This window comes from Caretta caretta, chromosome 14 (genome assembly GCF_965140235.1).
Source record: "Caretta caretta isolate rCarCar2 chromosome 14, rCarCar1.hap1, whole genome shotgun sequence".
In the NCBI taxonomy this organism is placed as follows: Eukaryota; Metazoa; Chordata; order Testudines; family Cheloniidae; genus Caretta; species Caretta caretta.
This window is the reverse complement of record NC_134219.1, coordinates 22,011,774-22,289,390: the sequence shown is the minus strand read 5'-3', so window position 1 is coordinate 22,289,390 and position 277,617 is coordinate 22,011,774. Positions and strand designations below refer to the sequence as shown.

The 277,617-nt window shown below is 46.5% G+C and overlaps 3 protein-coding genes and 1 long non-coding RNA gene across 11 annotated transcripts; 3 read left to right on the top strand and 1 right to left on the bottom strand.

The window, feature by feature from the left end:
- Positions 1–3,236: 3,236 nt before the first annotated feature.
- TVP23C (trans-golgi network vesicle protein 23 homolog C) lies at positions 3,237–16,000 on the top strand. Of its 3 annotated transcripts, none has more exons than XM_048817593.2 (7): positions 3,237–3,359; positions 6,981–7,063; positions 8,430–8,574; positions 10,986–11,075; positions 12,884–13,015; positions 13,142–13,270; positions 14,099–16,000. In XM_048817593.2, exons 1-7 carry the CDS (start codon positions 3,261–3,263, stop codon positions 14,129–14,131), a joined length of 711 nt encoding a protein of 236 aa, XP_048673550.1. In that variant the 5' UTR covers positions 3,237–3,260; the 3' UTR covers positions 14,132–16,000. The 3 variants fall into 3 exon arrangements, with proteins under 3 accessions (XP_048673550.1, XP_048673551.1, XP_048673552.1); XM_048817595.2 differs by lacking the exon at positions 3,237–3,359 and adding an exon at positions 3,427–3,516; XM_048817594.2 differs by lacking the exon at positions 10,986–11,075.
- Positions 16,001–16,744: 744 nt separating this feature from the next.
- On the bottom strand, positions 16,745–26,179 carry LOC142069055 (uncharacterized). Its single transcript, XR_012664926.1, has 3 exons — positions 25,990–26,179; positions 23,686–23,819; positions 16,745–16,921 (listed from the first exon to the last, which is right to left on the bottom strand). It is a non-coding gene; the product is annotated as an uncharacterized LOC142069055 (long non-coding RNA).
- A 46,911-nt stretch (positions 26,180–73,090) lies between these two features.
- On the top strand, positions 73,091–229,590 carry TEKT3 (tektin 3). Of its 5 annotated transcripts, none has more exons than XM_048817574.2 (8): positions 73,091–73,245; positions 213,178–213,785; positions 214,626–214,709; positions 219,035–219,105; positions 220,249–220,392; positions 222,010–222,232; positions 227,246–227,400; positions 229,217–229,590. In XM_048817574.2, the coding sequence occupies exons 2-8, from the start codon at positions 213,207–213,209 to the stop codon at positions 229,431–229,433; spliced, it is 1,473 nt and encodes a 490-aa protein (XP_048673531.1). In that variant the 5' UTR covers positions 73,091–73,245; positions 213,178–213,206; the 3' UTR covers positions 229,434–229,590. The 5 variants fall into 5 exon arrangements, with proteins under 5 accessions (XP_048673531.1, XP_048673530.1, XP_048673534.1 ...); XM_048817573.1 differs by lacking the exon at positions 73,091–73,245 and adding an exon at positions 208,145–208,227; XM_048817577.1 differs by lacking the exon at positions 73,091–73,245 and adding an exon at positions 211,989–212,010.
- Positions 229,591–241,699: 12,109 nt separating this feature from the next.
- On the top strand, positions 241,700–274,049 carry PMP22 (peripheral myelin protein 22). 2 transcript variants are annotated; one of them, XM_048817596.2, is made up of 5 exons: positions 241,700–241,945; positions 244,873–244,973; positions 245,774–245,873; positions 265,912–266,052; positions 272,414–274,049. In XM_048817596.2, the coding sequence occupies exons 2-5, from the start codon at positions 244,896–244,898 to the stop codon at positions 272,578–272,580; spliced, it is 486 nt and encodes a 161-aa protein (XP_048673553.1). In that variant the 5' UTR covers positions 241,700–241,945; positions 244,873–244,895; the 3' UTR covers positions 272,581–274,049. The 2 variants fall into 2 exon arrangements, with proteins under 2 accessions (XP_048673553.1, XP_048673554.1); XM_048817597.2 differs by lacking the exon at positions 241,700–241,945 and adding an exon at positions 243,042–243,316.
- Positions 274,050–277,617: the final 3,568 nt, after the last annotated feature.

Below are 277,617 nucleotides of genomic sequence, written 5' to 3'. Positions count from 1 at the left end.
TTGACATCTGATTTGTGTCCATTTATTCTTTTACGTGATTAGGCAAGGACTTACTTACAGACAGCCCCCCAGCCTGAAGGAAATACTCACCAGCAACCACACACCACACACCAAAAACACTAACCCAGGAACCTATCCTTGCAACAAAGCCCATTGCCAACTGTGTCCACATATCTATTCAGGAAAAAGAAAAGGAGTACTTGTGGCACCTTAGAGACTAACCAATTTATTTGAGCATAAGCTTTCGTGAGCTACATGCATGATGCATCCAATGAAGTGAGCTGTAGCTCACGAAAGCTTATGCTCAAATAAATTGATTAGTCTCTAAGGTGCCACAAGTACTCCTTTTCTTTTTGCAAATGCAGACTAACACGGCTGTTACTCTGAAACATATCTATTCAGGGGACACCATCATAGGGCCTAATCACATCAGCCACACTATCAGAGGTTCGTTCACCTGCTCATCTACCAATGTGATATGTGCCAGCAATGCCCCTCTGCCATGTACACTGGCCAAACCAGACAGTCTCTATGTAAAAGAATAAATGGACACAAATCAGACATCAATAATTATAACGTTCAAAAACCAGTCGGAGAACACTTCAATCTCTCTGGTCACTCGATTACAGACCTAAAAGTTGCAATATTACAACAAAAAAAACTTCAAAAACAGACTCCAACAAGAGACTGCTGAATTGGAATTAATTTGCAAACTGGACACCGTTAACTTAGGCTTGAATAAAGACTGGGAGTGGATGTGTCATTACACAAAGTAAAACTATTTGCCCATGTTTATTTTTCCCCCCTACTGTTCCTCACACATTCTTGTTAACTGATGTAACCCATGAAAGCTTATGCTCAAATACATTTGTTAGTCTCTAGGGCACCACAAGTACTCCTGTTCTTTTTGAAGATACAGACTAGCACAGCTGCTACTCTGAAACCAGTTAAATAGTCGTCACAGCAGCCCATAAGATTATTATTCAGCTGGGCCTAGTATAACTAGATACTGATTTAAATGTGATCATGAGCATCTCCCCTTGTGATCACCACACAGTGCTACGCTTGCAAGTTTTCCTCATGAGGCTTCTGACAAGCTCCAAGAGGCTGATCATCTGACCTATGTTTTGAGCAAGAGGTGCCTGACCCTTGCAATCCTGGGGGCAACTCAGCAGGTGTCTGAGCCACATGAAATGTGCAAGTTTATTATTCAAAATAAATGTACCCAACCATAACACTTTTTGTACTTGTATCTTCCTTGTTGGATTATAATTGAAACTGCTTGTTCTCGGAGAGAGAACTGTAAATACAGGCAGACAGCATCAAGCAGCCTTGCACAGCTCTACTCTAGCAGAGATTCCTTCCGTACTGAAAAATGTACATGGATTTTCCTATGAGACCAATTTTATTAGTGTCAAGTTCATCCTGAATAAAGGGTCAGCACAAGGCCCTGTCTTGCTTAAATCTTATTTCAAGGGCTTAAGTGGGATGAAAATAGCGCATAGGCCTAGTGCTGGGTCTCTGCACAGTGGTGAATTTCATCCTTATCTTCCCTAGAAATTTAATTGCATTTAAACTTGATTTTTAACAGTTGAGTTACTTAACGCAATGCAGTCAGTACAGATGTATTAGGGTTTACCCATCAATAGCTGACAATGGGGAACATGATTTATCCTTGCTGGTCAATTGTTGTCACCTAACTCAAAATTAAAAATCATGTTTAGATATGATTAAATTTCCTAGTGAATACAAGCCCTTAAAGTACATGGGCCCCTCTTCCCATTGAAAGGATTGGACCCAGTGGGTTAACTTTAGGAATGTGTCAAAATTACTTATAAAATGCTAGTCTTAGACTGTGGCTTTATATCTGGTATCTGCAAGGTACAGACAACCACAGGTAAGTGGATTAACCAGCCAACTCAGGATTCTTATATAGCATCAGGACATACAATTTCAGTGTGTTCAGCTGTGCCCAGCTCCCTCTCTCAGCTGCAATTTTCTGCTCCATCGTAGTTTACAAAATTAAATCACTTTTGCTTTTAATTAGAACTTAAATGGACCTCACCTCAAAATCATGTTAAATCCCAGGTCTCAGTCATGTGACCTGAGATTATTAAATTGAATTAATTTTTAAAAAATTATTTAAGCTCCAAGTTTCATTTTGTTTGCATTTTCCAGTTTGGATCTTGGTGTGCCACATATGCTGCAACTAGAAGCAGGGCTGATTTAGCAGTAGCTGCAGAGCCCTTTCTAAGGCTTTGTCTTTGCTGCTGAAAAAGGTGTGATTTTTACCTCAGGTTTACTAATGCGCATGAGCAACCCCGAAGGAAAAAAATACAGTGAAGTCGAGGCATTTTAGTCAACTACACAGGTCCATCTGGGGATGTCCTCACTTAGCGTACCCATGATCAATCTAAAGTGCCTTGTCTCATCATGACTGTGTTTTAAAGTCAAGATAGCTTTCATGCATTAGTTACCTTGAGTTAAAATGTGCATCCTTCTTAACAGTAAAGAAAAGGCAACATATGTGAAGGGAATACACAGTAGTGTCACTCCATTGCTACAAATCCCTACCTCAGGACTGGTCTGCACCTAAAACTTAGGTCACCCTGGCTCCATTGCTCGGGGCCGTGAAAAATTTCACACCCTGTGTGCAAGGTAGTTAGGTCAAATTAACCCCCCTGTAATGCAGACAGGCCAATAGAAGAATTCTTCTCTTGACCTAGCCGCTGCCGTTCGGAGAGGATTTACTGCACCGCTAGAAAAAACCCTCCCGTTGCTGTACCAAGCGATTACACTGGGCGCTGCAGGGTTTGCAGTGGAGACGTGCCCCAGGTGTGCGGCGCTGGGCGGAGAGCGCTGCGGCTCCCTGGCACCTCGCCAGCTCGGCTTTGGGCTGGTGCCCGCCCAGCCATGCAGTAACCCGGGGCGACGCGCCGTGGGGAAACCCGCCCGGCTCCGCTCCGCTCCGCTCGCACGGGGGTGGGGACTGCATCTCCCAGCGCACAGGCAGCGCCCCGCTCCCCCAAGCCGGCCCGGCCACACCACAGAGAGCGGGGAGGGGCAGGGAGGCTGGTGCTGGGGAGAGGACGGCCTTGCAGGGCCCCAGCGCCGGCCATGGGGAGCCACCCCGGCCGCTGGGGCCTACACCGGGTCCTGCCGAGCGCCCGCGCCGCCAGGACAACCAGCCGCGCCCGTCCCCGTCGGCCAGGGACTGTCACTGACGCCTTCTTCATGCGCCCACCACCTGGCGCGGCGTGATGACGACACGCGACGGGCGGAGCTCACGTGAGGGATTGGCCCCGGGCGGTGACGTGGCGGGAGGCGGAAGTGAGGCGGCTCTAACGATGCTACGGCAGGTGAGGAGGGTCCCGAGGAGCCCGGGGTTCGTGGGATTGCCCCGCTGTTTCCGCTGGCAGCGGCCTGGCGCGGGGAGGGGCACAGGGTCAGAGGCCAAGGGTCGGGGGTCGGTGATTGAAGAGGGAGGGTTCATGGCTCAGAGGCCACCACGGGAAGGTGAACAGAGCTGGCGGTGCAGCCGTCGGGGCGGAAGGGGGTTCGGGGCGGGCGGGGAGCTGGGGCCGGAGGGCAGGGGTCGGGGCGGGCGGTGAGCTGGGGCTGGAGGGCAGGGGTCGGGGCGGGCGGGGAGCTGGGGCTGGAGGGCGGGGGTCGGGGCGGAAGGGGGTTCGGGGCGGGCGGGGAGCTGGGGCTGGAGGGCAGGGGTCGGGGCGGAAGGGGGTTCGGGGCGGGCGGCGAGCTGGGGCCGGAGGGCAGGGGTCGGGGCGGGCGGGGAGCTGGGGCCGGAGGGCAGGGGTCGGGGCGGGCGGGGAGCTGGGGCTGGAGGGCGGGGGTCGGGGCGGAAGGGGGTTCGGGGCGGGCGGGGAGCTGGGGCTGGAGGGCAGGGGTCGGGGCGGAAGGGGGTTCGGGGCGGGCGGCGAGCTGGGGCCGGAGGGCAGGGGTCGGGGCGGAAGGGGGTTCGGGGCGGGCGGGGAGCTGGGGCTGGAGGGCGGGGGTCGGGGCGGAAGGGGGTTCGGGGCGGGCGGGGAGCTGGGGCTGGAGGGTGGGGGTCGGGGCGGAAGGGGGTTCGGGGCGGGCGGGGAGCTGGGGCTGGAGGGTGGGGGTCGGGGCGGAAGGGGGTTCGGGGCGGGTGGGGAGCTGGGGCCGGAGGGCAGGGGTCGGGGTGGAAGGGGGTTCGGGGCGGGCGGGGAGCTGGGGCCGGAGGGCGGGGGTCGGGGCGGAAGGGGGTTCGGGGCGGGCGGGGAGCTGGGGCCGGAGGGCGGGGGTCGGGGCGGAAGGGGGTTCGGGGCGGGCGGGGAGCTGGGGCCGGAGGGCAGGGGTCGGGGCGGAAGGGGGTTCGGGGCGGGCGGGGAGCTGGGGCTGGAGGGTGGGGGTCGGGGTGGAAGGGGGTTCGGGGCGGGCGGCGAGCTGGGGCCGGAGGGCGGGGGTCGGGGCGGAAGGGGGTTCTGGGTGGGCGGCGAGCTGGGGCTGGAGGGCGGGGGTCGGGGTGGAAGGGGGTTCTGGGTGGGCGGCGAGCTGGGGCTGGGGTCGGGGCGGGCGGCGAGCTGGGGCCGGAGGGCAGGGGTCGGGGCGGGCGGGGAGCTGGGGCCGGAGGGCAGGGGTCGGGGCGGAAGGGGGTTCGGGGCGGGCGGGGAGCTGGGGCCGGAGGGCAGGGGTCGGGGCGGAAGGGGGTTCGGGGCGGGCGGGGAGCTGGGGCCGGAGGGTAGGGGTCGGGGCGGAAGGGGGTTCGGGGCGGGCGGGGAGCTGGAGCCGGAGGGTAGGGGCCGGGGTGGAAGGGGGTTCTGGGCATGGAACTTTGAAAAAAGTTGAGTTGTGCAAATGCCTGAGATCTTTCCATAAAGTACAACTTTAGAACCTGCTCCAGAAAGGTGATGAACAACTGTGGCTTCTGTTGACTTTATTGGTAGTTACTGGTTGTCCGTATCTCTCCGGGTCAGACTCTTATTTTGAATATTCTTAATTTTATAAACACTGTATCTCTCTATATTTCACAATTAAATAATAGTTATGGATTTACCATAAAACAATTTATAGCAGAGGGAGAGAAAATGAAGTGATGTAAGCACAGGAGAAAAGAGGATATCAGATATGATGACTATTAGATGAAGTGAGGAGAAAATAGAAGACCCTTCAGATAGGAGTAGCCCTACGGAAGGCATTTCTCCTGAGGGTATGTCTACGTTGCCCATGTTAAAGCGCGGCTGCGCTATGATGTGGGCAGTGTAGTCACGCTTTATCGCCAGGGGAGAGTTCTCCTGGCGATTAAAAAAAACCCACCCCAAATGAGGAGTGATAGCTTTAAAGTGCTGTCCATACTGACGTTTTTCAGCGCTAAAACTTTTGTCGCTCAGGGGTGTGGTTTTTTTCATACCCCTGAATGACTAAAGTTTTAATACTGAAAGTGGCAGTGTGTAGACACAGCCTAAGACTCAAAATTGTGGGATGGTTTCAGAAGATAAGCATTACACAAGCAGGGAAAGGTATTAAGAGACACAAGGAGTCAAATTTAAAAGTTGGCTAAAGAGTGGAATAAGTTGATTATCACAATCACATGGGTGTAATGTGTACTGTGTGGAATGATTTGGCATCTTGTGTGTGTGCAAAATAATTTAACTTATGTGCTTAGAGGAGTAGTGTAGCAGGAAAAGCAGCTGATAGGCAGGTGTAAAAGAAGGTGAGGTAAGGGCTTGCTTTGTTTTACATCCCTTGATAGTTGCTTTTCCTGCCATAGCCCCCCCCCCGCCCTCCTCACCTTCTGCCGTGCAGGTGAGCTACACACGTTTTGCACACTGATGGAATACTAGACTAATTTGTAACACTGCATTACATCAACACTGAATTTGGCCCATGGCCTGTGTATTTGGCTGGGGTAAGTCCACTGAGTGGAGTGGTAGGAGTCTTAAAAACAAGGGAAAATTTGAGCATATTCCTGAATTGAATGGGAAGCCGGAAAGATTTTGAAGAATGCATTATGTGATTTTCTTTGTATGCGGAGCAATGCTGCAGCAGTCTGCATGTGTGTGACTCCCACCCCGAACGACAAAAGTTTTAGCGCTGAAAGTGGCACTGTAGACACAGCTTTAGTTGATAAAAATGTGCCAGATGTTTTTTTAAAATACTACCCTGTCACACAAATGCCTGATTTAGTGTTAATGGCAGATAAGTGTGCCTACTGAAAGGAAAATTTACATCACTGGAGATATCTGAGGGCTTATCTACGCATAAAATTTGTACTGCTTTAACTATATCAATGTAGTTTAAGCGATGCAACCCACTTTGTGGATGCAGTTATATTGGTATAAGGTTGTTTACATCAGTGTAGCTTATTCTCACACGGAAAGGAGAATAAGCTATATCCGCAAAGGCACCTTTATACTGGCATAACTGTCCACGCTAGGGTTTGTACCTTTATAACTATTTTGGTTTAAAAGAAAAAGAATCACACTCTTAACTGAACTAGTTATATAAATGCAAAAAGTATGTGTAAATCAGGCTTTAGACAAGTAACTTCCAACTTCTGAGAAATATACAGTCTGTACTTCCACCACTCATGTCCTCTAGGGAACCCTAATATAACATGGACAAGCCCAGGTTTATGGCCTCTGAAAATAAACAACTGTTTTGTAAAAGTCCAGAAATGCTCAAAAGGAGTGAGGCTGTGTGCATAAAGGACTTATATTAAGACCTGAAATTACCCTACTGTTTGCAAAAGAGCCCTTTGGACTCAAAGCATGTGTTTAAGGTGGTTTTCACATGCAAGATGAAGGAGACAGTGTTTAAAACAATTTGTGTGTGTGAGATTTCTGTTGCATTTGTTTAATTTATAAGTTCTTTCCAGAGTCCTTTGACCTTAAGGCCTAATCCCAATAATTCTGCATAACGAAAACCATCCCCCCTTTGCATCTGAAAATACTGTATCAATTACTTCTCTTGTAACATTTCGTATCTGTCTGCCACTTTAGGACAGTAATGATGACACTGAAGATGTGTCACTGTTTGACGCGGATGAAGAAGTATCCACGAGATCAAAAAGGTCAAAGATAAGGTCTGTGGTCAATAGGAATTGTTCCTTCCTGTGTTCCACCCAGAAATGTGGCAAAAGCAGGACTGGCATGTTGGTTGTTGTATGTTTCATGTCTACTTATTGGTGCATGAGCAGTGAGTTTCTCTCTTTACTTAGAAGTGAATGTCATGTTTTTAAGAAATGTTTCCTGGCAAATGGGGAGGGTAGGAGGCTTACTCATGAATTGCTGAAGAATTTAATCTTCTATTTAAAAAAAGTCCACAGTCTGTATGTTTGTGATGTTGTGCTATCTGTGTGCAGACTCAGGAAGACAGTCTGAAACAATAAGAGGTGTGAACTGGCCAAAATCCAGGCTCCAGTGCATTGCGTCTTGTGTAATAGGGAGTTTTTCAGGACATAGAGGGAGGAGGAATCCTTCTTTCTAGGCCACTCCATGAACATTTCTCCAGTCTCATGTCTGGAATAGCCTCTGTTCTGTTTCCCTTCCCCTTGCATGCCATGTCATAGTGGCTGATCCAGCAGCCTCACTCCTGCTTTAACCCCAAATGCGCTGTACAGCCACACACAGGGAGCTCCTGTAGAGTAAAGCCTCTTTGAAATGGAAACGCACCAGAGCAGACTGAGAAAAGAGCAGCATTTCCCTATAGAGAGGTGCGATCTGCTTCCATTCATCTCAATAGAGTGTTTGTCTTAATGTTACCGTTCCAAAACTGCTACATACTGAGAACTTCTGAGGGGCTTCACCTGTTCCCTTCTTCTCTCCCACCTCAAATCCTGCATGCACTTTGAACAATGGCTACAGGCCGGATAAGTCTGTGTAGTTATCTCCTAGAGCAGTGGTTCTCAACCAGGGGTCCGTGGCCCTCTGGGAGGCTGCGGACAGGTTTCAGGGGGTCTGCCAAGCATGGCCAGTGTTAAACTTGCTAGGGTCTAGGGTAAAAAGCCAAAGCCCCACTGCGCAGGTCTGCAGCCAGGGGCCCTGAGCCCCACCACCAGGGCTGAAGCCAAAGTCTGAGCAACTTGGCTTTGTGGTCTCCCCTGTGGTGTAGGGCCCTGGGCAATTGCTCTGCTTGCTACCCCCTAACTTCGGCCATGGCTTTTGTATGCAGCAAAACAGTTGTGGCACAGCTGGGCCATGGAGTTTTGATAGCATGTTGGGAAGGGCCTCAGAAAGAAAAAGGTTGCGAACCCCTGAAAGCTCATCTTTCCCACTGTTGTCAGCATGCTCTGCAAACTGGTCTCATTTAAAGGCATTTGCCCTTCTAGGCTGTGCAGATGAAAAAAATCCTCTTCTGTCTTGAGAGAACATGCCCTCTCTTTGCCAAGTGGCTTCAGTCTTGTTTCAGAGATATATGACTGAATTGTATTTCTGATGTATTGTTTCCAGGCACCCAGTGGCATCATTTTTCCACTTGTTCTTCCGAGTCAGTGCAATAATGGTCTATCTTCTCTGTGAACTGATCAGCAGCAGCTTTATTGCCTGCATGGTGTCAATTATCCTGCTCCTGTCGTGTGACTTTTGGACAGTAAAGGTAAGGCCCCTTTTATCACTTTAAAATATTCTTTCAAGAGAGCAATAGGTCGGGTCAAACTCTGAATATGTTTGGCTTTGTTCAAAAATAAAGTCAACTCTTTTAGATCCTGAAAGTTATGAAACGTTACAATTTCTTTAAGAACTTTAGAAGTTCTGGGAATCTCTTAATCTCAGATTCTGTCCCTCTCTTATTTATTTTGGAGGGGTGGATGGGGTGGGGGTTAATCTCAGACTTTCCTTTGATTCACGTAATACACTATAGGCTTCATAAACAGAAATGAAGAGGTCTCCTTCAGATTCAAGACTTGCCAAAAAACCCCAACCCACAGTTTTTTCCTTAATATTATTGAAATTAATTGTTGTTGGGCTGAAGATGCTAGAAAATACATTGGCATGGCCACGAGAGATCCTAAACAATGCCTGCTTGCATTATACTTGACTCTGCTTATTGAGATCACCAAATTCAGGAATAAAGTACTACCCCAATACTGTTAGGAACTTGGCTTTCCACTCCGTTACCCTCTAATGAAGACGCCTTGCTTTACTGCACTAGCATTTGGCAAAGGCATTGCGAGTTCCCACCTCAAGAGAATCTACCAGGCTGTTGCTGTGGCTTGCCCTGAAATATCATGTTAATTATTATTAGTAATGCACACCTAATACAAATTCATTATTGGGCTTTAAAACAGGAGTGCACAGTTCTGCTGTTTGGTGGTACTAATAAACTGCTTTCTCTTTAAAGCTGCTTCTGCTTGTCAGAGTGATGTATATGGTGACTTTGTAGCCTAGCCCGTCAGACTGATGAGTTACCTTATTACTGGAAGTGTGAATATTGAAACAACAGGATCTTCCCCAGCAGCATGCCCCAACTGAGCTCTGAGAATAAGGATATGAGAAGCTATCTTTGGAGCCCAGTTAGAGTACGTAGTGCAAGCCTACAGCACATGACATTGCACATAAACTCTACATTAAAAGAACATTAAGATTACAAAGTCAAGCACTCTCAGAAGTTAGGAGATGCTAGAGTTAAGGTTGCCTGTGCAATCTTAGTTTTAAGACTAATGATAGTCTTAAATTATAAGATCACGTGCTATTTGTGATCCTAAATCCTCATTCCAGGTTCCTTGTCCCAGTCTTTCCCATCCCCAGTACCAGTTCACTTTTGAGGCTATTTGTCCCAAACTTCCCCACTCATCCCACGGATACCCACTCAGCCGCACTCTTCCCACCCTGAGGCAGACTACTATCTTGTAAAATTTCAGCTCAGACATTTCAGACAGCTGGTGAGGCTCATATCACAAAGTCTTACACTGGAATTTGTATGTCCTCCTCCTTGCAGTGATGGCCAGGGGCCTCTGACCTGCCTCTGCAGGACCACAGCCTCCCCCTACATCCAGTGAACTGGCCATGTGGCTGTTCAGGGAGTCTTCTGCAGCTCTGTCACAGCCCTGCTCCTTCACTCTTGAGTCAGGGGTGTGGGAGTCGTCCCCAAGCAGGAGATGTTCAGCAGTAGGGTGGCTTCCCCCGCAGCTTGCAGCTCATCCTCCTTGCAATTCTGGCTGGGGGGTCCTCTGCTCTATGGGGCCAGGACAACTGCCACCTCCCCCCCACTTTGCGCTCTGTCTTGGGTCCCTCGGCCATGCTGGGAGCCCCCTCCAGTCCCGTTTGTGTCAGTGCTGGGGGAAGAGACCCCTCAACTTCGTGTCAGAACCAGCCTTGAGTGCGGCAATCCTGCCACAGCCTCACTAAGCTGTTGTTACTACAGCAGTGCCCTCAAAGCAGCTTCCTGAGACACTTGTACCTATGCCACGATTTGAGCCTCACCGGCGGCACTACGTTTTCTTGTATTGTATTTCACGAGAGAGAGCGAGAAAGTAACGTGGCAGATTTAAATCAAATCACAAGTGCTTCTTGTGGGCTTATGTTACTTATTTAACATGTACATGCTTACCTAAGCTTACAAATCTATATATGCAAAAGATGTCACTTTTGTGAATTTTGCTTGTGAATTCTTTGGTTTAACTGTGCTGCATTTGCCTAGGCTGACGAGCTGTCACTGAGCCCAAATGGTTAAAGTTTGGCAAAGTTATAGACAACTGAAAACCGGGCCATATAATGGGAATGGTTAGGCAACCTTAAATATAAGCCATGCCGGTAGCTACTAGCATCACCTATAATACAGCTTAAGGAATATGGTCTGGTAGCAACCGATATAATAAGCGGTGGCATTGGTTGGTGAGATTGCCATGGCAACTGAAGACATTAGGAGTTTATAAGACATGGAAAGAACTGGTTTTGAATGTTCATTCTGGTATTTCATGGGCAAGGTACGGGAAGATTTCTTTGGTTGGTGGTATAGGGCTAAAATCTCTCTGAACCCCGTTTCCTCCTGCATTTAACCCTCTCCAGAATGTTACGGGCCGGCTGATGGTCGGCCTTCGCTGGTGGAACCAGGTAGATGATGATGGCAAGAGTCACTGGGTGTTTGAAGCCAGGAAGGTAAATGTTTAATGTTTGTGTTTTAACTGCTGCAGTTTGATTAAAATCTCCATGTGCTGAGGAGTGACACTATTGTGAGGTGGACATTTGGCACTAGTCACCGGCTGAAAGCACCAGCTTGTTTCATACAGGCTAGTGCATGGCCATCAAATGTTGTTAACCCTCAGCCACTTTCTGAACGGTTCTGTCACTATCCTGTCCTGATCTGATATGGAGCCAATGACCTAGAGGCTCTGTATCTCCTTTGGTGTAAATGTGAAACAGGCCATCGCGGAGAGCTGGAGTCCAGTCATGCCCTCACCTTTCATTTGTGGGATCCCAAAAGCAGAGACCATTTCACTGTGTGAAGTCAGTGTAAGATTTCTGAAATTAAATGTTTTAACTCTCATAACATTTCATCAGTCCCTAGCCTCTATTTTCCAGAAGCTAGGAATAGGCGACAAGGGATGATCACTTGATGATTACCTGTTCTGTTCATTCCCTCTGGGGCACCTGGTATTGGTCACTGTCCGAAGACAGGATACTGGGCTAGATGGACCTTTTTTCGTCTGACCCAGTGTGGCCATTCTTATGTTCTTAAACGATCCATCTGTTAATCTTAGATGTTTATATGGCCCCTATCACCATAGTGTCTGAGCACCTCACCATCTTCAATGTACTTATTGCTCCCTGGTGGGGCAGGGAAGGCTGTTATCCCCATTGTACAGATGGGGAACTGAGGCCAGAGAGACTGTGACTTTCCCAAGGGCACACAGGAATTGTGGTTGAGAAGGAATTTGAACCCAGGTCTTTCAAATCCTAGACTAACACCTTAACCATTGGACCGCCCTTTCTCCAGATCAAGCTAGTTTAGAGAAACTAGAGCAGAGGAAAAGAAATAGAATATTTGCAGTTCAGTTCAGTTGTCCGAAACGCCTAATGCTGTATTGGGTTAATATTGTCTTGGGGGAAAATATATTAATAGGGAATGGATGCTTGCTTGAGAGCTTGTCCTCACAGGTTCGATTCTTTCCACGTCTGGTGGACATGACCTCAGGCTCAGTAATACTAGGAACTAGTACGAAAACTAAACATAGTAAGTCTGTATGAGTTAGCACTGTCCCATTTGTCTGTACTACTCTACATAGCCCTACTTACTGAGGGCATAAGGATTTAATTTTGCATCTGTTGTTGCCTATACAGTGCTTTGAAATATACCAAGGGCTCTGCAGTATGTCTTGGCCTGTCTCATGCTGTATAATTATATAGTGCAATACAATACAAGGGACTTTTTAATAAGCAAGTGCTAAGTGTTAATAAAGATGCAGCAGTCCAGTTAGCTGATGATTGTTTAAAGGGGAAGTTTTGCTGGGTATGGCAACACCAGCTTTCTAATAGTAATAAGATGTATCGCTATTTCCCTCCCACCCCCTTGGTTTGTGATAGCGACACTGTACACTAGGGCATGTGATGATGGGCCACTGGTATGCTCTTCTGGTGGCTGATGTCATCGGGAACTTGTGGTGTTATGTTAATAGTTCAAAAATGTGCCTTATCCAGTCCCTAAAAATAGCGAAGGGCATATTCCACACCTTCATTTCAGTCAGAAAACTGACAGGAAAATCCTTTTAAAAAAAATGCCATGTTTCCACAGCACCAAGAGGGCTAGAAAGCTCCCCATGCGCCTTAGGAGTGCACCGAAGCAGTCAATTGTGCGCTGCAGTATGGATGCAAACCCATGTGGGATGTTGGTTCTGAGTTGTTTTTAATGATACTGTGGGCTGTACAAGTAAACAGACTGATCAATTTCTACTTCCTTCCATTTCCAGGCATTGGCTCAAGGGAAAAAAGTTTCATCTGAAGCAGAGTCCCGAATCTTCTGGTTAGGACTAATTACCTGTCCTGTCATCTGGGTGATATTTGCTTTCAGTGCCCTGTTCTCATTCAAAGTGAAATGGCTGGTGAGTTTAGCACCTCAATCCTATAGCGACTAGGTGCATTAAATACCTAGACAGATTTGTCACCTGTGACTTTAGAGAACTGGACAATATATCCCTGATCCTTGCATCTTTTCTCCTCTGTCACAGGCAGTGGTTACAATGGGAGTGGTTCTGCAGGGGGCCAACCTGTATGGTTATATCAAGTGTAAAGTGGGCAGAACAACAAATTTAACCAGCATGGCTACCTCCTATCTTGGAAGACAGTTCTTGCGGCAGGTGAGGATCCCAAAGGTTACTGAGTGAAGCCTAAATGTCCCTTCTCAGCATGTGTTTAAATAGGGCACATGGGACACTGAGACTTGGCTCATTAACCAAGTTACTTTGGAGCAGTCTTCTTTAGCCCAGTAGCTTTCAGCTGGCAGGGACATAGCAAGACCAAGCTAACTGCACTGAGTTTTATTGTCTTTATTGCTGCATGTAGAAAAGCTGGTACCATTCAATAATTTTATGTTGGTTTTACAATTTGCTGGGCTTGTGAACAGCGTAAAAAGTGGTGGTTTCATTGCAAATCTCTTGCTACAGGAGTGGAGGAAGGCTGTTTCTCACAGGCAATATCTGTGTTTCTGTCCCACAAACTCCCCTGCCTGGGCCTAAAGAGAGTATGGGGTGAGGGGTGGAAGAACTCCTTATTAGGAGTTCCCCAGCATGGGTATTCGTACTTTACCCTTTTGGCAGCCTGTCGTCCTGATGACTTAGCGTGATGCTCTGTGGTATACTTGGGTCTAAGGACAATGGTGAGCTACAGATGGAAGACACTCTGCCCCCACACCTGGGGTTGAGTAGGTGCCTCAAGGTAAAAACTACCTGTGCCTGATCTTCACTGGGATTTTACATTGAAATAGCTGACTCAGTATAAAAACACACCTCATTTTGCAGTGAAGATATAGACTAACTCAGTTTTTTGGCTCAAATTTAGTCACTCTTTGATTTGTCAAGGGTTTTCTAGCCAAGAAGGCACAGGCCATCTTTCTAAAGCATTTCCCCTAGGAATCCGGCTGTGACTAGCTTAGTTCTGAAGTAATGCCCCTTTTCTTTCTTCCACAGACTGTGGTTAAAGATGACCAAGCTGCATCCTGAAGACTGATCCAAAATTGGAGTGGATTTATACTGGTGAACAATAGTAAATGTTTTCTGACCATGAGTTTAGGAGCTGCATAAACTGTGTGGATTTTTTTTAAATTAAATCTTGTAAGACTTCAGGTCAGTTCTCCTAGCAAATTACTCAGTTTTTCTGCAACAGTGTGCATTTCAGAGCTCTTCTAATAGTTTGTTTGGTTAAGGCACTTGAGTTAATTCACCGAATCTTTTAATTAAAGAAAATCATAGATCTGGAGCCTAAATGGGAACTAAACAGTCTGGGGTAAAGTAAGAGAGAGAACTTCTGGGCATCCTTCCTCATAATTTGTCAGTGTGAAAAATGTAAACGAGGCAGGCTTTATATCATCCAAGGACTCCCCCATCCCTCCAGCAATTGCATCAAATAGCAATTCACCCTGCAGAATTACTAGTAGCAGAATTACTTTGGCAGTTGGAAGTAATGCTGTCTAAATCCCACTCTTATTCTGTACATTGACTGCAGCTAGAAGATGACCTGTTAGCAGATGTTGGTCTTGAACCTGTTCCCATTGAATTCAGTGGGACTTCTGTCATTGGCTTGGGTGGGATCTTAAAGTGACATCTAAGCAGCTCAGTTACTTCACTTATGAATGATACTTTGATATTCTGGACAGCCTGATTAACACCTGACTGAGAGGTTGTGCTGCAGCTTTGATTCCACCTTGCTCGATGTATAGAAGTTTTGCTTCCCAAAGAAGGCAGGAGCTAGGATGGTGTAGAACTAAATCCTTAGTGTGGGGCAGAATCCCCCCCTGACCCTGTGGTGTGTGTCTGAACAGAGAGCATGAGAGCAGGCAGTGGGTGTCGGGGAAGCCGTGCTAAATACTAGTAGCGAAGGGAAGCTGTGTGTGGTTGTTGCCTGGCCATTACTAATAAAACAAAATGCTTCATGCTGCCTTAACAGACCACAATACATCTACACTGTGCCCAAGGGGGATCTGAGGCTCCCTGGGATAGATGGGGATGGTGATACCTGATAAATGATCAGTAAGTTTGCCACTGCTGGAAATGGTGTATTGCAGACCTGCATTGACTGCCAGTCTGTCTGCAAAGGATGGCACTGCTGTTATTGGAAATAACTGACTGCTGATTCTCCCCCCCGGTACAGTGTGTGTGTGTGTATATATATATATAATAGAGAGAGAATAATGCTCAGGCTCACTTGCTAGTACAGTGCAGTTGAACATTATTAGTAGTTGAAAACAGCCCTTGCTAAAAATTCAGTGTATGATTCCAAACTTTTAACTGGCCACTCTCCTCTCACTCACTGTTTTGCTGGCAGGGCGGATTCATGCAATCTGAATAACTCATATTCCGGAGTGGTCTAAGAAACCTAATGATTGAATGCCAAGTTGGCAGAAAGGTTAATGTTACACTAATCCATGCTGTAATTGCTCCTCAAGTTGTGCCCACCAACAAATTAATTGGGATTGGTAAGAAATCTGCATCTGCTGTGTGCTCATGGACTTTTGGGTTATGTTGTTCAGTTAGATGGAGGAAGGTGATGTAGTTTGCTTGAAAAGTGGTGTCGAGAGGGGATCAATTCTCCCTTGTCCTGTAACTCAGTTGAAGGGGGATTGGTCTTTTACATCAGAGGGGAAAATACAACCCTGGATGGGTATTTTTTTAATTTAAAAGTATAGGTTTTTTTGGATCTAAATCGTGGGATTGCATTAACAGTGTTTTTCTTCCTATACTAAAGCAATATATTGAAATAGTAAAAATCTCTTCAAACTCCGGCACTGTACATTTGTTAAACTCTTTGGACGAATATCTTTTTGTAAATACATATTTATAAAGTCTTGAAATTAAATAATGCTTTGTCTACCAGATCGGGTGCCCTTACTAGAAACTGATGAAACTGGATTGACAGGCAATGGAATGATAACACAGCTTAACAAGGATTGCTTGTTGAGTCACACATGTTATTAACAAGGGCAGCTATAACTCCTTGCATCTGAGGAACTCAAATTGCTTTGCTTATATTAGTGCACACCACACCCCTCCGAGGTAGGTATTGCTGTCCCCATGGTACAGATGAGGAAACTGATGTGCCCCATGGTAACTGAGCAAATCATGGCACAGCGGAGGTTAGCATTTGGATGTTTCTAGCTCTATGCTCCGTCCACCACGCCACTCTAAAATATACTTGAGTGCAAAGAAACTGAGGGATGGACACAGGAAGAATAACAGTGACAAAACTGATCTTTGCAAAGCAGAGGGTAACAAGAGAAAAATCCCTCTCTAGAGTGGGTAATAGGGTTCGGGGGGTGGTGGAGTTGAAGAGAGAAACCAGTTTGTCCATGGAGATGCTTGTAAGTCCCTTCCCCTGAGCTGCAGCCATTCTACCATGAGCCACGCCAAGTGGAAGGAATAAGTATTGCTAGTGGTAAAAAAAAAAAATACAAAATATAGCCCTTCTCTTGAGTGGGATTGGGGCTACTGTGTGTCCAGAGAGAGAGAGATGCATTAAGACACTGTAGGTTGGCTGGATTGTACTTTCACAAGGCACATTATTGCACTAAAGAGACAATGCTGGCTAGCTTAGGCCCCAGACTTATGGTGGTGTGTTTTTGTTTTGGGGTTTCTTTTTTTTTTTTTTTTTTTTACAAAAAGTGATCTAAAATGTTTTATTGCTCATAATTAATAGTCAAACAGGAACATAGACAGGACATGCAACTGAATGTACCACCGCAGCTTTTTCACCAGTACGAGCCAGTACCCTGCAGTCGATCAGAATGGTTCTACAGTCTGTGGAGTAATGAAAACGAATACAAAAATCACTCCCTGAGGCCCAGTATGTACTGCATAATAACACAGGCTATACAATTAAATTACCTGGCCTGTAGGTAGGGCTGGGTGAGGTAACTGCTGTGCAGAGCACCACACCTTGTGGGCTGCAGAAGAGATCTCTACACTGGCCCTGAAGAGGATGGTATCACAGCCTTAAATGAAGCAAGTTCAGCCACCCTGATGACTAAACAGGTGCACCCAGTTGGGGGCCTGATGAGGCGGTGGGATGCCACCTGTTTGGGAGTATAATTACGGAGGAGACAGCAGGACTAAGTCAGTTTGGAGGAGATGAGAAGAGAAAAAACTGCCTGCTAGTACTTCAGGAAGAGGGCAGGCCTAGGGTGAACAGGAATGAACTGTGCCTCGTGGTGAGAAGTAGCAATCCCTTCAGGAAGAAGGTAGGCCCAGGAAGAGCAGAACTGTGACCAGCTGCAAGAAGCAGCATAAAACCTCTGCATAGAAGTAGGCCTGGGGAGGGCAGAGGCATGCACATAAGCTAACCATGAGCCCTGAGAGGTGGGAGGAAAAAGCCTGTTTATTCCAAGAAGGGGCAAAGGCTGAAGAACCTGGTGTAATAGGTTTGGACTGAGAAAACTAAATAACTCCCCAGCAAAAGAGCTGCTTGACTCCTACAAAAGTGCCTAGGTAGTAATTATTAAGGGATGCTGGGGGGTGTAGTCCTGGTGAAGCATAGGGATTCCATACCTTGGCCACCAGGGGGCATGCCAGGATGACCACAGGCATCCACAGCTGTCTGATTGGGGGGCAGGGTAGTACTAGCTCTGCACTTTGATCCTGTGGTTCAAGAGCCCCAGGAGTGTGAATTCATTGTTTTATTTACATTTTTATAAATAAACAGGTTATCACAGCAAAATGACTGAACAAGTACTCTACAATTGATTAATAACATAGGAAAAGCCTTCTGATTGGTTAACAGTGAAATCACAGTGTTCTAATATCACGAGAGGCGGGACTTGGCGAAGAGTCACTTGCCGCTCCTGAGCATGGGGCTGAGCGTCGCTGCTATGGAGGGTAGTGGGGTAGCAGGAGCTGTTAAACAAATCTATTGGCTGGACTGGACAGACAGGTGACACTGGAGATCTGTGCCCCACCCACGGTTTGGGGGTGGGAGAGCAATGACCTCTATATCCTCAATTCCCATGGAGATGCCTGTTCAAAGGTGCTAGGTTGTGGGGGGTGTTGAATGCTCCTTGCACCTGCTAGTGCTGCTAGAACCTGATTCCCTGCTGTATCACTCTGGTCTTATACTGGTGCAGCTTAATCAGTGGAGTAACGAGATGGAAAACCAGGCCTCAGAGTTGATGGCATTCACCAGAGCTGAATTTGATCCTTACTATGCATTTCACTTCTCAGATGATTAAGTAAAAGAGGCTGCCTCTGCTGTTGCCAGTTCTACATCAGCGACTTAGAGTTGTTCCTGTCTCATACCTGTGTAAGGGAAAGAATGTTGCTAGCTCAAGTCTCATGCTGATTTCTAGAAGCCCCAGCTCCTGGAGTCATGTGATATGTGAGAATCTCAGCTTCCATTTTGGAAAAAAAAATGCCTTTTTTTAAGCCTTTGTAGCTGCAGAGAAAAGTTTGCAAATGTGATCCTCTAAAAGTTCCACCAGCAGCAGGCAAATAAAAAGATCCCAAACCTATTGCTTTTAGAATCTGATGCTATTTTGGGGTCTGACTCATGAGTTTTGAGCACTTGGGAAGAGGAGACCTGGGCCCGAAACCCAGGTCTGAGGAGTACGCTATCTATATGACAGACCAGGGGAGTGCAGTGGGGGTAAGGGAGGCAGGAAACTTACATTGAACAAGGGTTAAGGTTTTAAAAATAACAGTGTTTGGGAATTTTAGCAACCCAAACACAAGGTTGCCAAGGACCCAAGCAACCACCTTACACTAAAAATAGGTGACTTGCAAGTTATAGTGACCCCTTCCCACCCTTATTTCATTAGCAGGTCCTGCTCTGATGCTGTTCCTGCACTCCCTTTTCCCTTTCCACATACCTATTTTCTAACCCAGGAAAGCCAATTTTTGGCTTCCTATCCCTCTAAGGGTCCATTGGCACTAACTGGCAGTGTGTGCCTGCAAACATGGTCAAACATAGTGGTGTAGCAGGCAATATTACAAGATTAAGGGGAGGTTGTGGTGGGTTTTTTTTTTGTTTTTTGAACAGCTGATTGCTAAAACTGAAATGCTCCAGGATCCCTGCCTGTGATCGAGACTTTCTTGTGTGAGACTCAGGTATCTAGATTTATGCATCTCTGGACCCGAACCCTGCAAACGCAATACTGAAAGTTAAATACATGTCTGAGTGTTTGCAGGATCATGGCTCCAGGCAGCAATGGGGTCTCGACAGCCTTGTCTTCCCAAGGAGAATAGGTGTGTTTTTAGCTCGTGTTAGCAGTGGCTCCAACACAGGCCCCAGAGATTCAGCTGTCATTGCACCCCCAGCTCCAGAGAGACTCCATATCTTCCTCCTACTCACTGCACTGCCAGCCCCAGAGAGACCCCCAACTCTTGTGACACTCACTACACAGCCATCCCCAGAAAGATCAGCGTGCTTCCTGTGTATATCATCAGTAACATCTACAAAGCATTAAAGGGGGCATGATCACCCCATTCAGGGCACTAAAAGGAGAAGTCTAGGGCACTGCACGGGAATAAAAGAGCAACAAGTAAAAACAAAACATGCCCTCCCCCTGAACCCCCCCCCCAAAACAAAAAAAACCAACCCTCTCCTGGGTCCCTGATGGGCTGGGTTCTACTGGAATTGTTTGAAACCACGTAAAAGATATTACCTCCCCCACCATGTCTCTCTAATGTCCTGGGGCCGACATGGCTACAACAACACTGCAAACCACCTTAGTTACAGGGGTACTGGAACAGTTTGTATAGTGGGGTTGCTGAGAACCAGATTGTATACAATGGAAACCGCTTCCAGCCAGGGGGTGTGGCAGCACCCCTAGTTCCAGCACCTACGCTTAGTTATAAGCATTTAAAAACTGAGCTTCATTTATGCACAGCTGTGTAAACATTGCTAAGGCTGGGAGCTGTGATACTAACAGTGCCACCAAATATTGTAGGTAATCTCTCTGAAGAAAGTTTAGAACAAAGAAAACTTTGTCCGTAGGTAGATCTCACTGCAGTAACTGCTGAAATCTTCATGCTTCTGCACAGTTTATCACCCCCACAAGAGGGAGCCTGTATACTGCTGATTTTTATAGCTGCTGTGAACAGGGAGACAAATTGTGGACCTTGTAAATTATATTCCAGCCCCGTTGCTCTAGATTTTTCTTTCTTTTTCTTGAAGAAACAGAGAAATTAAAATACAAAATCTTATGATGAGCAGGAATCCTAGTTTTCCATGATAAAATAAACAAAATTCTCTGATTAAAAAAGAACAAAAATCCCTGTTTTTCCGCAATTAAAATGAAACGTGGAACTTTAGTTTCCCTAGCCACTATATAGGTCTTAGTTGAACACAACGTTTTATTGATATATTTACAATTTTTAAGCTGACAGCCGGCGTCCCGCCACCCAGGGCTGACAGCCTGAGCGCTGCCCATTCTCCTGATTATCCAAATGTTTGATGATCCGATCTCGTCCCAGTCCCAGTTAGATAGGATAATGGGGGTACCACTGTATATGTTTTTATTTTTTCATAAAATGTAAAAACTAAAGATTCTCTGTTTAAAAAAACAAAACACCACAAATTCTGTGTTTTTCTGTTGCAAATGGATGCCCGATGAAGAGGAAATAGCCTGGGGAATACAATATGAGACCAGGAAAGAAGCCCCTCCTACTGTCCCTGATTTGAGGACCTGAAGCTAGAGTTTAAGTTCCTTAACTGATGTAAGGATTAAAAAGATGGACCTAGGATAGCCATCTTTGTAGGGCTGCCCATTACAAGGCATCCTGGGGAATGTGGTCCACCATATTAACCATCTTTGTGTACCTACCTACAATGCAGGCTGGGATTAGGGGTGGAGTCTCTACTATATAAATAGCTGCCTTCCTATACTGAGTGAGAGCCTGAAGAGGAGAGGTTGTAGGTGGGATATTTTTTGGTGGCAGTGACTCTAAAGACCATGAGGTTGCTGAAAACCCACTGCTGCAGGCTTCTTTCTCTTCCCCCCCTCAATCTCCACTTTGTGAGTAATTTCTTTGTACGTGTTATGGGAGGAGTGGGTAGCACCTCCTATAATTTAGACTGCAAGACACTTTCCATTATAAAAGATTTTTGCAGGCTTTTTTTGAGATGCTTCAACACCTTCCTTGTTTGCAGCAGGCCTTTGAAATTCAGCAGGAGAAAATCCTTCAGGCTGGTGAAGTGCTTTTTCTTTACCCGATCACATTCCATTCAGCTTTAACGGTTAGAAGCAGCTGTATGCTTTAATGGAGTTATAAACTGTTCAAAATGACTATTGTCCTCTTATGTTGTTTGCACTGTTGTTGTAGCTATGTTCGTCCCAGGATATTGGAGACACAGTTTGGTATGTCAGTAACAAATCTGGTGAATTTAAGGAGAGAAACTCCAGATTTTTGTAGTGATGGTAACTTTGCCATGCCAGACATAATTTGTATTTCCTTTCTGTGTCGTCTTTTTGAATGTGTGCTAATTAGTAGTGTGTTTAATGTTGATGTAGGTAAATGTGGATTATGAAATATACAGTTGGGTTTAGTTAATGGGAGAACCTGGACTCTCATTTCCTGAATTTTGAGTCCCTTTAAATCCACCAACTTTGGGTTGCACTTCAGTTGCTGAGTGATGGCAGATGGGTGAATGCTCCATAGCTAAGATGTCAGTTGTGTTTCTATGAAATGTCTGTGTTTGGGGCCCATGCCTCTGGGGGAGGGGAGTGCAGGACATGGTAACCTCAAAACTGGTAAGCTAGCTATAGAGCTGAAAATTAATTTTTATACCAAATTTGAAGTGAATTGGATAATGGATTCATGGATTGATGCCCCCCAAAATGGAGATGGGGTGGGGGAAAACCTTGCAAAGGATTTAATATGGATTTAAATGTTAGTTTTCAAGTTGTGAGTGGAGGAAAGAGGATCTTCTGTTTAAGGCATGAGACAGGGACATAGGCCACCAGAGTTCAACTCCTGATTAGGTCACAGATTCTCCTGTGTGACCGTGGCTAAATCACTTTAAGGGGAGACTAACCAAGGCAGTTAAGCACTCCATTCCCATGCTAGCCTTAAAATCTCCCCCCTTAATCTCTTTATGCCTCAATTCCCATTCTGTAAAACAACACTTGCACTGTCTGTCTTGTCAAGTTAGTCCCTGCCCCAAGAGTTTACAATCTTTCTCTAGCTTTATGCATGTACAGCACAATTTGGCCCTGATCTTGGTTGGGACATCTAGGTGCTACTGAAACTCAAATAATAGTAACAATAAAGGTGAACTGCCAGAGTCAGCAAATTACTGAAATCCGGTCTCCCAGTGCAGCCACATAGGGTATAAATTCCTGTTGAAGCTGGCCCATACAGCATAAATTAAACCCAGAGTGTGAGATCCTGACCTGGTGTAAATTGGTGGCATTCTACTGAGGTCAATAGTCCTATGATCCTGTACACCAGTTGTGGATCTGGCCCTCTAGATCCTGCTGGACTTGAATTATAGGAAATTTTTTTTGTTTTAATTCTGGCATCTGTCATAGCGTAATCATAATGCTAACCTGGAAAAGATGAGACACGCAGAGTCTTTTATGGAAAGTGCACTTAACTGCATCATCAAGGCCAGGAAAGTTTATTAATAATACCTCTAAATGTAGCCCTCTTTGGATTATATTTAGCCTCTTGACAAACATCCAAGTGGTGGCTTTTCGGAAGCTGGCATGTTATCACTTTGCACTGTGGCGTGGGTCAGAACCAAGTCTCTTATCTCTCTTCCGCCTCAGTGTGATGGCTGTTTGATTTTATTTTTTGAGCCTGCGACTGTTTCCTGGGAAATGGGAGTTGCAGCGGCAGCACGGAGAATTTCCCTGAACGGGTTCTGTGCTTTCCAGAGACGTTGGGAGGATTCTCGCTAAGCCAGTTACTTAAGGGCAATAACTCTTTAAGGGTATCTAAAACAAAGAACTGAAGGGGTAGGCGGTGGTTACGCTCCAAGGTTGAAGAGGAATAACCAGGAGAATATTCCAGCTGCAGTGATAATACTAATAGCACACTTCACCTGAGAATCCCAAAGCACTTTACAAAGGGAGGGAATCACCTCCATTTTGCAGCTGGGGAAACTGAGGCACAGAGCAGTCTGGCCAAGGTGCCAGCTAGGTGGGAACAGAACCCACCTCTTCTGATTTTCATTCCTACACCCTAATCACTAAAGACACTGAGCTGGATTTTCCAAGGGACTTAGGTACCTGCCACTCTGGGTGCCTAAATCCCAGAATCAGGCCCCACTGAGACTCAAAACCCCTGCTTAGCTGTCCCCATACCTTGTTGGTGCCTAAACTCACTTCGTGCCTTCATGTTTGCAGTAAAAGTCCCCTAGGTGCCTGTGTTTCTGCCTCTGAGCAGGGACGCCTAAGCCGCCCCCCCCCCCCGCGCAACACATGACCTGGCTGGGGGAAGATAGGTGTTCCTCCGCCCAACTCACCTGTGGGGTCCCAGTGCTCTGCTAGTGCCGGCTTGAGCCCCAGTAGAGGAGCTTACACAAGGGCTGGGGACCACCCTTCTAGCCCAGGGTTAAGGTAACTCACCTGGGATGTGGGAGCCTCTGGGTCAGACCCTTCTGCTGCAGGAAGGGGAGAAGGGATTGGAGCAGGGGTCTCCTACCTCTCAGGTGAGTGCCCGGGCTATGGGCTATTCCCTCATTCCAGCCACAGTGGAACAGCTTCAACAGGAGACAAAGAATGTAACAAGTCAGTGGAGCAGGGGGAGCAGATCCTGGGTCTCCCCCTTCCCAGGCGAGTGCACTAACCATCAGGCCGCAGAGTGGGCACGTGTGAGAATGGCTAGCTTAGGTGGGGAGCCACCTGGCCTTCTGGCTTTTGTTACTCCCATTCTGAGGTGCCAGCCTCTCCCCTTGCAGTGCATAGGGAGCCTGGGTGCTGTGCTCCGGCTTTGTAAATCCTGGTGATTTCCTAGGCCCTTAAAAGTTAGGTGTATGGTAGCTTCGTTCCTGTGGGTCTGGGAGCCCCTGGCGGCACTGTCACCAAGCAGCTCCACTCTCCCACTGTAACCAACTAGGTGCCAAGACTCCACTACCTGGGCAGCAGCCGGCTGGGCTTGCAGGCTCTCAGGAGAGCCACTTTCTGTTGGGAATACGTGAGCCGAGTTTCCACCCCCTCGTCCGAGCGCACCCGAGACTTAGCCGTAATTGAAAGCCCTGCTGCGCTGTGGAGGAGGCAACCCATGTGCAGCAGGGGTTCGAGCAGGAGGAGCAGGCCTTTCTTTGCAGCCCCTTTCCCCCTCAGCCCCGCTTTCAGCTGCCTTTACCCAGTGACCCCTTCTGTGCCCACTACAGAGGGGGACTTGGTAACTGGCGAGAGCAGCATTGCTTCAGGGATTGGCTTCGGGCGGGCAGCTGTGCAGGGATAGGTCTGAGCCTGGGGTCCTGATGCGTGGGTTGGTTGGGGAGGCTCATAGTGGCCTGGTTCCCTGTCAGTCACTGGGAGTGAGCTCGGCAAGGTGCCTCTCGCTATAAACTATCAGTCCAATGGCCTTGTTGGTTAACCCATGGAGGAGACTGAGCACTCTTGTTTCTGTGCTGTCCCTTGGAGCACTGGAGAGACATGGAGGGGGGAGCTCTGCCTAGCCCACGGAAGCATGTTGGCCCTGTGATTAAGGCACTGACCTGTGACTCTGCAGACCTGGGTTCAAGTCCCTGCTCTGATAGCGATTTCTGTGCCCAAGATCACACAGGCACTTAGGCCCAGAGCCTCAAAGGTATTTAGGTGTCTATGGATTTAAATGGAAGTTAGGAACCTAAACCCCTTTGAGGATCTGGGACTGGTCTCTTTGTGCCTCAGTGCCTCATATGTACAATGGGAATAATGACACATCCTCTCGCAGGGGGATTGTGAGGCTACACACATTAAAGACTGTGATGTGAGGTGCTCACAGTTGATGGCAATGTGGGGCCAGGGGCCAGGTAAGGACCTTAGATAGCCCAACCCAGCTGGAAGCAAGTGGCTCATGCAAGATCTATGGCAATTAATCACAACATAGGAGGTACTGAAAGCAACAGGCTATGGGAGGTTTCTGCAGTTTGTTATAATTAAACCTAGTGTTTGGTAATTATTTGCATTCCTGTAGCACTTACAGGAGCACACTGTGCTGAGGGCTGTACAAGGCTGTACAGTGAGACAATCCCTGTCCCCAGATGTTTACAGTTTAACTAGAACTAAGCAAAGGAAATACTATCCCCATTTCACAGATAGCTAACTGAGGCACAGATATATTAAATGTCACAGTCACACTAGGAGCGGGTGGGAGAGCTAGGAATTGAACCTCAATTGCCTGAGTCCCAGGTCAGTGCCTCAACCACAAGCCCATCCTTCCTCCTTGCTCTAAAATGTGGCGTTGGTCTGTGCTCTTAGGTGGCTGCTGTGCTCCACCACAGAGATGGCAGCATTTCAGTGGTAGGAGAAATGATTCCTCTGGAGTCATCTGGGCTGAAAGGTTCAGTGTTAAGTCACTAATGGTGAGCTCCGGGTAGTCTGACACTGCGGATAGTTGGGAAGCGGTGCTGGTTGTCCTGTGTGTGTGTGTATGTGTGTGTGCATATCCCTCTGCCCTTGGAGACAAAGGAAGTGCAAAGGAGAAGCACAGTGAATGGTAAAGAACAGACGCGGCGTGGTGGGAAATGCCCTGAGTGCACACAATCTGTGTGCCACCAGAAAGGGTGGGGGCCCTGCCTTCAGGACACTTGCTCAGACTGCACAAGCAAGAAGTCAGCAGAGACTGGAGAAGCACCCAGCTCAGCTAGTAGTTCCCCCGGTGCACCCCTGTGGCGCTGACTCTCCAGCTTCGGGCCTGGCAGCCCCATTGGACTCACTCACCCAAACTGACTGGCTTCCCAGTGTTTCAGGCAGGGCTAATTTGCAGCACATGTTCCTCTCCTCGCCGGCGTCTGTGGTGTTGCAAACTTTCCCATCTCGGAGCACTGCAAGGAAAGTTGGATTATGCTCTCTTGGCAGAGGCTCCTGTCACCCTCTCTTACAGGGACAAGACATCCTAGCTGGTATTTCCTAAACAAAACGCCAGCATGACTAATTGGGGGAGTGACCTTGTATGAGAGCAGTGTGTGCAGGGAAATGGGAGATAAGAGGGAATGCAGGCTGAGTCACAGGGCTGGGTTCTGGGACTCCAGGCAGAAGCGGATTTCCAGCCCCTCTCTGGAGTCTTCTCACGCAAAGCACTTGATGTTAGGACAGCCCTCCTGGCAATAGCAACTTGGCTGTTATCCTTCCTGGCCACACCCCTGCTGCAAACCCCGCATTAATGACCGCTGAGTCACAGATCTATGGTTGGACACTTTAAAAAGACCGGTGAGGGGGTGTGTGAGCCAGACCTCATCTCTGAGCACTTGGGGGTGTTCTGACCTGCTGGCAGGGAATGAGTTCCCCAATGGGAACCTGCGCTGGTCAGGACAGAACAATCATGCCTAGTGAGATTGGAGCCCGTGGCGCTAGGGCTGTACATACACCTAGGGAATGACAGTCCTTGTCCCCAACAGCTCACCATCTGCACAGACAAGACAGGCAGAGTGTGGGAGAAAGGAAGCAGTGTCAGTAGATGCCAGCATGATCATAACAGGGGTGAGAAGAACACCTATCAGTATCCACCCCTCTGCAATCTCATCATGTGGGATGCAATCACAGCTTCCTTCATGCTCCTTTAAACCCCAGCATCCTGCTGACCTGTTGAGCTCCTGGCCTGCCCAATCTTTGGTGCTGCGGTGTCTAGTCTCTGCAGCCATCTCAGCACGTGATCTGCTGGGTGGCAGAACGCAGCAGTCCACTGGGTGAATTTCACTCCTGTTTCTCTTGTGTAGCCCTTAGATGCTGTCACGAGGAGCGCCTTCTTCCCAGCTCTGAGTGGAGCCAGAAGAGGCACGTGACATCTGCCATTTCAAGAAGGGCTTGGGTGAACGCACTAGTTTGTGGTTTGGAAATGTCTACACTCGCTCAACCTGCTGTTTGTTTGAATCCTTGCTGAACATCACGTGTCTCTTTGTACAAGTCCCAGATGACTCCCTATCCCTACACAAAGGGGCTAGCATCCCTGATCTCTAGGGACTAGCATTTGGTCACTGCTGAAATAGCCCTTCTTTGCTTCCTCAGTTAGAGCCTCCTTATTTGGAGGCAATTTTTATTGTAATTTTGCATTTTCCAGCTTTCCCACAGTGGGTCCACTTTGGAGGACGGCTGTTCTAAAAAGAAAACCCAGAGCAGTGCTGTGCTCAAGCACAGATATTCTGTGTTTGTGAAATAGCCCATCGGCACCCAATAAGACCTTTGTAGAAAGACCCTGCTCCTGGCTGTGCAAAGGGAGCTGGCAAGTCTAATGCAGTCTCTCCCAGCAAATCCAAGGAACCGTACGTGCTCCCCACCCCGACCTGCTGTTTAGCCACAGAAGAATTTGTGGAGCTTTGAGCCAGCAGACTAGAAGCCACAGCCATGTGAAGAATGAGCTTTATACCACAGTCGGGAAGAAGAGTGCAGCATGTGGAATTCATATGCTGCGACTCCCAGCAACAGAGGGGAGCTGCCGAGATTTCTGCCCTTGGCTGGACTAATCACAATATTTTTATGTCCCAAACTGAAATGAGTTTTACAACCCTTGAAGATAATAAAGAAAAGGTCCAAGTGGAGAGTCATTTCAGAGTAGCGTGGGGGGAAAAAGGCACAAACCAAGGAGCTGGTTGTTCACTGAGCCATGTAGCAGCATTTGGGTTGCACAATAGCATTAAATAAGATCCCAGCCGTTTGGGGCAAATCTGTGGTTTTGCTGGTATAAAGCACAGCCGTGTTACAGGATGCTCTGTCTCCAGTTCGTGGCATGTGTGCAATGGAATCGGTGTAAAACGAAACCCCCATCTTGTAACGGCCCTGCTCAGCTGAGTCTGGTCAGATCCTGCCACGAGGGACCATTGCAATTATCTAGGCTGCTCTGTGGCATGATGCAGGCCAGAGACTTGCACGCAGAGAGTCCTGCAGTGGAGACGACTGCTGCTCCCTCCTATGAAAATGGTTATTAAGAGGAAATGCTGTCAAGGGGCAAAAGGGCAGGGAAAGGTACCTGGAGGCATGGGTTCTCTTCCTGGCTCTGCCACAGACAGTGACCTTGGACAGTTAACGTCTCTGTGCCTCAGTTTCCCCATCTGTAAAATAGGGATAACTATCCTCTTCCATCTTTTTAAAGCTCTGTGGGGTTGAGGGATTTACAACTCTCACCCAAGTGCAAATTTGTAATGATTTTGTTTAAAGATGATTCATGAGATTGGGGTCAGTAGAAAATCCTGTATACTTCAGACCTGTTTCCTTTCTGCTGGGCAGATGGTGACATTGGCAGCTTTTCAGACATGAAAAGACACATAACTAGGGCCACTTATCACAAGTCACCAGGGTTGGGTTAAGGGCTTGCCAAAGAGGAGAAAAAAAAAAAAGGGATCTGCTAATGAAAAGACAAGACGGTCTCTCCCATCAGATTAGAATATCAGGCTGCTGTATTGGGCCTGGCCTAGGAGCTCAGTGAGGGAATTAGGTCTGAAACCTTCCATCAGAATAAGACCCTGCAGAGAAAAGAGATGGGAACCTCAAGAACAGATCTCTCATCGCTCGCTGGACACCTCAGCTTAGACAGAGCATGAACATGGGTATTGTAGGCAGCTGTCTATCAAATGTGATTCTGCCATTCAGTGGGCCCAATTCATGCCTGGTGTCACTCCACTGACTTCAAAAATTCAGCTGGCATCACTGAAGATGGTAGGCCAAATTCAAGAGTGATGTGTAGAAGGACTAGCTTATGAATATATGAATGGATGCTATGATAGGGTTGCCTGCAATAGCCGGGACTGGACTCAATGACCCAATAAGTTCCTTCCACGCCTGTTTCTATGACTAATTGAGATTTCTCTTACTGTCAAATTCCCTTTAAGCTAAAACACCACATGAGTGCTGACTGTTAAGTGGGATCTTCTGAACTTCGGAAAAAAAAGAAGTGCTCAAAATGTGACCTACTTATTCTTTAAAGGAATTTAAAACCTTTCAAAGTTAGCAGCTGAGAACTTGTGAGCAGCCCTGGAACAGCAAACCAATAGGCGCAGCTCAGTTCGTACTCGTTAACAAGAACCCAGTTATGTCTAAGCTTTATAGTAACACAAGTGATGTGTGCCTGGCCTGGGAGGAAATCAAATGCTGGTAAGGGATCAGATTTCAGATTCAGCCTTCCCTGGATATACTATAAACTAGCGTGTGTGATGTCAGAGAGAGACTATTTTTCTAGACATAGAAATTACCTTCAAACTTCTGGGTATGTCTACACTACAGCGGCACAGCTAAGGGGCTGCAGCTGTGTCACTGGCGAATAGACACTTCCTATATCAATAGAAGGGGTTTTTGTGTTGACTGATTGTAGTTAAGGCTACATTTTAGTTGTGGGTATTTTTAGTAAAAGTCATGGACAGGTCACGGGCCGTAAACAAAAATTCATGGGCCCGTGACCTGTCCATGACTTTTACTAAAAATACCCGCTGTGACTAAAACTTGGGCAGGGGGACGTGGGTGCTCTGGGGAGGGGCGGTTCAGGGGTGCCACAGGTGGTGGGTGAGGTGGCTTGCTGCTGGGGTTGGGAGGGCCATGGCACATGGCTCGGGCCCCCAGTTGGGGGCCGGGGAGGCTGGGCTGCGGTAGCCGTGCTGGCGGGATGCGGGGGTGGTTGGAGGGTCTGGCAGGGACTTCCTACCCGGCCCTGCGTCCCTGCAGCTCCTAGGCGGTGGAGGCTGGGGCCAGTACACTGCTCCTGCCACAAGCGCTGGCTGCTGCAGCTCCCATTGGCCAGGTACCGCCGCCAATGGGAGCTGCGGAGACAGGGCCTGTGGGCAGCCTGCGGTGTGGAGACCCCCCCCCCGCCACCTAGGAGCTGCAGGGGGGGCCCCTACCCTTAAATAAGCGCCCCCCTCCCGCAACCTACAACCCCCTGCCCCAGCCCCCTCCACACACCCAAACTGCTGCTGCTGGCCCAGGGGCTGCCCGGCTTGGGCTCGGGCCCCTGAGCCAGCACCAGCCACTGCAGAGGTCACGGAAAGACAAAGAATCCGTGACCTCTGTGACAGACTCACATCCTTAATTGTAGTTAATGCACCTTTCTAAGAGGCGGTAGCTAGGCTGGTGGAAGAGTTCTTTTGTTGACCCAGCCATGTCTACACTGGGGGGTTAGCTTGACCTAGCTACCACACTCAGGGTGCAAGGTTTTTCACAACCCCAAGCAATGTAGCTAAGGCAATGTCATTTTTAAGTGTAGACCAACTAGGCCTAAGTGTAATTTAAAATATTGGAAATAGTCGCCCAGACTGAATTGAACCAGGCAAACTTCAAAAGTACATGCTATCAGACTGCAGCAGGTCTTCATGCCACACCTCACTGAATTCTTAAACCTCTGATACTGTAGCTTTATCCACTCCCAGTAGATGTTGTTTGGCACCTTTCGTCAGCAAGCTAGATGGGTGGTGCTTTCTCCTCTCTCTGCCCTGTGAAGGGAGGGGAGGCTACACAGCACACCTGGAGCCTGGCTCATGCACCGTTCTAATAATGCTTACTGGCATTCTTGTAAAGCATCCCTGGCTGTCTTTGCAGTTCACATCTGGGCTCCATTTTGGTGTCAGAACTGTTCTGTTTATGCTGCAGCAATGCCCAGAGGCTCCAGTCTGGACCAGGTACTCCACTGTGCTGGGTACTGTACACATGCGTGAAGGCCCCAAAGGCTTGGTGTGCAGAATACACTTTTACAGAGACAGAAGAGATGTGACTGCCACACAGCGCAGTTAGAATAGTCTAGTATTGGGGTGCAGGTGCTATGGGGCAACAGGGTCAAACCCAGAAGTTTGGTTTAAATCAGGCATGAAGTTTGGAGCCAGATCCAAAAGTGAAGTGATCTGGGGCTTTGCATTGGGCCAATCTCTAGGCCCCAATCCCGAAATCTGATCTGAATGGGGATGCTTGCAGGGTTGCAAGTGGGTGCAGCAGTCTGCTCATGCCCTAATTTAACTCTGGTTGGGATGATGCACAGGTGACTAGTTTTTTGTTTTTTTTATCTCTCTTTTTTTTTTTTAACCAAACCTTTTCAGTTCACATCTTAAACACATGGCTGGAAAAGCCTCAGAAACTGCTTTCTCTGACAGCCGGGTGGGGCTGTCACAAACAGAATGATATGCCAGAGGCCTGCGGGTACCACTGCTATTCTCCAGTGGCTGCAGCAGGCTCTTGAAAGCCACAAGAGCAAAGTCCCCAGGAGAACAGGAGCAGAACAGCGAAGCTGTAGCTTCTAAACTTCTGCCAGTAGGAGAAGCAATGGAACAAGAGCACGGTGTCCACTGCTGCTTGGATAAACCTGCGGCAAATTGGGGGCAGCAGTTGAGGAGAGGTCATTTATCTCACTCTTTGCAGTGTTGTAGCCACTGAGCGTTTCAGTGGCAAGATGCATTTTTGCACGTAGGGCGCTTCCATTTTGGCTGCGGTGTGCGAATAGATTTCTGGTTGCCTGAAAGGTTCCCAACAGCAGAGGGAGCTGTTACGCTTAGTTAGCGAGAGACCGGGAGGTGGGGAAAATGGCGACTTGTGGAACAAAGATTTCTGGAAGGACTCTGCTTTTCCTGGGAATGGTTCCAAGAAGCAGTTATGAAAAGTGGAAGGCATTAAAAACAACCTCCCAGTCTGCGCCTTGTTTGTCTTGGGGAAGAGAATACAACTGGGCCTATAAGTGGAGAAGAATGTGGTGGTGGGGGAGAGAGTGTAACCTTGCTATGTGTCATGTTTGGCCATGCCATCTCATTTCACTTCTGCCTGTCTGCACATTGCAGGAGGGGATGACAGTGGAGAAACAACAACCGGAACTGCCTCTCCTTCCTTTAAAGCTCCCTCTGTGCGTGCTACGAGAGAAGGGAGATATAACAGGAATGTGATTTCACCGCCGTGATATTACTGAGTGGTATGAGTGACTAGTTCATGGGCAGAAGCAGATGCCAGGTGTGTGTGTGTGTGTGTGAGAGACTCGCAGCATTTGGCTTGTTGAGAAGACTTTTTGAACTGGATTTCTGGTGGCGGTTTCAGGACAAAGGCCTGGTTTGTATAAATGCTGCTTATTGCGAGATTTCATTCTGAGCCCTGTATTGCTGTTCCTTTGTGGAACCAACGGCACTTCACTGCTCCTGTCTGTCGTAGATCAAGTTTAGGGTGACCAGATAGCAAGTGTGAAAAATCAGGGGAGAAAAATCAGGGCAGAGGTTGGGGGGTATATAAGACACAGCCCCAAAGTTCGGGGCTGTCCCTATAAAATTTGGACATCTGGTCACTCTAATCACGTTGCAAGTCTGGAGGCCCCATCCACCCAGATTCCTTGGTAATCTCTCACTTTGGAGGATTGGCTCGTTATTTTCCGGGAGCAGCAGCATGAAAAGGGGCTGGGCAGAAGAAGATGGAAACAGGCTATTGTGTGAAATAAACAGCTAGGGTTCCTCCACATCGTGGAGGTGGGCTAAATACCCGCTTTATTCAGTTGCCCTTTCCAGCACCACATTCCCCAATCGCAGGCTTTTATAGTTTCCATTTGCTGTCTGTGTATTCCATTGGCTCATTTTATTAGATGCTTCCTCTCTAACCCGGTCCACAGAAGGTGTCAATCGGTTACAGCAACAGCTAATGAGCCTTGGGGCTCAAGCTCAAGCTGCAGCAGCTCATGCCTTCGGCTCTGGTGTATGGACTGAGATTGCAGCCCTCACATTTGCAGATTTGGGCCCTGATCCGTCAGAGGCTGACACAGTTAAGCATGTGCACACATCTTTACAAAATCAGGGCCCTGGGCCTTTCACCTGCAAGGGGCTGATTGCAGCAAAGCCTCCAGCTACTTTACAAACAAAACACTCAGCACCTTGTGGGGTGAGGCCTCTGTGTTGGTTGGGATTTGAATCTGGGTCCTGTGAAGCTGACTGCAGCTGCTCTGTCACTTGAGCTACTGAGGACTCTCCACCTGATGTCTGTACTTGGCCTGTTTGTATGATCTGCCTAGGCCTTCAGCTACAGCAGGAAAAGCAATTATGTCTACCCCCACCCCCTTATTTCAAGCAAAGGCAACTTGACCCTGCATCTTCAAGCCCTGGGAGCTGTTCCAGCACAGTGTGTTCTTGGCCTGCATGTCAGTCCAGCAGGGAGGTGCTGAATCTGTCTTGCACACACCACAAAAGGCAGGATTTTCAAAAAGCGCTCAGCCTCGGCCGAATTCTGCTGTCCTTGAAGCCAGTGGGAACTTCACCATCCGCTTCAACAGGGGACAGCTACGTCTAAAGCTAAACGATCTGGGTGCTAAACTCTTGGGGATGCAGTTAATCGTTTTGTCTCCCATGCTGCCTTTCCAATGTTGACGTTCAAGGCCAATGGGATGCTCACCTAAAAGTAGATGTGGTCAGGGAAACTCTAAGGTCAGTTTGCTGAGGGAGAGCAGAGGCAGACCTGCCACAGTATAAAGAATTAGGATGAGTACGGCATTGCTAAATTCTACTCACTCCCAAGTTCACAGTGAGTAATAATGTTGCGACTGACCTGAAGAACAGCTCTGTGTAGCTGGAAAGCTTGTCTCTCTCATAGGGTTGCCAAGCCTCCAGGATTGGCCTGGAGTCTCCTGGAATTTGCATTGGTCTCCTGGTGACTATTGAAAGCAATCCAGGAGATTTTAATAGGATATTTTAAGAAAATGACATTACATTATGTAGGGGAAAAAATCTCCTGAAATAGCTTCAGTCAGAGTTGGCAACTCAACCAGCAGAAGTTGGTCCAGTAAAAAATAGTACCTCACTAAGGTAAAGTACCACCATTCATTGTGAAAGATGTATTAAAAAACCAAGTCACCATTGCGGATGGGCTAGTAAATGTTCATGACCGTTCTTCAAGGTGGGATTAATATTCAGAGGGTCTTGTGTTCAAATGAGCTTCGCTGATATTTCCTAGATAGTATTTAGCCTGGTTCCAGAGATGTCGTGGAGGGCAATACCCAAGGACAATCTAATCCAAGCACACAAAGCCAATAATGCCTTTCCGCTCAGCCAGCTGAGATCCATCTCCTTATGAGTGTGCCTTCAGGGTGCACAACGCATACCACAGGAAATTAAATATAGATACGTGCATCATCTTCAGGCTGAGCTCAAACATTGCTGCCAGTTGCCTCTGGATACATCAAGCGTGGAGAGTGAACCATTATGCTCTTCCTGGTACTTCAAGAGTTATCCCTGAGAGATGAGGTTTATGTTCATACCTCATACAGGACAACTCATGGAGATGCTTTGAATTAGCATGCTCCTTTCCTCTGTGCTGTTCCTGATCAAGGATAGCTGGAGCTGTTGCCTGGGTGTTGGAAGACCATGATTTTTAATGTCTAGCAAAGTTATGAATTTAAACTCCCAGGTTTGTCTTTTGAAGGTGTGCAGGTTTCCTTTGAGGCTGAGGAATGAGAGGTCAGATATAGAGTGATCACTTTGTGAAAAGTGTTCACACACAGATGATAACATTGTGTCTTTTTTTGTCTTTTATCATTCAGATCTGGGAATGGTACTCAGTATCACAGCTAAATACAAGGTGGAACAGATTGTTTCGCATAAGAAGTTAATACATATTTCAAAGGACCTTTCAAGATGAAGTGGACCATTTAACACCTCTCTAGGAAGGGGGAAAAAGAAAAGCGCTGAGTGGGGTGTGTGTAAGTTGGTTGTAGATTGTTGTAATAAGCCATAAATTTATGGTTTATTACAACAAAGACATAAAATCCAGTGGTTGGAAGCTGCAGCTAAACACATTTAGACTAGAAATAAGGTGCACATCTGTAACAGTGAGGATGACTAACTATTGGAACCACTTACCTAGGGACATGGAGGATTCTCCATCACTTGTAGTTTAAGTCAAGACGGAATATCTTTGCAAAGGAGGTGCTCTGGCTCCAACAGAAGTTATAGGCCTGTTGCAGAAATTGAATGCAGTTTTTTTGGCCTGTGTTATTCGGGAGGTCCGACTAGATGATCATAATGGTTCCTTCTGGCCTTGGAATCTGCAAATCTATGAAACAGTGTCCAACTCTTGGGTGTCAGCTCACTGCAGCAGTAGGACCCTCGTCCCTAGAACTGGTGGAGCGAGTCCTGGTAAACAGTTCGCTTCATGATTTTAGCCTTTGTTCTGTTCACAGACAAACCTTCATTTTTTAAAATTTATTTTTACAAATGTATCTGTTGTTTGGAATTGGTCGCTGGACAGTTTTGTGAGCAGTATTTCAGTCTTTGGGGCAGGCAGCTTGTGAACTGTGCACCTTGCATAGGATGTGCGTGCTAATGGAAAAAACAAAGAGCAGATCCTTGTGCAACAAGAGCATCCAGCATTCACTAACCCCCAGTGCGAGGAGGTTTACAGGGAAAAGAGGCTAAAAGATTACTGCTCCCTCACAGGGAAAAGAGGAATAGCTCGCTGTGGCAGTATTGATTTACATAAATTATAACAGGTTTCAGAGTAGCAGCCGTGTTAGTCTGTATTCGCAAAAAGAAAAGGAGGACTTGTGGCACCTTAGAGACTAACCAATTTATTTGAGCATAAGCTTTCGTGAGCTACACTGAATGCATCCGATGAAGTGAGCTGTAGCTCATGAAAGCTTATGCTCAAATAAATTGGTTAGTCTCTAAGGTGCCACAAGTCCTCCTTTTCTTTTTATAAATTATAAGTTCACCCCAGTGCAGTTCTATATAGCGTTTTATGCGGTACATGCTGGAGTTTGATTGTGTTCTGCTTTAAGAAATGATGTATTTTTGGAACAGCTAGTGAGAAACTGGAGTTTCTGCTTCCTGGGAAATTCTGACACTTTATGAGAAGAAATTTTTATGAATGGGAACGAAAAGCTACATTTTCCTGCAAAATTAAAATCCTGACACTTTGATTTGGGGCCATCACAGTGCTTCATTTTTGACAGTGTTTAAATGGAATGAAACAAAACATTTCTGCTTAATATATTAACATTTAATACCCTAACATTAATTTAAAAGTCAAAATGACAAAAAGCCAGGTGCTATGTTAGAACAGCCATTCCCCAAATCCTTGTGCAATGAAAAAGCAGTCCATGAATGGCTAATAATAATTTTAAAAAGGGCATGAACGTGACGGAACAGCTGCTCAGTTCAGTACTTAAAATGAATGTTTGCAATCACTGTGTTGCAGTATCCGTCTGTCTGCATCCTTGACCTGTGGCCTGGCACACACTGGTTTAAAGTGGGTTAACTTGGGAGAGGCAGCTTGCAGTGCCTTTCACTGGCTCCTCGCCATTGGAACTTCAGGCTTAAGTGGCTAAATCCTACAAGTAACATAGCGACACTGACGTGCTCTGTTTCCACAACATGTAACTTGTGAGTCACCGCTTAGTGCTGTGCATGGCAGGCGCTCTGGAATCCTGCGTCCAGTGCACAGGAAATGCTCCGTAGGCTGCCCTGCGGCTTCCTGGCTAAGAGCAGCATTTTTGCCATTTCCTCTGGAATTCCAGCAGCGTTTCGAGACACACCCGGCTGCATAATGCTGCGCTAAGACACATCTAAACAAGTGCCACTCCACGCACAGGAGGGCTGTGTACTTATTTACCTTTTGGTTTGGAAATAGAGGGGATGTTGTCAAAGGGGAAGGGGGGCTATGCCCAGAATTTTACCTATGTTTAAAATACTATTTTTATATAATATTTTTTTCCTAATTAAAAAGTCCTTGCAAAAGTGAAGGCTGCACTGGGGTGCGGGAGGGGGGGGGGGGACCTCCCAGCATGGTCCAGGGTGAAAATCATGGCTCTGTACTCTCTGGTGGGATATTGGGATGTAGAGGAGTTGCCCTCTGCAGCATTGGAGGAGTGGGAATCTCATCTATCCCAATACCCGGCCAGTTCCTGAGGCACGAGCCAGCAGGCTGAATAGAGTGGCAAGGGGACGGCTGTCCTATTGGCTGATACCCAGCAACTGAACCAGGGACCTCCAGAGCTAAAAGCACGAACTGCTACTGGTTGAGATTAAGAGTCACTGGCCTCTAGCTGGGGCTGTGACAGACTCATCTGCTGTGGATTGGCTCAAAGGGAGACTGATAACCACACTCCCCAGAGGCTTACAGCAGCACATGGCACTAGGGTTGCCAGCTTTCTACTTGCACAAAACTGAACACTCTTGTCCTGCCCATGCCCTGCCCCTCCTCGAGACCCTGCCCATGCCCCACCCCTTCTACGAGGCCCCCTCCCCCACCACTCACTCCATCGCCCCCTCCCTCTGTCTCTCGCTCTCCCCACCTCACTCATTTTCACCGGGCTGACTCAGGGGACTGGGTGCGGGAGGGGGTGAGGGCTCCAGCTGGGGGTGCAGGCTCTGAGGTGGGGCCAGAAATGAGGAGTTCAGAGTGTGGGAGGGGGCTGCAGAAGGGGTGAGGGCTCTGGCTGGGGGTGTGGGCTCTGATATGGGGCCAGGGATGAGGGATTTGGGGTGCAGGAGAGAGCTCCGGTCTGAGGCCAAGGGGTTCAGAGTGCAGGAGTGGGCTCTGCACTGGGGCAGAGGGTGGGGGTGCAGGTGCAGGGGGTAGTGAGGGCTCTGGCTGGGGATGCAGACTCTGGGGTGCGGCTGAGGACAAGGGGTTTGGGGTGTAGGAGGGTGCTCTGGGCTGGGCTGGGCTCACGGGGTTTGGAGGGCAGGAGGGGGATCAGGGCTGGGGCAAGGGGCTGGGGAGGGGGTCAGGGATGCAGGCTCCGGGTGGCACTTACCTCAAGCGGCTTCCAGAAGCAGGGGCATGTCCACCCTCTGGCTCCTATGTGGAGGCATGGCCAGGTGGCTCTACATGCTGCCCTGTCTGCAGGCACCGCCCCCGCACTCCCATTGGCCGTGGTTCCCAGCCAGTGGGAGCTGCAGGGGCGGCGCTTGGGGCGGAGACAGCATGTGGAGCCCCCTGGCTGCCCCTACGTGTAGGAGCCAGAGGTTGGATACGCCACAGAGGCTAATAGAGAGCCTGCCGTAGCCCCGCTGCATGGCGGTGCCAACTGGATAGTCAATGGTCCGGTCAGCAGTGCTGACCAGAGCCACCAGGATCCCTTTTCGACTGGGTGTTCCAGTCGAAAACCGGAAACCTGGTCACCCTACATGGCACATGTGTGCCTGCAAATCAAACCAAGGGGTGTAGATCTGATTTCTAGGCCTCTGATCCTTGCCAATGCTCCTTTGGTAAGGAAAGCAAAGAGCGGCTTTCATCAGGGCCGAACACCACTCCTATTGATTCTGCCAGCAGATTCTGCTGCCTCCCTCGGCCACAAGCTCTGGGATGTATTTGAGTAGAGCACACATGCTGTAAGGTCAGCCGCCAGCTGGGGCCTCTGCTAATGGGTGAGAGAGACTGGCGGGCAAACACGCCTCTGAGAAATAATTGCTGAGTGGGTGCTGGCAGTGGCACACGTATAGCAAAGCATCGGGTGGCTTGGAGAGAAGAGCCAGGATTGCCAGGCTGGGCTGGACATCTGATGCTTTACGTGCCCACTCTCTGGCAGGGAGCCCATGACTCAGCACTGTCGTAGGCTTCTGTCTCTGTAAGGCTATGGCCCGCCATCTCCTTTCAGTGGAGCTTAATTTTAAATAAACTTATAAAAAAAAAAGTCAGTCACAGGCCCGGCTCTATCTCTTAGTAGCCAAAATGGTGGGCGCAAAGTGTAAGCCAGCGTGTGTGTGTGTCAGGGGGAGATTTGCAGAGTTCTGGCCAACCAAAGCTGAGACCACTTCCAGAAAATCCATCCCAGGTTTCACACTTGGCCCAGTGCATGCTGGGACAGGACTTCTGGAGTTTAGCCAGTGTTGGCTGGATACCTGCAATAGTTCCTACAGCTCACATACCACCCCCATCATGTCCAACAGTGATTCCTGACCAAAGCATATCACCCAGTCATCTATGGGGGCACGCAGAGACATACACACATACATAAACCCAGAGCAAAGAGCCACAACAACCGAGACATCAACACCGAATGGGAAAGCAGGTACACTCTGCAAAAACCAGAGCGATAAACATCCGTATAGATGCACTGGATACACACAATGAAACCGGCCAATGCCTAGCATTATAGACGAACGTGCGGAGAAATAAACACAAACCACATTACAGACACACCCAGAGATGTGAAACACTCCACACAACAGGCATGAACAGGACACTACAGTCACACAGCACAGGCATGAGCACACGCGCACACATGCGAACAGCTGTTCTCCATGGCTGAGCTGTTATTTTAGGCTTGCCTATGCGCTGACTCTGGAATCATTGCACTGAATTTTTGAACCAAAGGCAAGGACTTAACTCTGGCCTGTCAGCAGGTCCTCTGGGAGACTTGACAGCCTGCAGCTGCAGTGAGTGAGCTTGACACAAGTCAGATCCTGAGAGCCTCCGTCTCGTACAAGCCCTGCAAACCTGCACCGAGGATTTCATGGTTCCTTTTCCCCAGATGGGTCACTTTTAATCCTAAAAGCCAATGGCCCTGATCCAGATCCCTGCCTGTCCAGCCTCTGGATTTTGCCAGGTTAGAAGTGTTGTACAGCCATGTTCTGTGTATCTGTCTTTGTTGGGCTAGCTCTTTCTGGGCTATCCGTGACGAAACATCAGTCAGTGCAACGGCTCAGTGTGTTTCTCTGCAGCGTGCCTGTTCTGATGAGCACAGGGTTGTGTTTTCTGTAAGCAGCCGAGGCTGCGGCTGGTCTGTATGACTGTTGGGTGAATCTTCTTGGAAATAGTCAGCAGCTGCTCAAGAGCTAGGTTTCACAGGCACATCAAAACCACTCAGCGGCTTCCAGCCATGGTGCCTTTTTGATTTCCCCACTTTGTTCCATTAACACTGAGCGGCATTTACTGCTCGGGTCATTCCTATTGCACAGTCCCCTTGGACATGCTGCTTTTTCTCTGGATCTCTGAGGCATTACAAGGCTTTTGGGGGGGATGGGCCTTTTGTCCTTCTGTAGCTCCTCCACTCTAAGGTTCCCTGCCAATGAAGGTCAGGAATGCAGGATCACCGCCTCCGCAAACCCAGCTGAAGGCCCCTATGTTCTTGTCCTACCTGAACAGTAGCCTCTCTCTGGACATGCTGACCAAGAAATCGCTACTCCTGATGCCTGGAGGAAAGTGCCTTCACTAACCTCCCTGCTCTTGCAAAGAGCGGTGCAGGATCTTTAGTGGGCACAGGTGTGTGTAACAATACTTGGCACTGCTAGGGTGCTTTTCAGCAGTAGATCTTAATGGGAGGGATGAGGACCCTCTGTTTTACCGACAGAATAAGTTGAGGCGGCAAGGGGCTAACTGACTCAATTGAGGGCATGCAAGGCATCCGTTCTAAAGTGGCGCAAGTCACTGACTGTGGTGTTCAGGACTCACTCTAGGCCCAAGGTACTCAAAAGAGATCCCCCTTCAGTGATGCATTCCACCTGTGTAACAATGCATGGGCTTCGGCCATGCCCCATCGCATACTTCCTCTCCCCAAAGGTACCTCTACACACGGTTGATTGCAGCGTGGGTAGGCCCACCTGTGCTCGCTTTAATCTAGCGAGCGTTGGTAACAATAGTAGTGAAGATGCGGCAATATGGGCACCAGCGTGGACTAGCTACCCGAGTACACGCCCAGTGGGGCCTGTGGATACATAGTGTAGCCCGCACTCAGGTCTCTGCCTCTCGTCTTCACTGCTATTGTTATCTGCACAAGCTAAAGTCAAGCTCAGACCAGAAAGCAAGTCAAAAGAACAGCCCAATGATTGCTGCTATAATTTTAAACCAGCCATGTTTGGCATCTGACTCATCATTGGTGCACACGTGGGGCTGGCAGGGCTCTTTCTGGGGGCTGTAGATGGCCTATGCAGCAGGGCTGGAACTCATCTGTGCTTCACTCACTCACTGCTGGCAGGTCATGCTCTGCAACAGCACTCCCGCTCTAGCCTGGCTTGCTACAGCCTAGTTTGTGGATACTCAAGGCTTTGAGTGAGCTGGGATCCGGATGGGAACTGGATGGCTCAGGTCTGTCCTTCTCTAAACACACATTCTAAGTAAATTCCTCCTCTGGCAAAGCCCTTCAGTTCCACTCTTGTGGTTTATGAGGACACTGGACCTCTGACTTACAGCTGTGCAGCTCTAGTAATTACACAAGAGCAAGCAGCACACCTAAAACAGATGGGAATTATCCCTGCTCCTGTCCTCTGGCTGGGGTTGGAAGCCATCTGTATGATCCTCTCCAGGGTCAGAGGGGAGACATTCCATTTTCCAGTGTCCTCCCGAATAGAAAAATTAATTGTCTGGGCACTGTTCCAAGGCCTATATGTAGAAGGGAGGGAGGGAGAGATTCTGTAGCTGACTTTAGTGGTCCCAAATGGTATCCATTCGATGGGCCTTGGGCCCTGTCAACACATGAGCCAAGAATGTGTGTCATGTTTCCCTCAACAAAAGCCAGAACAAGAAAGAACAAAAGCGAAGTCTGCCGTGCAAAAGCTCAGTGTGCATCTCTCTTCTGTACAGGTTACAGCAAGAATAGCTGCTGTCTCTATACACTGAGGGAGTTCCTGGAAATTTAAAGTACAGAACACTGGAAACAAAGATAGTGAGGCTTCAAGTTACCTACCATGCAGTGTGGGCACCTGTCCATCAGGAGCTGGACTAAGCTGTGAAACTGATTTCACAAGATGCCAGAGAGTAATGACCTTCAGTCATTGCAAACCTGATTTGCATTCAGTTAAAACCAGTCACTTGGCAGTGCCAGGCCACATGTCCCATTTCCAACTCGGACAGTTTCTTTGAAAACAATGGATTGTTCCTTCTTATGCCGGCTCTGATTGTACACCCTTAAGTGATCATCCGTTGGGTTTGTCCACGGGATAAAATGCAACATATTTGAACAATTGAGTTAGCTGACATTATGCTGGACATGCAACTGACTGCTTCGTGTAGGCCAGGGCTATTAGCTATCTGCACCATGCTGAGATCAGTGTAGGGTCACAGCTGGCACAATGGTGATTGTCCATTGTCCTGGTCAATACAGACCCCTTCGTGATTGTCTGAGCAGCAAGGAGTCTATAAGCCCAGGGCCCTCAAGCAGGGCTGGTTATCCAACAATCAATAGTCCTGGCTGGTAACCAATCAGGGCAGCAATTAGTCTATCTGCCAGGGCCCTTAATCAGGGCAGGCAATCCACTTAGAGAGAGAGATAAAATGAGTCTGCTCTACAGCCTTAGGTAACAGCCAGTTGGCTTTAAGCTCATGCTGTTGAGGCTCATGCACTAAGCTCCAGAGATTCATGGTTTGATCCTGCCCACTGACGACCGGGGTCTATTTGCGTTACACAAACACAGAACAAAAATCTTACAATCTAAATATAAGACAAGAGATGACAGATGGACAGGATGCACAAGGAAACAATAAGACAATATTGACCAGCCAGATAGGCAGTGGTTTCAGCACACCAGGTGCCTCCTCATCAAGTTTATGGGACTAGTTTAAGTTTATGAAGAAATGTGGCAATTAATTTGATATGTCTGTGCCTCCAGATGACTGCTCCCCAGTGATCAGCAGTTCCAGTCGGAGACAGGTTTAGCATAGTTTTGCTGGCTGTCTCTAAGAGAGACTCCATGATGCTATTTTCAGACTATGAGGATCTTGGCTTTAGTCTCACAGGCCATGGAGGATGAATGATGCCTCCTTCACTTGAGAGAGGATACCTCAAGAACAGCTTGCAAGGTGCTGTGACTCGTGTGGGGTCAGGGATGCTTGCGCTGCCTCTGCCCATGATGTGCTCATCCTGTGAACAGAGGAATTCACCCTTTATGACTGTCAAGCTGACACCTTCCTCTCTGAAGGCAGCAGCATTGTCCAACGTTCTTTGCTTGGTGTCCCTTTCCAGGTATCTTACTTTGCACCTATGACTTCACCCTTTTCCTTGCTGTGTCATCCACAGTACTTAGCTGACCCCTGAGCTCCGTGGCTCCTCCCTCACCTGACGAGCTGGGCTGTTTGTTCTGGGGGGCTCATGCTCACTTTCCCCTCCAGCCTGGAAACCACCTAACTGAACAATAACCTGAAGTAATGGGCTGATGACATGCTTTCCAGTTTCCTGAGGCAGTCTGGGAAGAAGTAGAGGAAATAGCCCTGGGACGGCCGCCTGACCTTGGATCCAGGCAGGAAAGAAAGCTCTTAACTCGCCCTGCCCCTTGGCAAACCATGAACTTGTTTTGATATGTTTAAGAAGAGTTATTGTTCATTGAGATGAATGCTTGTCAAGTGCTCCCACTCTACCTCCTGGCCAGAGGTGACTCATGCTTCCTGGGGATGAGCTTATCGTCCTGCCCAGTGCTCACCCATCAGAAGAGACAAAGTAATAGACCCTGGAAAGTGCGGCCTTTACTCTTTCGCAGGGTGACCAAGTGTACACTGGCCCTTCTAGTATTCTGGTCTCTTTCCTGGTTCTGCACCTCCCTACTTAGCAGCACCGCTGTGCAGTCCAAGAACAGTGTCTCATTCTCTGCTGCCACTCAACTGTGAGATTAGCTTTAAGGAAGAAACTGGGGAGGTGGCATGTGGCTGGCAGGTGACGCTAGCCAGGTTGCAGGGTGGAATCAGGTGATCCCAGATAGTGATGAATTCTGCTGGATGGGCGAGAGGAGTGGAAGGTGTAGTTAGAGGAGTGCATGAATATTCTGTGTCTCACTTGGGCAGGCAACATAGCAAGTGCCCATCCTGCAACCCAGGAAGAACGTGCTTATAATCAGCAGTGGACAAACCTCAAAAGATGTGGTGGTTCAGATCAGATTGACATCCCCAAGCTCAGGATGGCTGTGCAGCAGACGGGTCTGCGTTAATGTGGGTTCCAGGTACGTTCTAAGGGCTGCTACGCCATCTCATGCCTGACTTTGAGAGCTGTATTGGGCCCTTAGGTGTTTGCCTTGGTACACTTCAAGATGTTGTCCCGGTGTAAATCACTGGGCCTCGTCATTTAGCATCTCTTTTGCTTTCATCATAGAAGGACGTAGGGATGGTAGAGATGAAAGGAGAAACTGATCACCTTTTCTAGAGTTAAATGTCAGCTGAACTTGGGCTGAAAGAAATAGGTGTAGGGGGGTGTGAGGCTGGTAACATGCATCAGTTTCACTCCCCTGCAGTGTTCTGGTCGGATCTACACAGTTTAATTATTATCAGTTTGTATTGTGGTAGCTCCAGTCATGGACCAGGTCCCCATTGTGCTCGGTGCTGTACGAACCCAGAATAAAAAGACAGTCCCCGTCTCAAAGAGCTGACAATCCTGCCTTCAGAAATGCTCTTTGGATCTGTAATGACTCTTCCCCACTCCTAAAGCCATTTTTTTTTACGCTTTTGTGTTTTACTGTCTAAATAGTAAATATCCCATTTCCAAGCCCGAGCCATCCAGACCTACTTCATGTCACGTCCAAGAACTGTGCAAAATGGCCAGTTTCCACTTGGCTGGTACCATGTGTATGTGTGGGGGAAAGGAAATTGTCATTTCTATTTGCATAACAAGAGAAAGCCAGTGAGGAGAAAAAAATATCACTTTTTTTGCTTGTCTTTTCTGCAGAAATATGATTTTTTCCCCCAGCTGTCTTATCAGCAGTGAGAATTTGTCCAGCCAGTTCTTACTGTTTAATGAGCCCCAAAGGAGAACTGGATGGTTTAGGAAGTGGGTAATAGGCTATTGCCTGCTTTTACTGCTTGATGGCTGATTCAAATCCCCAGTCCAGTTTAGTAGCAATCAAAAGCTGTTATTTTTGGGTAGCTCCTTATCTGAAATGAGTTGGTGATTTTACCGTAGTCTCTAGCAGACAACTGTCCACATCACAAAGCTAATCGATGTCTGCCCTTTATTGCAACTCATTGAAGTTTCTCATCTTCAGATTAAAAAAACTTTGTCCGCTCCTATATCTCTGCTTTGGTTCCCTCCTAATCCTCTCTTCTTATTACTCACCCAGCCTCTATGTTTTGTTTCTCCGTACTCAAAGAACAAGCAGATATGTTCAGTCTGAGTGACCTCTGTTTCAAATTGAGAGAGCATCCAAGTGTGGGAACAGAAGTAAAAGGGAGCAAACCCAGTGCATGTACCTTAGGATTGCCACCTTTCTAATTCCTGGTCACTGGACCCCTGAGGCCCTGCCTCTTCTGCACAAGGCACCGCCCTGCCTCTTGCTCCCCCCCCCACTTCCCCCTCCCCTGTCACTTGGGGGTTTGTCTCAAGGAGCCTGCCTGCAGGTAGGAGGTGGCGCACCGGGCTTTTGGTTTGGGTGCCATTTAGGGTTGCCAGGACCATGAAAATGGGGCACCTGGCAAACCTAAATGGTATCTGGACACAGAAGCCAAAAACTGGACTGTCCAGGTAAAAACCAGACGGATGGCAACGCTAGTGTGCCTCCTCTGGAACTGTCTGTGCTGAACTGACCACAAAATGGCTACCACTCTCTGCAAAGAGAAGTTCTGAGAAAGGTAAAGATGCACACAACCAAACAGAGCCTTTGCAGTTACATAGCTGACTACGCTGCAGTCTCCTCCCTCCCTCTCACCTTCGCATCTTCTTCCTTGTTCCCCCTCTCTTTGCTTTTCCTCAGGCAATCTCCTTCCTTCCCACAATTTTCAGTGTTCATCTCCTCACCAAGTCATCCTCGCACCCTCTGGGTATCATTTGGATCTTTCTGAATGAGAACACAACAGTGCTGCTCCTGCCCCCGGGTGAGTTATGCATTTGCAGTGTCCCATGGATGCTTAGGGTATAGCACTTCATAATAAGGCTGAAGTGTGAGGTTTTCAAAAGGAATTTAGGATCACAAGACCCACAGACTTTAAAGGGACTTGTATTCCTACATCCCTTAACCTCTTGAAAATCTCCCCCTAAATATTCGTAACTGTCACCGTTCTTGGTCATCTCAGCAAAGAAACCAAGAGCCAAATGGGTGGTCCTCCAATAGATGAAGAATTCTTGCCCCGTACTGCGTGGCTGAAGCTACAACTGAATACTCTACTATGACTTGTGAAGGGTTACCGGGATGGCACATTCCATAAGCTCTCAGATATTAAGCTATTGACATAAAGAAACAAAATATAACAACAGTAGCTCAAAAACTTGGATCCCTTGGATAGTGTCACCATGATGTGAGAAGCACCCAGGGAGCAATGAGGGGCAACGTTTGTCATGTAGAATAATCTACGGCTTTCCAGAGCTACCTCCTAGCATGACATGTAAATACTGTATATGCTTCCTACAGTAGAGCACTAGAGCCAGAGGAATTAAGGGATGTAGCTGCTTCTGCTCCATAAGCCCCTGTTTTCTTGAGGTTGTAAACTCAACTGTAAATCCTTGCTCTGTACGAGATCTCAGCCAGGGAGTCAACATTTTTGATGCAAACATTTGGCCATTATTGAGTTTTATGATTGCAAAAAATATTGACCTCATCCCAGATCCTCAAAGGTACTTAGACTCCTTATTTCCACTGAAGTTAATGGAAATTAGGAGGCTGAATACCTTCGCTGATCTGAGCCCTTGTGTTTTCCTCCTGCCCGGGGATAAATGTAGCTCTTCTTCTGAGCCAGCTAGACTGAGATCTCCAAATGAAACCTAGAGCTCAAATGAAGAACGAGGGGAGGAAGTTGGCTCCATTTCTGCCTGTTCCTTGATATGCACTATGCTAATTTGAGGGGTTCCATCTCTTTTTACACTCTCCAGTCCCATCTCCATACAAGCTCTCATCCCACTGGGTGGTTAGGAGACTCCGTTTCCCACTTCGGGGTATGGTTTCACAGATCCAGTTGAATGGCAGGAAGTCTTTTCATGGGGGTTGTTTGTCCAGAATTAAGCAGCAACACCACTAGCTGGAAATGGAACCATTCAGGGCCTCCACTAAAGGACAGTTGACCATCTCACTCTCCCAATCTATCACATTAACAGGGCAGGAAAATTCCCTGACCAATCCACTCTTCAGCGTCAATCACTGGAAGCACATCTCCCACTCCTGCCTCCCCCCCCCCCAATGTATGGATTGCTAGTTATTTTAGTGAAAGGGGATGCGAGAAGTCTTGCAGAGTGAGTTCATGGGTCGGGGCGGGGAGTGTGGGCTAGAATCTGGATTGCAGACTGTGCCAGAGGAAACCCAGATTTCAGAGTAGCAGCCGTGTTAGTCTGTATCAGCAAAAAGAACACATATTGAATCTATTTCCCTGTGTTAACTATCCTCCTCACACCTTCTTGGCAACTGTCTAAATGGGCCATCTTGGTTATCACTACCAAAGTTTTTTTTCTTCTGCTGATAATAGCTCATCTTAACTAATTAGCCCCTCACAGTTGGTATGGCTACTTCTACCTTTTCATGTTCTCTGTATGTGTATATATACAGCTTCTTATTATATGTTCCATTCTATGCATCCAATGAAGTGGGCTGTAGCCCACGAAAGCTTATGCTCAAATCTCACCTGACCCAGTGCACAGCACCGTTGCTATTACTGAGCCTTGCCATGCCATTAACATAGATATTCTGGTCAGAGGGAGGGAGAGATTCTGCATTAATGCAATAACCCAGACCTCATACTTGTCAGTTGAGACAAGACTCCATCTGTCCAAAATATCATCCTTTGCTTTGCCCATAAATCTAAATATATCCCTGCAGTGAATGAAAAAGTGTATCTATGTAACTCTCAGCCAAGAGGGATGCACTGTGCAAACACAGCCAGGAACTGTAAATTACAGGAATATTTTCAAGCCATTTCTTGCTTTTAAAATAAGGACCCGCTATTCCACAGTTTTTTAATGCAGTGTATTCTATGGGTAGCCCTCTTTCAGGTGAGCAAATCATTCCCAAACTGATTGGGATATTCTTTGAATGTGTTTGTGATTCACAGTTGCCATGTAGTTCATTCGGACAAATAAATTTCACACTGTTTGAGACTTGGTTCAAATATTGGTTATTTGTGGTGTGCGATTAGTCCCCTAAGCCACATGGCATTAACTGCTCTGATTGGATGTCTGTAACACTTTAAAAATAACAACAGAGAGCAAATCAATCACATTATTTTGGGTATTAATTTTTGGAGGATTAATAATTTTGTGCTAAAATTGGTCACACTTTTGGAATTCGGGAACATGCCAGCCATCAATATACTCATGAATAATAAACAGCAGGCATCATGGCAAAGTGAACTCTGTGATGTTGTTCACAAATCAGTGTATCACTAACCAGCCAGCCCTAATTAATAGATGGATGGATGTGTGGATACATGAAAATTTTTTTTTCTTTTTCCCAAACATACTCCTGCAACACTAAACCACAAATCCCTCATTTTGGGCAGTTCCAACATCATTTCACATTTCCAGAAAACTGAGTGTAATTGCACTTTGTAACTACAAACAACAAAGCTGCCAAGCAAATCCAAACAGTGCCAGGTAGAGAGATGAGTGAATTGTGCCAAGATCTTATGACTTTGTGCTTACGATGGTAATAAATTCTAACCACCCTAGCAAGTATTTTGTTAACTTTACCTTTGTGTTTTTTTTTATCCTAACTGATTCATAGATTTTAAGGCCAGAAGGTATCATTCAATCATCTTGTCTGGTCTCCTGCCTGACATAGACCAAGGAACTGCATCAAGTAACTCCCGTATTGAGCCCAACAACTTGTTTGACTAAAGCACATCTTCCAGAAACACATCCAGTGTTGCTTTGAAGACTTCAAAAGATGGAGAATCCATCACTTCCCTTGGGAGTTTGTTCACATAGTTAATCACCCTCACTATAAAAAAAAAAAAATTGGGCCCAATTTCTAATTTGTCTGGCTTTAACTTTCAGCCCCTAGTTCTTATGTCTTTCTCCACTACTTTATAGAGTCCTTTAATATCTGGTATTTTCTCCCCGTAAAGGTACTTATCCACCCTAATCAAGTCTCCTCTCACTCTTCTTTTTAATAAGCTAAACAGATTGATCTCCTAAATCTCTCATTGTAAGGCATTTATTCCAGCCTTCAAATCATTTTTGTAACTCTCTTCTGCTTCCTCTCTAATTTGCCAGTATCCCTGGGCACCAGAATTGGTAGTAAGAAAAGGAGTACTTGTGGCACCTTAGAGACTAACCAATTTATTTGAGCATAAGCTTTCGTGAGCTACAGCTCACTTCATCGGAAGTGAGCTGTAGCTCACGAAAGCTTATGCTCAAATAAATTGGTTAGTCTCTAAGGTGCCACAAGTACTCCTTTTCTTTTTGCGAATACAGACTAACACGGCTGTTACTCTGAGAATTGGTAGTGAAATCTATGCGATAAACAAAAAGTATGTCTTCTATAAAAAAGGAGGTCCCATAACAGCAATGTGTAGCAATTATCCAGTGCTCTTCATCCATAGATCTCAAACTGATTTACAAAAAGGTTTTAACCACAGAGTGAAGACTGTCAACTTCACCTAATGGCAGAATTTGTTTCTTGGGGACTTTGATACGAAGGTGATAAATGCATCACATTTTTGATATAGTGTGGAAAATTAAATGAAGAGTCCACCACATCTTCACCCATCCTTTCCAAAATATACATTTTTAATAAGGAGCGTGTTGCAGATTTCACACCCAGATTTTGACCATCTCAAGCTGTATGTCTTTAATATTTGGTTTGGTGCAGTGTAAAGATAAGGGCTATTTGCAAAATTCAGACTGGGTTTGGTGTTCAAACAGGCTCAAAATCCACGGGTAGCTTTGGATCTGGAATTTGTTTCAGTTATTTAATGTCCTTTATCAGTTTTAAACAAGAAATAAGGCCCTGGTTCAGCAAGGTACTTAAGCAGGTAGCTTTGACTCCACTGGGACTAAATCTATGCTTCATTAGGGCCTAAATGCACCTACCCACTGCTCTAGAAAGCACATATGCACTAAAAACATGCAGATCCTGCAGCATTTCTAATTTTTAACAGAAAGTTCAGGCTGGTTTGATTTTTAGGGCAGGTGAGCACGTCAGTCCCACATGACGCTGGTAATTAGGTAACCGTTAGGATTTTGTCTTGTAGATGTGTGTGCTTGGAAAGCTGTTGTTTTGTAAAACAGAGATGAAACAGTAGATTACAGAAGAGACATACACACTGTACTCTTCGGGGAGGGGGGCATTCCTTTAATTCATTCTTGTTTTTTTCCCTAAATCTGAGAGCCATTTGGTCTGAAAGCACACGGTTGCTCCTTGTGGACAGAAAAACATAACACTATAAAATAAATTATTTTACAAAACAAATCAGTGCCATAAGCAGTTAGGGCTAGATACAGTTCATGGGCCATGTATGCAAATCCCAGTCATGGCAATGAGAACTCTGAGTAGGGATTTAGGGCAAAATATGGCGCTGGCTCGACATCAACATGTTGACTCAGATTAGCATCCGCATGTTCTGCGGTTTAGCTGAACCTTTTGGATTTAAATTCAAGGGAATAGGCACTTCCATGAGTTTCCCAGAACTTCCTGGTACTGGGCCCAGAAGAAAAACGTCGAAAACCACTGTGGGGTTCAGACTGAGTTTGGGGCTGAGGATCAGATATTGTTTTTTTATTTTATCTGAATTGACTTGCCTGTTCCTCGCGTCACATGTAGGAAGTAGTTAAGTTGTCCCAATGATGCATGAAGGACACTGTCATGGGATCTCTCATGATTCACCACAGAGTTTAGAGGACTGAAGCTGTGAACCATGGGAAAAGGGAAGACCCATTCTCTTCTCTTAGTCCCTCGGTCTCATGACTAACCCACAGTGTGTGCGCATTTCCTCAGTGAAATGAATGCCTGTAGTATGAAGAACTGAGGAGAGGGCACATAGAGGGACGGGTGCTATATTTGTCTGAAGGAGTATTGAGTGCTGAACACACATTTGTGGTGCTTGAGGCACTGAACATTCCAGGATCCTTTGGAGAGAGAGCATGAGCTAGCAGTTAGACTATAGGCCGGGGATCACAAGTCCTGGGTTCTAGGCCTAGTTCTGCCATACTCTCACTCTTGTGGCTTTAATTCCTCGGTCTGTTTCCCCGTTGATAAAATGGCAATAAATGGTGATGAGACTTTCCTAGAACACATCAAAGAGTGTCGTGAAAAACGTGTCATTATTATGGGCCCCGTAGTAGTTAATATTTTCACTAGAGACTTGGATAATGGGGTGGAGAGCATGCTTATAAAATGGGTGGATGCCACCAAGCTGGGAAGGCAGGATTAGAATTCAAAATGACATTGACAAATTAGAGAATTGGTCTGAATTCAGCAAGATGAAATTCAGTAGAGATGAGTGCAAAGTACTTTACTGAGGGAGGAAACATTAAATGCAGAAATACAAACTGGGGAATAACGGGCTAGGTGACAGTACTGCAGAAAAGGATTTGGGGGTTATAGTGAATCACCAACTGCATGAGTCGTCAAGGTGATGCAGTTGCCAAAAAGGCAAGTATCATTCTGGGATGTATTGACAGGGGAGGTAACTGTTCCATTCTCCTAGACACTGGTAAGGCCTCAGCTGGAGTACTGTGGTTGGTTTTGGGTTCCACACTTGAAGAAAGATGTGGGCAAATTGAAGAGAGTCCACAGGACAGCAATAAAAATGATAAAACGTTTAGAAAACCTGACCTGTGAGGACAGGTTTAAAAATCTGGACATGTTCAGAAAATATGATTGATTAGGGACCAGATAAGTCTTCAGATGTGCTAAGGGCTGGAGGGTCGAGGGATGCTAGGTGGGTTAGATGACACCTTGAGGTCCCGTCCAGTCCTACATTTCTATGATTATTTACAAATACTTGGCATTTGGACGGTGCTAAGTCCTGCATGTGACTTGGAGATGGAGGGGTGTAGCCACAACATGCAGTGCAGTGGTGCAGTGAGAATGAATGGGCAGCCTTGCCCAAAAGAAGCCGCTTGCAAGAGAGACACAAAATATTCTTCTCGTCCTGTTCTTTTGACTCAGTGGATCAGAATCGAACAGAACCCAGCTACCTGACTCTTAACGGCATTGGTTCTGCAGGGCTAATTGGAGTCATTTTGGCATTAGGGTCGGCTCGCATGACTGTGGCTCCTCAAAGGGACCAGTCCGTTGAGCTACATGGTGCCATTTTAGCAGTCACTTTTCAGAGCGCGACGGGGCCGCAAGGGATGTACAACCCCGCCCTAGGCCTGCAAGCTGAGCATTGTTCTGAAGGTCATTTTTCCATCTCTGCGGTGTGTTACATTACTGTCTAAATCCTGTGATTCCATGCAGAGAGCTAACCAGGCTAGCAGTGTCTAACGGTCTCTTTTGGGGGGCAGGAGGCAGACAGTAAAATATATCAGGTAAACAAACGCTGTCTAGTGCCTCTGGAACACGGATCCAACCAAAGCAAATGCCTCCTCCTGTGGGGCTCTAGGGCTGTCTTTTACGGCAGAGTGATTTTGATGGATGCGCATACATTTGACTAATAATGTCTGCTCACCTGGTGGCTCTTATTTGCTTTCGAGCTAGCTAAACTTGGCACTCTGCACAGCCATGACCGCTATTGCTCTTGAAAGGCCCTGTATAGTCGTACTGGGATTTAAGTTATTTTGCTGGCGGCTAAGACTCGCTGCTGGTCGGGGAAGGGATGCAAATGCATTGTGGCCAACTGACTCTCTCACTAATTTCATTCATGGCATGCATGTTGTGGCAAGATCCTGCTAGTGCAGCTCAGGTTTCTCATTTCCCAGCTTCTCTTTGAAATCTGTAGAGCTGGGGGCTATATTTAGGCCTGCATTTAAAGCCTAAATGGTGGGTTGGGATCAATACAAAATGTCTGGCTGAAGCATGGGTTGTTATGACAGCCTCCTGGTCTCCTCAGATGCTGTTGGTGTAGGAAGCCTAGTGCTTTCTACTGAGATTTGCTGCTGTAAGAGGTTACAAAAGAGCATTTCAGTGGCGGATACTCAAGCAATAACAGAAGCTACAGTAAAGCCAGGCACCTTGCCAGAGTGCCTGCTGCCTCTGGTTTCAAAGCAGAGAATCCATCGTAAGTGCGGAGCAAATACATTTCATCTGGATCCTGAATACTTTAATATGTAAAAGTGCTGTGGGCTGACTGGCTCTTTCCTGCTGACATTGAGAACAACAATAGTATCCTGCCGTCTCTCCTGAGAGCTCTAGCTCCCTGGTCTTTCACAGCCTCGCACCCTCAGATTCTGAAGCCTGCAGGGTTTCTGATGCTCTTATAATAACTCAGTAAAGAAGTCTTTGCACGTCTCCCAGCTCTTGCCAGCTGGGGATTTCAAAGCTCAATGAATTGAGCCTCAAGCATCCTGTTGAAGAGGTAGGGAGGATGATCGCTATCATACTGAGGCAGGGAAAGGATAAATGACTTGCCCTTGGTCACACAGTGAGTCCACAGAAAAGCTAGAAATAGGAGCCAGGCCTCCCTGCTCTGTCACTTTTCTTAGTCACAGCCAGCTTTGATCATGATGTCCCATTCATGTCTATGCTTCCACCCACATTGCTCTTGGCACGTGCTGGGTATCACACACCCCAGCACTGAAAGTCACTGCTCTCTGATGGCTGGTCTGTGGCCTGTGTGCTAGTCATTTGGTGATCTTGGTTCTGTTTCTAGAGGACAGATGAACACATCACAAAAGCCTCTACTACACTACTGAGGTCAGTGATGGAAAATACGGCACGGAGGGGTGAAGGGACTTGCCCAAGTTCATACAGCAAGCCAGTGGCAGAGCCAGGATTAGACCCCAGGCACTAAACCTAGCTCCCATGCTCACCCTATTACTGCTATTCTACTATCTAGCTTTTACTGTACATAGCGCTTTTCATCAGTAGATCTCAAAAAACCTTACAAAGGAGGTCAGTGTCATTATCCCCATTTGACAGGTGTGAAAACTGAGGCAAAAACATAGTGTGATCTGCCCCAGGTCACCCAGCAGGACAGTGGCAAAACCAGAATGAGAACACACATCTCCTGAGCTCCAGTCTAGTGCTCTCTCCACTAGACCACACTGCTTAGCATGTTAACTCATTCATTGGTGTTCTCCGAAGAGAGAGAAAAGATGGAATGAGCTCTGGAGAGTGAACAGCCCTCTTGCCTCCACAGGTGAGCTTCCCAGCTCAGGGGTTATCATCTTCTCCTGCTGTAGGGACGAGGGTATCTCGCAGCTGCTGCCCATGCTGTACCTAGTCAGTAGACCTGCACAGGGCTCCAGTCTTTAGAGGTAGACACTGTGATGACTAGCTCTACAGAAACAGAGGCAGACTGAATCAGATCTCTTATATAAAACTAATTTAATGTAGTATCAATGAAAATCAGTTACCAAAATCTGAGCTAGAAGTGATTTGGGTAATATTGGAATCAGGATTCCAATGCAATTTCCTTGCAACCAAGATAACAATATGCCTTCCCCTTAGCATACAAGCATAACTTAGTGAGTTTCCACCTCCGGTGGTTGCAGAGGTGGAGCGATAAATGAAACTCACCCTACTTGCTGCCCCTCAGTTGCTCTCAAAGTAGAACAATTACCAAACACCACTGCCTCTTGTGTAGTCCTCTGTCACAGGGCAGGATTCGCTCACCCTGGATTCCTCTCTGGAAACAATCCTCATGCCCACCAGTGGCAAGTGTAACAAGTGTGTTCTAAATGCTTGCTCCCCACAGCACAAGGTTTTCCCCAAGTCTTTGCCCCTCACCAAAGCACACAGAGGCAGAGATCTCACCTCCCTGAGATCCTGAGCTTCCCTAGCCCTTCCCTCCAGCCTTCCCCTCTGGCCTCTTTTAACTGTCCTCAGCTGAGGAGCTGAATCTCTTTCCTAATTGGTTAATCATCTGGTGCTTATCCAATTATCTCCTCAGTTTGGCCCACAAGGGGACACTTGCAAAGTGCAGGGAGTGATGAGCCAGCCTTAAGCTACTCACACTCTGTCACATCCTCCTAGGTAGGCCTTTTTTGTCACTTTCTTGTCACACTCCTGCTGCCTCCTGCCTAGGGTGACCAGCTGTCCTGATTTTATAGGGACAGTCCCGATATTTGGGGCTTTTTCTTATATAGGTGCCTATTACCCCCCAAACCCCATCCAGATTTTTCACACTTGCTATCTGGTCACCCTACTCCCGCCTCTTGTGCAGCACTGCAATGTTACAGTCTTCCCTGTCAACAAATGGGATGGAGATGGTCAGGCCTAGAAGTCGGAGCCGGAATCAGGTGCCCAGGGTAGGGGAGGAGTGAGGCTGGAGCAGACTAGGAGCAGGGCATCAGCAAGAGCAGGGCTGGAGCAGGACTAGGACCAGGGCTGGAGCAAGAGCAGGGCTGGAGTAAGCTAAGGCTTAGGACATCTGTTGCCACCATCAGGAAGGAGACAGTTGGAAGGCCTGAAGTGATTTGAGCAGACTGAGCTGCTGTTCTGCTTGTGGAGCTTATATACCTGGCCTGGGAGTCACATGACCAGTTCCTGGCTTGCGGATTGACTGGAGCCTAGCACAGGAGTGATTCCTTACATTCCCCTTCTGACAAAACTTCTAACCACTAGGGGATCAGGACTGAGCTATTGGCACCAAACGTCAGAGAGGCACTTAGTATTCAATCCCACTGTTAATGATCACTTTCTGATGACCACAGAATGGGAGGCAGCTGTGGAATTCCCCACATTGTGTGAAATTGCATGATTTACCATGTTAACTGTGGCTAACTCCTAACACTGGTCATTTGACTGCCAACATCTCTGACTTGATTTTAAAACGGTTGCAGTTGCAGGTGTGTTGCTCTATCTTTGTTCTTCTCAGTTGACTTAGATGTGGGGGACGACGCTTCCCTGTCATAGGGTATATAATTTGACATAGCAGTCAAGAATGAGGTGCATTGGCAGAGCTAGGTGGAGGCCCCCGGTTGAAACAGCAGGGAGTGTTGCAAGTCAGGATTTAGGTGCCATGGCAGAACTCCATATATAGTCAAGAATTAGTGCAGCAGGTGGTACTGCAGGTCAGGTCTGAGGTGCATTGGTAAAACTGCATGAGTTCAGAACTGGAGCAGAAACGGTTACTGCAAATTGGGATTGGAGGGCACTGACGAAGCTGAGAGGTGCATGGACCAATGACTGTGCAGGAAGCTTACAGAGCACTTACCTGCATGATGTGCATGAGCACCATCCAGGGCTCTTATTCCCTGACTTTCCTGAACATCAAATTCACTCACCATATTTAAAAAAAAAATAAAAATCTGGCAGAACTTCACATTCCTCCTTGTGGCCTTTTATTTCTGGCCTGTTCCTCTCTCTCCTTGCATTGTAATGTGACCAGTGTGACATTTGGGTTATTAGTACAATCAGTCATCAGCTTTCCCTGTCATCTGGAATCCTGCCACAACCTTCTCATTCTTTAAATATTGTACATTCCTCACTTGAGAAGGGATGATGCCTCCTTACCACAGTCAGGAACGTGAGCTAGAAAGACCTCAAGAAAATATCTGCCATGCTGTTCAAGCTAATATTTATGCATTAGAGGAAATCCCATTATCCGTGCTTATAGTTTGAACCATTAATAATAGAAAAAGTATCATTATCCATGCAGTGCAATATATGTGAGTAAATTCTGCAGTGCAAACATTTAAAAGGCCATTTGTTATGTCCCAAAGGTTCCTTTAATTTTGTGGAAAGGGAAGAAGTAATATGGTAGGAGAGATCAGAATTGTTGAATACGTCTCCTTGCCTGTATTAACTCCACATCCCTTTTCCCTACAGCTAGTTTGCCTTTGGATGGGGTTTTATTGCTCTTGGTTTGTTTCATGACTTGTGAAACTTACCCAGAAGTTTTCTTTTCAGAAAAACAAAGGACATTTGTATCATTCCCAAAACATTTAATATGCAGCTCTACTCTGAAATGTCACTGTGTAAAAACAGTACCTTCTTTTATCATGATTAGGCTTTACTGCAATGTACATGTTAAATACTAAAGGCCACAACCCTATTAGGCCCCATTGTGCTAGACGCTGTACAAACATAATCAATGATTGTCCCTGCCCCAAAGGCTTGCATAACACATTGGCTCTTCATATGTATTCAGAGTCATAGACTGTCCTGTTTCAGAGGAACAGCCGTGTTAGTCTGTATTCGCAAAAAGAAAAGGAGTACTTGTGGCACCTTAGAGACTAACCAATTTATTTGAGCATGAGCTTTCGTGAGAAGTGAGCTGTGGCTCACGAAAGCTCATGCTCAAATAAATTGGTTAGTCTCTAAGGTGCCACAAGTACTCCTTTTCTTTTTATAGACTGTCCTGTTAGTGATAAAAATAAGCTTTGACTACTCTGTACTACTGGTAGCTCTACAAAGCCAACCCAGCTCTAGGAGAGAGAGCTGGTTGCTGTTCTGACTCATGCATCATCACCAGAAATATTTAAAAGGGCCTAAATTCTGCTCTCACTATAAAACAGAGGAATCCATTGGCATCAGATACTCCAGAGTTACATCAAAGTAAATGTACTTTCCAACTGCAGGATCAAACTCCACCCTCAGTGATTCCTGTGCATCCCCACGGAGGGCAGAAGTTACTGATTGGGCGGGAGGGTTATTAAGTGCAGAAATGGTCTGCAGAATCTTTGTTACCATTTGCAACAGGGTATGTGATCCATCTGGACCTCAGAAGGACTTCAGATGCTAGACTGGTGGATGCCTGTGAAGAGTCTGACCTGTAAACTCCACTCTCTCCTATGCTTTTTGGCAGGATTCAGGGACCAGGCAGGAAAGGATTAAGAGTCTGGAAGGTGGAGGCACCAAGAACTCACCTGGTGATCAGATGCAGGAAGCTAGGAAGAGGAAAGTGGGAGCCAGAATTGGGAGGAGGTTGGTTTAATCCTAGGAGATGGTGGATCAGAAAATCAGAATGAAGACGTCTTTGTCTGAGCAGTTTCACAGCCTAAGCTGGCGTTGTTACAAAGAGCCCTTATAATTAGTATACTAACCCCACCCCAAATAGCATGTTCCAGGAAACCTGGTTCTTTCCTGGTTCTGCAGAACCTCTAACGTGGGGCTGAATAGACGCACCCAAGTGTTGCCTTCCCTCCCACCTCCGCTATTGCTTTTGCTTGGCTGCCACTGGTGTTTTAATTTATGACTTATTTACATTTTTCGAATGCTTCCAGTTCTGGGGATCCTGGTAAATATGGAGTATGAATGCCAGATGGGCAACCACGGGAGGCCCAGGATGTGATAGCTCTTAGGCACACAACTTGCCTTAAACTGGCATGGCTTGGTTGGCAAATAATCTTGTATAATCATGAAATGAGACCTGCCTGATTCTGACAAGGTGCAAAGCAAAGGAATAGGAGGAGGCAGTGAATAGCTCCTGCTCTGCAGCCCCAGCTCCATGAGGATGGGGGGCAGAGAACTGAGCAAAATTCTCTGGCCTGGGCCATGCAGGGGGTGAGACTAGATGAACATGATGGTCCCCTCTGGCTTCTCTCCATGGTATCTCTTGCTTGCCCTGCAGCAGCCAGGGGAGCAGAGCCCAGCACTGGGTTTGGGGGACAGAAATTGTTCCCCAGAATAGACCTCTGGCACTGCATAGGGCCCTCTAGCAGAGAGAGGCCAAGATATTATTTGGCTATCTCCAGTTACAGTGGCTGGGGACTGTGGTTACTCACAACTGGATTAAACAACTGCACACAATCCCAGTCAATGGGCGAGTTGGGAATTCAGCCATAAGGCTGTGGGAGCAGGGACCGTGTTTTCTCATGTCTGTACAGTGCCTGGCACATGCTGGGTATAGCTGCAATATAAATGAAGTGTAATGCCACCATCATTTTCAACATGGAGCCAAATTCACTGTTGGTATGAATTGCCCAGAGACCACTGAATGGAGCTGGACCAGTTTACACCAGCATAGAATTTGGCCCAGGGCTTTCTAATAGCTGCAAAATTGCTCATCCTTCACCCTGGTGCTTAAAGCGGCAGCAACGGTAAGTGCCATGGGTTTAGTCTGATTGGAAACAGTGTAATCTGGGAGATTTGTGATTGTGAGTTAGAAAGTTCTGCATTCGAATTCTGGCTCCGATACTGACTCTTTCTGTGGCCTTGAGCACGTTACTTCCGCTCTCTGCCTCACTTTCCCCATTATCAAATGGGGATAATAAGTGACCTACCTCACATGGGTGTTCGGGGGCTAATGTTTGTGCAATGCCGGGAATATGTTTTACACCTTAACACTTGGCATTTTATCACATGGGCAAGTGCAGATGTAAGCAGAGACAGGGTGGGCTCCACCCTGACATCTGGTGGTGAGGTGTGGCAAGTTGTGGAAAAGAACTTCAGGGGCTGATCTCATTTGCATAGGCACACCCACCCCGCCTAGAATGAGGCCATAACTGCCCAAATGGTCACTTTGGCTGCTGTGGGATCCCCAGTGTCTCTGTTATTGGGGCGGGAAGAATAAATTGTTAGTACCCTGATTATGGGAACTGTGCTTGGAACTGTACTTGGCCTTTTTGTTATGATGGAGGACTCACCATCAACTGAGTAGCACTCACTAGGCAAGGGACATGGGTTCCAAAACTCTGTGAATTGAGAGAGACTTGAGACAGGTATTAGTGCCTGGTAGTGTAGGCCCCTTTGTGAGGGCCTGAAACACCAATTGCACCTCTGTCTCTCTCCACTGTGGAATGTCAGAGCTAATTTTGGGTCTATTAAGAGTTTTGTTACAGGTACTGTGCTGAATTCACTTCAGCCTTATGGTGCACCAGCACTAAGGCTCCCACTACTATGAGCTGAAAGCTGAAATCACTGAGCACTGTGTCAAGTAGTGGGGAGCAGGAAGATCTAGTGTGCAGCGGAGCTATTCGTGAGACGGTGGGGTGAGCAGAGCTGTTTGTGAGACAGCGGTTTGTTCGTGAGACGGCGAGCTGAGCGGAGCCGGTCGTGAGACAGCGGTTTGTTCGTGAGACGGCGAGCTGAGCGGAGCCGGTCGTGAGACAGCGGTGTGTTCGTGAGACGGCGAGCTGAGCGGAGCCGGTCGTGAGACAGCGGTGTGTTCGTGAGACGGCGAGCTGAGCGGAGCCGGTCGTGAGACAGCGGTGTGTTCGTGAGACGGCGAGCTGAGCGGAGCCGGTCGTGAGACGGCGGTGCGTTCGTGAGACGGCGAGCTGAGCGGAGCCGGCCGTGAGACGGCGGTTTGTTCGTGAGACGGCGAGCTGAGCGGAGCCGGTCGTGAGACGGCGGTGCGTTCGTGAGACGGCGAGCTGAGCGGAGCCGGTCGTGAGACGGCGGTGCGTTCGTGAGACGGCGAGCTGAGCGGAGCCGGCCGTGAGACGGCGGTTTGTTCGTGAGACGGCGAGCTGAGCGGAGCCGGTCGTGAGACGGCGGTTTGTTCGTGAGACGGCGAGCTGAGCGGAGCCGGTCGTGAGACGGCGGTTTGTTCGTGAGACGGCGAGCTGAGCGGAGCCGGTCGTGAGACGGCGGTGCGTTCGTGAGACGGCGAGCTGAGCGGAGCCGGTCGTGAGACGGCGGTGCGTTCGTGAGACGGCGAGCTGAGCGGAGCCGGTCGTGAGACGGCGGTGCGTTCGTGAGACGGCGAGCTGAGCGGAGCCGGTCGTGAGACGGCGGTGCGTTCGTGAGACGGCGAGCTGAGCGGAGCCGGCCGTGAGACGGCGGTGCGTTCGTGAGACGGCGAGCTGAGCGGAGCCGGTCGTGAGACGGCGGTTTGTTCGTGAGACGGCGAGCTGAGCGGAGCCGGTCGTGAGACGGCGGTGCGTTCGTGAGACGGCGAGCTGAGCGGAGCCGGCCGTGAGACGGCGGTTTGTTCGTGAGACGGCGAGCTGAGCGGAGCCGGTCGTGAGACGGCGGTTTGTTCGTGAGACGGCGAGCTGAGCGGAGCCGGTCGTGAGACGGCGGTTTGTTCGTGAGACGGCGAGCTGAGCGGAGCCGGTCGTGAGACGGCGGTGCGTTCGTGAGACGGCGAGCTGAGCGGAGCCGGTCGTGAGACGGCGGTGCGTTCGTGAGACGGCGAGCTGAGCGGAGCCGGCCGTGAGACGGCGGTTTGTTCGTGAGACGGCGAGCTGAGCGGAGCCGGTCGTGAGACGGCGGTTTGTTCGTGAGACGGCGAGCTGAGCGGAGCCGGTCGTGAGACGGCGGTGCGTTCGTGAGACGGCGAGCTGAGCGGAGCCGGTCGTGAGACGGCGGTGCGTTCGTGAGACGGCGAGCTGAGCGGAGCCGGTCGTGAGACGGCGGTGCGTATGTGAGACGGCGAGCTGAGCGGAGCCGGCCGTGAGACGGCGGTTTGTTCGTGAGACGGCGAGCTGAGCGGAGCCGGTCGTGAGACGGCGGTTTGTTCGTGAGACGGCGAGCTGAGCGGAGCCGGTCGTGAGACGGCGGTTTGTTCGTGAGACGGCGAGCTGAGCGGAGCCGGTCGTGAGACGGCGGTGCGTTCGTGAGACGGCGAGCTGAGCGGAGCCGGTCGTGAGACGGCGGTGCGTTCGTGAGACGGCGAGCTGAGCGGAGCCGGCCGTGAGACGGCGGTTTGTTCGTGAGACGGCGAGCTGAGCGGAGCCGGTCGTGAGACGGCGGTTTGTTCGTGAGACGGCGAGCTGAGCGGAGCCGGTCGTGAGACGGCGGTGCGTTCGTGAGACGGCGAGCTGAGCGGAGCCGGTCGTGAGACGGCGGTGCGTTCGTGAGACGGCGAGCTGAGCGGAGCCGGTCGTGAGACGGCGGTGCGTATGTGAGACGGCGAGCTGAGCGGAGCCGGCCGTGAGACAGCGGTTTGTTCGTGAGACGGCGAGCTGAGCGGAGCCGGTCGTGAGACAGCGGTTTGTTCGTGAGACGGCGAGCTGAGCGGAGCCGGTCGTGAGACAGCGGTGCGTTCGTGAGACGGCGAGCTGAGCGGAGCCGGTCGTGAGACAGCGGTGCGTTCGTGAGACGGCGAGCTGAGCGGAGCCGGTCGTGAGACAGCGGTGCGTTCGTGAGACGGCGAGCTGAGCGGAGCCGGTCGTGAGACAGCGGTGCGTTCGTGAGACGGCGAGCTGAGCGGAGCCGGTCGTGAGACGGCGGTGCGTTCGTGAGACGGCGAGCTGAGCGGAGTGGAGCCGGTCGTGGTGGAGCGGAGCAGAGCCCTGTGGGGCAGTCAGCTTCAGGACACGTAAGGTGCCCCTTACCTCTTTCCCCCACACCCAGGCACATTTTAGCCAGACTGGGGAGTAACACTCTGCAGATGAACTTTTGAACTCCGGGGCTGGACTTTTTTTGGACTTTGGGTGATTTGTGGATTGCTGGACTCAAGAGACGTTTGGGTTCTGGGACTCAAGAGCCTGAGGGAAAGGATGTGGCCCAATTTTTCTGGGGTGGGTCGGTGTTCATGGTTTGGTTAATGAACACTAGTTGTGGTGTTTCCCCAATTTAATGCTGATGTTGTTTACCTCATGTTATTAAAGATTCTCTACTACACCGAGACTCCGTGCTTGCGAGAGGGGAAGTATTGCCTCCTTGAGGCGCCCAGGGAGTGTGTAAGATTTTCCCAGGTCACTGGGTGGGGGCTCAAGCCAGTTTTGCATTTGCTTTAATGAGAGGGAACCCCTGTGTACTGAACCCGGCCCTTGTTGCTATCAACTTGGCCTGGCAGAAGGGTTACACAAATCATTTCAGGGCATGGACTTAGCCTGAGTATCAAGCGAGTGAAACATCCTCCCCCCCCCATGCTCCATATCTAGGAAGTTCCCCAGGAGGAACACGGAACCTAGTCACTATGCAAACAATCAGTGTCACTGACTAATGACAATTACTGAAGGCAACTGTCACTGCTAAGGTACACATCACACAGGCATTCGGAAAGGGAACCCTGCCCAGGATGGGAGGCTCAGAGACTGGCCAAACTCTGACGTCTGGTTGAAAGGTTAATGTGACTCTTCAGGGGGTGTTCTCAGAACAAATGATTCAATGGTGTATCAGAACATACAAGATCTGTGCCAAAGAGCCTAGCACTCAGCAGCATTCCCCTCTCCTGGCTTGCAAATATACTTGATTTCTTGCCTAACTGAAGGCCAGTGCTTAATGGTGACATGTCATATTGTCCTGTCCTTTCTTTTTGTAAGTCCTGAACAAAGCAGGGAATGTCTCTCTAAGATTCTGGGAAATCAGGAGAGGAAGAGATGATTCACTCCCAGGAATATCTGAACTCTAGAGAACTCTTGGCAGCTCTGAAGTTTCTGGTGACAATGAGTTTCCCGAGATGATGGATCACCACATCTAGCTTCACAGGTCCAGTAACCACCCCAAACACACCAGGAAATCTGCTAACTGCAGCCAGGCACTCAGCTACCACAGAATACGCTCCAAAGAGAGTGTCTGGGATATACACCTTAACACACTTAAAACTGCCTTCACCAAACAAGGGCACTCCACCAGTGAAGTAGATCACATCATGGAACAGGCCACCCAAATACCCCAAGAGAAGCTGCTTTAATATGGAAATATAATCTCCTCCAACTGCACACCCTTACTTCTGCCCTACCCTTACCAACTATCTGAAGGGGGGTTCCAAAGAGGATGGAGCTTGGCTGTTCTCAGTGGTGGCAGATGACAGAACAAGGAGCAATGGTCACAACTTGCAGTGGGGGAGGTCTAGGTTGGATATTAGGAAACACTATTTCACTAGGAGGGTGGTGAAGCACTGGAATGGATTACCTAGGGAAATGGTGGAATTTCCATCCTTAGAGGTTTTTAAGGCCCGTCTTGACAAAGCCCTGGCTGGGATGATTTAGCTGGGGTTGGGCCTGCTCTGAGCAGGGGGTTGGACTAGATCACTGGTTCTCAAACTTTTTTTCCACAGACCACTTGAAAATTGGTGAGGGTCTCGGTGGACCACTTAATAATCTTTTCAAATGTTGTTTGTACCATTAGCTAAGTATTGTAAAGTGCTTTGGATAAAAGCGCTATATAAAAAAACCCTTAATAATAATAATAATAATAATAATAATATTTTTTTGTTCTACAAATAAAAGCACACAACTCATATTTTAATATCAGTAGTCTTACCTTTCTAATGTGATGGATGTGCCCTCTCTCCCCTGCTGCGGCAGCCCCCGAGCTGGGGCTGGGAAGGAGGGGGGTCTCTCCCTCTCTCCCCCACCATGGCAGCCCCCAAGGTGGGGCTGGGAAAGAGGGGAGTCTCTCCCCCGCCACAGCAGCCGCAGAGCTGAGGCTGGGAAGGAGGGCTGTCTCTCCCTGCCAGCTGCAGCCCTGGAGCTGGGGAAAGTCGCCTCTTTCTCCAGCTGCCGCAGCCCTGCACATCCCAAATTCCCCGCACCCCCTCTTCTCAGCCCACTGCCCCCTCCCACCTACCCTATTCCCCCCAAGGCCACCACCTCACCTTACAGGTGTGTCTTCTCCAGGGTCCAGGCACCTAATTAGTGGAGCCACGTCTGTGCGGCTCCACTAATTAGGTGGGTGGCCCTTCATTCTCTTGTGTGCTGCCACCCAGGCACGCACCTTGGAGGGAACTATCCGCGAACCACCTGAATGGAGCTCGCGGACCACTGGTGGTCCGTGGACCACAGTTTGAGAACCTCTGGACTAGATGACCTCCTGAGGTCTCTTCCAACTCTAATCTTCTATGATTCTTGTGACGGGATCCCTGGGGTGCAGCCTGGGACCATGGGACCGCTGTGCCCCCTTAACTCTCTCCAGCCTGGGCCATCTCTCACCATGCCTTTTCAGTGACCAGCAGCAAACCCCTCCAGGCGCTGTGATCACTCAGCACAACTGCATGTGGAGCCCCTGAGGAGAAGGTTCTGGAGGAGCTGGAAAAGGGGCTTCAGCCTGGTGTACTCAAGATAGATGTGCACCAGGGTCTCCCTCATGCTGCAAAAGGGGCAAATATCAGGGAGGGAGGTGAACCACACCAAATACATGGCTGTGCTCACAACTTTGTGAAGGAGCACCAACTAATATCCCCGGTAGGCCGCAGGACTAGGGTGGAAAACAAACTGACCCACCGGGACTCCTCACCTTCCATGGGTGATCCCGCCACTTGGTGTCAGGGCAGGACACAAGGGTGAGGAAGGGTATGGAGCATGAGTGTGTACAGTTGCTACCCAGGCCCAGTTTGGAGACGGCCCAGCTGCAAGTCACACAGCTGGCTTAGGTATTGTAAAGTGAGCGGCTGGGGGATGGTTCGCGGGGCGGAGGTTTGATGGCAATGTCCGAAGGGCCAGGGGTAAGGGGGATCAGGAGCATCCTTCCGCAGGACCCGCTTGAGGAAGGCCAGAGAGGCGGGCATGTAGGAGTAAGACTGTATAGTGCAGAAGGGTGGTAGAAATCCGCATTGTAAATAAACTGCACCGGGTGTTTTACCAGCATAAAGGTCTCTGAGTGGTTTGTGGACTTGAGCAGAGAGAGGAATGAGTGGTCCCTGCCATACTTATTCACCTTTCTATTCTCATATTAATCCTCATCTTCTCCAATTTAATAATTTATCATGTGGAACTGCTTCGAATATCTTACTGAAATCCAGGTAGATTAGATCTACAGCACTTCCTCTGTCTCGAAAATCACTTATCTTCTCAAAGAAAGAAATCAGAAGGGTCTGGCACAATCTACCTTTTGTAAAACCATGTTGTATTTTATCCCAATTACAGTTTACCTCTATGTCCTTAACTACTCTCGCTTTCAAAACTTGTTCTAAGACCATGCATACAATTGAGGTCAAACAAATGGACCCTGCATTATTGGTTTTAATTTTCTTTGCAAGGTCCAGCTCTACCCATCTTCCGTTCCTTGTAAGCGTTTTGCTTTCTCTGAATAACCTCTTTGAGATGCTTGTTCTGTAAACCTTCCCTATGATTTTTTCCTCTTTGCTTGGAATGCAGGCTTCAGATAGCTTCTGCAACTTTGACTTAAAGTAATTCCAATCCTTCTCCACAATCAAACCGGTGAGTTCTTCAGTCTAGTCTAATACCCTTAATATTTTAAAGTTGCCCGTTTGAAATCAAGGACCTAGTTTCAAACCTATTTTTGTTTATCCTTCCTTTTAGCGTCCTCAGAAAGCAGAGGACATTGGGTCACTCGCTGAGGGAGGGGGGCTCGCAGGAAGAGAGAAAATAGCCCTGTGTGCTGGAACAGGAAGCAGGAGTTCACTGATAGGTTCCGCCCCAATGATGATCAAGCTTACTCAGAGCCTTTACTGGACTTCAAGGGAACATACCCCAGCACAGGAGGGAGAGCTGGGGAACTGAGCACACAGCTGTGCCATTGTGGTTTCTTAATCTACAGCTCGCCCTCATGTGCTGTCAGCCCTTTTGTGTGAGATGCAGCATCACACACACAGTTCCTGAGCTGGGGCGGGGATCCTGACAAATGTATTACTTAATCCAGGCATACCATGTGGTTGAGTCTTTCCCGTGTGTAGTCATATACTGAACCACACCCAGCCTCCAGCATCAAATCTTCACCCACTCACTGAAGGTGAAGTATAATTTCTTTGCAAATAGAATTGCTCTCCATTTTAGTGTAAAAGCATTTTTCCTGGCCAAGCTGCTCCCAGGCAGCCACTGATCCTAACAAATACCTTGCCCTCACCTGAAGTTGACTATGAGCTGCTAAATGGAAGTTCCAGGAGGACTCATAAGCGAATAGATTTAAGATATAGAAAAGACCGGTTGACTCCTCCCTACTGCCAGAGCAAAATTTTTCCCTTGTCTGTGCTCTGTGTCCCCTGTAGCTACAGAATTTACTCTGTTAACTGTTTCATTGCTGATCATTCAGAGCATGTTACTAATACATTAAAACTATTAAGGTTGTTTAGCTTGCAGGATTGCATTATGCAAATATATTAAAGCCAGCTGTAGTGTGTAATAACAGACTAACTGACCTCTTAGGTCACAATGCCTGCTCTCAGCAATGACCTGCTGCCCCTCTTGAGAAATATCCAGACAGAGGCAGGAGCTGTGGTCCAGGAGGGCACCTGGGGTGAAGCAGCGGGGTAGAATAACAGCAGATGCTGCATGGAATAGACAAAGGCTGGGGCTTCTTTCAGAAGAGCACCCATCATGCCAAACCCTGTGATTCAATCCAGCTAGTGGACTAACACCTGGGAGAGATTTTGCAAGGAGGACTTTAGGATCCCTGCTGTGCCCTCTGATAGGACTAGCCACCTTTCTAGTGCCAAGGCAAAGAAGAGGATGGTTACAACAGCAGCAAAAGTACCGTGTACACCCCTCTATAGGAGTGAGGTAAAGGAATAAGTGCATGTACCAGCATACCATGCTGCATGGCCTATCATAGCCCCCAAGCCACTGCTGAATAGGGTTTTTGACTTACGTGCTCACTTTATTTTAGACTCAATAGCCTCTGCTGTTAGAAACTGGCATATTTTTATTATTTGTATTCCTCTATCGCCTCGGAGTCCTAGTCCTGGATCAGGACCCCACTGGCATAAGGCCACTGACTTTAGGGGACCTCTGCTGATTGACACCAGTAGATAATCTGGCACACAGCCGTCATTGACAGCAAAAAGGGATGTGAGAAAATAACAGAGCATCCTTGTTAGGACAGTAGTTCTGCTTGCTATGCACTGGTTCTAGAAGTTGCTATCCCTTTAAGACCATGGGGCTGGTTGTCACTAGACTGATTCTGGGATGATTGTTGCTAAGGGATGAGCTTGCTCCAGCATTATCCCACTGGCCTTGATGCAGAAACCTTCTGCTGATGGCACATAAAACTCCTCTTGGGGAGCTTGTTCTGTTCGGCAGTCAAACAAACCAGCACAATTTTCACATGCAGGCACCAAAACAGGATGTCTGGAACCTGCCTCTGGGGCCACAAACTGGCCCTTATGCCCGTAGGATGGACATTTATGCTCCACCTGAGCATCCAGGACTTGGACTTCCTATTAAAGTCCCCATGTTTGAAAACTGGGTTCACTGAAGTGAAATCTAATCATCCAAAGAGAGGTAAGATCACCTCCCCTTCTGTTTATCTCGGTTGACACAATCTGGCAACATGGGCCCAGATCTTCAGCTGCATTCAAAGAGCATTCAGCACAGCTCACATGGGGAGGCAGAACAAAGGTGCCTTTTTCACTTGCTCCCTCCAATCTTGGGTCATCTGTGCACCACTCTGGCCCTGTGACACAAGTTAGAGAAGCCTGAGGGCTGCTCTAAATTATGCCATCTGACCCTAGGGGATACAGGAGCTGGGGATCACTGGACCATAAGGGAGCCCTGGCTACACCCGGTCACACTCTGTTTGTCAGCAGCAGAGGGGTGCAGTAGGAACCAGTATGGTGATCTTCACCATAACAGGTTGCCCGTGTGCTAGTTGGATCCTCCCATGGCTGGTAACAGTTATTCTAGGGCCATTTTGCACTGGTGGGACAGCTATGGGGTAATAATCTCATTAGAATTCTACCCAGGCTGTAGGGGAGCAGAGCCTGCCAACCTACATCAGCTGGCCAGGAAGTGGTGTTGCCCTGGGAATACCAGCCTACACACTGCCCAGAACAGACCAGAGAAATGGGAAGTTAGTTACTGCAGCACCATTGAAAAGTAGTGTCTCCTCCCCTTCCCCTGCCAAAGGGAGATTTTAATCCCCTCCACTCACAAACAAACAAGGAAAAGAAACAGCATTTGCTCTTTAAAGTGGCTTTCTTCCTTTAAAAAAAAAAACTCCCCCTCTTTCTCCCTTTCTGTTCTTATTAAAGGCCATAAAATATCCGTCCAGCCTGACCTCCTCACCTTGAGAGTCATAAAGGATCTAAGCCATTTTTTCCCCCCATTCTGGTTTCTAATAAGCAAACATGGATCAGTGGTGGATTGTAATGGAAATCCCTTACAAATGCATGGGACAGCCCCATGTGAGGCAAACAAAGATTTCAGCCTCATTGGGCTGAAATTTTCCATGCTGGGTGTCTATCTTGGGCTGAATATGTCTGGAAAAGTTCAGCCAGCCTCCTGGGAAACCTGAGTCCCAAGCCAATTCAGCAACACTGCAGGCTTTGTGCAAAGCACACTTGGCTGAAAGATCACCCCCCCCCCAGTATTTTTAATTTAACATGCAAATTACACGATTCCTCTGATTGGAGGAGTTCAAAGCCCTTTACCAATATGGATTGTTTCACAACCTGTCAGTGAAGTAGGTCTCTAATTATTTGTATTATAGTAGAACCTAGCAGCCCCAATCAATATGAATGCCGCATTGTGCTAGGTGCTGTACATCCATAGAGTGGAAAGACAGCCTCTGTCCCAAGAAGCTTGAAATCTAAACAGACAAAGGAGCAGCGGGTGACGTGTCTTGGACACCATCATCGCGCCACTCAGTGGCATAGCTGGGAACCCCTGCTCTGACTTCTAGTCCAGTGTCCTAGCCACTGAATCACATTGCCTCTGCATATTATATCTGTTATATATCTGAGAAACAGGCACAGGGAAGTGTGACTTACCCAAGGCCTTCACAATGCGTCACTCACAGCACGTAGGATGTAGGATTTGTGTCTCTGCTGAACTGCTTAGGATCTGGTCCTTCAGCCCCTGGGTCAGTGGGACTGTTCACAGTGTTGGGGCCTGGCGGCCATAACACTGACAGAAACTGCACAGCGCTTCCAAGTGGGCATAACCGCTGCCAGATTCCGTGGAACACCAGCGTTCAGTGGCAGCTGTGAGGGTGCTTGGCCACGCGTGTGGGGGTCTGGGAAAGGGAGAGCCGTGTCCACCCTGTCGCCAAAGTGCACACAGGAACTGGGAGGATCCAAGGCAGTGGTATCAGAAAAGTGCCAACCTGCCAGGAATCAGGGCCTGCAGCAGAGCCAGTCTCTGGGCCACCTAACGAGCACAGCTGGCTTGTATTAGGCCCTGAGATGTGGGAGGATCCCGAAGCTCAGGCTGCAGCCTGAGCCCAAATGTCTACACTGTAATTAATCAGCCCCTTAACCTGAGCCCTGGGAGCCTGAGCCAGCTGGCATGGGCCAACCTTGGGTGTCTAATTACAGTGTAGACATACGCTGAATCTGGCTCTGACCTGGGGCTCCAATTCCTGAATCATGACTCCTGCTCGAAGCACCAAGCATGATCATCCATGTCATGGGCGGTGCATGAGCTCCCCCTTTGGGGAGGCTAGCCATGCAGCCCCCGCTCCTGCTGCTCCTACCCCGCCCCCTGTCTGCCGGAGCCCCGAACCTTCTCCCCCCCCGCCACAGCCAGAAAAGCCCCATGCCAAACTGCCCCTGGCTGCCGGCCGAACCATCCCAGGTTGCTGGCCGGCACAGCGCTGGGTCGACTGCTGACCCCAGTGTCAGCCCCAGCTCCAGGCCACCGGCTGGCACCAGCTGGCCTCCAGCGGAGCTCCTGCCGGCTTCAGCGGAGAGGTTGGAATGTGAGTGGGGCCAGGGCCTGGGATAGGGAAGGCTTAGCCTCCCCTGGCCTATTATACCTGTTGCCCATGACCCAGTCCCAGTCACTGACACAGGCATATTGGATGTCTGGGGCAAAAAAAAAAATAAAAAAAAAATCAAGCAGCCCAGGGCTATGGGATAAAGCTGGACTTTTCTTGTAATGGCTGCTCTGGGCCAGGGTGCGGCTGGGCACCCCAACTGGCAGCTGGGAGCCTGTCTCTCTTGTTTCAGAGTAGCAGCCGTTAATTGTATCCAGTTTGCAAATTAATTCCAATTCAGCAGTCTCTCGTTGGAGTCTGTTTTTGAAGTTTTTTTGTTGAAGAATTGCCACTTTTAGGTTTGTAATCAAGTGACCAAAGAGATTGAAGTGTTCTCTGACTGGTTTTTGAATGTTATAATTCCAACGAGAGACTGCTGAATTGGAATTAATTTGCAAACTGGATACAATTAACTTAGGCTTGAATAAAGACTGGGAGTGGATGGGTCATTACACAAAGTAAAACTATTTCCCCATGTTTATTCCCTTCACCCCCCCTCCCCCGCCACTACTGTTCCTCACATGTTCTTGTCAATGGCTGGAAATGGCCCACCTTGCTTATCACTACAAAAGGTTCCCCCCCCCCCCTCCTGCTGGTAATAGCTCACCTTACCAGATCACTCTGGTTACAGTGTGCATGGTAACACCCATTGTTTCATGTTCTCTGTGTATATAAATCTCCCCACTGTATTTTCCACTGAATGCATCTGATGAAGTGAGCTGTAGCTCATGAAAGCTTATGCTCAAATAAATTGGTTAGTCTCTAAGGTGCCACAAGTCCTCCTGTTCTTTTTGTCTCTCCTGTGCTCTCCATGGCCTCCTGCTGGCACATAAGTGGTGTGGAGGAGAAGCCAGTGGATGCCTGTGCAGCGGGGACAAAAGCCAGACTGGGGGAGGGAAAGGAGGAGACTGAGATGAAGTCTGGTGAGACTGGGACTGGAGGGAGATGGGGAGAGAAATTGGGTCTGGGACTGGCTGGGCGAAGAGCCTGGGAGTAGGAACTGTGGAGAGAGGGGAGGATAGGACAGATTGGACAAGGAAATTGGGAGCTGGATGGAGACTGGGATTGGGAGCTGGTGAGGGAAAAGGGATTTACCGGGAGCCAGTTGGATGCGGGACGGGGGAACAACAGTGAGATCAGACAAGGAGCTGGAGGGGGGACAGTGGGACTGCCCGGGCAAGGAGACTGGTGCAGGGGGAAATGGGAATGGGGGAATGGGAACAAGGGGAGACAGAACTGACAAGGAGCCGGGGTGAGGGGAGGGACCTGGGCAAACAGACTGGGAGAAGGAGACAGGGAGGGGGGAGCCTGTGGCAAGGAGACAGAGATGGAGACTGAATGAGGAGCTCAGGGAGGGAGACTAGGATGGGGAGTCAGTGGGGGATGAGTGAGACAGATTGGACAAGGAGCTGGAAGGGGTGAACTGAGACTGGTTGGGGAAGGAGACTGGGACTGAGAGTAGGGGGGTCTGATTTGCAGAAGTGGTGAGGGTCATGCATAGGAATAAAAATTTGGCCGCTTTTGGAGGGGCACTTTCTGTGCCCCCTATAGCCAGAGGAGCTGTCTCTTCCTCTGCCTCCTCCATGGCCCTGGGGCTGGTGGAGTTGTCATCTCCTGCCCTGGCCCGGGGCCAGGCTGATGGGGGGGGGCATGTCCCTGCTTGCCCCCACTTGCGCACGCCCCTGCTGAGCACTCACAGCTACAACTGATATCAGTGGGAGCTATGCTTTGAATGTATAAAGTGCTGTATAACGCTAAGTACTCTGAAAAAATCCTATACTAATTGTCTCCAGCCAGACACCAAAATTAGTGGATAGTTTTGACTTTAATCTTTCTGTGCCTCAGTTCTCCATCTGTAAAATGGGAACAATACCATCCCCACAGCTCACAGGAGGTTGTAAGAAAAAATCAGTTAATATTTGTGAAGCACTTGGATACTGTAGTGATGAGTCATAGGCTGGGTCTACACTTAAAATGGTACAGTGGCACAGCTGTAGTGCGGCAGTGTAGACACGACTGTGAAAGGGGTGGTTCTCCAGTTACTGTGAAGAGCCACCTCCTCGAGAGGTGGTAGCTAGGTCAATGGAAGAGCACTGAAGGAGGCAAGGGTCCTGTGGAAGAAATATTATGTGATTGTGTAATTAAAGACTATCATGCATACACATAAGGGGTCTGAATTAAAGTTGCACAGGCAATCTTCATTCTGGCATTTCCTAGTTTTTGAGTGCTTGACTTTGCAACATTAATAATGGGGTGGGTTCCCCCCTTGTATAATGTGTATTTAAGGTCTGATCCAATACCCACTACAGTCAGGGGAATGACTCTGATGAGCATTTGTTAAGGCTTTGTGCCTGGTGGTATACAAAGTAACTACCACAATTCCCCATGAATGGTAGTAATGTGACATCCCTATAGTAACACAAATTGTTTACTGGCACTTGTACAACTTCCTTCAATCTGCTCTCGGCTTGCAGGCCTCTGAGAGAGGAAAATAGCTGGAAATGTTTTTGGTTGCGTAGCCGTCTGTGATCAATGTTTTGCACCCCTCCTGCTTAGTGAGAGACAGAAATGGATGTTTTTTTAAAGGAAATCTTGGAGCCTTCTCAACGGGATGCGTTCAATCACCTGACACAGATGGAAACGGCCACTGCTTGCGCCTTTAAGAACTCAGTGAAAGGTAAGATGACTGCACTGTGGGTGATGTAGCTTGTACCTCCCCGGGTTTAATTCTGCTGCCATTGAAGTCGATGGCAAAGCTCCCTCTGAGATCTGTTGGAACAGGAGTGGCCATGCAAGCTCAAAGGTTAAATTCATCTACAGCTGAGCAAATATTGAAAAAAAACAAGCCCTCTAAAATACAGTCAAACTTAAATAAAGTCACTTTGACTGTGCTCACTCCCCTTGTGTGCTTGCTTTATGCTGGGGGGAGGGGGATTAAGTTCTGGGATGGACCAGCCCTTAAGCTCAACTGCTCAAATATTCACCAAAACCAAATTGCAAAATATGGAGCCAACCAGGGACAGTGAGAATTGTTCTCTGTGAATTTTTCCCTTGACTATGCAGTTTGAAAGTTGTGCTCTTGTTGGTTAGTTCATTCAATCAATCAGGAAATTAAATCAATGCCATGTTTCTTACGGAACTCAGCAGGAAGTTTGAATATGCACTAAAAGCTATTTGGAAATTATCTGCAGACCTATCATTATTCACTGACGAACTCTGTGATTCATTTCCAATATACTGGAGAATATTGGAATTTGTTCATGGACAATTAAACAGAAAGAGGTGATACTGATCAGATAAGTGGCTTGTCACAAATCATTTGCCCACCTGTAAATTCTGCTCTCTGAAGTCCCCACTGAGTGACGTACCTGAGTGGAGAAAATTGGTCCCAGGAATTTAAGTATTAGCTTATTCTACAGGGTCTTGCCAGTTAGGATCACAAGGTGTGTAACTTTCAGCAGATAGCATGAAGAGGATTCTCAGTGTAAATGAGTATGGCTCAAATGAGAACCTAGCCCAAAGTTGTCTAACATTGATTAGTCCTCTCTCTAAGCAGGTTTAGTATTAACACAGTCGTGGTTAAACTTATTTTCACAAGGCAGGCTTACTGTTTCCCTAGCTGAGTGCACTGTTTTGTAGTTGATTCAGTCCAGGGAGTCAAATATCAACACGTTATCTGTTTATTGCATGCTGTATGAATAGGTGCAATTGTTCTTTACTGGGATTCTGCTCTGTTGGCTCTCAGTGAAATTGGAAGTAGGAGTGATGCCAGAATCTCAAAGCAGAGCATTGAGCTGGCAAGTCACCCACTATATGACTGCCATGTGCTAGGATTGATTTCATGGAAGGACAGATGCAGCCTGGCTTCCATTCCCACCGAAGGCCTTGTACGGCCATTATGTGGTTACATACATACATGCCAAGTCTCCCTGCGCTACAGAAACAGCAGCAGCATCTCTGCACGGTCTGCTGGGCACAGGATTTTGAAGTCAGCTGTTGGTAGCAGCTTTTAGAGGAATGGCTGCGGGGTGGAGTGGGGAGAGGGGAAATCTGTTGTATTTGGGCATTAATGTCATGAAGCTTTCCGTCCTAAAGAGAGGTGATATTTCACAGAGAGTACTGGTATTCTAAAGGTGGAAGAGCACAGCATAGCAAAATATGGGTGTGTGACTTATTGTTTTAATTTAAATGTGTGCAAATACAGCCATACAATCTGTGATGTTTGGGCATCTCTACTCCAGACCTGTCTTCTGTCCAAACTACAGTCTCAGCCTGTCTCTCTGGCATCTCCTTGTGGATGTCTAGCTGTCAGCTGGAGCTCAGAACGGCTAAGATTGCACTCCCTCTCCCCACTCCAAGCCGGCCTACTACTTCCTACTGTGGATAACACCGCCATTCCACTTGTCACTCAGGCTCGTAACCTGGGTGTCATCTTCGACTCGGACTTCTCTTTAGGTCCTCACAGCCAGACTGTCTGAGTCTTGGAGATTCTTCAGCAGAACTTCTAAGATCTGGCCTTTTCTGTCCATCCACACAGCCAACACTCTCTCCTCCTGGCTCTCAGCTCGCTTTTTCATTATTGCAGCATTGTTCTCTGCGGCCTTGACAAAGGTAGTCATGCCCTGTTCATATCCAGTTAGAAGGCTGCTCCAACAGTCATTTCCCTTGCCCATTGCTTGGACCATGTCATCCCTCTCTTAGCATCCCTCAATGGGTTCCCCTTTCTCTATTGCATCAGACCTATCTTCACCTGCCTATCATCTCTCATTGGTTACTGAAAGGTCGACTCCCGCCTCTGATCACCCGGTCATGATGCCAGCCTTCACTGCCCCCTTGTTCGATGTTAAATCAAGCACCTTTCTGCTTTCTCCCATGCTGCCTCACACACTTGGGAGGTGGCTGAGCATCGCCTCTCTGTGCCTCGGTTTCCCGTCTCTCAAATGGGCATAATAGTATTTCTCCACCTGTGTGTTGTGAAGACAAATTAATCAAAGATTCTGAGGCTCTCAGACTCTACAGCAATGAAGCATGGGTGGTAGTACTGCCAGTGACTGATAGAGGGTCAGAACTTCAGCCCTGGAAGCTCACAGCAGCTCTAAAGCCAACGTAATGGTCCCTTGAGAATTTCTCCCGTGGTGGGGCATCCTCTGGGTGCTGCAGAGGTGCTGTGTAAAATAGCCATTTGTGAGAGGCTGAGAAAGAGACCAAATGGTCTGGGGGCTGGGTAATGGTCTACAGTCTCTCGGTCACTAGTGTGAACACACTTACTTGGTGGGGACTAAAAGTAGTTACTGTTCAGTATGAAATGAGTCTGTGAAACAAATTCAGCCCTCGCTTAATTCATCATCAGGAGGAGTTACACCCGCTGGCTAATGTTACTGCACGCTCCAGAGCAGGCTGGCAGCTGGGGGGATTGAACCTGGGACTTCTACATCTAAATGCACGAAGCTCTACACCCACTGGTGAAAGAGCCTGCTGTGTTAACCCAGGCTGCAGCCAGCTCAGCTGTTCTCTGTGACCCGAGCGCCACCCAGAGTGGGTGTGGATTACACCAGGGATGAACTTGACCTTCATGGTGCGTGGGTATATGCATCATAGAGCCCACTTCCACGGCTGGCACTAATTAATACCCTTAGTCTCAGCACAGAGGGCAAGGGCTGGTGGTGACCGGCCAGCCCTGGTGCCGATGGAGACTGGGCAGTAAGATGAGGGTTGCTAATATCTGTGCTGTGGACAGATGGAAAATGGCATCCCGCAGAGCCGTCAGCGTGACACCTTTCTCCTGTGCTAGGGCTGCGATTTTTCAAAGGCTGTCTGGCACCCAGCTCCCATTGGTCTTCAATGAGATTTGGCCACATTTTCACCAACAGCTTCAAAAAACGGAGAGCTTAGTCCAGTTTGTGTTGGTGGAATTAGAATGAAAGGAAAACTCCAAGGAGGGCAGCCGAGACGAGGGGAACAAAGAGCAAAGGGAAGAAGAGCGAGAAGGCGTGTAGTACTTTCTCCAAGAGATGCTCGTTAGAAATTGGATAGATAGGTCGGGAGCCCCTTGTGGGCCCTAGGAAGGGACAATTGAAACAGAAGGAGGAACTCTCACTCAGAAGACCACTAACAGCACAAGACATGATCCTGAGCCACTGGGCTAACAGGGGCTGCTGCTCAAGGCAATTAGCTTCAGTACCAATCATTAATTGGTTAATCATTAACCCTTACCCATTAATTTCCATACATGATTTAAAGCACCCCACCTGCGGCTGCTTTCTTTTAGCGAGTGCACATTGCAACAGTGCCTGGATGTCGTGTGTGTGTGTGTACACACACACACACACGCATGCATGCACCATGCAGCAATTAACCGCAGCTTCAGCAACGCAAGTACATATCCTAGAGGTATATCTAGGAGTCACACCCAGAAAGAAGGTCACAGCCATTGTACTGTCCATAGGCACTTTGGTCTAAATCCTCTCCCCAAAGCCCAACTCACTTGGCTGCATGCTCATGGACTACAGGGGGGAGGAATCTTTCCTCCCAGGAAGCCATGCCCAGTAACCCATCGGTGAGTGTGTGACAGGTCCCCCTCTGTCCCAGATCTGCAGGGGATATGAGTCTAGCTGGGAGTCTTGGCTCTTTAGCTGTAGCAGCTTATACTTGTAGTCATGGAGGTTCCTGGTTCAATCCCACTGTGTGGGTCAAGCTGGAAGCCACCACACCACTCTGCAGCAAATACTTCAGCTGAAGATCTGGACTAGTCACTGCAGCCTTAGCAGCCCCTCTCTGTGGCATGGGGAAGGAAGGGGGGATCCACATAATAGCCTGTTCCCCATGCCTGCCCCCAGAGAACTGCTGTGCATGGCCCCCCCAGGAGCCCCCCTGGAGCTGGGCCCTGTGGCACACAGGAAGCATGCCTCCCTGGCAGTTCCTGCAATCTAGCCGTGCACAGACGTAGCAGATCTGCAGGGTTTGCTCCCCCTCCCCTGCTGCAGAAGGGAGCAGAAGTTGGGCAATTGCATTTAACCTCCTGTGGGGAGTGAGTGTGACTCTTTACAATTGTGGGACCAGCTGGCTGAGGAAGGCAGAACCCAGCCCCCTTCCCTAATGAAAGACAGGCTGTCTCCAAAATGCAAACAACACGCAGCGGAGCAGTCACGCTCTGGACATCTTGAGGTGGGTGGGGTGAGTTTCCTTTCGACCACTTATTTTTCTTAGCTCACGTGGTACTGTACGCGTCCATCAGCCTGCAGATGTTTCTGTTGCCAGCCACGTGGTAGGGGTTATAATAACACTGTCTGAACCCTCAGGCTCAGTGACCGTGGGCTGCGGAACACCACCTTAGAGAAAAGGATGCTCTTATAAAGCCAGCAAAGCCATTAGCATTCACTTAGCAGGGCCAAACTTTACGGCTTCATTTGACAGGCAAAAACAGTGGCTGATCTGCTTGCCATGCGGCCTGCAGTTTCTCCCTCAAGGCAAGGTGTGCATAGTTGGCAGGACACAACAGAGAGTCCATCTCCAAAGACTTGCTGGCAACCGCTGGCCATCAGAGTGCTGGAGGAGGCAAATAACATGTACTGTATGGAGACAGATATATGCATATGTTGTTATAAGCTTGGACTCCTGCCCAGGGGGACACAGAAAACAGATGGTGCTAGAATTGTGACCTTGCAGCTAAGCTATAGGCCTTCACTGCCAGCCCCCTGACATCAGTTTCCTTCTTACATGGGAGGGCCTAAGCAGTCTGGCTCTTGGCCTGTTACAGAGGCCACAAGGCTGTAGCTAGTAAACTGAGGCACGTTTACCACAGCTCCAGTCGGTTCAGCTAAAGGTTTATGCCTCATCTAGCAGAACTGTTAGGCCAGGTGCTCTGCTGCATGCAGAGCCAGGTGCTATCAAGGAACTGGTTATTACTCCCTCATTCTTTGCCCCAATAGCCTGGGGGCCGCTCTGTTATACCAGCTGGGGACCATACACCAGGCTGGAGTGCAGTGTGTTCTTCTGGTCACCTCCCATACATTCCACCCGACACACCATAGACTCATCGACTTTAAGGTCAGACAGGACCACCATGATCATCTAGTCTAACCTCCTGCATATTGCAGGCCACAGAACCTCACTCATCTATTCCTGTAATAGACCCCTAACTTCTGGCTGAGTTACCGAAGTCCTCAAATCCTGATTTAAAAAATCCACCATTTACACTAGTTTAAACTTGCAAGTGACCCATGCTGCAGAGGAAGGCGAAAAACCCCAGGGTAGCTCTGCCAATCCTACTCAGGGGAAAATTTCTTCCGGACCCCAAATATGGCAGTCATGTGGGTGAGACCCACCAGCCAGACACCTGGGAAAGAATTCTCTGTAGTAACTCAGAGCCCTTCCCCTCTAGTGTCCCATCACCAGTCATTGGAGATATTTGCTGCTAGCAGTCGCAGATGGGCCACATGCCGTTATACACAATCTCATCATACCTCCCCTCCATAAACTTATCAAGCTCAGTCTTGAAGCCAGTTAGGTTTTTGGCCCCCACTGCTCCCCTTGGGAGGCTGTTCCAGGACTTCACTCGTCTGATGGTTAGAAGCCGTCATCTAATTTCAAGCCTAAACTTGTTGATGGACAGTTTATATCCATTTGTTCTTGTGTCCACGCTAGCGCTTAACTTAAATAACCCCCCTCCCACCCTGGTAATTATCCCTCTCATGTATTTATAGAAAGCAATCCTATGACCCCTCAGTCTTTGTTTTGTTAGGCTAAACAAGCCAAGCTCTTTGAGTCTCCTCTCATAAGGCAGATTTTCCATTCCTTGGACGATCCTAGTAGCCCTTCTTTGCACCTGTCCCACCTGCGTTAGGGGCTGCAATGAGGAAGCATGTTCAGTGAAGGACCCTCAGTTCTTGAACTTGCTTCCACAGCTGCTCGAGCAGTCTGAGGTGCATGAGTGTGAACCAGCTGGGGCGTAGATTCTAGTGCACATCAGCATGTTGCCCACTAACTGTCCGTGTAGACCTTGCTGGTGTGCAGTAAAAGTTCCCTAGCGTGTGTTGGCGTAGTCCCGTTTCACAGTACTACGTCATTGTGCACTAGGGATCATATACTGCGCCAGCAAGGTTCGCACGGACAATTAGATCATGGCACACTATTGTACATTAGAACTCACAGCCCAGGTGGTGTGCACTAACACATGGGGTAGCCAAGCTCTGAGTTTGTTGGTGTATCTAATCAGACCTTTTCAAAAGGAAAGATGGCTGTTTGGGAGGAGGCTGTTGGTTCCTTTAGTTGAGTGTCCATTTTGTCTTGTATTAATTAATGATGTCTTTGGTATCTCAGACTACAGCTGGTTGGGGCTTGTATTTCCCCCTGAACTCCCCCCCCCCTCAAATCCTGACAGAAATGAAACCTTTTAGTTTTCTTCTAAATGTTTCCATCTCAATTTTTGGAGGTTTATTTGAAAAACTGAAAAGTTTATAGTTTTTTGGCAACAGAAATTTTTTTAGGGGTTGATGTTTGAAAGAAAACCCCCAAATTTTAGATTTTAGCCATTAAAACAAGTGTAAATTTCCATTTTGTTGACAAGCCACTTTTCATCAGCCTCCCTGCAAAAACACAAATGCAACCCCTCCCCAATTTCAACATACAATTTCCAACCATCTACAATAGCACAAAGATTTATATAAATGGCGTCCGTCCATTGTGAGTTCAGCAGCATCTTCTCTGGTCTTTGAACTCACATTTTATTTGTTCCAGGAAGTGGTGCAGATGCCAGAGGGGTGACAATGCCTGGATGATTGTCACTCACATGATCACTGCTGGCTTCTTGAGTATCTATCTTCAGTGGGTGGAATACATGAATTCAATTAGAAATGACTGACGTTTTCTTTGGGACTCTAGCACCTGCCAACATACAATGTGCTTGTTAAGTGTCTGAAGCACACGCTATGCAAAAATGCAAGGTACTGGAACCTCCTGCTGGAATAGATATTTCATCAAGTTTTCTTGTTGGGATTGGGTCAAGATTTCTCTGGGCTGGATGAAATGGGAAAAGTTTCTACTGTACTCACCTAAGCCATGCTTCTCGTCTACACAGTTATTTATACCAGTGCTAGCTGGGAGGGCAGTGTCTGAACTCTACATGCTTCCATAGATGTACCCTAAGTGGGTGCTGGAAAGTGATAATATTGAGGAGCTTGTAGACAGAATTTCTCTATCAACAGAATAAATAAAGCTTGAGGCAACAGCAGTGCAAGGTTCTCCACATACTACTGTCCATCTGCCTCAACCTTGACCTGGAGAAAGAAGCTCAAGGAGAAAAGTACAGTCTTCATGACTGTTCAGTCATTGGTCTCACTGCTGAGACTACCTAGATGGGAGGGTGGGTTTGGCAAGATGGACATCCGTCTGTTGGAAAATAGACCAGGACCTTGATTCGTTATTCCACACAGGCCATCAAATGGACAGTGGCAAACAGAGCTGACTGAAAAAATGTCTTTTATTTCCCCAGCAAAACATGTTGAATGAAACATTTTTATTTGAGATTCTTCAGGGAGTCTTTTGAAACTAAATAAAACTAAAAATGTTGTTTCATTTTGATTCGAATTGAAATGTTTGTTTCTTGTTGTTTTTCGAGTACCAAACTGAAATGAAAAATGCAGTTAGAAACCAAACCAAAGATTTTGTTTAGAAATTTCCTATAGAAAATATTAGTCAAAAATGTCCCTTTCTTGCAAATATATATATTTTTTGGATAAAATTGCATTTTTCGGCAGAACATTTTTTGGGAGACAAAAGATTTGGATCAGCTTTAGTAGGAACTTTTAGTCATGACTTAACTGGATGGGATTCAGGCAAAGGTTTTATATCCCATTACCAGAACCTGCGCTGCACCCTTCAAAAGCCTTTTCTGGGGAAGTGCTGCATGTCTTCTGAGGAAGAGCTGGAGAGGGGAGGCTTGGTAGATTGGAGAGTTGCCTCATAATTGGTGAGAGCCACTGATTCACATGTCCATAGCAATGTGAGCATGCATGTTTCAGCTTCATCAGACCACACACTTCATCCTTTGCAGCACATCTTCAGAGAGCTGTAGAGTAGCCCTTTGGAGACAAGGCATGGAAGAGCAGGGAAACACAAAATCAAGGGTAGAACTGGCCACATCTGAGACAAGTTCTGTGGAGGGGAGTTGTGTCAGTGTATACAATGTCATATGTTATTACGTTCTATCCTGCAAAGTCAGGCGATGGGAATGGAAGACCGAGTGGGGCACATATACCCATGAAAAGTCTTGGGGGGGGGTGTAATTGTCCCCCTTGCCCTATATCAAATAATGCCCCTGGAATAGGATGCAGCCAAACTTTATTTTTTTTAAATGGTCTTTCTGGTGCATTACAAAGGCAGAACATCTGACAACATCATTAAGCAATGATTCCATTTCAAGACTATGCAGGAAACACTTTGACCTGGCTTTTCATGTTCAGTCTCTCACGCCAGGTAGCTCAACTTGCCAAAGACACTCAAGGTGCAGAAGGATCTGGCTTCATGCATAACCTTCTCTTGGGAACGTTGCTAAGCAGATATGGGTGGGGCAGTATGTCCTCAGATAGCTCTCCAGAACTCAGAAATTGTCATGTCTTCTCAATCTCACTGGTCTTCCCAGTCTTCTTTCCAGCCAGGCTCATTTTGGTCATGACCTATTAAGCCCCACAGAACTGGTGTTTCATCACCAATATCCTGTCCTTATGACAGTTGTATGCAGCCCAGAATACGTTTACTAGATCAATGTAAAGCAACGTCCTGACTGCTGATCCTTTTTTTGTGTGCATGTGGCATGGCAAGCAGGTTTATTAAGAGGAACAACACTGCCCGCAAATAACAGAAATTAACCTTTCCCCACTGTCTCTTGGGTTTCTTTCTGTTCAATATAAAAAATCTCATGAGCCCTTTCCCAAAATTAGCTTCAATAATATTGTATGATATATGTATGATGAATGTCTCTGATTAATGTGTTTTATTATAAGTGCATTTGAAGACATGAATAATGTATGTGTACTGGAGTTGTACAAAAGTTTTGTAACAAAACCAAGCCTGGAACTTGAAAGCAGGTTCACTGATGAGTTTCATAGGCTTTTGGTGATCCTGGCCTGAAGTTTGAGTTAACCTTAGGCTTATTTTAGCACGTCGTCCTGCCTGGAAACCGTTTACATTCAGTGGCTTGCAAAGAGATATGGACTGAGAAGCTGCTAGTTGTATGTGAGTTAGGTTTAGTCCAGTGTCTGGATTTGATGCTGCTGAAACCTTAGGAGCTAGTCTCATGAGATTTTGGCCCCAAGGAGCAGAAACTTCACCAAACCAGCTGGTCTCACAAGATCTCATCATCTTGGGCAAAAATCATGTGAGAACCCTTATTTCCAGGTTCTGGGGGGCACATCTACCCTGGAATCAGAAAACAGGACACTCTGGGTTTTATAAACTGACCAGTTTCATCTGAGTTTCATTTTCGACCCATCTTCAGTTTTGCCTGATTCCACCTTGAAACGAAACCAAAACTGGTGCTTCGGGCTGAGTTTTTAGGTTCATTTGAACCCCAGGCTCAAAGTCAAACAGAAAGGGGCCAGATCCTCAGCTGCAGTCCATAGAGCTGTGCTGCTTTACCCCAGCTGGAAGTCTAGAGGGGCAGACTCCACTCTCCTTCATGGAACTCCTTTGCCTCTCACTGGTGCAAGCCATTGAAGTGAGAGGAGAATCTGGCCCAGAGGGGGCACAGAACATACACATGCATTTGTGCAAACACAGATGCCCGTATATTATTAATCATTAGGGTCTCATTGTCCTGCCTGTGCTCATGCTGAGTAGTACCTTACTACGAGTGGCCCCTATGGACTGTATGCACTAAGGGACTAGTAAGGATGGCACAACTGGGCCCTAATGAAGTGCCATTCAGGAGGTGTAGTAGACTTCGCTCTCCATAAGATACGATGTAATTCCTTCCCCTTTGTTTCATATTAACAAAGCATTCTTGGTTATGTCATACTACGTGTGCATTCTAACGTACATTACAATAGTCCCTTGTTTTTGCTGAGTTCTTACCAGCCCATGCAAATGAAAATAAGAGCTGCTAGTAGTCACTGAACTCTGTAAACATACTAGCTAGTGTCCCACAAGCTAAAAGAAACCCAGACTCAGAGTCAGGACAGACGGCAGTCAGTGGCCAGAGGCACGCACGCCAGGTTTGTATAATTTTTGGTGGTGCCCAGAATGGGTCGTAGAGCCGTCCCATCCATAGGATGGATCGGGGCAATGGCTCTGGGCCCCGCGCTTTGGCGGGCCCTGTGCTTCAGGGGGACATGGGGTCCAGGGTGGCCTGGGGGATTAGCGGGGGGCCTGGTGCCGGCAGCAGTGAGCGACCCGGCCCCAGTCTGCCCCTGCTCCACCCTCTCCCCACCCCCATTCCACCCCTTCCCGCCCTGCCTCTTTTCAGCTTCTGTTCCCTCCCCTGAGCGACACCGGGAGCCTGCGGAGCAGGCTGGGGCCGGGTCACTCGCTGATGCCAGCACCAGGCCCCCCGCTAGCCTCCCAGGCCACCCTGGACCCTGTGTCCTCCTGAAGCACGGGGCCCCCCAAAGCACAGTAAGCCCGAACATTGGTGGAGCGGGGCCCACGTTTCTAAGTATTGGTGGAGCACAGGCCCCACAGGCCCATATAACTTGCCACCTATGGCCAGAGGGACACACAGACAAATTTCGGTGAGCTAGCTTTTCCCCATAAACATGTAAATAGGGTTAAGTTATCCTGGAACACATGAGGACCCCATTTCCTTCACATTGGTTCTGGCACCGTTCTCGTACGGCTTGGATCCCTCTTAGCAAAAGTTGCTGAGCTCAGTGTAGTGCTGGCTCTGCATTCCTGGATGATGAGTGAGGGGTTCCAGTGTTTACTTTGAACACTGTTCCCTGTGTCTGAATCCACCGGGTGTTAAATTCTTCCAGATTTCTGGCTCTGTGCTGCAACTCAGACGTGGAAAGGAAACCGTTCTGCTGCAGAATAGGGAGGTCTCTGTATGAGCTACTCAGCCTACTGCTCCCTGATGTTTCTTTGAGTAAAACACAATCGAGAAGGGATTCATTTAATTCTGTTATGCTTATAGGCTCCATTTACCATTAGATTTGTAAGGGGTATTGGAAGTGCACAGCTGAAAACAGGATGGAAAAATCCCAGTAGAGAAAGCACTATTGTAGAATTCATTGATGAAGAAAGATCAGAGGTGCTCACAAGGATTGTTCTTGGGTAGCGAAAGGTAGTATTTGGGAGGTGGTTTCTCATGTCTTGCGTTTTACAGTCAGCCACATCTGTCTTTTCCAAAGGAGAAGAAAATATACTGCACCAACCCCTTAATGTGGCCCCTAGACTTTTGGAGTCTGAACTCTAGAGGCAAATATTGTGTCCATCCTTCGTAGGTTTGGGTCCTTGTGCGGGAATCAACAAAGAGTCTGGTCAAGATTTCCAGAAAAGTGATCAATGATTTTGGAAGCCCAACTTCAGACACCTTAAAGGGACCTGATTTTAAGGAAGTGTTGAGCCAACGCTCTCACTCAAGCCGAGCAACCCAGAATCACCCGTCGCTTTTGGAAATGTCAGCCAGTATTTTCATTTGTCAGCACCTCTTTTCTGAAGCACTCTGTTGTGCTGTGTATAAAGATGCTGTTGGAAAATGTATTGTATTGTGCTGGCCTTCTTTTAATTCCAAACACCCTATCATCCAGCAACAGGGGAGAAAGTGTAGGCTAGTGGTTAGAGCAAGGCCCTTGCAGAAAAAACTCCTGCATTCTGATTCTGGCTCTGCTTCGACTTGCTGGGTGATTTTGGGCAAATCATATAACCTGCTGGGCCTCAGTTTCCCCATTTGTAAAATGGGAATAATTATAATAACACCTCTGTACCAAATGGAGGATGACATGAGGCTGAATTAAATGTATGTAAAAGACTCAGAAGATCTCTAAGGAAAGGCCCTGGGAAGTTCAAAGTGGAACTTTGTTGGTCCAGCCAGGAAAATGGCCAATAGTGCAAAAAATAAAAATCAATAGTTCAAATTTGTAAACAAATTCAGTTCACCTCTCTGTGTGCCTCTTTTGTGTTCATTTCCCACAAATGTTCTGGCAAATACATTTCCCATCAGAAATGTTTGGTGGACCAGCACATTTTTAAGTGACTATCTTAGAATATTTGCAAAAAGCAAATTTAGCTTTTGGAATGGCAAATATTCACTCTGGAAGCTTCCATCTGAGAGTCACATTTATTCAGTCATGCAACAGAAACATAGCAAGTGAGCTATATGTCCAATCAAAACCGCTCAAATATGACCTATGTGTCTGACCAGAATGACTCAGAATATTGAGTACTCACAACAAATTGCTACAGGACAATATATGGACCTAGAATCCTCTGAGGAAATGAGTATGTATCAAGAGGGCAAATGCACCTTAGCCCATCATTGATCTGATTGCAGATGGTTTGTAAGAGACAACATTTGTCTGATAAATTATTATGAGTTGTTGCTGAGCTCTAGCTATAGCCCTTCCAGGGGTGTATGTGTTTGTGTATTGTGACAGGGTCAGGCCAGATGGCTACAAAGGAGTGGTTGACGGTCGATACATTAGTTCCAGGTTAAGCAGGTCCCTTTTCCCTGGGTAAAATGACAGGGACTATTCCAGAACACTCAGGAACTTTCTAGAACTAATTAAGGCAGGCAGGCTAATTAAGACACCTGTAGCCAATTGGGAAGCTGCTAGAATTAATTAAGGCTAATCAGGACACCTGGTTTAAAAAGGCTCTCACTCCAGTTAGTGAGGTGTGTGCAAGGAGCTGAGAGTGAGAGGGTGTGCTGCTGCAGGACTACAAATGCTATCTGCCATCAGGTGAGGATACAGAAGGTGTTGGGAGGAGGCCATGGGGAAGTAGCCCAGGGAGTTGTAGCTGTTGCACAGGTGTTACACAAAACACTGTAGACAGCTGTGATCCACAGGGCCCTGGGCTGGAACCTGGAGTAGAGGGTGGGCCTGGTTCCCCCCATTCCCCCAACTCCCTATTGGATACAGGAGGAGTTGACTTGGACTGTGGGTCCCACCAGAGGGGAAGGTCCCTGGCCTGTCCCCGACCCACTAGGTGGACCAGCAGAGACTGTGGGGATTGTTCTCCTTCCTTTCCCCATGCTGGCCAGTGATGAGGTTATCTGAGTGAATGGCAGATTTGAGCCATGAAAGTGGCCAAACTGAGGGCTACTGTGAAGCTCTCAGGTGAGCAAAATCCACCAATAAGAGCAGGACCCACCAAGGTAGAGGAGGAACTTTGTCACAGTATGTGTGTGTACACATGCATGTGCTTTGCTTTTTCCTGTCTCCTCCTTTCTCTGCTGCGATCTGTGTCCTCAACACCCACTTTTGATGCCTTAAATCCTTCACTGGATCACAAAGTATAAGCAAATCTTTTTTTGTTCAATCCACATGTTCAAAAAGTTTCAGAGAGTTGCTGCCACCTATAGACTAGAAAAAATACAGTAACAGAAGCATGCAAGCAGCTGCCTTCTAACTAGACAAGGGCTGCTGATATAAAGCTGGGCTTTTCCTGCAGCATTATGAAAGATGGGCAGGGGCCAGTGGACAGGACGATGGGTACAAATGTGACTCTCGATAGCTTCCCTGGGAAGCTGGGTTCTTTCATTAGCCATCTTCCTCTCTGTCTTCCTTTCCCAATAAAATTGATTTCTCATAAGTGGGCGGCAAGGTAGAGATTGGCAAAGAGCCAAAGAAGCTCCACCTTTCTGGAGGCTGCTGATCTTTTTCTTTTCTCCTTCTAGAGTTACTCCTTTCTGAGGGTCCACTGACATTAATGAATGGAGTCTCACTACCTGATTGTGCGCTAGGGAAGTAACATTAGCCCCATTTTACTGGTAGGGAGCACTGAGGCCCAGAGAGTTGCCCACAGTCCTGTGGCAAATATGTGGCAGCCTCTCAGCTAGGGGGGCTGGAATGAGGGGTGCTGGGGGTGTGGCAGCAGCCCCTGGCTTGAAGTGGTTTCCATCATATACAGGGTTTACAATTTTGTTCAGTAGCTCTCAGCACCCCCACTAGACAACTTTTTCGAATGTCACTGCTCTCAGCTCCATGCCTTAACCACAAAGCCAGCCTCCCTCCCTTCTCATCTGATATTCTGCAGAGTCACAAGGATGCGCCCATCTTCCCCACTTTAATCCCCCAGGCCTGTAGATCCTTGTGCCCTAGCCACTGCCTTTCTCTGCAAGAAGTCGACGTCGCATCTTTCAAAAACCCATCAGCGCAGCTCTGTGGAGCAGCTGGCAGGGGACACTGATGAGCGGTATGAGACAATCCCTTTATCTCAGAGACCCAGGGCCTGATCCAAACCCATTGTGTTCAAGAGAAGTCTTTGGATTGACTTCAGTGAACCAGCGACAACTCATAACTTATCAGACAAATGCTGCCTCTTACAAACCATCTGCAATCAAATCAATGCAGCCTTGAGAGATGGGATTTGGAAATGAACCCACATCTCTCACATAGCATACCCATAAAGAAGTTTGCCAGACTAGGTCAGACCAGGATTCTATTTAATTCAGTACCCTGTGTCTAACAGTTGCTTCAGAGGAAGGTGCAAGAAACCCCCACTTCATGGATAACTAAGGAGAAACCTGTGAATAGAGGAAGTTTCTTTCTATCTCCTAGCAGTCAGTAATTGGCTCATGACCCCAATTACTCCTTATCAAATGTTTTCTTGTTAACATAGCTGTGGATGTTCTTGTTGTTTTATAAATGTCTTATCCTTTCTTGAACTTTACTAATTTCTTGTCCTTTGTGATATATTGTGGCAGGGAGTTCCACAAGCTAAGTATGCATTGTGTAAAAAAATTAGTTTATTTTGACCGTTTCTTATCCCAAACCGGGCCATTGGCCCGTTATATCTGTAGTGGTTCAGTGACATCTCTGCCATCAGCATCCTACAGTCCTTAAAATGTTTTAAATGTTTAAACTTTTAGTGCACACACACAAAAATCTAGAAAATGCACTATCAGTGAAAAAGTCCCTCCTGACCCCAGTTAGGAAGTTTGGTGACTCCCAAGAACAAAGCTGATTAACTCACCCTTCACTTATTAAATTTCACATAACCATCCAGATGGGAGGACAGTGGGATAGCCTAAATCTGGTATTTTGGGCCCTGATTCAGCAAAACATTTAAGCATGTGCTTAATGTTAAACATGCTTCAGTGATCTGAGGGGTATGTGCTTAAAGTTCAGTTTGTGGTTAAATGCTGTGCAGAATAGGGATGGAATTACCCACATACTTGAAGTTAAGCATCTGCTGAAAAGCTTGATCTTGATCCACTGAAGTTGATGGAAGTTTTGCCACGATCAAGCCCTAAGTGCTTTGCTGAATTTGTCTGTCATGATCAAAGCTTTGAAATAGCCATTGGCTTGATGCACAAAGTTGGATCCTGGATTCAAATTTACCCAACGTTCTGGGTTGTTGGTTTGGACCAGTCTGTAAGTAGGAATACAGCGCTTCATAGCTTCTGGTATCTAAGGGAATATTGGATCCATTTCACAACACGTGGCTTCTGTATTAATTTATGGTAAATCCATCAATGCTTTAGTTGCTTTTGGTGCTCAGTTACCAAATCTTATCCGTCAACTGAGGTCAAGAAGAGCACTGGATATATGAGAAAAAGCACTGTTGGGTCTTCGGTGTCCTCTCCTGGAATAAAAAAAAAAACTTCCTTAGCCCTATCTTCACACAAACAGGCACAGAGTTGGAGAGAACTAGCTGCTTGGGGCAAAATTATTGTCTGACCAAGGATAATCTGGGACAGCAATTACTAAGGGGACCAAGCAGTAGTTAGTTTTTGTGGTCTGACCCTTCTCCCCCCCCCCCCCCCGTCAATCCAAGCTGTTCATGCCCAGACGCATCAAAACCAAACTCCCAAGCCTGGTATACAAAGGAAGGATTTAGCTATGGACCAGCTGCTAAAACATAATAGCGGAGAGTCCTTTTTTGGTGCACCCCTCTCCTGTTGTTGGGGCCTGTGCTTCCTGCACACCACTTCAAAGTGCACTGCTGCTTCCCTGTGCTCTATTTAGGCCAGGCTTCTTCTCTATCTTAGGAGTTTAAAACAACATTTATCCTCCTTGTACAGACTGGCTCCTTGACTGGAGTGGCGTGGCATGGAGATGCATGGAAAGAAAAAGGAGGGGCCTGCAGAGGCATAGATGGGGAAAATGGAAACAAACGCAAGAACTCAAAAGCCCCTCGAGTCAATAAATGTGACAATCCGTCTGGATAAACTGAACAGAATCCTTCAGCCTAAGGGTGGTGTCTCAGCACTGAAATGTGTGACATGTAGACAGCACAGATCCCTTTCCAGGCTATATTTGGGGTCATGCGCACGTATGGTTTCCCTTTATGCCCTTGCTGTTTTCTATTCTTGTTTGTTGCTTAAGAGTGAGGGAGCTGAGAGAACTTTGTCGGGTTGTACCATGTTTCCCAGAGGCGGGATCAGAGGAATGTTCTTTTCCCCTTGGGAAGATTAATAGTGCGAAGCTGACATTTCTGTTCTCAAGGCTAATTCGTTTGGTTACTGAACGTTCCCGCTTCACATGTTTAGCATGGCAGGCCTGTGTCATGGCCTCCTAGTATCTTCCTCCTAAAAACAGACTCACACGCAACCCTACAGCTCACATTTCATACTACAGTCCAGATACACTGTTTTACGCAGTAGCTTGTCCACACAGATTTTACAAAGTGCGCCTCTAGGGATCACAAGGAATATGTCAGTGACGTATGGTGGACTTTCCCTAGGTGGACGTTGACGGTGATCAGAAGGACAGCTAAGGAATGATATAACCGATAACCAATGGGTCATTTCAATGAGCTGGCAGAAACCTCCATTGCTAACTCTGGGCCAACTTCTGATACCCTTATGTATATTGGGTGAGATCCTGGATCCAGTGAAGTCAATGGAAAAACTCCCACTGGCTTCAGTGGCACCAGGATTTCACCTACTGAATAGCAACTTAGTCTGTAAAAAGTCCTGTTGACTTCAAGTTCTCAGAGAGAGGTACTGCCCAGTGTGAGTAAGGGTAATAGAATCTGGGGCCCTCTGAAATTACCTTGATGGCCACCAGGCAGGGTGGAAGCTAGAATAATGCATGCTCTTTTGGAAATTAGGTAATGATCGCAGAACCAAGGGTGAAAACTAGAATCACATTTTCCATAAGCAAGGTGCCTCTGAGGGCTTGTCTGCACACTGGAACATCCAGGAAAATTAATCTGAATTAACCAGAGATGTGAATTTGAAGTGCAAACTTCATGAAATCCCTGAGTACAGGCTGGTATTTAGCATTAAAGTGGTTTTTAATTTGATTTTATCTTAATTCATTCTGGAAGTGAATTAAGCTATATCAAATTAAGGCCGCTTTAATTCTGAATGAGGGTGTTCACACAAGGGTTTAAGAGAGTTGGTGATGCTGCCTTAGTGAAATAGAAATTGATGTGTTTGGTAGTGCTATACCCGCATCCTGACATTCTTGGTGCCTCGTTGTAATATCTCACCACAAGGACCTCACCACAGCTCTTCCTTCACTGTCACGTCAGCAGATCAAAAACCAGCTTCAAGGCCCCAGGGGTGAATGAGTGGTAGGTGTGATACCTACACCATTGAGTGCAGTGGTTTGTCTCTCGCTAGGGGGGCACATAAAGAGGTTGAAGCTCTTACAGCCTTGGATAACAGAGGTGTGGCTTTTAGCTCATGCAGTAGAGGCACAGGTATTTAGACCCTGAGATTTGGGGTTTGAGTCCTGCCTTGGATGATCCACCCGAGATGTAACAGGTTAACGTTGCCAGCAGTCTCCCTCGCACAGCTGTAGTTTAAAAAGCAGCTCTGTTGCAACAGGTGATGAAAGCAAGCAACACGGCACGTTGGCAAGAGGGATTTTTTTTTCTTCGTTGTGAACTAATCAGAAAAAAATAGACAGTGCAAATTTCACTTCCTGTGCAAAGCTATTTCTGGAGCTCAAACTGTAGTATTGTGTGCATCTGCCTCACCCAACGGCCTGTGCAAGCCTCCATAAAAATTCCTTCCCGCTGGGAAAGCTGAGTCAGACCACCAATGGATGCTGCTTCTGGGCCTGAGCAGAGGCAGAATGAAAGAGGTGGCATCGCAAGTGCATCTCTCTTTAAGGGGCAGGAATCTCTGGCAGGGATCATAACCAGCTGCCCTGGTGGACAGCGATTTCTTTTGAAATCTTTAGAAGCAGAGCTCTGTGTGACTCCAAAGCTTGTCTCTCGCTCACCAACAGAAGATGGTCCAATAAAAGAGATCCCCTCCCACACCTTGCCTGTCTAATACCCTGGGACCGACACGGCTACAACTACACTGCATACAATGATTTCTACCATCGACTGTCTCCTCCAACTGTGCCAGCATGTTCACAAGACATTCTGTATGGCTATTGCCGGGGATTTCAGGCTTGCAGGATGAAGCTTTGTCATGGAACTTTACACACCAGGGTTTTCACCTAGAAACAGGGTGAAATCCTGGCTCCATTGATGTCAATGCGAGCTTTGCCATTGGCTTCCATGGGGCCAGGATTTCACGGATAGGGTGAAGTCTTATCTCTGCCCAAACAACAATTAGAAAGTCCAGATTTAGGAAGCGTGAGTTTTGTCCAAAATTCTCCTATTTCTGAGCAAAAATGATGATTATTCATATTACCACCCTAAGCAGATCAAGGCCTCTTTGTTCTAGCCACACTGTGTACACACCTTAAGGGTAGGTCTACACAATAAAGCACGTCTGAATCCAGCTAATATGGGTAGAATAGCCGTACAAGCCCTGCACAGACCCTGGGTACGTGCTCAGCTTACTAGGCTGCTCTGACACATGGGCTACATTGTCGTCTCTTTATTGTTACCGGCGCTGGCTGGATCAAGCTAGCTTGGGTAGGCTAATCCATGCACAGCTTTTGCTGTGTAGACATAGATGAAGTGAAAGTCTCCTGCTCCGCCTGTTCCCTATCCCTTCTGGCCCACTTTCCTTCCACACTGCTAGCCAGAGCAGCAGTGGTCTGACAGGGTAGAGCACCTTCAGCTGAGCCTGAGGGCTAGCCAGGCCAGCCTCCAGGCTGATTGAGTTCAGTGCGGTCGTGGTGGGATCACCTGATTTGCTGGAGGGAGCCAGCAGCTTTTAAGCTCAGCATCAGCAGTTGGTTGCTGGTTCCTCAATGATTCCGCCCACAGCTGTGATCTTTCCTGCTCCAGCCCTGCCCCTGCCTTGTTCCTATCCTGCACCAGCCCTGGATTCCCTTCCAGGCTACTGACTCCAGCTCTGAACTTTGGCTGTGGTTTCTGGTTTCCAGCTTTGGCTCAGACCCTTGTCCCGCAGCTCTGGTTCCCAGCCTCCTCAGCCTGGTTCTCACTATTGAGCAGGATCGCCAGTACCTGCCCCATAACATGGCCTCTCACTGCCTCTTAGAGATGCATCACAATCTGGCCTTCAGTGGGAACCCAGATGCTGAGAAATTAGGTGTCTTGCTAGAAGTCATACAAGAAGAGCCAGGAATAGAACCAAGATCTACTGAGCGATGTTGGTGGTCTGTGATAGGTGGGCAAACTAGATGGTCTGCTGGTCCCTTCTGCCCTTAGACTCTGCAGGGCCTACACTGCAGTAAAACACCCATGGCTAGCACATGTCTGCGGACTCAGGCTGCGGGGCTATAACACTGCATTGTAGATGTTTGTGCTTGGGCTGGAGCCCGGGCTCTGAGACTCCACAATGGGGGAGGGTCCCAGAACCTGGACTCCAGCATGAACCCAAATGTCTACACGGCAATTTTATAGCTCTGCAGCCTGAGCCCCACAAGCTGGAGTCAGCTGACATAGGCTAGCCCCAGGGGTGGTATTGCATTGTAGACAGACCCTGTGACAGTAGTTCTTAATGAGGGGTACCCATACCCCTAGGGGTACACTGCAGTCTTACAGGGTGTACATCAACTCATCTAGATTGTTGCCTAGTTTTAGAACAAGCTACATAAAAAGCGCAAACGAAGTCAGTACAAACTAAAATTTCATAATGATGTGTTTAGACCACTCTATATACCATACACTGAAATGTAAGTACAATATTTATACTCCAATTGATTTATTTTACAATGATATGGTAAAAATGAGAAAGTAAACAATGTTTCAGTAATAGTGGGCTGTGACACTTTTTTTGTATTTTTATGTCTGATTTTATAACCAAGTAGTTGTAAGTGAGGTGACACTTGGGGTATGCAAGACAAATCCAACTCCTGAAAGGGGTACAGTCCTCTGGAAAGCTTGAGAGTCACTGCCCTATGAGACCCAAACTGTGACTTAACCCCAAGCCTATCCTTCCTTTCTGCCACATTTTGCAAGGAATTTTTTAATTCAGACCATTTACATTAAGTCCCAAAGAAATGTAAAAATGTTCTTTTTCCGATTTAGTTGCTAGCATTTCTCACAGCATTAGAACTCATGCAGGCAGACATGGCACAAACAGGAGCAACTTGTGACAAAAGCCACATTTGGAGTTGTGCTCACGGCTATGGAAACCAACATGGCTCGGTTGGACTGCTCGTCAGCAGAACTAGTCGGAAAAAGGTTTCTTTTTTCCATGGAAAATTTTGACTTTTCCTTCAAAAAATGAAAACCTTAAATGAAAATGGAAAGTTCACATTCTTGGTTTGGGGTTTTGTTTTGCTGATGAAAAAGTGAATTTTTCCAGTTTGGGGGCAAGGGGTTATTTCTTTGATGAAAAGCTGAAGGTTTCTATGGAATCCAGACACTTTCCATGACAATGTTTCTTTAGTCAAAACCCTGAAGTTTTCCTTCAAATAAAATTTTTTAATCAGCCTTACACATTGGTATTATTCACTGAGGATAGGTCCCGATACTGAGTGCATTCCATGAGCTGCTGGGTAATGTTCATTCCAACTGAAGTCATGAATAATGGCTAAAAGATGTTTCTTTGGTTAAATATTTATTTCACTCTGAGAGTTGTCGCTGTACTTTTGGAAGCACATCCTCACGAACAAGTGTGTGTGTGTGTATTTCACTCGTCGTTGCTCTTTAAGGGAAATTGAAGTGTTTGGTTGTGTCACATCCACATCCTGATAGTCTGAGTCCACGCAAAGAGTAAAGAACAATTTGAAGATTGGACAAGGCTTTTTCTGGAGTAGGGAAGGGTAAATGGGGGCTGGGGTTGCTATTCTGAATTACATGACTGAATGCTGATGAGTAGATGAATAATGAACTGCATCACAGTTTGACATGGCCTGGTCCATGTGCATCTTTCCTTTTCAGAGAGCGAGAGACTTGGTACAGATAAGGCTGTATTTCTTAAGATTAGGGTCTGACCTAAGAAGACAGCTACATTTAAAGTGAAAAATCGGGGAACACAAGGGTTTGAATTAGTTGTGGGATAAAATGGAACTGGTTTGCTTAGTGAAAATCCTCCTGGCCTATCAAGGGAGATAAAGTGACTTGTAGACATGTCATCCACCATCCTTGCAAAACAGTAATGTGTTTATTAAAATTGGTCTTACGGCAGGACACAGGGGTCTCTTTGAGATCAGGGGCCCATTTTGCTGGGTGCTGCACAGACAGTCTCTCCCTCAAAGAGCTCAGTCTGTAGAGATGAGACAGACAAACAATGGAAGAAAGAAAGTCTCATTAACCCCATTGTAGGAGCAGAGACGGAGAGATTAGGTGACTTGCCCTGTGTCACACAGGAAGTCCCTGGCAAAGCAGGGGCTTTATGCCAGGTCTCCGGAGCTCCAGTTCTGAACCACCAGACCATCCTCCTTCTCTACAATATAGTGTAATTTGAGATTGGGCCAAAAATAGTGGGGATGCCCAGCTCTGGATCCATCCTTCACAGCAAGACCATTCTCTGAGGCCTAGTTGGTGCCCTGAGGGCACAGCCCTGTTTGGGAGGAACAGGAGAGGCACACAGCCAGGGGAGAATGAGAGAACCACAGAAATGTTGGGCTGGAAGGGACCTCAAGCGGTCAGCTCGTCCAACCCCAACTGCTGAGGCAGGATTACGCATATTTAGAATGCTTTCCACAGGGCTGTCTGGTGAATGGGGAAGGGCACAAACTGCTAGCCCCATGTGAGGGGTGACAGCATGCTTCTGGCTGCTTGACTAGCCAGCTCTGCCTGTTCTCCATCTCTTGCACCCCACGGGTAACCGGAGCGCTGCCCTTGTTGGACCCCGAGTGCAGGGTCTGCAATTCTGCCTGGCCCCTGGGCTCTCCCTCCCCTCCATGGCCCACAGCGCACCAGCATAAGGCCTGGTCAGAATTCAGCCCCAAGCCAAGTGCCAGAACAGAACATTGCACGTACTCAGCACATCTCTGGGAACAGCTGCCCGTCTTGCCCCAGGGCACTCTGCATAGCTCCGTTGGCTCTCTCTTGCTGATGGCGTCTCACGCAGCATTCTGTGCCATCTTCTGATTGGCAGACAACAAATCCAAAACAGCCACCACCCACCAGCTACTGTATCACTGACCCCAATGTGCCTGCTGGGGTTTATTTAAAGGACATTTCCCTGCCTCCCCTCCCCCTCCCCCTCCGTCTTCCCCCCCCCCCACACACACACCTCTGCCACAACCTGACAGCCCACCCTGAGACTGAGCCATTAGTTCCCAGTCTGGAAAACCCTTTCTCTGTGCACTGGATACATTGTGTTGGACTATCAGAGACTGGAGGACAAAGCAGGGGAGAAGAGTCTCCTAGCACAGGACAGCAGATTGTCAGGGACTCTCAAAATCCAAAGATTCCCAGCCAGAATAAGAGGCTTAGCAACTACATTCCCTTTAGGCTGGGAGCTGAGGCCAAGTTAAGGACAATCACACACACACCGTTGCAGTCTGCAGTGCTAGTCTAACCAGTGGAAGCTGCTAATTAGCCCTGCCAATCACATCCACTCTTCGCTTTCTCTGCCTAATCAATATATAAATACCCAATGTGCACATTGCCGTGGCATCCCCATCAAGTTTGGGTCAGACCAAACTTGCAAGGGAAGAGCTAGGTGCGCTGCGTATGAACTCCTGCCCCAGCTTCCCAGCTTGCATGCGGAACAAGAAACTGTGAAAGTTCAGAAAAGGGGAACATCAGACAAAATGAAGGCTAGGAAGGATTTCTCCAGCTGCTAAGCAGGCGACAGCTAGCTCAGGTTTCCTGGTACAATGTCTGAATTATCACTCAACCCATTCAGCACATGTCTAGATTTGAGCTCATCTAAGCAAGTTCTATTTGAATGAACTCAGCCAGAACAGGAAGCTTAGACAGTGTTATCAAGCTGAGTTTGGGTCCTAGCCACCGCATATTAACACTGGGAATTCTACATCATCCTGTCTGAAACTCATTCACTGATTGCTATTAACTCCCATGCTGTGTGGTTTTTTTTTTTTTTTTTTTTTTTTTACTAGTGCATGGGTGGGGTAGGTTGTTTGCCTTCATCTGAAAAAGAATTTGGCATTTCCCTGAATAACACACTTACTTGGGTGGGAAATTGTGCTGTGATTATTGGTGTTCGGAGCCATCAAACCAGAGAAAGAGATTCCAAAACATCCTCTTCGTTCTTGTGGGGAGCCTAGGCAGGAAGGAAAAGCAGTAGTATTTGTTTATCTGGTTTTTCTCCATGATAGATAACACATTTACACAAAACCTCAGCATATCAGAACGTTGCCAACTAAAAACAGGATTATTGTTCCATTATACCATGAAAATAAATACGTCAAAGATATCAGGGTAGTTTTGTAAGTGGTACATAGGTGCTGGAACTAGAGGTGTGGGGGATGCTGCAGCACCCCCTGACTTGAAGTAGCTTCCATTATATACAAGATTTACAGTTTGGTTCAATAGGTTAGAGCACCCCCACTATAACAATTGTTCCAGCACCCCTGAAGCGGCAGTTATGCTTCTGAAGCAAACGTGATTTAAACATTTATCAGCACCCAGTAAAATTATTTCACAAGGGCAGTCTAATTATTTTATTCACCCTAGATCACCCAAAATGACCTTCCTTAGGTGTGTTCTTCTGTAGGCTTTTCCACCAACTTATGTATCTCTTCAGAGCGGTTAGAAAACAGAATTTTCGTTCACAAGAAATTCTGACATTTTGGGGCGAAAAGTTTGTTCTAAATCAGAACAGAAAGCCAAAATGTTGCTGTTTCCCATGAAATGAAAATTCCCCAAAATGTTTGACTCAGGACCACTGAAGCATTTCATTGTGATAATGTTGAATCATTTAGTTTTCATAAGATAAAAATATTTCACTTCAGTAATGTCCTTTCTGCAGAAGGGACCCAATACCGTTATTCTTTCCTAACCTTAGACCTTAGTCTATCCCGTGCTTTGCTGCACATTGGGCTATCCACATATGCCATCCTTGCCTGTCAACTGCCCTTCTCTCCAAATCTTCCCATTTCACGTTAAGGTGCTGGGTGTCATTCAGAACTATTTGTTTCCATGTTATTTGTGGTCTTCCTCTCTTTCTTCTTGCATTTTCTGGCTTCCATTCAAGGGCGGTATTTGGCAAGCGTTCTTTTTCCATTCTCAGCACATGTCCCAGCCACTGATGTTTTCTTTTGTAGATTATTTGTGGAAGGGTGCCTTGTCCAGTAATTTTTCTGACTTTGTCATTCGTCTTCCTATCTCTATATGTTATCCCCAATATTCTTCTCAGACATTTGTGATGAAATGCATCCAGCTTTTGCGTATCTTTCTTGGTAAGTTGCCATGTCTCACTGCTAAATGTTGTGATGACAATAAGAATTGCTTTGTACACATTTCAGAGTAACAGCCGTGTTAGTCTGTATTCACAAAAAGAAAAGGAGTACTTGTGGCACCTTAGAGACTAACCAATTTATTTGAGCATAAGCTTTCGTGAGCTACAGCTTAAGTGAGCTGTAGCTCACGAAAGCTTATGCTCAAATAAATTGGTTAGTCTCTAAGGTGCCACAAGTATTCCTTTTCTTTTTGTACACATTCAGTTTTGACTTGAGGGAGATGTTTTTGAGTCTTCCAAATGCAGCGTTTGCCTTCCTGATTCTTCTTCTTTCTTTAGAACTAGTACCATCTTGGCTGATGGTACTTCAAGGATACCTAAAATTGTCCACCTTCTCCAGCTCTCTTCTTCAATTTTGATTTCTGTCCCTATAGTCCCCATTAACTTGACTTTACATTTCTTTGCATTGTATCTCAAACTTATCTTCTCCATTACTTCTTTTACTTGGTTTGTGCATTTTTTGTAGTCCATTGGCATCTTCACTGATAAGAGTGATGTTGTCAGCAAAGTCTCAGTCAAATAGCCTTGAATTGTTCCATTTTAGGCGATATGTCTGTCGCATTGTTTAATCCATAGTTGATGACTAGCATAAACAAAAAAGGAGACAGGATGCACCCCTCCCTTACACATGTCTTGATGCTGAATGGCTAACTCAATCCGTTTTCCATTTTAATGCAGCATTTTGATTTGACGTAGAATGCCTTCATAATGTTAATTAATTTTGTTGGAATTCCATATTGTTCCACAATTTTCCACATTGTTTCCTAGGGTACAACAATTCCTTCTACCAATCGAGAGAATGGGGAGCTCACTGGAACCCTGCTGCCCACCCTCGGGGAGGAAAAGAGCAGGGTTATTCCTCATGTTTCCCCTTCCCCCAAAATGATAGCCTGTCCCCCTTCGGAGTCATTGATCTCAGTGGGAGTTTTGCCCTAATATCGGCTGGATCAGAACTGAGTAAAGATGGCAAGACTTGGCTCTAAAATAACAACAGGGCCAAAAGACTGCAGGTGACAATGGTATAACTGAGAGCAGAATGTGGCCCTCTGACATGACTGGAACTTGAGCATCAGGAATAATCAAATGATCAGTAGAGTTGGAAAACCACAGGGCCAGAGCCTTAGCTGGTGTAAATTGGCTTCATGCTAATGAAACTAGCAAAGCAATGCTGATTTACACTGATTGTGGATCTGGCCCTGAATACTTTAACCACATCTAATTTTTTTAAAAAAATTTCAGGTGTTTTACATTCACACCTTTGCTTTGGTCAGTGAGGTGCACACAGATTTCCCTTCTTTGGTTAAATATTTGACACAACCAAAAATCAAACAGACCCTACCCGATTCCCCCACCATCCATTGTTTTGAAATAACTCAACAAAGAACTATTCTGTCAGCAACTGCAGATTTCACAGGCATCACACGCATGAGCCTTTTCAGAGGAAAGACACTGTCCATTTAATTGGACAGATAGGACCAAATTCTACATCTCAGCTGTTCTCTGACCTGTGCTATACAGGAGGTCAGACTAGCCGATCACAGTAGTCCCTTCTGGCCTTGGAATCTATGAACCTGATGGTGTCTATTTACATGTGCAAAGTGTGAGCCAGATGTCCAGCTAGTGTGTATCAGCATTGCCCCATTAGAATGGTGCCGATTTATAGCAGCTGAGGGTCTGGCCCATATTTCCAGGTCACATGTTATGGTAATCAGACAGTTCAAGGATCCATTAAAGATACTGGCTGATGGAAACCAAATAGTAAACATGCCGAGGGGAGGCCTATAGCTGGGGTATGTGGTTCTCTTTTCCTCTTTGTAGGGATCAGGGAAGTGTGTTTTCTATTTATCCTGGTGCCTACCCCACAAATGGTATTTGTACTGTGTGTATATCACAGACAGGCCTGAGCCATTGCGTTCACATCTACATCTGGATCTGGACTTTCTCTGCGTTTCAGTAAGTCCCACCAGGGGATTAGATCTGGGCCCTTCTCCGTATTGGATTGGGGAGAACGTACATCAGACCAATCCGTTTCTAACACCTAGAAGTGGCCCGATGTCACAGTCATTGCGATGGAGGGGGATTCCCATAGCAGGCTGCTCAGTGGCTTTGGCGATGCAGCCTGCAGCGGGACATGAAGGTGGTGACACGGCCATAGCTGCAGCTCCCAGAGGAGGAAGCATTGTGGCAGAGGCTAGGAAAGTGCCATCAGAAGAGCTGGGGGGGTGCACACCTCTCATGGGCACTACTATCCCCTGCCTGGCTCCCTCCCTCCCCCGTGGCTCTCAGTGTCCTCGTTCATATGCAGTATTCCTGACTTGTGGAGCGGTCACATCTTGAGGTATGATATGATCTTCCATAGGCCCCTTGGGTTAGAGATCTGCTTGGCTCCAATTTAAAAGCCCAAGCTGGACCTGAGCACAGCTAACCTGAACCCAACCCAAGAGCACTGAGTCATTTTTGGAACTGACCCAATGCTTCCCCCCCATACCTATGTCAGCACCGCTGCTGCCTCGTCCTCAGGGTTCAGCCTGGTGGGGGCTTCCTGCTTCCCATGCCTGTGATCCACCTCCGGCTGCCTCCTGCCCGTGGGGTCAGCGCGGTGGTGGCTCTGTGCCCATCTCTGGCTGGCTGCCACCACCTTGCTGCCCTGTGTGGGCTGCGGAGCGAGAGACACAGCAACTTGTTGGCAGCTCATGCAGCGCAGCGAGGTGGTGGTGGCTGGCAGGAGCGGGGCACGTGGCTGCCGCTGCGCTGACCACCTGGCAGGAGGAGCTGATCAGAGATGATCCAACCTGAGCCCGATGCTTGTAGTTGGATCTCACTGGGGTTGGGTCAGTTTGCAAGGCTCTACTTCAGGTGGCTGCTTTTATTACTGGGCATCTCCCACCTGCCTTTGGAGCTCCACCCTTCAAGGGAATCTTAAGTCAGATGCCCGCAAGCACCTTTTTGGAGTAGGCTCTCTGTGTTCTCCCCTTAACAGGAGTGGGGTCTCTGGGGACTTTCCATGACGTTCAACCCCAGTATCAGTCTTGTGCTCAGGCTCCAGAATACAGAAGCCTTAGGACTTGTGGTATTTGGCTTTCCCAAGACCATTGGGATGGACTCTGACTCATTTACATTGATGTAAATCTGGAGTATCTTAACTTATTATCAGGATCTGACCCTGTGTGTATATTGCTGGATGTCAAAAGCCAAAGAAGCCCTGGTACAGTGCTTCGATGGCAGCAACTGACTGGGATCCCAGCACCAAAAGGTAAACGAGAGGAGTTAACGAAGCCACAGGTTAAGGACCATGTTCTATTCAAGGGATGAGCCAAGATATGTTTGGGTCTAACTTCGTCCAGTTTAAATCTCTTGAGCACTGGGGCTTCCATTGCCCCCCAAGTGATGCTGACCAGCAAGGGGGAGATTGTGATGGAGAAACCCTTGCTGAGAATTTCCTGTCTCTTTCATGCTTCTCAACCTGAGCTCGGCATTTACCAAGCTTTTTGGCTGTGGGAATAGAGTGAACTTTTGACTCTTTCTGACTAATACTTAAGCCGTTATCCCTCTCAGCCTGCACTGCCAGCTTGGTTTGTTTTTTCCCTCATTTTCATGATCTCATCGATAATAAGTATGATCCCTTACTAATTCCCGTACAATGGCATGAGGATTGTAGTGCATTCTAACCACCAGCCTTCTAGCCACTGCCTCATAGGTAACATGGTCATTAGCAGCTTTCTAGAGCAGTGTCAGGGCCCCCATAGAAACACAAGGGCCTACTCCCTCACCCCAGGAGAAATTCACTGCTTCCTGGGGATCCACAAAGGCATAGGGCCATCTGTATGGAAGTCCTGTGCTTCTGCACTGGTTCCTGTCTTCCCTCATCCTCCCCGCCCCCATCCCATCCAGCCTCCTGGCAGTATGGCTCCTGAAAGGACTCCCCAGTGACCTCTGGCCATGATCCTTTTAAATTGGGGATGGGGCTCCACCATCTGGAAGGGGAAAGCTGGTAAGTGAGGTATGCTGCTGAAGGATGGTTGTGGGGCACAGATGATGCTGCAGACTGTGATTAGTACTTAGTCCCTGCCCCAAGGGGCTAAAAATTTATCTTTTTGTTCTGTGTTTGTACAGCGCAGAGCGCAGTTGGGTCCTAGTCCAGGACTGGGACTCCTAGGTAGAGCAGAGTTGGAAAAGGTTCTCCTATCTTATGAGAATTTTTGAGGGTTTAAAAAAATTTTCTGTCTTGAATCAGGGCAAAATGTCAAAATCAAATTTTCACAAACTGCTAATCTGAAAAGAATTTCGGGTTGAGTCAACCAAAACATTTCATTTCAACTGCAACTTTAAAAAAAATTATTTTGTTTTGGTTTTTGTTAGTATAAATTAACTAAAATTTCAAAAAGGAAAGTAATTTCCATGGAAAAATGAAAGTTTTCATTTTTAAAATATTGAAATGGGATGTTTTAACAATTTCAAAACTTTTTTTTTTAAAAACCCTCCCCCCCCCCCCCCCATTGGGAAGTTTTTCAAAACCAAGCCTTCCTGTGAACAGTTTCACTTCCAAAGATTCGGTGTTTTCCTGCTGTCAGAAAAAAATGCTGTCAGAAAATTCCCAACCAGAACTACTCCTAGGTGTTATTGCAATACAAATTAATATATAATAATAAAAACAACTCTGGGTATTCCCCACACATCCCGCAGCCCTTCCCCTTTCTGTATCCTGCAGCCTGAACCAAAAGAAGTTCCCATGCATGTCCTTTCATGAACTCCTAGGAAAGAAGAAACAAAGCTGCACTTATCTCCCTTGTGGAAAAGGAGTGGGTGACATAGCCGGTAGACATCTGAATGGAAAAAGCCTTTTAGGACTTAGCTACCTTCCTGCAAATCCAGGACCACATTTTTAGGTAATTAACCAGCCTGGTTAAAAGACACCAGCAAAGGGATTTCCCCAGGAAGCTATTACAACCTCCCACCTCATTCAGGTTCTTCATGATATTCAGCCCAAATTTTCTTGGCCTCGTTTCTTCCAAAGTTTCACAAGATTGTTGATTATTCCTGAAACAATTCTGCTCCTTCCTTGGGATTTACCCTCTTCCTATTACCGGGCATTACAGTAGGATCATTTCCAGACAGAACATGCCTAAGCACCTATTGACATGTTGTGGCAGGCAGGGGACCTTAGTGGTTGGACTTTATGTTCCCATTCTGCTTTGCGGCATTCTGCTGGCACTGAGCACTTGGGACCAGCTGACATCCGTGGAACTGAAACAAATGTATTGTGCTACCACTGGAGGAAACCCACACTGCTAAACTGATGGTTTACACAGCCCTGTTTGGATAGTCCCATGGTTAAATCTCAGGACTAAGACTGGAGAGAGCGGGGATCAATTTCTGACTCTGCTACAGGCTTCAAGTGTGACCTTAGGTTCTCCTAAGAGTCACTTACTCTCTGTGCCTTAGTTACCAGTCTGTACAATGGGCATCATAATACATCCATCATAATACTGACTTGTCCATCGTTGAGAATGGGGCTCACTGGAAGTAAGGAATGTCTCTCACTGTGTGCACAATAAGGCTCTACTTTGATCTTGCTTGTGTTATGACTGCAGTCCCTTGTAATTGCACAGCCATCTGTTTGAGGTTTTCCTGTAGCATTCATCCCCATATAAGAGCGGTTGCTTCAGTGGGCATAAAACACACCCTTTTAATTAATCAGGAAAAACTCAGTTCTCAGTCTGGATACCGCATGGCCTTGGTGGTCCAGATTTGCCTCACACTTAGAATCATAGACTTTAAGGTCAGAAGGGACCATTATGATTGTCTAGTCGGACCTCCTGTACAACGCAGGCCACAGAATCTCACCCACCCACTCCTGTAACAAACCCCTAACCTATGTCTGAGCTATTGAAGTCCTCAAATCATGGTTTAAAGACTTCAAGGTGCAGAGAATCCTCCAGCAAGTGACCCGGGCCCCACGCTGCAGAGGAAGGCGAAAACCCCCCCACGGCCTCTGCCAATCTGCCCTGGAGGAAAATTCCTTCCTGACCGCAAATAGAGCGATCAGCTAAACCTTAAGCATGTGGGCAAGACTCACCAGCCAGACACCCAGGAAAGAATTCTCTGTAGTAACTCAGATCCCACCCCATCTAACATCCCATCACAGGCCACTGGGCATATCTACCACTAATAGTTGAAGATCAATTAATTGCCAAAATTAGGCTATCCCATCATATCATCCCTTCCATAAACTTATCAAGCTTAGTCTTGAAGCCAGATACATCTGTTGCCCCCACAGGCTGCCCCCAGTGTTCCAGAATGTCACTCCTCCAATGGTTAGAAACCTTTATCTAATTTCAAGTCTAAACTTCCTGAAGGCCAGTTTATATCCATTTGTTCTTGTGTCCACATTGGTACTGAGCTTAAATAATTCTTCTCCCTCTATGGTATTTATCCCTCTGATATATTTATAGATAGCAGTCATATCTCCTCTCAGCCTTCTTTTGGTTATGCTAAACTAGCCAAGCTCTTTGAGTCTCCTTTCATAAGACAGGTTTTCCATTCCTCAGATCATCCCAGTAGCCCTTCTCTGTATCTATTCCAGTTTCATCCTTCTTAAACATGGGAGACCAGAACCGCACACAATATTCCAGATGAGGTCTCACCAGTGCCTTGTATAACACTACTAACACCTCCTTATCTCTACTGGAAATACCTCGCCTGATGCATCCCAAGACCGCATTAGCTTTTTTCATGGCCATATCACATTGGCGGCTCATAGTCATCCTGTGATCAACCAATACTCTGAGGGCCTTCTCCTCCTCTGTTACTTCCAAGTGATGCGTCCCCACTTTATAAAAAAAATTCTTGTTTTTAATCCCTAAATGCATGACCTTGCACTTTTCATTATTAAATTTCATCCTATTACTTCAGTTTACAAGGTCATCCAGATCTTCCTGTATGATATCCCGGTCCTTCTCTGTATTGGCAATACCTCCCAGCTTTGTATCATCCCGCAAACTTTATTAGCACATTCCTGCTTTTTGTGCCAAGGTCAGTAATAAAAAGATTAAATAAGATTGGTCCCAAAACCAATCCTTGAAGAACTCCACTAGTAACCTCCTTCCAGCCTGACAGGTCACCTTTCAGTGTGACCCATTGTAGTCTCCCCTTTAACCATTTCCTTATCCACCTTTCAATTTTCATATTGATCCTCATCTTTTCCAATTTAGCTAATAATTCCCCATGTGGAACTGTATCAAATGCCTTACTGAAATCGAGGTAAATTAGATCCACTGCATTTCCTTTGTCTTAAAATTCTGTTACCCTCTCAAAGAAGGAGATCAGGTTGGTTTGACACAATCTACCTTTTGTAAAACCATGTTGTATTTTGTCCCAATTACCATTGACCTCACTGTCCTTAACTACTTCCTCCTTCAAAATTTTTTCCATACTAAAATTTTGCATACTATAGATGTCAAACTAACAGGCATGTAGTTACCCGGACCACTTACACCCCGCCCCTTTCTTAAAAATAGGAACTATGTTAGCGATTCTCCAGTCTTACGGTACAACCCCTGAATTTACAGATTCATTAAAAAAGTTTGCTAATGGGCTTGCAATTTCATGTGCCAGTTCCTTTAATATTCTTGGGTGAAGATTATCTGGGCCCCCCGATTTAGTCCCATTAAACTGTTCAGGTTTGGCTTCTACCTTGGGTATGGTAATATCTACCTCCATATCTTCATTCCCATTTGTCGTCCTACCATTACTCCTAAACTCCTCATTAAAGACTGAGGCAAAGTATTTATTTAGATATTGGGCCATGCCTAGATTATCCTTAACCTCTACTCCATCCTCAGTGTTTAGCGGTCCCACTTCTTCTTTCTTTTTCTTCTTATTTATATGGCTAAAGAATCTTTTACTGTTGGTTTTAATTCCCTTTGCAAGGTCCAACTCTCCATGGCTTTTGGCCTTTCTCACTTTATCCCTATATGTTCTGACCTCAATAAGGTAGCTTTCCTTGCTAATCCCTCCCAACTTCCATTCCTTGTAGGCTTTTTGCTCTCTCAATCACCTCTCTGAGATGCTTGGTCTACAACTCCTGTCTATGAATTTTTCCCCCTTTCTTGGGATGCAGGCTTCTGATAGTTTCTGCAACTTTGACTTGAAGTAATTCCAGGCCTCCTCTGCCTTTAGATCCACAAGTTCTTCAGTCCAATACACTTCCCTAACTAATTTCCTTAATTTTTTAAAGTTACCCCTTTTTGAAATAAAAAACTGGAAACCCAGATCTTTTTTTGTTTTATCCTTCCATTTAGTTTGAACTGAATTAGCTCATGATCGCTCAAACTAAGGTTGTCCCCTACAACCATTGCTTCTATGAGGTCCTCACTACTCACCAAAACCAAATCTAAAATGGCATCCCCTCTTGTCGGTTCAGCAACGACTTGGTGAAGGAATCCATTAGCTATCGCATCCAGGAAAATCTGAGCCTTATTATTATTATTACTAGCATTTGTCCTCCAGTCTATATCTGGGAAGTTAGTCTCTCATGATCATGCAATTCCCATTAGTATTTACTTCACTAAAAACATGAAAGGGGTCTCTATCCATTTCCAAATCAGATCCTGGTGGTCTATAGCACACCCCAAGCACTATCACAGGGGAGGCTCTAGTAGCTTTCTTCCCCAATGTGATTTTTGCCCAGACAGACTCTGTCTTATCCATTCCATCACTTCTTATTTCTTTACAGTCTACCTCATCATTGATATACAATGCTACTCCACCACCTTTGCCTTTATTTCTGTCTTTCCTAAACAGCACATACCCTTCAGTACCTGTACTCCAGTCATGACTACTATTTCACCATGTTTCTGTTATCCTTATAATATCTGGTTTCATGTCCTGCACCAGTAGCTCTAGTTCCTCCATTTTGTTACCTAGGCTCCTCGCATTAGTGTACAAACATCTTAATTTTTGCTGTTTGGCTTCGCTCACATTCTTTACCCGATTAGGCACAGACATTCTACCGCCAATATCACTTATTAGACTGGTATGTACACTACCCTTCCTCCTTATGTCCATTCTCCTACCCATGGCTATATCCTTTCTTACTTCATTTTCTTCCCTCTCAATGTTAAAATCCGGCGTGGAGATTACCTGGACATCTCCCCCAGATTCCTAGTTTAAAGCTCTCTTGATCAGTTGTGCCATCCTCCATCCCAGAAGTCTATTTCCCTCCTTACCCAGGTGAAGTCCATCCCGAGAGAACAGTCCTCTGTCCATGAATGCCTCTCAGTGGCCATACATCCCAAAGCCCTCCTTATAGCACCACTGCCTGAGCCATTTCTTGGAGCATCATAATCTTGTCACACCTTTGTTGCCCTTCTCTAGGAACAGGCAGAATCCTACTGAAGATAACCTGAGCCTCGATTTCCTTAAGCATCTTCCCCAGCCTGGCATAGTTTCCCTTGATACGTTCCAGCGAGAATCTAGCCGTATCATTTGTTCCCACATGAAGGACAATCAATGGATTCTTTCCTGCTCCTGCTAGGATCCTCTTCGGCCTCAGGTCCACATCCCGTATCATAGCACCCGGCATACAGCACACCCTTCTGTTCTCTGGATCAGCTCTTGTTACAGGCCTGTCTATTCTTCTCAGTAAGGAGTCCCCAATCATGTAGACCTGCCTTTTCCTGGTGATGGTGCAATTCTCCAGTCTATCCCCTGTTCCCTCTGGCTGCAAGTCCTCTCAATTCCTATTGTCCCTTACAATCCTCTGCAACCCATCCTGTATCCTCCTGGGGCTCATATTTGGTGGTGTTATCTCCATTGACTCTTCCCCTCTTTCTATAGGACAAGTTGCTCTTCTCTTCTTCCTTGACCTCTCACCTTCAGTGACCATCTGCTGTGCCCCTTTTTCATTTTCCAACCCGGAAACCTGTTCCTGAGCTCTGTTTCTCCTTCATTAGCCCATCTTTTCCTCTGCCTGGTTCTCTTAGTCTCATGCTTCCACTGTTCACTTTCCTCACCCAGCAGTCTCCCCTCAGAGTTCTTTGGTCCTGCTTCCATCTGCAAGTCTGAGCTTTTCCCTTCAGCCTCCTCATGTCTTTGCTCCATCATCCGCTCGAACCTCCTTCTAAACTCAACCAGAGTTTCCACCTGCATCTCCAATCCTCTGATCTTTTCTTCCATCAGCTCTATCAGGCAGCACTTCATGCAGACGAAACTCTTTTCAGGTACCCCCTCCAGGATCATGTACGTGCCGCAGCTTCCACATCCAGTCACCTTCACTGTGTCTTTCACTGCTTGGGTCACTACCATTGCTGCCTCTGTATCTGTCATCGCCTTCTCACCTAAGTCCTGTTAGTCTGGGAAACACAAACCAAACCAAAACACCACCACCCACAGCAAAACAAACCCCCAACGACCACCAAAACACTGCCAGAACACCACACACTCCGTTCACTAGCCTGTCTGTTCCTCTGCCTGGCTCTCCCAGTCTTTCCCCCAAACTCCCACTCAAACTACCCTGTTTACAGCTCTGTTTGCTGGCTCCTCTGCAGCTGTCTGTACTGCTGCCTGACTGGCTGGCTGCCTTTATAGGACCCCTAGTCAGAGAAGCCCCGCCCCCTAAGCAGGGCTCAGCTTCTCTCCCAGCACACTGCCCCTACCAGCCTCTATAAATACCAATACAAATACCTACCAATGCCTTCTCCTCCAACAGAACTTTAAAAAGTCTTTATTTTGGAGGAGGTGGAAAACATTGTATTAAAATGAGACAATTTTCAATGAAAAATGGGCCTAATTTCAAGGGAAAATGGGCCGGCTTCTGCGCAAAATTATGTTCACAGCAAAAAGTAACATGGGTTATTTGATTTTTATTTGTGTTTATTATTTGGTTTGTGGTAGTACATAAGGCCTCTGTCAGAGATCTGTGCCTTATAAACATGGCATAAAAAGATGGTGACTCACGACCCAAAGAGCTTACAATGATTTGGTAACTTCTCACAGCCACAATTACAGTAGAACCTCAGGATTGTGAACATCTTGGGAATGGAGGTTGTTCGTAATTCTGAACAAAACGTTCAGGTTGTTCTTTTCTGAACTGACCCGTCAACCGCACATCTTATTTGGAACTGGAAGTACACAATCAGGCAGCAGCAGAGACCAAAAAAAAAAAAAGGTAGGAAATACAGTATATTACCATGTTAAACGTAAACGACTTAAAAAAAAAAAGGAAAGCAGCATTTTTCTTCTGGGACAGTAAGGTTTCAAAGCTATATTACATCAATGTTCAGTTGTAAACTTTTGGAAGAACAACTATAATGTTGTTCAGAGTTACAAACATTTCAGAGTTACAAACAACCTCCACTCCCGAGGTGTTCATAACTCTAAGGTTCTAATAAGACTGGGGCTTTTCAGCTTGGAAAAGGGACAACTGAGGGGGATATAATAGATGTCTATAAAATCATGACTGGTGTGAAGAAAGTAAATAAGGAAGTGTTATTTACTCCTTCTCATAACACAAGAACTAGAGGTCACCAAATGAAATTAATAGGCAGCAGGTTTAAAACAAACAAAAGGAAATATTTCTTCACACAACGCACAGTCAACCTATGGACTCTTTGCTAGAGGATGCTGTGAAGGCCAAGACACTAACAGGGATCAAAAAAGAACTAGATACATTCATGGAGGATAGGTTCATCAGTGGCTATTAGCCATGATGGGCAGAGGTGGTGTCCCTCTGTAGGCTCTGTTTGCTAGAAGCTGGGAATGGGTGACAGGGGATGGATCATTTGAGGATTACCCGTTCTGGTCATTCCCTATGAAGCACCTGGCATTGGCCACTGTTGGAAGACAGGATACTGTGCTAGATGGACCTTTGGTCTGACCCAGTATGGCTGTTCTTATGTTCTACCGTAGCACAGCAAGTGAGAGGGAGAAGGCGGCCCTGTGCTAGCTTTTTAGCTGTCACTTTTTACAGCCATACTACTATGGAAATATTCTTCTTTTCCTAATATTTACTGTGGGCCGCATTTCTCATGCTGCTGTAACATGCAGTTATAAAAACATTTTGCAAGATTCTTCATGCTGAATTATGGTGAATGAGAGTGCTCTGATTACCAGAGGAAGCCAGCCTGTAATGTGACTAGTTCCAGCTACACTGCTGCAATTCGGCCATGCTAAATCAGATTTTTGGACTAATGAGGGGATGATGCTAAGTCACTTAAAGTTTTCTCAATAGTAACAGCTCCCTTGAAGTGTTGCCCAGGAGTTTCCTGATTTCCAGTGCAGATTCTGGCGCACAGGGGTGATAGGCTGCCTCTGGTCTAGCTTGCTCAAGAGGAAGGCAGTCACATTCTGCACTGGCTGGTGTTTTTGGATTGCTTCTGTGGTCAGCCCCAGGTAAAGTCCAGCCAAGAAGTAATGAGAAAATGGCTGGCTATGGTTAAGACTGAATCAGAGAAGAAAGGGAGCAGTTTTCTGATTCCTGCAGAGATCAACAAATGTGTTTATGGCCACCACTGCCCTCTGAGAATCCAAGAACAGGATTCTCCCCAGACTGCAAATGGTTTTTAACAAAGGGTGAACAAAATGCCACAGCTGATGGAGTGGACATCAACACTGGCAACAGGAAGCATCTCAAGCATTGCCAATCAGCATCACCTCTGTCTTGTCTGAGTCCCTACGTCTGCCAGAAAAGTGGAGAGCAAGGAAACAGGGCTGATGAAAAAGAGTCACAGAGTCAAGTGTCACTTGCACGGTGAGCCTGCTGTGGTCCATACCATCTTGTTCTCTCCCGTAGTGCCTGACTTCACATAAATGAAGGACAACTGGGGATGGCAAGACAAAGTCTTATGGCCCCCTTAGCTGAGAACTCACTGGAATCTCTCCAAGAGAGGAATAAAACTGTGCTGGAACTTAGAGAGCTGGTCGGCAACCAAGAAAACAATTCAGCAAACATTTCTGAAATTTCACTTGTGTTTCCAGGTTGCAAGGTTTGAAACTAACCAATCTTCTGTGTTTTCACAACTATTTCTGCCATATCTTTTACCAGACAGTTCCTTTCCTTAAAAAACCCCCCAGCTTTCTGTAAAAAGATTCAGTTTTCAGAAGGTGAAAAATTTCAATAGTAAGCAAAACAAAAATTTTGAAAAATAATTTAAAGGAAAACTTCTATAATGTGGATAATTTTTCACAAATAGCTTTAATTTTGAAAAAAAGCCCATTTTTTGACCAAGACATTTTTGTATGAAAAATTTCGCCTGGCTCCACTTTCTGGTTAGTAAGGTCCCGTATTCTATGGCATGGCATCAGAGCGGACAAAGGCCCAAGTCTGGGGCTCCCACAGCCTGATTCTCCATTGCTCTGTGTTTCCATGATCATTTACACCAGAGCAAATGAGAGCAAAGCTGACTGTACTACACAGCTATTGCACTATTACACCCCGTTTGTGCTGGTGGAATGGCTACCTGGAATGATTGGACAGACAGAATGGGGCCCATGGCCTTCAGCGCCTGTCGCCAGTCTGCAATTCACCACCAAAATGAATTTATGAAAAAAAATCAGACATTGACTGACTGCTCATTTCGGAACAAACAGGGTTAATCAGTCTGAATCAGACCGGTATTATAGAGGCTTGAAAATCTGGGATGTATTAAGGCTAATCAAACTGGGAATTAGGAGGAAGAACCACGTCCAGCCAGTATGAGAGTTTTCTCAGAGCTTTAGAGCCCAACTGTTTCAAATGAAGCTCTGATCTGAAGTGGCAATGCCAGAATTTCTAACTGGGGCCTCAGGGAAATGAAGGATGAACAGGCTGATATGTTTGAACCACCATGCTCGCCTAGCATGTCATTTTTAAAGCCTTGTTGTGCTTTCCCTGCTTGTTCCCCAGGCTCACAAAGCACCCATTGTTTAGACTGCAGCACCACTTCCTCTTTCAGAGTGACTGGAAATTGTGCAGTCGCTTATTTTTCGTGGTCTCACGTTCTGATGGATTGGGAGGTTAGTGGCTCTGTAACACAGCAGAATAGCCCCTAGGTATATAAACTGTGGTGGAGTGCCAACAGTCAAAAGCCAAGGAGGACTCACTTCCTGAGCTTTGGGGCCCCTTGATCTCCTGAGAGAAGGAGAAGGAGCTTTCCACCTCTCAGTGATCATTTCCCTCTGTTGTGCTGCTTGGACTGTCCCCTTACAACAAACTGTGCCATTAGCTTTCCATAGGGGCTACACCCCTCAAGTACCCAGGAGAGAGCATGGCCTGCTGGTCGGAGTCTAGGATTAGACAGGTGTACTTGGTCTAAGTTGACTTGGTTCTGACTCAGCACAGGGGAATGGACTAGATGGCCCCTCACGATGCCTTCCAGCCTTTCATTTCTATGATTCTATGAAACCCAGATTCCCCTCCCAGCTCTGACCGTGATTTGTTGTTTGACCTTGGGCTAGTGACTCAGTTTGCCTGTCTGTAAAATGGGGATTATAAAATCGATATGTGGCTGTGACTAGCTTAATTAGTATTTGTAAATTGATTCGAGGCCCTTGGATGGAAAGTGCTGTAGGAAGTGCTAGATATTACCATGTGTTTCAAAGAGACACAGACTCACAGCTAGTCTGGAGAGTATTATTCCGCTAATTCCTTTTGCCTTCTACCAGGCTTAACTGAGAAAGTGAAACATCAGGTCATAGTGTGGCCACATGCCAATCACTCCAGTATCATGCGATTCACTCAGCTACAAACACAACGTATTCCATTGTCCTTGGCATCTGTGGTCCCCATTCGTATCGTGCTGTAACTGAATTACTAACTTTTCACTGGCACTAGGGTCACAATGAGCCCTTACTATAAGAATGGTGTATTTATTTTCAGCGTGTTTCCAGCCTCACGTACAAACGCTATCCTAAACTGACCTTGTTTGCTAATAGCTTTCCTTGCTTTAAGTGTCCAGTGTGGAAGCAACAGAACTGCCAGGATGTGGTGCTGTCTAGTGGTGAGTTGCTCACCCTGTCATGATCTCCAAGAGGCGTCAGGATGAGTGGCAGGGTGGGGTCCCCACTCTGCTACCTTGTTCCAAACTCTTACAACCCTGAGGGAGGCAGGAACTCAGCCAGGAATCGCTCCAGTGCACAGATCAATCTGTGCCCTTATCAGCATGGACAGAACCTCCGTGTCAGTGCACAGGGCCGTTAACGGGAGCATGGCATAAATCCATCTGCCACAATCAGTCTTGACAGGCTCTCCAGCCTTAGCCCCTTAGTCCTGGATTCAGGCACCTCGTTCTCTTTGGGCAGTGGCTGATTCCTGCATTCAGAAATTCCCACACTCAGGCTGCTCCCTGGGCCTGTCCCTCAGCCCAGAGCTTGGGCTTTCAGCCTGCTGGGCCCCTGCAGAAGCAGCATGTTCCCTCTCCTGCAGCCTGCACAGCTCCTTCTTGAACGGCATCCCCCTGCTCCAGCTGGAGGAGAGCTGGCAGGATTTCCTGTTAGCAACCTACCAGGCCAGAGCTTGTGGGAAGGCAGAAGGTGAAGAGGCCAGCTTTTCCAGTCTGCCTGCCCAGAACCCGCAGGTCTCCAGGGACAGGGCCGCTGCGTACTGATCTGAGCTGATCTGTGAAGTGGGGGTTCCTGGGTGATTTATAGCCACTTCTCCTGGGTGCCGTTTCCTTGCTTAACACATTTGTTCTCTCTGTTCCAAGCCAATGGGTGGTTGTACATTTACTACTGTACAGCAAACACGTGTGTTGTTATTTATACCTCCATTGTAAGTGACCTAACGGGATAGCCTGGGTCACACATACACTACTGTACTTTTCGTCACTTCCAGAAGACCAACTGAACAAAGGGAAGAAGGGAGGGATTGTTTGGCTGTACTCTAAGGAGCAGGATCTAATAGGAGAGATGTTTGATATGGGATAGAACAGGATGGATCTAGATAGCAGAGATCAGGGGTTCTCAAACTGGGGGTCGGGACTCCTCAGGGCATCGCAAGGTTATTATATGGGGGGTCACGAGCTGTCAACTTCTGCCCCAAACCCCGCTTTGCCTCTAGCATTTATAATGGTGTTAAATATATAAAAAAGTGTTTTTAATTTATAAGTGGGGGTCGAACTCAGAGGCTTGCTATGTGAAAGGGGTCACCAGTAAAAAAGTTTGAGAGCCACTGGGATAGATCAACATGCAATAGGAGCGAGTAGAAAAATAAGCCCCATTTTATAGAGAAGTAATCTGAGGCAGAGAGTGCATGTGACTTGGCAAAGGCCAGCGGATGAATCAGACAGGTGATGAGACTGCAGGAATGCCTTGCTCCCAGTCCAGTTCTCAGACCACTAGACCACGTCAGATGCAACAAGACAAAACGTTGAGGGGTAAGATTTCAAAAGTGTCATAGTGACTGAGGAGTTAAAGTCCCATTGACTTTCCATGACACTTAGGCGCCTAAACATCTAGTTCACTTTTGAAAATGGGACTTAGGTTCCTAAATCACTAAATTGCTTTTGAAAATGCTACCCTATAACTCTGAAGCAGTCTGGTCTGGCTTACACTAGATGGCCCATTAGAACAGACAGATGGCTGGGACAACTGGAGATTCCATAAGCCGCTGGATCTTTGGCCCACCCCTGGTCCAGCCTTGTGCACTGCCATGCAAGAGATCCTGGAGAATGGGGCTCTGCACACGCTCCTCTTCCAGGGTCAGGAACATGACTGACTCCTAAATGAATATCTCCAGTGCATTCATTCTCTTCCTTGCTGAGGCTTTACATTAGCCATGGAGTTAGTGCTCAGCAAGCACGCCCCACTGCCTGAAACAATTCTAGACTCCCAAATGTGCTGTTGGCCAATCTCGCTGGAGTTCCAGAAGAAGCTCAGGGCTTTGGAGCAATAATGGCTTTGCCCGGGTGGAGGCTGGTGGGGGTGGCACTTAAAAGAGGCAGATACAGAGTCATATGCAAACATCTTGGCCTTTGCATCCTACTTTGTCTGTCGCTTTCCAGCACAGGACATTGTGTCTCGGGGAGAGAGAAAATCCACAGAAATTCCACAGACCCTTCCTTGGCCATCAATATGGTTTCTGTGTGTGGCTGTTGTTCTGCTTCTCTTTTAGAGTGTGAGGGGGAAAAAAGGTCCCTTTGTGTGAGAACTGAAAGAAATAGTCCAATCCCACAGCCTGCCTGAAATCTTAATGTCAACTATTTGTCTCCTTGTATTTTCAGATAAACAAGCTCTTTCCCCTGTATTTCTGACCACTCCCGGCCACTCCCCAAAGTTTTTCTCGTTGCTCTGTCCTGGAGGGCACTGGCTCGTCACCAGTGGGGATTGGAAAGCTGTGCTCGCAGGGCCCATGCTGTAGGAGAAGTCGCTTTAGGGTCTTCTCCGAAGCCCATTCAGTCAGCGGGAAGGCTCCTGTCAGCTCCAGGGGGCTTTGGAGCCATGCCCTTTGGGGTTATTTGATTCTGTTTTTAAAACATCAGGGGTGAAGTCCTACCCCTATAGGAATCAACGGCAAACTCCTCATTGACTTCAGAGGGGCCAGGATTTTGCCCTACATTTCAGATGGAAAGATATGGGTCCAGCCAGGGAACAAGACTTAGTAGCAAACAGGGAGGAGTGAGAATCAAGCTCACTTTCAAGGGACATGAACTGTGGTCACTACCTCTTTCTTGATTCAAGGGACTGATGCTCATTTTATATGCTGCTGATATGAATCAGCACAGCTACAGTGAAGTCAAGAGAGCTACTCTAATTGATGCCAGCTGATGCTGATGTCCATGATCTCTTTGGACCATTCATTGGGCATTGGATAGCACTCACCCTAGCTAAGGTTCCCAAACAAAACTGGGTCAGAGCTTCCTCTGGTTTAAGTCAGTGTAGGAAGTCAATGGAGCTATGTTGATTTGCACCAGCTGCTGGTCTGCCCCTTCGATTGTAGCTCCTATTTATGCCCGCTCGGAAGTTTCTGAAATGTTCCGGAAGGTTTCCATGCATGATGTCTGCCCCCATTTCTTTTCTCTCTCTTTTCTTTTAAAGCAAAGAAATTAGATACAATCTCCTCCCACAAAGTTCATGCAGTGGCATGGCTGCAACGCAAAACTAATGGATGCCATGAAATGCAAAAGTCAAGGTTCCGTGGCAACTGTTCATCCAGATGCATTGCACATGTGAATTTTTTAATGTTCCTTGTCCTCTAATGTATTAACAGGTAGATTGTAAAATATGTCCCATCAAACACAGAGGATACAGTGCATCCAACTTGCCATTGCTGTTAGAACGTTAACTTTTGCATTTCTTGATGTTTTCCAGTGTTAATTTTGTAAACCTAACAGCGCTTGGATATGGGATATTTTGATATGGGATATTTCTGATGGTGGCTTCTGTCGTTAAACTCTATGAAATACATAGTTTCATAGAGTTTAAGGCCAGAAACCACCATCAGATTATCTAGTCTGTCTGCTCACTAAAGCTGCTGGATTTAAAGAGGCATAGCTGTGGAAGGGCTCTATTCTATTCCGGTTCTTATCCCGCCTGCATCATGGTAATAGCTGAACACCTTCCAGTAGTGCATTAAGTGACATGACTAGCATCTGCCAGATTAGTGCTGGATCTCAGCGACTTGGTTTTTTATCACCGCAAGCCCACCTGGTGATTGTGTTTCACCAGTCAGAGGCTGATTTGCATTAAGGGCCTGATCTAAAGCACACTGGAATCGACGAGAAGGGTTCCCACTGAATTGAGTGGGTGTTGGAGCCCTTCCGATAGGAAACCTGGAAAGAAAGAGAGTATTTGCCAGGCTGTTTTCTTCCTACATTGATTTCTCACTGTGAGCTCAGACCCCAGGTTCAGCCTTTTCCTCTTCACTGGGATGTGATGCTGGGCAATGGACACACAGGTTCTCCTGTGCTGCCTTGTCTGTCATCTACTCCTCCACCAGCTTTTGTGAAGATCACTTTCTGCCCTTGTTACACAGCTTCCCAATTCACTCGCATGGACAGGAGTTTGGCTGTGAATCAGTTTATGGAGAATTTCAAGTGGTGAAATCAGATGTATGAATAAAGGGTTTTTTGTTGCTGTTATTCCTTCATCAGCTTTATTCAGTGTCAAGCAGTACTTTTAACAGATGCCGCTATATCTGGGTTGGCACTAAGGGTGGAAGCCTTATCCCATTAATCCCATTAAAGTCAATAGCAAACTACCATTGACTTCAATAGGACCAGGATCGAATGCATAGGGAATTTCTTGTTGGTAAGATTTTAAGTTGGCTCCTGAAAAATATTACTGACATCCCTTTGTACCCTGCGGAATTACAGAGGCAGAAAATGCATTGCTTTGTTCTTGGAGTTTCATATATTTTGTTCAGGAACCTTGACTGGGGGGGATGAGGAGCTAAAAAGTTGCTGTAAAAACCAAGAACCAATAAATTTAATCTCATATCGAGAATGAAGAAATGCTCCTGGGAAGATGGGTCCATTATATCCTCTGTAAAATCTAATCTATCCATCCCATGTTCATCATCAAGGTAGCTGCATCTGCACTTCAGAGAGTGGTTTTCTCCAGGACTGAAAGCATTGACAGAATCACAGGGTTTCTTGCCTCTTTTGTCAGTTCTGCTGCAAGGCCTCACCCAATTTCTCGCCCCTGGGGTGCACTGAGGAAAACAAGGGATGTTTCCAGGATCCCTGAGGAGGGCCAAGTGGTTGGACCTAGCACAAGGAAGAAAGAAGTGAAGTGAAAGATGGCAAATAAAACCACAGTTGTCACGAAGTTTGATCACATTTGTGAGTTGACTGATATTTGCCAGGACTCATCAGTGATTTCTCCTTCTCTACAATATTTGATACAACAACTTCTTTCCTAGGGGCTGATCTAAAGAAACTGATTCAATTAATGGGCCCCTGAGTGGGTTTGGATGAGGGTTGGGTGCTTATCTGAGTTGCTTTGATCTTGCAATTACCTGGGGAAATCAGACTTTCTTGTGCATGTTCCAGCTTTGAAAAGATTGCAAGAGGAGCCGTCCTAGCATGTTTCAGTATTTGTGTGCACCATATATGGATTAATTCACAGGAATTATAGATATCAATTGGATTTAAAATATAATGTCAATGAAAGACGACATGGCCCCAATCCAAAGCCCACTGAAGTCGATGAGATTTTTTTCCACTGCCTTTAGTGGATCAAGCCATATATCTGTGCACTTTTGCAGTGTAAACGTGTGTCTTTCGTGCAATCCATTAAAGCCACTCAAAAAGCAAATGTTTTTCATGAGGCTGATTCCTGATTCCAAAGCAAAACTAAAGTATTTCTCCCTCCTCTGTCCCAGTCTCTGGAGACATGAGCTCTTTCAGATTTGCAGACCCAAACCAAGCGAATATAGAAACCACATGGTGAAAAGTAAAATAAATAAGAGATCAGCATTTGGGAGCCAGCAGTCCGTCAGAAGGGAGCAGTGAGAAAAACTGTAACTTAAACAAAAGAGTGAGAGAAAACGAGTTCTAATTATTCCAAAGGTGGTTTTTTTTTTTAACAAAAGCTTATTAGTTTGCAAAGTTTCCCTCTGCAACATGTAATTTCATTTCCCCCTCATTTGCTTTTACTACATGTTCTGGGCACTGTCAGAACAGCCTGATTTATAGCTGACAGCTTTTGCTATTTTTCATGCAAGCTCTCTCTAAATATAAGAGTGTGAAAATTGTTCCACTGCCAGGAATTCCTCTTCAAATTATAACTTGCAGCAGTTGCAGCATGCAGGAAAGCATCAGTAGCTTTATGATTTCAATGTTTTTCATAAAAAGCAAAATCCTCTTTCTTTTGGGAAATTGTTTCTCTTATCTCTTTGATTACATTGACTATCTCAACATGTCCTGGGAAAACAAATCAATGGGTGTTACTGCACTGGTTCCTGCTGCCAGCAATGCAGATTTTAGATTACAGAGGAAATGTTTATTGACCAGGATTTTTTATCTGCAGTTTTGTTCCTTGGGCTTTATTCCCATCCAATGGTATCCTGAAGCAGCTTGTAAAATAAATCAGCAACACGGACATGATACATAATGTGGTGTTTCTGGCTACAGGGACCGTAACATGGAGAGCAACGTATGGACAGCAGTCAAGTGCTGGGTTTTATTCAGTGAAATTTCAGCATCGGCCAAAAATTAGCTTTTTTTTTTTTTTTTTGGCGCTGGATGGAAAAGTGAAAAGCGGTGTCCACTGAGAAACATTTCTCCACCAATGATGCTGGCAGATGTCTCCTGCTGTTCATGAAAAGGGTCTCCCTGTTTGTCTGCAACAATTGCTGGTTTTACAAGGCTCTGCCATTGTTTTCATTTCTTTTGTCAAAATTAGAGTGAGCTCTGAATCTCACGCCTTGAATCAGAGCACTCGTGAACTCTGGAAGCGTTTGGTCTGGACTTGAAATTGACTGCTCACATTCCAAGGTGTGGGAATATTTCTTCTCTCTTTTAGTGCCTTTGAGTTTAAAATTCCCAAAGAGCCTGTATTCTTGCTGGCTCATATGGAGAGACTGGTTTGATGGGGATCTTTGTGGAGATGATCACAATGGGCCAGATTCACGGACATATGCTGGGGGCTTAGGTGACACAAAACAGCTGTAAACCTGGTTTGGTAGTGGATTCGACTGGACTGCTTGTTGCTTTGCATTACCAAAGCAGTGCAAAACAATTGGGGTTTACCAGTGAAACTGGCCTAATAATTGCAAGCTTAGTAACACTGTATCCAAAAATCCAATCTGGCATGTATCAGTGACTTCCTTGGAGTAGTTGAGTGACAGGCAGACCGTAACAGGTTCCGAATTTGAATCTGCATTGGATAAGACTGCAGAAGTATGAACAAGCTCCTCTGCTATATCTGTGTGCCTGTTGCACACTCAGGGTCAAATTGTGGGTGAAGAGCATATAAGGAACCTTCATCCTTAGAAGATGATTAGAGACAAATTGCAATCCCTGTACTATGCTAAGCTCAGAGGCTGCTCTCTGCTACCACCCTCTGTGACACAAGCCATCCCACAAGGGGTGTGGAAGATGCTCCATGGTCCCCTCTATCCTGGCCAGCAGAGCGCACTGCTGAGGAGGGGAGCACATACCCTGCCCTCCCAGTGGTGCCCTCCCCTTGGGTGCCATGGAGCACCAGGAGGAGTTGTCCTTACATCGCACACTCAAATGCAGTGTCTGTTTCTGTTTGTTGGAACAAAGAAGCGAGAGTTCCAAATTAAAAACCTGGATCCAAGTGTCTGTGAACAGTGGGGAAGTCGCGGCAGATCCCCCAACCTGCATTCAAACTCTGGCTTACCCCTAGAATAAAGATCAGAAGATTGGGATTTGAGTGCCTATGTGAAATGGACTCAGCTGGGGGCAAGAGGAACCCTTCAGGCAAATTGTTTTCTAAACAGAGAAAGGATCTTCAGCGCCCATAAGGAGATGTGTTTCCAGGAAGACCAGATAGGGTATAAAATCTAAATTCTTGCAAAATGCATGCACACGCATTTAGGAACCCATCATGCTCCCCCTGGGTCAGGGACAAAACTTTGATGGGACCAGGATTGACTAAAGCCCTTCAGGGTGTGTATGAAGTTAGGTAGGTTTAGGTTGCTCAGAGGTTGAATTTTTGTTGCAAGCCTGGACTTCACATCCCCAGTTAAAAAGTCTGGTGAGTTTCTACCTGCCCTGAAGGGCAATGCTACCCAGGCCTCGTTACTAACCAGAGCTGTTCCATGAGAGCGAGGCACAAACCTTCCATGCCACATTCTTCTTTGACAAGTTACGCCTGGATATCCTCCATCTGCCAGATTGGCTGGGTGCTTCAGGAGAGGTGCCTTGTGCTGAGCTCTGGCTCACAGAGTTTCGGTCAGTTTCCTAAATTATTCAATTTAAATACAGCTTATAGGGGAGGATGGTGGGGGAGCTTCCCAGGAGAATAATAAACATCAGGGATAGATCCCTCTGATTGTGTGGGATATTGAAGAGCATTTCGTCTAACTCTGCTCTCGCTGAAATCAATAACAGCTTTGCCTCCTGCGAGTTTGACTGCAGTGGGCACAGAGTTAAGTTGAGTGCTTCTGAAATCCCATTCTGTATGAATATTGGGGAACTATATTCTCCTGAGCCTTCCCTGCAACCTTCCCATGGGGAGGAGTTTTCAGGTCTGATTTCCAGGGCTTGTGCTTTCAAACTAAAATTTCAATAGCGCCTAAGGCTCCCAACCTCAAAGTATTTAGAGATCTGACTCCCATTGATTTCAGTGGGAGTTAGACATCCAAATACCTTTGAGCATCTGGGACTAAGGGACTTAGGAGCCTAACTCCTACTGCTTGCTAACAAGCCTTGCCGCCTTTGCTTACATCCATTTCATGGTCTCAGTGGGTTCAACCAGGTTCCGCTGCTGTCTTTAAATCTGGGGCTTTCCTGGGGTCACGTAGGAAATGGAATAAATGCTTTCGAGGACGTCTCTTAACCTGTGAGATTTGATTAAAGGAACTGGCCAGATACCTACAGATAGATTCCCAGAACCACACCTCACCTTCCCACACTGCAGATCTCGTGCAGGAGAGGGAACTGGGTGTGGCCATGGGACCTATCGAGCCGAGGTATTAGGATACTTGAGTATGTGCATGGTATACGCAAGGGGAGGCTGAAGACAAGGATTGTTGGCAAAGAAAGTGAATTGGAAGCAGAGAAAGAAGGATGGAGTTGGAAGGAGAGGAGGAAGAAAGATGGGGCTTGGAGGAGAGAAAGAGAAGGGTCGGATGGAGAAAGAGGTAATGGACACATAAGCTGGGGGGGAGCAGCTGAACTCAGTGGCTGTGGTTTATCCCAACAGCCAGGCTTTTTAGAGGTTTGATTCTCGCTGATTACCAGGTAGCTGAATGAAATGTTTCTGAGGACAGGACATGAAAACATGGGCCTTATTTCAGCTGTGTGGTGCAGTGGATCACAGGCCACACCTAGCCCATGGGCAGTATGCCCCAGCTGAGTGGGCAGAGAGGCTCAGTGAGGATGCTGGGGATGACCCAAATGAATATCCTGGCAGCAGCCACTGGGATTTCCCCGGCGCTGAACCAGCCTGAGCTTGCATTAGCAGAGTATGCTGTGCTGGGCAAGGGTATGTTGCTAGAATCCGTTGTGAGGAGAGAATGTGAAATTCCCATCAGGATATACCTGGAGAGCTCCTGCCAGTGAAAAGCCAGCATTAGCATGAGACAGAAGACAGCTCTGTTAGGCTGCTCAGGCCCCTTTTGGGTAGTTTGTGAACTGTTTAATTCTCTGGCAGCTACAGATAAACCCTAGGCTGGGTTTACTAAGCACCGTCCAACTTCAGTGGCAGACAGGGACTCCTGTCTATGCCATGGGTAAAACTCCTCCTCCTAAATGAGCTCTGGGATGCATCACCAGATGCACCACAGAGGCAGCCCTTGGTAACAGCCACTTGCACAGTAGGAACACCTGAAGGCTCCCAAGATTTGTAGTGGATCACAGCCTTTTCTCTGTAGGCTGGGGGTTCAAATCCAGCCCAGGCTAGTAGCCAAACCCAAGATGTTACCAACTGATGGTTCTTCAGAACCCTCCTTCACTTCTCCCTTAGGTGCAATCCCTCCAGCCCACCCTCAGCATAAACCCCTCCCCTACTTAGTGCTCAGTCCTTCTATGACCCTGTTTCTCCTCAATGTGCCCCACACCAATGTATCCCTTCGCTAGCACCCTGGTTCATTTATCTGGTGTCCATGGTGGAAATGTATGGAGGGGCCAACTTAGAGTGACCAGACATCCCGATATTATTTGAACCATCTCAATATTAGAGGCTTTATCTTATATAGGCAAATATTACCCCCTCCCACCGCTGAAAAAGAAAGTATCCTGATTTTTCACACTTGCTATCTGGTCACCCGGGGCGGTGCCACCCTCTTCCCAGTGGGGGGCTGAGGTGGGCTAGACAGAAAATTGGGAGAGCTGCGCTTTATATCTTGTGGGCACACACACTTTTTTTTAACAGTAGGGGGCATGGACTGTACTCTGGGAGGGTATGAGCTGCCCAGCTCTGACTGCAGAGCAGACAGCGGCGGCTGCTGGCCGGGCACCCAGTTCTGAAGGCAGAGCTGCCGTCAGCAGCAGCGCAGAAGTAAGGGTGGCAATGCCCTACCATGCCACCCGTACTCCTCTGTAATGTTTGACCTTTGCACTGGGAGGGGTGGCTGGGGCCGGGGCTAAGGCAAATTTTGGGGTGGCTATAGCTCCCGCAAGCCTCCCCGGCCAATGCTGCCCCTGTGGTCACCCTAGACCAACGGCCAGGAAAAGTTATGGAAGCCGTGAGGAGTCAGACGGGGAATGGGTGTGGTGTTCCAAGCAGTCAGTGATGTTCTCACTGCTGTCCAGTCTTGGAATGTAGCTTGTGTGTCATTTTGGTGGGTTCCAGTGCAGCGAGGACTGGAGGTGAAGGTCGGAGGAGAAACACCTGGGAATACCAGTGACATAACAGAGGGGAGGTTTGGAAATCAGACCCTGAGGCCTCATCCTAGGTTTGTTTCACCTTCACATGCAATTCAGACACCCCCCCCCCACACACACACACCCCGAAATGGAAACATTCTCACTGGCCAACACCAAATAGCCTTAACTTTGCTTTGTAGCAAAACTTTCCCACAAAAATCTAAACCAACGCTATCCATCCATCACATAACTTTCCTAACTGTGCACAGAAATGTGAATGCCTTGCTCTTTCATCACACAGACTGAATTCTATGCTCCTATGCAAAGCATATTCAATTCCACAAAAAGGTATTTTAGCAATTCGACTATAGGCTCTTTTGAAAACCTCAGCCAACATAAATATCACACAAACAGCAATGCTTTCCTTCTGATCAAACCAATTCCATGCCACCTTCATTAAATATCATGAGATCCAAAACTATTATATGCACACATCTTCCTATTCCTAACTCTTACACATGACCATAAAGTTATCTATCCCCTTTGCATCAAAAGAGAATTTGGCTGGATACAGTTTTTGGTTGAGTGAAGCTCAGATAAGTACTCCTTTAAAAAAACAATATAAATGTAACTGAGATATGCACATGCCAAAGCCAAGTCTGGTTGCTGTAATTCTTGTCTCTCCTTATTCCATCCCCTGCTATGGCTTGTTGCTTTCCTTTGATACATTGTAAATTCCCTGAGACAGGAACTATACCATGTCTATTTGCTCACTCTTCAAATCCTCTCTCACATTTTCAGGGGACTCTACATATAAACTAAAAAATAATCTGCTCTCCTTACCTCACCCTCCCACGGAGATTTTTGAAAGAAGGGCCCATCAGCTGTCTCTTTACAACACCTAAAGTGTCACATTTTGATTTGGTACTACTGTACATATCATTGACTGTTTGTGGCTCTCTCTCCAAGATGCTTGGAATGCAGCTCACAGATGTTTCATAGCAGAGCCAGTCGGGCCTGCGGTATGGGAACAGACTGTAAGTTTTGGATGTGCCTGTCTGGTGCACAGAGTTCTTTTCCATTGCCTTTGTTATTATTGTATTTAATTTACAGCTCAGTGTTGTTGAGTGGCTGGGTCCCCAGCTTTCAGCTAGAGTGTTAGTTCTTCTTTTTCAAGACCTGATCCCTAGCCTATTGAAGTCAGTGGACGGACTCCAAAGCATTTTGGATCAGGCTCTTATTCTTTGAGCCTTCAAACACAGAATCATCATTGTTGCCTTTGGTGCCAATCCTTCTGTTACACAGTGGACCTCAGTCTGCAGGACTGTCAATGCAACACTATATTTGCACACACACAGTTTAAACACATTTTCTGTTGTGCAAATGTATCCCATGCAACCACTGATTAGCAGCCAGGCTCCTTGCTAGCAGATGCCTTTTGGTTTGCAAAATGAAGGCTGAAGGGAGTTGCTTGGTGTTGTTTTCCTGGCTACGTACCAGACCAAAACTCTCATAAATAGAGCTGTTTGGCGGGGGTGGGGGGGGAAATGGGATTGGCCTTTCATGGGAAATTTCAACATTTTGAAATGACTTTCTGCTCAGAAAAGGAACAAAAAGTCAAAATGTTGAGCTGGAAAGTTTCAGATCGCAAATATTGGAACGGAAAATGTTGATATTTTTCATTGATATGAAACAATGTGATATCTCACCCTGAGAAAATGTAGCTTCGTTTCAAAAAGGTGATTTCAGACAACAGGTTTTGTTTTGATTCACCTGATCAGAAAATTGAAAATTTTCATCAAAATTGACATTGTGTTGTGGGAAATTTTGATTTCAACAAAACCACGTTTTCTGACAGGAATTTTGCTGTAGGAAAAATTTTCATCACCTCTACTTATATATGGGTGGAGAAGCTTGTCTGTCTGCACACCATCTGTCTCTGGAATAGTCTATCACTCTGGCATCTGAACAATAAGAGAACAAGTGGGGAGACCAAAGCAACCTCAACATTTGTTCCACAAGTCTTCCTGTTGTGTAAAGTATAGATTCCTCGATCCTAGAGCTGAGCAAAGAATTGATTTTTGATTCAGGACCAAACTGGAAAGCAAAGTGGTTCAGTTCAAACCAAAACTGATTTTTTTTCACCAAAATCAAAACAATGAAAAAAGAAAGACCCCTTTGTTTCAGGATGAACAGAAAGGTTTGTTTGACCCCCAAGTGATTTTTTTTGGGGGGGATCATTTAGTTTTGGGTCATTTTTGAATACCTCCCCTTATTTTAAATTAGCCTCACTAGTGCTACCGAGAGCCACATCTGTACATCCCAGGTAAACTCGGCTCATGCAGTAACTACATGGGGATTCCACTCAGAAGCACTAAGGAAAAGGCCTGCCCTAGACCTTGGACAGCTTAGTAATGCAGGGAAGTGAAGAAAACCTACAAGACATGCCTGCCCTTGGGATGTAATGAAAGATTCTTCTGATTCTAATCAGGTGACTGAAATTAGTGTCAACATGATCCCAGTCGGAATGGGATTGCTGACAAGCGTGGAGAGAGCCGAAGGAAGGGAAGGGAGCAGCGGGAAGCAGAAAATAAAAGAGAACAGCAGCCAGTTATCTCAGTGACTTCCATGTTCTTCAGGGTGGGCAGGAGTACAGCATACATAAGAACAAATTCCAGACTGTGTGCACCCTGCATGAGACAGTATGTCACCAGGAGCTGCAGAGCAACAGAGCCAAGCAGTCCAGAGGCTGCAGGAATAATTATACAGTACAACTGCTGCTGGATTCTCTGACATTCTTGGAGCTGGGAATGCACAGAACGTGGGTAGGTGTAGAGCACTGAAAACAAACACGTATGTTTTTTTTTCTGGCACAGTGCTATTCCACCAGCAAAGTGAGCAGAAGATAAGCTTGAGCAGAGCATGGTTTCCATTAATAATTAGGCATAGCAATGTTGCTTAGTGGTTAGAATAGATGACTGAGAGTCAGAACTCCTGGGTTCTGTTTCTGCCATTGACTTGCTGAGTGACCATGGGAAAGTCATGTAACATTTCTCAGAGCCTCTGTCTCTAAAATGGGGATAAGAATACCTCCCTACCTGACACAGGGATTGTGTCTATTATAGTAGCACGTAAAGGCCCTAACTGAGAACAAAGGCCCTTTGAGTATGGCACTGTACAAATACACAGTAAAAGCTTAGCCCGAAAGAACTTCCTCTCTTTAGCTGAATACAGAGGGAGAAAAGAAGTCTTAGTATCCCCACTTAACAGATGGGAAACTGAGCCACAGAGAGATGGGGTAGGATTTAGGAGCACACCTAAGGGATTTAAGAGCACAAGTCCCATTGACTTGCACTCCTAAATGACTTAGGTGCTTTTGAAAATTCCACCCTAAGTGACATGCCTGAGGTCATGCAGAGAGTCTGTGTCAGAACCAGGAACTAAGCCTAGATCTGTTGAGTTCCAGTGCAGTTCCTCAGTTGCATAACCATATTTTCTCTTTGTGCCTCACTGCCATTTGGGGCATTGAGAGATTGACTGCAAAGCATTTTCAGCCTCTCAGATGAATGGAGCTATAGAGGTGCAGATATTTACTGGTGCTAATTCTTCCTGTATAAAACATTTCATTAGGTGTCCCAGGGATAGAAATTACAAACACTTGATGGGCTGGGCTTCCTGCATCTGCAAATTGAACTACCACTGATTTCTCCCTTGCTCTTTTGAAAACACTGGGAGTCTCCGCATTGTCTTTAATGGGAGCAGACTCTGGCCCTAAAAGAGTGTCATACAATCATAGAGAGATGGGAAAAGGATCTATTCGTCCATCCCCTTGCCCATTACACTCCTCTTGCCAACGGTCTGTTCTCCAATGCTTAGGCCAAATCTAGTTTTAAATACCTCTACTGTGGAAGCATCCCCCATTTCAGCGGAGTGATTATACCACAAGGCAGGCCTGGTCAATGGGACCTTTTTCCAGTTCTCCATCCTCAATGATCTGCTTGTTTAACCAAGAGCATGCTTTACTCCTGTAAATATTTAATTGCTAATTACATAATTGTGGTGATTTATTATGCAGCGCTAAGTAAAGATAAAAGCGATTACATGCACGCAGGAAATTCTGTCGCTGCTCGTGGGCTGTGCAATTCTTAAATGAATAATTGCTGCCAGGCAAGAATGAGCTGGTTTTGTGACAGGCTTTAAATTCAACACTAGAAAGGAAACTAAAAGTCTGATGTTCGATGGGGCCTTCAGGTCTTTTCAGCGACTTTCTTTCTTCTTTGGATTTTCTCTCCTGTGTGAAGCTGAGCGTACACCGGAGACTCTAGATTTGTCTCCTCTGCACTCCAAGCTGTGATTGCCGCACCGGTAGGCATACATGGGCTGGCTTGACCCATGCTAGCATGGCTAAAAACAGCAGAGTAGATGCAGCACTGTGGGCTTCAGCAACACCAATAGGTACCAAGGGTCCCCGTCGTGCTGATACAGCCCAGGCCCCTGCATTTACGTGGCTATCTTTAGCTATTTTCAGGGGTGTGTGCAGGGTATGGGGAAGCAGGGGCAGGGCCCCTCCCAATCGGCAGGTACACAGAACTCCTCTGGGGCCCGAGCAGGGAGCGTGAGCTCCAACAGCCCTGGGGCTGTGGGGGGAGGGAGGAAGGGAAAGCCAGTTCCAGTGGCTGCAGGGGGGAGACAGCTCCTCCAAGTGCAAGGGATGGGGGAGGGTGTGCGGAAAGAGGCAGCTCCTCTGGACACGGGGGGCACAGAAAGTGCCCCTCCAAAAGAGGCCAAATTTTTATTCCTATGCATGCCCCCATGCTAGTGCAGATAAAGTTAGCACAGGTCTGTCTATTCCAGCTGGAGCATAGACATACACTCTGACTCTAATCTCTCTGGTCATAGCTATAGCTTCTAGAGCTTTTTGATTTGTTTGCTGAGATACCAGAGGAGAAACTGTGTCTAGTGGTTAGAAGAGAAAACTTGGGAGTTAGGAGATTTTAATTCAGTGATGGGCCCTGCTACTGATCCTCTGTTTGACCTCGGGCATGGTACAGCTCTGCAGAAATGCTAAGTATTGTTATTATTTCATTTCCTTTGCCTTTCTTCTTTTTGTTAATTTATATGTGAGGCTTCCAACTTGACCTCAGTTCCATATTGCCCTCAAGAGAATGCTGTCTGGAATACTGAGAACAACCCATGCCTTCAGTGAACAATAATACCTAGCTCTTACATAGCACTTGTCATCAGTAGATCTCAAAGAGCCTTCCAAAGGAGGTCAGTGTCATTATCCCCATTTTACAGAAGGGGAAACTGAAGCACAGAGCTGGGCAGTGACTTGCCCAAAGGCACCTAGAAAGCCAGTGGCAGAGCAAGAAATAGAATCCAGGTCTTCTGAGTCCCAGTCCAGTGCTCTATCCATTAGGTCACGCTGCTTAGATGGTAGAGTGATAAGTGCCTTAGATAGGTAGCTTCTTTTTAACATAATTGAGCAAGGGGTGATAGGCTCCAGCGGCTCGATTGTTTCCTAGGGCACTGCTGCAGTCCCTGTGCTCTCCTGAGTGCACGTCCGGCTCTCTGATACTGCCTGGTAGGTTTCTGGACAAACCAAAGAGAGTGGGGAAGAGGTAGGGCCTTGGCAGAGCTAACTTGCCATGATGAAAGGGAACTTCTGCCCCTCACCCCCAGGGGTGCTGCAGGCAGGAGCACTCTCCCTTCATGTTGGGCAGCTCTTGCAGATCTTGTGCCTTCTGCTGCTCCCACTGGGACATGAATCTGCCTCAGTAAAGGTGCAAAGGAAAAACCTTCCATGCCCTACATGGGAGCCGTTATCTGGCGAGGGTCAACCCTGCTGCAGCTCAGGTACCGATGGCAGCATCAGCAATGGGAATCTTGCAGCAGAGTAGGTGCTGGGCGTTGCACTGTTTGCCTGCCAAGCTCTGCCCACTCCGATTGGTTTCTTCGGGGCGGTGGGCTCTGAGCTCTGGCAGGTGTGGGCGTTGCAGACGAGCGCACTGATTTGTTTCCGTACTGGAAACCCAGCCTTTCCTCCTTGCACCTCTGTGAGTGCTGTGGGGAATTCAGGCCTTTCTCTGCTGCCTCCGAGGCAGTCAAAGCCAAGCAGAAGGTAACCGGCTGTGCTTGCTGCATTCTAAACTTGTCCTTATCTCTTGGGTTCCAGAACAGAGGATGTTCTCGGCAAATATCGGCCTCCCCAGCCCTTTGATCCACCGCGGCCGCCAGTGGCCAGCCTACACCACTCTCACGTCTCCGACGGTCAAGATGCTACTTGAGCAAGACAAGCTGAGGAAGGCTGGGTCCCAAGGAACCTCTGAGGAATGCAGACAGGGAATGGGCAGCAGCAGGAACAGCAGGGGCCACACGCTAGGACGAAAGCCAAGTGATGAGTCTCAGGAAGCAGGTTTTACTGGGACAACCCAAGAGTCGTCAAGGCCAAATGAAGATAGCAGCCCCCTTAGGATTGCCAGGGGCTCTCCAGCAAACACTGAGGGCTTGTTTTTCCAGAGTAATTCATCCTCAGTGGGCCCCCCAATTAAAGGCAATAAGGTTATTTTCTCCAGTAAACCCCACTTCCGTGTGCTACCATATGGCTCCCAGATGTCTCCCAGCAAGCAGAAATCAACTGCCTGCAGTTAGAAAAATAGATCTCAAGAGTTCTCCTTCAACACTCTGGACTGCATTAAAGTTACTCTGCAACTAACTGTTCAGGGTTTGGTTTGGTTTGGTTTTTAATTGTATCCTTAAAAGCCCCACTTGAACTCGTTTGGATGTAGAATGATGCGTACACAACATATGGAATGCTACTCTATTTGTTCATGAGTGTCTTAGGAAATGCCCTACAGCAGGGTGTAATGTAGAACACAGCATACAAATGTTTACGCGTGTGCACACAGATATACACGTTCTGGACCTAATTCTCTGCTCCCTTGCACCATGTGTCCTCATTTACATCCCCACAAAGTGAGCGTAAGATGCTATCATTCTAATCTAGGAATGTTTTACACCCATTGGACTGGTGTAAATGCCTTTTCACTGGTATACATGACTATGCAAGGTATCAGTGAATCAGACTATAATGATAATAATTAATAATTAATAGTGTAATAAACTGGCTCTTAGGGTATTGACTTTAGGTGAATATTGCAAACCTACATTAAAGCAAATCAAAATGGAGTGAGTCCAGCAGCCCATTTATATATTTATGTGAATATCATCCTATAAAGAGTCAAAGATTCTCCATTGCCCTGTAGCTTGTGTGGTCATTTATGCCAGAGCAAAGTGGGTATAAGATGCTACTTAATCAGAACAACCTGACTCTCATTTACATTAAGGCCACTTTACATCACTTGGGCAGTGTAAAGTGATGGTTGGTTACACTGACCAAATGGTGTTGAGTGGCCTTAGTTCAAATGAGAATCAACCCTAGCCCCTTTGCACTGGTGAAAATCACTATAGCAGGGCAGGACAATGGCTGATCAGGCCCGTATTCATTCCATGTCACGGAGAACAGATGTTCATCTCTGAAATGCTCCCCCACTGTTCTAGCTGGTTATTTTGCACTATTTTGGCGTGGTGGTAGGGGAAATGAAATTAATAAAAGATCTACCTCCCAGTTCTTCCTACAGCCTGGGGCTCATTGTAACTACTGAATTAAACCACTTTCTCCATCACCTTTCTTCCCTGGAGGAATGGGCTGCTAATTCTACAAATGCAGGAAACCAAAGCTATTTATAATCAGCTCAGTGAGCAGAAAAAATACAGTAGGAGGCTAAAATCATCCCTAAATCCCAGAAATAGTGGCCGAGGCGACTGAAAAACACTTTTGTTTTCCTTTTGCATGAGTATGTGTTTATACATGTGCGTGTGTGTGTGTGTGTGTGAATTTAGTGCTGTTGAAAGGACATAGCAAGGCATCCATGGCAATTGAGTTCTCTTCAGACAGGAAGTGTAGTCTAGTGGTTAGAGTGCTGGATTGTCTCGGACCTGTTCTCTACTTTGCTGTTGATTCTCTGTTATATTTGCAGGTTACTTAAATTATCCGTGCCGCAGTTTCCCTGTCTATAAAATGGGGATCACAATATTTAACTGCTTTACCGGGAAGTTGTGGAACTGATGGAAAACTTTCTGACAGAAGTTTTCTGTTGGAAAATGCTGAGTCATTTAAATCAAAATGTTTCATTGGCTTTGTTGAAATTTTCAACAAAAAATTATTGAAACTTTTGTTTCGATAAGGTGGAAGCATTTTGTTTTTATAATCTAATATAATTAATTAGGGCTTTGTTTTTCTGGGTTTATCAATTTCGTTTTGGGGGCTATTTTTAGCAATTTTTGAGTTTTATGTAACTGTCCAATAATCAGTGTGTGTTGGGGCATTCTGTTTGCATATGTTGTGTGCAATGAATAATCTCTTGGTAACGTTTTCTAGTGCGCTTTAACGAGGTACCGTTTCAAACAACACTAAATTAAACCACACTAGGGAACTCTCAGTGCCCACCAGCAGAGTCTGCACAGACCAATTAACGTGCAGCATATTAGTGCACTTTAGAAATCACACCCCTGTAGTCCGCATTACTTCTCTGTGCAGCCAAGATAAAAATAGCCATTTGTGGGGGTTTTCTAGTGTTTATTGGATCAACACTGCTTTCTTGTGTGTGTGTGTGTGTGTGTGTGTGCATGCATGCGTGCCCAGGGTGATTTACTTGTGTTTATTGGCTAAAACCTAAAATCAGAAGCCCTAAATAAATAACTAAATAAATATAATATAAAAGTCAAAATGATAAGTATGAACCAAAGCGCTTCAACCTTGTTGGAGTGAAACGTTTCAATAAGGCTATTTCATTATTTCCTAAATTCAGTTTTTCAGAAACTTCATGTCTCGGGAAATTTGGAAACTTGGACTTTTCATTCTGAGTTGGGACGAAGGGAAATTTCGAAACATTGGAATGTCTCACCGAACAAAGTTTCTGAGTTTCAACCAGCTCTATCAATTAGTATTGCTAAACCACTTTGAAGGCCTGATCCAAAGCCCTTTGAAGTCAATGGAAGGACTCCCATTGACTGCAACGATTTTATATTGGGGCCTTCCATCTTTTAAAGAAACATGCTACAAGAGGGCAAGGTATTATTATTTGTTATCCAGAGTTGGTAAGGCTCTGCAGCAGCAGTGTAAGCTCCTCCATGCTGCCCCATCCTCGGTGTGGAAAGGGGATAGATTACGGTTGTGATTGTTAACCAGGATGCCAGTTAGGGCCAGTTATGTTGGTGAGTTTTGTGCTGTGGATGCTTCTCCCCTGGCAACTGGACTGAGACCTATTAATCATGTTTTATGTAGGCCACTGAACTGCCATTAAATAGTGACAACTTTCCATTAATTTACAGCCATACCCTAAGCTGGATACAAGCTCTGGATCCTGCTACCAATTATCTGAGCCAGCCAGCCCCTCTGTTACACTTTAGTTCTGGTGAAAGCCTCCAAACAGACAGGCCTGCAGGCTGTAGTTCACTCTTGCTCTACAGACCAGACTCAGCCCCCGCAGAAGCAAAGCTTCCTCAGACCCTTTCACCAACCTGCCTCAGATTTGGACCTGGACAGATGGCACCTTTCACAGAGGAGAGGGGAATTCACTGCCCATGCTTCCTTAGTTCTTGGCATCTCTGCTGAGATTGCAAGTAAGAGTGCTGATTGGAGCCAGTTATCATAGCAGTCTGTGTGGAGTGGACACCAGTTCACCAGGAACTGACAGAAAACTACCGAACAGAGAATGTAGGCCAGGATTTTCATCTGTATCCAAATCCTTATGGAGTTGGGCAACCAAATGCCTTAGGCTCCTTTGAACATCTCAGCCTTATTTCACAAAGGCCAGAGACCAGCTGTCGGATCACAACTTCCAGTTCCTACTCGCCTGAGCTGGCTTTGAATTAATGATGTTGAGGTAAAAAGTCCCATGTTTCTGTTACCATTCCCCTGTTCCAGCCAGGCCTCCGTGTTAATCCACACAGTCCGTAATTCACTCATTCCATATGCGTGTGTATATTTAGTAAAGTGTAGTCCGCCGGTTAGCACAGGGGCTTAGGAATCAGAACTCAGGGGTTTTATTCCTGGCTCTTCCACAGCCTCTCTGGGTGAAAAGAGGCAAATCAGCTTTGAAAGAGGGCTAATAATAATTAATAATTAATCTGCATCTCAAGAAGATTGGGAGGTTTAAGGCCCCACATTAGCAAAGCATTTAAGTACGTGCCCCACTTCACTCATATGCTTAAGTCCCACTGAAGTCAACAGGACTTTGGCACGTGCTAAGCACATGCTGAATCAAAGCGGAATTCATTCGTTCATTCATGTGTGTAAAGTGCTTAGATATCCCCAAGTGAAAGATGAAATAGAAGTGAAAACCTGGGGCATAACATAAAATATAGGCCGAATGAAAATCTGGACTTAGACAAAAGGAAGAGGAGGCATACCAATCTACCAGCTTCTCCATCTGTGCCGGATGGGTCGTGGACAGAACATGCCATTTAAAAGGAAAGTTGCTGTTTAATGAAAAAAAAATCAAAAGTCCCTGAAGCCGTCGATACATGTGGCAACACTAGTCAGTTATTGTAATAGAAAATCAGGGTCCCCAAAGCTAATTGCTGCTCTAAATGACCCTCATTATGTTGTGACTGCTCCTGGCTCTGGTATATTGAAAGCAGACGCTCATCTCATTAAGCAGATGTAAGCCAGGTGCTGCCTGCCTTGTTTCAGTGAAATATGGGCTGATTTCCCATAAAGGTGAGTGTGGTCAAATTGACACCCACCCACCCCCCCGCCCGGGCAAACAGCAGGGATGTAGAACGATGGCCACTGGCTTTTATTTAGGACCCCATTTGGGTTTTTAATGTTACTTTGAGAGCTGGGGAGCACTGAGGGCTGGACACAGATGAAAGCAGTTTATAGCTTCCTGTCCTAGGCTGCCGTAGCTGAGGCAGGATCTTTGCTGTGCTCTCAGCTAGACGTGATTACCCTGGGATACTGAGCATACCCCTTGCACTTCCTTTGGTAGGCCCTTGCCAAAACAACTGACCCACTTGTGTGCATGCAGGCTCTCCAGGGTTGCCCACAAACTGGAGAGCAGAGCCATGGACGGCGGGTCTGTCTGATGAAGGTAACAAACCATTACACTTGTGTGGCTGTGGTGCTCAGGGAATATGGAGAATGTACAGTCAGTTTGGGTCCAGGTGGGGTTTGTAGGCCTGCATTTCACTGTTTTTTATCCCAACCCATCCAAAATTTCAAGATCAGCCAGTCAAAAAAGCCACATTTTGACTAGCTTGGGGTACAAGTCAGGAAGAATCTCTGAATGTGGTGTGGTTTCTGGCTTCAACTACAAAACAGCCTGCAATGTAATCAGCAATCCATGCCATAATGGCAAAGGAAATCTGTGAAGTCCCAGATGGCAACCCAGCCTTGTCTACAGTAGGGAAATTTCCCTCTAGGCTAATCCTGATTCACTTGGTGTTAGCAATGCTGGGAGCCCAGTGTCCATGGGCCACTGGCAGATTCAAACACCACATCTACAGCTGGTCAGGAAATGTTTTCAAATGATTCTGCAGAAAATAAATGACATTTTTTTTGTTTTAATGAAATGGGAGGGGGCTTCACTGAAAAATAAAAACAAAAACCTCCTCTCCAAAAGCAAGCGGCAACAGACCTTTGGGTTTCAGTTTGCTTGGTGAAAACCGGTTCTTGTAAAAATGCCCGTTTTATAGAAAAGCCATTTTTGGAGGGGGTGGGGAGGAGTTTTGCTGACAGATTCCCCACCAGCTCTAGCTGTGTCATCTAACTATGTGCAGAGAATGATCTAACCGGTACAATGGTGACCACCCGCTTCCACCAGGCCTCCCAGTGTTGCTCACACCAGTAGCTTGCCAGCTCTGTGGGGGCAGGGATGGTCTTTTTGTTCTGTGTTTTTACAGCACCTAGCACAATGGGGTCCTGGGCCATGACTGGGGCTCTTAGGTGCTACCATAATGCAAATAATAATAATAATAGAACTGAATACGTGTCACCAATGGAAGGACATTTCTGCTAAATGTCCCTAGCATGGAGAAGGCTAGAGGGAGCCACAGGGTCTGCCTGTGGCCATCAGCCTCATAAAGAATCTCAAGTTGTATTCATTACAAGTGAGTCTTGTCTCTTCTCTACCAGGAGAGAGATTACACTCAGCCCAGGTTCCCTGGATACTTGACTCAAGCTTGCCGAAAAGTTTCTGAATAGACCTTAGGAAAAAGACCTCAGAAAATATCTCGCTTGCCAATAGAAATCTCTAGAGAGAAATCTGATCATTTAAGGTGCTGAATGTTCCCCGTTGTTTTCTCATGCAATGTGTTGTAACCCCTCATGTCTTCAGCTTTTAAAGCGAGGGTGGTCGTGACCCAGAGAAAATCCTGGAGATCGCTTAAGAGACGGTGTAGGGGAGGGCTTTGGAGCTGTGTATGCAGTACTTTTCTTCCAGATTTTGAAGATAGTTATCATGACTAGATGGTTCAAGACTTAGGGTGTGTCTACACTTTGAGCTGGGGGTGCGGTTCCCAGCTCCCAGAGGTGTCCCTGCGCTCGCTCTGATCTAGATTCTGCACTAATACAGAGTGTAGCCACAGTGGCGTGAGCAGCGGGCGGGGCTAGCTGCCCCAGGTACAGACCAGTCTGAGACCACAGACGTACTTGGGGCAGCTAGCCTTTCCTGTTACTCATGCTGCCATGGCTGTGCTATTTTTAGAGTGCTAGCTTGGTCAAAGTTAGCATGAGTATGTCTCCTTGAGTGCCGCCTCCTAGTGGGTAGGGAAGAGCCACCTCTTTCATTAGCTTGGGAAGATTGAGGGGTTGGCAATAAGATGCTTCAATGTCTTGCCATGTCGGGGTGGTATCTTGCATGTCTCTGAAGCATAGCCATTCCCAGACGAATCTCAGTTTAGCTGCACAACTGTGAAATTTCCAGCTGGGAAAGGTGAATCCCTCATTGGCCATATAAGAAGACAAAGAACTAAATAGACTAAGCCTGCATCCTTGTGCCTTGTCTGATAAATGATGTATAGTGCAATTTTTCCTATACCAGACTGGAGAAATTATTGGTGAGATTAGAAGCATGAAACCCACATTAGGATATTTATCTTGAGTTAATAAATGCAACCACACAGAGATAAAGGGAGATTATGCCACCTTTGAAGGTCTATGGTTTCAGCTTACAATGTGAAGGAGGAATAGATTCACCATTATCAGTTTAGTTAAATAAGGTGCATTTTATGCTAACAACAAGTGATAAGAACTTTAATTTTGGCATGAAGCAGGGTTCACTGGAGAAGACTGAGTATGGTGCTTTCTTACCATCTAGCTGGAAATCAGAGCCATCCAAGATGGGAAAAATCGCTGAGAATGGAACCAAGGCTTGCACTTAGCTGGGACCAGGCAATGTAACTCCAAACCATTTAAGCAGCCTGGAGTTCAGCCAGATGACCTGTGGTTAGTCGGACTCATCTCTTAGAAACCCATATCTGTGGATTGACACAACTGGAGACAGTGAGCTAGGCAAGTGCGGTTGCTATTTGGTTATATCTCGTGTGACAGTCTGCATGAGTATTTTCTCCAAGAATTACAGGTCCCCAAAGGGAGTAGTTCAGCATGCTCTGGGTTAGAGAAATTCTTTGCAGTGACAGAGAGGAAAGAGGTCTCTGAAAGAGGATAAGGAAGTAGAGGAATTTCTGTGATGGTGATGGGCTCATGGTAGACTGAAATAAGTAATTCCACCAGCAAACTAGGCCATGGGATTTTGAATTAGTCTCTGTAGCTAATCCAGGTCTTTATCTTTAAGGGCAAGAGTGTAGCTGGTCCTGCCTGGGTATGAAATGGAGGGAAAGGTTGAAAAGAGTTGTCTTCCCTTTATGCCCAGTTCTCTAACTGGGAAGCCTAAACCTAGTGTTTCATGGAAACCTTTCAGTGCAGACCAAGACAGCGAAAATTTAGGCTTTGGAAGAGGTGTGGGAAGATTGTGAAAAGCCACGCCATGCCTGTTCTTCAGGTTCACTTGGCATTTTTTACAGGAACAAACCCACCATTTTCACACGTGAATTCCTCCCACACAAAAGTTGGTGGCTCTGGCCTTCTCAGGCTAAGTAGCCATCTTTTTCCCCCTGCCCCATAGACTGCCAGAGTGCTGCTATGCCGTTCCGCATCTCCGGACTGACTCTGCCGCAGTAGGAGCTTGGTATGAAGTCAATGTTTCGAGTGGGTGAAGCAGAGGAGGCAAAAATAGATATTCAGACATTTTTCCAGCTCTGCCTGCTTGAAAGGGAATATTTATAGTTCTGTGCATAAACACAAGCTCTCTTTGTGCATCCGCTACCAATGGCATTTTGCATGTCTTTCCAGAACAGCGCTCAGCCAGAACATTATCCTGTTATCCCATCACACACTTGTCTTCTAATCTGAGGCCTACTCTAAGCCCGTTTCACCTCACTGGGAGTAGGAATCTTTGCAGATCCCTCTTCCCAAAGCAGGCTGGACAGCATTGCTTTGCAAGGGGTGCTTCTTCTTTGGAGCTCTGAGTACCCATAAAACTCCATTTTTAAAAATATCACATCAGCTGCTTCATTATGGGCTGGACCCTACGAGGTGCTGAGCACCAGCTCTGCATTTCCCCCTTTGAGGTGTCTCAGGTTGGGCATCCAAAAATGGAGGTACTCAAAGTGACTAGGCACTTTGGTGAATCTTGACAATCCCTGGAGAGCACATGGTACTGAACAAGCAGATGCAGCCCCTGTGGGCCCAATCTAATCAGGAAGAACAATCTGAACGGAAAGCCACATACTTTTTAATTGTGGCCACAAGGTGTGATTTGTGACTCTTGGTCACTAAGCTGAATAACCTTACTGAAGCTGTCATGCCTCATCTCAGTGCTGCAGTCGTTACACAGGGACAATGAACCTTAATGTGGATTCAGTGCTGATGAAAGAGGATGAACAGATATCTCTGCAGACAGACATTTTCTCTGCATGCACTGGACTGGTACAGCTCAGGCACCACTGGTGAAATCTTTCTTCTTCTTATGTCTGTGTATCCCAAATCCTTCAGTGCCTGTACGTATGAGACCAGAGCCTCAGCTGGTGTGATTGGAATATGGCCAATTATTTTAATTAATCTGTAAACTAAGAACTGTGATCTACCCACCTACATCACTATAATGTCTGAGTGCCTGCCGTGGAAAATCATTAGCAAAGTCCCTGGTGGATTTCATGGAGTCTCTGGCACGTCTCCCTTTTATGGGTTCAGAATTCTGCTTGTGAGGTTTGTTGGTTTGGTTTTTTTTTTTTGTTTTTTTTTTTTAAGAGGGGAAATTGGGAATGAAAGGGGTATTTGAATTATGAGCATCACTTATGTGGAAAAGTTTTTCCTCAAAGAGGAAGACTTTTTGCAACATTTCCTGACACCAGTCAGACTCTGGATTAGCCTGATCTCCTCTGGGAGCTCGCCCCATATCTGGGTCCTCTTGACCCACAAGGCTTTGTCCCCAGCTCTCCCATGCTTTGTTCTGGGTGCTCTGATCTTCATTGTCCCAGAGGAGCCCAGTTGTCATCAGGGTTCATAGAGTGAAATCAGGCTTTGGCATTGCTGTAACCCCTGACTCATACAGACAAAGCGCGGAAGGAGCGTATTTGCAGGGGTGCTGGAAAAATTTGTATAGTGGGAGTGCTGAGAGCCATTAAACCAAACGGTAAACCCTGTATATGATGGCAACCACTTCAAGCCAGGGGGTGTGGCAGTACCCCCCCCACTCCTAGTTCCAGCACCTATGTGTATTTGGGAAGCAGAGTGCAATGGCCGAGGCAGCCCAGCCGAGGAGCTGAGGCAAGCCTCTCCTTGTTTGGAGGAATGCACGCTCTGCTGCTTTCCAAGGCAGAGCTAAAAAAGGGCTTGCCTGTCTGATGCATCGCTCCTGTTTACTATGCTTATAACATCTGATCCCCCCCAGAACGAGGGAAAGGAGGGTCAATGCAAAGCGAGGGAAGATGAGACTCATTTGGTAAAAAGATGTGTAACTTCTCGGGGCAGCTGCCAGGTCAAACCGCTGCCACCCACAGCACTGTACATCCAAATAAAGCAAGCTGCATCTCTCCAGAGGCAGTCCTGGCATTCCTCAGGGAAGCAGATTACAGCCCTAATGTCAAGGTTTCTATTACAGCGGGCATGGCGGCATGCAGGGGAACAGGCTGTCACATGCTCCGCATTCTATGGCCTCCCGAATGGAGGAAGTTGTAGAAGATGCACGTGCTGTACTGTCCTTTGTCCATACACTGTTCCTTGCCCAAGCCTCGAATCTGGGAAAGGTTGCCTCTCCCTGAGCAAAGGGACAGAGATGTATTACCCAGGGCTAGATTGACAGCCAGTGTCCACTGACATCAGGTTGATTTACATCAGGGGAGGAATTCCTGTGCTCCCTGCAGAATCAGAAACGGAGAGGTGTCACTAAGTGTCAGCGAGATCTGGATTTTAAAACAGCAGGTGAGAGAAGGAACATGCCAGAAGACCTCTCAGTCATTATCAACAGAGATGGTGGACCTGTTCCTTACTGATCATGGAAGCCTTCTCCTTACAACCCCGCCCCGCATCCTGGCTATCTCCCTCCTATATCTGGCCAGGCCCCTCTCTAGCTGTATGTGGTCTGGGATGGGGAGGGCAGTCATGCCATAGAGGACATTAATTCCATGCAAGAAAGGAAGGGAATCCATGCAGCAGCCCTTCTGCCTAGATAACCACTAGGTCATCTGGCCCAATGGCCCTTTCTGCTGGGTTAGGATTGCTCCATTAGAAAGTGGCTATTGATACTCATAGATTAATTTCTATAAACAACCCCCCAGACATCAGCAGGTGTCTAGGGTGACTTGCGATGGCGCTGAACAGAGCCATAGAGCAAAATCGCCTTTGAATTGCAATCACGGTTCACTAGGGACTCCAACTCCAGGGTGGGTTTTGTCACCCAATCCTACAACTGGCACAAACGGGCCCTTTAGCGGAGTGAATGGAATGCCACGCTGCTGCAGCTTTCAAAAGCATTCCACCCTCCATATTGGCACCCCGGACCCTGTTTTTGCAACCTCAGGAGATGGATGGCATTCCAGCCCCCCACAGAAATGATCCGTCAGCTAAAAACAGCCAGAGGACTGCGGAGTGTGTCAATAAGCTGTGTGTCTGGCTGTGCTGCATCCTACACTTGCTGCTGCAAAGCAGAAAAGGGAACATAATACATTACGTTTGTGCAAGATGCTTTGTTTCTTCCCGGTCCGGTAGGCTGGCAACCGAGGCAGTTTTTTTTGTTTTGTTTTTGTTTTGTTTTTGTTTTCTTTTCTTTCTTTCGTGCACTTTAGAGTACATCCTAGCTCCAAAATGTATATTTATTAAAAGAATAAACAGATGATACTTCTCGCAAATTAAGGAGCGGGGCTATCCTGAGTGGTACTGGGCACTTCCTAGAAGGTGCTGGCCACTCTCACTGAAGGCAAGGGAAGAGGAGGGTGCTCAACGCAAGGCACAACCAAGCTCAATGCCTTATTTCTACTGTTGTTTGTTTCCTATCGGCCCAGCTAATGAAACCCAGAGGGTTATTTGTCTGGATGCAATCAGATGTCAGCTGTGCAGGGAAATTGAACCATGCAGGTTGCCAATGTATGGATCGGGTTACAGGCACCTTTCCCATTGCACAGCCCAGCTATGCTGGGACATCTTTGCATCACCATGCAGAGGGGTTGAAGAGTGGATTAGTGGCAAACCAGCTGGGTATTGGGCTGCTCTCAGCTACTCTGCTGCAGTGTCTGAGGTTCTGTATTTTGGGGGGACTTGGTTAATGCTTGATTTGAGTTGATCTAGATGTAGGTCTGGGCCAAAAGCCGTGCTCTGAAGACCCTGACTTTTGGGGGTGCTGGTGGCTGAGAACCTGAGCCAGAATCAAAATTTTCTCTCTCAAACCTCCGTTCCAACCACCCTGAGTGTGAAGCTGTTTCAATGGGATCCTGGGTGTGAATTGCGTAGCCTAGGGCCATCTCCGATGCTCACCTCATTTGATCCTTCCTTTCTATCTTGTTTCTAACTGTTAAAGGGTTCTGCAGGCTTGGTTCCTGGAAAAGTGTAGCTGTCTTGATGTATCAAATTGTCATTGATCTCTTACATATGGAAGTGGTCTCTTCCTCTTAGCCGATGCTCTTATTAGGGCCACTGGGAGCATGTAGCGGCTGGGCTGAAATATGCTCCCAGCACGTAAACTCTGTCTGTGGCCTCAGGAGCTATTCTGGGCTGCCAGCCAACCTCCTTAGAATGGATTAATGGCAAAGTACAATGAGCAGAATGAGCGCTCTCACTTCTAATGGTGAGCTAATCCATAGCAAGCAGAGCGACCGACTGCTGATTCAGACACTAATGGATAAATAGGAGCGCTCTCCACACTCAAACGTCAGATGGAGTAGGGTGTGCGTGGAGAGGTGTTGCTGGGAAAGGCTCATGCTCCCTATTTTATCTGAACCCCTTTCCTTGTCCCCCAAAGAGGCACTGTGGCCCTGTGGTTAAAGCATCAGCTACAGAGGAACTTGAACACCTAGGTTCTAGTCCTGGCTTTGTTGTGGACTTAATTTCTCCATTTGCTGTTGGGCAACCCAGGGGTGCAATTCTGGCCCTTTTGATGTCAATGGGAATTTTGCCACTGGCTTCAATGGGGCCAGGAGCTGATCCCATGTTTGGATCAGCCAAGAGGCAGAGGTTTGGTTTCATTTACTCTTTGATTTATATTTTCCTATAGAGAGAAAATTCCCTATGGGTGAAACTCTCCCTTCTGCAGTTGGGCCAACAATACTTCAGTCCCACTCAAGTCCTCAGAATAGAGTTAAATGTTGCCTAGGCCCCACCACTGCACAGGGGCAAATTTCACCCTGTGTTTGTTTATAAAGCTTAAAGGTCAGCTGAACGTCATGCTGATCAATGCCAGCTCTGAATAGACTCCACCGCAGATCAGCTAAACGCAGTACAGTTCATGTGAATAATTGCCATCACTTCGTTCTGCTCAATGTGTGGATAGAGAAATTTCATTTCTCATCAAACATCCATTTTCATGCCAAGAAGGAGCGAAATCCAAATGTTCCAGGTTTTCAGTGCAAATTAATGTACATCCCCAAAGCATTTTTTTTTGTTTTTTTTATTGCTGAACAGTAGGACAATTTGGAGGGGAAATCCATAACATCTTGCAGTTTTACTTGCATTTCAACCATTTTGGAAAATGATGAAGTTTTTTAAAAACATTTCACATTTCTCAAAATTTAATGTGTCTTTCATGTTTTCTTGCTTTGGAGACTTGGGCTTCTGACCAATGTAAATACCACTCAGACAAATGTAGTGCTTGCAACTGCTAGGCAGGTATATTTGAGCATAAGCTTTCGAGAGCTACAGCTCACTTCATCGGATGCAAGTGAGCTGTAGCTCACAAAAGCTTATGCTCAAATAAATTGGTTAGTCTCTAAGGTGCCACAAGTACTCCTTTTTGCGAATTACAGACTAACACGGCTGCTACTCTGAAACTAGGCAGGTATAGTTAATCTTATATAAAAAGGGACTAAGGTCTTGATCCCACCATGTGTTTAACTTTACATGCATTAAGCTTCCATTGAAGTCAATGGGACTACTTACCTGGGTAAAGTTAAGCAAGTGCATACATGTTTGTAGGATAAGATATTATCTTGGATGCTTATCTAAACTGAAAAGGAGTACTTCCCACAAGTACTCCTTTTCTTTTTGCGAATACAGACTAACACGGCTGTTCCTCTGAAACCTATCTAAACTGAGTCTCCAAAGGTCATCTGACCCAGGGGTGAGTGACCCCTTCAACCTCACACTGCCTCGATCACAGGCAAGTGTCTGCAAGTCCTTTGCAGATAGTAATGCACAGATCTTCACAACCTCCTGTGAAGAAGGGAGGAAAACAGACGTGCAGAGAGGTTCAGTAGCTTGGCCATGGTCACACATGTCACCTCTGCTGGGTCCCAGTCTTTTATCAATAGGATCACAGAAGGTTTTGTCCTTGTTGCTGTGATATAGACGTGAGCCTGTGGTTTCCCCATCTGCTGCTCCACAGGAGAGGTATAAACATTGACTTACGGGTAGAGCTGGTCAGGAAATGATTTTTTCCCTCTGGAAAAATTTCAGTTGTTATTAGAAAACCCAAATAGGTTTGGTTTAGTTTAGATTTTGGCCATGGAAAATGCTTTAATTTGGGAATTTCTTTCTTTTGATGAGAACCTAAATGTTTTCACTGAGAAATACCTCACCAATCCACTAGAATTCTTTGAGGAGTCAACAAGCATGTGGAAAAGGGGGATCCTGTGGATATAGTGTATTTAGATTTTCAGAAAGCCTTTGACAAGGTCCCTCACCAAAGGCTCTTAATCAGAGTAAGCTGTCATGGGGTAAGAGGGAAGGTCTTCTTGTGGATCGGTAACTGGTTAAAAGATAGGAAACAAAGGGTAGGAATAAATGGTCAGTTTTCAGAATGTAGAGAGGTAAATAGTGGAACTGTACTGGGCCCAGTCCTATTCAACATATTCATAAATGATCTGGAAAAATGAGTAAACAGTGAGGTGGCAAAATTTGCAGATGATACAAAACTACTCAAGATATTTAAGTCCCAAGCAGAGTGCGAAGAGCTACAAAAGGATCTCTCAGAATTGGGTGACTGGGCAACAAAATGGCAGATGAAATTCAATGTTGATAAATGCAGAGTAATGCACATTGTAAAACATAATCCCAACTATACATATAAAATGATTGGCTCTAAATTAGCTGTTACCACTCAAGAAAGAGATCGTGGAGTCATTGTGGATGGTTCTCTGAAATCATCCACTCAATGTGCAGCAGGAGTCAAAAAAGTGAACAGAATGTTGGGAATCATTAAGAAAGGGACCGATAATAAAACAGAAAATATCATATTGCCTCTATATAAATTCATGGTACGCCCCATCTTGATTACTGTGTGCAGATGTGGTCTCCTCATCTCAAAAAAGATATATTAGAATTGGAAAAGGTTCAGAAAAGGGCAACAAAAGTGCTTAGGGGCAGTGATGAGCTGCCAAAATCTTAACAATGGGTTCCCTCCCCACAAGGGGGTCGTTGCCTGCCCCCGCCCCCTGGGACTCCTGCCCCATCCAACCCCTCCCCCGCCCCGCGTTCCTTGACGCCCCCCCGCCCCCAGGACCCCTGCCCTGTCCCCTGACTGCCCCCAGAACCGGGCAGGAGGGTCTCGTGGGCCACCGTAGTGGATGCCCACCCCACCCCTAAGAGCCAGAGGCACCTGCCGGGGGGGCGAGGTAGGGGGTCCCGGAGGTGCTTACCTGGGGCAGCTCCCAGGAAGCATCCGGCAGGTCCCTCTGGCTCCTTGGGGTGGGGGAGTGTAGCTGGGGGGGAGCAGGGGGAGCGGCCACTCCCCCACTGATCACATCAAAAGTGGTGCCTTAGGTGCCAACTCCCTGGGTGCTCTGGGGCTGGAGCACCCACGGGGAAAATTTGGTGGGTGCAGAGCACCCACTGGCAGCTCCCCACCCTGTGCCTGGCTCCAGATCACGTCCGCTCCTCCTCCTCCCCTGAACACACCACCCCGCTCTGCTTCTCCGTGCCCCCCCACCCCCACCCCCCGGCTTCCCGCGAATCAGCTGTTCAGCGGGAAGCCGGGGAGGGTAGAGAAGCAGGTGGCGGCTTCCCACTCAGGCCGAGGGTGGCTGAGGTGAGCTGGGGCGGGGAGCGGTTCCCCTGCGTGCCCCCCGGGTTACCTGCTGCGGTGCAGGCGGCCCTTCTCACGCCCCCCTGCCCCAGCTCACCTCCGCCTCCCTGGGCCTGAGCGGGAAGCCTGGGGGGGCGGAGAAGCAGGGCGGGGCAGCGCGTTCAGGGGAGGAGGTGGAGGCGGAGCGGAGGTGAGCTGGGGCCGGGGGTGGGGCGGGGAGCTGTGGGTGGTACTCTGCACCCACCAAACTTTCCCCTGGGGTGCTCCAGGGCTGGAGCACCCATGGAGTCGGCGCCTAAGGCACCACTCTTGGCCTGTTAAATTTAGAAGCCCTTTTAGAACCGGTTGTCCCTCGTAGAACAACCGGTTCTAAAAGGGCTTCTAAATTTAACAACCGGTTCTAGCGAACCAGTGCAAACCGGCTCCAGCTCACTACTGATTAGGGGTATGGAATGGCTTTCGTATGAGAAGAGATTACTCAGGCTGAGACTTTTCAGCTTGGAAAAGAGAGAACTAAGGGGGATATGACTGAGGTCTAAAAAATCATGACTGGTGGGAAGAAAGTAAATAAGGAAGTGCTATTTACTCCTTCTCATAACACAAGAACTAGGGGTCACCAAATGAAATTAATAGGCAGCAGGTTAAAACCAAACAAAAGGAAGTATTTCTTCACACAATGCACAGTCAACCTGTGGAATCTTTGCCAGAGGATGTTGTGAAGGCCAACAGTATAACAGGGTTCAAAAAAGAGCTAGATAAGTTCATGGAGGATAAGTCCATCAATGGCTATTGGCCAGGATGGGCAGAGATGGTGTCCCTTGCCTCTGTTTGCCAGAAGCTGGAAATGGGTGACCGGGGATGGATCACTTGGTGATTACCTGTTCTGTTCATTCCCTTGGGGGCACCTGGCATTGGTCACTGTTGGAAGACCGGATACTGGGCTAGATGGAGCTTTGGTCTGACCCAGTATGGCCATTCTTATGTTCTTATGAATTTTGAGATCTAGGGATGAAAAGTGCTGTATTAATGATGGAGTATACCTGCATCTGCCACTGGTATCAATAACCCATCCTCTTTATATTATTTCCCCCTGTGGATGAGTCAGTCTTTCCACCTCTCCTTGTTTGCAAACACACCCCACCCAGGTGCACGCATGCAGTTTGAATGAGCAGGTGGACTGTAGGAGATGGTTTGAATAGACAGTGTGGGCTAGGCAGCCTCCATTGAAGCAGACAGGGCGGCAGGGATTGTTCATCAGGATTCAAAGGAGGCAGGAGAGGAGTTTTCATTTATAACTCAGTCTGTCCTGTCCTCTGCAGCCAACACACGCAATAAGACAGGAGATGAACCTACTCTGAAACAGGAGCCTTTTTCATTGACATCAGGTTAATTCTGTTGGTTTCAGTGGCATCTCTCCTGATTCCCACTAGTGTAAATGTGATCAGAATTGGGCCCTTCGCCCTTGGACTCCAGCAATAGCATTAATGAATGAGCAAACTCAATGTCTCTACAGGAGGGTACAGCAGGGGATGCGCGGCTGCCTCTTTTCGTTTGGCTTTAAATCCTGCCCCCTTTTGCTCCACTTAACAGTCTGTCTGATAGTCCCTTGCTCCTCTGAGGGAAATGTGCTGGAACATTAAGGCCTTGCTCCTACTGCAGCCTGGCTCTGGTGACTTCCTGACGTCCTGCTGAAATCAGTCAGGCTCTGCAGGGGTGCAGAGATCTGCTCAGAGGATCAGATTGCAAGAGTGGGGTTTAAGCTCCTTAATTGCAATGGCTATTTCTGACCCTGTAACTGGTGCCATTTGTTTTATTATAAAGGGACTTTCTTAGGGACACAGGCAGTGCAGCAGGCCTGCATTCAAGCCTATGAAAATGGCTCCATCCTGCTCTGATCCTGTCTTGTGGAGTCACAGGTACAAGATTGGGAGAAGTAAATGTTTGGGGAATTTAGGTTGGAGCTGGAGTGGGTGATGGGGCAAAGGGTTAAGAGACCTGATGGGAGATCCAGACCTAATTATTTCTAAAGCCCCCTCCCCCTGTAGGTTGGATCTGCTGCTTGCTTTCAAGTAGTAAAGGGATTTTGCGTCGCTGAAGAAGGCGGAGTAGGGAGAACCTGGTGGAAATGCAAAATGTAGGGTTAAAACTCAGTGAGAGGAAAAATGTGTCTAATAAGCCAAAAGCAACTTTGAGGAGATTAGAGAACACAGAAAGGAAAGGCTCAGTGAGAGAAATCCCATATCCTCATCAGAGAGAAACTGATCCCCTCCATGTGGGTTTAGAACAGCAGCCAAGCAGGAATCAGATAAGGGGAGGATTTTCCTGTTTTCATAGCACAACAGAGCATTGTGGAAACATTAGAAGTGGAGGAGGAATTCATCAGGGTGAATTTAACGTGTCTAGGGTTCCTGGTTGCAGAAGCTGGGAATGGAGCAATCCAGCTGTCTGCAGATGAAATCCAACTGTGTCTCTTGTGGGACTGAACCTCGTTTTAGTTCTCTATTAAACTCTCTGTCGTGTTACTATCCCCATAGTACCTAGGCAATGTGTATAATTTAAAAGGTGTAATTTCCATATTAAATGACCATACTCTCCACTCTTTCCCTATTATTCTGTTTTCTTCCTAAGAAATCTTCTTACTTTATTTTGGTTTGAATGGAATGTAAGCACCATTGTGATGGGGTGTACATACCCCGCACCAGGCAGGAAGGGGTTTCAGAGCAGTGTTGGGCTCAGGCAGCCCTGTCCCACTGCATACTAGTCTTGCAGAAGGATACTGACTAAGGAGAAGCCAAATTTACAAGGGCCAGACCTGGGAGGGGGTCAGACCTCTCCAGACTAGCTCCCAGGGAGGAGCATTGTGGAAGAGGATGCTGACAGATGGTTCCTGTGAACCCTGCACGACAGGACACTGAGCCGGCTACGGTTTGTCAGGGGTCCCTGAAGGGAGGGAGGCCAGGGATGTGTTTGGACTATTTTTGTGTCCTGCCTTTCCTTTGTTACTGTTCCTCTGAGGCCTGAAGAAGGCCTCGAGGCAGGCCACAAGAGGAAGAAGCCCAAGGAAGAAGCTGGAGCTCTAAAGTAGCAGACCTTGCCTGATACAGGCAGGGCTGGCTCTAGGTTTTTTGCTGCCCCAAGCAAAAAAATTTTTGGCTGTCCCCCACCCCAGCCCTTGGCTCACCCGTACCCCTGCCACTCCAGCTCTGGGTTCCCACTCTTCCCCTCCACCAGTTCCCTCCCCCCCCCCACCTGCACCCCCCTGCTGCCCCAGCCCTGGGTCAAAGGTCATCTGCACAGACAGCCCTTGGTAGAGTGGAAAAGCTGTGGGTAGCCTCCACACCCTATGTGCAAGGGGAGTAAGACGCGGTGCTGGCTTGCAATATGTTGCTATGTAGAGGAGCACTGGGGACAGGCTGAGGAAGAGAATCTTTGCTTCCTGATGGCCTGTAGCATGCAGGGTGTGGATGAGAAGCAACCACCCTTCCATCCAGAGGGTTAGAGCAGATGCAAAGGGTCAGAGCTCCACCCCTTTGCCTTCAGCCCCAGTAGAGTTCCTTTTCCAAAGGGGAGGATGAGGGCAAATTCCGGACTCTAGGAATCTGCCCCTCAGGAAATTAAGGTTGATGTCTCCACGTGAAAGGGAACGTATTGCACAGTGATAGCCAAGATTTAAGCTGCACTGCCAGTGTTCACAGAGCATCCCCTTTAAGGCGGGGTGTTCTGAACTCACCACGACGTACTTGGCCAAAGAGTAGATCAAAACCAGATGAAGAACAGTTCTGAAACGCTGCTCTCCCTAGCTGGAGCTGGGATTATGTGTGTTTTGGGTCCGAAGAAAAATCCCCTGTCTGTTGTTTCCCTTTGCCAGGCCTGAGCTGGGATGAGATGCAGGGTGTTTGTATGTTGGGAGGTGAGGTTCCCTGGGCAGCCGGGAGGAGCAGCTGCGGTCCGCTGGCCCCTGGCATCTGGTGCTGCTGGCCCTGGGTGCTCCCCACAGAAGTGCCCCCCATGCTTCCTCAGTGTCCCCTTCCCAAGATTTAATCACAGGTATTTTTAGTATAAGTCATGGACAGGACACTGGCTGTGAATTTTTGTTTATTGCCCGTGACCTGGCCATGATTTTATTTAAAATACCCATAAGTAAATTGTAGCCTTAGTTATTAGCCACAGCAGCATGAGGAGCATGCTGGCCCATAACCCAGAGGTCACAGAGCTGAAACCATAGCCTGTTTCCTTTCCTTGTCTCATTGCAGTGAACTTTGGAACAGATAATCAGAGCGGAAGAGAAAGGGGGCTGAGCCCCCTGAAGCCCTTACTCAGTTTTTTGTCCCCCCTCACTTAAATCAACAGGGCCCTCTCTCCACTAGGTGATATTTCCATAGTTGCCTAAGGACTTTGGTTGCCCTATTCCAATTAACATGAATTGTGTGTCTAAATCTCTTAAGCAGCTTTGAAAATCTCAGCCCATAAGCCTATGTAGTTTTGACACCAGGTCAATATATACTAGGGAACTAGAGGGATTGTTATGGAAGAAAGAGAGGAGGAGCTATTACATGTTTCTATAGTACGCTAGGGATACCATTTTCAAAAGTGTCTATGTGATTTAGGGACTTGCATCCCATTTTCAAAAGTGTCTATGTGATTTAGGGACTTGCATCCCATTTTCAAAAGTGACATAGGCACTTAGGAGCCTAAGTGTAACTGCTAGTCACAGTGCTTACAGCAGTCTGAAAAAAGTGGTGGTGGTGGTGGTCTATCATAATCTGGGAGCAGCAACTTTGCTAAAATACTGCTTAAAGTACACCCCGTGGTGACCTGGCTCAATTTAAAAAATATATATATTTTTGCCAGGTCTGTGACCGCTTTCACCTCCCACCCACCCACTCTGTAAACACGGGGAAGTCAATATGACTTAAGCTTCTAAGAGCCCAAATCACTTTTGAAAATGGGTCCTAGCCTCCCAAGTGACTTAAGCGTTTTTGAAAATATTACTCAAAATAAATCTCAGTTTAATCTTTCAGTCAAATCAAAACTCCCAACTTGCCACTCAGGAACCATATCTGGAAAGGTCCTTGGTTTGGGCTCTGTGGACCATACAACAACCGGTGTGATGAATAAGGCCCTATCACAACACGGATGTGTCAGAAAGTAGAAAGTGTTGATGGAACACATTCCAATCCTAAAGTCCCTATGGAGGTGAAAAGCCTATTGAATAAGGCCTTCAGGGTCCTATATAAACTCACAGACACATGTTAACAACTACATAAGAGGTATATCCAATATATCGCTACCAAACATCAGCCATCCACTCTGTTGTTTTTCCCCCCCATCTGTCTGGATTTGGTTTTCTGCTATTGCCCATCACCATAGTAGCTAAAAGAAAAGGAGTACTTGTGGCACCTTAGAGACTAACCAATTTATTTGAGCATGAGCTTTCGTGAGCTACAGCTCACTTCATCGGATGCATTCAGTGGAAAATACAGTGAGGAGATTTATATACACACAGACCATGAAAAAATGGGTGTTTATCATGCACACTGTAAGGAGAGTGATCACTTAAGATGAGCTATTACCAGCAGGAGAGTGGGGCTGGGAGGGGAGAAAACCCTTTGTAGTGATAATCAAGGTGGGCCATTTCCAGCAGTCAACAAGAACGTCTGAGGAACAGTGGGGGGGGGGGGGGGATAAACAAGGGGAAATAGTTTTACTTTGTGTAATGACTCAACCACTCCCAGTCTCTATTCAAGCCTAAGTTAATTGTATCCAATTTGCAAATTAATTCCAATTCAGCAGTCTCTCCTTGGAGTCTGTTTCTGAAGTCTTTTTGTTGAAGAATAGCCACTTTTAGGTCAGAAATCGAGTGACCAGAGAGATTGAAGTGTTCTCCGACTGGTTTATGAATGTTATAATTCTTGACATCTGATTTGTGTCCATTTATTCTTTTACGTAGAGACTGTCCAGTTTGACCAATGTACATGGCAGAGGGGCATTGCTGGCACACGATGGCATATATCACATTGGTAGATGTGCAGGTGAATGAGCCTCTGATTAGGCCCTATGATGGTGTCCCCTGAATAGATATGTGGGCACCGTTGGCAACGGGCTTTGTTGCAAGGATAGGTTCCTGGGTTAGTGGTTCTGTTGTTTGGTGTGTGGTTGCTGGTGAGTATTTGCTTCAGGTTGGGGGGCTGTCTGCAAGATTTGTGAGAGCAATGGGTCGTCCTTCAGGATAGGTTGTAGATCGTTGGAGAGGTTTTAGTTGGGGGCTGAAGGTGACGGCTAGTGGCGTTCTGTTATTTTCTTTGTTGGGCCTGTCCTGTAGTAGGTGTCTTCGGGGTACTCTTCTGGCTCTGGCAATCTGTTTCTTCACTTCAGCAGGTGGATATTGTAGTTGTAAGAATGCTTGATAGAGATCTTGTAGGTGTTGGTCTCTGTCTGAGGGGTTGGAGCAAATGCGGTTGTGTCCGAGAGCTTGGCTGTAGACGATGGATCGTGTGATGTGGTCTGGGTGAAAGCTCCATGCACGAACAGTGTGCATGATAAACACCCATTTTTTCATGTTCTATGTGTATATAAATCTCCTCACTGTATTTTCCACTGAATGCATCCGATGAAGTGAGCTGTAGCTCGCGAAAGCTTATGCTCAAATAAATTGCTTAGTCTCTAAGGTGCCACAAGTACTCCTTTTCTTTTTGCAAATACAGACTAACACGGCTGCTACTCTGAAACCTGTCATAGTAGCGAAGACATTTTGGCTCTTAATTTTGTGAATGGAGGTACTGGTTATGAAAAGGAATGACTGTGAATGCTGACATAAGACAGACATAGCACAGGCAGGTGTTGTGCAAGTTTCTTCTACATTGCTCTGCCAATTCATGGCAGTCCTGACCTGCAGCATATCCTGCTATTCCTGTCCTGGTCTGCTCATGAATAGATTGCCAGCCGTGTGGTCGTTTTATGATGTGCGCAAATAAAAATCCACCAAGCTCATTTTTTCACTCAGGCAGGACTGGACGTCAGGTCTCCGGGATTTCCACTGCAAACCCTGATAAAGCAGAGATGGACCCAAGCTGGGAAGTTTTGTTTCAAATCCAAAGTTCCCCAGAATGAAGGGACCAGAGTTTCGATCCTATATTTTGAATTGGGTCCATCTTTATTTTTCTTAATAATTGATGCACGTTGATTTAGCAAACATGAACACGCTGTATTAATCCAATGTAAAGAATGACGCTGTGAACAACTACTTTAAAATATACAATATTACCATGGGGGCCATACTGTGAGCGCATTACTTGCACTGGTGAGGAGTTACTCTCACAGTCATCCCAGTGGCTGCTAAATATCAACTCAAGGTTGGAGTAGACCAAGGGGGACTACCTGAGTGAGCAATTGCTCACCAATGGGAGTAAGGTGTTCCCAGGATGGTTTAAATAACCTTAAAATAAAAGATGATGGGTTATGGAGTGTAACCCCATCCTTGCTCTGAAAGAGTGAATTGGAGGAGGAAAGCCCAGTTAGGCCATTTGATGGCACCTGGAAGGCAGGCCAGGCCTAATTAAAGAAGTCCAGCTGGGCAGGAGCTGGGTGGTGCTATAAAGGCAGGAAGTCTGAAGCAGAAGGGGGTGGCAGGAGGAGAGGGAAAGGAACTTTGCAACCCCTCTCAGGGTGTAGAGAGGCTGTAGCAGAACTGGGGAACCCTGCCAGGTAGAAAGAAGGCTTTTGTGGAGGCCCCGAGACCAGGGGAAGAAACAACTCCACCAGGGAAGGCTGAACCTACGAGTGGAAGGTGATTTTGGAGTTCAGCAAGGGTAGGACTCATGCGGGGGTCCTGAGGGAGTGGACCAGTACAGGGAGCTACTTGCAGGAGCCCTGAGGGGTGGCTTGTGGATAGTAGGAGGAAGTCCAGGAAGGCTGTAACAAGGAGTCCGAGGGAGCAGATCTTGGTTGCTCATTACAGGGTCCCTGGACTGGAACCCTGTAGAGAGGAAGGGCCTGGGTTCCCCTCCCAGCTGCTGGGAAGGTAGAATGAAGCCCCTGAGAAAGGGATATGGACAGCTGAAAAACCCTTAGAGGACCCCAGGGCTGAAGGCAGAAGATCAGACGTAAGGATTGAGACTATTATTGTGTTGGACTGTTACTCCGAAAGAGGTGAAATTCAAATGTGACCTGGCTGGAGGGCCAGGTCGCATGAAGAGGCAGTTCACTGCAGGACCAGAGGGACTGTCGGCAGGGGCCTTACAGAGGAAGGAGCTGTTACGCCATGCCCAACCATCCGGAGACATGCCTGGCGAGTGCACTCTTCTGCAACACGACCTGCCATCAGTGCTCCACTGTTACAGCACATAGCTTGGCTTCTGTGTCATGCTGGCTACATCTTTGTGGCCCATCCACAGGGAAATACTTAACCCAGCCCCTGTCCATGGCTGGTTTTCACTCGTAGGATTGACCACATCCAATATACATATTTTTTCTGCTGACTGAAGCTGGGTTGAACACGTCACGTTCTGGTTGCATCACCCCAGCATCAGTCTATTCTCACTGGAAAATATAAAAAGCCTGACACCAAGTGAAACCACAGCTTAGTTCTTGGAGTTCATTAAAAGGAAGTTTCACATCATTCATAAACGCAGGGTGGAGAAGTAGGGGGTTTGATGCACACGTTGGGGTGGGTTTGAGTTGCAGGAGGGTGACATTGTGGGGGTCAAAGGAAATGACTAGGGTAGGGTGCGTGTGTGTGTGTGTGGGTGTTTGAGAGTGACTGTGTGTGCACCATTTTAAAAACTAATCTTTAAGCAGAATGTATTAGTGGCCCTCAACCTTTCTCTGTGGCTATTTCCCACAGTACCCCCCTGAGAGCTCTGCCTGAGGCCTGGCCTTGTGCAGAAGAGGTCTGTGCCTACAGGAGATGTTTTCTCCCACCAGCTTCCAAACAACTTTTAAAGTCTTTCCCTCTTACTGTTGGCTGATATTTGCCTAGCCTGGGGGGGCATATGCAGGTTTAAAGGAAGGAATCCGTGAGGGAGGGGAGGAGAGCATGAAGCCCTTCGAATCCCTCCACCTTGCGAACTCCCATTGGTCCCATCAGCATTCTGCAATCCCCAGTGGGCTTTGGAGCTCATTTGATTAGAGGCAATGATCTGCTGCTGATACAGTAACAGGGATGGTGGTGGCACCTAAGAAGGAAGCATGACCTCCAGGGGGAGAGGTGTCTCTGTGTATTACAGCTGCTGATGGAGAATACAGGAACCTGAGTTACGGCTTCCAAAGAGCAGTGAAAGTGCCACACTTCAGTATCCTTAATTCCTGCACATTGGCATTACAGGAACAGCTAGAGGCCCAGGCAAGTTCGGGCCCCCATTGTGTTGGCACTGTACCTCAGCTTGATAAGAGGGAGCCCCTGTCTCAAAGAGCCTATGGCCTAAATGGATGAAATGGGGGAGGGGAAACAGGCACGGCAAGGTGAAAGAAGTTGCTTAAGGTTGCACAGCACCTGAGTGGCCCAGGCAGGAGTAGAGTCCCAGTCTCCCACGTCCCCATGCAGTGATCCATCCACTGCACCATACTGTCTTCCACTGTGCTAGAGGTGAGAGGGATTCCTTGAGTCTGAAACTCCCCTGTGGTTAGTGCCTTGCCAGAAGGGAGACCTCGGCATCATTCCAAGGTCCTGTCCCTTGCTCCTTCCTGGGCTGGCAGGAAATGGAAGTGCTGTGGCGTCAGATTTTCTCCTTTCGCCATTGCAAACCCTCTTTGCTCCCTCCGTGGTTGCAGTGTGATCTACTGAGGATGACTGTGGAGCACAATTTGTACTTTGCTGGCAGCTGTTGTTGCAGCTGCATCCTGCCAGTACGGTCACTCGGTCAGAACCTCACAAAATACCAGCCCGCTGATCGTGTGGTTTGAACATAACTGTCATCCACTTGTGCCACTAGAGATGTGACCTTCCGGAGTGGGGTGGGGAGAATGGCCAAGATCTGGGAGCTCGCCATGCAGAGAAAGGAATGAGCAGAGAACAACTGGGGACACAGGCCTGTTTTGTTACACACAGTGCTTACTGTCTTTAACCTCCCTGGCACTTTCGATGGCTGTTCCTGCCTGTGGCATCTCTGTTTGTCACAGCTCTATGCAGTGAAACCCCATGACCGGCAGCCTAGGATTTATCTGCCTGCCATGAGTAGGACAAATGACATGCTGCATTGTAATCTTTTGCCTCAGCTTGCATCTGGGAAATCTAGCTCTGCATATCTTGAGTCTTGCTGTAAAGGGTGGTGACACATACAGAACTCCCTTCCCCTCTCCAGTTTTTAATGAAAAGGGTAATATTACAAAATCCACAATACATATTTTGTGGCAGTAACTTACCCTCCGGTCTGGCCCTGGATATGCATGGACCCTGCCACCTAGGGGTGCCCTGAATGGAAGCAAGCCTTAAAATGGACCTCATTTTTCACCATCCTCTTAACCTACACATACTTGTGTATTTCCCATGACATGTGAATACCTCCCTCTGCCTGGGAATTGCTGACCTGGTGTCTCTTGACTTGCCTCTTCCAGCACAGAGGAACCTGCACAGAGTCCATACATCTGAAAATATTCACATAACACAGATGGTACCTCGATATTCAGGCAACTTAAGCATGTGCAATACTTGCAGACAGAATCTTTAAATTGTCAGGAAATACTGGTAGCACCTGGAATAGCCTGGTAACAATAGTAACATCTAGCGTACCCTGATAGCAATGATAGCTCCTGGAATACATTGGTAACCCAACTATCTTGGTAACAATAGCAACATCTGGAATACTATGTAGCACATGGAACATCTGGTATACTCTGGTAAGTAATGGTAGCACATAGAATGCAAATAAGTGAGTGGAAGATTCTGATTTGGTAGCATTTTGCACCCACTCTGTCCTCGGTGGTGTAAATGATGACACAAAGGGCAGGGCAGGGGAGAATTGAGACCACCAGTCTGGTTTCATATTTGATAGTTGTCAGTCAATGCATCAGAAATGAGGAATAATGATTCTGAGGCCATGTAACACATCACTGATGCTAAAGAAATCCCACCTCCATTTCACACTTCCTGTCTCAGGCATTTGTCTCCTGTCCGTCATGCTGGGTTTCAGTCCCAGATGCTGTACCCATTGGGGTCTTGACTGAGCAACAGGCTTATAGTCCTATGATGCGTTGGTGAAAGAAGAGCCAAAGGGTTGTGAAATTGAACCACAAGTGCCCTTAATGCTCCAGGGACTTGGCTTTGGCTCCCTCTGACCAGGCTACCTTCAGATAATTTTTTTTTTTTTAATTCCCAGTTTTTCCCTTTTGTTGTCAGTGGAACGAGTTCCAGTGTCCCACTCATGGTTTTTATCTTATTTTAAAAACTGCCTTGGGCTGTGGCAGCTCAGAAGATCTCGGCTGTCTGCACAAGGCAGGGCTGAGCCTGGTCAATACTTGCATGGGGGCGTTGCCAGAGAGAACCTGGTATGCTTCCAGAACTGCTGTAGCCAGCAGTTTTTCTCTCTCCTTATTGAACCAATTCCTCAGCAAGGCGCTAGGGGGTGCTATTCTATTAGAGCTATGGTCTTTCAGACGAGATAAAGAACCCGGGTCCTGCCCACTTGTGGCCATTAAAGATTCCAGCACACTTTTTTGGAAGAGTAGAGTTGTTAAGCCCAGTTTTCTGACCAAATTCCAATGCTAACTCTCCCTTTTTGTACTGGCCAACTTTCTGCTGCCCTCTCCTCTGGCTCCAAACGAAGGTTGCTGTGTATGGTTAAACAGCTGCTGCGTTCCACCCCAGAGCCATCTGCATTTTATTTCTGGGGCATGTGATTGCTGTGTAGCACAGCTGTAGTTTGCAAAGCCATTTTTTGGAGGAAAGGCACGAACTCTGGAAAATGAACTGCAGGGAGCAATCCTGTGTTTGCAGAGAGGCAGGTTGAATGATTAACTGGGGATTTCCCCTCTCTAAATTCTATATGTGAGATTCTCTCTCCTGCTCAGGCCCCTCTACACTGAATCAAGGAGCCAGTGTGACATAAAGGGGTTCTAAAATCTGGCTGGGGAGAATCCACACAGCAGGAACTGAGGAAGACAGCTGGGGTCTCAGCTGGTTGTGGCAGGGTTGTGTCTAGGGGAGAGTCCAATAAAAGATATCACCACCCCCACTTTGTCTCTCTCATTCCATGAGAATGTAGAATCAAATGTATTACAGCCTTCCCAATAAAACTCCTGAAGAAACCCAAGGAGACCTCATTTGGGGAGTGCATGTGTCTTTAACCACACATGTACACCAAGAAAAGTGTCCAAAGATGCTTTTATCCCTTTCTTATGGTTTACTTTATGGGATTCCCTTTTACCATATGACTAGAACTTCATGCTCAAGGCTTCTTGGCTTTGATTTTCTTTCACAAATCAGGTCTCCTGTGGGGAGTCCCTTTAACTAAGACAATCATTTGTTTTGGCAGTCACTTGTGGGTGTGGGCTCTTGTTTGTTATTCAAGCCTTTCCAGAGGTGTACTAAAAGTTGAACTCCTCAATCCAAAGAGGCAACAGGGTCCTGATCATTAACCTGAGCAAAGCAAACAGGTTGTTAGCGCCCATCAGAACAATAACAACCAAATGAAATGGCTCTTTGGTGCTTTGCAACCATTCCCAGCCAGGAGAATATTCCTTTACACTGCCAAGAAGTATAACTAGCCTAAAGAACATGGAGCAGGGAGGCTGGCTGTAATCAGTTTGTTTGGGAGTAGCTGATTTTTAAACATCTCTCGGGCCAGATCAAGACCTTGACTCCTAATCTGTGATTCACTGCAGCCCAAATTCAGCAAACAGCAAGGGCAGGGCATGTATCATTTAAGAGACCATGGGGGCTTTGTCCAGCTGTCCATTAACAAGGTTGGTTTAAGAGCTTTTTGTGTCTCAGGGGAGACCAGATCAAAATGGAAACAAAATTGGTGAAAATATTTGGACTTTTTTTTTGTCCTTTTCCCAAATGGGTTTGAATATTAACACTTTTCAGAGTAGCAGCCGTGTTTTTCTGTATTCGCAAAAAGAAAAGGAGTACTTGTGGCACCTTAGAGACTAACCAATTTATTTGAGCATAAGCTTTCGTGAGCTACAGCTCGCTTCATCGGATGCATTCAGTGGAAAATACAGTGGGGAGATTTATATACATAGAAAACTTGAAACAATGGGTGTTACCATACAGATTGTTAACGAGAGTGATCACTTAAGGTGAGCTATTACCAGCGGGAGAGTGGCAGGGGAAAAAACCTTTTGTAGTGTTAATCAAGGTGGGCCATTTCCAGCAGTTGGTCTGTTCCTCAGACATTCTTGTCAACTGCTGGAAATGGCCCACCTTGATTATCACTACAAAACTTCCTCCCTCCCCCCCCCCCCCCCACGCTCTCCTGCTGGTAATAGCTCACCTTAACTGATCACTCTTGTTACAGTCTATATGGTAACACCCATTGTTTCATGTTTTCTATGTATATTCCACTGAATGCATCCGATGAAGTGAGCTGTAGCTCACGAAAGCTCATGCTCAAATAAATTGGTTAGTCTCTAAGGTGCCACAAGTACTCCTTTTCTTTTTGCAAATAATAACACTGTGACTTTGCCACACCTGAGGTCTCAAACAGCTTACAGAGCTGAATACCCCCACAGGATGTTGTGAATCCCGCTTCACAACGTCTCATGAGGTATTTCATATGGAGAAACCAAATCTGGATGTCCCTACTCAGTTTTTACAATGCCATCGGCACTGATCTTGTCCTGACGTCACTGACCCAAGCAAGTCTGTGGCAGCACCTAGACCAGAACTCAGACCTCTTCAACCACAAAAGTGCCCTTTCTCCTGGCACAGTGGTTACAGGGGCAGGCTAAGAACAAGCACAGCACCAGGCTCTGCTCTTTTGGTGGCTTCACATCTCCACTCTCACAGGAGGCTTTAATAGGATGTGTTCAGGGTAGAGAATGAGGAAAACCTCATGATTTCTCAGCGCTTCTCAGGTGAGAAATGCAGCATCTCTCTGTGTTGTCAGGAAGAGAATATGTTAATTCAGGAGCTATCAAAACTGTTCATAGTATGGACCACATCTTAACAGAGAGTCTCATAAACAGCACTGGTTGGAAATCTTCAAACTGCGAACATTTTGGCATTATTTTGCAAAAGGCTGTGGAAAAAATGTTTTGCTGCTTTTCAATCATCTTTTTAGGCTGGTCAAAAATCTCCAAGTTTCCAAAAAAAACCCGAACCCTGGTAAACTTGTATTCTTTTTCCGTGTGTGTGTGTGTGTGTGTGAGAAAGAGAGAGAGAGAATGTTTCATCATTTTCTGACTCGCTCTGCTCCTGAAACACCTCCCCACCCATTCTCCATCATGTAGAATATCTCCTCTTCTGTGCTCAGCCATTGATTTACAGCATTTCAGGCTAGAAGAGACCATTGTCTAGTCTGACTTCCTGTATGAGAGGCCAGAGAATTTCACCCCATTACCATCGCACTGAGCCCAATAACTTGTGTTAGACACATCCCCTACCATTCTTGATTGTACAGACCTCATACCTGAGTGAGTGGCCCATCTCCTCTCCTAGCCATGATCACATGGACACTTCTGCTCTGGTTTGATTTCCCCTTACCACTGCAAGCAGGGAATTCTTTCCTGTGACATGTACTAGCCAAGCTGTGGCATAGCTTTTACCATGCTAGTTAGCCTACGACTCCCTTGACATCACATATAATGTAGTGCCACCATATTGTAATATAACACCCATTCTATGACAAAGTTTGGTGGTGTCTGTGTGGATGGGATCAAACCCTTTTCTAGCAATTTTATAGATGTTCTAAGCCGGGGCGGGCAAATTTTTTGGCCTGAGGGCCTCAACAGGTTCTGCAACTGGATGGAGGGCCAGTTAGGGGAGGCTGTGCCTCCCGAAACAGCTAGGCATGGCCCGGCCCCTGACCCCTATCCAACCCCCCCACACACACTTCTTGCCCCAGACGCCCCCCCCTGGGACTCCTGCCCCATCCAACCCCCCCTGTTCCCTGATGGCCCCCTGGGGACCCCTGCCCCATCCACCCCCCCCCAGCTCTCAGTCCCATGGCTGCTCCTGGACCCCCCGCCCCTAACTGCCCCCTGCCATCCCATCCAACCACCCCTTCTCCCTGACTGCTTGTGGACGCCTCACCCCTAACTGCCGCCCCAGGACCCCTGTCCCATCCACCCCCCCTGCTCCCTGTCCCCTGACCGCCCCCTGCTGCCCCATCCAACCCCTCCTCTCCTTCCTGACTGCCCCCCAAGGATCCCTGCCCCCATTCAACCCCTGTTCCCTGCCCTCTGACTGCCCAAACCCCGTCCACACCCCTGACCCCCCCCCCATTCCTACCCCCTTACCTCGCTGCCTGGAGCACCGGTGGCTGGTGGCATGGCTGCGGGGGAGGGGGAACAACCTACCGGGCCTGGAACTCAGGGTCCGGGCAGGACGGTCTGGCAGGCTGGATGTGGCCCGTGGGCTGTAGTTTGCCCACCTCTGTTCTAAGCCCTGGGGCTCTGTGAAGGAATAACCAACTCCCGCCAGGTACGCCCCCAGGTGGCAGATAGGGGAATGTCCTGTCAATGTGAGACTGCTGTGAATATCCAATAAGCAGTCATGGGCCAACTGGTGGCATCTCTCAGCAGGGCATCGTGGGGTAGTTGGTGGCATGGCTACCTCTACAAAAAGCTGTGTAGGCCTTATGATGAGAAAGCCGAGGTGAAAACAGGCTGCCTTAAAATAAGTCTTGCTGGGACGGGGGTTTCAGTAGCCTCAGTAGGCAGCTCACCTCGGAGAAGGTGAAACACTAATTTCAAACTCAGGATGTGGATGTGAACAGCTGACCTTTAACGCTTGTCTAATTGACATGCTCATAGGAACATGTCCAGTGGAGAACTGAGAGTTATATAGATAGGATGGCCTTTGCACTGGTTGTGGATGGAAGATGACCGAGAGGGAGACCAGGGCTTAAATTCAGCTGGAGCTGTCCAGAGCAGAGCTCCAGTAAATACTTTCAACCCCCCCGGAGTTTTTATAACGTGTTGCGAGGGAATGTGGGGGGCTCCAGGAAATACTCTGAGAGTTTAAGCTCTGGGGGAGACCAAAACTCGGTATATGGAGCAAATATCAATGGACCTTAGAGAGATCAATTTGCATGACAGCCTACAATCATGAGTTCCGGAAGAAGCTACAAAAGTCACTGACCTTGTATAGGGAAGTGTCAAGAAAGAAGCAGCAGCAGGAGTTCTAAAGTCCTAGGGCCAACTTATAACCTGCTTGGCCTATGTGGCCTCTTTAGGTATTAGAGTTAAAATTACTATTTTTTATTAGTATTCATCTTCAGCATTATTATTACTGTACATGGTTTTTTTTATAGTGTCCAATATCCAACTACCTTGTAGCATGGATCTGTAACATGGTCCCACCCATGCTGTCAAGAACACATGATGTTATAAGACATACAGCACTGTTGTGTAACAACATGGTGTCCCATCTAGGGCTGATTTTTCAGTTCACTGGAATTTCTGACAAATTCATCCCAACCCATCATTTTTGTTCGAAAATAAAAAAAAAATGTCAAAATGTTTGCCAAACCGAAACGTGGAGAAAATAATTAGTTTTGGATCAAACAAAATGTATCATTTGACAGAAAAAGGGAAAAAATATTTTTGAGCTTTAAAAGAATGTTTCTATGAACAAAACTGAAGTAAATTTGGAAACAAAAACTTGTTTAGAATAAAAAAAAATCAAAACATTTCAATTTTGGTGGAATTTTATTTTTAAGGTCCCCCCTTCTTCCCCCCCCCCCAGCTGAAACAATTCAGTGAAATTGACATGAATTTGTTAATACCCAATCTGGGTATTTTTTTGTCAAATAAAAGTTTCAGCTGAAAAATTTTGCCTGGCCCTTGTTATAATGCAGCATTCTTGTGTTACAACATGGTGTCCCATTCCCAACACAGTATGAGGGAGAAGAAAGGATCTATAGTGTTCTAGCCAAACAGAGCGGAGAAATGTCCACCAAGTAGGTGGCAGTTGTCCAAACAGACTAACATCATCACAGGTGAATCTCCAGAGCTCATTGGGAGTGCAGCTGCTGAGGTTGACATGCTTTTGAACGTACAGAAGATTACATCTGAATTTGTTTTAGGAGGTTACAACCACACGTCTCTAGGACATCAGCCAAGGTTAAGCACAAAGCCAAAGAAAGAAAGATAAACAACAACTCAAAGAAAAGAGAAAGACCAAGCCTGAAACCAAGGAGGAGGGAAAGGTTAAAGTCAAATAAAAGAAAGACACTGAAATAAAAACTCAGTAAGAATAAAAGTTCAGTGTTGATTGCAAAACAAAAGCATTAGCAGAGTCACAAAGAGATTTAAGGAGATGAATGTAAATCATTTGAAAAGATTTGAGTTTTATAACAAGCTGTTTATTGGTTTATATTCTTAGGTAGGAAAAGGTTTAAAAATATAAATAAAGGGAGATGTGGGGTAGGGCTGAACATACAGAATTATTGGTCTTCCGCCTATCAGAGTGGACCATAGGACGTTGTAGAAGGAACTTAATAAAATGAGGGACTTCTGGGTAGTAGGGTACTCTCTAGTCATCTGCTAAAGTCCATGGAGTCTGGTTTTAATCTTCTGTCACTATTGTCTCTTAATATGCAGGGCAGAGGAGGGCAAATTGAATGGGCTTAGAACATGGTTCTCAGAGAAAACTCCACCCCACTCTTGCCTTAGAGTCCTTCATTTAAACTTGTTTTCAAATAGCATGGTTCTGCTACTAGAGTGAACAGGTTCCCAAAGCATATGCTGTCTTAAGAGGGACAACAGTATCTGGTAGAAAGAAACCTAGTCTATTCTGAAATATGCATTTTTGTGTGTGCGTTCTATGAAAGAAAAAAGTCTTCCGTTACTCAGCTTTTGCTACATCCCTTGGGACTTTGGTCCACCGATAAGCAATAATAAAATACAGTAAAATAATACCTTGCATTAATACAGAACCTTTCATCATATGGGGACTCAAAGGACACTTCGGTCACCTCTGAACTACAGCCACCTCTGGGGTAAATGCAGCAACTGTTTAACAGCCCGCTGCATCGCTACACTTCACTTTAGGACATGGAAGTAAAGAAGACAACTCTCTTGTTGGAACAAGTGAATGTCTTTTCTCAAAGTGGATTCCTTATAAACTGGTCTGTTCGTGAGAATCTCTCTCAAAGCCCATCTGACTAAGATTTTCCTTGCCTCACTTATGTCTCAGTGCAATATTTTAACCACTGCCGTTTTCTTTTATTTTTTAATCAGGGATAAAATACAGGTGCATTCCTCTCTTCCACCCATTTAGTGGATTAGCCCATAGCAAAACAATGCCTCATGCAATTAGGCATTTTTCTGGTGAACTGAGGCCTGTAAACGGAATTATCACCACTTCAGTGCCTATAACTGTTGCGTCTGGGTGGGTCTTCACTTAATGTCACAGGTAATAAACCAGGAGCTTGAGAGATGCTGAATGACTGCAGGTCAATATGTGACCTTCTTCCTTTCACAGTCACACCTTGGATATCACTTTCCATCTCAGTGTGATACAAACCCCCGTCCATACGCCATTGCCAGCTTTCTTATGCAGCATGACGCACATGAGGGGCTGGAGTTTGGTCTCCGGTTCAGTTATCCCAATAAACCAGTGTTTTATCATGACAAAGTGGAGAGGTTGTGCAAACATGCTCCCACCCTGGAAGTTTCCATCTTTCGTACTGATTGACCCCTCAGATGACCCTGGCATTGCAGGGCAGTATCTGGGGCATAAATAATTTGATGGTGAGCTTTGTTTTTAACAAGGGAAAAATTGCAGCTAGTTGTAAAATGGGTATTTTTTCCTGAAAATTCCAGCTTTTCAGCAAAACCTGGGTTGCTGGTTTTTTTCTGGGGGAGGGGAGGGGAGCTGCAACTGCCAAAAACAAATGTGTTTGATTTTTTTTATCATAAAACCAGTCATTTTTTTGGGTTTCAGTTTTCTAACCTTGCTTGCCTTTAAAAAAAAGAAAAAAAGACACTGTCCACAAAAATTTTCTTGGAGTCAAAAGCTAATTTTCTTCTGGAACTAAGTTTTGATGGGAAAAATTTCAACCAGCCCTCAAAAAGTATTAACCTGGTTCAGCTATGGGCCAGATTCACTGCAGCTGGTGCAAAGATTTTTATATTACAGCTCCCTGCAGCCACCCTGACCCCCATGTAGAAGGGAAACTCACCCCACAGGAGGATAAGCAGTGAGAGTAGTTTTAAGATATTGTTGGGGCTTTATGGAGCCCACCAGATGTGTGGAAAGGATGGTTTCCTCTACAGCAGCCCTTCCCTTTGCCTGCTGGACTTTCTTCCCTAGAACTTCTATATTCAGGTTTATGCTGGCAGAGATTAGGATGAATCCAGGCTGAGTATGGCCTTGTGCACAGTGAAACCAATGTCCACCTGGGCTCCTTGGTCAGACTACATCTCCCATGATGCACCACAGTCTCCTCTTATAGTGAGGGGAGTTGCATCATGGGAAGCTCTGTCCATGCTGCATCATGGGAAATGTATTCCAGCTAGGGGAGACAAGCTTATAGGGGAGAATGAGGACACATAGAAGCCAAATTACATCTCCCATAAAACACTATGATGGTATACCCAAATTTGAAATATTTTGGTTTTCAGGTGTTTGGGTTTTTCAATGAAAAGCCAAACATTTCTGTGGAAATTGGACACTGCATGGAAAATTTTGTTAGTCGAAAACCTTCAATGGAAAATTGAAAACTGGCCCTACTAAATTATCCCTCTTCTCCCTGTCTGTCTAACAAGGTTTTTCTAAGGTGTCTTTCACTGTGGTACATAAAGGCCAGATCATACACCCATTTAAATTAATTGCCAAGCTCCAATTAATTTCAGAGATGCAGATTTGTGCTTACTCTAACCTAGTGTTACCACAGCCTTGTCCGCTTGTGTGCTATCTAGCATCTCTTTAATGTAGACTGAAACATGAGAGTGTGGATAGGTGGATTCAGAGTAGCAGCCGTGTTAGTCTGTATCTGCAAAAAGAAAAGGAGTACTTGTGGCATCTTAGATAAATTTGTTAGTCTCTAAGGTGCCACAAATACTCCTTTTCTTTTTGTGGATAGGTGGAGTAGCTCTCGTTGTGTAAGGACGTGGGGTGTGGCTGCCGAGAGCAAAGGTCATCATCCATACTGGAAGGTTGGATTCTGGACTGGACTGAGACCAGTACTGGGGCATTTTAGCTGTCGCTTTGGAAATGGACTGAGAAGGTTCTACTGACCCCATCTCCTTTTAGAACAACGTTCCACTGGCCAGAAAACAAGGTGACCAGAGACTTAGATTGCAATTTGGGGCCTGATCTGAAATGGAAGGACACACGTTTACTTCCATGGACTTTGGATCAAGCCCTGACAGCATTAATCCAACTCCCCTGTTTTTTGTGGGAAAGGCAGAATTAGCGAGCAAATCTCAGCCCTTGGATTTTCCAGAGAGCACCAAAGAGATCAGATTGAAATGGACCTTTCCTTGCCTGCTGTCCACTCAGACACATGTCAGACACACAGGCTTTCTCTCTTGAAAGTTGTCTGTGTCCCAGACTGTGTTTCACTCAGATGCAGCTTATGAGGCCTTTTGGCTTAGAACACAAATCTCTGCTAATTAGCTATACAAACCCATCTCCCTTCGTCTACAACCACCCTGATGCAGCATCAATTCAGATACTAACTGCACTCAAGTTACTGCTTGCTGGGGCAGTGCCAGGTGCAATGGGCTCATGATGGATTGCAAAGTGAAATGTAAGTGAATTAGGACAGGCAGTTAGATAATTAAATACAATAGATGGTGCAATTAGATCTGCTTTGCATGAGTGCAGTTTTGGATGCAAGCCTACAGCTCTGAGGCTATGCTTATTAGTGGAGTCTCTTCTTTACAGGCTTGGAACACCTAGCTCACAGATGAGTAAGTCTGTATCTGGGCTAGGTCAGCAAAAGCTATTGAAAATAGAGAAGGCCTGATCCGACTCCCATTGAAGTCAATGGAAATGCTCCCATTGACTTCAGTGGGCATTGAATTGGGAGCATACTACTAATTTCTACTCTCCTGGTGTCACACTATAAAATACACATGAATTGGTCTGTTTTAGAACTAGGCCAGAGACACCAAGTTTGGATATGAATGTCCTTCCGGATCAGGAAAGTTGCGGTCCAGGATTTGCTTTTGGGTCCAGCTCTGCCCTTATGGGGCAGATTCTCCTAGAGAATTTTATAGGGATGAAATCTATGGGCACTACAGAGATTTAATAGTGTTCTATAGAAATTACTCTACAAACCTATGGAATTTCATACAGAAGAATCATCTTTCCATAGATTTTTTTTAAATCGCCCTATATAATCCTGTAGAAGGGATATATTTCTGTATTAATTCAGAAAACCTACAGAAGGATAATCATTTCTATTACATTCTGTAGGAGCAGCTCAGTTTTAATTCCTTCCCCCCCACCCCATAATTTTAAGTAGGAAAATCCACTTTTCAAATGTCTTAAGAGGAAGGTCCAGTTCCATATTTAGATACTCAAACTCACACTTACCCATATAAATCCCCTACATGCCAATTCAAGCATCCAAAAGCAGGGTGTGGGTATGCTTCTGAGCTTCCCCACATTTGCAAATTGCAGCTGGGCATAAGAATACTTAGCTGCCTTGCACAGTTGTTCTGAGGCTTCGAATTCATTAATAGGAAATATTTACCCCTGTGCAGAGTGCCAGTTTAAGGGCTATGCACCTCTTAAGCCTTATAGGTTAAGTTCAGGCCTTATGAAGCCGGTGGCAGTGTTGCCATTGACTTCAACAGGGCCAGAATGACACCTTATGGGTTTAAAGGTTGCCTAGGCCTTGTGCTGGTCCTGCGTGTGGGGGTGTATTTTGTCATCCTATTTGTAAATTGTTTTGAGATTCTCTCATGGAAGGTGCTATTCAGGCATGATGTGCTAGCCTTACTAAATTCAATTAAAGAATTAATTAATTATTCTATATTGTTACCGGAGCAAGTGGAAATCTACTGACGGAACCTCAGAAACCTTCCTGTTGTCCTGGCAGCTTGCTCACCTCCATGGAACTCCAAGGTCTCACCAACTCCGAAGATCCTCAGCATCTCCAGACTCCTCCAGACAGGATGTCATTTTGAAACGATCTAAAGGAAATGTTGTGATTTTTCTAAATGGTTTTTTCTCCCCAGATTTCTGTTTCACGGAAAGCTTCAAAACATTGGGGAATGAAAACAAAAATTCAAAATATTGAAACCCTCTGCAACACCGCCATTCACCGCTCAGCTGAATTACCATTCACCGCCCAGCTGTAATAATTTTCCCAGTATGATACAGGCAAGGGGATTAGCATGTATGGGACCCCACAGAGTCTGAAATGAGCCAGTGGCCTAGAAGGTGTTGAAATAATATGTTTGTGACATATGAAATGTTAAGCTAACCCATTATCTCCACTCACTCTCGGGCACCGTTAGCAGATTATCAAAGGGAATGTATCCATAAAGGTCTGACTGATTTGTACAGAGACTCAAACACACAGGTGTATTTATCTTGGCTACAAAGTAGCCATTGTTTTTCTTGCTTCTTAGCGGTCACCGTAATGTGTTGGCACGGTCTCTGTTTTCTCAGTTGTTACCTTCTTACCAGCACAGGCAAACAGCACATTAAATGTGCTAGAAAAGCAAAGGAGAGATGAGATAAACTGGGTTGGGGGCAGCAGCTCAGCTCTAACCCAGAAGCGGCAGGGGAGCAGGAAAGGCAGTTGAATTAGAGCACTGCACTGGTGCCCCAAGGCAATAAACAGGTGAAGCAGAGTGGTCTAGTGGTGACAGCCTTAGCACCATACTCAGGAGACAGCCGCAGGCTCTTCACGTGAGCTTGGGCAAATCCCTCAGGTTTTGCGTTCACTGCAAGAAGAGCTGTGCTTTTTTCACCTTGCATTAGCTGTCTTGATGTAAAATCCTGGTGGAGACAAGGCACAAGAAATTTTTACCTCAGAGTAGCCAGTCGAGGTCAACTCTATATCCCTCATCTGGGATTTCCCTGGATTAGTTTCATTGAAGTTAAAAACTACCAGTGCATTGTCTTGACCAGGATTTTACATCAAGATAGCTGTCTTAAATTAGCTATCTCCAGGTAAAACGCACCTTTTCTCATTGTGAAGACATCACCTCAGATGCTCTGTGCCTCAGTTTCCCCACCTGCACAATGGGGATAACAGTACAGATCTGCTTTGTAAAGTGCTTTGCGATCTACGGATGAAAGGTAGTGTGTAAGAACTAGGTATAATTGCTGGTTTTAGCAGAAACTGAATTAGGCTAATGCTGGGCATTGCTGAATATCACACCCCCATCTGGTGGGGCAGATGAAGTGTTAGAAAGTGTTTGCAGTTCCCTGGGAAAGATAAATGTTTTCTCCCACGTGGTCTAGATACAATAGAAGCCAAATATGTGTCTTTTTAACAGAGTCCACTCACTTCTATGTACAGTTCAGGTGTTATACAATTTTCCACTCCGATGGGAATAACACTGTTATTTCTATAATATTTTCTATATTGCTGAGCCCCCAACGTGCTTTGCAAACATTCATTCTCCCAACATTCCCCTCATGATTATCCCCATTTTACCCATGAGCGGCCCAGAGAAGACCCAGAGCCATGGAGTTGAAGGAATCTGTGCAGATAAGCTCCGAACCAACAAAACCCTTCAACATGGGCTTAACTTTAAAGTGTGTGAGTGCTCCTGCTGAAGTCAATGGTCTCCTCCTGTGCTCGCAGCTAAGCAGGTGCGTAAGTGCTTTTCTGGATCTGGGCTATAAACAATAATCTCAGCATCCTTTTGCCAGCATAAAAAATATCCAGAACACCTCACTGTAGCAGCCTGCTTTCTAGACTCTGTCTGTAGAAACTCCCACTGGGCTGGAATTCTCTGCTGGAGCTTTCTGACAGAGGCTGTTACAAGGGAGCCCTCTTGGCTTCTGAGTTTGGCTGATGGCTTTGATGGAATGCACTAATTGCTCCTGGGACAAAAGCTACTTATGCTTCTTTCCGACCACATGGCTCTTCTGTGCTGATTCTTCACAGCCACTGTATGAAAACTCCCATTGTTTTCCACCATATGCTCTGCACACATTTGTAATGTACTTTTGCTGGGAAAGGACTTAGGTTTATCCTTTCTTGCTCTGCTCTGTTTATAAGGCTCTTTGTTTGACATGCATAGACGCAGAGGGAGCTGTCATGAGAACCCCCCATCTCTTCATTTTTTCCCCCTTGTCTTCAAGCATAGATAGCTTTCCAATGTGGATCCTGTGCCTATGGCTGTGGAATAGATCCTCAGCTGAAGATCTGCCTCTAGGTCTATATTTTGTAATATTCTATTAGCAACTGAGTCTGCAAGCCCTCAATATGTGAATTGCCGTTGACTTCAAGGGGAGTTCCACATATCCTGGCATGAAATACAGCATGTGAGATTTCAAGGACACTAATTTCTGTCGGGGGAAATTCAGGAGGTGGGTTGAAAACAGGATTTATAATGGGAAGCTAGCTGCAGTATTTGCTGCCACTTGAATGTAGAGCTGGTTGAGAATTTGCTGATGAAGCATTTATTTATGGTTGAAATGGAAACTTTTCACTGGAATGTACCCGGTTCGAGGGGAAAGGTTTCTCAGGTCCAGAATGAAATTTCTGGTCAAAACCAGAGAGAGAAAGAGAGGGCTACTCTAGAACAACCAGGAGCCTGGTAGTGAGAACACTCACACATGGGATGTGGGAGACCCACATTTAAGTCCCTGGTTTGCCATTCTCCCACGTACTAGGTGAATACCTTAGCCACCAATCTGTTGGCTATTCTGTGGTGGATCTCTTTCCTCTTTCTTCCTCCCCACCCTGCCCCCCAGAAAAACTTCAGAAGGTCTTGGTTTCATCCCAATGCAAAAAGGGAGCACATTGGAAATCTCCAATAGCTTCGTGGGATGGGAAATCCATTTCCCACCAGTTCTTCACTAATGTATCTTCTCTGTCTATCTACTGTAACAATCTTATCTAAGCTGGATACCCTATCCCTTCATATAGCTTCCAGATCTAACTATCAAGTTAACATGTGTCATTATAAGTTTTCCAAACTACTGTGTGCACTTGCTCTTGCTATTTATGCTTGATTATTATTTCTCTTACCTTATCTCGCCACTCTGAAACTGTATGCATTTTTTCCTGCAGCATTCTCTCTGGTATTGCAAGCAATGACACAAGCAGGATGCTATCTGCTGACCTCTTTCCACCTTCAGTAAACAGTGGGATTATCAAGAGAGCGCCCTGCACATTCTGGTTTCTCTTTACACATGCGTCACTCCCCGAAGACGTATTTGTACCCAAGGACTCAGAGCACTTTGACGTTGGGGGCTAGCTGCTTCTGAAACAGGCAGTGATGTAACACTTATTTCAGCTGGACAGTAGGGAACACTGTATCTGCTACTTGTATAGGGTTATGTATGCTGAAAGGCAGATGTGGACAATACAATGGCGATGTCCCATGGAAAGACAACAGGAAAATCACAGCATTTCATGTCCTGGCTGGACAGACCATGGTGGAGTGGGAGAACCCACCCTGGAAATTATGCTCTTGAGTTCAAATTACCACTGGAAGTTTATGTTTGTCTAGAATCTGTGCTCAGGTGGAGGAAGAACACTCCTTGGGCAAAAAAGAGGGGGGGGGGGGGGACGGGACAGGAACTTGTTTCTGAAGGAGGCAGTTTACTTAGCCCTAGTCTACACAACAGTTAATTCAGCATAGGGCAGCTTACATCAACCTAACCCTGGAAGTGTCTACACTAAAATGTAGCTCCCACCAATGTAACTCGCCTGTTACAGCAACTTAATAACTTAAGAAGCTGCTGCTTCTTTCTTGACACTTCCCTATACAAGGTCAGTGACTTTTGTAGCTTCTTCCGGAATCTCATAGAGTACATAGTTTTTTTAGCTATCCCCATGAAAATCTGCCCACATTTGGCTAAGTTATAAGCCTTTGAAAAATTGCAGTTCACACATGCTCAGAAATTGACTTGCTAGAGCTTTGCAGCTAAAAAATTTGAAGATTCCATGCGCACAGAGCATGCTCCAGCCAGCCACTATCCAATTGCACCTTGGGGCTGCTGTGGGCTACTTCAGGGCCAGGTACCGGACCTGAAAGTAGGGAGGCCATTTATCCTGGGTTTTCAATGACACCCCCCTTCTGACTCCCAGCAGCTCGGAGGAGGAAGCCGCCTGATTTAAGTGCAGAGGGCACAAGAGCCAGAGCTGGGGGGGACGTCTATTGGGACAAGGCACCTGGAGTGGTGGAGACACATGGGTGGGGCTGCAACTTCAGGATGAATTTGTTACCTAGACCTGAATCTAAAATTTGTTCTGGTCTTTATCTGTCTAAAGGATCATAATGAAACCTTAGCTTGAAACATTCCCAGACTTGTGGTGTGGGACAGAATATTGATTTAGATTTGAGGGTTACAACTCAGGCTGTGCGCGGTGGGGGATGCTCCAGTTTGTGTTAATTAACTAAAATTAATAATGGGCTAGACACTGAGGTCCTTGCTCCGTTTTTTCCTCAGTCCTCCTTCAGGCACGCTCTGGCTGATTCCCCTAGAAGAGTACAGTTTCCGGCCCTCACTTGTGCTTCATTCTCATTCTTGCTTTCTGGCTTTCAAGTGACGGGACTAAGCTAAACGGGCAAAGTTTTCCTTTAAGGTTACAAGCCAGCTTGATGTCACAGCGCTTCTGTTGTACTTAAATAAACCCAGCCCTATTTAGAGCGTCACTCTCCATTTCCTGTTTCCTTAGGATTAGCATAGGAATGTTTCTCAACAGCTGGAGTAACCTGCAGAAAACCAACACCCACATTTGGTGCCCGCAGAAGACAAAGATTCGGCCACTGGCTTAAAATTAACATTTTCCTTGAGGGCGAGCTGCCAGAACAAGGAACAAAGAAGACTCTCTCTTGGGGGAGGGACAGGTCACGTCAGTATTCCAGGGCTATTACTGGAATGCCGCATTACCCCTGCCTGCTTTTAGGCAAGCTAATTTTTTTAATTTGGTGCCTGGATATCACAATTATAGGTCCTTTATAAATAAATAAGGAAGGCAGACAGACAGACCACAGTAGAGTCCTGGAGCTTCAAATTCCTCTTACCTTCTAAGATAGTATATTTTTTTTATCCAGGAACTCAGTGTTACTCAATGGAATTCATCCTGAAGAATAGGTAGGATATTTTAAGCTAAGATTTCAAAACCACATAAAGGATTTGGATGCCCAAATCCCATTCCTTGGGGGTCACTTAGGTGGCTTTGGAAATGTCCACCTCAGTACTCCAGGGTTACAGATTTCCTGATCTCAGAGTCAAACACTTACTGGTGAGGATGGATGAATTTATCTGGATAAAACACAGGTCAGAGCAAATTTGGACCACATCTCGGAGTGCAGAAAAGTTCAAGTCACATTTGTGTCAAATGTTTATAGTTGATATCTTGTTGCCAGAAAGAAAGGTACACTTTTTCTTTGCAAAATGGCCTCTATTCTTTGTATCCTGGTGTCAAGCTGTCAGAAGTCTAAGTGCTCTCACAGTAAAAATAATAACCAGGTCTTATATAGCACTTTTCATCAGTAGATCTCAAAGGTCCATATCCTCAGAAGTATTTAGGTTTCTAACTCCCATTGATTTCCAAGTGCTTTACGGAGACCAGTATCATTATCCCCATTTTACAGATGGGAAACTGAGGCCTAGGGAGGGACAGTGACTTACCCACGGTCGCCCAGCAGGCCAGTGGTAGAGCTGGGAACAGATCCCAGGTTTTTTGCATCACTGCCTCCCCTCCAAGTAGACTGCCAGGCCACAAAAATGAAAACCAGGTGAGGCCCTTTTGAAAACAAGGCCCAAAGTAGATTCAAATTGTATTCCCAGGTTCTGTGTGCCTTGGTTCAGAAGCAGACGCACCATACTACCACCTAAGAATGCACAGATTCCAACGCCAGAAAGGGCTGTTAGGATCTTATACCAGGTCCTCCTGCCTAGCACAGGCCAGAGAATTTCACCCCACATTTCCTGCGTTGAGCCTAATAACTTGTGCTTGACCTAGAGGATGTATTTTAGAAATACATCCAGTCATATCCCTGACCTAATGCACCCCTCTCTCAGCTAGGGAGCATGGGAAATCTCACTAGAGGCTAAGCTACAGTGGCAAAGACCCCAGCCCAGGTCCTGTACTGAAGGGGCTCAGGTGAGCATCTGACACTTTCGACACTTTTCAAGTTCACTCATCACTGCAAAACCAATTTTTTGAAACACCATGCAGTCAAGTTAACTGCTTTGCTTCCATGATTTCCAGGCAGCAAGTCATAGACAGTTGCTGGCTTTTGATCAGTACCAGCTTCAGCCAGGTGCTATGTCTTGCCTGATGCTGAACATCAAAACACACCTAAACCAAAAGCCCAGATCCAAATAGCCACAACCGGTGGAAAAATTTGATCTGATCTGCACGGCTTGGCCACCTCTCTGCTAATAATCAATCAGTCATCTGAATTCTCTGACAAGAATGCTCTCTCCATAAATGTGTTGTCGCTGTCCTCTTGTTTTCTCCGGTCTTACTTTCCCCCTCTATTCCTCCACCCAGCTAGGGGCGTGAAGTCAAAGGGAGTTCTCTGTATCCTGTGGAGGGAGAAGAGGGCCCTATCTGTTGTAATCCCTTGTCATGTTCTTCATCCAGATTGCTTTGTAAGAAGCTTGGGGGGGAGTGAGGCAGTGTGGTCTAGTGGCTAGGCACTGCACCCCAGGGGGGGGGGGTAACAGAGCTAGGTTCTAGTCCTGGCTCTGTTATTTGTCTATCTGCTGCCTGTTGGGTAAGTCACTTAACACTGTTCATCAGTAGATCCCAAAGTGCTTTAGGAAGAAGATCATTATCCTCATTTTCCAGATGGGGAAATTGAGGCACAGAGAGATGATGAGACTTGCACAGGGTCACCAGAGGAGCTGGGAATAAAACCCTGTTTTCCTGAGTCCCACACCAGTGCTATAGCCCCTAAGCAACACCCCCTCCCGTTGCACCATTTGTCTGTCTTGTCTATTTAGACTGCCTCTTACGATGCCCTTGTGAAGCTTCCAGGCAATAATAATTGTCTTCTTTCCTTTTGTAACACACTGGGCACACCAGTGTGTTATGAAAATAAAATGGTGATCAATAATACCCAGGAGCAGGTGTGGCCCTTTCACTGAGTGCCGCCATGTGGTGCTTAAAACCAAAATATTATTTATAGATATGGTGGTTTATTTGTCTCTGGCCAACTTCTTACTTATCTCCATTGCCTGACTTCCTGTGCCCATGCTCGTCCCAGTAATGTCATTAGGAGCTCCTGTTGGCAATGATAAGCTGTAACGCCATGGTGACAGTGAACCCACCACACAACTGAATTCATTACCGTGCCATGGCCATTCCGCTCATTTGTATAACACCCTCCCTGACCGTGCTGCTTTTCTGTGCCTTAGTCAAACCTTCTGAGCTGCCCAAATCCACAGAAGACCCTGCAAGAACCTGCATTCTCATAAGGCTCCCAACACTTTCTGCCTCTAGCTGGGCTGAAAATAGCACAAGAGCAGCATTCCCTTGCTGAATGGTGGGATGGGCACTTCTTTCTGGAACTGGTATGTGTACGGTGACCATATTTCCCAATGCGGAATATGGGACACCGGGTAAAATTACTCATATTCAAGTGAGATCAACAGCAATCAATCAGAACTATGCAGTACAAATGTTCAAATTAACATCAAGTTGACTGAGCCTCTGTTAAAAAGAAACATTGTGTAGTTGGATTTTTTTTTATTTATCTTCTTATCTTTAAGCCTTTAGGGTTCACACAGTGAGGGGTGACACACACCCCTCCCCTCCCCCCTCACACACACAGGGAGAGATGACACACACACATGCCTGTATACCGCTCTCACACAGGGGTGGTGACGGACCAACTGACCTGACCCTCCCTGCCCAGCACTCTCTGCCCTCCATGTCTGGCTGGGCCTCCAGGACAGACCCACCTCTCCTGGTACCTGGTTCTGTGTCTTCCCGAGACAACACATTGTGGGGGTATGCAAGGTCACATGTCATTCCCCCCAAGATTTCTGCCAGGGTTCACACCAGAATGTGGCCAGCAGCAGCCTTTCGGCACTGTGCGTGAGGGAAGGGACGGGAGCTGCTTCCAGCCGTGGGGATAAATGAGGATAATGATCTTCTTCCTAAAGCACTTTGGGATCTACTGATGAACAGTGTTATGTAGGTGTTATTAAGTGACTTACCCAACAAGCAGCAGATAGATAAATAACAGAGCCAGGACTAGAACCTAGCTCTGTTGCCCCCCCCCCTCCATGGGGGTGCAGTGCCTAGCCACTAGACCGACAGCTAGAGCTTAGAGCTGAAGTGAGATATTTGCCAGATGCCCAAATTCCAGTGAATAACTCCCCATTCCAAGGAAGCTAGAATTCTAGAGTCAGTGTCTGGTTTTGTCGCTAAAGGCTCAGATGCCCTACTCTAACCATCCCTCTCATCTCTGGGGCGTTTCTTGGCAAGCAAAGGAAAAACCTATGAACCTATAGCTACTAATCACTAGTTGCCTTAGGAACGAATGAAATGCACACAGCCATTCTGGATTCTTGTGAGTAATAAGTCCATAGTCTAGTCCCAATAATCAGTTCCCTTCCTCATTTTACATCAGTTCACATACACAGTATCACCCTCCTGATGCATTGAAGAGCCCAAATCCCTTGCTAGTTATGAACTTTCTGCATTTGGTTTCTTCTTGGCTCCCAGCAGAACAGAGGCATGAAAATGACACAGTTCCCCATGTATACAGTAGCACATATGCAGGTTATTATAGAATCATAGAATATCAGGGTTGGAAGGGACCTCAGGAGGTCATCTAGTCCAACCCCCTGCTCAAAGCAGGACCAATCCCAACTAAATCATCCCAGCCAGGGCTTTGTCAAGCATGACCTTAAAAACTTCTAAGGAAGGAGATTCTACCACCTCCCTAGGTAACGCATTCCAGTGTTTCACCACCCTCCTAGTGAAAAAGCTTTTCCTAATATCCAACCTAAACCTCCCCCACTGCAACTTGAGACCATTACTCCTCGTTCTGTCTTCTTCTACCACTGAGAATAGTCTAGAACCATCCTCTCTGGAACCACCTCTCAGGTATTTGAAAGCAGCTATCAAATCCCCCCTCATTCTTCTCTTCTGCAGACTAAACAATCCCAGTTCCCTCAGCCTCTCCTCATAAATCATGTGTTCCAGACCCCTAATCATTTTTGTTGCCCTTCGCTGGACTCTCTCCAATTTATCCACATCCTTCTTGTAGTGTGGGGCCCAAAACTGGACACAGTACTCCAGATGAGGCCTTACCTATTATTAGAGACCATCTCATCATTTCTATCTCATGCTCAGCAGGGAGCATAAGATGGGCCATTACAGATTTGCTGGCATAGGGGAGTCGAGCGTTCGCCCCTGAAACCTGCTGGAAGTTCGTTGTTTGATCTAGTGTAGTGGACTCACAACTGGATGAACAGTGGTATTCTTGTGGCATCTTTCATTTAAGGTTTACAAACATGATTTAATGAAGCCAGCAAACGCCCATGTGCTGTAGAGAAGCAGCGTGGGGCAGTGTCTGGGGGGCGCTGGGCTGGAAGGAAGCAAACACGAGTTCTATTGTGGGCACTGTCACTGACCTGCTATTAGAGAGATGAGCTGGGTAAGGTTATATCTTTTGTTGGGCCAACTTCTGTTGGTGCAAGAGACAAGTTTGCAAGCTACATAGAGCTCTGCTTCAGGTGTGGGAAAGGCCCCCAGTGAGTCATGGCTAAATGCAAGGTGAAGACAAGCCCTAAGTAACTTTATTAAGGTCACAGAGGACATATGAAGTAAAGCAAGGAATTGAACCGTAGTTTGACAGAATTTCAGACTTGCACCCTCACCACTGGACTGTCATTCTCTCCAGCTGCGGACATGGGTGTGGCTGCTTTGTCATCTGGACCTTTGCACACTTGGAGTTGCCAAGCCATCTCTGTTTGGCCTGTGACCAAAGTTCCTTCCTGGATTCTAGGATTTAAGATGCTGTTCATTAAAAATCAGCTGGAAAAATCAGCCAGATTCATTGTAAAGACTTCAGGAAGCCTGCCAGCCTCCCTTCCAACACACATGTTTCAGAGGGGCAGCCGTGTTAGTCTAAATCAGCAAAAACAATGAGGAGTCCTTGTGGCACCTTAGAGACCAACAAATTTATTTGGGCATAAGCACGTCAGCCTCCCTGGACACTCAATAACAGACTTAAAAGTGGCCATTCTTCAACAAAAAAAACTTCAAAAACAGACTCCAACGAGAAACTGCAGAACTGGAATTAATTTGCAAACTGGACACCATCAAATTAGGCCTGAATAAAGACTGGGAGTGGATGGGTCACTACAAGAACTAAAAACTAATTTCCCCCTACTGTTACTCACACCTTCTTGTCAACTGTTTGAAATGAGCCACCCTGATTACCACTACAAAAGTGATTTTTCGTCCTGTTGTTAATTGAATTTAATTTAATTGAATTGTCTCGACTCCCCACTTGGTAAGGCAACTCCCATCTTTTCATGTACTGTTATATGTATCTTCCTACTGTATTTTCCACTCCATGCACCTAATGAAGTGGGTTTTAGCCCACGAAAGCTTATGCCCAAATAAATTTGTTAGTTTCTAACGTGCAACACGTACTCCTCGATGTTTCGACACACAGTTGATCTTAATTTGATTACATGGAAGGGCTGGGGAGCAGAACTGTAATTATAATCCATGCACAAATCTGCAGGCTGAGATGTACCTGGGAATGTCCCAGACAAACTGTCTGTGCTGCCAGGCGGAAAGAGGAGAGTTAACCCATGAGAAAATGGCCAGGTGCCAGGAGCAAGATACCCCAAAACTAGTGGTTTTGAGGGCTTTTGTGAGTGGTTCTGGTAGTCTAGGGAGTGGGGAGAACTTCCTGCACAGGGGAGGTGGGGTAAGTCACGACTCCAATCTGGATCAATTCCCCCCTCTTTCACTGCTATCTGAACCCCACCCTCATACTAGGAAAGCACACCCCAAACAGTACTCCTGCTGCGTGCCGGCTCCTAATCTGACCATTGGACACTTTCCACAGAGAGAGGAAGTGATGAGGCCTTGGGACAGGATGAAAGTCATTCTCTTTGTTCTGAGGCAGGGATAAAGGAGAGCTGTATTTCCATGTCCTGTGACATTGAGTCTTCCTAGATGAGTGAGTATACTGCCACAATGCCCTGCCACACACTGCATATAAACACACCCTTGCCAAGAAGAGATCCCCCTTCAACCTGGATCTCCCACAGAAATGTACTTCCCCTGGGATGCCCAAAATTCCTCTTTGGCAACTTGCCACGATCCCTTAAACTGTAACTAATTAGCCTAACCTAGATCATATTTCAGATGTCCTGCCTTTGTTACAAAAGGGCAATGCAAAGAGAATACAGACCCTGGTCTCAATCCAATTCTATAGGTGGCACAGCTGTTTCCTCCCCTGCATCTCCATCATGGGTCACGTTTTGGCCACCCCGCCCTAGCAGATGCAAACAGACTAGCCCAGGTCAGGAATGTAACACCGGTTTATCTAAGGTTCCCTTTGGATTGCAGCCAGAGGAAATGACAACGCCTTAGATGAAGGGCTGCAGTTTCTTGGATCTCAGGGTTAATATTGTGTGATTACCTCTTGGAACCGCAAATATTTACCTCAGCACATATGGTGAGTCATCCCTGTGCCCTTGTGGTTTATGGCTAGGATACTCAAGCTTCATCAGAGTAACCAGGTGGGTCAGTCGGAGATGAGGCCACATCAGACCCTGAGTCAGGGGAAGATAATTAAGAAAGTGCCGAAATTTAAGTCTGAGAGAAAAGGTGAGCGGGGTGAGGTAATATCGCTTAATGGACCAACTTCTGTTGGAGAGAGAGATGAGTCTGTGAGCCATCCCATTCACTTTGCCTTCTCGCGGGTTTATCATTAAGCATGTTACCAGAGCTAGTTAGAAATTTTTCACTGAAACAGTTTTTCGACAAAAATGTCATTTTCATCTATATGAAAATATTTTTCATTTTGGAAAAAAGAAATTAAGTGTTTTAATAATGTCAAAACATTGCATTCTGAAAGTATTGAAACCAGATGTTTCAACATTACCAAAATTGTGGTTTTTTTCTATAACATTTTTTGTCAGAATTGACATATTTTTTTAAAAAAAATATTTGTGATGTTTTTGGAATGGGACGTTTCAATTTTCCATTTTGAAACAACTTTTTGAAATGCCATGCATTGTTTTTTATATAAATTATTTTAAAAAGTTTTAAAAGGTCTCAATTGGAGAAAACTGTTTTGTTTTTGTTGAAATGGAATGTTTTGATCAAGGACATTTTTTTTCCAGAATTTTGTTTTGCAGGAAATTTCAGAATTTTTTGTTTTCAGTTGATTTCAGAGTGGGGCAAAAAAAGCTGAAAACTGTGGAATTTTCTGTAAGACCGAAATTCTGGTTCCCACCCAGCAACTTTAACTACGTACCTGTATCTATCCTTAATTTGGTCTGTATCCCAGAGCTAAGGCATGAAAAAGGAAATATTTACTAGTCATCCAAACCAGGCAGAAAAGTTTAAATACTGTATACAGAAGAATCCACTGTCTACTTATCCCCTGTGCTAGTTACATCAGTGAAGTCTGGTTTAACTTTGTACATTAGACTAGAGTAAATGTAATTTTACATACTCAATTTTCTTCTTTTAGGAAGAGATGTTTGACTCAAAAATGTGTCCATTGCAATAACCATGAGATATTCTTATCCTTTTCTCTTACTGTATATGAATTGCATTCCTGGAGCACCCCAAATGCCTACTGAAGCCAGTGAGACAAGAGTGCAGATTCAACTCCTGTGCCCTTGAAAATATAGAGGGTTTTTATCATTTTCATCCAGAATTGGTCTGAGAGCACATCTTGTGTCAGAGCCAAGTGTTCCTGCTTCCACGGTAACTTCTGTCAACACAACTGGGGGGTGGCCAGGAGTCAGACACACGTTTTTACTGTTTAATGAGCCCTGCGTAAACCTAATCAGGTGCTTGAATCACAAGACTAAATTCACAGCGGTGCTCTTGAGCAAGAAGTATTCACTGCTGGGTGAAATCACTCCCCCCCGGAGCTGGGGTGAGGGTCACAGATCAGAGCTCCACAGCTGCAACCCCTTGTCACCCCTTGCATGGTGTGGGAGGGTCACTGTATCCTCATACATGGAGATCACAGGGCCATATCCCTAACCTGCCCCCATTGCTGCCCTCTGTGCTGGCTTATTAAAGAATCTGGGATCCAAGATTACAATATGGCTATGCACAAGTGTTCAAAAATCGTGTGTCAGACCCCAGAATAGACTCATAGACTTTAAGGCCAGAAGGGACCATCTTGATCATCTAGTCTGACCTCCTGCACGTTCAGGCCACAGAACCTCACCCACCCACTCCTGTTATAGACCCCCAACCTCTGGCTGAGTTACTGAAGTCCTCCAATCATGGTTTAAAGACTTCAAGTTACAGAGAATCCACCATTTACTCTAGTTTAAACCTGCAAGTGACCAGTGCCCCACGCTGCGGAGGAAGGCAAAAATCAAAAATGAAAAACTGACAACAAAAACACAAAAAGAAAAGGAGTGCTTGTGGCACCTTAGAGACTAACAAATTTATGCTGTAGCTCATGAAAGCTTATGCTCAAATAAATTTGTTAGTCTCTAAGGTGCCTCCTTTTCTTTTTGCGAATACAGACTAACACGGCTGCTACTCTGAAACCTAACAAAAACACAGGGTCTCTGCCCCTCTGACTTGGGGAAATATTGCTTCCCAACCCCAAATATGGTGATCCGTTAGACCATGAACATATCAGCAAATCCCACCAGCCAGACACCTGGGAAAGAATTCACTATAGTAATTCAGAGCCCTCCCCATCTAGCATGAGATCAGTTTAAAAATCATGACTTTTTTTTAAATACTTTTTTGACCTTGTAATTTACTTTCCAGTACTTGAGGCTGTAGGGGGTAGGGTGTGTGTGTGTGAGTCACATTTTCAAGCTTTTCTTTATAACTGTGAGGTCTAGAAATGTACTTTTTAAGGAAAGCTGCGCTTCTCATGCCATCACAGGACTCCAGGAGCAGGGACTTTCAGAAAAACCTCAAATATTGTGATGCTTGCAATAAAACTGCAAGAGCTGGCGACACTGGCAAATTGATCTTTCTTTCAGTCCACTCTGATGAAACAACGGCAGCAAGAATTTCATTCTTACGAAGTAAGGAGCTCCCTCAACCCAGGGTGCTCAGAGGCACTAGGCACCTTGCAGGATCCATCGCTATGTCATTATTAAACCCCTGCCCTGCATGGGTTAAAGCACAGGAAAAACATCCAAAAATACTTAATACATTTCAATCGGTATTCTATTGTTATAAGTGAGATTAATATCAATTAATTTTTTTAATCGCAGTTAATTTTTTTGAGTTAATCATGTCAGTTAACTGCGATTAATCGACAGCCCTGCTAGAAATGCACTCTTAACAAATGAAAGCTGAGATTCTAGCCAAATTGCATGAATCGAGAAGCTGGGGATTTAAAAAAAGCATCAAATATCATGAGAGTCATGACAAAATCACGAGAGTTGGCACCAGTTCTGTTACCTAAGGGTATGTCTTCACATCCAAAAATGACCTGCAAGCAGCAAGTCTCAGAGCCCTGGTCAACTGACTTGGGTTCCCACCGCAGGGCGAAAAATAGCTGTGTAGACACTCGGGCTCGGGCTGGAGCCTGCGCTCTCAAACTTGGCAAGGAGGAAGGGTCTTGGAGCCTGGGTGCCATCCTGAGTCCAAATGGCTACACTGCTATTTTTAGCCCCACAGCATGAGCCCAAGTCAGTTGCCCGGAGCTCTGAGACTCACGGCTGTGGGGTTTCGTTCGTTTGTTTTTCTGGGCTGTGTAAATGTATCCTTAGACTCCCAATGGGTATATGGGTGCACTCTTGCAGAACAGACTGCAGGACTGGGGGCCAAGAGTATGACTTCCTGTTCCTTAGAAAACTCTGCAGAGAGTTGCCAATTACTTAGCAGAGTGGTTCTATCTGCCCCGCTGCAACAGCAAATATTAAATGCTTGTTAGAAGAAAAACGAGTTTCCTGCTTTTATAGCACAACTTCACAACTGGGACAATTTCTGTGGACAGGTGCGTTTGCACGATTTCGGCCTACCACCAGGCAAAACTCACTGTTTTGGGCCAAGTTTCACTTTGTATTTTGGGGCTTACTCTAGCAAAACTCAAGGTGCACGTAGCAAAGCCGCACAAACCAAAGAGTGAAAAACAATTTTTTTTGCATTCAGCTTTGCAAAACCCTCAGGAGCTGAAATTCACGCTCTGGAAAGCAGGATCGATCCATGGGGGAAACGTTAAGATCAATCAAGCTGAAAACTTCAAACCACTCAGAGGTTTGTTTTAAAAGTTGGGCCAGATCCTGAGCTGTTTCTACGGTTCCCTTGCACTGCTGGAGTGGCATGTGAGGTCAGATCTGGCCCGTTGTCTGCCCTGGTTGTTTGCATACAGGTGAAAAATAAACAGCTCTTAATGACAAGAGAGGAAATGACACTCTTGCCTATCTACAACTTCAAACACTCAAAAAAGCATTAATGACTTGTGTGTATCAGCAAATACAGTCCAGCCAGGTAGATAAGTTCCATGCGTTGCAGCTACTGTTTTCTCCCATATAGGAGCACAAAGGCCTAATTTTCAGATATACTGTATAAACGATCCTTCCACAGTTGGTCAGAGGGATATTGCCAGGATCAAGCCAGAAAATGCTCTGGCTGTTAACCAGCATAGGAAATTCTTAAGCCAGCAAGAGCCATAAAACGCTCGCTCCATTATTTTCACAGCTAGCTGTCAAAACGTGCATTGGAAAAGCCGCTCCATGAAAATACCATGGTTTTGACTTTCTGGAGTAATCCCCAGGAGATGGGGTAATTTCACCTGCTGTTGCTTGCATTCAGACCACCCTGAAGGTATAATAAAAATCCCAAATGCAGAGTACACATGCACAGGAAACAGGAACCGAAATGGTATAGTGCAATAAGGAAGCTATTGGGGTTGCTGTTACAATGCCAGGTGGTACCTCAGAGAGCCTGACACAACAATGAATAAATCCCTCATGATTTTCTTCTCAGTCTGAATCCAGGTTTTTGGTCATTGACGCAATGATACTGGATCTTATCAGTAATTTACCTGCTCCAATAGGCTCCGGAAACATATTTTCCCTGATACAGTATAACATAGTCAGTTGTGGTCCAGATAGGTATGCTCCCTGTTATGTTTTCCATACACCAAGAGCAAACAACTTCTTCAGGGAGAACCTGATTGACCTTTAGTTTAGTTTAGTTTAGTTTAGTTTAAGAGAATAACAAAACAAGAGAGAACAAAAATAATGGCTCTTTGAGACGGCATAAAGTGTATCTCCGCTGACTGTCTTCACCGGACCAAACTCAAAATGGCTGCTTCTCTCTGCTGACAGAGGCAATGTAAAGACTTGGTGCCAAGAAAGCAGAAGGAATAACATGTACGTTGCGGAAAGGTGCCAAAAGCAGCACTTTAGCAAAGCGTAGGGGTGTTTGGATCTGCGGTTCTGGTTCAGATCTATGTCTAGATTAGACAAGGGCTTTGTTCACTCTCGTTAAAGTCAACAGATGTGTTGTCTGAGTAAGGACTGCACAGATTGACCCAGCAGAGCTGTAAGAACATTATAAACTGAAGCATATTATTACTATTATTTACTAATTGCCACAGTGCCTCTCACAGTGGCATCCAGGCTCCTGAAAAGCAGACATGAAGAAACCAAGGACCCAGCACTAGGTTTGTCTCATGTCTGTAGAATTCTGTGGTGCGTTTTTATAGACACATCACTTTGAATCCACATTTACTTTGCGCCAGCCTGACAGTCTCTTTTTAAGGCATCGTTGCCGATTGTTTCGAGTTGCTCTATCCTCCCAGATGTTCCCACTGAAAACACGTAAGTGAATAACCTTCTTTGGAGCTTTCTTGGCTGCATGTCCCCACCATCCCTCCCCTAGGACCTACAGATAACTGAACTAGTGACTCTGCCCCAGGCCTCTTCCTTTCAAGGGTACTTTCCTTGTGTGTTTAAACAAATCAGCCAAATAACACTGTGGGTGGGTGGGACTCCACACCTGAGATATATTCCTCTGTTTCTCTCCTCTCTGTAAGTGGTAGGTATAAAGAGCTACAGTACCCTTATTTATATGACACAGCTATATTGCTTTCTAGTGTAACAGCCAACAAGCACTGCCGTTAAAACCACACTAGCAGTCACGGTCAGTGCTGTGCAAGGCTGCAGTATTCTTTGCATGGGTGAATCATTTGTGTTTGATTTTGGATTTGATGCCGCAAACCCTGTTACTCACACAAGTAGCCCTTACTCACATGAGCAGTCACAGGCTGCACAAATGAGTAAGGGTTTGCAGGATGGCTCTCTACGGCCCTGATTATACAAGCTGGGTGTGCCCCAGTGGAGGGGACCTATGACCGTCAGTGGGTCTCCATAATGATGCAAGGGTCTGAATGCAAGCCTGGAAGTTCACAGTGAGCCATGCGAGGCCAGGGGCAGTGGCACAAAATCCGCTCCGATCCCTGGTGGGTCCCCAAGCTCTCTGGTCGTGCAGTGCCATTGGATCCTTAGGAACTGCAAGACTAGAAGGATGACAGTGTGCACAATCTAGTGTCTGTCCCCATCCTGGCTCTCTCAGTCTCCAGCCCTCTCTGCTTGCCCAGTTTACCAAGGAGTGGACTGGCATTACACATTGAGCCGAGCCCCCGCCCCTTTCACTTGGGAAGGTGAGATCTGTGCAGAGTCTCCTCCATGTGTGAACCTGCGGGGGCAAGATCTTAGCCACTGTCATTATTTATTATCTCATAGTGCCCAGGTGTGCTAGGCCTTTCCCAGAAAACTGGACTTTGCCCCAGAGAGCTTGCAGCCTTTCTGGAGGGCTCCATGAGTCAGAAGATAAATCAGGTGCTATAAAGGGCAGCATTGTCTAGTGAGTAGGGCACTGCAGACTGGGTTCTATTCTTGGCTGCGCCACTAACCTCCTGCTTCCCCTGTTTCTGCCTCTGTTTCCCCTCCCACACCTTGTCTGTCTAGTCTGTAATCTCTCCAGAGCAGAGACTGTCTCTTGCCATGCGTTTGCCCAGCAATGGGGCCCTCCTATCCTGGCTGGGGCCTCTACATGCTGCTGCTATTTAAATAATAGAAAATACCAGTCAATCAGTCCAACTCTATGGCCCCTTCAGTGTTTGGGCCCTCTCCTGTGCCTGTCAACAAAGGTACTAATTGTAATGTGGAGATTTGTGCACTAGGTCACTACACAGCCTTTGTTGCAACTTCCGGTCACTACTGGATTTAGATGAGTAGCATGGAGGTTTTAGGGTTCAATTCCCTGGGCTGATACTCTGGTGTTTCCAATTTCTACTCCTCTTCTCTGGAGCTAGATCTATTAGTGACTAGGTACTGTCGCTCCTGGCACCTCATGAAATCGCATCTCTAAACAAATAATGGGAAAATGCAAATATTCTTGGGTGTACCTCTCAGCTCTTATAATTTACTGGGAGACCTGAGATCTCTGCTGGGTCACATATGCTTAGGCTGACCAAATAGCAAGTGTCAGGACAGGAGGTGGGGGGAGGGGGATAATAGGTGCCAATGTGAGAAAAAGACGCAAAAATCGGGACTGTCCCTGTAAAATTGGAACATCTGGTCACCCTACACATGCTCCACTCTTTTTACCTTTCATAGGCTGAAATCAAAGATTCCTGTTGTCCCTGCAGAGCCAACACAGCTGAGGAAGCAGGAGCTGGAGTGTATTCTGGCTCAAGCACCATCAGCCCAATTGCCAGTTACATTCCCATTGCGCGGCCAAATTCTGCACCCAGTTACCCCTGCGTGTAGGGATAGCTGAGAGCAGAATTTGGCTTGCAGAATCGTTATCCCTGTGTGCATGAGTCAGGAAGAACCACGATGCTCAGATCTCAGGGTGAGTTTGCAGGGCTGGCGGTTGGAAAACTGAGCACATTTGCTGGAGTCGCTCAGAGGCAATAAGCATAAAGCGCCACAATGCCGTTTGCGTAAGCCGTGTCCAGAGTGCGCTGGGCGTTAGGCCCTCTCGGCTAGTGGTATCAGACATTTGGTTTCACGGGCTCCAAACATTGGCAAAGAAGAACCCTAATGCCCGTTACATGAGAAACCAATTTCAGTGGCTCCTAGTCCTATATTTGCCTCTGATTGCACAGAACCCAGCCCTGCACTCAAGGCACGTACTGTAGAGTACAGTTAGTTAACTTCTGATTAGGGAACAAGTCCCAGCTTGTGAACCCTGGGCTCAGCAGCAGGATCAATGCAGGCCTTCTGTGTAATGCTGTGAACAGAGACAATTAGAGCGCCTTGGCGAACACCGAGCTCAGCGGTTAAGGATACATCAACAAAACGTCGGCTGTGACATTTAACCGGCAGCCTGCCCATGCTGCCTAGAGCCCACATCCTTTACCTGGGCAGTTTGCATGGGGAATAGGAGTTGCAATGCTGGGGGAGTTTAGGGAGTGTGCAAGTCTTTGTTGCTGCACCCACAAGCATAGGCTGTGTGCAGGGGTGGGGGCTCCATGGGGCTTAAGGATGGGGAAAGGAATCCTGCCCCAGAAGCTGCAGAGCAACAGCAGCTCCCCCATGCCTGCCTGAGCTTCCTCAGAGCTGCACAGGGTAGAAGTGGCTAGTGAATACAGAGAGAGGTGCACTGCTCCTCCCCCACCCTGTCCCCCAAAACCTCCCCCTCCCATGCTAGGATCCAGGGAGTGCTGTGTGTCCTCTATAGTGCTCAGGGGATGCAGACTGCCTGCCTGTGCTCCTGGCCCCTGGGCACTGGAAGGACACCAGTTGTTCTGAGAATCAGGCCTTCCACATAAACCAGGGTGGGCAAGGGGAGCCCCTGGCTGCTGTAGACTAAAGTAACTACTTGATCCTTCAGCCAGTAGCTAGGCACAAGTGTGTAGTTAGCACAAGTTGATAATTGCACTCCGGAGGATGATTTCTCCTATCCCTGGAGGAACTTCGGTTATCTCCTGGCTTGGTCTGCTTTGGTGTCATTATACGGCTTGTTACAATGGTGTATCAAGAAACCCCGGTCAGCTGAGTCTGGCTGAGGCCTGTACACAGAGGTCTCAGCCTTCCATCGAAACAGTGAACGAATGTTATGGTGCTCCGCCTCCATGTGCGGCCACACCTGGAAAGAGACAGGGCAGAGAGCACAGGTCCCTGCTGAGTGGCTGCAGAAAAGAGCAGTGGGGACCAGTGAAAGAGTCAGGGGATGCTGGGCAGGTTCCAGCACCCTGTGGTCTCTGATAGAATCCGGCATGTGGTATATTAACACTGTCAAAGTGTCATGGGCCTGGCCCTTAAGGGAGTCAGCTGCCCAGCCTACCTGTGAAAGGCTCCACTGAAGGGAATAAGCCAACCAGGCCCACCTGGGGATTATGTAACTGCCTCGGTAGCTGGAAGGCAGTTAAGTAAGGAGCACCTGGGCCTAGTAAAAAGCTGAGGAGAGCTTAGCTGAGAGGGAGCTCTGGAGGAGAAAGGGAGCTCCTAGGGACCCTGAACTGAGCAAAAGCTCTCTGTGTGGGAAGTACAGAGGGAAAGGATTGCTGAGCTCGCTGGGCAACATGGAAGCCTCAGGCCTTACCCCAGACGACGCTGCTGCTAGAACCTAGAGACTTTTGTTTTGAACCCAGAGTCTTTACACCCTGGCCCAAGTGCCCCTTTCAGAAGGGTTTATTAAAGGTGATACGGTGCTATAGAGTGTGTTGGCTTCTTCTTGACAGGGCTACTTAAATGACCTCATTGGTACCTCCTTAAGGAGGGGAAACTGAGACAGGGCCCCAGCTGAGCCACACTCAACTGCAAGGGGGTGCTTGGTAGGCAATAGTGCCCCTTCTAGGCTAGGCCAGGTTAATTGTTCACCTGGGTCAGCTATGGTTTCCACCCTCCCCACTGAACGGATTATTCCTGGTGGTAGCCAGAGTCACTTGCAGGGGCGAAGGTCCATTGTGACATGGTGCGTGTGTGTAAAAACGTATAGTTCATGCTCCACTGCTAGGCATCTGCAGAGCAGCATGTCCTTGTGCCGGAACTGGACCCAGGGTGAGGCATTTATGCCTGGCACTCTGGTTGATGTGTCTCTGGTATACTGTAGGCTGGGATTTGCAAGGGAACCTAAGGGAGTTTGGCACCCTTGTGTTATTGAATTGAAATGGGAGCTGGGCACAAAGCTTCTGTGAAAATCCCAGTCATAGGTTCAAACTCCAGCCAGCAGTTGGCCCTGAAAGCTCTTTTTGGAGGAGAAACCTGTTTGGTGTGGAGTGCTCAGAGCCAAAAGATACTATGTTGCCAAGCTACATGCTCGAAACACCTTCCTAAATTACTTTGGTCATCTTGCCAGTTTTTGTAGAAACTTTCATCTCTCCACGGCATGCCAGGACTAACAGTCCTCTGGAGACAGTTCAGCAGCCAATCAGAACACACCTTCCAGCTAAACTGTTTGAAATCAAAGCCTTGTCACTTGCAAGGGAATAAAGCTGCTGATCCAGTTCTGTTTTTCATTTTTCTTTAACAGACACCATGTATTCTAGGAGGTTAAGTGGACCGCAATGTACTGATGATAACTATTTCATGTAATATGAGATTAAGTTCCACGCAAAATATTTCTGTGATGAAATCTTGATGATAGTGCTGAAGAGATGTGTCAGGCAGGGCAATTCTGGAGAGAAATGTTACAATCTTTTGGCTCATCACAGCTTGGATGTATGTATATATGATGAAGGGAACTAACAGTGACAGAAGAGAAGGTATTTTTAATTAGGGGATTGGATCTACTGCATTTGAGATCCAGTATTTAGATTTGAAAAATAAAATCAATATGCTTTACCAAATCTAATAAGAATAGAAATATTTTAAGTATTTAATTTAACTTTAAATGAAAATACTTTGGGCTTTAAAAAAAATGTAAACATCTGCTTGTAATCTTTACAACCCAAACAACAGCTGAGCATTCTTGAGAACTCCAAGATGAAACTGACTAAAAATTAAAGGTGAGCTGAGTAGATTGTCTCTACTCAGCCAAATTTTCCCAAAGTGTGTTTGTGTTTGTATGTGGGTTTCTGGTTTGGCCCATTACAACAAAAAAGGCCAGTGACAAAGTTTGGATGTGGATCCAAACTTTCCCAAAGGTCAGGACTTTTCAGAACTAGGGGTTGGGTCAGGCCCAGGTGTGCTAGAAAAAAGATGGGATTGGCCAGGCCATTTTTATCATCCAGTTTGAATGAAATCCAAAAAGTAAACAAGAGCATATAGAGGTTTTACTTAATAAATGGAGTTGTTACTAGCATCACATATTAGGGTGGTTTTCACGCAATTTGTGTGCAGATTACATCCCTTTACCAAAGGCAGTTACTAAATGTTGCAACACTTGGAGTTAAGACAATAACTTGCTCTTATCTATGTTATCTGAAAAATACATGGAATGACTGGCTCCTCTTTTCTATGAATAACTCTTTAGCTGGTAAGCTCCTTGGGGCAGAGTTCAGTGCCAAGCAGAGACTGGATGCTATTTGAAAATAAATAATAGTCATACGCTCTACACGTGTTTCAGGCATGTGTATTAGTGACAGGCCAGCATGGGCCATTTATCCAAGACCTTCAAAATTCTGGGAGGTTCAGATAAATAGAACCATATCTCAATTGTTCGTGGTCTTGGTTACACCCAGATATGAGGCCTCCGGGGGAGGGCCTCCATGGAGCAAATCAGCTAATGGTGGTGAAGACCTTCTTTGGGGGTGTCCTCATGGCCCCCCAGCCCATCCAGCAATGCACTCATGAGTGAGTGGTTATCATGTACCCCCTAGTTTATAGAGAGGTATGTAAAAGATAGTTGGGTTCTGTTCCTGGTTCTGCCACTGAGCTGCTGTGTGACCTGGTGCAGATCAGTTTCCCTTTCCTTCCTTTCCTGCCCTTTGGCTGTCTTGTCTACTTAGATTGTAAGCTCTGTAGGGAAGGTGTCATTTCTCACTAAATGTCTGTACAGCACTCAGCACAATGGGGGTCCCGATCCCAGGTCAGGTCAGGTCTCTAAGTGCTACTGTAATACAAATAATAATGACACAAAATGCACAGAGACATTCTACTAAAAATATCAGTGCATTTATAACAATGTGCTCCCAAAATGTCCAACAAGCCACGTTCTTTCAGGGGACCAGTGAAGAGACAAGGGGGGTTCTGTGAACGTGTGTGGAGCGAGAAAGTCATCGCTCTGTCATTAATGTTTAATACCATTGAGAATGCTGTTTAAGTTCCTATAGAAAGATCACCTTGGCCCTGTGTATGCTACTCAGTGCAATGGAAGCTGACAAATGAGGAGGGATATTTTCTTTTATTTTTTAAAACAACTTCCACGGAAGGTTGTCTTTTATTATTTTGTTTTTTTCCAGACGTGCTTTGTGGGTACTTGCCATGACGGCACTCCACTCACCTCTGGGTGTTTGCAGAGGAGACAAAAGCTGAGATGTAGAAAGAACGATCCTTTGTTGTCCGGTAGCCTGAATGTGTTGGGGGCGGGGGGGGAATACAACCCCTCCCCTCCCCCCGCAACCAAAACTTCTGCCAAGGTGAAAAAGATTTAACAATAACCAGTCATAACATTACAGTTCCTGGCTGCTCTGCCAAAATTCACTGCAATCAAGTAAACTCCAAAATAAACACTGACCTAGCAAAAGACTGGCAGACTTCAAGATGGTCTTCAGAGTATGCTAATTACTTCCACATGTGGCTCAGAACTGATGAGAAGTAGATGCAGCCTGATGAAGCCATCAAGGCCCCAGTCCACCTAAGCACTCAAGCGCATGTGTAACACAAATCCAGTGAGTAATCCCATGTCTCTGGAACAAAGCATTTAAGCATTTGCTTAACTTGAAGCTCATGGTCACAGGGTGGCTTGCCCTTGGAGAACCTGGGGCTAAGCCAGCCCTGCTTGCAAGGTGTGCCCACCTGAGAGGAATCAAGTAATTCAAATATAATAAAAGACAGCAGGATGCTGTAGGGAGGAGTGCCTGGGAAAAGACAAAACCAGGAAGCTCCTGGGGGTAGAAGGCCTGCTGGTAAGCCAGGGGATCCCAGGAAACAGGATGCTGTGTGGAGTTGGAACTGTCAAAAGACGCCATGTTTGGTTTGGAATTTTGTTTTTGACCCGCTTTGTTGTCAGTCTGATGAAGAGTGAAATAAAGAATTTGGGGCTGAGAAGGGGACTGGAAGCTGTGTGTTCCTAAAAGGGTGCTCCCTGGTGAAAGGGAACTAGAGGTGGGTGGTGGCGGCTACGGCACTACAACTGTGTGGAGTAAATGGGGCTGCTTGTGCTCTGAAGGTGAAGTATGTGCTTAAATGCTTTAAGGGGGAGACTTCCAAGAGAATATCAGGAAACTTCCCTTCCCCCAACTGTTGCATTTCACCAGTGCATTCTGCTGGAATCCTCCTTTGGCAGACCTCCACCCCAGGAGACAAGGGGTTGCAAGGGAAAGCTAGTTGCAGGCTCAATTGTGACTTCACTACAATAGCTTCGTAGGAAATATCTAATATGAAGAGGGTCCCTAAGGTGCAATCCAATGGCATTGTGCCATGCTCTGGAAAGTTGGGACCTTTGGCTCTCCATGCCCTTTGTGATTCTGATGACCGATCTCTAAGGGTCTGATCCAGCTGCTAATGAATTCAATTGGAGTCATTTTATGGACTTTATTGGGATTTAGATCCGGCCATAAATATGATATGGTTTAGCACATATATTTCTGATACTTATGGTCTGGAATCTAAGCCAAATGATACCTCCTGTCCCTGCTCATATGATTACAGTTCTTATAAAATCTAAATCTAGTTTATGCCATGGCTTTTTGCAGTGGTCTGGTTCCATATGAAGCCACATATGCAATATAATAATCTCATGCTTTAAATGACCTACTCTGTTAATAGTCTCATTTCTTTCTATGCTGAAGTATAAACCTTTTATATGGCTATACACCCACAGATTTATGTGACTCCAAATGGTGACTTATTTTTATGTTTCTCTAGCTTTATGCCCTTGAAAACAACATTACATTGTATTAACTTCTTGTGAACAGTCCATTTGCCAGTTTGATGCAGTTCGAGCACATCTTTCTTGCAACACTGGATACTTCAATCAGATAATCTAATTCCCAGAACAGGATCCAGACTTCATTGCTTTAAGCCTGTTGTAGTTTACAGAAGCTATAAGAAGACTTTGATTCAAACTAATTTGTTTCTATTTTCTACTCCAACTAGAGTAGAGCTTATTGATGGTAAGATTTGACTTGTGGTCTCGAAATAGCATCAGAGAGGGAAGAGTCTCTCATAGTAACAGATTGGTATTAAATATATCACAATGAGCAATAGTTTCTACTCAAATTATTTATTTAGTGGCTTTAAAAAAAAAGTCCTTGGAGAATTTTGAAATGTGTCCAGAGGATTTAGGAGCACAAATCCCACTGAAGGTCAATGGGGACATTTTTTTTTTTTTAAAGAAAAGTACAATTCTTGACACATGTTGTGATCACAAAGTTAACTGCATCTTAACTATGTGAAAATGCAATACACTTGCCTTTGAGAGAAATGAGAGGCTGTGGTTTCGTGACTCACGGGGAGAGGATGGATTTGAAATGATTTACTCATGTCACATTTGGGGTGTGTGTGTGTGGGGAGGGGGTTTAAAACCTCAGTTGCATGCTACTAAGTTCCCAAGAGCAAACTATCTAATAATCTCCTCATTTTCAGACGTGCTGAGCACCCACAACTCCATCTGAGTTCAATGGGACCTGCAGATGCTCAGCACCTTTTGAAGTTGATATCCTCGTGGGACCAGATTTCAAGAACTCGGCACCTTTAGAAGCATCTCCTTTGGGGCCATATTTTCCATGAGTGCTCAGCACCCAGCTCTGGTCACTTTATTCTGGTGTGTAAATGAGTGCTTGGCTTACGTGGATCCTGGACATAAACCAGGTGTCTCAGGGCAGGTCTACCCTAGACGCAGTATATCAGTGCAGCTGTGTCATAGAATCATAGAATATCAGGGTTGGAAGGGACCTCAGGAGGTCATCTAGTCCAACCCCCTGCTCAAAGCAGGACCAATCCCCAACTAAATCATCCCAGCCAGGGCTTTGTCAAGCCTGACCTTAAAAACCCCTAAGGAAGGAGATTCTACCACCTCCCTAGACAACACGTTCCAGTGCTTCACCACTCTCCTAATGAAAAAGTTTTTCCTAATATCCAACCTAAACTTCCCCCACTGCAACTTGAGACCATTACTCCTTGTTCTGTCATCTGCCACCACTGAGAACAGTCTAGATCCATCCTCTTTGGAACCCCCTTTCAGGTAGTTGAAAGCAGCTATCAAATCCTCCCTCATTCTTCTCTTCTGCAGACTAAATAATCCCAGTTCCCTCAGCCTCTCCTCATAAGTCATGTGCTCCAGTTCCCCTAATCATTTTTGTTGCCCTTCGCTGGACTCTTTCCAATTTTTCCACATCCTTCTTGTAGAGTGGGGCCCAAAACTGGATACAGTACTCCACATGAGGCCTCACCAATGCCGAATAGAGGGGAATGATCCTGGCAATGCTCCTACTTATACAGCCCAAAATGCCATTAGCCTTCTTGGCAACAAGTGCACACTGACTGTCATCCAGCTTCTCGTCCACTGTAACCCCTAGGTCCTTTTCTGCAGAACTGCTGCCTAGCAGCTCGGTCCCTAGTCTGTAGCAGTGCATGGGATTCTTCCATCCTAAGTGCAGGATTCTGCACTTGTCCTTGTTGAACCTCATCAGATTTCTTTTGTCCCAATCCTCCAATTTGTCTAGGTTCCTCTGTATCCTATCCCTACCTTCCAGCGGATCTACCACTCCTCCCAGTTTAGTGTCATCTGCAAACCTTCTGAGGATGCAATCCAAGCCATCCTCCAGCTCGTTAATGAAGATATTGAACAAAACTGGCCCCAGGACCGACCCTTGGGGAACTCCACTTGATATCCGCTGCCAACTAGACATGGAGCCATTGATCCCTACCTGATGATCTAGCCAGCTTTCTATCCACCTTATAGTCCATTAATCTAGCCCATACTTCTTTAACTTGCTGGCAAGAATACTGTGGGAGACCGTATCAAAAGCTTTGCTAAAGTCAAGAAATAACACATCCACTGCTTTCCCCTCACCCACAGAGCCAGTTATTTCATCATAGAAGGCAATTAGGTTAGTCAGGCATGACTTGCCCTTGGTGAATCCATGCTGACTGTTCCTGATCACTTTCCTCTCCTCTAAGTGCTTCAGAATTGATTTCTTGAGGACCTGCTCCATGATTTTTCTAGGGTCTGAGGTGAGGCTGACTGGCCTGTAGTTCCCCGGATCCTCCTTTTTCCCTTTTTAAAAGATGGGCACTACATTAGCCTTTTTCAAGTCATCCGGGACCTCCCCCTATCGCCATGAGTTTTCAAAGATAATGGCTAATGGCTCTGCAATCACATCAGCCAACTCCTTTAGCACCCTCGGATGCAGTGCATCCGGCCCCATGGACTTGTGCTCATCCAACTTTTCTAAATAGTCCTGAACCACTTCTTTCTTCACAGAGGGCTGGTCAGCTCCTCCCCATGCTGTGCTGCCTAGTGCAGTAGTCTGGGAGCTGATCTTGTTCGTGAAGACACAGGCAAAAAAAGCATTGAGTACATTAGTGACAGAGGATGTGGAAAAAGCTAGGTTGCCTCCCTCATTCAGTAAGGGGCCCACACTTACCTTGACCTTCTTCTTGTTGGTAACGTACCTGAAGAAACCCTTCTTGTTACTCTTAACATCCCTTGCTAGCTGCAACTCCAAGTGTGATTTGGCCTTCCTGATTTCACTCCTGCATGCCTGAGCAATATTTTTATACACCTCCCTGGTCATTTGTCCAATCTTCCACTTCTTGTAAGCTTCTTTTTTGTGTTTAAAATCAGCAAGGATTTCACTGTTAAGCCAAGGTGGTCACCTGCCATATTTACTATTATTTCTACACATCGGGATGGTTTGTTCCTGCAACTTCAATAAGGATTCTTTAAAATACAGCCAGCTCTCCTGGACTCCTTTCCCCTTCATGTTATTCTCCCAGGGGATCCTGCCCATCAGTTCCCTGAGGGAGTCAAAGTCAGCTTTTCTGAAGTCCAGGATCCGTATTCTGCTGCTCTCCTTTCTTCCTTGTGTCAGGATCCTGAACTCGACCATCTCATGGTCACTGCCTCCCAGGTTCCCATGCACTTTTGCTTCCCCTATTAATTCTTCCCGGTTTGTGAGCAGCAGGTCAAGAACAGCTCTGCACCTAGCTGGTTCCTGCAGCACTTGCACCAGGAAATTGTCCCCTTCACTTTCCAAAAACTTCCTGGATTGTCTGTGCACTGCTGTATTGCTCTACCAGCAGATGTCGGGGTGATTGAAGTCCCCCATGAGAACCAGGGCCTGCGATCTAGTAACTTCTTTTCATTGCCAGAAGAAAGCCTCGTCCACTTCATCCCCCGGTCCGGTGGTCTATAGCAGACTCCCACCATGACATCACCCTTGTTGCTTACACTTTTAAACTTAATTCAGAGACTCTAGGGTTTTTATGCAGTTTCATACTGGAGCTCTGAGCAGTCATACTGCTCTCTTACATACAATGCAACTCCCCCACCTTTTCTGCCCTGCCTGTCCTTCCTGAACAGTAAATATCCATCCATGATAGTACTCCAGTCATGTGAGTTATCCCACCAAGTCTGTTATTCCAATCATGGCATAATTCCTTGACTGTGCCAGGACTTCCAGTTCTCCCTGCTTGTTTCCCAGGCTTCTTGCATTTGTGTATAGGAACTTAAGATAACTCACTGATCGTCCTGCTTTCTCAGTATGAGGCAAGAGTCCTCCCCTCTTGCGCTCTCCTGCTCGGGCTTCCTCCTGGAATCCCACTTCCCCACTTACCTCAGGGCTTTGGTCTCCTTCCCCCAGTGAACCTAGTTTAAAGCCATCCTCACGAGGTTAGCCAGCCTGCTTGCAAAGATGCTCTTTCCTCTCTTCGTTAGGTGGAGCCTGTCTATGCCTAGCAATCCTTCTTCTTGGAACACCATCCCATGGTCAAAGATATCACTACATCTGGTGAAGATGCTCTATGCTGACAGGACAGTAGTGAAATTGCGCTGCTCAGAGGGATGTCCTCCTTCTCACGCCCTGGAGCAATGTAAGTTAGAATGACTTAAGTGGTAGTGTAGACCTGCCTTTGCTGTGTAGTTGCTGAAGATCTTCTCTCCGGTGCTGGTTTGTGTGTGGGCAAGCTTTACCGACTGAAGCTAAATGCCCACACAATGGGTCACAGTGACGTAACTAAATCAGTTTCTAAACCCATCCAATTAAATTGGTACAACCGTCTCATGTGGACGAGGCCTCAGCTATTAGACTGAGGCCTCAGGCATAGGCAGCATGGAGCTGCTGCACCAGAAGCAGCTTTGGAGAGAAGGGGGGTTATGGCAGGAAGGGTGCAGCTTATGTCCCCCTTTGCGCCTGTCCTAGTGAGTGGGAGGAGAGAGCCGAGGCTCAGCCCATTCCTCTCCCCTCTGTCTACTCCCTGCCCACTGGCTGTAAGCAGGGGGGCAACTGAAGAGCAGTGGCTGTCCTCCACACCATATCTGGATCCAAGAGCTGGGTAGGTTGAACATGGGGATATTTCCCTGCTTTGCCAAGTAAGACTGTGAAAAATGAAGGGTGGGCGGGGGTAGCTCTCCTTTATGGACACCCAGTTAGCTGTAAAATTCCTCTTGGTAAAGCAAGCAGAGAAGAGCTACCTGTAAAGGGTTTAAAAAAGTCCCCTAGGTAAAGAAAAGGACACCTGACCAACAGAGCCAATTGGAAGGCTAGCTTTTTAAAATTGGGAGGGAAGCTTTCCCTTTGTGTCTGTGGTTGCTCTCTCTGGGCTGAAGAGACAGGGCAGCAGGAATGCTATGTAAAGTTTGAACCAATTATGAAAATCATCAATCATATCTAGTTTCAGAGTAACAGCCGTATTAGTCTGTATTCACAAAAAGAAAAGGAGTACTTGTGGCACCTTTAGAGACTAACCAATTTATTTGAGCATAAGCTTTCGTGAGCTACAGCTCACTCTAGAACTACTTCTAACAACCCAAATATGTAAATAGATTAGGAATATTTAGAAAGATGTGATTAGGTTTTTTTTTTTTTTTTTTTAAGGCTTGTGGGTTCCTCCGTGCTTTTGTTTACTTGTAACCTTTAAGTTGAATCCCCAAGAAAGTTATGTTGGGTGCTTAATTTTTGGAATTGCTCTTTTAAAATATACCAAAAGCCTAAAATCCAGATGTATTTTCTTTTTGTTTTTAATAAAATTTACCTTTTTTTTTTTTAAGAACAGGATTTAGATTGTTGTGTCCTCGGAGGTTTGTGCCTATGCTGTTTGATTAGCTGCCGGCAACAACTAATTTCCTTTTTCTTCTCAGCACTTCCCCGGGGGTGGGGGTGAAAGGGCTTGAGGGTACCCTACAGGGAGGAATTCCCAAGTGCTCCTTCCTGGGTCAAAGGGTGGTTTTTTGTCTGGGGTTTTTTTGCATTGGGGGGGGTGGGGGTGGTAGCATTTACCAAGCCGAGGTCAGAGAAAAGCTGTGACCTTGGTAGTTTAATACAAGCCTGGAGTGGCAAGTATTAATTTTTAACATACTTGCAGGCCCCCACCTTCTGTACTCAAAGTGCCAGAGTGGGGATTCAGCCTTGAGAAAGACTAAGGCACAATCTGGTTCTCAGGATTCACTCAGGCCTCTTTGAAACGTATGTGACTTTTGCCTGAGTAAGAACTGCAGAATTTGGCCCTCTGTGAACCACTCTTCTGTCTACAGTGAGAGCAAAGTCCTATTTCTCTAAAGCTGAAAGTCACTCCTGTCCGTGCAGGAAAACAGATGGTTGGAGGGGGAGTAATATACATATAGTGAGATGATTACAATTCCAGAGCTGCAAAGACATCTGAGGCCATGAAGCAATCTACTTGAATGTGAACTTTGGCAAGGAACCCAGATTTCTGGAGAAACAATCACTCATGCAAAATAAAAACTCACATATACACACACCGCTAGATAGGGAATGAGAGAGACAAGGCGGCTGAGGTAATCTTTTATTGGACCAACTTCTGTTGGTGAAAGAAAAATGCTTTTGAGCTTACTCAGAACTCTTCTCAAGTCAGGGAAAAGTACTTGGAGGGTCACCGCTATATACAAGGTGGAACAGGTTGTTTTAGCATAAGTAGTTAATCTGTTCTACTATGTATCTAGCTGTGAGGCAGAATACGTTTCTCAGACCAGAAGAGTTCTGTGTAAGCTCAAACTTCTGTCCCCAACGGAAGTTAGTCCTATAAAAGAGATTACCTCACCCACCTTGTCTCTCTCTCATCCCTACAACACTGCAAACACATAAGTAGCTACGAGACCGGAGCAAAATATTTGGTAGGGCTACTAGTGCCATTCAAGCAAGTGGAATATAGAATATTTGATGTTCCCTCCTATTTAAGGGGATCGGGGGGGGGGGGAGGGGGAATAGTTCCATAACGTCTCACTAATAGAGCATTTCAGTTTATGGCTTTTTGTGTTTGGAATTTAAGGTCAGATGGGGACTAGATGTAGTGAAATTGCTGGGATCTAATGCTCTGCTGTCTTTCACCCTGTGTTGTCTTTGACACCTGTGAGAGGTGGGGGTCAGGTGCTAGCAGCCTGATTTGGTAGCATTTATCACTATTTTGCAGGGCCATAGATAACAAGGCTCAGTCTTTTTCTATTCTAAAAAATGAATATGTAATAGTGGGACCTTCTCACTAGGTTTTTGTACATGTGCTGGGTGAGGTCTGCTTATGCCAGGGCAGAAATCGGTCTTTGGCTGCACTGGTAGTCAGAGTAACAAGTGGCAAACTTCTCAGCCATTAATTGTTAATTAAGTTCCAGTTGGAGGCTAGATGCTGCTCTGTTATACCTCATGGATAGAATTGGTGTTGGAAAGATGTAACACAGGACATAATTGGAAGACAATGGCTTGTACAGGTGTATCAGAGGGCAGAATTTGGCCTGCAGACGCTGAGAGATTCCAGGCTGAGTTTGCAAAGTTGGCAGTCAGACAAACCATCATTTTACTGAGCTGGTTACATCTGGTATCTATTGAGGGACAAGAAACACTGGGCCTTGGGCTAGTGTGTGTGTGTGTGTGTGTGTGTGTGTTTGCTTTTTGTTTTTTTCTTTATATAAAGTGGGGGGAGGGCACATGGGTCCCATGGCTGAAATTTTTTAGCCACCATCACTTTTGTGGCATTTTGATGAGGAATTTCATGAAATTCCTCACTTTTTGCCACAAAAAAACAAAACAAAAAAACTTTCCTCTTACCCCATATCAGTTGGTATCCCAGATCTCACACCAAAGACGACATCCATAGCCAGTTCTGTAATAAACTAACTCCAGGTTTATTATCTAGGAAAAAGAAATGAGTTATTTATAGGTCCAAGCAAGCATGCAACACAAATGAGTTGTAAATTCTAAGAGTGACAGCGTTGTAGTGATCTGTCAATTCAAAACGTCACTCAGGGCAAACCCAGGGATAACCCTGGGGGAATCTCTCACTTCACTTCAGAGTTTCTGGTCCTGTGACTGTTCAAATAGCAAAGCGATGAAACATTTTCATGTGACCCTGCTTCCTTTTACATTTGGCCTTCCAGTCCATGGCTCGAGCTCCCTTGCATGTAGCATTTGCAAGGTGCGATAGGGCCACGCACCAAGCCTTTGTATTGTGACTTTTTTAATGGCTTGTTTAATCTTTATAGCCTGCCTGAATGGGCGAGGGAGGCAATTCCCTTGCCTGGGTTCACAAGCTCAGAGCAAACATTTTTAAAGTTATCAAGCAAAACTTACACATCATCTTTTAGCATGGGATACAAAACTGATGTTTTGTTGGTAAAGATGGATCTTTACCAACAAAACTGATGTTTTGTATCCCATGCTAAAAGATGATGTTTTGTTGATAAAACTGATGTTTTGTTGGTAAAGATGGAAACTTTTCAAAGAAAATAGCAATCGTCATAGGGGCAGTGATTTTGTATTAGGCACACTGGGACTCAAGGACAAAGTAATTACCCTCACTGTTTTTTTAATAAAAAGAAAAGGAGTACTTGTGGCACCTTAGAGACTAACATTTATTTGAGCATAAGCTTTCGTGAGCTACAGCTCACTTCATCGGATGCATGTCACCTTGTTGCCTTGAGTCTCCGCTAGGCCCACAGTCATGCAGGGAGCTGTAAAATGGGGCACAAGCTGTCACCTGGAAGCAGAGGAGCGGTGGCAGAACCGAGCTTCCAGGGAGCTAATGGCTGCATCTCCTGGAGAAATGGCTACCAAACACTGAGTAACTAAGGAATGCACTAGAGACTAATATTTCTGGAGAGTTTTCTCTTTGCTGTGTAGCAATCAATGTCTCCTGAGCATGAGAAGACTCCAAGGAGGGGGAAAGCTGCCAAAACGACTCTGGGGTCCCAGAGCTTTGCTGATGGCACTGCAGGGAAACCCTACAGAGAGGCTTTCTGGAGAAAGGCTGAGTGAGGATTTGCCCTCTAAGTCCTCAGCCCCGTTCTGCATGCAACAAAGGCTTCAAGAGAGAAGCATGGTGCCAGACTACATGCATCTGGTATCTCATAGCTGGAAACAGACAGACAGAGACTCAGCTGATATAGAATCATAGACCTTAAGGTCAGAAGGGACCACTATGATCGTCTAGTCCAACCTCCTGTACAACGCAGGCCACAGAATATACACTGACAAAGCTCTAAGGAGTGGAATGGAGCTATGCTGGTTTACAAGAGTGGAATCCATTGGAGCTATGTTCTTCCAGATGGGGAGGAGACAAATTCCATTGTTCTCCCAGCAATCCCTGAGTCAGGGGGACATTGACTCATGGAGCTAGTTACACAAGAATGCCAGTGTTTGCAGTATCAAGGCCTTTTATAATGCTTGTAAAAAAGAGCAGGTGAGATGCATGTTGAAGTGATTTTTAAGTTGACAGGGCCCCATGATGGAAATGGAGCAAGACTGAGAATCTAGGCACAATCCTCGCTACCCCAAGCCAGGATCAGACTCCCCAGTACAGCAAGGTATTAAGAAAGTGCCTAACTCCAAGCATGTCAGCCCTAGGCTTATTCCTATGCTCAAAGTCAGACAAGTGCATAAGTACTTGCTGAACTAGGGCTTAGAGCAGTGGTACTCAATACATGGCCCGTGGGCCATACGTGGCCCATCTATCACACAGCTAAGGCCCAGCTGTGTGCTAAAGGCTGCTGGGCCTGTGGGCTGCCCCACTATCTGGCGCAGGAGGGTCCAGGGCCCTGGCTGCCCTGCCCCACAAGGTGGGGTCCGGGCTTGGGGCTGCCCTGCCGTGCTGCCCAGCCCTGCGCTGCAGCGTCCAGACTCAGGGCTTTGCTGCCCTGCTGCTTGACCCCGCCCAGCAGGGTCCGGGGTGGGGGTTGCCTAGTGGTGGGATCAGGGGTGTAGGGGCTGCCCCACAGACCCACACCTGGAGTCTGCTCCTGGCCCCTCTCTGTGGAGGGGTCTGTGGGTGGGCCAGAGCATTGGGCATAGGGGTCTGTAGGGTGATTTCAGTCGGGGGGGGGGCACTGTGGTTGTCAACCTGCAGCCCACAATGATAAATAGGTTTAGAACCACTGCTCTAACTACACTGACATAAGCCCTATGCCTCTCATGGAGGTGGAGTTATTATGTTGGTGTAGTAGGACACTTACATTGGAGGGAGTAAGGCTGTAGTGTAGACGCTGACATAGTTTGACACAAGCAGCTTTATGTGGACCTAACTTTGTAGTGTGGAACAAGCCCTTGTCTACATGCAAAAATCGCACTAGTTTAAATTAAATTGGTTTTTAATCTAGTTTAGTTAAATGGGTGCAAACCTCTATGCAGACACTCTTATTTCAATTTAGCCTAAATTGATTCCTAATTCAGTTAAACTGAAATAAGCCTGATTTAAACTGAAGTAAGTGTCCACACAGCCTTTTGCACCTGCTTGACTAAACTGGTTTAATATCACACCTTAAGCGACACTTGTGTACATTTCTTGTGTAGGCAAGCTCCGTGCATGCACGAGGTGTGATAGATGTATGACTATATGAGTGGTTTCAGAGGAACAGCCGTGTTAGTCTGTATTCGCAAAAAGAAAAGGAGTACTTGTGGCACCTTAGAGACTAACCAATTTATTTGAGCATGAGCTTTCGTGAGCCACAGCTCACTTCATCAGATGTGTACCGTGGAAACTGCAGCAGACTTTATATACACACAGAGAATATGAAACAATACCTCCTCCCACCCCACTGTCCTGCTGGTAATAGCTTATCTAAAGTGATCAACAGGTGGGCCATTTCCAGCACAAATCCAGGTTTTCTCACCCTCCACCCCCCCACACAAATTCACTCTCCTGCTGGTGCTAGCCCATCCAAAGTGACAACTCTTTACATAATCAAGTCGGGCTATTTCCTGCATAGATCCAGGTTTTCTCACTTCCCCCCCACCCCCATACACACACAAACTCACTCTCCTGCTGGTAATAGCTCATCTAAACTGACCACTCTCCAAGTTTAAATCCAAGTTAAACCAGAATATCTGGGGGGGGGGGGTAGGAAAAAACAAGAGGAAACAGGCTACCTTGCATAATGACTTAGCCACTCCCAGTCTCTATTTAAGCCTAAATTAATAGTATCCAATTTGCAAATGAATTCCAATTCAGCGGTTTCTCGCTGGAGTCTGGATTTGAAGTTTTTTTGTTTTAAGATAGCGACCTTCATGTCTGTGATTGCGTGACCAGAGAGATTGAAGTGTTCTCCGACTGGTTTATGAATGTTAGAATTCTTGACATCTGATTTGTGTCCATTTATTCTTTTACGTAGAGACTGTCCAGTTTGACCAATGTACATGGCAGAGGGGCATTGCTGGCACATGATGGCATATATCACATTGGTGGATGTGCAGGTGAACGAGCCTCTGATAGTGTGGCTGATGTTATTAGGCCCTGTGATGGTGTCTCCTGAATAGATATGTGGGCACAATTGGCAACGGGCTTTGTTGCAAGGATAAGTTCCTGGGTTAGTGGTTCTGTTGTGTGGTATGTGGTTGTTGGTGAGTATTTGCTTCAGGTTGCGGGGCTGTCTGTAGGCAAGGACTGGCCTGTCTCCCAAGACTTGTGAGAGTGTTGGGTCATCCTTTAGGATAGGTTGTAGATCCTTAATAATGCGTTGGAGGGGTTTTAGTTGGGGGCTGAAGGTGACCGCTAGTGGCGTTCTGTTATTTTCTTTGTTAGGCCTGTCCTGTAGTAGGTAACTTCTGGGAACTCTTCTGGCTCTATCAATCTGTTTCTTTACTTCTGCAGGTGGGTATTGTAGTTGTAAGAAAGCTTGACAGAGATCTTGTAGGTGTTTGTCTCTGTCTGAGGGGTTGGAGCAAATGCGGTTGTATCGCAGAGCTTGGCTGTAGACGATGGATCGTGTGGTGTGGTCAGGGTGAAAGCTGGAGGCATGCAGGTAGGAATAGCGGTCAGTAGGTTTCCGGTATAGGGTGGTGTTTATGTGGCCATTGTTTATTAGCACTGTAGTGTCCAGGAAGTGGATCTCTTGTGTGGACTGGACCAGGCTGAGGTTGGTGGTGGGATAGAAATTGTTGAAATCATGGTAGAATTCCTCAAGGGCTTCTTTTCCATGGGTCCAGATGATGAAGATGTCATCAATATAGCGCAAGTAGAGTAGGGGCTTTAGGGGACGAGAGCTGAGGAAGCGTTGTTCTAAATCAGCCATAAAAATGTTGGCATACTGTGGGGCCATGCGGGTACCCATAGCAGTGCCGCTGATCTGAAGGTATACATTGTCCCCAAATGTGCTACAATACCCACCTGCAGAAGTAAAGAAACAGATTGATAGAGCCAGAAGAGTTCCCAGAAGTTACCTACTACAGGACAGGCCTAACAAAGAAAATAACAGAACGCCACTAGCGGTCACCTTCAGCCCCCAACTAAAACCCCTCCAACGCATTATTAAGGATCTACAACCTATCCTAAAGGATGACCCAACACTCTCACAAGTCTTGGGAGACAGGCCAGTCCTTGCCTACAGACAGCCCCGCAACCTGAAGCAAATACTCACCAACAACCACATACCACACAACAGAACCACTAACCCAGGAACTTATCCTTGCAACAAAGCCCGTTGCCAATTGTGCCCACATATCTATTCAGGAGACACCATCACAGGGCCTAATAACATCAGCCACACTATCAGAGGCTCGTTCACCTGCACATCCACCAATGTGATATATGCCATCATGTGCCAGCAATGCCCCTCTGCCATGTACATTGGTCAAACTGGACAGTCTCTACGTAAAAGAATAAATGGACACAAATCAGATGTCAAGAATTCTAACATTCATAAACCAGTCGGAGAACACTTCAATCTCTCTGGTCACGCAATCACAGACATGAAGGTCGCTATCTTAAAACAAAAAAACTTCAAATCCAGACTCCAGCGAGAAACCGCTGAATTGGAATTCATTTGCAAATTGGATACTATTAATTTAGGCTTAAATAGAGACTGGGAGTGGCTAAGTCATTATGCAAGGTAGCCTGTTTCCTCTTGTTTTTTCCTACCCCCCCCCCCCCAGATATTCTGGTTTAACTTGGATTTAAACTTGGAGAGTGGTCAGTTTAGATGAGCTATTACCAGCAGGAGAGTGAGTTTGTGTGTGTATGGGGGTGGGGGGGAAGTGAGAAAACCTGGATCTATGCAGGAAATAGCCCGACTTGATTATGTAAAGAGTTGTCACTTTGGATGGGCTAGCACCAGCAGGAGAGTGAATTTGTGTGGGGGGGTGGAGGGTGAGAAAACCTGGATTTGTGCTGGAAATGGCCCACCTGTTGATCACTTTAGATAAGCTATTACCAGCAGGACAGTGGGGTGGGAGGAGGTATTGTTTCATATTCTCTGTGTGTATATAAAGTCTGCTGCAGTTTCCACGGTACACATCTGATGAAGTGAGCTGTGGCTCACGAAAGCTCATGCTCAAATAAATTGGTTAGTCTCTAAGGTGCCACAAGTACTCCTTTTCTTTTTGCGAATACAGACTAACACGGCTGTTCCTCTGAAACCTTTATTAAGACCATGATTTTAGTTTTAGCAAAGTTAAGAATTTAAGCTCCCAGGCTTGTCTTTTGATGCTGTTGTGCAGGATGAAGACTGAGAGGACAGATATGGAGTGATTGTTTTGTGAAAAGTGTTCACCCACAGGTGATATGATGGTTTTTGTATTTTATCATTTTTCGGTGTGAATTAATTTGAGAGGATAGTGTTTGTCCTGTTTCACCCACATAGCTGTTATTGTTCCACTTTGCACTTAGTTGTGACAGCCTGAATATTTTTCCTAGACCTGCAGAAGAGCTCTGTGTAGCTCAAAAGCTTGTCACCAATAGAAGTTGGTCCAATAAAGGATATTACATCACCCTCCTTGTCTCTCTAATATCCTGGGACCAACATGGCTACAACAACACTGCAAACAATCATTTAATCTGACATTCATCCGCATTCCCCATCAGAGTGCAAATAGTTTACCTGAAGCAATAAACTAAAATAAATCTAATTCCTCCTCCCTGCTGTAGCGTATAGACCAGAGGTGGGCAAACTATGGCTCGGGGGCCACATCCGGCCCGCGGGACCCTCCGGCCCGCGGGAGGCTTGCTCCTGGCCCCTCCCCTGCTGTCCCCTCTCCCTGACAGCCTCACCTCGTTCTGCCGCTGGTGCACCGCTGACCCGGTCTCTGTGCTGCGCGGTGGTGGCGGTCGGGTGGCCCGGCTCCAGGGTTGGGGGGGTGTCCGGGGGTGGTGGTCAGAGGGTGAGGGTGGGGATAGGGGTTGGGGCAGGAACAGATGGTTGAATGGGGGCAGGGGTCCCGGGGGGGGGCAGTCAGGAAGGAGGGGAGGTTGGATGGAGTGGCAGGGGGCAGTCAGGGGACAGGGAGAAGGGGTGGTTGGAGGGGGCAGTCAGGAATGAGAGGAAGGGTGGGATGGGGTGGTGGGGGGTGGTCAAGGAGCAGGGGGTTGGATGGGGCAGGGGCCCTGGGTGGGGGGCAGTCAGGAATGAGAGGGGGGTGGGATGGGGCAGTGGGGGGTGGTCAGGGAGCAGGGGGGGTGGATGGGGCAGGGGCCCCGGAGGGGCAGTCAGGAAGGAGAGAAGGGGTTGGATGGGGGGGGGTGGGAAGTTAGGGGCAGGTGTCAGTTAGGGGTGAGGGGTCCAGGGGCAGTCAGGGAGAAGGGGTGGTTGGCTGGGGCAGGGGTCCCGGGGGCGGGGCAGTCAGGAATGAGAGGAGGGGTTGGATGGGCGGAGGGGGGCAGTTAGGGGTGGGGGTCAGGGAGCAAGGGTGGTTGGCTGGGGCAGGGGTCCCAGGGGGGCCATCAAGGAATGGGGGGGTTGGATGGGGCAGGAGTCCTGGAGGGGGGGACGGATAGGAGGTGGGACACGGGCCATGACCCCCTTCCCTAACCAGCCCTCCATATAATTTCCAAAACCTGATGTGGCCCTTAGTCCAAAAAGTTTGCCCGCCCCTGCTATAGACTATGTTAAATAGAAATTAAATTAGGCTTTGACCTGAAGTTAGCTTAAGTGTAGTGAAGTATGGGAAATTGAGCTTGCTGGTGTGAGCAGAAGTCAGAGGTAAGATGGGAAAATAGAAGTGAGCAAGGACCTGCCCCAAGGTTATGCTGTGGCTGTGTTTTGCTTGTAAGTGGTTTCAGCGGGATTTTTAATGAGTGCTTTTAAGAACTGTGACTGTTTTGTTCAAATGCTAGCTACACTGATAACAAGGAAGGACGAGGTGTCTTGCCAGGGCTGTACAGGGATGCTCCCTGGTGCTCCCACTAGCTCCCCAGCCCCAAGTTCAAGGAGATCCCCAGGCCAGCCAGGCCTCCTGAAGAGAATTCGGTTACTAAGCATCTTGTGAGTCCTTAGCAACGCTCCCCCCTCCTCGCTCCCTCCCCTTCCATCCCCTCTTGGCCAATGGGTGGGGCTGGGTTGGTGTGTGTCACAAAGAAGGGGGTGGGCATAGAAGCTGGGGGAGGGAGGGAGGGAGATGCTCTGAGCACTGAGTGAGCTGCAAGCAGCCTGTGGATGCAGAAGGCTCCCTCCCTCTTCAGCAGCAGCCAGGTGAGTGTCTGCACCTCCCACTGCCATCCAGGAGCCCCCCTAGCCAGTGGCTGCAAGGGGGCTTGGGAAGACAGTGAGGAGGGAGCACCTGGCAGGGGCTGCTGGGGACCTACAAACAGAAAGGGACCCACCAAGCACCAGGGCAGCACAGGGGGCAGGAACCCAACCCCCCCCCCCCCGTGTCACTGCCCAGCCTGCATGAGCTTCAAGGGGGATAGGGAAGGGGAGGCAATAATGTAGTAGGGAGGGAATCAGGGGAATTTAGATTGGCCACTCCCCCAAAATCTCCCTTCCCCAGAACGAAATCTGTGTGTGTGAAGTGGGGGACAAGGAGATACTGTTATAGTCCTATAGACAAGCTAGTGGTGGGAGTGGAATCCAGGGAAACTTATCCCCCCAACCCAAGAAAGTACTCTGCACCCCATGTACGTGTTTGGAGGGCTGACAGGGTGCAGCCATTTACCTTTGTGTGTGTGTGTGTGGGGGGGGGGGTAGATGGGTTAGTAGTTTTAGGGAGTGGGTTATACAGGGATGTGGGAAGGAATTTACTTTTAGTAGGGGAGCCAAGGCAACATAGCTCTGTTCATTCCCCAAACCATCTCTTTCCCCTCTTTCTAAATGTGTGTGTCAGCAGGGGAAGGACAAGCATTTATTAGGAGAGGAAAGCCATAGAAATTGTCCTCCAGACTCCAAAACTATTTGTTTCCAAGATCTAAATATGTGCAGTGGGGACAGGGAGAATCCATATTAGGGGGACAACACAATGGCAATAATTGATTAGTGGGATTTGGCCATGGAATTTAATCCTAGCCCTGCCAAAACAGCCAGCTCAAAGGGCCACATTTTGAAAAGTTTTTGCTAATTTGGGGTTTCCAGGTTGAGACACTTTGGTCCTGAATCTTCAGAGATACTGAGCACCCACAGCTTCTGTTGATCTCAACTCAGCAGCATCTCCGGAGATCAGGTGCTAGAGGTCTTAGGTTGAGCATCCACACACCAAGGCAGCCGAGAGGGGTGGGCACTTAAGTTTAATAAATTCACAGATGCAGGGAATGTACTCATCTCATGTACCTCCTCTTACTCATCTCTCTCTTTTTCTGTGGTTTGTATTAGCATTTGCTAAGTTACCTGCTATTTATTATTGCTATTAATAACACTTCACACTTCTCAAGCACTGTTCACTGAGCACGTCAAAGCACTCTCATAGAAGCTAGAGATGGAAAAGACTTAGTAGGTCACCTAGTCGTTCTTTCCAGACATTTGAAAACATGTACAGCATTTCCTGGATCTATAGCAGTTTTCAGACCTGCATGTGGCTTCTTGCCTTCCTCTTCCAGCCCAAATGTTCTGTTCCCAACTCTGAAGTTTAATAGTTTCCTGGCCTCTGAGAATGTCCTTTTCTCCTTCCATGACCTCACTAGTTTTCGTTGGTTGGCATGATCATTTGCAGTATTATGTTCTATATCATTTATATTAGGAATCATTCATTAGTAATAATAATACTTTGCTCTGCTAAAGCAACATTTGTTTGAGCACCCCAAAGATGAGTTATAGATGTTTATTATTGGTTAGTATAGCAGCAGCCTAGACTTTCATGTGTCTTTCCTTCCATGTTGCCTGATTCTGATCTCACACTTTTTACATCTGCATAATTCCACTTGGCCAGATCCTCAGCTGGTTTAAAATCATCATAGCTCCATTGAAATCAAAGGGCTAGCAGAGGGTCTGGTCCAGTGAATTCAATGGTGGTACTCCTGATGTACAATAGTGTATGTTGGATCGGAATCAGGTCTGTAAGCTATCTATTTTGTGGCACTCAGTGGCCCCTATTTTGACCCCTGCACTCCTCTATATTTTTTTTTCTGATGTGCATTGTCATTTGCTAAATATATTAAGACATTATATTTTTCTTAGTCTGCTGCTTCAAGCATGTTGTGTGTCTCCTTTCTAGTCCCTTCTAGGAATGTCAGTTATAAATCATCAGGATTTATTGGTTTTGCTCCTGGGAAGGAACAGGTTTTCTTCCGTTGTTGCTGAGGTGACTAAAACTCAAGAAACCCTCCCTCCACAGAGGTTTAGAACTTTAAATATAAACCAGTCTCTCTCATGGGGAAATTGGCCAGCGTAGGTGTAGTGGAACAATTATACTGCTATAGCTATGCCAGTATAACTCCCTGTCTGGACACTCTATTCTGAAATAGAAGTGACATTATTCTGGTATGACTCCACTTTTTAAGGAATAAAGTCATTTCCCCATGTGGACAAACCCTCCACTGTGGTGCATTGTTAAATAGCTACTAATCTTCACTCCCTAGAGATGGCTCCACTTCATTGGTGGGTAGATCTGTGTTGTGTGTGTGTGTGTGTGTGTGTGTGTGTGTGTGGCTTGCACATAGGTCTATTCACTTTGTACAGTGGCTTAGGATCCATGTGGATAATAGGCATTGTATCAGTGCAGGATCATTAGAATGAAAATACAGCTACATCACATCTCTTTTCCTCTTTGGTCCTGACTCAGAAAAACACCTCAGCAGGTGCTTATATCTATCCCTGTTCAGGAAAGCACTTAAGCACATGCTTAACATGAAGTAAGTGCTTAAGTCCCATTGACTTCAATAGGACTTCAGTGCATGCTTCAGGCTAAGCACCATTCCTGAGCAGGGACCCTTTCCTGAATCAGGACCTTTACTCTTTAGGCCTGGCATACTCCTACAAATGAGATTGACTTAGCCATGTTGTTCAGGCCTGTGAAAAATGGTGCATGTTGAGCAGCATGGTTAGGTTGACCTACCCCCGTGTAGACACAGCTAGGTCAAAAGAAGGATTCTTCCATCAACCTAGCTGCCGCCTTCTGTTGCTGTAGGAAGTGTCTATGCCGCGGGCACTGCAGTGGCGTAGCTGCAGCACTGTAGCTGTGCCTCTGTAGCAGCTGTAGTGAAGACGTACCCTTAGATTATCAATCCCTTAGGACAGTGACTGTCTGTCTGTTCCGTGTTTGCACAGCACCTCCCACAAGGGGCCGTTACAGGGTTCCTAGGAGTTACCCAATACAAATACATCAAAAAATAAACGTATTGATGTTTGTACAATATGAATATTGGAACAGGTTTAATATGTGAAGGGTTTTTATTTAACTGTAAGGAACAAATTTTGGAGAACACATTTTCTATCTTGAATTTCTACGAATACTGTAGCTTTGTCGACGGTATTGTCCATCATCTGCCTGCAGACCGTTGCTCCAACTACAGGAGCTGCTACTATCTTTCTAGGGCAGCCAAAAATCCCTTTTATTTAAACCAGCAATCAACTCTTGTAACCATAAGGGAATTCCCCATCAGCACAACATACCCCTCAGTGTGTTTGTGAATGGATTATGGGTATTGTATACAAGTAAATATTTACCTTTTGAGTGCCATGAGTATTGTATTACTGACACACAATTAGCTAATGACCTCAAAGTGAAAAGAACAATAGCAAACACAGTACAGTATGCAGTTACTTGAAACAAAATTCCCCCTCTCCCCCCCCCCCCCCCCCGCTCCCGGAAAATCCTCTTGTGGGGTCATTCACTCCAGGGTGACAGTGAGGGAAAGTTTATTCAAATGACTTTTGAAGTGTAACAATGGTTAAGAGTGAAAAGGCTGACCTTCAGGTAATTATTCTTTTTTCTCTTTTCAAGAATATTTATTCTACGTTGGTGACTTTGACATCAAATTTTCTCTCCTTGCAAGTCAAAAAAAGATGTTTGCTTGCCTTGCTCCACCTTAGCAACACTGCATTTAGGTTCTGAAAGTGGAGCTTATGTTCTTTCCGCTTGGTATATTGTTGCTCATTATTGCAGATGTTGGAACTAGGAGTTACGTGCAGTTTCTGCCCTGTACACCCTGGGCAGATATGAGGAAAAGACTGCTTCTACTGAAAACCAAATGTGTGGGTTTGTCCCTGTGGCCCCAATCCTGCAAACACTTAGGTGCATGCTTAATTTAAAGTATCTGAGTAGCCCTATTGATTTTAATGGGGTTACTCAGATAAGTAAAATAAAACACATTGTTTCCTTGGCTCCCCAATCTGTATCTGTATCCTCCAGTTGTCTCCTCTCTTATAATTAAATTGTAAGTTCTTTGGGGATGGGACTGTCCTTTTGTTCTGTGTTTTGTACAACTCCCAGCACAACGGGTCCTGGTCCCATGACTGCGGCTCCTAGATACCAGGGCAATAATAATATGTAAGGGTTTGCAGAATCAGGACCTATTGATGATAAATGAGGTAGAATGAAATACAGCTCTTGCTTCTGCACTTCCGTTAGCTCTGCATTATGGACAGTAGTAAAGATTTGGGAGTGTGTAATGCCATCATTTTTAAGCCGAACTTTCTATTCTCCTCAGTATGGTGTTCTGCTTAAAAAGTCATGGCACAATATGGCCTTTGCTTCAATTCAATAAGTGACACTGAGCAATAACTAAGTACTTGTCTACACTTCAGATGCTGTGTTGCTGTAGCGCTTCAGTGTAAACACTACCCAGGCCAGTGGAAGCAGTTTTCTTATCAGTGTAGGTAATCCACTTCCTGAAGAGGTGATAGCTAGGCTGATGGAAGAATTCTTCTCCTGACCTAGCACTATCTACACTGGGGGTTAAGTTGGCTTAACTACATCACTCAGGGGGGTGGATTTTTCACACCCCTGAGTGGCGTAGCTGGTTCAAGCTAACTTTTTGCTGTAGACCAGGCCTAGGAAATTTCAATCCTCCTGTATCCAAATATATGGAGCACTGTGAGATAGGGCTTTGCTTTCGAGAGTTTTAGGCCTGTCTTTTTGATACTCAACTATTGTACACGTTAGTGTTTTTATTATGAGTTGCATGTGTTTATGGAAGAGGTGTTGTTACATCTAAGTGGGACTTTGCTAAATGAGATGATTCTCTGTTGTCTTTTTGTGTTTGTTTTATGCAGGAAGTAAAAGCGAATAGCAGTTTTCCATCATGGAGCTTGTAGGCTCTACTTTAACGGCAACTTATGCCCACCCAAGACCAACACCAACTAACTTCCTACCAGCTATCAGCACCATGGCATCGAGCTATAAGAACCGTTTCCCTCACTACTCTTTGACCCATAGCTTGAGCCTTCCATGGCGACCCAGCACTTATTATAAAGTAGCAGCCATCACTCCTACTTTGGCTCCCTTCTCCAAAAGCTCCCAAGGGCTAACCCAAAGCAAGATGCTTCCCTTTGTTTCCAATAGAACAGCGCTTTTCACTAGGTATACCCCTGATGACTGGTACAGATCCAACCTGACCAATTACAAAGAGTCAGAGACATCCCGGCACAGCGCAGAGAGGCTAAGAGTGGACACATCCCGCATGATCCAGGACAAAAATCAGCAAACAAGGAAAACCCAAACAGACACTACCAAAAATCTGGGAGAACGGGTCAATGATATAGCATTTTGGAAATCAGAGCTCAATCACGAGATAGATGAGATGATTGGGGAGACCAATGCTCTTACAGACATGAAGAAACGATTGGAAAGGGCCTTGGCTGAAACAGAAGGTCCCCTCCAGGTAAGTATCAGTTTCATTGATAAATGCTGTGATGTATTATAGCCTATCAGTTCCCCATCTGCAGCCATTCAAATGTCTAATTAAGTTTCATTTGAGCTCCGTTATGGATGAATGTCTTTTATTAAGAGGCCCTTAGCCAAGCTGGAGATAAACAAAGCCCTTGACATCTGATACATTTCCTGTCCAATGCCTGTTGAGCACTTAGGAACAGTATTTACTTAACTAAATATTTTCTCATGCGCTACATCAAAAATCCTAATTAAGGTCACAATTTACCATGTTTTATTGCAAGGCTCAGATCAGGCTAAATTCATCTCTGAGTTCAACTGGTGCTACACTGTATTTTCCACTGAATGCATCCGATGAAGTGAGCTGTAGCTCACGAAAGCTTATGCTCAAATAAATTGGTTAGTCTCTAAGGTGCCACAAGTCCTCCTTTTCTTTTTGCGAATACAGACTAACACGGCTGCTACTCTGAAAAGGGATGTATGTGCTCCTTTATGTTTTGATCACTTGGATATTTTAGCTTGGCTATTTATTATCAGTAACACACCAGCATATGGCAAATAGGTACTTTTGTATTGGCATGGCTTGCATGTCTTAAAAGATGACCCTTCTCCACATATGACATTTTCTCATGACACCCCAGAGAAGATATGTTCCAAAGGAAAAATTCCCATTCTAAGTGCAAAGATTTACTGCCACTACTGAATATTGCAGTGTGATAAACATCTAGTTTTGAACAGCATGAACGTTAAGCAATTGGAACTTTTCCAGAGCTCTCTGGTGTAACTTTATTGGTCATCTTATAGTTGACAGCTATATTTATTTACCAAACAGGTAGCCCAAGAGTGCTTACTTCATCGAGAGAAGAGGATGGGAATCGACCTAGTCCATGATGATGTGGAAAAACAGCTGTTGACAGTAAGTTTTTGTAACAGCCTAACTAGGGAATGGGGCATTTAACTGCAAAGACAGCTCCGTGCTGACCAACAGTACCCAGTGTTGTACTTTAACACATGACCTATGTCCTCATAATTTCTCCTTATACTTACTAGGTCCAGATCTTGTCCCCAAGATCCACTCATGGAGGGGACCCGCTCCATGCAGTCATCAGCCTTCCCATATGGAATGGTGGGGTTCAGCTGCCTCTGCAGCACCATCTACCCTTTCCTCCAACTCCACGGAGGAGATCCAGTCAGGGGCTGGGCTGGGAAACACATCAGCTCTGTGCAGAGCTGATGTAAGAAGGGGTGAAAGTAACTTAAGGGACTTACCGGTACACAGGGCCGGGGTCCTGAGTGGGGCGGGCCTCAACCAGAAGGGGTGGTGCCTCACCCGGAAGAGGCAGGGCCTTTAAATATCCGGGGCCTTTATATCAATGCTGGAGCCCTGGGGTTCCCTGCTGCCGCCGCTACCCCAGGGCTCCGGCAGCGGGGCTCTGGCGGCAATTTCAGGGGCCAGAGCTCTTTTAAATCACCGGCCTGGGGAAGCTGCCTCCTGCAGGTATGGCCAACTGTGTACTGGCTCTTGCCGGTATGCCATACCGTACGGTGCCAGCTTACTTTCACCTCTGGATGTAAGGAAAGAGGATTCAGCCTGAGGCCCATTCCTTGATGATGATCCTCCTTTAAGGGGCCGTGTGGGGCCAGCCACTTCCAGAGAGAATCTCTGGTAATGTGGCTGTACTAGCAAGGCAAGGGGCAACTGGCAGTGCAGTGCCAGCTTAGAGGAATGGAGCCTCTATGTGGATAGTCTGACCTCCCACAGAGCGCTGGGGATCTTCCCGGTTTCGGGGCAGGCATCAAGGCGCATTCCAGCACAAATGACCATAGGACAGCTCCTTTCCTGAAGGTTTTATCGCGGGAGGGGCTGATCCAGCAGCACTAACTACCTGTTAAGCAAAGCATAAAACATACTAACTAAAATCAATCGACTCACATTGGCTGCAACTGCAGTAGGCTTTAGATCAGGCTTGCTCTATCCTATCTCTCTTCTTACACACCCCTCTATCCGTCCATCCATCCTGTTGTACAATTTGTGAGCACCTTCAGTGCTAACATTGAGTCACCAAAACATTTAACCAACCATTTTAATTCAGATATCTGATGAGGCTGGATGACAAGGCTTCTTTATGTTGGCCCTCACCCACTCATAATATTACATTTAACATACCAAGTCAGTTATACAAGACATTTTCCTTCAGATAACAGAACAGAGACTAAATACATCATAAAGATGAAACTCTAACTATCAGTCTGATAAGGAGGGTAGAAGGTACTCCACTAAGAACTGCTGTAGTCAAGGTTGCAGATTAGTTCCTGTTGCAACCCACTTGCTCTAGTACTCAAAGACTTTCATCTTTGGGGTTGAAATCTTCCAGGGCTGGTCTCTACCTGCAAGTGGAACTTCTTTAGAAAGCTTGTGCATTTGTTCCCCACTGTCCATTAAATAAAGAAGCTCACAGGAGGCCAGGACCCAGCATGAAGAGAAGGTCGGTCTGTCTGTCACAGGAAAAGTGGGTAATTGGCTTCTGGAGAGACACTTAAGGTAGCTGCACCATGACATACTGTAGGAGGTCCAATGTAGTGTAGTTGTAGCCATGTCAGTCCTAAGATATTAGAGAGAGATGTCTGTCTCTCTTGGCTTATACTTAGATTGTAAACCCCTTGGGGCAGGAACCATCTTGTTGTTCAGTGTTTGTACAGCACCTAGCACAAGGGGGTCCTGTACTAGGGCTCCTAGGTGCTACTGCAATACAAATAATGGAAATTCTTTCTAACTTATGCAATTGCCTTTAACTCGGTGAAAGGAGAAGAGGGGCCTTTGTTGCCAACTCTTGTGATTTTGCAGGAGGCTCACAATATTTGCTATGTTTCTGAAAGACCCAGCACCTAGAGGCAGGTGATTAGGTTTGAATCTAAAATTTCATCGTTTTTCAGAACAAGTTCTGAGCCCTCATGGTAATGGAGGAAAGCTGGAAAACATGAGCCAACTGTGCATCTCAAGCCTCAGAACCCAGAAGATAATAATAAAAAGAACTGAATCTCGATTTCTTTTAATACAAGCTCATGACTTTTGGGGACCTGACTCGTGAGAAAAAATTCTCTCAATGAGCAGTTCACTCGCAGTACCTGAGGCTGCAGTTTCAGTTTCATGAGGCCTCTGCAATCGCTCCCTATTTCACTGAACTTTTGGATTAGGATTCCACCTTCATTGCAATTGTTGTCGTTTGATTTTTACACCACAAATATAATATAAAGGAACCCAGTGGGGTGCACATAATTATGTTTAATAAACATCCATCAACATACAAAGCCCAGCAGTACACATACACTGCTGCTCTGGCAGGGTGCTGGTGGCTTCTGAGACACAGAGAGCACCACTAAAAGTGTCACAAACTATTTAAAGAGCTACTTCCCAATTCCAGTGCACTATAAGGGGACACAGCTATTCAGTGGTTACATTTTCAATGTGATTCTCTCTGTTAGGAATGTGTTGTTTCCTTATGATGAAGGCATTCCCCAGATACAGTATGTCCAGGGGCGACTCCAGGCACCAGCGAACCAAGCAGGTGCCTGGGGCAGCAAATGTAAAGGGGCGGCAGGACGTCAGGCTTTGGGGAGGCAATCTGCCCGCGGCGGCGGGAATTCAGTGGCCCCTCTGTCACAATGCGTTTCGCACTCGGCAGCAATTTGGTGGCAGGGACACAACTCTTCTTCGGTCGGCGGCCGCACCATCACTCTGCTTTCGTGTTCGGCGGGCAGGATTCCGCCTCCCCGTTCAGCGGCAAGTTTTTTGGGTTTTTTTGCCCCTTGGGGCAGCAAAAATGCTGGAGCCAGCCCTGAGTATGTCTGTGTATTATTTGCCTATATAAGTTGACATTCACTGAGGAACAAGTGACCAAGTGGCTTGTGACTTCAAAGAAAATACCTTTCTGATTTCAGACTATGAATAGCCATGTATCATTGTGGCATGTTCAGCTGGAAACATGGGAGCGTGCTTCTGTCATCGTAGAATTAGCCATCCCTGCCATGTGGTAGGGAGATACATAATAAATGCCTTGCTCCCAAGTACAATGATGAAAATTAGATCAGTTGCCAAAGACAGCAAGTAGGGTACAGTGGTTGGAAATCCATGGGACTAATGTGAAATTCAAACCCCAGTGTGTAGAGGGTGATCAGATGAACAGTCGGCCTGAGTAAACTCATGTAAATTAAAAGGGGAAGCATTGGGTGATATTCTATCTAGGCCTTGCCTTCATTAGGGTATACTCCAGACTAGCGGGCAGGATGCTGAGTGTAGCTTGTCAACACTGACCGCAAAGCTGTGCTCAGCATCATATTAGCTAGTCTGACTCCTCATGGTCATGTTTTAACACAACTGTAATGAAGACAAGCCCACCAGGAGTCTGATACTGGTCAGAGCTCCTCAGTTATGCTGGTGGGGGTAACTGCAATACGCCATGAGGAGTGCAATATATTGGCCTGTACACAGTGGGGGATGGAGCCATGGTTCCATCTGTTCCCTGCCCCTCTCTGCACTTTTCTACCCCCTTATCAGTGAATTGTCCCCTGACTGGGGGTAACTTAGTAGTAGCCCTTATGCAGGCCCCCCAGTATGTGGGGGGGCACCTTATTCCTTCCCGCACCTTACCTATCATATAAAGACTAGCCACAATCCACATGCATAAGGAACATCTGCAAAGTCCTTTAAGATCCTCAGCTGGAAGGTGCTATATCCATGCAGAGCGTGTATTTCATTGTGTGTGAACAAAGACATTTCATGTCGGGCTTGACTGTGAACAACAACCTGACCTGGATCAGGGGCAGTGCATAGCTGCCCCATACCAGGAGCCGCCCAAGGATGCAATTGCTCCTCCCTGCACCCAGGTTGCTCCAGCGGGGCAGGAATTTCTTACTGGGCCCAAGCAGTGACTGCCTAAATTCACGCCTCAAGTCAGGGCAGAGCCAAGAACAGGACTAAAGTTACTTCCTCATCACTGCGCATCTATTGTGCTGGCTCAGCTGCACTGCACAGTGTGTGGGAGGGATGAAGCCAAGGCTTTGCTTACTCCTTCCACACTTCCTGCATGCTCACTTGGGAAGTAAGGAGTAGCAGGCACACAGCACAGGGTTACTGCTGCATGTCTAAACCTCGAGTTCAAAGAGGCCACATAGGAGCATGAGGGTTACCTGAATTCATAAGCAAGGACATTGACGGAATTTTGATTTTTGTCAATTGACCAGGAAGTTGACGTCATCAAGTCGTGTCAGGAGAGGATGAAACGCCACCTGGATAAGGCGATAGCCCAGCTTGCGTAAGGAAGAGTTTCACCTCAACTTTTCTTAGTAGCATTATATTCTAATTTCTAATGTAAATACCTCAGCAAATCCCCTCCCCCCTCAAAAAATACAGGTTATGGGGGAGAAATGTCTCGCACACTTAACAATTGCTCAGCTCTTGTTTAAATTTGATCTAATTGTTGAACAAGTTGGTGTAGACCCAAAGGGTATGATGCAGTGTTGTTTTTTAATAAGAGTAGCTTCACTTAGAGAGAGACTCCACCATGGGTAAGAAATATTTGCTGTGGACCTAGGGCAAGGTTTCCAAAAGAGCTCATTCACCCAAAGTGCTGAGCTCTCTTGGAAATCTGGCCATTTGTTTTGGTGCGTAAATGGAAGCTCTGATCTTTAGACCATCTGGCCTGAAATGCCCTTCTAAAGGGATACATGAAACAGGCCAGGGATATTTTGAAGCTACCAGATCATTCCTTCATTTATTACATACATACATTTATTACAGGAAGTATCATCTAACGATTACAGAACTTTACTAGGATTCAAGAGACTTGATTCTTACTCCTTGCTCTACCACTGAGGTGCTATGTGATCTTATGCCTCATTTTCCTCACCTGAAGATAGGGATAGCACTTATCTCGCTCACAGGGGTCTCTTGTGGCTTGAATTGATCCATGTTTGTATGGTGCTTAGAGATGAGCAGATGAAAGGTGCTACAAAAGGAAGGTGTCATTATATCCCCTTCTCACAGGCATGTTCTTCCTGTTCGGGTCATTCAGAAATAGTAAACTCTTCCCATTTCTTTTGAATTTATATTCCTATGCTAAGTAAATACTAGCAATCTTGTGCTTGACATCAGGTGGGATGATGGGATAAGTAAAGGTACCTCTGAACCGCTCTTCTGTTTCTCCCCAGTTCTTGGGCTAGCTGGGAATTGAACTGGCCTCTGGTGTTAAGTACCTGCAGGGCTACTCCATGGATTTGTCCATTAGCGTCTGTTACATCAGCTCTGCCCCCTCATCATCTCTCGGACCCATTAGAGGAGCTTTAAGTCCCCTTTGCCTAGTTGGAGTAGTGCAGAAGGGGACTGCCCAGAGCTGGAGATGTGGCCTGTTATGCTCATTTTTATTTACTCTGCAATAATGGTTTTTCTGATGTTACAGATCCGACAGGGCAGCCCAGCACGAGCTGGAGAAAGACCTCAGTGATAAGCAAACAGCTCACCGTATCGATGACAAGTGTCACCATCTAAGGAACACTTCTGATGGCATCAGTTACTACAGAGGAGTGGAACGGGTTGATGCAACGTAAGTACATCTTGAGAATTATGTTCAAGCTGTTTGGGACACGGGACTGGATAGAAAAAGTTCTGCCTGCATGATCCAGACCTTTGGCCGAAGCTACTGAGATGGCTCTCTCAGGAGAGGTCAGCTTTCCCTTTATTATGGGCTGCTACGTGCCCTCCCCCAATACACACAGACCACAGCCATGTGTCATTTTAGAGCACATGTTTTAACAATCAGTGGAAACTGTACAGTCTGTTAAGTGTATAGTGACTCTGTTGAGTGCACTGTAACCAAAAGATTACAGTGTGGGCAGGATATAAGTCTTCCTGTATGATAAAGGAGGGAGATTGCGAGTTTGAGCACGGGAGAGGTAGAACGGAGGCAGCAGACAGAAGAAGAAAGGAAGAGTAAAGTTCATCTAAAGCCTAATTTGAGACACTCAGGCTGAGAATACCAAAGCTGCCTAAGTGATTTAGAAACTCAACTGAGTAAAATTAATGTGATTCTGCATCCAAATCCCTTGGGCGGCTTTGAAAAAATCTCAGCCTTAATTTAAAGTGACGTTGTTGGGTTTAACATGCATGTATTAGCTATTGGTCTGTGATGTAGTTGTTAAACTTCACATTTATTTTTCAAATATTTTTATATATATTTTATATCTATATAAGTCAGCATTGATCTATAGCACACTAAATCTGAATTGCAACCTTCACTTAGACGACGACTGTTGGTTTTGATTGCTGCTCAAAGAAGACCTGGTAATGGGCATAATATAAACAAAATGGGAACGAAGTGAAAGGAAGAGCATTGATCTTGAGATACAGTTCTGCTCTTCATTAGTCAACCTTGGCCCTGCAGTGAATGAATGAGGATATAAATCAGTACGTGGGTGGTTGTACCATAGCTGGTGGAGGGCTAAAGGAGTACATTTAATGTTCACTTGCACACATGTACTTCGTGGGCTGGAATAGATTTTTTTAATCTTTAAATGTTTATTAATTACCTCCCTACTGGGGCCAGAGGAATTTGGATGTGCAACAGAATAACGACGAAAATGAATGAAGCCCAAAGCTGATCAAATTCACAGAAGGTGGATGAGATGTGCAGCAGGCTGGCATGTCTGAAATGGGACTTACCTGGGATTAAGGGTTGCATCAGCCTTGTTCTGGCCCTTTGTACAGGGATGGATTTCACTCTGAATAAATAGATATGACTAGGACGAACTACATGTACTATTTATTCAGTGTGACGTTGCTATAAATCTTACCGGCTGGAGTGAGTTGATTATAATTTTGTCCCCTGAAGCTTGAACATACTCAAACTGTTTAGAAAGATGTGGTTTTATTAAAATCTTTAACATGATCCAAAAGTCACCATTTAAGACTGTGTACATGGAGCCTGCATAACATGTCAGAGCTGTTTTCATGAATATGGCAGACTTTATATTTTTCTGAATGATCAGCGTTATTGAATATACTGTATCTGGATAGTCTAATTTTTATGCGTCAGAGTCAGGATCACAGATTCCAGCAAGGATAATTTTTTAATCCAACTTCCTCCCTAATAGGATATGCAGTTGCCTGTAGTCAGCCTCAGCTACATTATGCTATTGCATGCCTCTGGTTTTGTTTTTCCAAGGATCTCTGTGCCAGAGTCCTGGGCCAAGTTTACAGATGATAATATTCTACGCTCCCAGAGTGAACGAGCTGCCTCCTCCAAACTGAGGGATGATATTGAAAACTTGCTGGTTGTGACTGCAAATGAGATGTGGAACCAGTTCAACAGAGGGAACGTCGCGTTCACTAATCGCATCTCTGAGACAGCGGATGCCAAAAATAAGATCCAGACACATCTGGCTAAGGTAATCGTAGAACAGTAGGGCTGGAAGAGACTTTAAGAAGTCATCTAAACCATCCCCTCTGTGTTGAGGGAGAATTAAGTAAACCTACACCATCCCTGACAGGTGTTAGTCTAACCTGTTCTTTAAAAAAACTGATGATAGGGATTCCACAACCTCCCTAGTAACCTGTTCCAGTGCTTAACTATCTATATAGTCAGTGCTGTTTTCCTAATATCTAACCTAAATCTGAACTTTCTAGGTTTTCCTCAAGGTTGTTGCTTATAAATTGGAGCCACAGATTAGATTTTTTAACTTCACAATAGAGCTGGTCAAAAAATGGGGGGAAACATTTCACAAAAATGTTGAATGTATTTATTTGTTGCCTTTTTTTTTTTTTGGTTGAAATGCAAAATTTTGACAAAATATTTCATTGAAAACTTGAAATTTGGAAATTTTTGACCAGAACTACTGAAGAACATTCTATTTTGTCTGAAGTAGCATTTTCGTGTGTATTTGTTAAATTGTTTGTTAGTACTTGTCATTTCTTGAGAAGCTGAAAAAGCCACTGTGATTTTTTTAGCTAATAAAATTACCTGTTTGTTTCTCCCAGTTAGCCAGCAATCCAACAGCTTCATAAATTTTCTAATTGTTGTACTTAGGTCCATCAACTGGATGCCTTTGTAACATTTCATAGAACCCCTTCTTCCCCTGAAAGGGTTGCCTTTAATATTGGTGCTTCACATTCACAGCAGAAATTTCTTCGAATACCAAGGATGTTTTTGGTGTTTTGAATCAAGTGGAGAATAAACTGAGAGTAGGGTAAAGGGACATCTTGTCTGATACAGGTAGATCATGTGGGAAAGTTATTTCCAGGAACATGCTCATGAAGGGCCTGATCCAATGGCTACTAAAGTCAATGGGAGTCTTCCACTGAACTTAATCAAAGCTGGATCAGGCTCTAAACTCTGATGGTTGATGGGACCGTATTTCAGCCTGGCTATTCCACTTTCATGGCAAAAGCTAATTTTAAATGTTAATTGTATAGAGGGCTCCTTATAAAACTTTCATTGACAAGATGACAGCACCAAGAGATCTTAGTAATGCTTCATTTTAAGATCCAAGAGACAGCAGCATTATGTCTACTGAGCTAAATTCATCCTTGTGATGTGATGGACTTCAGTGGAGTTACAGCAGGGATGACTTTCTAAATAGTGGCCAAATACCCATGGCTCCATTCAGCTCAGGGTCTATGCCAGTGGTCCCCTTTGAGGTGCAGCCCCCCCAGGGGGTTGCAGAAGAACGTTCATGGGGTGGAAGGACTCGGTTCAGCCCCCATGGGGTGTGGGGAAGGAGTGCCCCAGCCCCACCTCTAGCCTCGACCCAAGCCCCAGCCATGGCCCTGGCTCTCGCCCTGCTCCCAGCCCCCGACCGTGGCTCCAGGTGAACATGGACCAGGTGTGTTTGGGGGGGGTGGGGGCACCACTGAAAACATTTGGGGACCACTTGTCTGTGCTGACTTCTGCCATCAAAGACCTGGCTGGGAGCCCCGAGGGGCATAAAGTTCCCTGAATGGGAGATTAAGGCAGCATCATGCCACCACAGTCTCTCTTCTTCCAGGAAGCCCGCAGAGGACAAGCACAGCCCCAAAAGTGATGGTGCTGGCAGGGATGTGACCATGGCTAGGGCCTCTGGCATGGATTCAGTGCGCTGCCTTTGTACCCTTTCATGGCAGAACCCCTATGGCATTCCCAGGGGAACCCAAGGCTGCCCCCCACTGACATCATCTGCTCTCGCTCGTGTTGAATGCTCACTGGGAAACAGGGAGATTAGCTAGCAATGGGAGGTATAATTTTGCCATGCTCCATCTGAACGATCCTTGTCCCTGGAATGGTTCTTGAAATCAGGCCAGTGGAAGTCCAGCAGGCTCCAGTAGAACCATGGGCATAGTTTGGGGTAGGGATAGGGTGGGCATTGGCCCCGCAATTGCAAGCCTCAGGCAGGCACAGAATTTGCCCCCCTCGTGCGGCCCCATTAGTTTGACTGGATCTCTGCCCCTCCTCCCCCCAAATATAGAAGCCAAACTACGCCTATGAGTAGAATCCTTTTATAGTCCTTCTTGGTTTCTGCTGGTGGACAAGAAACAAGTAGCCTTAGGCACCCAGAGTCCAGTAGACCTACTGCTGTATTCCAAAACCTAGTTTCCGCTGGCATCTCCACTATGGAGGAGGGCCAGATTAACCATTAGGCTAATAAGGATATAGCCGTAGGCCCTCCTATTCTTTAGGCCCTACTGGTCAGGCAGGGGGTGCGGCCAGGCCGGGTGAGGAGGAGCGAGCTTGCTCTTGTAGCCCTGATGGAGCACTCCTCTGCCAGCAGGAGAGGCAAAGCAGCCCCCTGTGGCTTGGAAGGAGCTCAGCCGGCAGCCTGCTGTGTCTCCCTATGCTGCAGGAACACTGCCAGGTATCTGGTTAACACTGGTGACTGGACACTAAAAATCCAGTTACCACGGGAACCCGTGCCAGCCAGGGGTGTAGTTTGAGCTAGCATTGTCCAGCCAGAATTATTGTCCCTCCCATGTATAAGGAATGAATTTCCACACATTTGTAGGAAAAACAAAACAAAACATCCCATTCTGGATATCAGCACTTTAACTTTTACAGTACCTTCCATCAAGGGGCTTCAGATGTATGATGCACTGTGTTCAATACTGTATTGAACTGTTCTAAAAATCAAAGAAATCCAATTTTTTTCTTTGATGTATTTTTCTGTACTGGCAACCAAGTTCTTCCCTCACGCTCAGCCTAGTTCCACAGGCCAACGCATCTTTGTACTTTTAAGGGGTTGCAAAAGCACTGGAGGGAGCTCAGCACACAATGTTGTGGGTTTCTCCCTCCCTCTCCCTCAAGGATTTTAAATCCACTTCTTAGCAGGCTATGATAGAAAGACTGGCTGAATAGGCTAAAGGCAGGTTCTGTCCATTTGCTGATTCTCTAACAGCTCAATCCATCATAAAAGTACCTCACATCTGATTTCTTTTGAGTTTCATTCCAAAAACTTAAAGCTAAATAAACCTGAAGTTAGTCTTCATTTTTCTGCCCCAACTCAAACTAACTTCTTCCCAAGTGGAAAGTGTTGGGTATGGAATGTGATTTGAGACGGGAATGAGAACACAGGCCAATTCCTGCTGACAGTGACACCTGTGGAGTCTTATTGACTTCAGGGAGAACAGATTTTCTCACAAGAATAGATTTTGGTCCCTTCTGCTTTTTTACACCTGCTATAAGCAGAATCTCACTTTCCTCCCCTAAACTGAGCATTTTAAGGAAAAAAGATCCTTAACGGTTCTTTTAAGATGCTGATTTTCAGTGAAGTCTTTTTGTTCAGGGGGGCAGAGAACACAACAGGGAATAGCTCTGTTTTGTCAACTCCTAGTCATTCAAACTATAGATTATGTTTGTTTAATGTTTGTACCATGATTTTGAAGAGCCAACATAGTACAGAAGTGCTAAGTATTCTGACTGGGCTGGCAACCATCTAAAGATCTGTATCCCTTCTAGGTGTTACCTTTTACTTACAGAAAGCTTAAAACAAACAAATGCAAACTGTAGGGGGCTTCAGAGTAGCGGCCGTGTTAGTCTGTATCCGCAAAAAGAAAAGGAGTACTGGTGGCACTTTAGAGACTAACAAATTTATTTGAGCATAAGCTTTCATGAGCTACAGCTCTCTTCATCGGATGTAGGGGACTGGTGCACACAGAACTCTTGTTTAAAAAACCTCCTGTCAGAGCTGCTGATCACACATTCTAGAATAGATAATACTTAGTCCTGCCATGAGTGCAGGGGACTGGAGTAAATGACCTCTCGAGGTCCCTTCCAGTCCTATGATTCTATTCTATGATTCCAATTGTGGAAGAGCTTGGGGACAGAATGGCCTGATGTGGTGAATCACTGGCAATTAACTATACAAACTGGGTATCATCCCACAAATAATATTTGGGTTCAGTGTGAAAACAGTATTTCATTGTCCTCAGCCAGTGCAACACTGGGAGGCAGCTTTCAGAACAAGACAACCTAAAATGTAATTTTCCCACTACTGTTTCCTCAACTTCACTGGATTTCACACCTGAATGGTTTTCTTTTACATAATAAAAGCTGGCTGCCTCCCAGTCTGCAGTCAGAGTAAGATAGGATATGTGTAGAGTCCATAGCTTGGGGAAACACCTGTAGGGCTTGGCTTTGCACTGTGCCATGTGGAGAGCTTAGGGTAGAAGCACAAGGTTGGAAGAGGTGGGCAGGATGGGCATGTTGCAGTGCTCATCCTCATGCAGATGAGTACTCCACTACCTAGGAGGAAGGAGACCTAAGAGAAGGACAGTGTAGCACCCTCACCCTCCATGCTACCTCTTACTCAGAAGTATCTGTTTGAAGAATTGGGTGTCGTGAGAGTAGAATAAACTTGTTAATTTTACATAAATAAATAATATGTAAATATGTATGTAAAGAAATGTTTGATGACTTCATAATTTTTTGCAATATGTAATTCATACTTAGGCCATTTCCTCCCATTAGCCTTAGGCCCCTCGTAACCTTAATCCAGCCCTGAGGACAGTCAGAACTAGAAGCTGCTTCCTTCTCTAAAGATAAGCCTTAAAAAGAAGATCCTCACCCTGTTGGCAGGAGTTCTGTAGTTTTGTGTGCATCTGATCTTGCTCCCATTCTGGCCATTAGTAGGGGAGCCAGTAACGTCAGTGGGAATTGGAGAGAGCCCAATATCAATGCCACCTTTGTAAATATTATTCTCCCAGCAAGCCATTTCCCTCTCTTTCTCCTTGCTTGTGAATATGGATCAAAACGTAAACCTGTCAGCCAGCTGTGGTGTAAAAGACAGAGGTTGTATTGGGTATAATGTTGGCTGCTTGTTAAATTTAGGATCTCCTGCTATGTGATAGAATTTTGAGGGGAAAAGAGAAAACACAAAAATCTATTCTCTAAATAGCAACATTCATTTGTATATGCTGGTTTTGTTTAATCTTAGACGCTACAAGAAATCTTCCAAACAGAGATGACGATAGCAGCCATTCGAAAAGCTATCAGAGACAAAGGGCCACCATTAAAGGTGGCCCATACCCGCCTGGACGAGCGCACACGGCGGCCAAACATGGAGCTGTGTCGGGATTCCCCCCAGTTACGGTAAGGCAGGAGTTCAGGGTTACTGATTCGTTTAAGGCAACATGATTCCATGCAGTGGTTGTTACAAGCCACCAGCCATTCCACTGATGTTCAGGGCTGTTAGAGCACTGGAGCATTCACAGGTTTGCAAAATGACAAAGAGAAGTTAATACAGCTCAATTTTTATGTTCTTACCTGAAACCTGACGTTAGTAGTAAAGTCAATTGCACGTGAACTAATTTCCTAGGGTTTGTGTGGCATGGTGCTAACCTCATGCAAACCTTTGCACCTCCAAAGGAGAACATTAATGGTTTCCATCCTTACAAGAGAGACACTAAAGAAGATTCTTGAGCGGCCATGTTTCTATTTTTAAGATGCAGAACATCCTTAACTCCCATTGACTTCAGCACTAGCTGAAGACATTCAGTACTTGACAGGATAGGGCCTTCAATAGTATTTTACGTGTGGAAGTGTTTTGGCTGTTTTTTTTTGAAAACTAAACCTCCTCTTACAAAGGAGTCTAGTGCCCAGAGGAGAGCTGGGGAGGGCATCTAGGGTCTTCCTCCTTTTGGAGTCTGTCTCCAAAGGCGCTGCTCGGGCCTGATCTGTCCTTTCAGCAGGAGGTTTGGCTATCACTTCCTCCCTAGCCTGTCTCTTTTCACTGATATTCCAGCTAAAGCTTTTTGGCTTCCACAGCCCAGTTCCTAATAGCAACCTCAGATGAAGTCAGTGGGAGTTTTGCCATTTGACTTCACTAGGTCCAGAATTTCACCCCCAGTCTTGATTCAGTGGCTTTATCAGATATCTGATATGGGCAGGGCCGCACCACCCCTGCAGCGAGGGCTCCCCACACTGCATTGTATTCCATATAACTGTACTCCAGTGAGTGTCTGCTCTGGTCAGTTACCACAGGAGAACTGAGTCCATCCTGAGTTCTGTGCACAAAGACACCCTTAGTCGGTCCATCTGTGCAAGGACCATGCTCAGTCTGGTCCTTCATGTAATAGTGCTGCTTAGACTTAACCAAAGAGCCTCCCAAATGCCTGACAATGTGAGTTAGAGAAATGCTGTTATCTCTATTGTACAGATGTAAAAAAGAGTCCCAGAGAAACTAAGTAACTTGCTCAAGATCACATAGTAAGCCTGTGACAGAGCAGGGAATAGAATGTGATGTCTCCCAAATCCCAGACTAACACCCTAAACGCTAGACCATCCCAACCCGCCACCCAGTACATTACAATACAGCTGGTGTGCTGAGATAACTAACAATAGTGCATCTTTGCAGTGAGTCAATGTAAAGATCTGCAAGACAACTGTAAACTCTATTTAGTCATTGTATCTAAAATTATTTCGCCTGACTGTTCTCTTGGCATCCTGAATGTCTTTATTCATCCATCATTCATATTATTTTCTTTAATTTTTAAATTCTGCTGTTTTTCACCCTTTACACTATGTGTGTGTGTGTGTGTGCGCGTACGTGCACACACATTTGCATCTGGTGTGTGCGTAAGCAAGGAAAAACCCAGAAAAAGAAAATGAGAACAGGAAACCACAGCTTTCCATCACTTTTCTAAATGGCGCTGTTTGTCATGTGAGTTGTTTCCATGTGTCACTAGAGTTTGAGAGCAGTTTATTTGTTAAAGGACCCCCACTGAAGGCAAAAGGAATTCTGCCATTGTCTTCAATGGGATCCAGGATCAGCCTTAAGTCAGAAACATGTGCATGCAATACATTCAGAATGTAACCAAGATGGTATTTAACGGCACCAAAAGCTAAGTTATAGCACTATTTCCATCCTAGAATCTACTAACTCTGTTTTTTTGTTGTTGTCTTCTAGCCTGGTTAATGAAGTCCATGAAATTGATGACACTATTCAGAGCCTTCAGCAGAGGCTGAGGGATGCAGAGGACACCTTGCAGATGTTGGTCCACACCAAATCTAATCTGGAGCATGACCTGGCTGTCAAAGCCAACTCCCTGTTCATTGATCAGGAGAAGTGCATGGGGATGCGTAAGACCTTCCCCAACACTCTTAGGTTGGTGGGGTATGCATAGGCCAATATAGCCCTGAAGCTTCCCCTGCTCTGATTAATGAAAGCACATATATAGGGGGTTTCCTCGGTGGCACTATGGTGTTTTAATAATATAGGGTTATATTTTTCATGTATTAAAGGATGCACTAATAAGAATTAAATTATCACTTTCTGTGTTAGACTGTGTCTTGGGGGACTCTCCCCTCCTCTCCCCACCTTGGTGGCTATACTTATTCATAGAATGTGCAGAGACTATCTGAAAGGGTGCTGTTTGACACTCAGAGAGATTCCACTCCATAGTGGGAATTATTCCTGTCGTCTCAACCTGTAATTTTAGAAATCTAAAATTGCAGGGTCTCTCTCCTTTGTTTCTCTCTGGTGGGGCAAAAAAAGGCAGAAGTAAAACTAAAAATACTCTGCAATTAGAGTAATTAGGTGTTGATATCGATGATGTATTTTTAGGCATGCAGCAGGATAAACACAAATTATTGTGACAGGTTTCAGAGCGGTAGCTGTGTTAGTCTGTATCAGTAAAAACAACGAGGAGTCTTTGTGGCACCTTAGAGACTAACAAATGTATCCCACCAAAGCTTATGCCCAAATAAATGTGTTAGTCTATAAGGTGCCACAAGGACTCCTTGTTGTTTTTACAAATTATTGTGAATCCTAGGAACCTTCCTAATGTGTACCATTCATCCACTCGAGTAACTGGACTTTACAAAACTATCTTCCCTGTTTAGAATTCTATATAATCCTGCTTAAATAGGTGAGATACCCTAATTATAGCTGCTTGAGGATACCTAGGCTTTGCAGCTCTAAAGAGTGCTATCATATGCACAATAGTAGACACTTTACGAGTGTAGGGGTAACATTTTCAAAAGGTCCTAAGTGACTTAGGAGCCAATTTCCATTGACTTTCAATGAGACTTGGGATCCTAAGGACCAGATTTTCAAAGGCATTTATGCATCTAAAGATGCTGATAGGTGCCTAGTGAGATTTTCAAAAGCACCTAAGAACATTAGGCACCAAACTGTCATTGAAATCAATTATTTAAGTAGGTATTAAGCACCTATGTTCTTTTGACAATCCCAGTAGGCACCTGTCTACCTCTTCTGAGGCCTAAATACCTTTAAAAATCTAACCCTATGTGCCTAAATCACTTTGAAAATTGTACTGAGGCTCCTAAATCACTTAGATGCTTTTGAAAATGTTTCCCAAGGTTCTATCTGAAATAATGACATTATATTTGCTTTTAAGTCACCTGATGATGCATCAAGTTTTCCTTTAAACTGCCAAAAATAAAATAAAATAAAAATAACAGCATTTACCTTAAAATCAGGAATCCGATAAAAAGTATGGTCCAATGCAGGTACAACTCCCATTGAAATCAACAGCCCGGATACACTTCCCATAGTGATGTAAATCAGGAGTGATTCCATAAACATCAACAGTTACACAGGTGTAAGCGAGCGGGGAGTCAGGTGAAAGTGAGCAATGGATGTGGGGCTTGGAGGGCTGGACTTGGCCCTGTGATATTTTATTGAATTTCTTATACTTTATTTTTTAAAGATAAATGTGAATTCATTGGGCCTGATCCTGATCTTACTCACTCCAACTTTATATTTGGTGCAACTCTTTTCACTCCCGATTTACGCCAGCGTATGAAGTAAATCCACTCACATCTTTAGAACACAATCTTGTTCTGACTGAAGTCTCTGGAAAATGTCTCAAGGACACATCTGGGCCCATTGTTCCAGTTTGCAACTGAGTATCTCACCCTTATATGCTAGAGAAGAGTAGAAGAATTGGCAGAGTCTGAAATAAGGCACAGAAGGAAATATTCAAATTTTAAACCTCAGAAGATCTCGTAACCTTCCTCCGCTGTCAAGAACAAAACAATGAAGTGCATAGTTTCATAAAGGTCTTAGCCAGATGAAGGTTTCATCTGCCAGATGCAATGAAATACAAAGACAGTAGAGTCTTGCTAACCAGCACACACTAAAACTTGTACAGAAAAGGCAGTACTCACGCTTCTCTGCAAAGCTTTAATAGTGAGTGCTGTAGTGAGGTCTCCCAGTACTTATCCTTCAGCCTAGTACTTTTACAAGTGTACTACGGAACACTTGCTGGTGTACTTTCGAGCTTTATCACACATGATTAAAATTCAACATGTCAAATAAATGAGCAAAATGCTTTAGGTGATGCATTTATTGCTTGCATACCTGCTAATTTACAAGATTCACTAACTTGCAGTGAGCATCCTGGTTATTAGTGAGGGTCAGCATGTATGGATGGCTTTCTTTCCAGCATCTTATCATTAAACATGGAGTATTTATCAGTTCCTTGTTACCATATTATCTGGCACCTCACGATCTTTTATGTTTCTATCCTCACAACTCCCTGGTGTGGCAGGGAAGTGCTCTTATCCCTATGTTACAGATGGGAAACTTAGGCACAGATCCTCAACTGTATTTGAGCACCTAACCTTGAAAGTAATGGGAGTTAGGAGCCTCAAAACCTTTGGGAATCTGGGCCTAAATGACTAGCCCAAGGCCATACAGGGAGTCTGGAGCAGAGCAGGGAATTAAACTCAGATCTCTGAAGTCCTAGGCTAGTGCCTGATCCACAGGATGCAGTGCTATGTGTGTTAACTCACTTAATGGTAGCTTCATAAGGTATTTTATTCACTTTAACTGCGTGATCCTGATGAAATATCAGAACAGAGCTAAGTGCTATTGAAGCATTTTTATGCTTATTATTAAGACTATAACGAGAAACTGAGGGTGAACAGAAAATCACCCCATCTCGTTCTATTTATTCAACCTGTTCAAGTTACCGTGGACATGCCTTCCCACACGGTGGCTTGTGGATGCCTCCTTATGGCTCATTGCTTCAGTTGTCATTGCCTACCTCTGTAATGCAATTCATTTTTGAAAGCTCAGGGTTATTAATTTAGGTGGGGATTTTCAAAGAAGATGAAAGCAGTTAGGCACCCAAATCTCACTGAAATCCAGTGGGAGTTGTGTGTCTAAGTTACTTAGATTGCTTTGAAAATTCTGACCTCAAAGTCTATCACCAGTAAGGGTGATCTCCACATCAGAGCTTCTGGCTCTGCATGAGGGCATCTTTGGAGGGGGACATTCTGTGCTAACGTCCTCTAGTGGTTTCCTTCTCAATGGCAACAGCACAGATAAAGGCAGACAGTGTCACCAATGTTTTTTGTTCTCTAGATCCGTGTTTCTCAATGACCATCCATGAGATCTCCTTGACACAGTTTAGGAAGGCAGCAAGTCGGTCCCTGGTATCAAAAAGTTGAGAAACACTGCTTGCTCTAGACTATGGAGATAGTTTGTAACTTGTGAGCCCCGCACTGTTCCCCATGCAGGGTCCCAGAGCTCTAACCTGTGGCAGAATGCCATCCCATAACCTCTGCATCTTGGCAGGTTCTCCTTTCACAACAGAAAACAGAAAGTAATTGTCCTTGGTGACCTTTTGCACCATGACTTTGGTCTCATGCAAACTAGAAATAGGCTTCCTCCCCTTTATTTGTATCTTGGAGCTTCAGGGCTGAGTCTGTTGGAGACAGCACCTTCCTTTTAAGAACATGGCATCTTAGGACCCAGAAAAGGCTGTCTAGCCTAACATGCCTGCCCTTTCTCAGTTTATTGTACTCCCATCTTCTTGCTGTGTCACCAGACGCCAGACTCCACTCCTGATCCAGAAATAAATCTATGGACATGCTGACCTCTTTTAGACTTTTAGCTGCTGTGAACTCCCCTGGTAACCAGTTTTATGCTGTGTCCATATGTTCCTTTGTAGTAAGTTGTTCTGCCAGCATTGCCTTGCTTCAGACTTTCAAAAGTGTCAAGTGATTTTTGCTATCCTGATCTGTAGGTGCCAACTCAAGACATTATAATGGAGCCTGATACTCAGAAAGTACTGAGTGTCTTCTCCTGAGAATCAGGTCCCTCCCTCTAAGGTATCTTAAGCTGGGCACCTAAAAATAGAATCATAGAATATCAGGGTTGGAAGGGACCTCAGGAGGTCATCTAGTCCAACCCCCTGCTCAAAGCAGGACCGATCCCCAATTAAATCATCCCAGCCAGGGCTTTGTCAAGTCTGACCTTAAAAACTTCTGAGGAAGGAGATTCCACCACCTCCCTAGGTAACGCATTCCAGTGTTTCACCACTCTCCTAATGAAAAAGTTTTTCCTAATATCCAACCTAAATCTCCCCCACTGCAACTTGAGACCATTACTCCTTGTTCTGTCATCTGCTACCACTGAGAACAGTCTAGAGCCATCCTCTTTGGAACCCCCTTTCAGGTAGTTGAAAGCAGCTATCAAATCCCCCCCTCATTCTTCTCTTCTATAGACTAAACATCCCCAGTTCCCTCAGCCTCTCCTCATAACTCGTGTGTTCCAGTCCCCTAATCATTTTTGTTGCCCTCCGCTGGTCTCTTTCCAATTTTTCCACATCCTTCTTGTAGTGTGGGGCCCAAAACTGGATACAGTACTCCAGATGAGGCCTCACCAATGTCGAATAGAGGGGAACGATCACGTCCCTCGATCTGCTGGCAGTGCCCCTACTTATACAGCCCAAAATGCCATTGGCCTTCTTGGCAACAAGGGCACACTGTTGACTCATATCCAGCTTCTCGTCCACTGTAACCCCTACGTCCTTTTCTGCAGAACTGCTGCTGAGCCATTTGGTCCCTAGTCTGTAGCAGTGCATTGGATTCTTCCATCCTAAGTGCAGGATTCTGCACTTGTCCTCGTTGAATCTCATCAGATTTCTTTTGGCCCAATCCTCCAATTTGTCTAGGTCCCTCTGTATCCTATCCCTCCCCTCCAGCGTATCTGCCTCTCCTCCCAGTTTAGTGTCATCTGCAAATTTGCTGAGAGTGCAATCCACACCATCCTCCAGATCATTTATGAAGATATTGAACAAAACCGGCCCCAGGACCGATCCTTGGGGCACTCCACTTGATACCGGCTGCCAACTAGACATGGAGCCATTGATCACTACCTGTTGAGCCCGACAATCTAGCCAGCTTTATGTCTACCTTATAGTCCATTCGTCCAGCCCATACTTCTTTAACTTACTGGCAAGAATACTGTGGGAAACAGTGTCAAAAGCTTTGCTAAAGTCAAGGAACAACATGTCCACTGCTTTCCCTTCATCCACAGAACCAGTTGTCTCGTCATAGAAGGCAATTAGATTAGTCAAGCATGACTTGCCCTTGGTGAATCCATGCTGACTGTTCCTCATCACTTTCCTCTCCTCTAAGTGCTTCAGAATTGATTCCTTGAGGACTTGCTCCATGATTTTTCCAGGGACTGAGGTGAGGCTGACTGGCCTGTAGTTCCCAGGATCCTCCTCCTTCCCTTTTTTAAAGATGGGCACTACATTAGCCTTTTTCCAGTCATCCAGGACTTCCCCTGATCACCATGAGTTTTCAAAGATAATGGCCAATGGCTCTGCAATCACATCCGCCAACTCCTTTAGCACTCTCGGATGCAAGAGAGGCAACCATAGCCACATTTGAAAATTTTAGCACTTATTCCTAAATTCCTTGGGCAAAATCCTGACTCCCGTGAGGTCAGTGGGAGTTTTCACACACACGCTCATCAGCTTTATCAGTCTTTCAGATTTTTGAAACGTTCTGTTAGATCATCTCAAAGACTGGTCTTTTTCCAATTAGTCGAATGCTTTTATGAGATTTTAAATGGCAGTGTCACAGTTAACTGGCTGTAAATGTCTTCTCTCTGTCCTACCCTTTCAATACACATTGGACTCTGTGGTTCTTTGTTTTAGCCTTAACTGAAGGAATTTCAGTTGCAGCATCTCTAATTTGTTTCTGAAATATTTTCCAATTTTCTAAAGCAGATTTCCCAGACATTGTAGAATTCCCTGTTTCCTTAGGGTATTTCACATTCTCTCCAAGCCAACTTTCTGCAAGTCAGAAACACTCATGTTGCTTCCTCTGGCACTTTCCATCTTCTAAAAATCCCATAATACTGTGGTCACCGTATCCCAAATGCTCCTCAACTTCAGTCTTGTTTCTTTTACATGATATGGCCTATGAAGATCCCCAGCGCAGGCAAGACATACCCTGCCACAAGACTCATGCTTTGTGGCTCTTGAGAGGAATATACTTGGGGTGAAATTCAACTGTTTGGAGGGTTTATGTAGACTTCAATAGTGCATTTGTCTCACCATGGTGGCTGTGCACAGATATGACCTTCACCTTTGGAGAACAATCTAGCGGTGAGCAAGCTTTGTTTCTTAGATTTATCTCATTTCTTAAGATTAAGTTCCCAATAGCAACTGTCTGTGGTGAACACAGCAAGCTACATAAAGTAGCTGTCCTGTCTGGTCTCTACTGACACCAGGGTGCCTTTTCTTTTGTGATACCTTCTGAATTCTTCAAGTTTCTCCCAACCAAAGTTCTGTCCTTCTTACTTGCCTCCACTACCTTTATAACCATCTTCCAATCAGAGTCCTTTCCTTTGCCCTGGGTCCAAGGATTACCTGTCTGCCTTTGTTGCTGTTTTGCTGCAACAAAATTCCTGTATCTGCCAAATTGTTGCTGAAATTAGTGTGTGGATTCGTAACATGCCAGGGGACTCGTGAGTTTCATTCAGCTATATATCTATTTGCAGCATACAACAAACAGTCCTAAGTAAGAATAGGCCTGAGCTAAAACTCCCGCTTCTGTACACCTCCATAAATAACAATGCCACTGAAACATCTGCGTCCACACATAGAACCATGCTACAACTAACATGCTTTTCTATGTAGAGATATCGGGTGAAATTCTGTCCCTACTGAACTCAAGGGAGAGTTTTGTCATTGACATCAGTGGAATCTGAACAATGTTACACTGATTGCTTGTGTTCCGAGATGCATACAGCTCACGAAAGCTCATGCTCAAATAAATTGGTTAGTCTCTAAGGTGCCACAAGTACTCCTTTTCACTTTACTAAAAGAAACAGTAGCTCTGCTAACGCAGGCATTCACAACCTTTTACATACCTCTTCACTCTCCCTCCCAACCCCCATGAGTCCCCTCCCATCTAGCTAGGACCTTGCTCCTGTTTAGTAACATGGGGAGGGCAGGGAAGATGGTCATGAGCTTCTGACACCTAAGAACCACCATACTGGGTCAGAACAAAGGTCCATCTAGCCCAGTATCCTGTCTTCCAACAGTGGCCAATGCCAGGTGCCCCAGAGGGAATGAACAGAACAGGTAATTATCAAGTGAGCCATCCCCTGCTGCCCACTCCCAGCTTCTGGCAAACTGAGGCTAGGGACCTGTTCTCAACTTCAGCTGGTGTCATGACCCAAGGCTGAGAACCCACATAACTAATTGAAAACACTTACCTGTATAGTTAACTCTATGTATATATGTGAAGATTGTTCTGTGCATATAATTATGAGTGTACCTGTGACCCACCTATAGGTATCTTATACAAATAAACAATTATATATATAGTTATTTTAGAAGAGATAAAGGTTAGCTCCACAACCTACCTCCGTCTCTCTGCTCCATCTATATCCCATTCTCCTATGCTGTATGAATTCCACGCTTGCTGATCTCAGTCTAGATTTCTGCCCCTTCCCCTCCACAAGCACATTCCAAACCTGGTGTGTATGGCTTTAATTAGCAGGGTATAAATGGGAAACAACTCCCAAAGGTTCTGCTGACAAGGCAAGGCTATGGAGTTAAAGAAACTCATCTGTAGAAAGCCATACAGTGAAAGTCCTGTCTTCTCAAATATACTGGAATAGCTTGTAAATAGAGTGGTCAAATTCATCACTGGTATAGGAGGCACACCAGGAATATTCTGGCATGTACACACATTAGATGATGATGAGGCACTGGTCATGACTTCATAGGTACGATTGCATTGAAAAATGTGGTTATAGTGCTTATGTATATTTACATATACCTCACCCCTACACGCCCTCTGTCTCGCTCACAAACATCCATGTGTATATGCACCCACAGACACACACACACACACAGCCTGCAGTTCACTCTTTTACATGCATGTTATTTTGATTCCATTAGAACAGACTGGCCTGGAGTCTAGACCCTATTCTGCTTTCATGTAAATGTTCAGGACTGCATGTTCATTTACTGCAGAAGCTAAATGACTGTATGTAGAGACTGCAAGTAGCTGCTTTTACACATTGCAACAAGGTGGCTTGCTCCTAGAAGGGCTACAGCCCTGGGGCCAGCCAACACAACTTATTAAATAGGCACACCTGAACAAGTGTGTTGCAGAGAGCTAGAAGGTTCCTACAGGTTGCAGGGAACAGAAGGCTGTACAGACTTTGAGACACCAGAGAAACAAGACTGCAGACAGGTAGGGCAGGGAGCAGCCTGCTAAAAGCAGGGACTTGAGTGACTCTATTTTGGGGACTTTGAGTTTTGTTCTGATCTTTTACATTAATGAACCCAGACCTCTAGGAGGGGTGTGTGTACACAGAGAAGCCTATGTGGAGGGGAAATGGAGGCAGAGTTCTGTAGAGCCACCCCTGGCCATGAGGGGGTACTTGAGAGGCAGTTGACCCTGTTACACATATCTTGGTACGTGATCCCAATCCTCATGGCAAACAGAACTGTCTAATTGGTACCTATGGAGCAAACATATGCCATATGCCCTTTGGGTGCCACCATTTTAGAAGCATTCGTCTTTCTGTTTAGTTTCCATGTTATCGTAACAGACATTTATCAAGCATGTTCTGTTTGCTGAAGGCATAAAGAATAGCCCTCCTAGAAGCTTATTCACATGACTGAAATATTTGGAAGCAGCTTGGTATCAAATCCCTAGAGCTATAAGGGAAATCACATGCTCAATAAATATTTCCAAAGCCCCGGTCTGTTTGGCTAAAGTGCATTTCCAAAAAGAGACAGAACTCCGCTGGAGGAATGTCTGAGGAATGGGCTCTTTGCTGTGCACATCCTCTTGATTTCCTTCTCCCTGGCTCTTCGGCAGCGAAAGCTTCCTCACCCTTGAGCTATTCTTCTCTCCTATTGGAGTTTCACATATTTCTCTCTTGCTTAAAAAGCTAGGTTTGGCCCCATTTTCAGAATCCCTGGAAAACAAGAGTTTATTCTCTCCCATTTACATGGACGGGCATTCTGCTCACACAGTCAACCCATCTGGGTGCTTTTAGGGCCCTTATCACAGAATGAATTGAGCCCCTCTCTTATCTTAGATGGATTTTATCCGTACAGAACCCTTGCGAGATATGGAGGCAGCTCTATTTTACAGACAGAGAACCGAGGCACAGTGTAGATTTAAGCGATGTGCCCAAGGTGAGACAGGAGCTCATTCAGATCTCCTGAGGCCTAGACCCATACTCCACCCACTAGACCAGCCTAGAGGTTAGAATAGACTGTAAACTATTTAGGGCAGAGGCTATCTGTTTGTGCTGTGCCTCACACAATGGGGCCCTGGTCCATCGCTGGGGCTCCTAGGTGCTATGATAACATTTGATAATGATTCCTTCTGGCTTTAAAGCTCATTCATCTTCCTGCCCCTACTGGAGAGTAGGCCCCCAGTAGGAATCTGTCTTAAGGCATCCGCTGATGAGAATCCAAATGCCTTCGCTCGCTAGAGGATTTTAATCACAGATCCCCCCTCTGGTGCTTAGTGTCACGCACAGAGGCAGACTGATGGGGTGTTGTATTTACTAGGAGGCGTGGCTAAAAGGAAACAGGAACAATTAAGAATCAGGAAAAAAATGCTCTGTTCTGTCTGACTGAGGACTTAGTTGCTGTGGGAAGGATGGACTGAATCCTTTCAGGTGGGACTGGACCAACATCCTGGATAATATAGGGCCTCATTCTGCCACCATCATCCCTGCTTAAGTGGTACTTATGCCTGAAGGCCAGTTGGATTCAATGGGAACCTTTGTGGGTGCTGCTTAACGTGAGTGGGGGCAGATTAGGCCCAAACTGTAGGCAACATCCTGTAATAGCGAGGGGGGAGGGGGGAGAACCAGGCATGTCCTCTATCCCTAACTCCTATGGGCTATGGTTAAAGATGGGCAGCATTTGTAATTCCAGGTGAGTTCAGCTCTCTCACAGGGATGAGATTGTGGCTGACCCCGCACAGATGCACAAGTGGGTGACAGGTCTTGGGGAGCCTTCCCTCTGGCCTGGCATCCCTGCACAGAGATGGGGTCACGATCCCAGGGCTTGCGTCTGGGACATTTGAGGGTGCAAGTGGTCCTTAGGTCTGCTGTGAGAGCCCGCACAGGGAGGGAAACAGACAACTGCAACCAGAACAGCGCCCCCCACAGCCACGGCACAGAATTCTGTTGGTGCTTGAAGATTGGGATTCTCAAAATGCCTAAGGGAGTTGGATGCTCGGCTCTCTTTGAAAATCAAGGGGAGTTGGGCACCAAATCCTTCTGGCACTTGAAACATCTCGACCTGAGTTTTGTGGAAACTCGCTGCATTTCACAGGCCTTTTGCACTTGAAGCCCGATGCCGAAATTGAAGAAATTTCACTTCCACTGCACAAAAAAAAAAAAAATTAAAAATAATAAAAAAAATTGTGCAGGCAAAACCTTGCTGGATGCATAACCACTACCATTTAAACATACTATCGGAACCATGAGCAGCAGCTGGGTGGTGAAATCCTAACACCATTTGAGTCAATAACAAACCACCCACTGACTTCATGGCCACACATCAGCCCCATTCTGAGTACCTGATGCTGCCTATTCCTCTTAAGCTTTTGGAGTTGCTTATTTATTGCTTTCGAGAGGGAATTTTTGAATTGCCATTACTGCAGAAGAATTGTAAACCAGAGCAGCTATATCACTCCCTCTCAGGGTACATCTACACTGCAATAAAAAAACAGTGGCACTGAGTCTCAGAGCCTGGCTAGTTGACTTGGGCTTCCAGGGCTAAAAATCCCAGTGTAGTCGTTTGGGCTCAGGCTGGAGTCTGGGCTCTGAGACCCATTTTTAGCCCCACAGCCTGAGCCCCCTGAGACTGAGTCAGCTGACCCAAGCTGGCCACACTTATGCCACAGCTCTTTCATTGCAGTGTAGACGTACCCTCAGTGACCAAGGCACCCTTGAATGCTGCCCCCTCTGGTGCCCTCCTGGACTATAGAAAAACTCTATGCTCTCTGCTCTTTTCTCTAAGTCAATTATTCTGCATGTCACTGACTCCAAGAAGGTAGGAGTTTGTGTTACCAAGCAACTGAGCAGCCTTTGAAATAGACAAGCTGTCTTTGCCTATCAGGAGTGAGCAATGTTTGAGTCCTACCCCTAGATTGCAGATGCCTGTAATTCAGTTTGATGAAGCGCTTGAACTGAAGGGAGTGGGTTGAGAGAATATTGTTCCCTCTTGTTAAAAGCACATCTGCAATAGACAGAGAGGTATGTATGGGGATGGATGGATAGATAGCAAGCATAATATTCCTTCCCTGCTAAGGGCCACTGTGTGTTCTCTATTATCGCATGAGATTCTGCACCAACTCCATTGACTTTGGCGGGTTTTGTCCACTTTACAGCAGTGTAGCTGAGATGGGAATCTGTCACTTGGGACCAGCTTCTGACATCCTTAGTCACTTCACAGAGGTCCTTATGCCTCAAGTAACCCTGAGGAAAGGAACTGGGTGACTCAAGGACTATCCGGTTCCATTGAGAAGGGTGTGTGTAAAAGAGGTGTGGAATCTGGATGTAAGTGATCATCACCCCACCTGGAGGACTCCGCCGGATCCTGTGACTTACCCAAACATTTTGTGTGATCACACATGCCGCAGACCCAGCAACAGGTGATTTTGAACCACATTGTTTTAATTTTTTTAGTGAAAATAGTCAACTGGGTATTTAAAAAATATACATAACAGCAAAACAACATCACCTTCTGAAAGAGGTTAGAAAAGGCCCCTTGGTAAGCAAACAATACCCAATAGGCCAGTCCTCAGAATTAATAGAGCTGCACCAATTTCCACCAGCTGAAGATCTGACCCTAACCCCCGAGCAGCGCTGTCTGGCCTCTTCCCTCTCCCTTCAGGCCTGGAAACATTTAGCTGTTTTGCCAACTCCTTGAATGACAGCTTCCAGAAGGAGATCGCTATTTATTGTTCTAGCATCCAGGGCTTTGAATAAGCCTTTTAACTGGGATGGAGGTCTCTCAGCCACTCCTTTCCATTTAATCTCCAGCGCCCCCTAAATAGCCCCTGCGTGCCGGCTGTGTTCTGGGGAGGAGATAAGGATAGGAGCTGTCTCTTTAAATACTAGAGGCTGTGCTCTCTCAGGCCACCGTGACATATCTGGGCGTTGGACTGGGGGATGAATAAACAGTGAATGCACCAGATCTGTGGTTTCAGAGAAGGACTCCGATCCGTCAGGGATCCCCCTTTCAACTCGACCCACGCCACGAGTGGCTTTTAGCATCCTCTGGGATCCTGCCCCTGCTGGAGGAACTTTAATGCACGCTGGGCTGGCTTTCTAGGAGCTACCATTGTCAGGAAGAGCTGCACGCTTTGGAGCTTGGTAAGTCTTTGGTGGTGAAATCCCAGCTCTGTCAGCAAAGCCCCCACCACCAGACAAGCAAAGAGGGGGGCGCTTTCTACTGGCCTTTCTCTTCCCTGCACTGTGACTCCTCTCCAAAGCGCCATGCAATTTGGAGACACGCGTTTACAAGAAAATAAGCGAGTGGCAAACATGCGCGATTGTATTTGGATGAGCCTAACACAGCAAGACCATTAGAAAGCCAGGCGGGTGAGCGCGGGAGAAAGCAAAAAGGCAAGAGACCGAAGCAGCAGCGGCAGCAAAAGCAAAGTCTGGTGCATTTAAATTAGGCTGACGCCTCTCTTCAGGACTTTGTGAAGCGCTTGGGGATCCCGCGGGTGGAGGAGTGTTTTAGGAGCAGGGTGAATGGTTTGGTTTCCCAGAGGATTAAGGAGAACAGGGGGGCGTGTATTCCTCCCCCCAACCGCTGAGGGGTGAGGAGCGGGAATCTGAGGGGTGAGGAGCTGGGCTCACCCCATGCGCCCCCCCTCCCCGCCAGCCACGCTGCGCCCTTCGCGTTCCCGGGGCGCGGGGCGGCCACTCGCACGGTGCCCGCCGGGGCTGGCGGAGCGGGCCTTTCCCCGGCTGCAGCCGCCTGCCCGTCGCCGGAGAGCAAGGGGCAGTCTCCCCCTCGGCCGCCGCCCTGCCAGGAGCCCGCAGGCTGGGGTGGGGGCTCGGTTGGAGGCTAGCGGAGCGCCAGGCCAGTGGCACGGATGCCCCTGCAGCCCCCAGGCAGGGCTGCAGCCGCCTCGCCGCCCTCCGCGCACGAATGGACGGGGGCCGGGAGCAGCCCGCCGAGCGGATCCTCTGGGGACGGGGTGTCCTGCACTGGGGGGTCCCCGACCCCACCCTGCCAGCGCCGCCGTGTAGGGTGCGGCCGCTCTGGGGTGCTGCCGGGACATGCGGCTCCCCCAAGCCGTGGGCTCGCCTCTTCCCCACGTGGGCCGATGAGACATGCGCCGGGGGGGGGGGGGGGGAGTGCCGAGTCCGGCGTGATCCAAACGGGCGTGAGTAAAAGTTCCCTGCGGCGACCGAGCGGCTTTTTTTTTTCCTGGGGGATTATTTATAGCCGGCTCCGCTGCCTGGCCGGGCTCCCTCTGCCGGACCCAGGGACACACCCTGCGGCACAGACGCAATCCGGGGCGTTGTTCCTCGTTAAAGGAGAAACTTTATAACTTCGCGCTTTGCCCTCCTCGCCTCCCTCTCTCCAGCCCCCTGGCTCCGTTTGCCGTGGGCAAAGGGACGGGCGCATACCCGCACCCACCAGCTGGATTTGCTCCTTTGCTTCGGTTTGAGCTTTTGGGGCCAGTCGAGCCTCTGGGACGCCGCTTGGTGGGTGACTATTGCAGGGAAGTAAGTAGCAGCCGCACCGCCCAGGAGCGGGTTATTTTCGATAGTGGAAGCGAGGGGAGGATTTGGGGGAAGATGAGGCGATCCCAGTAGTGTGGCAGCGTATGACCCCCACCCAGTAGCTGTCTTGCCTCTGTCTGCAAATAAATCCCCTTCATCATCCGCGATTCTGCCTGTCAGTGGGTCCCCTATTGCTTGGTTACGCTGCAGTTTCACCCTCTTGTTCTGTAGTAATCTCTGTGCCAAACCCACTAGCTTGTTCTGTTGTGTTGCTTTTTTTTTTTTAAAGCAGATTCACTCCCCTATGCGGATTCCATGAACCTGCTTCAGACCTGACCTCACTTTGTTATAATTAGAAACAGTTTGACCATTGAACGTTAGCTGGGTTTTTTGTCCTCCCCGAGACCCGCTTTGTATTTTTGTAACCTGGTTGATTTCCATGGGCTGTGTGCACGGACTGTTGCTTGCAGTGGGGGTGTAGCTGTGTTGGTTTCTCTATGGAAAGACTCCGAAGGTGTACACACACACACACACAATGCGCTGCGTGGTCATTTCCCTTTCTTTCCGCAGACCTGTTTCACCAGCTCTGTTGGCCTTGCTCAGCTATTTGAGAAGCGCAGTGGCTGGAGTTGGGGCATGGATCTCGTCGAGGGGGTCCTGACTTTAACGGAGTCTAAATGTTGGCTGTGAAGTGGAGAATAGTGGCTTTGTGGAATAACGGTTTCCAGCCCCCTCCCCCTACCTGAGTCTCTGAGCTAAAAATATTTGATCAAGGGACTAGTCGTGGCGGGTTTTTATATAAAAAATCTTTGGCTGGAAACCTGGGCTTTCGTATTGTTGTGATGCTGCTTCAGGAAAAAGAAACCCTTATTTTATCTTTGGCTAATGACACTTCCAAGACAGGCTGAGCCAAGTGGAAATTTTGAGGAATGTAATGGAATTTGCATTTCTCCCTGTATCCTGAGCCATCAAACTCTAGACCATAAAACACTTTAAGCGTGGAAGGTTAGAAAGGGTGGAAGGAAAATAATGTAGAAGTTGAAGGTTCCTTGATGTTTTCACCGGATTTTTTAGAACATTCCCAGCCCTTCTCTGGGCACGGCAAAGAAAACCCCTCTTAGATAGGTTTGCTGCCCTTTTCCAAGCTGGACGATGTCTGGCATTTCTCAAAGCTGGCTCTGTCCTTTTCAGGCTTGCAACATTTGTCTCTAGTACAGTAGAGCCACACCAGGGATTTCTGTCCAACCCTGGGAGCCTGTCCCTTTCGCATTGTAAACCCCGGTTAGCGCTTTAAAAATCTCCCCGACCCCTCCAAATAGCTGCATTTCTTTGCTAAAAGAGATGTTGCACTGGCGAAGAAATGCATTTAATACAAGTTGTTGAGCCTCATTAAACTTGAGCCCCTGTGCTTAGTCTCTGTTGCTGCAGCGACCCCTGCTGCCCTTTCAGATCTAGTTATCCCTAAATGCTGGACACACCCCACATAGACACAAATGCAAGGGCTGACTGCAAGGGGTTTTGCTATCACTTAAAAGCGTGTCTCTTTTTTTCCCCTTCAGATCTTTCCAAAACTTCAGCCAAAATGCTCCTTTTGTTGCTGGGGATCATCGTGCTGCATGTTGCAGTTCTGGTGCTGCTCTTTGTCTCAACAATCGTTAGTGTAAGTACAAACTTTATCTCTCCCCCCCCCCCTCGCCGCGCCCCCGTGATCGATCTTCATATGGGAACATGGGGGATGAGAGTAGATCAGAATCCATTGCACAGTTCCATGTGTAAGATTTGTCTATGTAGATAAAACTAAGGGACAGATTTTTTGAAATTAAAGGGTGCTCCTCATTCCTCCAATACCAGACCTTAATTAATACAGGGCCTCTGAAAGAATTAACATGGCCAATCTAGACAGACATGTTTGTGGGTTTTGTTGTTGTTTTTTTAATGCAGAGCTAGTCACTTCCAGACTAGCTTTCAAAGAGCTTTGTTTTTTTTTACGACCTTAAAAAACTACTTCTATAATAATCTCTAAACTGGTTGGGATTCATATGAAACAGTTACTGTAGCTTTCCATGCTGCCAAGAAAATGCGAGAGAGAAGTGAAGCGTTTGAGAGCTTTGGTACATGTTTAAAGAGAATCACAAAAGTCTTCTCTTTTACGCAGCTGAGTCTAAATCAGGTAAAGAACAACGCAGAGTGGTTTTTTTTTTTTTTTCAAAACTCAATTGAAGTGTGTGTGTGTGTGTGTGTGTAATGCATGTGCACACATTGAAATAGAGACATGAAACAGAAATAACCAAAGCAACTGTAAGAATGCAAAAGATAACAAGAATGAACATGCGCTATTATGTCGGATCCTTTGCAAGCGCATTTAGTTGAGCACAAGCTTATCTTTTACTTTGGTAACCCTGCTCTGCCTCCCCCCCGGCATTTGCTGCCGCCTCTCACAGATTTGTGCATCTCTTTCAGCAATGGCTCATTGTTAACGGGCGTACGGCAGACCTTTGGCAGAACTGCAGCACTTTAGGGGTCCAGAGTTCCTTTCAGTGTGTAACGTCCTCCACGAACGGTGAGTGCTCTGACATCTCGTCTGTTTCTTCAGCAATGGAGATTTTCATCCCTTTAACTCCTCCCCCACACCTTTAGAAATAGACCTGTATTGCAGAACAATCTTGTACCAGACAGAGCTTGCAGAGTCAAGCATGATTAATCGAGGGGCTTGGTTCTGTCCCTCATGTCAGAGGTTCTTTAAGCATTGTTACTCAGGCAGTTTTCTCAGTACTGCTTCTGGAGTACAGTACCTGAATAGAGGTGGAAGAATTAGGCCCTAAATAAAGCTACAGAGCAGGGTGGAACTGAGGGAGAGGAATTTAACTAATTTCATATAAAGGCTGCCATTCTATTAATGGTTCTTCTGGATTGCTCCTTACTTGTACCTGAAGTGGGCACATTTCACCTGTTTTGCAGGGCCTCTGTCTGTACAGCAGCTCATCACACACTAGAACGCCAGGGCTTAATTCACTGATGCACAGAGCTTTGTGCAGTCATTTACACCGTGCTGACTAGGTGGGGCAGGATACCCACTTCGCACTGGCATGCATGGCTGCATGAGATGCTGTGCAATGAAGGATCAGGCCCACGTGGCCGGATTCTGGGCTCAGATGTGCACATGTGAGTCATGGTGAAGTCAGTAGATCAGATTCCTGCTCTCTGTGATGTCAGCGTGAGCCCAGAGTAACGTCATTGAGATCTGCAGAATCATTCCAGATTTATGTCTGTGTAACTGAGAGCAGAATTTGGCCCATTGAATTACTAGTTGGGGAGAAGCCATGGGTCAGGTCCTGTCCCCAGGCCTTGCTACGTTCTGTAGTTGTGGTATGTTGACAGTACCCTCAGCTGCAGTGGGGGATGACCCCATGTGACCTCTTTGCAATATGCTCCTCACCATTACTCTTACTAGGTAATACCTAGATAAACAAACATGGGCAGTCCTTGGAGTGGGGCTTTCTACTGCTGGGACAAGTGTGCGCTAGTTATTCTAGGCATGCCTCTTGTTTGCTGAAGGGGATGAAGTGTTAAAGGGCCAGAGCAGAGCAGTTTTGCTCTATGAAAAACACCCGCTGGGTCCTTGGGGTAGTCAGTCACTTCTTTTTATACCACCTGCCTCTGTGCATATTGCTAAGCAACCAGGACAGAACTCCAACATTCCCCTCTGCCAGTGGTTAGCTGCTACTCCCAGGATGGGTCCCAACTCCCCGCAGTTATGGTGCAAGTTAGTGCTCCAGATGGTCACTTATCCCAGGGGGGTGGAAGGAGTTTGAGGACAGTTGACCATTGCAGACGTTCCCTGCTCCATCTCCGTTACACCAATGCTTGCTCTCTACCTATGCTCCCATCTCTGCAGTTTCCTGAGCACAGTGGATTTGCGAAAGCTAAGCATTTAAGAGCTTCCCATTCCTTGGCTGGGGTGGGCTAGTCCAGCACTCTCTACATCAGCCTGTGTGAATGGAGCCTGGGTCACACTCCCAAAGTTTCTATTAAAACTTGAGCCACAGTAACCCATGCTGTTGTAGTTATCCTTCTATGCGTGGTTATTTCTGTAGCATGTATATTGGGTAGAGAGCAAAATAGGGTTTTTGTATCTATCACATTTTACTTACATTCATGTATGTCTGGAGTCATTCAGCGGAGTTGCTCTAGATTTATACTGAGCACAGGGAGCCATATCTTGCCATCAACTTTTCAGACTAGCCTGCCATTGAAATCAGTGGGAGCAGAGCTCTTCTTTAAAAATTAACGGCTCAGAATTATGACCTACGAGTTTCAGAGCACAAAAAGTCTGCATAGAAGGTAGGGACCCGGTTCTGCTCTGCCTTACATGAGTGTAAATCATCAGTGACCCCATTTGATTTCAGCCAGGGTGACAGTGGTGTCAATGAGATCAGATTCAGGTGTGTAGAAGTCCCATGGAAAGTACACTGATCCAAAGCTAGCTTTGGTAGCGGAGTGCCTCACGCTTTGATCAGCTGGCTTGTCCGCGTTGTGTGAGGCCAAGGAGTTGCCTCTGTACCTTGTGGGTACAGAATTACCAAGTGATGCAGGGGAGGCAGAGTGGTATAGTGGATAGCACACTGGACTGGGGCTCAGGGGACTTGCATTCTAGTATTGGCATGCTGAATGACCTTGTACCCAGCCACGTCACCTCTCTGCCTCAGTTTCTCCCTCCTATATATATGATATGGTTCCCTGGGCTCAGTATAAATCTAGAGCAACTCTGCTGAATTACTCCAGACATATATATGGGATCATGATCCAGGCATCCTTTAGAAGTCACTTTGAGATCTGCTAATGAAAAGTGCTACATAAGAACTAAGTACAATTATCTGGACAATTTTTTAGTTGAGTGATTGGTATGGGGTTTTATTACTATCATTGCTAGCTTTAGGAATTTGTACCTTGACTTTCCTCTCGGAACAGTTTGATCCCAGCATATCCTCAGTGAGTTCAGTGGAATCACTCCTGATTTACACTAGTGTAATTGAGAGTAGAACCACATCTCTGGTCTGTGACAGTGTGACCTGCTGCCCCTGAGATGCCAAGGAGGGGGAAGGATCTTAAGATTGAGCCACTAGATTGAACATAACACTGATGCCAGGGCTGGTGGGGAACATTTGCTATGTGGAAAAGGAGAGCATTGTGGGTGGTATGTGCAGGGAGTGAAGCCTTCGTGTAACTTAGCAAGTTCTTATCACTCTACCCTGCAGGAAAGTGAGTCTCTGATGTAATTTTCTAGTAGGAGTTTTCTGGAGATCAGGTTTAAAACACTCCAAACTAGCCAGTCTGCTGGTAGTGAAATACTCGTGGAGACCCCATGTTGGGAGATACAAGCAGGCGCTCGCCCTACCTCTAATTTTAACTGTACTTAAAGCAGTAGCATGTTTCTCATCTCGGGAAGAGGCTCAAATTTCCAAGGTGTTGGTGGAGTGGCTTAGGCCTTCTTCACAGCCTTCCAGCAACACCTAGTGGCCACAAGTCAGACCAGCTGTGGAAACCAGCTGGAATCTTCTGTTGCATCACTGTAAATTATCATAGTTATGTCCTGAATCAGCATTTGGCAATATTGGCCTTATACTGCTATCTGCAAGGTAGGTAGGCTGGTTCAGATTCACTCATGCATGCTCAAAAACAGCTGTACATGTGCTTAAAATAAGGGCTGCAGTAATTGCGCCCTGAACATGGGCACCCTTTTTTTGCAGAGAGGGAGAAAAACTGTCATCCATAAAAATGTGCCTGTTACTTTAGATAGCTAAATAGCTTGACCCCAGTATTTACAGTATCCTCGACATTTTCTATAGGGCAGTGTAGGGAATATAGTAAATAACAAGATAATCTTACCTTGGGAAAGAGTATTTTTTTAAAGGGGGAACTTTTTAGCTACTTATGATCAGACCTGAATGCTGATGGTGATAGCAGAATAAATTACACACCTGTAACCAGTGAGGGTGGAACCCTTTTAGATCCTTTCAAGTGATTTATTTTTACTATTCGAGGCACACAGTTGAGCAGCCGGTAAAAAATTTGACCTGCCACTGCTAGTTGGATATTTGGATTGCAAGATGCATGCGTGTACAGTAGTGCTTTTTCTGCTTATGCCTAGCTCCTCCATTCTTGCGAGCTGGCAGAATAATGAAATCTGAACTACTTCGAGGAGTTGTAACCCAAATCCAACACAAGCCAGGAAGATTCACATAAATTCAACCTTCCATCCTTATTTGAATGCTCCTCTCCTGCCGTTTGCCTACATGAAGACTCTGGTCCTGCCATGAACTACAGGCTGCTGGAGCCATGCAAAACCCTTGGGACGCCAGCGGGGTTTTGCATGGGCAAAGGGGGTCTGACTACATCCATCTCTTTGCAGGATAAGGGCTTTATGCATTAGCTAAATTACTATTTAGAATGGTAGCCCCAAGGATCCCCTGTCATGGGCCAGGGGCCCATGGTGCCATTTTCTGGGCAAACACAGAACAAAAAGACAGTCCCTGCCCCAGAGAGCTCACAGTCTCTCTCTTGCAGTTGTTTTCCATTTTGCTTGAGGCTGATCTGTTTTGTTGTGTTTTTTCAGTAGAGAAAATATTGTGTGATATTTTTATTTTCTAGGTAAGGTAAGCTAATCTTGCCCCCATTCCCATTGTCTCTGAGCACCTCACCAGCTTTACTGTGTTCATCCTCCCAATCCCGCTTTTGAGGTAGGGCAGTGGTATTATTTCCAGATGGGAAGCTAAGCACAGAGACACTAAGCGATTTGCCCAGGGTCATACAAGAAGTCTGTGGTGGAGCATGGAAGTGAGCCTGGGTCTCAGGTCAGGAACCTAGGTGCTGGACAACTCCCCCTTTCCCCCACCCCAAGAGAATCAGAGACTTTAAATGCTCTTTCTCTTGGGGGGATAAATCACATTAACTCCTCCCCCCAATATATTTTCAATTTTTTCAGCATATTGTTTCCATCTTCTATGCTATTAGCTAAAAGTATACTTATTCCCCCCTCCCCCACCACCAATACAAAGTATGTTCCACAAGAGTCCAGGGGAGACTCATGGAAATGTGTTTTCAATACATACACCATGCCTGTTGCACAGTATCCTAAAAAGCCTTAGGAAAACTTTTTTCTGTGCCTCTGTCAAAGACACTGCTCAACATTTAATAATGTGGCACTAAATTCCGCCCTTGGGGGTGGATATGAAATTCCTACTGAAGAATTTGGCAGAACTTAGTCTTTTAGTAGAGATGATTTCTTCTTCTCCCCCCCCCCCCCCCCCCCCCGGGCAACCCACCATAAGAGTTAAGTCTGTATTGTGGAGTAATCACTTGCCAGATTTCCCCCCTCTCTTTTGCTAAACTCATGTACCACCTCCTGCAACATTATCATAATTGTTAGCAATAAAATAGGGTCTGATCTTGCACTTTGGAAGTCCAATGGGAGTTTTGCCATTGACTTCATTGGGCTCCACATCAATTGCATAGTGCTCATACTTAGACTGGAAACTCTGCAGAGCGGAGTCTGTGTTTGTACCTCACCTAGCACAGTGGGTCCTGGTCCAGGTGCTACAAATACATCATAATAATTGTTTGTTCATAGATCCCAGAGCTTCATAAATTTTAGAGATGGGGAAAATGGAGGCAAAGAGAGGCTAAGGAACTTGCTCAAAATCAAACAAGCTGAATTCGTCCAACTTCCACCGAGTGGTGGTTGAGGCTGGAATTTTCAGAAGAGCTTAGAATGTTGGGTGCTGAAAGCCAAGCTGTGTCTCCCAGCAGGAGATGGTGGGTGCTTTGGAGAACATAGTCTTTGTTTAGGTGCTTTCATGGGAGCTGAGCTCACCGGAAGATCCAGTCCCAGTGGCGGGTGCTGAGCCTTTGACATTTCAGCCCATCCTCCCGTGCCATGCAAGTCATGCCTTTGAAATCAGTGGGTGGCACAACCAGCCCCGAAGTTAAATATCTGGGAACAGAACCTAGTTCTCCTGATTCCTAGTGTTTAGGTGCAAGCCACTAGCCCACAGTTCCCTCATTTGGAACTTGTAAACTTTCAGCAGCTGGTGGGTTGGCTCCCGGTTGAAGCTGAATGATGACTTCAGGAATTTTTTCCGGAGCATACGAGTCTGGCAGGCATGTTGCAATACTATGGAAGGACGTTCAGAGATGAGTAAGCATCACAGTCAGTGTGGGATGCCCCGTTCCTTTGGCTTTCATGTCTGTGGGCTCATTGCTTTGTTTGCAGCATTTGCTTGCTAGATAATGTCATTTGTCAAGAGGCTGAGAATTATGCCAAAAATGTTGCAATCGCTGCTTAATTTAAGCTGCTTGGCATTCCTGGAGCAGATTTATCTGAGGAATTCAGCACTGAATCCCAGAATTGTATATTTAACAGGTTATGGGTCAGATTCTCAACTGGCAGGGGCACTGGAACAATTTGTAAAGTGTGGGGGCTGAGAGCCATTGAACAAAACTGTAAACCCTGTATATAATGGAAAACACTTCAAGCCAGGCAGGCAGAACCCCTAGTTCCAGTACCTATGTACTAGTGTAAATCTAGTAAAGTCTAGAGTTATGCCAGCAGAGGTTTTTGACCCTATGAGTTTTAAAGCTCTTAAGTAGAGCTGGACAGAATTTTTCAAACTTTTTTTGTCAAAAATTCCTTCCTCCCCCCCCCCCCCCTTGCAAAAAACAAAATTTTTCACAAGAATGTGCAGATTTTTTCCACCTTCCAATTTTTATGTTTTTCAAACATTTTTTGATGGAATCTTTAAATGGACAACCCCGCCCCTCCCATCCCCACTGGCTTCAGGATTGTTTGATAACATGTTTTTCCTGTTTCCTCTTTCTGTTCCTCAAATTGCCACTTTGTGACTTTGTTGGCTGGCTTGGTCACTGCTTGGGTTTGTGGGTATCCTTTGGTAATTGAAGGGATTGGTTTTTGAAAATAATCCTATGGGAACTTTGCAGACTGCAAAGCAGATGGTTACTAAGCACCACGGGAGGAAAGGGACTTTCCAGTTTGCTGATATGATGACCACCATATTGGTCCATACATCAGGGACTGGAAGAGGGACCTGCACAGCTAAAAGCATAAGCTGCTAAGCTTGAACTAAAAGAGCCAAGGCTCACTTGCTGCAGGCCCGTAAGAAACTCCTACCCTTCTATGGATTGGGCACAGGGCAGGACCTGTGACACGCCCACCTGTGGGTTCCACTGACCGGTCTGAAGACGGCTCTTATGACACTTGGATACCTCACAGCAATACAGTCTCTGATCCTGGACTGACTGCTCTGTATTGGTCCACTGGCACACCAGGCCCTCAACCTTGCATTGAGCCTTGGAAGGCTTCCTCCTTGTAGAGCGATCCTTGAGTGGCATAGACTAGAGCCATAATAATGGCTCCCTGCTGCTGCTGGCGTGAGGAAGGGGAAAGGTGGTATGTCCAGTGCTCCCCTGGGCCCCAGCAGTCCCTAGCTGCTGGGACTGGCCTAGCTCAGAGTACCCTAAATTCCCAGGAAAGCAGAGAAACTCTTAGGCCCCCTCCTGCTGCTGTGGTGAGTGTTCCACATCCACTGATGAGTGTCCAGTCTATAATCTGCATAGATGGGAGCCAGGCCAACGCAAGTCACCATTTACTCAGGGAGATGGCTCGTGATGGTGCAGCTACAGCAATGTACCTACACTGGTGGCTAAAAACCCCAGTGCAGCCAAGCCTTGAGAGAGACAGAGCCATGCAGCAGAGCCAGGATTAGAAATCTGGAGTTCCTAGGTCCCCTGCCCTGACCACTAGACAGTGCTTCTGAGTTGCTGGAGAGGTCGTCTTTTGGAGGAAAATTCTCTCCATGAATTTGCAGTGATTAATCACACTGCTGTGACACAAACCCCACATGAAAAGCAGGGAGGTCAGTGGAAGCCGTGCATGTGGAATAGGTACACAATACTTGACAGCAAGCCACGCTAGACTGGCAAAGAAAATTTTGCCCTTGCCTAAGACTGAGGCTTCAGATGGATTTTCTTTGGATCAGGAGAAGCAGGAAAGAAACATAGCATTTGAGTTATGGTTCCCTAATACAGTGAGCCCTGAAATTTGACCTATCTGCTATTCTTAATGAGAGTTCCACTATTCATGTCTACTTTGAAACACATGATGCAGAAATATACACTGCTTCATAGCCTTCTCATTGAATGGATTTGCCATTTCTGTGATTCAGAACTACTTTTTATCTTTTTCGTTTCGTTTTTTATCTAAGTGTGTTTAAAAGGTAACAGGTATTCTCAATGTCATCTTGTGAAATATAGTCCCAGTGCAGATTAATACAGGTTTTCTTTTCAATTAGCTACTTAAGGGTGACAGAGCAAAAGAGACAAAGTAGCAGGGAAAGGTAAATACCCAGAAGGAGAATTGTCCACCTAGCTGCAAATACCTAAGCTCCTTATTTTGATTTGTTCACCCTACTCTAAATTAGGAGTAACTCCAGTGTAGGATATGAATGGAGGCAGAGAGCTGGCATTGAGTCTCCTATCCTGTTAGTTCATTAATTTGCACAAGGGAGCAGATCCTCAGCTGGTGTAAATTGGCCCACGTCCCTGGAAATCCATGTAAGTGCTGCCTTCTAATGCCAGCTGAAAATTCAGTTCAAGATTAATCTGCTAGAGTTCTCCAGGTTCTCCTGATGCTCTTGTTAATGGGTGCAAGTGACCTGAGCTGAGGCCGGTTATATGGATGCAATGGAGAGCAGAATTTGACCCAGAGTGTAGTAGTTTAACCAGAGCAGACCCTTGACCAAGTTTCCCAGTGAAGTATTGTGTAATGTAGTCTGTGAACCGACATTTCAGGAGAGTACCACAGATTGTCTTTAAAAAGTCCTATTTGCTCTGTGTGGGGATCTTCCTTGCAGACTTGTCTTTGGTGTTGCTCTTGACCCATGACTGAAAACTGCATTAAACCGGTTTGCCCCAAAGAGAAGTGTCACGCAGTGTCTCATTCTGTTATTGGCAGCAAGTATAAATCAAACATATGGGCAAAAAGAGCTGCATCATGGAAACGGGGATACAGGAAAATTCTACTTGGCTACCCTGGTATAAATCTGGATTGGAAAAGCTGGACCAAGTCTTAAAATATCTGTTTCATTGGAGAGGTGGATGCTTTCCATGGCAGGGTGGGGCCTACGCCATTAATTTCTGCAAAATGTGTCCATTTAAAACATTTGAAAGGTTTGTAGTGTTTCAGGTTGCAAAGATAGCCTTCCAAATGTGACTTAATGCAGTGTCACCTTTCTGAGCCTGCAGGGAGACAGCCAACCCCGCCGCTGCTCATAGCTTTGCCAGACAGCAGCAGAATGACATTAACAAGGCTGTAGTCAGTTTTGCCAGTGCAACGCCTAGCACTCTTACAATAGAATCCAGGAATGGTATTGTCTTTAGACTAGATGTACTAATGATCACATGCAAAGGCTGGTCCCATGCAGTTTGCAGGCTACGTTTAAAGATGTCTCAGTTTATAGTAATTCAAGCTCATCAGAATTTTCACTATGAAAAAGAGACAGATTCTGATGGCGGTAACACCATTGTAATCGTGGAGTAATCCCACTGAAGTCAATGGAGTGCCTCCAGGATAATACCAGCCTAACGGAGGTTAGAATCCACCCAGTGTCTACTAGCATCTAGGCAACCATAGCTCTGGAATTGCTTCCCACCGGGCAAAGTCAAGAATGTAGAGCTATTAAATGGTTTCAGAGTAACAGCCGTGTTAGTCTGTATTTGCAAAAAGAAAAGGAGTACTTGTGGCACCTTAGAGACTAACCAATTTATTTGAGCATAAGCTTTCGTGAGCTACAGCTCACTTCCTCGATGAAGTGAGCTGTAGCTCATGAAAGCTTGAGCTATTAAATCTTACTCTTGTTACGTGGTCTATAGGAACATCTTACTTTTCTGTCCAATTTTTACAATGTTCTATACTGAAAATATCAAAAGGATGTTGTCAGCTTAAAAGCTACACTTGTCTGACGTTTTTCTACCTACTTTTGTTACGAACACCTGCCGTTCCTGTAACTGTATGAGATTAGAAGTCCATGGTATCTTTCTCTCTCTTCTTTCAATTTAACTGAATAATTAGTCTTTCAGCATTCCCCTGTATCGCGAGTTAGTCAGTTTCCCCTGTTGGAGTTTCTTTTACCCAGCAACAGGGGAAAGAAAAAAAAAAAGTATCTGGGGAAAAAATGTGATTGTAAAACCACGAACATTCCTGGGGGGGACTGTGGGTTTGTCTACACTGCAATCACCGGGTGCATCTGTGACTTGTGCAGCTATACCTGACCTAGCTCTAGTCTGGCAAGCTTGGGTACTGGAGCAGTGAAGCCACAGCAGAGCAGGCTAGCTGCCTGAGTAATTACCCAGGGTTCTAGGCGGGTTCATGGAAGCCTGGGCTGCTGCAGCCATGTTGCCCCCAAACCTGTGCTAGCTATATTCAAGCTAGCTCCCGTATGTCTAGATGAGCGGCAGTCATGCCCCACAACTGCAGTGTAGACATAATCTCAGGGGAAGGGTGTAGTGCTAGAAACTCCTTTTTATATATATATATATATATATATATTTTGAATTGGTTAGGCATGAAGCTAATCCCATGCCTAAATCTTTGCCGGATCCGGGCAATAGATTTCAGCTGGATGATGTTCCTTACGATACTGGTGACATGCTAAAAATAAAACATAAATTTGTAGTGTCAAGGGTGTCTCTTAGTCATCCCTGTCTTTGACATCAGTGGGAGTTTCCTGGGGTGAAGTCAGGGGTGAATGTTTTCTGTGGCGGAAGATTCCTTGCGTTAGTCGTTAATGCAGATTGCAGTGTGCTGCAGTTCATGTATAATCTCTTCAGACAAGTTCCAGTGACTTCTGGGATTGAAGTGATTAATGTCACCTTCTGTGTGTCCTTCTTTGTGCTGCAGAACAAATGTAATTCATTGTCCTGTTGTAATACTACTTTCCTGCAGATGAGGGATGTCTGGGACAGATTCACCAGTAGCCTGAAGTGGCTTTGCACCACTTTGTTGAAGTGGATTTTGGCTGCTTTGTATTGGAGCATTGTAGTGAATCTGGCTCAGTGACTGTATTTGATACTGGCTTCAAGTTAGGAAGAAGTATCTGGTGGTGCTAGCATATCTCTCATAATCTCTTTTGAGGGCCGAATCCTGTCTGACCATGAATAGACGTGCTTAGCAGGGCGAAGGGCAATGAAAGACCTTAACTTTTATTTGTAAGCATTTCTGCTGTGTTCATCACTGTAGTGTTCAGGCACCTCGCAAATAGCGATGAATTTATCCTTGCTCCATTCCAATGGTTGAGGGAAGCATCATTATATCCATGTTACGGATGACAAAAAACAGTGCACAGAGAGATTAAGTGACTTGCTCATGGTCATCCAGCAGGTCCTAGGCAGAGCTGGGAATAGAACCCAAGGACTTGTTTCTCTCCACTCTTACACTGGAGTAAAGCACAAATAACTCCACTGAAGTCAAAGGGACATATCAGCTAGCTTCTCTGCAAATCACCAGAGTAACTGAGAGCAGAATCAGGTCCCAGATCTCCTGATTCTCAGTCAAGTGTCTTAACTATAGATCATCCTTCTGCAAGGCTTTCCCCCGCCCCATCATTGTGCGCAGAGGGCGCAGACAACCTGGCCTCCCATAAGACTCTACACCAGATTTTTCCCATCTCTGTACAGCAGCAGGATTTCCCCTGACTACTGTTGCTGAGATGTGAGTGATAGAGAGGAAATGATACAAATATCTCCCTCATACCTTGACACTGTGCACTAAGGATTCAGTTGTTCTGCCTGGCAGGGGCTCCCCAAGGCGCACTGCATTTCCATCCTGGCTGCTCTCAGGAGATACCACATGTGCCAAAACCCAGCCACAGATTCACGAGCCTGAACCCCAGGGATTTGCCGAGAAGCTAGTTGAGACATCATGAAGCTGGCAGTGAGAAGATGCTTAGCTTTTTCCTTGATGACTCTAGTTTTCCAGTGCCAGCAGGGCACTTTAAAATCTAGATGTCAACCTTCAGGGTCCAAATGGATTGAGTTAGTGTGGATCCAAACCACAGAGGTCTGGCCACTGTGTATTGTGAATTGGGAGGATTCCTCAAGAGTAGCAGGGAAATGCCGTTTTTTTCCCCCCGGGGGGGGAGGTGCAATCTAGCTAGCCATGGTAGCAATGATCTGCTGCTTTCGGAAGCCCAGAATGGCATCTTCTTGCAGAGTGGGAAGGCACGCTGTGTCTTTAACAGCCCTGTTTATGCAGTGCACTTGTATATGAGTCTATGGAGCTTTCTAGAGCTTTAGCCTTCTGGACAAGGGCCTTTTTCAGTGTGGACTGGAGGGAAAGGCAAGGAGGAGGGAAGAATGAGGCAAAGAAAAGAGGACAAGGTGGGAGAATGATCCACAGCTAGAAGGAAGGAAATGGAGCAAAAGAGGAAGCCCTGGGAGGGAACTAAGAGGTCCATAGTTAGGTACCCAATTCCCACTAGGTGCTTATCTGCATCTTTAGGCACCTAAATGCCTTTAAATATCTGGCTGTGGGTGACTATCTTTTGGTGCCCAAAATACTGGCTGGAATTTTCCAAGCCAATTTGGCATTTAGATACATGACTCTTATTAGTTTTGATGGAAGTTGTGAGACTACGTTTTGCTGTGTTTCTACAGCACCTAGGACAGTGAGAGCCTGGTCTGTGACTGGGGTGGAGTAGGGTGGGGTGCAACATAAATAATCTCTCACTTGCTCTGAAAATCCTGACCATTAGCCTTAGCTGCCTCGGTTTCCCCAGATGGAAAATGGTGATGAAATCTTGCCTTACAGAGGGGTTGTGAAGCTCAGTTCATTCATCTTCTGCATCCTTGGATGGCAAAGTACAAGATATTGTCATGGGAACATACCTGAGTCCATGAGATTGATTTCCTTAGGTTTCCGTTCCGTTTTCCATAAGCTAAGCTAATGCCTATTGAACAGAAGCCTAGGCTAGTCTGATGGAACAGTAAATGCAACAATAGGCAAAAACATTTCTTGCAAGAAACGTGACAACACTGAGAGCAGGGATCATTGTTAAACAGCATTGTGGATAGTGGGTTTAAGAGATCATATGTCCTGGGGAGAACACTGCTAGGTATGCATACCAGTCTCCCCAGCAGAGGAGTGGTGGTGGTGGTATCTGCAGTAGAGTAACACCTAGAACTTCATCCAAGAGCCGTGCCCCCATTGTGCTAGGTGCTGTACACACACCTATAAACTGATAGTTATACCAGTATACCACCCCCCACGCACACACCCTGTGGACACTCCGATTCTAGTATAAGAGAGACTCTTTTCAGTTTAGCTTATGTTGCTTGGGAAGGGGCATAATAATAATACTTGGCTCTTAGCATCAGATCTCAGAATTATTATTTTCATTTACAATGGGGGAAACTGAGTCACAGAGAGAATTTAACTCTGATCTGCAGTTCTGTACTTTGGTTTAAGCCACCCCTATGCTGGAATAAGAGGGTCACTCTGGTGCAACTTCCTCTCTAAACAAGGCAGACAAAGACTGGGGAGTGGAAACCTTAGCCCAGAAAGGGGTGGGTTGTTGCAGAGCTGGGAACAGAATCTAGGTCTCCTGACTTCTAGGGCAGCATGCTCCTTGCAGGACCACCCCACCTCTCCTGGTACGAGGTGCTACAAAGCGAGTGTTCTTGGATGGCCATGGGGCGTGGTTAGTGTTGCTCTTCTGCACAGGGAAATGGGTGAGTAGCGCTCAGGAATGTCCGTGATCTCAAATGGCACTCCCTGGGATGTTTGCCTCCCTAATACACAAAGGGATTGGGCATAGAAGCCAGGGCAGCAGTAAGGCATCTGCATAGGCTGATACAGCCTCACTGGAAAGCTCCTCCATGTAATGCTTAGCACCCTTATCGGTCAGGAATCTTGCAAAGTGCCTCTGGGCTCCTTTATATTTACCAGTCCATAAAGGAGAGGAGGCAGACATGAAAGGGGGCCTGGCTGCATTTTCTTCATTCTTTCATTTAAAGAGAACAATTCCCTCTTCTCCTCTCTCCAGAAGGAGTCCTGTCCTGCCTGCAAAGTGGAGTTTTAGAATTGTTTAATTCCAGACTCCTGTTGCTCTCCAGTGTCCTCTTTACTTGTTATTGCTGGGAGTCTGTCCAGCCACAGTGTGAGTCAGAGATCTGTCGGGAACACTTGTACCATGCTATACCTGACCGCCTCATTGGAATGGCACGAACCAAAACAGTGTGGTGCTTGCCATCCTGAGGATCAGCACTGAAACATCCATCTGAGATTCCTTACACAGGCTGCTCAGAGAGGCAACAGTGGGAGGCTAACACAAACCTCTCTGATTGCTGCAGGGATCGTGGGGGGTTGGGAACAAAGCAGAGGGAAAGTTACCATATTTATGGTGCCAGCCTTTACATAGGAAAATATGCAGGCGGATTAGCAACCCCACTAAATCTCTGGCTGCTTTACAGGTTTAGGGTACGTCTGCACTGCAAACGTGGGGTGTGATTGCAGTTTATGTAGACAATCCCTGGCTGGGTTTAATCGCGTTAGCTCGGGTACCAATAGCCGTCAAGCCGCACCAATGTGGGCTTCTGCAGGGGTTGTGGCGGTCTTCCTGGAACCCTAGGTAATCACTCAGGCAGCTAAGACATACTGAAGCCCATACTGCGACTTCATTGCTCGAAGCTAGCAAGATTAAAGCTAGCTTGGGTACATCGACAGACTGCAGTCACACCCCGTGACTGGTGTAGATGTTGCCTGCTACACTTGGCTAGAGGGTGTTTGGTATCGAACAAACCAGCCATGCATGAATGAACTGTATCTGGATTGAGCTAGGGGACGTGTGTAGGAGTCCTAGATTACAACAACTGCAAGAAGATTCTTTCATTCAGATGGCCACCCTCATGTGTATTTTCTAGCTATTACTAAGGCTATGTCTACGCTACGGACCTTACAGCGGCTACAGCTGCTGTAAGGTTGACAGTGTTGTGGTTTTCATCCTCTTTAAGCAGACACTGCTTGAAAAGTAAGATCCTGCCTCTGCAACCCACTTGTAGAGTATGTGGGGTGGGGGGTGTCTCTCCCACTAACCGGCTTAGCCTGTTCGCTCAAAAAGTAGAGGCTTGTTTTTAATGAACCCTGCTGACCTTTTCCAGACCATGGCCCTGAAACCGTAGAGTTTTGCCCTAACATTCTTGGTCAGGAATTTCCCTTCCCCTTAGCTTTGTGTATGCATGTTGTGTGCTATGGCTGTGTGCTTGGCTGATGCCTTCTTCCCAATAGGTGGCTGCATTTTGGGCGTGCCACTTGTATACAGGTTGGGCTTTGAGATCTTTTAGGAGGAAGGATGCCCCATGCATACAAAATACAGTATCATTATAAGCTGCAGACTACAGCACATGGGTATGTTCTGTGCCTATCACCATTTCACATGATGTGCTGAACTTAATACTTCGCAGATTAAGCAGGCAGGTTGCTCGAATCTACCTCGAGATTCTTTTCACTTGTAATTTACTGTGGAATTAAAATTAAGGTCAGGAAAATGGCACTACGGTGACCATTTTTCACAGCATATCCGCTTCCTGGGTGGTGGCTTCTCCCTTGTCCCACACCTTGCGTCGTCATTCACAAACCTGAGTGGTCGCCTTTCCCACTTGTTCTGTGCTCATTCTGCCAAACTGTAAATGATGATTAAGTGAATGGCACAGAGCTGTGTTCTCATTATACCTGCTCATTTTAAGCTTTCATTGCTGTTACCCCAGCAGGGCTCATAGCTCTCTGTGGTGACCATCACTGAACTATCTGACACTTCTACAGTGTTTCATGTAGGGAAGAGTTATTACCCTCATGTTATATGTGGGGAAACTGAGGCACAGAACACGGCTTACCTAAGGTCTCACAGGTGGCAGAGCAGGGAATCAAACCCAGCTCTCCCAAGTCCAAGACTAGTGTCCTAACCACAGGACAACCCTTCCTTTCTCTGACAGACTGAACTGGAGTCTACACTACAGCACGAGTCGTCAGCAAAACTGCACATTTCTGAATGCAGACTCTTCATTGCTGGTGAGGGTGTGAGAAGCAGGATGAATGTGGATGGGCTTGCAGATCCTAAGTAGAATTTCAGTGGCAGCCCTTCAAATAATTCCAGCCTTTCCCAAAAGCCATTTGCTTAATTAGTGTTAGAAAGGGGGCTCTAAAAAACCCCTGGCACAAGGTGCGCTGTCGTCTCCTCTGCTGCCCCTCCCCTCCCACCTCCAGTGTATTTCCTTCCATCTGCTCCTGGAAATAAGGATGCAAACACTTGGCTGGATAGATGCTTACCTAAATTCAGATTAAGCCCCTCAATCCACTGTGGAAGCCACAAACAACCGTTTGAGATGACGTGATTCTGAGGAGCCGATAGTAGATTCCATTAGCCCCAAATCTTTCCACTGGAAGTTATTTTTTATTTATAAAGTGAAAAATAGACCCATCTGTAGGTTATAATACTAAACCAGGAGAGTTAATGTAATTCGGGGGCAGTGATTGGACAGTAGCATTCTGCACTTGGAGGTTGGGATATTCAAAAGAAATTAAGGCAGTTGAAACTCATTGAGACTTGGGCACCTGCCTCCATTAACAATACTAGCCTTCATCTGTTGATTTCAAAGCAGTTCACTAACTTGGGCAAGTGTCCTTGTGCCCATTTTATAGAGGAGGCCAAGAGCCGCATCAAACGGCAGGTTCTGAGTACAGACGCAGACTAGAACCCAGGCTTCCTGAGTCTCAGTCAAGAGCACTGTCTGCTAGACCCCATGGCTGTTACTTACCAGTGGCTATTCTTGCTGCTTTCAGTGGCTGCCTGTGTATCCCTATGACGTGGATTGCTATTAGCATGGGAATGTGCACATTTGGTATAAAGCCTTCAGGTGGCAGAACCAAGAAGAGGGATGCAGTTCAAGGGGTCCTCACCCTCTAACTCAGCAGAACTTTTTGCTCTCTGGAAGGCCCTCTCGTAAACTAATCGCCGCCAAAGGAAAAGGATTTAGGGGCCTGATCCAGAGCCCACTGAAATCAGGAAAGGCTCCAGTTGGCATCATCATCATTGGACTTTGACTCAGATCCTATATTAAGAGCGAAATGCAGCAGGCTTTTAATCAGCCAGCTGGTGTATTGAACCATCTCTCCTTATTTGATAGTTTAAGGCTCACATGGCAGCGAGAAAACAACAAGAAAGATTGTTACTGTTCTTATCACTGTGATTTCCCCGCCCCTTCTCCGTTGACGTTCCCCTAAGAACAGACAAACCATACTGCTTTTTCCTAACAGCACTGGCTGTTAGCTGATGTGCTGAAGATGCAGTCGCTATATTGCTCCTCCCGATAGCCAGTCGTCTATGGCTGAGTTCAATGATTTGAGCCGATCTGTGCTGAAAACTTCTGTCACCATGGCTGTCTCCCTCAGGGGTGTGAAAAATCCCCTCCCAGAGCAAGGCAGTTAAGATGTCCTAACCCCTGGCATAGACAGCACTAGATCAAAGGAAAAATTCTTCTGTTGACCTAGCACCGCCTCTCTGGCAATGTGGATTAACTACAGTGAGGGGAAAATGCCTCCTGTCGCTGTAGCGAGTGTCTACCCTGCAGCCGTGCCACCGTAGTGTTTTAAGCGTAGACATAGCCTGATTTATTATTTGATTACATTAGCGGTACTTCAACAGCTCTTATCTCACTGATAACACGGCTATGTTCAAGGAGCTGTCGAGTGGCAAAAGATCTGAAGGAAAGTGCAGAGTTTGTGGTTTTGTTGACCTAAGGCAGGACTTGAGATTGACTAGATGTTGAGAGCGTTTCATGTGCATGGCATTTAAAACATAAAGTGATCATTGATACTCTACTTGCTTACAGTGGTGATAACCCTTGCATCCTAAGTGATGGCAAATATTGTTAGAAACGGGTATATAATGGGATGCCTGCTCACCACTGAGATGCAGCCACCTCTGGAATAAAATACAGCAGCTTTTTATTTATTTATTTATGTATTTATTTATTTTTAATAGCTCAGAGCAACTCTGCACAGCGCTTTGGGATAGGAAGCACAATAGAATAATGAGGCAAACTGTGCTTTGACATGCACAGGAGCAGCTCTCGTTGACTTCATTTCACTTGTGTGATCAAGACCTGAATTTGGCCCACTGTATGGAACTTTACGGGGGCAGGATAATCTTAAAGGAAATTGGAATTGGGTGTGGACCGTGGGGCTAACCCAACTGCTCTTATGACATATGTAAGCTTTAAAAGAGCCCTGTGGGGCAAAAATCCAAAAGGAGTGAAACTACCAGGACTACAGAAATGCAATACAGCTCCATGAAAATTCCTCTAAAAATGTATGGAATTAAACCAAGTCAGATTAGTATGCATTGTCCTTTAGTATTTTCTTTTATTCCATAGGATGTTTCAAAAAAGTCTAGAGTGAAGTGATCATTTTCTGTTAAATTCTGTAGGACTCTTCCACAGCTGTCTCCAATAGCACGATGCAGGCCTGTATTACAATTCGAGTTCTGGTTGAAGTCTGTGTTTAAATTTTTGGGGGAAGTTCTGCTCTCAGTTCCACAGGTGCAGCTCCCATGGACTTCAGTGGGAGTAACATCCATGTCACTGAGTGCAGCAGTTGACCTTTGTGTTCTAAAATAGCTTCTTTCCATTGCATAATGCTTTACTAGAGCAGCGTGGAGGCAGCTGGACACAGAAGACGAGTCATTGGTTGTCATGTGGCTAAACAAATAAGCAGGCAGGGTGCAGATTTAATAATGGCTGGCTGGCTGTCTTACTGAAGCTGGGACACGGCTTAAAACCTAGGGTGGGAGCAATATTATATAGTGCAAGGGAAGAGCACAAGTTTGGGATTTGAGACTTTGGCCAGATCTTCAGCTGGTGTGAATTAAAGTCAGTGGTGCTACATCTGTTCACACCAGCTGGCTCCGTAGGTTATGTTCCTGGGTCTGCCACGTATTTTCTGTACATGGCTTTGGGCAACTCACGTCCCTGCTCTGTGCTTCAATTTCCGCCTCAATAAAATGAGGATGATGATCCTTGCTTCCTGTACGTGATTGATTAACTTGAAATGCTTTGAGATCTCAGGATAATAAAGAATTTTGATGTCAAGTTTTATTTAAAAAGCCACTACTGCAGTGTTTATTACAATGATATTGTAATGGTCCCTAGTTGCAGTATTTTGGGTCATTGCTGTAGCATTTGTTTTGCTTTCCAAGGGGAGTTACACACCCACGAACAATGGAAATAGCTGGGCAGTGACTCATGGAGGGGCTGGTCTGACTAATCTCCTCTTTACCAGTCTTCAAACTTAGCTACGATAAAGTGTCTTTCCTAAGGGCTTAGTTCCATAAGGGTGTAAGTGGGAGTGTTTATACCAGCTGTCTATTTATATCACCTAGGAGCTGGCCAGCTTATTGTCTGTCTTGTTTAAGAATGGCTTTCGTGTTTCTCTTCAGGGCCTGGTCCAAAGCTTACTGAAGTCAATGAAAATATTTCAGTTGACTCTTGTGGGCTTTGGATCAGGCTCTGAGTCCCTGTGGACCCACTAATATGAATGTTCCTCAAGTTACAAATGAACAGCCTTGCCCACTGATTTGGTGGCGTGTTCCAGGATCCCAGTGTTACCCATTACACCTTGTTTTATCCTCAAATGGGAAGGACCACTGGGTGTTGCTGACTGTGTAACACAAGATGCTCCAAACAGAATGAAATGAGATAACTGGTTGCAACCAAGAAAATAATCCATTTAAAGTGGGACTTCCAGGGCTGCCTAATGGACTGATGCCCAATTCCTGTTCACTTTAGGGAAATAGGAATTGGGTATCCAGATATTTTAGGCAGCTTTGAAAAATCTCATTCTTAATGCTGAGCAAATATGGACAAGAGGAATCGCTAAAGAGTGAGCTCCCGGTTGCCTTGCATGTCAGCACTTAGGTAGGACTGTACCCAGGGCTAGCCCTGAGACCAGATTGTACCCCCCATGCCAGCCCTTGGGTAGGTACCCAGGAGCAGTACTGAGATCATACTGTGCTTTGTGTGACTACACTGGGACCACACCATGATTTGTCCAAGCCAGCTTGCCCTTAGAAATCCTGGAGCCATTCTTCCTTGTGTAACTGGGGTTGGCTTCTGCAGGGGTTTCTTGTGATGACCTGGGGTCTGATAAGGGAAGGACGTATGTTCTCCCATGAATGGCAAATGGTGGAGATGAAAAAAGATCTCTCCAGTCCAATCCTGCAAGGCCGCAGAGAAGGGCTGTTCCCTGCTATGCAAGAACGGAGGCAAGTAGTGTCATTCCCATGGATCCTCAAGAGGTTACATGTGCTCAGCAAGAGCCTATGAGCCAGATCCAGAGCACAATGAAGTCCATGGGAAGGTGTTCGTGGACTTTAATGGCGTCAGAATCAGGCTTTTTAGTAGGAGCAGCAGCTGATCCATGCAGAGAAATCACAGCTGTAACTAATGTTGCCCTGACTGTGTTTCTCTGTTTTCCCCAGAGTGGCTGCAGTCTGTCCAAGCTATGATGATCCTCTCCATTATCTTCAGCGTGTTGTCCTTGTTCCTATTCTTTTGCCAGCTGTTTACGCTCACCAAGGGTGGACGGTTTTACATTACTGGAATCTTCCAGATCCTTGCCGGTAAGTGGGGAGTGATAAATGGGTGATGGCTCGGAGGACGTAAAGGGGAAAACGCTCTCGGGTGGAGGCATGAGGGCTAATGACAGACGAGAAGCAAGCTCTTGAATAACAGAGGGCTCTGTTTGGCTATTAGTTAGTTTTAGTTGACAAGGGATTAGGATTGGGGCAGTGGGAATTGGCTTTTCTAGAAGCTGCAATGCGAAGGCCTCTGAGTTGGCACCTACACTACGTGACTGAAGAGAACAGAGCATGAATGGGAGGGCACAATTCTGCCTTCAGACGTATAGGTCTGTAGTCCACTGATACGTGTGTGTTACGTGGTCCCCGCTCTGTGCCAGATCCACGGAGGTTAGAAGTCTGGTATAGTCCCTGCTAGAGGGCTTTAGCTCAAGCTGCAGCAGCTTCTGCTTTTAGCCCCAGAGGTTCCTGGTTCTACCCAAGTGCACCAGCCCTCATAGGTGCTAACTCCCAATTAATTCGCTGGGAATTACACGTGCTCAGCCCCTCTGAAAATCAGCCCCTGTGCCTTTCAGGCTGGGCACATAATTAATGCCCTCTTCTTCACCTTTTAGGGTCTGCAGAGACACTGGGGTAACTCCATAGACTTCTGTGCTGTTACAGCAGGGATGAGTTTGGCCCAGTAGCTACATCTTCCTTTTGTTTAGCTGAGAGACTGGATGCTGACAGCCTGCAGTGAGTTAGGCTGCCCCAGGGACTTTGCATCTCCTAGATTTCATACTGAACAGAGTCAGGCTTCCTAAACTGACAGCGTGAGACATGTGACTTCTTCCCCAGAAGACGTTCTTTATAGGTGTGCTGTAAGGGGGGGCACAGTGCTTTCCGTCTCAGCCAGGGCCACTACAGCTCACGAAATTAGACCGCCGCTTTTCATATCCAGCTGCATCATCTAAGTCTTAGCTATAGTTCAGCTTTGAAAACCTGTTTCTTTTAAATGTAGTTAGGTACAGCTCTTGTTTAGACGTAGATGCCATAAACACAGAGGGGTCTGTTAGGTTGCCTAGTATAGAATTATGCAGATGATTTCTAAGAGTTAAATCAAAAAGAACCAAATTATGCAAATAGGCTCTTGTGAAATTTATATTCCCAAAGGAGAACAATCTGAGCATGAGACTCAAGAGCAGAAGCCACCTTGCTGGCCAGAGCTTTATTTGACACACTGATCCAAAAGCACCTTGGGAGGTGATCCAGAGGTCACTGAGGTTAATGGAAAGGCTCCCAATCAGTTTTAGAATTCTCTCCTTAGTGGCTGGCAAGTGAGCAGGCTGCGAAGAAGGGACTTGGAAAAGTTTAGCACAAAGCTACGTAGCAAGAATGGTATGAAACCTGTTACACATCCTGTGTAGAAAGACTTCACGCAGGTGGTGAGCTTATATTGGGCAATGATCTCTGGAAGAGGCTGTGTCTAATAACTCATTACAGCTCTGGATTCAAGTAAAGAAAATGGATATTGATAGTTAACCACGCACTCTACATTAGTAATGAAGTTCTCCAATTGAGAATCGATCTAATAGTTCTGACCGCAGTGGGCATCCCTCTCCTTATTGAGTGGTATGCCCTGTGCTATGTTTGCTCCAAAAAGTTGTTTTCTCCTGCTTGTAACTTCTGCAGGCAGGGTTTTTCTGGATGTGGTTCTCTTGTTGGTATCTGACTTTCAAATTCTGCACATGGGTGAAAAAGGGTTTGATGATTCCAGGGACACACACAGGGATATGGCCTGTTGTTAATGATGGTGGTGAGCAGATGATGTGCTCAACACTGTTCAAGATGCAGAAGGAAAAGGGTATCTTTCCACTGGAGGTTAGAACCAGATCCTGGGGTCCAGCCAGACTACACAGCTCACCTTCACGCCCCCAGCCAGAGGGCTTCCTGCTGTGCTAGCCCCCTTCCCTGTAAGTAAGCCCTGCATGCAGCAGTAAGTGCAGGCAAGGATCTGACCCTAACCCTGGAGCCTGTAATCCAAATTATCCATGTCCTCTCTGAGTCACAGGCCTGGCCTCAGCCCAGATCAAAAACTTTTCCAGTCCCTTCTTCACAGCATGCAAACATACCAGCAGCTAGGGAGGAGGCGAAGGGCCTGGTCTGATGCCCTTTGAAGAGAATGGGAGCCTTGACTTCAAGGGATGGTTGGTTGTGTGTGTGTTGGTTAACTGGCCGAGCCCACTGCCTAGTGGACACAAGTCCACATCCAGCCAGATGGGCTCCTTGTTGAGGTCCCAGAAGAAGGCAAAGAGTGAATGGGCCACAGCGACTGAACTCCCCTCTCGCCCAAGCCAGGGTTGAGGCAGCTTGTGGGCGGGCAGTGGGGTGGGGGTGTTTGTACCCCTGTTGCCTGCACCTACCTGTTTTGTGGATAAACACAGGATGTCCTTCCCCAGCACTACAGGTACCGCTGTCCTCATACTCTCGCTGTTGGCTAGGCTGGATCTAAATGCTGGCAGCAGCATCCTAAATCAACTCCGTCAGCATCTCTGCCTCTGTTGAAGCAACAGGCTGAAAAGAAATGGATACAATAAGAGCTTGAGTGCGTGCCCCTACTTCTGTATGGAGAAGCTCAGGGCAGTTGTTAGGCCTCATTATCCTGAATTTCAGGATAGCTGTTTGTAAACAGCAGCTAGAATCCATGTCCTCCGCTCCTTCAGAGCGGTCTGGTCCAGAGCTGAGCAGTTGTGCTCAGAGGAGCCGGCTGGTCTCCCCTTGCCCTCCTCTCAGATTTTCTCATGCACCAAAAAAGGTGGGCTGGGGTTTAAAGCCAAAAGAGCAAATTCCTGTGGCATCCAGTCTTTGTGGATATTAGTCTTCTCCCTCTCTATAGCCTTGGAAAGGCCTGGCTTGACTCCTGAGGAGCCGTGATTCAGGATCCCTTCAGGAACGGGCCATCGCCTGCCTGTGTCTTTCCTGCTAGAGGTCTCTGTCAAGGCTAGTTTGAGCAATGGAAATTCCATTGCGGCTGGGTGGAGCTGCTGCAAAGTGCCTCTGTGGGAGGTGAGGAGATGTCTCTTCCCAGACACATCGTTCAGCCCTGGCACTGTCTGTTCAGATGATCCTGCTTCCAGGGCAACCCACTGACTGGGTGAGTCACCCTGGCAGGGCCAGGATCCACAGTGTAAACTCCTCTGTTTGTGGAGCCTGACTCATCAGCCGCGCTGAGGCTGAAGCCAATGGGCTGTCAAGTGCAGGAGCTCTGATGTACCCAAACGGCTGTGCTGGTTCCAATCCATGCAGGGCCTTTCAGCTGGGGGGAGACGCTCGTCTCTCACCATTGCTGCTGCTTTCTGGTGAGGTGACCCAGCCCATAGTCCCTTCGTGTATCTCTGCCTCGTGGAACACACAGAATTGTAGGCATTGGGGATAGACAAGACTTATGAGTTCATATCTAGTCCTTCCGCCTGGGCCAGTGCTGGGTACACCTAGAGCATGTTCCCTAGGACCCATGCAGTGAGCCTCCCTTTAGGAGATTATTCCAGCATCTAGATCTCACTGTTAGGAAGCTTTTCCTGACTGTCTGCCTAAAGATTCTTAGATGTGAGTTCAGCCCTGTTATTCCTAATTTGGACCCCCTTCCGCCACCCTTAAAAACTCCTCCCTATCTATCATGGGTGTCTACACGCTGCAAATATTTCTAGATGGATTCCACATGCAGTGTAAGTGTAAGAAGAATCAGGCTGTCGGCAGACTGAAAGAACGCTTGCAAGTCCATCTTTCCAGCCCCTTTATCATTTTTGTTCTTCTTCGGACTTCATTTGTCTTTTTTTTGTTCCCTAGTGCCCAGGACTGCAGTCAGCACACTTGGCTAATTTGTGGCTTAGGCTCTGTCAGATACAGACTGGTTTTACTGACTGACTTTTGCATTCCATGCATCTCAAGGCATTTTGCAAAGCCCTGAGAGGCAAAGGTGGCTGCGCACGCAAACACCACAGCTATTGCACCCAGCAACAGCTTGCACGCCGCTTTGCATGCTGGAACACCTTGAGTGCAACAGGGGGATGGTAGACTGAGTAGCAAGATAACCCTGGTACCCTAAGACCGGTGAGAACAGACAAGGAACTCGAGCTAAACTTTCTTCTGAAGGACAGTTCCTCTGACCATACAAGGGGAATGTTGGTGTTGAAGCTCCCAAAAGAGAACGTTGGCTAGAGCCCAGCATACAAGTTTTCCCCACGCTGCTCTATCCCAAATGGGAGGCTAGACTTAAAGTTCTTCCTAGTTCATGGCTGTTCTAGCCTAGTAGTTGCCACATCAGGCTACCATGAGCTACAGAAGATAGGGTATCAAGGGCAAGGTATGGTCAGGATAACCTTACAGTACTTTGCACTTCTACGTGCCCTTCTGTCTTAGGATCTCAAAGTGCTTTTCAGACATCAGGTAATTAAGACATCACAGTGCCCCTTGGAAGATCGGTAGTCACACAAATGCACATGCCTTTGTGCACTGAACGGCACCATCAGGTGGCTGAAAATCAAACCCCAAAGGAGTTGCACAAGGTACGCATCAGAACGGGAAAGATACCCCAGCTCTCTTGATACCCTACCCTGAAATTTACTCACCGGAGTATATTCCCAGGGTCAGAATCACTAATTCTGTATCTCCAAGAGAAACGCAGTCATTGTCATCTCTTCACTTCTACCAGATTCCTTCAATGGACAATTGACTGCAGTATTTCTAACCATCCGTAGGTGGCTCTGGAATGGTCGCTTGCTGGTTTTCTATCCCACCAGAGTCAACAGACAATCATTTTGCTTTCTTTGCATGGGCCAGTGCAGTAGGAGTTCTCTTCTGTGCCTGGAAAATGGAAACAGCATTCAGCAGCTTATTAATTAAACATATTCCCACTTCTGCACTTTCTGTGAACAAAGGAGCAGTGTGAAGTGAAATAACAGCTCAAATAGCACTGCGGTTAGCTGTAGGTGGTCCTGATGCCCGGTGGAGAGATTTGGAACAGAGTTGGCTTCGATAGCACCGTGAATGGATAATGGAATTGCGGGGATCAACTAAAAGCCCTTGTATTTGGCGGGGGATACTGGTGGCTTTGTGTGAGCACTTTGCAGCCCCCAATGTGGATATTTTTTGCGACCCCGCTGGAGTATTGGTCGATGCTGTGATTGAGGGGTCATGCCTGGCCCACCATAAACACAGGACTCACAGGCTTGATCCTTGGCAGCCCTGAGCTTGGGGAAGCTGGGAAATAGAGACAGTGTACTCATCCCATGACAGTTAGAAACTCTTCCCAGGGTGGCAGTGATGTACTTTGGACACTGTGTTCCTCTCTCCTGCCCCCATCTGTGAGCTGATCACAGAGCATGGGGAGGAGACTAGAAGGGGGGACCGAGAGCACACCTCTACCAAATAAGCTTGGATAGGGGCCCATTTTAAAGAACGCTTAGATTTCAAATGCAGAACGGCTCTCTGCATCACTGCATCAGCAGGTGTGGAGTGACCTTGGGAAATTCTGTGCCTCTCCCTCCTAACACAAGGCACAAGAATTTGGAAATGAATCTGGGCTCCTGCCATATTGCTCAGAGAAAAGACCTGAACATTGAATGCCCCATGTATCAAATCTGAGGCCCATTGAAATCATTTGAGGTATCTAACCCTCCTATGAGCTTTAATTCCTCAAGACACAAAATGTGTCCTCCTGGCCTGGTTCTGTAGCTGGAACGTTGGTTCATGCACCCTGCAGACCCTGGGTTTGAATCATGGCTTGGATCACATGAAACAGGAGTTGGCTGGAGGAAATCCCAAAAGTGGGCATGATGGGTGATCTCTCCTCTAGAGAGGCTCAGGAATTGTAAAATAGGCAAGTGGTGCAGACCGGGATTGAGGCGCATTGGCAGAGCTGTCTATGAGGAACACGCACAGTACGCTGTGGTGGGGTCATTAGCTAGATTATGCAGCCCTTACTCACCCTGGTAAGCACTTCGTCCCGTGAACTTCAGTGGGAGTACCCCTGGGAGTGAAAGTTCACCCCCAAGAGTATAGGTTACACAAACGATATTGCCTTTTAATAGATCAGATTCCATGAGCAGGTCTCACGAGTGTGATTGCCGAGCTTGATTATGTCAGTCCAAAAATCCTAAATAAATGCAGAGCTCTGATCAACTCCTACATTCTTAAACCACAGCAGGTTTTCGGTTCTTTTTTTTCAGCTGCATCCCCATACACCCAGATTTTTGATCAGGCTTCTCTGTTTGTGGCACATGGTTATAGGTGGGATGGTTGGGTTTAATCAGTCTTGTTCAGCATTGTCCCTGCCAGCATCACCGGCCAGGAAAGCAAGGGCAGCTCTTGCATTACACAGAGCATCCTCAGTGCAGCTTGTTCCATATTTACTTCTTCTCCCTAGGCCTGTGCGTGATGAGTGGTGCAGCCATCTTCACTGTGAGACACACGGACTGGCAGCCTGACACAAGTGATACCTCCTTTGGCTTTGCATACATCCTGGCTTGGGTTGCCTTCCCACTGGCCGTCGTCAGCGGGGTGATCTACGTCATCTTGAGGAAGCGCGAATAATGAAGCATGAGGCTGGGGGGTGGCAAGACAAGGGCACTCATGATGTCCATGGAGGGGATTGAGGCAGGGGAAGAAAAGACGACAAAACTTGGGGGGGGGGGGAAGTTAACCAAACCCCCACCCCCCAAATAAAAACCCAACCAAAAAAACCCCAAAAGGAAACACACCAAGGGTTACTGTGTTAATTGAAGATGTATATAGTATCTATGGTTTAAAAAACCTATTTATAACACTTTTTACATATATGTACATAGTATTGTTTGCTTTTGTTGATCATCTGCTATGTGTTAAAGCCTAAAGAAAGTGCCTAAAGAACTATTACTCCTAACAGTGTAACAAGAGTGCAGTATTTTTTGGGTCCTTGTTTTTGTTTTACCCTGAATGCGAATGGAATCCTCTTTGAAAGCTCCCACCGCGAGGCAACCCACCAAAGAAACCCCAAGTCAGACCAGATCCCCAGATGGCGTAAATCAGGGTCGCTCCAGTGGCTTGAATGGAGCGATGTCCATTTACATCAGCTGAGGATCTGCCTCCTCCTAAAAGTGCCACGATCCTATTACCTGAAGCGCATGTATAAATACCATGCCTCAGGAATTTAGGAGCACAGAGCCAAATTTTCAAACCACCTAAGTGATGTAGGAGCCCAAGTCCCATTAACTTGCCAACCACACCCAGTTGGGAACTTGGGCTTCTAAGTCACGTAGGCACGTTTAAAATTTTTACCTACCAGGTCCATTGAAATTTTACTGAAACAAGTGTACCTTAACCCCTTTTTCTTTTGGAAGTTTCCCCTTAGAACACCAATACTTTCCTGTGTTAGGCCTTGTGTATAACAAACTCTCACATACCCATCCCCACACACCCAAACCACCCAAGAACTGTAGCCTATGACCTTGAAATGTATTTTTTCCTTGCCGTGTAGATAAAGATGGGAAAGAATCAAAAACAATATATATCTATGAAATAAAATACCAAATATGTGAAATGGTGCTATCTATTTGCCATTCCTTATATCACTAGCCATTTAACCTTACTCACTGGAAATTCAGTTAACAATTTTATGAGATAAACAAAGAAGATAGAAATGATAAATAATTCTATGTAATATAAGTGGTCTATAACTGCTTTTGTACTTAGACAAGTTGCTCTTAGTATTATTGTTTAATAAAAGCATTTATAACCGGTTTTTTTCCCCTCATGGTCAGGAGTAGCAGAAACAAATCTCTGGATGGAACCCGTAGGTCTTCATCCTCCGGAGTCCGGCTTCTGTAATCCTTTTTCTGTGCTTCAGAGGTGTGTCTGGCAATGAATTGTATGGGCATTTTACTGTAGATTCATATACGGTGCCTTCTGATGCTAAGACTCCAGACATTCTGTTTGTTTTTTATTGGTTTTTTTGCTTTGCTTTTCTGATTTTATACCGACTGTGTGGACTAAGCAGCAATGAAATAAAAGTCAGAATAACTCAACTGGTTCAGCTTTATTTATTTATTCAGGGCTACAGTGTGAATGCACCAAATTGATCTACTTATGTGCCTTTGCCGTAGCATCTGAGTACCTCATGATTGTTACTGGGTTTGAGCCTCGCACCACCCTACCGTTTAAGGAAGTATCATCCCTGTAAAGTGGGCATTGCTCAGGGGCCAGCAGGCATAGTGGTCAGGCTGCAGCCAAACAGTCTCCGGGTCTCGGGATGGGCTTTTCTGGATAGCCTCGGGGGCCCAATGGCCAAGTTAGTTTCTTTTCCCCCTTCCGCCCAAGCCCTCCAGGGTGTCTCAGTAGGCTGTGGGAGGAAGGAAGGATAGGGGTACCCGGACCCACCCTCTCCACCAGGTCTGGGCCTGGCCCAAGGTGAGGAGAGGCCACGGAGGCTGAGTTCCTTCTGGCTGCTACTCATGGAAGCAGCCCAGGGAAGGCTGATCCCCTTCCCTGTTTTCCCTTCAGTTTTCTTTCAGTCTCAGCCATTTCTAAACCTGAGGGGGGTGCTTCCTATCCCACTCTGAGTCTAGTTGTTCCTCCTGGTCAGGCCCTGGCCTCTGGGCCAGGCCTTACAGTCCTGATCCTTGCCCCATGGATCGCGCTCTGCCTCTGTGGCTGCAGCCTCTCTGCCATCTTGCTGTCCCTACAGAGCTCCGTGGTCCTCCATAGGCAGCTGCTGAGGAACATGACCTCGGCCTAGTACTGCACCGCCACTTGTTTAACCTTCATGTGGGGGCTGGACACCCCATCACAACCTGTTTTACAGATGGAAACTGAAGCACAGAAGAGGTGAAGTGACTCGGTCACGCAAGCAGCCTGCAGCCAAATTTGGCATTGAACCCGGGTCTCCTGAGTCCCAGTCCAGTGCCTTAACTATTAGGTGTTCCTCCTACGCTAGACAGCTTCAGGAAGAATCCAAGATCCAGGCACCCAGGTGCAGGTGGGTGCTGCTGCTTCTTAGCATATGTGCCACATGCCTCAGGTGGCACGTGACCAGGATTCATCACCGAATTTGGTCCGCCGGTTGGATCATTAGCTTCCCTGGGCCAGGCTGGGTACTGACTGGGAGTGGAACTGCACTTAAAGCCTACTTCCCATCAGAGCCAATGGGTGGAGCCAGTGCCCACTGGCTGGCCACCATGCTAGTCCTCACAGCTGAAGTGGTATGAGAGGGAACACTGTAAGGTCGTGCTTTCATGGTCTCCTGAGCATGGGGACTGCTCTCTCACCAAAGGAAATGGCGAGAAGTGAGGGCTGCTGAGTTGGGTGGATGCAAAGGAGCGTGCTGCATTCTGTAAAGGTGTGTGGTGGGAGATCTGGGAATGATTTTGCTTCTTTGAGATGTAACTCTGTTTGGAGCCTAACTTCAGCTGGCTGCTGAATAGGCCCAGCCTGGTTGACGTGCTGTGTGAGCAGTGGCAGATCTGTTTTAGGAAAGAGAGGCACATGCACCAGCCAACCTGCGTCCTGAAATTATGGCTGACACCCCTTTGCACCTGCATTGCTGGTTAACATTGGGCCTGTCTTTGTTTCCATCACACGGCAAAGCCTCCGTCTGCCATGGTTAAGATTTTCCCAACCTCACTCACTTCCTTTTCCAAAATGATGGGTAGGGCTATACAAATCGATAAGTGTCACATCACTAGCAAGCCTTGACGGGCCTCTGCAGTTCCTCCATGGACAAGCGTTTCTGCTAATGTGCTGGTAGCATGAGCCAAAGTGCCAAGCCCCGAGGATGCAGTCAGGAGGGTGACTTGGGGGATTAGCAGGTTGTGAACAGTATGTACTGTCTTAGTGCCTAGTGGTGAAACATTCACGTTTCCGTTCACTCGTTGCTTTTGGCTGCTGAGAATCTGAGCTCATCTAGCAAGGGGATTGGCAGAGATACAATGGTTCACCGTGGGCCACGTCCTGAGGCTAGTTATAACTACTGGGCCAAAATCCTGAGGCCTTTACTTTGCACTTACTCAGTCCCTACTAGGGTTGCCAGCCCTCCAGGATTGTCCCGGAGTCTCCAGGAATTAAAGATTAATCTTTAATTAAAGACTATGTCGTGATAAAACCTCCAGGTATGTGTCCAACCCAAATTGGCAACCCTATTCAGAGTTTACTAAGCCCTTGCTCATTGAAGTCCATGGGAATTCTGAATGAGTAAAGACTGAATTACAGCTGAGTAAGGAACTCAGGATTTGGACCAGGGTGAATGAAGGAGCATTCCAAAATGGTCACAATTTATTATTATCATTAGTAGTAATAGCATTACAGTAGTCGAGGAGTCCCAGTCATGGACCAGATGCTGTGCATTATTGCTATATATTAGGTGTTTTATGGTAGCGCCTAGAAATATCAGCCACGGACCAGGCCACAACTGTGCGAGACACTGTACATTATTATTGTAATTTATTAGATGTATTATGGTAGGTTCTAGGGGTCCCAGGCATAGACGAGGGCTCTGTTGTACCTTATTATTGCTATTTCTTAAGTGTATTACGGTAGCCTTTAGGAGCCTAGTCATGGATCAAGACCCTGTCGTGCTAGGCATCGTCCAAACACAGAACCAAAAGATGGTTCTTGCCCTTAAGAGCTTATAACAGTCACACAATTAGAGGGATGAGCCTAATAAGCTTATCTGCCACACAAACGTGTGCAGTGCCCAGGACCGCAACCACTGGTGGGGTTGTCCGGTGACAGGACACATCCTGAGGGGCAGTGGCCACACACAAGGCACTGAGATGGGAGGTGCCTTGTCTGACATACTCTCTGTGTGGTCCAACAGCCTGATCACCTAGGCTTGACCCAGATCCTTAACGGTCTCAATGTGGGGTTTGCACCTAAATACCTTTGAGGGTCTGGGCCTGAGGTCCAAGGTCACACAGGAAATCTGTGGCAGGGCAGAGATTCAAGCCCTGGTCTCTCAAGGCCTCGGTTAGGACAATCCTTTTGCTCTATTGAAAGTCTTCTGCCTCATCTAGAATGGGTCAGAAAACTGATATTTTATCCCCCATTGGTAACGCTGGGAAAAAATATTTGGATTGACCTTTTGAAAGGAAACAAAAACATTCATTTTGCTTTGACTTAAAATAGCATTTTGTTTTAGTTTACAAAAATACCTAAATGGGACAATAGTTTAAGTCGAAACACATTTTGTTGCTTCCAATTAACGCTTTGACATAAAATGTCGTTTTATTTCGGCAGGGGGTAGGCTAAAACCGAAAGAAAATAGCATGCTGCCGACACTAAAGGAACATTCTTTCTGCCTTTCGAAAGGTTGATTCAGAACGAGAATTTCCCCTTCGACGTTTCCCGCAGGAAACTGCACAATTTTTGTTAGAATTGACATTTTCCAGTGAAAACAGGTTTTGAGGAAACCACATTGTTTTGGCGGGAAAATGTTCTGCATGAAGGATTTCCACCAGCTGTATTAATACATTGACCACTGACAGGATACTGGGCTAGATGGACCTTTGGTCTGACCCAATATGGCCATTCTTATGTACGTCTCCCTGTCTGTATCCTTAATATGCCCATCACCATTATGGCACGGTGCGGGACTCCATG

Bases quoted from the DNA above. Each gene is read 5' to 3' on its own strand.
- PMP22 (XM_048817596.2), top strand. From the start codon at position 244,896: ATGCTCCTTTTGTTGCTGGGGATCATCGTGCTGCATGTTGCAGTTCTG. The intron at 244,974-245,773 runs GTAAGTACAAAC...CATCTCTTTCAG, and splicing joins TTGTCTCAACAATCGTTAGT to CAATGGCTCATTGTTAACGG. The intron at 245,874-265,911 runs GTGAGTGCTCTG...TGTTTTCCCCAG, and splicing joins TGTAACGTCCTCCACGAACG to AGTGGCTGCAGTCTGTCCAA.
- TVP23C (XM_048817593.2), top strand. From the start codon at position 3,261: ATGACGACACGCGACGGGCGGAGCTCACGTGAGGGATTGGCCCCGGGC. The intron at 11,076-12,883 runs GTAAATGTTTAA...TTCCATTTCCAG, and splicing joins GGGTGTTTGAAGCCAGGAAG to GCATTGGCTCAAGGGAAAAA. The intron at 13,016-13,141 runs GTGAGTTTAGCA...CCTCTGTCACAG, and splicing joins CATTCAAAGTGAAATGGCTG to GCAGTGGTTACAATGGGAGT.
- TEKT3 (XM_048817574.2), top strand. From the start codon at position 213,207: ATGGAGCTTGTAGGCTCTACTTTAACGGCAACTTATGCCCACCCAAGA. The intron at 222,233-227,245 runs GTAATCGTAGAA...GTTTAATCTTAG, and splicing joins TCCAGACACATCTGGCTAAG to ACGCTACAAGAAATCTTCCA. The intron at 227,401-229,216 runs GTAAGGCAGGAG...GTTGTCTTCTAG, and splicing joins CGGGATTCCCCCCAGTTACG to CCTGGTTAATGAAGTCCATG.